The 277,882-nt window shown below is 57.9% G+C and overlaps 6 protein-coding genes and 1 long non-coding RNA gene across 21 annotated transcripts; 4 read left to right on the top strand and 3 right to left on the bottom strand.

Moving 5' to 3' along the window:
• The first annotated feature begins 6,495 nt into the window (after window positions 1-6,495).
• LOC309444344 (G-protein coupled receptor 83-like) lies at window positions 6,496-18,542 on the top strand. 5 transcript variants are annotated; one of them, XM_082062080.1, is made up of 5 exons: window positions 6,496-6,591; window positions 8,715-9,782; window positions 10,412-10,537; window positions 11,608-11,741; window positions 14,832-16,513. In XM_082062080.1, exons 2-5 carry the CDS (start codon window positions 9,399-9,401, stop codon window positions 15,424-15,426), a joined length of 1,239 nt encoding a protein of 412 aa, XP_081918206.1. In that variant the 5' UTR covers window positions 6,496-6,591; window positions 8,715-9,398; the 3' UTR covers window positions 15,427-16,513. The 5 variants fall into 5 exon arrangements, 3 of the variants coding, with proteins under 3 accessions (XP_081918206.1, XP_081918207.1, XP_081918205.1); XM_082062081.1 differs by having other exon boundaries at window positions 6,527-6,595; window positions 8,720-9,782; XR_014185001.1 differs by lacking the exon at window positions 6,496-6,591 and adding an exon at window positions 17,907-18,542 and having other exon boundaries at window positions 8,590-9,782; window positions 14,832-16,386.
• Window positions 18,543-18,885: 343 nt separating this feature from the next.
• LOC309444185 lies at window positions 18,886-26,911 on the bottom strand. Its single transcript, XR_014184965.1, has 2 exons — window positions 23,040-26,911; window positions 18,886-22,571 (listed from the first exon to the last, which is right to left on the bottom strand). It is a non-coding gene; the product is annotated as an uncharacterized lncRNA (long non-coding RNA).
• A 189-nt stretch (window positions 26,912-27,100) lies between these two features.
• Window positions 27,101-39,411, bottom strand: EDA2R (ectodysplasin A2 receptor). Its single transcript, XM_082061732.1, has 9 exons — window positions 39,241-39,411; window positions 34,720-34,818; window positions 33,905-34,083; window positions 33,068-33,153; window positions 32,657-32,821; window positions 32,100-32,246; window positions 31,264-31,670; window positions 30,601-30,649; window positions 27,101-30,183 (listed from the first exon to the last, which is right to left on the bottom strand). Exons 2-9 carry the CDS (start codon window positions 34,804-34,806, stop codon window positions 29,888-29,890), a joined length of 1,416 nt encoding a protein of 471 aa, XP_081917858.1. The 5' UTR covers window positions 34,807-34,818; window positions 39,241-39,411; the 3' UTR covers window positions 27,101-29,887.
• A 61,987-nt stretch (window positions 39,412-101,398) lies between these two features.
• Window positions 101,399-150,363, top strand: AR (androgen receptor). Of its 7 annotated transcripts, none has more exons than XR_014184926.1 (9): window positions 101,399-102,811; window positions 120,601-120,752; window positions 126,959-127,075; window positions 134,081-134,368; window positions 141,962-142,106; window positions 142,753-142,883; window positions 143,411-143,568; window positions 144,658-147,802; window positions 148,118-150,363. XR_014184926.1 is itself a non-coding variant. In XM_082061645.1 (8 exons), exons 1-8 carry the CDS (start codon window positions 101,826-101,828, stop codon window positions 144,811-144,813), a joined length of 2,133 nt encoding a protein of 710 aa, XP_081917771.1. In that variant the 5' UTR covers window positions 101,399-101,825; the 3' UTR covers window positions 144,814-150,363. The 7 variants fall into 7 exon arrangements, 1 of the variants encoding a protein (XP_081917771.1); XR_014184927.1 differs by having other exon boundaries at window positions 147,848-150,363; XR_014184928.1 differs by having other exon boundaries at window positions 144,658-148,112; window positions 148,383-150,363.
• Window positions 150,364-154,815: 4,452 nt separating this feature from the next.
• OPHN1 (oligophrenin 1) lies at window positions 154,816-207,799 on the bottom strand. Of its 2 annotated transcripts, XM_082062077.1 has the most exons (24): window positions 207,535-207,799; window positions 192,338-192,433; window positions 188,471-188,532; window positions 187,421-187,492; window positions 182,255-182,356; window positions 181,247-181,357; window positions 180,467-180,571; window positions 179,375-179,504; window positions 177,929-178,029; window positions 175,691-175,782; window positions 175,503-175,581; window positions 174,276-174,309; window positions 173,209-173,271; window positions 171,891-171,965; window positions 170,582-170,666; window positions 170,172-170,230; window positions 168,747-168,852; window positions 167,201-167,360; window positions 163,046-163,193; window positions 161,573-161,854; window positions 159,207-159,372; window positions 157,872-157,922; window positions 157,131-157,181; window positions 154,816-156,824 (listed from the first exon to the last, which is right to left on the bottom strand). In XM_082062077.1, the coding sequence occupies exons 1-23, from the start codon at window positions 207,686-207,688 to the stop codon at window positions 157,139-157,141; spliced, it is 2,376 nt and encodes a 791-aa protein (XP_081918203.1). In that variant the 5' UTR covers window positions 207,689-207,799; the 3' UTR covers window positions 154,816-156,824; window positions 157,131-157,138. The 2 variants fall into 2 exon arrangements, with proteins under 2 accessions (XP_081918203.1, XP_081918204.1); XM_082062078.1 differs by lacking the exons at window positions 187,421-187,492; window positions 188,471-188,532; window positions 192,338-192,433 and having other exon boundaries at window positions 207,535-207,582.
• A 771-nt stretch (window positions 207,800-208,570) lies between these two features.
• Window positions 208,571-214,471, top strand: YIPF6 (Yip1 domain family member 6). Of its 2 annotated transcripts, XR_014185003.1 has the most exons (8): window positions 208,571-208,708; window positions 209,333-209,461; window positions 209,975-210,053; window positions 210,429-210,471; window positions 211,341-211,466; window positions 211,549-211,706; window positions 212,219-212,763; window positions 212,975-214,471. XR_014185003.1 is itself a non-coding variant. In XM_082062082.1 (7 exons), the coding sequence occupies exons 1-7, from the start codon at window positions 208,661-208,663 to the stop codon at window positions 212,335-212,337; spliced, it is 702 nt and encodes a 233-aa protein (XP_081918208.1). In that variant the 5' UTR covers window positions 208,571-208,660; the 3' UTR covers window positions 212,338-214,471. The 2 variants fall into 2 exon arrangements, 1 of the variants encoding a protein (XP_081918208.1); XM_082062082.1 differs by having other exon boundaries at window positions 212,219-214,471.
• Window positions 214,472-223,320: 8,849 nt separating this feature from the next.
• On the top strand, window positions 223,321-276,822 carry STARD8 (StAR related lipid transfer domain containing 8). Of its 3 annotated transcripts, XM_082061642.1 has the most exons (15): window positions 223,321-223,603; window positions 226,756-226,789; window positions 265,386-265,457; window positions 267,354-267,435; window positions 269,252-269,315; window positions 270,339-271,690; window positions 272,767-272,940; window positions 273,427-273,586; window positions 273,828-274,026; window positions 274,162-274,372; window positions 274,501-274,615; window positions 274,972-275,187; window positions 275,612-275,829; window positions 275,939-276,115; window positions 276,456-276,822. In XM_082061642.1, exons 1-15 carry the CDS (start codon window positions 223,559-223,561, stop codon window positions 276,571-276,573), a joined length of 3,237 nt encoding a protein of 1,078 aa, XP_081917768.1. In that variant the 5' UTR covers window positions 223,321-223,558; the 3' UTR covers window positions 276,574-276,822. The 3 variants fall into 3 exon arrangements, with proteins under 3 accessions (XP_081917768.1, XP_081917770.1, XP_081917769.1); XM_082061644.1 differs by lacking the exons at window positions 223,321-223,603; window positions 226,756-226,789 and adding an exon at window positions 239,114-239,308; XM_082061643.1 differs by lacking the exons at window positions 223,321-223,603; window positions 226,756-226,789 and adding an exon at window positions 263,407-263,876.
• Window positions 276,823-277,882: the final 1,060 nt, after the last annotated feature.

Raw genomic sequence — 277,882 nt, 5'->3', positions numbered from 1 at the left:
AGAAGCAGGAAATCAGCATTCCTGAAACCCAGCAGTGAAACGGGTATTGAGGGGTCGTGACTTTGCACCGTGTGAGTGTTTCCATTTGAGTCAGTTGTACAAAATATTGCGGACAAAAGAGCCAAAGCTTGCACATGTAATATGTTTTGCCCAGTAATTGAAGCCTTCCGAGTGGACGCTGGCTGTGTTCTACAGCCATACGCTAGGTGGGTGGTTTGTGTGTTTATTTCTTGCCTGGATTGTTTAGGATTCTTAAAGTAAGGAAAGAAATGGAAAATTACTACCTTGTCCACAGTTATTACAGAAATCTGAGTCTCTAAGCGGCTCTGGAAATGTTTTGGTACTGTTTGATGCCAGGTCCACAGATCAGTGCTCTCGCTGACCTCCTTGGAGCTGGGATCCTGGGGCTCCAGTCTCCTCCAGCGCAGCGTTTCGATGGGGCACGGCAGCGGGCTGCCTGGCTGCGCGGAGCTGCGGAGCCGCGCGCCTCCGTGCCCAGCACCGTCGTATGTGTCCAGCACCTGAGGGCCAACCCTTGGGAAAGTCCCAGCAAGCCGGGGCTTGGCACAACGCTGGAAAATGCTCCTTGTGATTTCAGGTCAGCTCAGTCCCGGCTCTGGTGCCGCAGCGTTCCCCCTGGGGCACTCTCCCCTCTCCAGTCAATCCCATTTCTCCACATGTGTATTAATCCTATTTTTCAGGCTGCTTGGAAGGGAAGTTGGATCTAAAGTAACCAGAATTGGCCGTGGAGCCCATTTTGAGAAAGGATGCCACATTCACTCTTTTCTGTTCCCTTGGTGGTTAGGCAGGTTTAACTTATAAATTAAAAAGCGCGATAATCAGTAATTTTGTATTTGAGCTCTTCACACATCCTGGGGAAGCGCCAGTTGGAGTATGCTCTTCAGATTTCATTAGTATAATTTCATAAACTCTTTTGACCGAATTAGCTGAAAACTAAAGATAAAACACTTCAGAGCGAGAGACTGTGGAAACGCAGCTCTTTCCTGACGGCCTCCGCTCCAGTGCCTGTTTGCAAACTCAGAGGACGCCCTGGCCGAGCCCCGTCGCGCCTGTCCCAGCCCAGCAGGGGCTCCCGCCCCGGCCCCGCGCCCGCCGCCCGCCGTCCTGCGGGACGCGCTGCAGCCGCGGGGCCGCGGCCGCGGGCAGAGCTGGGCGCTGCGGGGGCGGCGCTGGTGCTCAGCCGGCTCGTGTCCGGCCGGAGGTGGGGACAATGCAGGGAGCCCTGACCCGCCGCCCGGGGGAGCGCTCAGCAGAGCTCCGCAGCGCGGGGCTTCTGACCTGACACCACGGTGAGGACCCCAAAACAAGGGTCTGGGGGGTGACTGGGACCCAGCCGGAGTGTGGAAGGAACTGCAGCTTCTCCGCACGACCGCCCTTTGCTGGCTTATGCGGATTTTGGCTTTGTCACCTCTCTTCCTGTGGTCAGAGCCGCACAAAGGGACAGAGTTTTGAAGTAATTGTATATTTTACCAGTACTTTCTGAGTCTCATCTTCCTCTGTTCCTTCCTTCTCTTGATATGTGAGTCATCCCAACAAACCTATCATGCCTTTAAAATTAATCAGGCCATTAAAGGGGAGAGAGGTGACGAGCCATTATGTAAAAGCCAGGAAAATGTACAGCAAGTGCTAAGGTGCTACCTGAGATTTCCTCACCTTGTCAGATGCATCCGAACCTCCGGCTTTGCCTCCTTTGCCATGACGGGTGAGGCGCGGTGAGAGGTGCCCACGGTGCCTGGCGATGCTCCTGCCCCCGGGTCTCAGACGCCGTCAGAGGTTCAAAGTGACAGCAATTCTGCGAAGTCTCGCCTGCCGAGTCTCGGCTTGCCGGCTGCAGAGCAGCAACGTGCCGGCAGACAGGTTTGGTTTTAGGACTGTGAGAAGTGGAGGAGTTTTGAAGTTTTCATTAAAGGTAACAGGCCCCTGTGAACTCAGTGAAGTGTGGTTTAAGTGCAGTTTTGCATGGTCTTGCCCGAGCTTGGCAGTGTCCCTGTTCACCGTTGCTGTATTTTCAGGGGCTACGAGCACTGTGCAACTGTGCACTGGCTGCTGCCCTGGAGTAAGCTGGACTTGGAGCCGAAGAAACGGGTGAGCCCAGTAACAAGTCGTATGTACCTCACGCCCCGAATGACTTACCCTTTCCACTTGTCGTCAGGTCGCTTTTACTAGCAACGAGTTTCCTGTTCGGGAAAATGTGGTTGGTTGTTTGTGTTTCTATCCTGTCCTCACACGGAGCGTGAGGAAGAATAAAGCAGAACCTCGAAGGAGAAATCGCGCTCGGGCTGTTAAGGCTGGGGCTCCTGCAGCGCCGAGCCGGGCACAGCGCTCTCCAGGGCACGCGGCTCCGTGTCCCCGCGCTGGGGCTGTCCCGGGGACACTGGTGGCCGGGCTGGGGGCGCAGGGAGGGACCAGCCCTGTGCCGCTGTCACCTGCTGGCTCCTCGTACCGCGGTGGGGACGGCGCGGCCGGCAGGAGCTCAACCCTGCCGGGGCCATTCTGTGCCATCTCCAGGAGAAAAACAGGCAGCGAGAAAACGACAACTCAAGGCTGAAGATGCAGATCCCAGTGGAGTACTGAGACAATACCCATCAGCTCAGGGACAGGACAGACTAACAATGTCATATCGCTTCTCTTTGTTCTGTCATCCAGGCCTTTCAGCTGAAAATTCAAGGACTATCAAATCCATTTTAAAGCCCTTCTTTTCCAGCCACTCTCAAGTTCCATTATTAGTAGCTATTACGTACTTGCCATTTGTATTTTGAATAATCAAGTCTAAATTGTAACTGTCCACAGAAAATCAAATGCAATTGCTATCGCATTGTTGCTCTTATTTCTCCTTTTGAAGCCCATTTTGTAACTCACTCCTCCAACCACTTGCTTATGATGAATGTAAGTGCTATTTGAAATATATGCTAATGGCAGACTAATCTGAAATAACGTGTTTGAAAGCACTGTTCCTGTTTAGAGGGGCAGCTGATGGCAGAAAGTTGTGCCTCGGTGCCGCTGGAAGGTCAGTTTGCACTTCCCAGCTCCTGCCACCTGAACCGTATTTTGATTTAACATAGCAGAAGAATGTAAACCGTGGCTGTAGTTTCTGTTTTAGATGTGAGGTGCCGGTGGTTTGGCTGCCTGATGCGTTTGTCCCGGGTGAGGAAAGCCGCGGCCGAGCAGGCGGGCCGGGGGAGGCTGGGGAGCCCGAGCCCCGCGAGCCGAGCGCCGGTGGGCGCTGAGGCGATGGAAGCGGCTGCTGGAAGCTCTTGCCCCGCAGGTCACAGTCACCAGTTCCTCTCAGCCGCGCTGCCCGGTAAACCGGGCGCTGTGCAGAGGTGAGTCTGGGCAGCGAGCAGGGGCGAGGGACCCCGCGCTGCCCGCCCGCACACCGAGCAGGCAACAGGCACTGCAGGGCTCCAGCCCTGCCTCGTGTGCCTTAAAACCTGGTGGTGACAGTAGACACGGATATTTGAGAGCAAAAGGAGCTCTTGCAGCTCTAAATTACGATGCCTCCGCTGCCTGTGTATCTGCAGCGTTATTAATTCATCTGTCTAGAGGGCATCCAGTGCTCCAGGAGACAACAAGACCTTCTGACTTTCAACAGTAAGACACAAGAAGGAAAGATACTGAATGTCTTTAATATCTCCAGCCTGTGAAGTCTCCTCAGAGACAGGCAGGTAACTTCAATTTTGCCCAAGAAAAAGAGGCAGAAAACTCAAAGTGATTTTGTGCCTCAACACAGCTGTACCTGCTCCTAAAGCATTTTCTGAGAGGTAAAACGTCAGGCAAGCGGCATTTCGACACTTGTCTAAGGAAAGGGAAAGCACAGGAGCGACAGGTGCACAGCGTGTGCGGGACAGCAGCGGCTGCTGCGGGCACCACCAGCACCGCGGGAACGGTAAAACAAACGCTTGGCACGTTTCACTGCTATGAATTCAGCTAAAATGGCGTGATTTCAGTCAAGTGCTTTGAACCATGCCTTTGGAAACGTGGCTGGCAATGATTTCAGTCTCTGCTTGGATTTCAGGTTGCAAACAGAGATGTTCGGTTCATCTGCAGCAGCACCCAGACCCGTTTTCATTCTCCAACCAGTGGGTGCTGGAGTGTTTCAAGAGGTTCTAGCACACACCTGTAATTAAATAATTTGCACCTGGAGAAAGATTACGTGCCTGGGATTTTGCTGGAGGTTTGATTAGACTGAACTCATACCTTTACTCTTTGAATGTACTTGCAGTTATACAGCTGGTAATAATTTGTGCCAGGCAAGAAAAATGTGAGAGGAAAAAGAAATTACTTCAGATGCACGGGAATCTCACACTCATGATGAGAGCGACTTCAGGGGAAAAAAAAGCAGATGCATCTTGTTGTGATGGTAATAAATGCACAGCATGTCCTTTCTACAGCCCTCAGGCAAGAAAACAGCATGGCAAATACAAGACTTCATTCTGCTGCTGCTGAAAGCAACTGGAGGTGTTCCACAACCTTGAACTGGAGCAGCTTTGAGACCCTGGGAAGCAATAAATACAACACTTTGAGCAAAGAACTGATTCTCTGGAAACACACACATCGTATGTATATATATGTGTATCTATATCTATATATATCTATCTATCTTTCCTTCCACGGAGGGAATTCCCATCTCTGTCTACGCTCTCTTTTTCTCCTGTTTACTAGGAAGATCTTCACTGGTTTCTCAAAAGGCCTCTGGCCGATGTGGTGCAAACTGGGATGCTCCGTCTGTTCCATGGCAAACACACCCAGACTGGGAAAACAGTGAAAATGTTTAAGTTCTCGTGACCGTTTCCTGCCTTGGCAGAGGCCTCAAACGCGCTGGAGAGCCGGGGCCAGGACAGGCGGTCCCGGCAAGACGTGACGTGGCCCATGAGCCACCTGCACCTCGGGTGACACGTCCTGGGGCACCAGGCAAGAAAGGGACAGTGGGAACGGAGCCACAGGAGGGATCAGGAGATCCCAGGGGAGACTGGAACTGGGCAGAATGCAGAACCTTATTTGTTTTTAGGGTAGGTGTGAGTGACACAGCCTGCAAAATGAGAAAGACAATAACCTCCAGTGTAAAGAAATGTCTTCTAATGTCTGTCTGAAATATAAGTTGTCTTTTGTGGTGTTTTTTTTTTTTCTTCTCACATTTCTGTGTCAGCATCTGTCAAGAGGAATCCAGACGTGGGAAAAACACTTACTCAGAACAGTCTACCAGTGCTGAAAATCCACTAAGAGCCTCATGTCAGAAATTCAGGCTTGGGGATTTTTGCAAGGTTTGTTGTCCATTAGTTACCGGCGGGTGTCTCTGCAGACACGGGTGCTCTGGACTAGTGCTGGTGCTTTCACTCCAGCCGGCAGTGGGGACCACGCAGCCGCTCGCTCATCCTCTCGCCCCCACCGTGGGATGAAGAGGCGGGAGGGGCCCGGGCTGGGCGCCCCGCCTGGTCCGGCACCCGCAGTGCGGCAGCTCCGCCGGGCTCGGCTCCTCAGCACCTGCCGCATCCTCGCCCGGTGCCGCGGGTGCCGCAGCTCCGCCCGGCCCTGCCCGAGGACTCGTGCACAGCCCAGGGGAACCAGCACCAGATCCCATCGAGCTCACGGGGCTTCACAGCGAGCTTGTCAACACTGCCCGTCAGAAAAGCGGCACGGGCACCAACGTTCCACGCCAGCTGGTCTGGGAGCGAGTGTGGGGAGGGGATCAGACTGTCATCCTCGGCATCAGCTCGTGTGTGTTCTGGCAACCCACGTGGAAGGAAAAAGAAAAAACGAGATATTATTCCAGCTGATATTATTCTGTTCCTGTTAATGACTTTTCAGACCAGCCAAGTCTCTTGGGAGAAAAGCATCCTGTTCCTTTTCCAGAACAACTTACAAACAGCTTGTCTTCAAAAGGAACAGTGACAATTTTCACTACAAGCATCAAGCACACTATCTGCTGCTTCTTATACTTCTAAAATGAAAGAATAACATGAAATTTGTAAGTAGCTCTTTGCTAAAATGCCACAGAGGAGTTACGATTCCTACAAAGGTATCTCTGCTGGGAACTGCTGTCTTTAGACCTCTCCTGTAGTACGTACAAAGTATATGCAAAGCTGTGGCACAGCAATAAATCCAGAATAGTCACTAACCCGTGCTGTTGCCTTCCCATCAAACGTGTACAGGCCCGGAGCCAACGCGTGTTCCCCGGCGCGGCGCTGGGTGCGAGCGGCCGTGCCCGCGGCAGAGGGCGTGGAGCGGGGAACCGCCGGCAGGGCCGGGGCAGCGCAGAGCGGGGCACCCGCGGCGCGTCCCGCGCGGGGCCGTGTCCCGGGCACGTTCCGCGGGGCCGCGTCCCCGCCCGGCAGCGCCGCGGCCGCCCTCGCCACCTCCGGGGGGAACACGCGGGGGGGACAGCGGGCGCGCCCGGAGCTTTTTTGTGAATGGAGCGGTGGCCGCCCCCGGGCCCCGCCCCGCCCGCGGATTGGCGGGTCCGCGCCCGCCCGGCCGCACCTGCGGGGTTCGGTACCGGAGCCGGAGCCGCCGCCCCGCGGAGCCGGGGATGCGCTGCTGGCGGGGCCGAGTGCCGGGGGCCAGCGCCGAGGGGTAAGTGCTGGGGCCCGAGTGCTGGCGGGGCCGAGTGCTGAGGGGTAATTGCCGGGGGGGGAGTGCCGGGGGGCGAGTGCCGCGGGGCCGCCTTCTCCTGGGGCTTTGCTGGAAACCGCGGGTAACCGGTGCCTGCAGCGTGCGTGCCCTCGGGTGGGGATTCACCTGGTTCCGTGAGCGGAACGCGGGTCTCTGCTCAGGGTTCAAACCGCCGGGCAGGCCGGGGCTGCAAAGGTGTCTTTAAATTTGTTAGAGGGGGAGGTTAATGTTTCTGCATGGGAAGAAGTCACCGCGGAGGCAGCTGGGGGTGCTCAGCCAGCCCGCGTGAACCAGGTGCTGGAGGAGCTGCGAGAAGTTGTCCCGAGGTGGCACTTCCTCTCTGGTCCCTCAGATTCAATCAGGCTGTAAAAACTGGAAGCTAAACTCTCGTACTGCATGGAACCAGAGTATTTCAACTCATCGGGATAACCTGCGTTTAAACCCACACTTCCTCAGGGAACAGGAGCGTCCTCTCTGCTGCACCTGTGGGCTTGTCCGAGGCAGCAGCCAGTGCTGGGAGCTTCAGCAGTTACTGAAAACGATGTTTGACTGGATACAGAGAGATCTGAGGAGAAATTCCGTGCTAGAAAATCAGGTTATAGCTGCATCATCTCGAGCTCTTCCTTTCTCCTGGGGCGTTTGTTCCTAGTGCCTCCCTGGGCAGAACAAGGTTCAGCTGTGCCGTGGGTCACATCAGGAGACCGACCCAGCTGAAATCACTGGTCATTTAGTTTTCAGATGGATCAGCTTTTTGATTTGATTGTGCAGGGACCTGGACACAGACACAAGAGAAATGGCTGTGTGTGGTGAGGGAGAAGGGATGTCCACGTTTAAGGCCATTGTTCCCTTATCGCTGTGAGCTACTCCAGGGTGTGAGTCCGGCAGGTAGTCCTTGAGAAGTGGGCTTCTCAATCACATGGGCACTTGAGAAAACCTCTTTGGCTTTTTAAAATGGAATAATCTGTGCAAGGTATCTTCTTGCCACATACCGGTCTGAAGCACAGGGGCTGCAAATCTGATTTGACCTGAGCTTTATAGCAGTTTCTTGAAACTCAGCCTTATCTCATGGCAGCAAAGACAAGTTTCCACGTGAGAACCTCATGTAAATTGATGCATGGAAGACAATAGGTGGTTTCATGCTACGGCATCCTCTCTCAAGCCATGGTGGCATTTCAGTGTAGCGTAAATATTCCAGCTGTGCTTGCTCAAAGATCAAAGTGGTTCAGCTGGAGCTGTCTAAAATCACATTTGATTACACACCCGCTGCGCTGCCCCTGCAGCTCGGTGCCGCCGGAGCTGCCGCGCACCGCGGCGAGCGGCATCCTCAGGGTGGACCCGAGACAACGGGAGGTGTGGAGCCCTCTGCGCCTTGCCCACGGGGGAGAAACTCGCAGGGCTGCCTGGGCCGCGGGCCCGTTTCCCTTCCTCCCGGCAGCCCCGAGGGATGTGGTTCTGGAGCCTCTTTGGAGAGGCACCTTCTTGTAGGTCCTCCCACACTCCCCAGAGTAAGCAGCCAAGCCAAAGAGGATTGTCCTATGGGAATGTATGGGTACAAACACGCGCAGTCACTGCACCCCGTGTCCATCAGAAAACAGCCGATCTCTGGCTCTTGCCGGAGGGTGTTTGCAGCCGAGGCCACACTGTGAGTGTGGGGTCTGCTGGGTGGGAGGTGTCAGGAAGCCGTTCAGAGCTTTGAAAGCTGATTATTGATCCCTCACACAGCGTGAGGTCCATCGATCTGTGCACACAGCGTGGGGCTTGCTGGGAATGGCACGTACCAAAGAAACCAGCCACCCTCTCGGAGAACTGACAGAGCTTCTAAATGGCTTTCTCCTGCCTCATGTAGCAGGTCTGTAAATACCAGTGTGTGGAGTTGGTAGGTTCCACCTAACATCAGTAGATCAACGCAATATAGAGTCACCAGAAATACCTACAAATGGACATGGGTAGAGGTGAGGAAGCTGATGCTTTTGTCTCTGGGGAATGGTTCTTGTGTATCCAGCACTGCGTGGGGGTTTGTTTGTACATGGTGTCAGTGGCTCCTCTGAGTTCGTGCCTCTACCGCTAAGTCTCGCTTTTTGCAGGAAAGGCTGTTTCCTCACTGGAGCTGAACCACTGGAAGCAGAATTCAGTTGTTGTTTGGAGAAGAAGTTGTGAGAGAGACTGAAGTCAACCAGCTTCTGATGTGATTTCTGGGTTCTGGATCGCTTTAGGATAACTGCTGGGGTGAGACGCAGACAGAAGCTACCTGTGCTCCTAAACCTGATCCCCAAGCGGCTCTGCCTTTGCCTTTCAACAGAAAATAACTGGATTTTTGAAGTAGAGGATGAAAACCCCAGCAGCGCAGCCTTCTGAAACTTGGAGGGAAAATGGCCTCGGGTGAGAACAAAGAAGAAAATGCTGACGTGGGATTAAAACAACTTCAAACGCCACCTGAGGCTTTCCTGCCTTTGCTACATGTAATAACTAGTTCTTCTCTCCAGCCTGCCTGCGGAGCTGCGGCTCCTCATGGTCTGTGAAGGGGCTGAGTGTGTGTGGTCCCAAACCAGCCCCTTCCCACCGTGCGGCTGGAGCTGCTCCCCGTGCCGCCTCTGCCCCGGAGAGCCCGTCGCATCCTCCAGCTTCGCCACTTAAGGTGTTTGCAATGGCAGCTGCATCTGCAGCAGCGTCCTGGAGAGCCGGGCAGCCGGAGCTGCGGCATCGCTCGCTGTGCCCAGCGGAGCCGTGGTGCCGGCAGCCCCGGGCTCAGTGAGGCTGGCGGACCCGCCATGCCTCGCTTGCTGCTCCAGTCGCACAGCTCGCAGGCCGCGGGGCTTCTGGAGGAGCTGGACCATTCCTCTTCCTTGGCCGAGCTCATGTCAGTCTACCAAGCAACCAACAGGACCACCTTCAACTGGACAGACAGCCGCATCGTTGAGTGGGAGAAGTTTGCTGAGCTGGCTAAATATGAGCCAGAATCCCAGAAACCAACAGTGAAAGCTCTCCTAATCGTGGCGTACTCGGTGATCATCGTCATGTCTCTCTTTGGGAACACGCTGGTGTGCCACGTGGTGCTGAAGAACAAGAGGATGCACTCGGCCACCAGCCTTTTCATCGTCAACTTGGCCGTGTCCGACATTATGATCACGCTGCTCAACACGCCTTTCACCCTGGTGAGCGGCCGCTGTGCTGTCCCCTCCGCAGGACGGGAGTGTCCCCGGGAAGCTCCGCCTGGTGCTCACAGCCTCCTGTGCGCTCTGTCCCAGGACTGAGGCGCGAACCCAGCACCACCAGGTCTAGCAGACAGCCCTAAAGCGCCGTTCAGGAGCCTGTGGGCTCCCTTTGCTCCCTTAGACTCTGTAACTCCTCAAAGGCTCCAAAGTCTCTCCAAGCACATCACCAAACCACAGCAAGAGCTTCTTGGGGAATGCAGAATAAGTGCCTGCATTAGCTTGTACTTTTAACATACACGCTGGAGAGCACTAGAGAGTCACACTTAAAACTTAGTGGGTCAAGACAACTCAAATACCAGTCATACTTAGGTGGTTGGAAGAAAGTAGTCAAGCTTTTCAGAGGTGCAAGTTGGGTAAAGTCTTCCCTGAAAGCTCTCGGTCCACTTTTTCTGAAGCTAGTTGTTAGTATAATCAAAAAGTTATTACTGCTGTTCACAAATGGTGTTCATATGAACAAGCCAGGAGGGCTGCAGCAGCACCGCTCATTTAATGTGTGGGTTTGGACCTTGTAAGCGCTTATGTGAAGGCGTTTTCAAATCAAATGTAGCTCTTCTTTCGTTGGGTTTCAGGTTCGGTTTGTGAACAGCACGTGGGTCTTTGGAAAGGCGATGTGCCACATCAGCCGCTTCGCGCAGTACTGCTCGCTGCACGTCTCCACGCTGACGCTGACGGCCATCGCCCTGGACCGGCACCAGGTACGGCGCCGCCCGCTCTTCCCAAGCCCCGCTCAGGCCTGGCCAAGCCAAGGGGGCTGCACCTTGGGCATTAACCCACACCCGGTGAGAGGGCTCTGGAGCTAAACTGAAAGACAACCCTTGTGTGTCAGAGTCAAAGGCCGGATGGACTTGGAGGGGGGAAATAACCAAGTGCAGCATCCCAGGTTTCACAGGACACTGCCAGACTTCCAGTGGAAAAGAGTGAGGATGCATCTTTCACATAGTTTTTAGAAGGCCAGGTCTAGCGTGGCCCCCAGGTGTGGCCAGGAAAGCTGATCCGAGGGGCTTTGCCGTACGTGGCTGGAAGGACGGCGGAGCCACCGCGGGTGCCGCGGGTTCCTCCAGCTGCACAGGGAGCTCTTCCGAGCCTTCGGTTCACCACCCAAAACACATAGAATACCAGTGCGGGCGCTTGCTGCGCCATCGCGCCGCAGGACGGCTGGGGTGGCAGCAACCCTCAGCTCGCTGTCTCAGGGCGCAAAAAGAAACTCTGACACTAAAGGCTTATGGTATAACTACGGAACTGGTGCTGGAGCTGCGTAAAGGGGAGCGGCAGAGTAGGAAACCTGGGTTGAAAATACTGGGAGGCCAAATAGTATCATCTTCCAGACTCCCAGATTTTATAAGCTCTTTACCTTTTCATCTACCAAAGACAAAATCATAAAAGGTGAGTTAATGCCTCAGAAGAGAAGAGGTCTCAGCTTCGTAGGTTTAGCTAGAACAGGAGACATATCTTTATGTAATTGATACAGAACAGACAAACATACCCGTAAGTGAAGAGACGTGTAGATGTCTTTTTTTTCTTACCTAATGGAACCCACAGTTTAAGGAAAATGGTCCTCACAGAACAACACTTTATTTGAAGGCACTGCTGAGCAGACCGAACAGTCAAGGTTTCCCATTTTCCAGGGCACACTAACAGGCCATTTTCCTGATCGCTGCCGTCATTTTCTGAGCAGCGTCAGCTCGTGTCAGCGTTCCCGCTGTGCGCCGCGGGCAGGGGACGCTGCCATCGGCGTTACGGCGTCACGGTGCCGTCTCTGCTGCAGGTCATCCTGAACCCGCTGAGGCAGAGGATGTCGCTGACGAGGGGCGCGCTGAGCATCGCTGCCATGTGGCTGCTGGCAGCCTGCTTCTCCCTGCCCCACGCCATCTACCAGAAGCTGTTCCAGTACCACTACAGGTGAGGTGTTTCCCTCCTGAACGGGTCCGGTACCCTCTGCAGCGCTGGGGCTGCCAGGGACAGAGTGGAGCGGGGGGATTTGCGTGGGGGTGAAACCTCACTGCCCGCGGCAGACGCTTTGTTCCAAAAGGCTGTTTTCTCCTGAGGGCCTTTCCTTCCTTTCCCCCTCGTGCTCGCTCAGCCCGGGTGAGGCAGGTCCAGCCAGCTTGCGCAGGCAGACAGGGAAGAGAGAGACGGGGCTGCAGTTTGAAAAAGAACATAAAACTCGTGGTGTAACATGAATTTAGCAAGACTGTACAGCACGAGCAGGGAGGAGAGCACCGCCGTTGCGGGGCGGCAGGGGCATGAACCCCGGGGCTGCAGGAGTTCATAGGCTGATTCACACCTCGCATTCCACCCGTCTGGGTTTATGGAACGGGACCAGCCTTCCTTGAAGCTTGAGGCTTGGGCTTATGCCCAACTTGAACAAGAACAGCAGAGGAGGAACCTCCGCGTCCCCCCTCAGCGCAGGGCCGGGAGCAGCGGCGTGGGGGGAGGCGAGGCCGCGGGGGCTCCGCTGCGCCCCGCACGGGGCGAGCGCGGCTGCACGCGGCAGCAGCTGCTAAAAGGACATGAAGTGGGATTTCACAGCCACGTGAGGACTCTGGAGCGTCAGGAGAAAGTGAAGTTTCTGATCTGAGGGGAAAAAAACATAAAAAAAAAAAGAGAGAAACAGAAGTGTGTCTTCCCCCATTGCAGCTGGTCAGTGATGGCATTCATTGCTGTCAGGGCAAAACAGAGAGCCAGGATGGTTTGCCCTTGCAATCCTCTTTTCCTCCATGGTACCCAACCTGTTCTGGTCCTCTTGTCCCCACCAGCCTGTGGCGTTGCTACGACTCCTCCTGGCTAGAAACCAGTCCATCATGCAGCACAGGGGCTGTTTTCTCATGGCGCACCACGCTGCTGGTGCCACATTTCACAGGAATGCCAGACTGGAGCCCAAAGGGATAATCTTACAGTGAACAGTGTTTTCAACCTGAGAGCAGCGGCCCCAGGAGCTGGGTTAGGAGACAGGAATGGGAAGAAGGAGAAAGATTTCTATCATAGATATTGAGGTTCTGCATAAAGGACAAATCTCTTTCTCCCCGGCACAGCCACTTCCCTCCCGTCAGCACGGCAGGGAGCGTCCGAATGGCTGCGTGGGTTCTGTGCTGCTGTTTGGATGTGAGAGGGCACATGAGACGGGAGAGGAACGCGGGGCTTTGCAGCTCTTCCTTACGCGTGCCTGGGGCTGGTGTGACTGAGAGATCGCTCCGTGCGGGATACGATATCTGCAACTGCTCAGACCTTGTAAACAAAGTGCTGGGTTACTCCTGCACTTGCGTTGCCGCGCAGCTGTGCTCGGGTATTACTGCACAAATTGCTCATGAATGAACAAACGCTGCTATCTGTTTCGTGGCACCTGTCTCTGCTCATCCCTTGGCACGGCCAGAGGAAACCGAGCCCGGCATCGGCATGAGGCAGCCCAGCGATATAAGGACTTCCAGGACGCGCTATTTTCATCCCTGCTTTCCATTGAATAAAAATCGCAGCTGTAATCGAGCTGGTAATAGCTCCTGCGCGTCAGGGGCTGCTGAGGGAGCTGTTGTGGCGCTGGGGACGGGAGGACACGGGCTCTGCCAGCACCAACCTCTGGCTGCAGTGGCCACGTCCACCGCTGGACCAGAATTTACCAAAATACAGCATCCTGACTGGTTGTGCTCTCAACCAGCCTTTTCCCTGAAATAATTGTGCTCTGCGCCCTTATTCCAAGGTGAGAGGGAAGGGGCAGTGACTGGTTTTGGTTACCTGTGGGGTCACACTGCTGCCCGCGCTCTTCAGATGCGTCTTTAGGCTCCAGCCGCACTGAAGCATCACCCTCGCCTGGCCGCAGCCCCGACGGCCTCCGGAGCCCCAGGCTGAACGTGCCGCTGCCCCCGTCGCTGCTGCTCTTCCCCCGTGGCTTTGCTCCGTGGCTGTGGCGGGTCTGATGCCGCTGCGGTGTCACCCTGGCGCTGCGCTGCAGTGTCACCTTGCTTGCTTCCCTGCCAGATCTCCAGTTCCTCGGGCAGGTCCCATCTGGCAGGCAGGGGCTGACCTTGCTGTGCCATCGGCCAGACAGATCCTGGGCAGGAAAAGGTCAGGACCGGGGTTCAGAAAGGATGATTTCCGTCCGCCTCAGGTCCCCTCTGGAGCAGCATCTCCAGGTCCCTGTGGCCACGGTCACACGCTCTGCTCCCGCGCCCCGTGTCGTCCCCCGGCAGCCGCACAGCCCTGCACGCAGCCCCCGTGCTCGAGCCGTCTTCTGCTTGTGGCACAAAATCCAGCTCCGGAGGTCAAAAACAGGATATTAAATATATTAATCAATGCTGCAACAAATAATGCAGCTTGATGGAGACTAAAATCTGTGCTGAATACAAATGAGATGAGGACAAAAGTGGAGGAGAAAGGGCAAAATGGAATAACAGAAGGAGAGGAAAAGAAGAAAGGAAAAGGATAAAATATCCACCAGAAATCAACGTGCGAGTGCTCCTTTCTCCTGATGTTCCATCGCATGCAGTCATCCGCTGCGGGATGCGCAGGGGACACGTGGCTCTGCAGAGGTGCCGGCAGCCAGCAAGTGTGAGCCTGGATCCGCTGGGTTGAACGTGACAGGTCATCAAAATGTGGTTAAAATAAACGATCACATAGAGTTAAACTTGGTTCTTTTGTTAGCTAACCATCATAAGTTAAACTGTCAGGCTTAAGTTAAACTTGAGTTAAGTGACTAGGTTTTCTAATCATCACGCCTGTTTTAAGATGTAGCGATAAGAGTTTAAAAAATGGTCTCCTGAAGCCCTGGTGGGAGCGGGATGGTGGGTGGGAGGACGCAGAGCTGCCTCCCCGTGGCCCCAGCAGCCCCGTCCCCTGCCATCCAGGCTCTGACGTCCCAGTGCCGCAGCAGCTCCTGCTCCTGCCGAGGGGTCAGGTGCCCGCTCGGGGCGCGGAAGCCCCGCTGTGGTTTGCCAAGTTAGCGGCGCCCGTTTGCACAGCAACGGCCTCACACTCTATATGTATTTGTTTGTTTTCAAGGGAAGCCACTGTCCGGAGTTTGTGCCTCCCCGATTTTCCTGAGCCCACAGAGCTGGTCTGGAAGTATCTGGACCTGTCAACCTTTCTCCTCCTCTACCTGCTGCCTCTGCTGATCATCACTGTCACCTACACGCGCCTGGCCAAGAAGCTGTGGCTCCGCAACGCCATCGGAGATGTCACCATGCAGCAGTACATCACCCACCACAGGAACAAGAAGAAGAGCATCAAGATGCTGATGCTGGTGGTGGTGGTCTTTGCCGTCTGCTGGTTCCCGCTCAACTGCTACGTGGTGCTCATCTCCAGCCTTGGCATCAAGACCAAGAACGCCCTCTATTTTGCCCTGCACTGGTTCGCCATGAGCAGCACCTGCTACAACCCGTTCATCTACTGCTGGCTGAACGAGAGCTTCAGGGCGGAGCTCCGGGCGCTGCTGTGCGTGTGCCGGAAGGTGCCGCGGGCGGAGGACAAGGCGCTGCCGCCCGCGGCGCCGCGGTGCCGGCAGGCCTGGCTGCGGCAGCCCGGCGGCCCGCAGGGGCCTGTCCCCGAGCGCCTGTGCCCCCCCGGGACCACCCGCACGGCCAACACCGACCTGTGAGCCGGGGGCCTCAGGTGAGTTCGCTGCATTCACTGGACAGCAAAGGGCGTCCCCTGCTCCTCCCGCGGAGTCGCTGCTGCGGCTCTGGGGTCTCGCTGCTGCCTTGTCCCACAGCAGCATCCCCCGCGCTGGGTGGGGGCAGCAGAGCCCCCAGCCCTCCCTGTGAGCCCACGGCTGCTCGGGAGCGGGGACACGCGCAGGGGACGCGGGTGGCCGCGGGCCTGGGGATCTGCTGTCGGGGCTTCCCACCCGATGACGAGCGGAGGGACAGGGACCCAGGTTTCCGCCACTGCTCGTGCTGTCCCCGGTCACGGGCCCCTCCCAGAGCTCCCAGTTACACCGAAGCCTCCCCCGGCAGCGAGGGTCAGCCCAGAGCAATTTCCCCCTCGCTCCGTCTGTCCCAGCTCGTCCCCACGCCGCTCCAGGGGAGGGGGCGCTCACCGGGCATCGGCACAGCAGCCTCAGGTGGCACTTGGGTGCATAAATCCAGTCCATTGAGAATTTCTTTTTGTTTCTGTGATAAATATACTTGTTCAGGAAATAAACCTACCCTGGCACTAAACAAAAGGCTGCAAAAATTGTCATCAGAGCTGTAGCATTCACTAACAGGAGAATGAAATCATCCTCCAAATTACTATTTGCTGTAAAAGAGTTTCATTTAAACAACAGAATTGACTCAGACTGAGAAGGTTTTCTTTACAGTTCTGGGAAAAAGAATGTAATGCAGCTGCGCTGGGGAGGCAGGTCAAAAAGAGCCACAGAGCGAAGGAAAGATGTAGTGGAAAAGGAAGAAAAAGACAGGGAAAAGAGGCAATAGACGCAGAAAGAACCCAGAAGTGCTACAGCGGCCGGGCACTGGGGAGCAGGACCTGGCCTGGCCACGATGTCCCTTCTCCATCACCCCACCCTCCTGAGAACCACACCGACCCACAGGGGCCAGACTTCTCCTCAGCGTCCCTGGTGAGCTTGAGCACGAAGGAACAGAGGAAAGTGGAGAATCGCATCCTGGCTCCCAAAGCCAGGTATGTGACCCAGTGCCGAGCGGCATCGCTGGTGTGCACCGTCAGCCCCGGCACAGCCCGGCTCCCCGGGCACAGCCCCGGCACAGCCCCGACACAGCCCCGGCACAGCCCCGCTCCCCGGGCACAGCCCCGGCACAGCCCCGACACAGCCCCGGCACAGCCCCGACACAGCCCCGGCACAGCCCCGCTCCCCGGGCACAGCCCCGGCACAGCCCAGTGCCCCGGGCACAGCCCCGGGCACAGCCCTGCTCCCCGGGCACAGCCCCAGGCACAGCCCAGTGCCCCGACACAGCCCCGGCACAGCCCCGACACAGCCCCGACACAGCCCAGTGCCCCGGCACAGCCCCAACACAGCCCCGACACAGCCTGGCTCCCCAGGCACAGCCCCGGCTCAGCCCTGACACAGCCCAGTGCCCCGACACAGCCCTGGCACAGCCCCGGCACAGCCCGGCTCCCCGGGCACAGCCCCAGCACAGCCCGAGGCACAGCCCCGGCACAGCCCGAGGCACAGCCCGAGGCACAGCCCCGGCACAGCCCCGGCACAGCCCCGGCACAGCCCAAGGCACAGCCCGAGGCACAGCCCGAGGCACAGCCCGAGGCACAGCCCTGGTACAGCCCCGGCACAGCCCGAGGCACAGCCCGAGGCACAGCCCCGGCACAGCCCCGACACAGCCCAAGGCACAGCCCCGGCACAGCCCGAGGCACAGCCCTGGTACAGCCCCGGCACAGCCCAAGGCACAGCCCCGGCACAGCCCAAGGCACAGCCCTGGTACAGCCCCGGCACAGCCCGAGGCACAGCCCTGGTACAGCCCCGGCACAGCCCGAGGCACAGCCCGAGGCACAGCCCCGGTACAGCCCTGGCACAGCCCCGCTCCCCGGGCCGTCCCTTGGCTGTGGTGCGATGCACCATGCACACAAAACACACCATTTCTGAAGAGATAGTTCTATGGGTCTTTCAATATGCACATTATATCTTGGGCTTCTGTGAAATAACCATAGCAACAACACCAACACTGGTATCTTCCACGACAAATATTAATCTATGGCTCTCGCTGTGATTCTGAAACGAAATCAGCTTCGCTGCTGGCAAATTCTGGGGTACAAGCCAAGCTGGGGATTAAATCCCATCCCCAGGGCTGTTGTACCGCACAAGAAATTGTCAGTGGTTTCTGGAGGCGTTTGTCCAAGGATGCTGGCACCGCCGGCCGCTGGGCTGCTCAGGAGCAGCCGCGGTTCCTGGAGGCAGCCGCGAGCCTTGGAGCCGCACCGGCCCGTCGGCCCTGGGCTAGAGGAGCTGCTCCGGAGCCTCTGTTGTGTCCAGCGCTGTGGGCCCAGTAGAAGAGCTAAAGCGTCCTAACCTTGTGTTGAGTCCATCTTTAATATTTCTTAGTTGGTGTTTTCTCCCCCCCTCTCCCCTTCCTTCCTTTCTTTAAATGGCGTTATAATATTTTTTTCCAGAGGAACCAAAGACCTGTGTCTCTCTTCATGCTCCCTTGATCTTCTGCCCATCCATGTAGTTAGCTGTCTCTTGCTATAAAAACAACCTAGCTGCTTTTCCTTGTTCTGTCAACTGCAGCATCTCTTCATTGCTGGATTTTTCTCCCCTAAATGGGCATGATGCAAGAGCTGACTGTATTGCATCTCCGTAATGGCTCAGCTATCTACACTGGTAATTATCAATGCCCGAATGAGATTCAGAGCCTCGCACACTTTGCCTGTTGCTTCCAGGCTCATGTATCACTTGAGGATGCCCCGACTGCCACAGCAGCACTCTCAGCAGCGTCCAGGCGAAGAATAGGGTGCACCACGTAAAAAAGGAAGATAAACTGAGCCATGCTGTTTGATTTGGGGAAGGCACGGTGACGGGGGCAAGAGACTGTGGTTCTGCTGAGCTGCAGGCACAAGGGTGCAGCGATTGCAGGGCCGACCCAGACGAGGGCTGCCAAAGAGTCTAAGAAATTCTGCTTTGCTGGAACAGTCATGGTCTGAGCCAGCTCCGCAGGTGAACATGTTCAAACATTCATCAGTTTGTCTTCAGACACGCTGCTTGGCTGTGGGAACAGCTTCCTGAGCGGCACCGGCGGCAGCCCAGTGTCCGAGATCACCGGGACCGGGGGACAGTTCCCAACCAGGACCAGCACAACCCCCCGGCCCTGCCGTCACCCCTGGCCCTGCCGTCGCCCCCCGGCCCTGCCGTCGCCCCCCGGCCCTGCCGTGCTGCCCCTGGCCCTGCCGTCGCCCCCCGGCCCTGCCGTCGCCCCCCGGCCCTGCCGTGCTGCCCCGCGGCAGGCGGGCGGCTCCAGTCTGTCCCAGGCAGGCAGAGCCCTGCAGCAAAACCCCGAGGGTGAATTATTAGAACACCGAGTTACCAGGAGTCTCCTCCAGAGAAAGTATTTGAGCCCACACAGATCACTATGCCATGATTCAGAGACATGTCTGAGTGATTAACAACCCAGATTTATTAACGTTAGCTCATGCCAAATGCATCTAACTGCCTTCAGCATAGTTGCTGATGAAGATGATAACAGAGAACACAGTGCAGGGGATACCTGAATTCCAGAAACAAATCCCCTTATATAGCCCCATCACATAATGAACAAAGAAACCACAAAATGCCAACTAGATGAACAAAAAGCGAGCAGAACAAAAATGCACAATGAGTCAGAAAATTAGCTCAGGAAGGAGAAACAGAATAAAGTTATCATCAGTCAAGTCTTCAAGTGGAAAACAATACTGAGAGGCTGCCCAAAGCATACACGGAATTGTCCTCAGCTAAATCCGGATCGAGCCCTGGAAGTGGAGCTGTCCCTGGTCGGAGTCAGGACCGTCCTCTGCCCCGACGCAGCTCCGCAGGCTAGGCCTGCAGCGCCGGGCGCGAGGGAGGAAAACCCCGAACCTCGCCCAGGAGGCTGGGGTGCAGCGGCACACCCGAATTAACGCTGGGAGGCTGACGAGCAGACGCCCTGTGCCACGGGCAGCGCAGCAGAGTCTCGCCCTCAAGTCGGGGCAGGCGGCTCTGCCCTCTCACCCAGCAGCCGCCAGTGCGGCCCCTCCAGCCCCGCAGAGAGCGCTCCAGATCTCCCGCACTGGATGGACACCAGGCGGGAACCGACGGGGCAGGCTCATCCTGCAGCCGGCACTCGGGTAAAGCTCTCCGCAGGGCTGCCCTGGCCCACCCGTGCTCAGCAGTCCTCCCTACCCAAATTCCAGCACGCTCCTAACTGCTCCCCCGCACTCGCTGTCCCGGTGCTTCTGGTGCACCCACCTTTCCCACGACGGACGCCACTGGGCGCACCCGGCGAGCTCTCTGTGCCCACAGCTCTGGCCAGGCCGCGTGCTGGGTCTGCGCTGAGCAGAGCGGAGCCGCTGGGGCCGGGCCGATGGCGCGCGGCGGGAGCGCAGGAGCCGGCTCCAGAGGCTGCGGCTCCAGCGCGAGCCCCACGGCGCTGGGGCGGCCGGGGGAGCGGAGCTGGCGCGGCCAGAGCAGGGGCTGCAAGGGGCTGCAAAGCCTCGCTCAGGAGGTTGCTCACGTCTCCCCAGACATCAAAGCAAATGCACTTCTTGCCCTGCCACCTCCAGTATTTTTTCGTTTATCCGGGCAGTAAGCATTCAGTCAATGCGTTTGGCCCCCTCAATGAAGGTTTGTTCTCCCGTGAGCCTGTCCTGGTGATAACACCGTGTTCGGCAAAGCCAAATGGCATGAGGACACTGCCCCCTGAAACGAGCTGCCAACGACCAGCAGCTGTCACCTACCACAGGTGACAGGGGGAAGTCAGTAGTTAAAAAACCCCAGCGGCTGAACCCTGTGGAAACCATGTGTCTGTTCTCACAAGGCTATGGTCTGTCTCTTGAAGAGACTTTTCCATGACAGGCCTCATAAAAACCTCCTTGGCAGATAGGAAGAGACCGGTTGCTTTACAAAATCAGATTGATGGATCGTCTGATTTGTCTGTTGGAGACAGAAACAATTGCTTTGTGGGACACCACAAGGAACAATTACGGGGAGTGCCCCCGTCAGTGGAATGCTGGAAGTTTTTGTTTCTTTCTGAACTGTGATACATCACTCGGACCTTTCACATTCAGGTTAATAAACCAAGTCCTTCCAAAGGACTGGAAAGGAATCAAGTTTTAGTTGTCACCATTGCGGTATTCCTAGAATTCCCATCATCGTCCATTGTCTTTCCCTGATCTATCCTTAGAGGTCAGTTATTTAACACATTATTGTCATTTTCTACCCTGTTCCTGAATTAAATGTACAGTGGCTCGTGCTCACAAGCGCTGACCAAAGCCAGCAGTTCCGGCACGGGGACGGCAGCCGCTACAGCTCCGCAGAAACACCTCAGCACAGCAGCCCTCCCTATGTTCCCACTTCTATTGCAGGCTATAGGCTTTTCCCTTTATTAAATTTGAAGGTTAATTTTACGAAACCCAAAGCTAAAGCTGACTTGAATGAAAGGTTACCTTGTGTTCTATTTAAAAGAATTGTACTAAATTGCATTTCTATTTAGTGGAATAAAAGCATCCTGTTGTCCCTCACAGCAAGCAGGGCATAATGTGGGAATGTATTCATCCTGTAGGCGAACTGTGGTGGTTAACATAGCTAATAAAGACCATGAATATTTAGCAATATATTCAGATGTCTCAGCTGTAAATGGGAACAGGCTGAAAATGAACTTTGAGCTTGTTTGACCCTCCCCATTCAAACACCCGCCAGCACCACCGGGTCCCTCCCCCTGGAACGAGCAGCTTTAGTGGCCGTGGGTGCCCTGCGAGACGCTCCTGGCGAGGCTGGAGGGCCGGGCTGGAATGGGTGGATGTGAAGCTTAGTGCCCTGCGTTTCTGGTTAGCTCTGGGGCATCTATTCTCTAATCTAAGGGCAGGGGTTTTGTTTCATTTATGGTGTGGTTCTCGGTGCGGATGGAGAAATGGAGGGGCAGGAAAACAAAGAGGAAAGAATCCCCCTGCGGGTTAGCGAGAACGCAGCCCGGGTGCGCTGCAGACCCTTCACTGACGTGTGTATATGTGCACACATACCCGGCCCTGCTCCCATCAGCGCTGCCCGCGGCGGGTCCGGCTCCGGGTCCCACGGCGCCAGGGCCGTGTCCGACCCTCCAGCTCTCGCTCCTGCTCGTTTTAAACTAACCGCACCAGGTAAGGAACTACAAAGATTGGCCCTATTGCCATTGTATTTAATTGGAGTGTTTATTTGTAACCCAATAACCTCTCAAAACCAGCTCAGAGGAGGACGTGAGGGGGAGTTTGAGGAGGTGTTGAATGGGTTGCAAAACCACTTCATTCTTTTCCTAAAACTCTGTTGCTCAATGCAGCTGCAGTTGAATCCAAACCCAGCCCATTACCCTGTCCATTGGCTCCTTTTAATAATTGTCACACAGAAACAGGCTGGCCGGTCTCAAAAAGCCTCATTTACCACCAGGGCCCAGGGATGGAATACAGGAATTTCACTGGGATAATAATGTATTTTTGATGGATAGTAATAACTATTGGCATCGAGCTGTCCCTGTGAAGACAGTGTGGCGCTTTGTTTTGGTTTTAGTCAGCAAGGCTTTATGTTTGGAGCTGCAATGTTTTTCCCTTAAAAATGAACTTCTGCTGCCAACATAAGGTATCAGGCTCCCTTTTTTAGTTTTTCAGTGGTGGTTGTTGCTCCCAGTTTGGTTCCAGTTGAGAGAATTTGCTCTCATTCATGTCTCCCTAATGCTCCAAACCCTGTGCCCGGTTCCCCAGCCCCCCCCAACATGGGGGTCCCCTTCTCCACATCCGGGGGACGCAGGGCGGGGACAGTCCCGGCCCGGCTGCGGTTCTGTCTGCCCCGCAGAGCCGCAGGGGGACGTTTGCAGTCACTGCGGGCGACACGAAGCGGGGGACGCTGGCACCTGGACACTCGCACTGCGACGATTTGAAACTGCCCTGGAGGGGCCCTGTGGGTCAGCCCCACGTTCCACAGGTGAGTCTGGGGGCAGCAGAGAAATAAACCTCTGTCTGCTGGCCAACACACTCCATAATTCAATAATGTGCTGTAAAACCTGTGTTTTCATTCCCTTGTAATTGCGCTGGTGTCCTGCAGAGAAGCAGTAATACGAGAGTGTGCACACAGGGGAACGCCTGTGGAAAACAAAATGGGAAAATCAGAGAACAAACAATAAAAACATCGTTGGTGGGGCAGGAAAGTGGAAAAGGAGAGAAACCAGGGACTGGCGATTCAGTCCTCTCTAATGGATTTAAGGGTCCGTTTCCAGCAGGAGCGGTGTGACTGCAGTGTCCCAGCCCCGCGTGCCGCCGGCAGCAGCGCGGAGCGGCCGCGCACACTGGAAGGTCCGCGGCACGGTGGCTCCGGCGCGGAGCATGGGGCTGCGGCGCCGCGGACGGGGCCCGGAGAAGGGGTTTGCTGCAGCTCCGAGTGGGGGAACCTCTGGAGGACGTGGGTTCCTCTGCGGAGCCTCCAGCTGCCGTTCCGCGCCCTCCACTCCTGCATTCTGCCAGATTATTCATGCCACACGAATAGATACTAACGACAGGGCTTAATTTACCTTAGACCGACACAAAACTTTGGTTGGATGGTTTTCCACCCACCTGAAATGTGGTCTGAACCATTGTGAAAGATTCTTCTAGCTGTCACATAACTGAAGGCAATCAGGGTTCCGTGTGCTAACGAAGCAGCTGTGGCGGGTGCGGCCCCAGAGCCGAGCTGCACAGGGCGCCTGTTCTGTCTCTGCGCTGTCTCATGCTTCTCCGGAGCCTGCTGGTCCATGTTTGACATCACATCTCTCTATAGGGTGGGCAAGAACACGAGAGCAAAAGCAGGAAAGCTGCATTTGCCAAGGTGTTACCGAGCACTCCAGCATTTCTGCTATTTGCTCGCTCCACCCCAGCTTTCTGCTGAGCCAACCCCCCCGAGGAGCACGTGCTTCTCCTCTGACCCTTTTCTGTGAAGAGCCGCCTTTCCCTGGCCACGCAGTCTCTTTCCCTGCCCTCTACTCGCCCAAAGTACAGGCTTTTGGTCTGTATTTCCATGCAATGCTGGTTTAGTCCAGATCATCTCAGACCAAAGATGGAAACACCAGGCTTCAGGAAAAAGGTCTTGCTGTAAAAGCACTTGGCTCTGTGCATCCAGAATCTGCACAAGGGCAACCTTAGAAAGCTCATCTGACTTAATTGTTCACAGATCACACAGTCCTTGTTAATCCAGGGCTCATTAGTTAGCCTGGCTCTCTCTGTAGGCTGCCAAGCAGGATCACGCCCAGAGCATTTAGTTTATGGGAACATCTGCAGCCCGGGCAGACCTGCCCCAGCTCCGCCGTGCAGCTCGATGCTCACGAGGCAGGAGTCCCCTGTGACGAGGACACCAAGACCCCCCTTGACTTGCATTAGCACCTCAGTAGGTCTCAGATAAAGTCTGCCCAGGGTTTACTGGTCTACAGAAGGACTTGGAGCCGCTGGTCTCCTCCTCTGCAGTTACTCCATCAGGGGATGCAAGTGATGCATCTCAACACCCCACACACTTAAGCCAAGTTCTTTAAATTAAAGCCTGTCCGTCAGGAATATTTGGCTTGGCAGGATCTCTGGCCACAAGCTGTGGCCGCAGGACACACGTCTGCATTCCTGCTGCGGGGACCAGCCCAGGAGAACGCCCAGCACACATGCCTCGCGGGACACATGGTGTTCACTGGCACCCTCTGGAACCGGAGGCTCGTCAAGCAGGCGGCCCCTGTGCCCTGGATGCCTCTGCCACGGCTCTGCATCCAGCGGGAGCTGTTCCTCCAGAGGCAGCGAGGGGAGGCCCGTGCACCCCAGCCTGCAGCTGCGCTCCAGCCCCGCTGCAAACCGGCTGAGGGGGCAGCAGGGACTGGGGGCAGGGGCCTCTGAGCTCTGAGCACCGCGGGGCTCCCGCTCGCATGGAGCGGGTCTGCTCCTCCGCCAGCTCTGCGCCACAGACACGCCTCTTATCGCAGGGCTGGGAAAGGAATCCCAAGTGCTTGGGGGGAACACGGTTTATCACAGCTTCTTGTGCATCAGCCAAAGCTGAGGCAAGACCAGGCAGCACAGCCGCCCCGCGGCGGGGAGCGGAGCGGGTGCACCCCCTGTTCACAGGAGCTGCTGGCTGGGGTGAGCGCCTGCCTGGCACGGGACAGCGGACCCGTGCGGTGGGGCCAAACCCACCCACCCCTCACCTGCGGCGCGGCCAGTCCTCGGCAGCTGAGAACGACAAGCCCTGCATGGTTCCAGCGCCGCAGCCTGCAGACAAGGCAAGGCACCTCCAGATTCCCATCCCAACAGCGTGCCAGAGGCTGCGTCCCCACCATGCCCGGCGCTCTCGGACACGCTCCCCCATGGGCTGGGCTCTGGGGACCCGTCCCAGGAGCTGCCCACCCCGGGACAGCCGGGGTCCCCCCGAGCCCACAGCACGTCCCCCTGCACCATCCACCTCCAGCTACAGCGGGGCTGGCAGGGACACCGGCATCACCAACCCATGCAGACCTTCACACACAGCTGGCTGGTCCCAGCACAGCAGCAAAGTCATCGCAGTGAACACAGAGGCCCCAGACACCTGAGCTCCCTGGAAAGGGTTCTCTGGAGCTGTGCACCCTCAACAGCTCCACCGATGCTGTGCGTTTGCGTTCAGCGATGAATGACGGGTTCTTGGGGGCCCGGATGCCGGGGCTGCCGCCTCCCGCGCCGCTGCACCGCGCACAGCAGCACCGATACAGCCTGCCAGGGCTTGGACATGTGTAACAGCTTTAATTAGGAAAGAAAATCATATCCTTCATTCTCATAATTATTCTAGAGAACAGGCAAATGCAAAGGCATGAACAGACTTAACAAGCACCGTAACTGCCAAACTTAAAGAGCAACTGCCTTTCCGTGAAGCTTGAGGAACCGGAGCTCCTCGGGCATCATTTACGGGGTCCCCGACCCCTCCCCATCCCCAGGCCACACGATGAGCCCCACCTGGGATTTGTCCCTTCTGAGGGAGGTTAAACCTGCACACCAGTTCACAGCCGATGCCGGTGCTGGTGTCGGGCAGGGCAGGGGCTGCTCCTGCCCGCGGTGCCCGCTGGAGCCGCTCCTGCCCGCCCCCCGCGTCACGAGCGCCACGGGCTCCGCTGCGGCAGCGCTGCTGAGGGCGCCGCTGGCCCGGCCAGGCCCTGCCTGTGGGCCGGGAGCACCCCAAACCCCCCCGGCGCCACCTCCTCCGGCCCTGGGGTTTATGGACCTGCAAACAGCACTCGGGAGCAGCATGTCTGCGAGGAACGGGGGGCACATGGCCCGTGTTTAATGAACAGGGCAGGAGCTCAGCTACTGCTTTATTTGAACCTCGACATCACCCAAGAAACAACAGGAACAACTCTGCTTCAGAATTACAATGGTAATGACACAGAATTTACAAAAATATAAATAACCTATTCGTAACCTTTAAGAAAAATAACATTCACCATAAAAATACCATGTATTCCCCTAGGTAAACCATGGCTACAGAAATGTATTTATTGGTTTTTTAGAAAAAGCACCAGAGTCTGCGTTATGAAGTAACCAAAACGCTGGGGCATTGCCCCCCAGCACTTGCAGACTGTTCTGAGAAGTGTGCCCGGATCACCAATCAAGTTCACCTCAGTAAACGGCTCCTGACAGAGCATACTGAAGTACAGTTCTCACAAGCACCCTGTCCAGGAAAAGCACCCAAGGGTTTCATAGGATTTAAGTACGTGCCTATTTTTAAATCTGTGCTTAAGAGCTTTCCAGAACAGGGCAGGACTTAAACTTATCATATAAATTCCTCTGCGAATCAGACTTCCAGACAAGAGTGGTGTCAAAAACAACTGCTTGTAAAAAAAATAATCCCACTGCACAAAAGTCTTTCCACTGTTCGGCCCAGCTACAGTTTACACAGATGCTGAATTATGTGATTTCTTTCAGCTCTTTTTGAGCCATGCCAGCTTGGCACAAACAGCTTCCTGACGCTGCAACGCGAGATCCAGCGTATGGGAATTTCCTTCCCTTGTATTCCAAGTCTTGTGCTGAAAATACTGTTTAAAAAAACAAAGTCAAGTATCAAGTCCATTGGTTCGCAGCTAAAGCAACTCCTCTCCCAGGGACTGCTGCCCATGGCCAAACAGCAGCGTCGCGCCCCATCTCCCAGGCTCACACGGTTCCCCCGGGCTCCAGCTGGGCTGTGGAAACCAGCCAAAGGGGCTCCCAGGGCAGCGCTGAGGCCACTGCTGGATTGTGGCCCGTGCAAACACCACAGAGTTTGCCACGGCGCTGGAAGGAGCAGAGTGCCCGCTGTGACACCAGCCGGGGGAGCGGGTGGGTGGGCACCCTACGCGCCACGCACAGCACGGCACAACCCCACCCTACACTTCGTGTATGGCACAACCCCACCCTACACTTCGTGTATGGCACAACCCCACCCTACACATCGTGTATGGCACAGTCCCACCCTACACATCGTGTATGGCACAACCCCACCCTACACATCGTGTATGGCACAATCCCACCCTACACATCGTGTATGGCACAACCCCACCCTACACATCGTGTATGGCACAGTCCCACCCTACACATCGTGTATGGCACAGTCCCACCCTACACATCGTGTATGGCACAACCCCACCCTACACATCGTGTATGGCACAGTCCCACCCTACACATCGTGTATGGCACAACCCCACCCTCCACGTTGTGCACGGCACCCCATGCACTGCACACCCACCCCACGAGCCGCCGCCTCAGCCTCGAGGCAGAGGTTGGGTTTGACTGTGAATAATATTGCTCAGACATCAAACAGCTGAAAAATAATAGTTTGCCTTAAAAACTATGAAGTGAATGGGGTTAATTTCTTCAAAGAAGGGAGAAATAAACAAATGTGGCAAACACTCCACGCAATGGTTGAGCCCAGCCCAGCAGAGCCGCTCAGGGAGGGAGGAACATGAGGACCTGCAGCACACGTGTGACAATGAACATGAGCCACCGGTGTCCCTGGAGCCCAGCGGCCCGTGTCCCGGTGCAGCCAGCACGGCACGGCCAGCGGGCGGGGGATGTCCCCTCTGCACTGGGGCGGCCTCACCCGCAGCATTCACTGTGCGCAGGGCTGCGGGCACCGGAGACAAAACGTTACTGAGCTACCAGAGAGTGTCCAGAAGAAGCTACAAAGGTCACTGGGTTTGTTCAGCCTGGAGAAGAGGAGACTGAGAGGCAACCTCATCATGGCCACAGCCTCCTCACAGGGAGCAGGAGCGGCAGGCGCCGAACCCGGCTCTTTAGTGACCAGTGACAGAGCCCAGGGAACGGCAGGAGATGTGCCGGGGAGGGCCGGCTGGACGTGAGGGAAAGGTTCTTCACCCAGAGGTGCCGGACACTGAACAGGCTGCCCAGGGAGGGGCCACGGCCCCAGCCCGACAGAAGAGACTGGACAACGTCCTCAGACACACGGGGTGACCTGTGGGGCGTCCTGTGCAGGGACAGGACTCCATGATCCTGTGGGTCCTTCCAACTCAGCACATTCTGTGATTCTATAATGTCCTCGTTATTCACTGTTTTTAATTTAACAGCCATTCCTGCTCATCACTCGTGCCCGAGGGACAGGAGGAGGCTGGTTCTGTGTCCTGCCCAGCCCCCGAGGGACCCCCCACTGGTGGCACCGGTGACACACAGACACAGGGACACGCAGGACAAGCCACCCAGACGGGTTCCAGTTCCAGAGTCAGTGCTGGCAAGTTGAGCCAGCTCTTACTCAGACAGCTGTAGGTAAATTTATCTTAATTCCCGCTGGAAGTGACTAAGTGTGTCCACAGAGGTATTAAATATTTATTTGATTAATCCAAACACTCTCTCCCTGCCACAGAGAAACCTCAAACGAAAAGCCCGACCACAGGCTGTGTTTGCTTTAGCAATACTTTTCCTGACTGCTCCGTAACACACCAAGTATGTAACCAGAGCCTGACTAACCCCAGCCTAAAACGGGCAAAAAGTCTAATACTTCTGGTTCTTGCAGAGCAAAGAGCAACAGAATGACCTTGACTTTGGAAGAAACAAACAGCGGGGGAGAGAAAGTGTCACATCCAGCTGAAACTGCTCACGCCTCCCGTTATCTAACCACATCCTGAGCGCGTTCAAGTCTTAACAGCATTTAACAGGGAAAAGAAAAAGACCAGCAGCTATTAATACCCGTGTTCGGGCAGATCCGAGCAAAGCGCTGCCTTCCCAGAAGGTCGCCTGCTTTTTCTGAGTACTGCGCTCAGATAAACGGCAAATCGCGTGAGCTCGGCCAGGGATGCCCGGCAGGGTAACAGTGCCGCTTGCTGGCGGCCACACGGCCCCGGTGACAGGGACGGAGCCGCCGCACCCGCCGGACCCCGCCGCAGCGCGCAGGGACGGTGCTGGTGCACGGCTCCGGCACAACCCGCGCGACACTTACCGATGCCACCTAAAGGCACCGGTGCCGAACCACCAGTCATGGGGCAGTGCTCTGCCCATGAGCTCAGCAGAATGGAGCCAAGCCGGGCAGCGGCGTCACCGCGCTGGCACCGCGCCGGGGAGCTCCCGCCTGCCCCGGCGGATGTGCCGGGCTGCAGGGGCAGCGCTCGGCTCCGGCTCCCACTGCACCCTCCAAAAGCGGCTGCCAGCGCAATCCCGGTAACGCCCCAGCGGCTGGGGGCAGCTCCAGAACAGCCTGGACACCTGCAGCCACCGGCCCCGGGGCACAGCTCCCGAAATCAGGGGCACCCGGCGCGGGCGGGACCGGTGCAAGCTCTGACAAATCCTCCAGGAAGAAATGAAAAGCAGAAGGGTGTTCTCCTCCCTAGCAGCTACACCCAAAAATGAGAAAATTAGGCTGGTTTTAGGCAGATCAAAAAAAAAAAAAAAAAAGAAGAAAATCATTATTTTAAACCAAGTTGGCTCTGCTGTGACCAGCACAGGGACAGAGGTGCTGTGACCCAGCCATGGGCACAGGCTGCAGCCTCCAGCTGCCGCCCAGTGCCGGCACGGCGGTGAAGCAGCCTGGTCTCTGCCACCCTGTGTCACCACAGGGCGGTTTGCAAAGCCACAGTGGCCACAGGTTCCTGTGGGGCAGCAGGACCAGGGCGTGAGCCAGCACTGTCCCCAGGCCGGCAGCCACCGCTCTGCTCTGTGACAAGGACAAATGTCAGCCCAGCCCTGGATCAGTCCGAGAGTCCTGCAAGAAAACTGCACCGCGTCACGAACAGGACACGAAGGGGAAGGTGCTGGGGCGGCACGGATGGGCACGACCTCGGCCTCCCTGAGGACGAATGCTCCCCTCATGTCCTTCTGTCACACAATGCAGAGACCATCTCCACGTACTCCTCACTTGCACAAAGAGGTTATGTGACCGCAGGGCTACCGGATCCTCTCCCGTACCAGTACACAGCACCTGGAGCTTCAGCCGTCCCCTCCCTGTCCCTCTAGCACTGGCGACCCTGGGCCTGGCCGAGCACAAAGTGGTCACAGAGCAGGAGCAAAGCGTCGAAGCGCTGGAGCCGCTGCAGGGCCTGGGCCAGCAGCGGGACGGTGACCGCGTCTCCCGAGCGGGTGAGGTGAGCGACGAGCTGCTCGAATCCAGAAAGCCGTCCCAGCAACTGCGGTGCGACGCCCAGCTCCAGCGCCACGTGGCTGAAGTTCTTCGTGCCGTTCAAGGAGGGGTCCAACAGGAACGCGAGTGACTGCACCAAGGAACGGGGCAGCTCTGCTACCGGCAGACCTGGGCAGCAACACAGCAAAGGGAGGTCAGAACCCAACACACCTGGCTGGGATAAGAGTAAACGGAGCAGCTGGGCTCCTGTCCCTGCCCAGCGGGTGAAACGCCGCCCTGCCACTGCAGTTATCTCCTCCGGCATCGCCTTCAGAGCTCAGCAACATGCAGCTGGCTCAGGATGGGGAGGCTGGTAACTGGTGACAACTGGGCATCCATCCACACCTGCCCACAGACCCTTCAAGGCAGTATCACAGAAAATCTACCCTGTGAACCAGCACCAAAGGCCACCAAAGCCAGATAAGTCCCTGTGACAACCGGCACCTCCACGTAGCTGTGGTGAGCTTCTGGAGGAGCTCCCTCCCCAGCACCCGCCTCTCTACCCCGATACTCAGCGCACAGAGGTGACTCTGGACAGACACTTACCCTTCGTCTTGCTGCTGATCTGAGTCACAAGGCTCTGGGCATCATCCACCTGGCAAGACAGAGACCCGAGGCTGTTGGCAGCCCAGCGAGAACAGCAACGCCTGCCTCCATGCCCAGGGCTGTCAGAGGCTCGGGAACGGCGCTTCCCCTTCTGCACTACATCCCACAGAGCCAACCACCTCCTCGCCATGCTCCAGGGCCTCCCAGTAAACCGCTTCCATAAACAGGCACCCGGAGCCGGCTGTGACAGGGGTTTCTGTGCCAGACGTTTCCTGAGGCTCAGTGACGTCAGTCACCAGGTCCCTGATGAGCTCACTGGAGAGCGGAGGAACCCGCTCCCGCTGCGGGTCGGCTTCACGGAGAGCGAGAGGACAAGGACCACTCGAGAGCACATCAGTTAGAGATACGCTCATACATCCCATAAACAACTGTGGTCTTCTGGGTGTTTGAAACCATGCCAGCAGGTCACGTCTCCATGGCTCATGGCTTGTTTAGTGACACACTACTAAACATCTGGCAAGTTGGCTTTTGTAAGTACCAGTTACTCCCAAATACTAACGAACCTTTGTCTACCCGCCTACCCCCCTGGCCAGCCCAGCACCCTGTGCCTGAGCCTCAGGTGTCCATGGGTGTTGGAGGAGCCCTGAGGCCAGAGGAACTCACCGGCTGCTCCTCGCTGTCAGCAGTGGGATTCGGGCAGGCGGAGGGCGGGCGCCGGGCTCCCTCCCGCCCCGCCCCGCCGGCCTCTGCCGGGATTCTCCGCACCGCCCGGTCCTCCGGCCGCTCGCCGCCCGCAAACTCCGCCTGGGTGGAGAACTTCTGGAGGTCCAGCTCTGTGCACTCCACCGGGGCGTGTGGCCACTTGTGCTGCATCTCGGAGGCGCAGGAGGAGAGCGGGGCCATGGCGTCCGGCGGGGCCCGGATGAGGGGCTGGCTCTCCAGGAGCCCCCGGCCCCGCTGCCCTTTGGAGGCAGCGCCCGCCAGCGGCACGTCCGGCTCCAGCTGCAGAGCGGGGAGCTGCAGGCCCAGGGCTTCCCCGTCCGAAATGAACTGCACCGCTTCCACGGGGCCTGCAACCAGAAACCGGCACGGCTCAGCGGAGCCCAGCGCCCCGTCCCCCGCACCGCCCAGCAAAGCCACCTCTGTGCCTTTCCACAAAGTCTTGCGTGGGGTCGAGCCCTCGCCCCAGTGCAGGGAGAGGGGCTGGGGGTCTCAGGAGCTTGTGGAGGTCGCAGCTTCTGGCATCTTCTCACAGAAGCCTCCCCCACTGCTAAAACTTTGCCATGCAAACCCAATACAGAGCTGCAGGGGCTGCACATGACCATTTCTGGTACAAAGTCTGTCAGCAATTAAGAGAGGTCCCAAACTTCCGTTTGGTGGGACTTGGACACTGTCCAGCTCCATCCTTCCCGCCCCAGGACACCTCAGTATGTCCCAGGACCAGGCGAGCTGGGCCCAGCACCCCTCCCTGCCCCAGGCACAGCCGCAGCTGCGGGTACCTTCTGCCTGCCTGTAGCAGGGGCTCAGGTTCTTCACGCCCAGGCAGCAGGGACCAGACATCTGCTCCTCACACAGGAACCTGCCGGGCACCGCCGCGGTTGGGAACATTGCTCGCTGGCCCGAGAAGTTCTGAGTCCTCAGGAAGACTTGGAGGACAGAGGAGAACCGGTCTGAGCGAAGGCTTGGCTCGCTTCCCCAGCATGTCCTCAGCCGTGCGGTATGTCTGCTGCGAGGAGCCGGCAGCTCCCTGGCACGCTGCGGGGCTCCGGCGGGTCCCAGACTGGCCACCACACCTGCTGCCCTCCTCCCTCACCCGTCCTGCCCCATACAGAGCCACCCAACCTCAGCTGGCCCCAGAAACCCCGCGGAGAGGGGACCGCAGCTGTGACAGTGAAACGGCAGCGTCCCACTCCCCACGGTGGGGCTGCGGAGGGAGGCTCCTCGTGCCTTTGAGCAGGCAAAGCACAAGAGAGGTCCCTTGCACAGCAAGAGGGGCTGCGGGCACGTGTGAAGGGCAAAGGGAGGAGGGGGAGAGGCACTGCAGGCATCCACTCACCCCGCTGGCACTGGCTCTTCCAAAACCGCTTGCAGTAGATGATGGAGAGTGCCAGAAGCACCAGCACGATGATGACCAGGGCACTGCTGGTCAGCGCAAGAAGGGCCGTGTCCTGCGGCGGGACGGTGGGGACGGCTACCTTCACCAGGTTTGTCCTGGACCGACCTGCAAACACACCAGCCACAAAACGCTGGAGCCTAACCCCACGGCTTGGGCCACCCCCCGCGCCCCGTCCCTCCTCCAGCAGGTCTGTGGGACAGCGGCTCGTGCTGCGGCCAGTGAGCAGGATTGGTGACGGGATGCTGCGTGTCTGAGGGCTCAGCTTCAACACGGTCACGGTGACTTAGCACGCACCGTGACCCGCGTCCTCCCCCCGCCCCAGAGCAGCCCGACCCGGGCAGGGACACGTACACTGCGGCTCGGAGGACGGCGTCTGCTTGGTGCAGGGGATGCACTCCCAGTCCAGCTGCCCGCTCAGCCGCGCCTTGCGGTAAAACCTGCAACACAGCACAGGGTCTCAGCAGCGCGGGCCCCACGGCGAGAGCCGGCCCGGCTCCCGCAGCCGGGCGGTTTGTCCATCCCGCAGCCGGGCGGGCACAGCCGACCCCGCGCTCCTGCCCAGGGCTGGGACACGCAGGGCAGCGGGGCTGCCCAGGGCTCCCATGGCTGGCTGAAGCTGCACCCGCAGCTACTTCATGCCTGTTGCCACCTTGGCCAAGGAGTGACAGCACCTGAACCGCCTCGCCCCTGCCCCGCGCCTGCTCGAGTGGGTGACAGTGCCTAACAGCTCCACGAAGCCACAGAAACCCCCCAGCCTGCAACTGCATCTGGGAAGAGGCTCCTTAAACAGAGCCCTGGCACGTGCTCTGCAGCCCCAGCAGCTCCCAGGCTGCGGCACACAGCCACCTTCACCTCTGCAGCTCTTCAAACCCACCACGCGTGGCACGGCGTGGGGACCACCAGCTGTGGCATTCATTCCATGGCCACTCATCTCCCAGCACTTTGCCACCCCTGTGCCCACAGGAACAGCCCAGGCCTCGAAGGACTTTTCTTCCACTGCTCATGCACAGGAGCCTTTATGTTCCCTTCTTTGGAGCTACAAGGGGGATTTTATGTCACTAGCAGTGTCCTCAGAGAGGTAGCCCTTGGTGAGCAGGGCTCCTCCCATGCTCCGGGTGGCCTCAGCTAAAGCCCCCTCTGTCCCCGCACCCTGCCCGCTGCCACCACCGCGGCTCCGGCGCCGCTCACCCCGGCAGACACTCCCCGCAGACAGCGTTGGCCGTCGCCGAGCAGTTGGACTTCTGGAGGCGGTTGATGAGGGCACAGGAGAGGCAGGTCTTGCAGCCGTGGTGGCCCCAGCTGTCCTTGAACTTCCTGGGAGGGCAGGGGACGCACTGTGCGTCCCCCCCGCCGCCGTCACCGCAGTCCTGCAAGACACGAGGGCGGTTATGCAGCTGTGGCCAGGAGCCACTTCAGGTCCCAAAGTGGCACAGAGGGGACTGGCCCCACTTCTCTGGGGACAAGGGGTGGGGGGGTTACTGCTCATGTGCAGGGTCCTCAGAGCCCACGGAGAGCAGAGGCCACCGGAGCACTGGGACGGGGCACACGGGGAAGCCATTTGCTGCCCATGGGCCGTGTTGAGGGAGCAGGAAAGTCCTGCAGCAGCGTGTCCCTGGGCAGTGCTGGCTGGGGACCCGCTGGGTGCCTGGGCGGGCAGCACCGGCCCCAGCGCCGAGGCCAGGCCCCCGCAGCCCCGTGCTGCTCGTGCCCACCCAGCCTGCAGCGCGGCTTCACCCGCTGGTACGGACTGGGAGGAAATTTAGATTTCCATGGGCAGAAAGGAAAGAGGGCATGCTGAGGGGCAACACGAAATCCCTTCCCAGCTCCTGCTTCCACTGTCTCACCCTACAACGGTTCACCGTCCCTTCCCACCGAGCCCCAGCTCTCCCCAGCACGCCAGCGGCTCAGAAGATCCTTCTGGAGGAAGGCTGGCAGAGGATCCAGCTGGCACTGCACAGCCTTGCTGCCAGATGGTTCAGGGCTGTTCAGAGCAGCCGGGTTACCTTGGAAAGCTCCTGCCCGGGCATGCACTTTCTGCAGGGGGTGCATTTCCCATGCTCGTCCCGGTACTCGCTCTCCTGGCAGGCCATGGGGCTGGGAGCCTGAGGAGGAGACGGCAGAGAGGTCAGAGCCGGGCCCGGCACGTTCGAGGTGAGCAGCACTGCCCTTTCCTGGGCAGGCGTTCCTGCTCTGGCGGGACAGCAGCCCGTGCCCCTGGTGCATCACGGCTGCCAAGGCTGCGGCTCCCAGCGCACACGGGCTGCTCCGGTGCTCGGGAAGGGTTTCCCAGCGAGGCTGGGGATGAACCGCCTGCTTTTGCTGCCACGACGCAGCCCTCAGGATGGAGCAAATGACATTTCATATCCAGCGTTAAGGCAGACACACCAACTGCCCAGGTCACCGATCCGCTGGAGGCGGGTGGGCTTGGGCAGCCCCGGCTGCAGGTCTGGCTACCCCAGACCATCGGCAGAGAGCTCAGTCCCAGCAAAGTCCCAGCTTCAGGACCCGGGAGCTCAGCTCTGACGTGACCACACGCCAGCGCCCAGTGTGTCCCTGGCAGAGCAGGACACGCACCCATGGCCCCAGTGCCCCGCACACATCCCAGCTCAGCGAGGTTTCACTGCTGCTGTCCCAGAACCAGCACCCACCACCCTGGACACAGCACCCAGAGCCTTCCCCAGGTGAAGCCAAGGGCAGAGCTGCCCCAGCCTCAGTGGAGCCTCAGTTTGCCCCTTGGGGAGGGTAGTTCACAGCAGAACACGAGACCTGGGTCTCACCAGGAACAGACAACTCAGAATGACGCTACAAAACTGAGCAATTTATTTGGAGTTTTGGGGCCGCCTGCTCATTTCTATCTATTCCAGGTGTGTTCTTACTGTGATGACCAAAATGGAATAAAATCCAGCCCCCTAGACCAATCTTCATTCTGCTTTTCCCCTAACCCTGTGAGGCAAATCAGGAGAGAAACTGTGTTCAACCAGCCTCAGGAGCAAGACCCCTGTAGCTCCGAACGCCCGCCAGGAACAGGGAACACCTCGACACGCTCTTTGAAGAGCAGCACCCGCGCAGCCCCTCCTGCCGCAGCCCGGGGCAGCGTCCTCCCGCCCGACCCCGCCGCGCCCTCGCCGGGCGGACGCAGGCGCTTGGCCGGGCTCCCCGGGCTCCGAATGACCGGGATTCATTGGGGATGAGTCTGTCCGGCCGAGCGCGGCGGGTGAGTCACCTCGCGCGGCTCCTCGCACGCCGGCTCCCAGGGGCTCTTGCAAGGAGAGGCAGCGCCAGCCCGTGAGCACTGACGATGAGAAGCTAAGGGAGCTAAATTTATCTTGCAAATATCTCGGGAGGGGCATGATCACAGCCTATAAATAGTGTGAAGGTTACTGACACCACTGAATAAATAAAGGAGATTTGTCACCATCTCAGAAGGTGGCGCAGAGGGAGCTCGGTGCCAGTGCGGCGGGGGGAGCACGGGGCTTAGCGGTGGGGTTCGGGTACAGGCTGAGCGCAGTAGGGAAAGTAAAAAGAGGGGAGACAGGCCCCGAGCAGGTGACACAACCGGTTCAGAGGGCTGGCCTGGAACCCAGCCTCGTGCGCTCAGTGCCGTGTCGCCCGGCCCCGTGTCCCGCCGGCGGCGCCCTGCCCAGCGCAGGCATCAGGGCTGCTGCGCCGGAGCCCGCCGCTTCCTTTGGAGTTTCACCCCTAACAAGAGCGTAACGGTGTGTGAAATAGAGTTGTGGGAAACAGGAAAGGAGCGAAGACACCGGGCTCCGGAGAACAAGGGGACTGCGTTTCACCCCTCTCCAAAGCGCCCTTGTAACACGAGAGAGCAGTGCTGTTGAGAAAACCACAACCCAAACCACAGACCAGCGGTCTTCGAGTGAACCTGTCCTGCCAACACAACATGACCTCTTCCTCTCAGGTGTTTATGGAGTTCTCTGCACTTCAGAAGGCTCTGCAGCCAGGGACTGTCCCTGTCTGCCCAGCAGCTTAAACCAGTTTCCCACAAGCAGAAAGGCGCCCGGGCCCAGGGAACGCGGTGCCAGCACACGGCACCGCCGCGGGACGGCGGGGACACGCAGCCCCGACGCAGAGCCATCGAACACCAGTGGGCCTGCTAGTTCCCGAGCCGCGGTGTAAAGGTACATGGAACAAACACTTTGTCGAATGGCTTGAAATTTAAAGCTGTGGGATTTTTTTTTAACTTCTCATTTTAACAACAGTAAGTGCAGCAGGTATTCAAACCACATCACACTTTCCTGGGAAAGCAGCAGCTCCTGAGAGTCTGATAAGCAACGAAAACAACTGGTCCTAATGAGACAAAAGTAAAAAATAAAAACAACCAACCAAACCCTCCCACCTCTTTGGATCCTACACGGGATCTCAAGGTGGCTGACAGCATCAGATTTTATTTGCCAAAGAGCATCAGTGCACTTAGGAGTTGGACGCACTGCCATTGTTTCGAATGCAGAAACCTTCTACCTTAGAAACGCCGTGATTTGTTAAGGGAATCTCTCATTGCCTTCACGGGACAAGTCGGCTGCGCAGGGCGAGCAGAGCGCGCTGCCCACCCAGCTGGGACAGCAGAACCACGAGCTGCTGAATGAGCTTCACGGCACGAGATGAAAACCAACACCGAACCCCAAGAAACCCCACAAACCAAAACCCGCATTTCAGTAAAGCTACAGTGCAAGTTCATTCACCTCTGTGACAGCTCCAGAGCTCTGCCATTCGGTTTCTCCTGTGAAAATGTAATCTTCAAAAAAAACTTAGAGTACCTAGGAATCTATTTATAAGCGTCTTTATGTCCAGCTAGTGGATTCTGGCAGGAATCAAGGGAGAGTGGCAGGACATCATCGGAGGGTTCTGCGCTCGGCACACCAGACAGGCACAGCCACAGTAACTGTGCCTCAGGTGAGACCCCTGTGCACATCAGAGCAAACACCGGAGAGCTGACATCCTAAACAGAGCTGCAAGTGCAAAGGAGGGGGGGAAATGAAATGTTATCTGGAAAATATTACTTCATGCCTTGGGTTTGGCAGTGCCGAGTCCCAGTCTCTTGCTCAGTCGTTCCTCCGCTCCTGTTCGTTTAGTCTGCGCTCGTTATGTCTGGACAGCATCACTTGTGCCGCCCCGCACGGCAAAGCTCGCTGGGAGCGGCTCTGCCGGCCCCGAGGATGCCCGGAGATGAAACACTGCTCAGAGCGGCAAACATGGGAAAAAAGGCCGAACCGGCATCTTTCCACACGGCTTGGAAATCAGCAGGTTTTCCAATCTATTTGGAAATTCTGCTCACAACATTGTCCACTAACTGTTTAATTTGCAGTGTCTGGGAACTTGTGTTTCCTTATGTGAGAGCAGCCCCAGCCCGGGCTGTCCCAATTAAATAATTACAGACTGGGACCATAACTGTGATTTTTGTCAAGTTCTGCCTGCCCGCCTTGGGCATCCACACTCTTCCTTATTAGATATCGCAAGTAATATTGCCCAAACTCCTATTAATTTTCATAAGACTTTGGGTTTCTCTCTGTTTTTTTTTTTTTTGCCCCGCGTCTACTTCTTAGTAATTATCACTGTCTCACTTGTGATAATAATTCAGTCTCCTCAGAGTGCCTGGGTTTTTCTTCAATTGTTAACGCTGTCATAAATAAACTCACGCAAACCACACTGAGAAGAAAAAAAGTATCGTGTAATTTGAATAATGACGGTTATGAATAAAAGAATTTGCAACAGTACTTATTCTGAACTCCTTGAGCAGGCCCTTAGGAATGCCTGACACTTCTGGGGAGGTGAGAACACTTGAACGTTTTCCAGGGGTGAGCGCACCCGGCGCGGACCCAGCCAGGACCCGGCTACGCGGTGTCACCTCTGCCCCGCCAGCCCCTCGCCCCCGCAGGTCCCGGCCCGGCGGCAGCTCCTGTGGGACCGAAACCCCGCGGCGAGGCTCCGGCTGCGAGCCCCGGGCGCGGTGTGCCGGCTGTGCGATGCATGTGGCGCTGCCGCCCACGCGTGTTCGCCACCCCCGCCGTGCGGCCGCCGCTCCCCGCCGTGCCGGAGGGCGCCCGCCCACCCACGCAGCCCAGCAAGCCCCGGCTCGCCCGCCGCCTCCCCCGGCCCCCACGCGCGGAGCGCGGCCCGGCCCACGCGGGGGAACTGCCGAGCGCCGCCCGGCCCCGCCGGCGCCCCCCGCCGCCCGCCCGCGGGAGAGCGGGCAGCGAGCCGGGATATGCCCGGGCACGTCTCGGCGAGGGGCTCCCGGCGCGCGGCGGCACCGCCACCGCATCACCGCCCCCGCATCACCCCGCCCGGCACCCCGGGTCCGCACCCCCCGGCCGGGCACCCCTGCATCCCGCGGCCCGGTACCCCGAGGTGCCGCCGGAGCCGGTTCGGTCCGCGTGTATCGCTGCCGTTGTCCTCGCGGGTGCGGGACCCGCCGCAGCCCCCGCAACAGCCCCTGGCCGGCGGTGTCACCGACACCGGGGAGGGTCGAGACCGCCGCGGGCGGGTGCGTGGAACTCACGGGTTACCTGTGTTCCGGTGCCGGCGGGACGGTGCGGGCCGGGGCGGGCAGCGCAGGCAGAGCGGCAGCACCGGCAGGACGATGCGGGGCGGGCAGTGCTGGCGGGACCGGCAGGACGATGCGGGGCGGGCAGTGCAGGCGAGACCGGCAGCACCGGCCGGACGCGGCGTGTCCCGCGTGGAGCGAACGGCACCGGCAGCTCCCGCCGCCACGCCCCGTCACGCCCCGCCCCGCCGCCTCCCATTGGCGGGCGCCGTCGCCTGGGCGGGGTTATGCAAAGCAGCGGCCGTGGCGGGGCGGCCGGCGCACCGAGCAGCGCCACCCGGCGGCTGGGCAGAGCAGCGACGGCGCGGGCCGTCCGGTGTCACCGCAGCAACTCCGGCCCACGCGCGTCCGTGGGCTCAGCAGCGGCGGGCTCAGCAGCGGCGTGGGGCAGCCGGGAGCCCCAGGCCGGGTCCGTGTGCCCCAAGAGCTGCATCTGACTCTCTGCTGCGGGCCCGGGGACGCTGGAACAGTCCCTGCGCAGCCAGCTCCCTCTGTCAGCACGAGTGAATGCATCAGAAATGAATAAGTTTGACAGTTTGGGCTGTGGCTCTGCCCACAGGGACCACCCGGGATCGCCGTGGCCAGGGGCTTCTCTCACGCTCAGAACTGAACTTGTAACAGCGCATTTGGTGTGACTTATCAGTGAATCTCTGGGGCGGCTTAGGGTGTTGTCTGGGATGTATCCCAGAATTATTGTGCAAAAGACTTGCTCCATCAGAGTGTTTACCAAATTGCCATGTGGAATCGAACTTTCTTGTGCAGGAGGGAGTTTATTTTCCCAGCAGCACTGATCTTGGCACCCTCTGCTCCGTGTATTGTGCCTCCAAAGCAGTCGGCGCTGGAGCTGGATCTGCCCGCTGCAAACCCCTCCTGTGTTCCCTGCCCTCGGGCGCCGGAGGGTGGGCAGTCGGTGCTGCTCCTCTGCAGTGGCTCGGGCAGGGGCCCTCGCTAAGCTGTTGGACAAGGATGTGTACCTGAACCGTGCTGGTTTTAAACCTGTTATTTTGTGACATTGTCCCCATTTCTTTCTCTTTTTTCAAAATTTAAGTGATGTTTCTCCAGCAGATGCTTTTGAGAAGTCGCCTAAGTTCCCCACTGTCACTGCACAACAGCCTCCAGAGAAGCTAGACTGTGTGACTGGAATAACTAGAAGGATTTCATGTGGAACTCAGTTAAGCAGTCAACTGCCTGGCTGTTTTCTCACCGAGACTTCTGACTTTTCACAACTCAGTGCTTCGCCGGGTTAATGATGCCATGGCCACAGGAGCTGTTCTGCAGGGGATGGGATGACTTCACCTTCCTCACGGGGCCGTTCGCCTCACTCGGGTCCGTGTCTGATGCAACCGCCCATCTTGCGTCAGCGTGGGCGGCCGCGCTGCCCGAGGGGCGGGTTGCACGGGGGCGTGGGGCGGGGGGACAGCCGAGGAGGGACCCAGGGACACAGACAGCGGCTCTGCTGATGCTGAGCTGTTCACTGGGCACGATGACATCAGCAGAGGGCAGCTGTGGGGTTATTTTCCTCTACAAAGCTGACTGAATCAAGGTGAAAGATGTGCAGACAGAGTATCCAGTATATCACACTGGCTGGATGACGGGTGCTCATTTGCAGAGCTGCTCAGAACCCGCGTGGTTTGGGGTGCTGTGGGGTGCTTTGGGGTGCTATGGAGTGCTATGGAGTGCTGTGGGGTGGTCCCACTGGCAGACGGTGTGCAGCCCCACGGCGCTGGCCAGCCCGAGCCCTGGCGCTGGTCAAGGCTGCAGCGGGCAGCCCCTCTTCACCCCGGTTCCTTCCATCAGCCCCCCCCCCCCCCCCCCATTTCCCGCCATGTGTCCCGCTGTCCCCTTGTGTCCACCTGGCGGCCAGGGCAAACTGCCCGAGGCGCCCACGCTGTGGCTGCGGCGGGTTCGCAGTCACCCCAGCAGCTCCCGTGCGCGGGAGGCGCGGGGCGGTGACGAGCCCCGCAGCGCGGTGACGAGCCCCGCAGCGCGGGACGCGGCCGGGCTCCCGCTGCAGCGCACAGGCTGTGCGGCGTTAGCGGTGCCAGCCGCACGCAGAGGGGCTGGCTGTGCCGCGGCTGCAGGGCTCCCACACTCCGGGTCTGGGTGTGTTTTGCAGACCAAGCCCCTTGAGACGTTGGCTTCAACCCACAGAAACATGTCCTCAGGTATTTGGTGTTGTGACTGTAATTACCCAATATGCTCAGGGTCACGTTATCTCCGTTAAGTTTTAAGTACGTAGCACAATTAATGTGATTACCGTACTACGAGCTAGCAAAACCATGAATTCTGAGGCAGGGATCTGTTTCACAGGGTTTTTCTTGTGTGATGGACCATTCACAACACTAGAGGGCACCAAGTCCACCGCGATTTTACCGTGGGGGCAAAGCGGCTGTGAACACCCCACCCCACTCACAGACAGACAGATACAGACAGACACAGATCCCTCCTCTGACACAGGGGGATCGTCCACGTAACACATGGTGTGGTGGAGAAGTCACACTGGTGCAGTCACCTGGACCCAGCCCAGTGCTCTGCCCTTCGCCAGGTCACATTTACCGGGTGGGGAGGTGATGGGGGCTCATGGAGTGGCACAGGATCCCCCAGGAGCAGCACAGGATCCCCTGGCAATGGTATAGGATCCCCTGGGAGCAGCACAGGATCCCCTGGCAATGGTATAGGATCCCCCGGGAGCAGCACAGGATCCCCTGGCAATGGTATAGGATCTCCTGGAAGCCGCACAGGATCCCCAAGGAGCAGCACAGCTGCTTTGGGCTGAGATCTACTCAGTTCTCCCTATGAGAAATTTCCCGTGATTGCCTAAACTACAGCTGAGCAGAGAGTTTTGAGGTGCTATGTGACTTATTTGTTCTTTGATGCACTTTCCCCTGACAGCACCCAAAATAACAGGGTGAGCGTCCGGAGGACCTTGCTCTCTTGCCTGCTGGATGGCATGACTGCACCTACGCGTCTCACTCGGTGCGCAGGATTCCTTCCAGGGCCGTTACATAAACGGGGTGTTCCACACGATCAGCCCACGCATGCTGTGACTCCTTTGTACGTGTCGGTCAGGACTTGTTGCTGACTTTTTCTGTGAAGGTATTTAGAAGACGTTTGGCGTGTCTGGGGTTCTGTCTTGTGGCGCTCCAGGGCCTGGGGCAGGAATCTCAGCCTTTCCCAGGGCAGGAACGCGCTCTGCAGCGCCCAAGGCACGTTCCTGCGGCTGTGAGCCTGGGACGCTGGGCACTGTGGGGGTGCAGCCCAGAGAGAAGTTTTAAGATCCGGCTTAAATCCAGGTTCAGCTGACCAAGGGACTATAACCCTCCGAAACAGTGCCCTGTGCCTCCAAACGCATCCAGGCTGCCCTGTCTTGACAATGATGGAGCATTTCACAGCACTCCGAGGCAGCGACACTCGCTTTCCAGGCACGGCCTGGGGAGGGATGGGCGGCGGGATCTGCTCTTCCAGCAGCTCCCATCGGCCGGGCCGCTCTCCTGGGGGGCGGAGGAGGGAAATGCAGCTCCCTCTCCACCTGAGAGCCACGAGCTCACCTAAGGACAAGTGTCGCTGGCCAGAACCACCTGACAGCCTTTCTCTGGCAGCCATCAGGACAAGGCTAACGCGACGCTTCTCCAGAAGAGCCTCCAGCAAACTGTGGTTCAGGGGCAAGTGGTGTCTTTGCATTAAGTAATGCTGGTGGCTTATTTTTCCAGGGAATTTGTGCAGCCCACAAAAGCCAGGTAGGCTTTTACATCCTCAGCCTTCCCGAGCAGAGTATCCAAACTCATGGGTGCAGGATGCTCATCTCTCCTTTCAAACCTGCACATTCGCTCTTGGGCACAGGCTTGTGAAAGTTAATGTTGCTGGCTTGCCAGAGCCTGAAGTGCGTACCTGGACCCACGTCCCTGTCACAAATCTTTCCAGGGCATTAACGGTTAAAATGTTCTGAATCTGCTCGTCCTCACAGTTGAAAGGAGCGGCCTCCAGCGGGTTCCCGTTTCTGCCCAGCGGCTCCCCGGCGGGTTCCCCCGCCCCCGCGCTGCCCCTCCCCGCCCGCCGGGGCTGCTCCTCCCGCACCGCGGGCGCGGGGCCGCGGCTGCTCCCGGGTGGTGCGGGACGCACGGGCAGGACACGGGACGAGGCGCCGCAGCCCCGGCAGCGCCAGCCCAGCGCCGGGTTCAGCCCTTCCCGAGGGGAGCTGTTGGTTTTCTTGCTGCGGGAGCAATCGGGAGCTGGGGGGCCCGCCGTGCCCGCGGCAGAGGGTGCTGCGGGAGGTGCTGCTGGGCCGCTGTCAGCAGAGGGCACTGGGTGCTCGCCGGGACGGCTCACGCCGCACAGACCTGTCATATCGGTTCATCACCCTCCTCCCCAGGCTTGGTTTGGGGAGGTCACACAACCACCGGCACAGATGTCATTTTACTTCGCCTTAAATAATTTTTTTCTCTCTATTCTCCCAGCCAGTTTCAGTCATTTTCTCCAGTTTTCCCTCCGCTCCTCTGCTGCGTCCCTGCACCACCCAGTGCGAGGTTTCTGAGCACCTGAGACTCTTCCCCACGATCTCGCTGCCCGTGCTCTTCACCCCAGCAGCCCACAGCGCTGCCCGTGCCGCAGCCAGCAGGACAGGACCCCTCCCTGCCTCGTACTGCTCTGTGCACCCTCCTGCAGTTCTAGCTGTGAGAACACAAGCAGGCAGCACCCCTGATGACAGGGTGATGTGTTCAAACGCAGGCACGGGGCCCTTGCTTTCACGCTCTTCTGCTCAGCAGAAGCCCCAGATGAGCTGTGCTTTGCCTCACTCTTGTTCACTCCTCTCCGTACCATCGCTCAAAGCCCCTTGTTTCCCACCAGACACCCTTCAGACAGCTCACGGTGACTCGAACACCCTCGGTGAGGCCGGGAAATGCCAGGGCGATGCTGCCGGGAGCTGGCACCGCCAGGCTGTGCAGGAGCCGCAGGCGGGGAGCCCGCGGTGTGCCCAGGAGCAGAGGGTGCCACTGCAGACTCTGGGAATAAACCTCTGCTGCTGTACCCAGCCCTACTGCCTACATGTGTCTTGCTGGACTTAATGCTCTTGGTTTTGGCTCTTTCCAGTGCTCCTCAGGCGGTCTTTCTTAAGGGAAAAATCCTGAGAGGAATTCCGCTTTGTTTTGTGCAGTTCAGGCCATTAGCAAAACTGCATTTACAGCTACGTAAGGGAAGCGATCTGAGCCAGGTGGGCAGCGCAGCAGAGCTGGTGTTGGTGGAGTCACCACCTTGCCACGGGCGGTCGCCAGCCCCGGCACAGCAGCGCGGCCGTGCTGGAGGAGCGGGAGGTGCCGTCCATCTGTCCATCCGAGCTGTCGCGTGCTGCCCCTGCCCTGCTGCAGAGCAGCCCCGCGGGCGGCACAGCCTCCGATTCCGCAGAGCGCCCACGGAGCGGCAGAGCGGCCTGGGGGGCTTTGGCAGCAGGGGGGAGGACAACAAGAAACTCTAATTGGAGGGAAAAAGGACAAGGAATGATTTTAACTTTTTCACGTTCCCAGCTGGGAGGATGAAGAGCAGATTTCAAATGCGCCAGATGAGAGCAGGATGGAGTGTTGTCTTCGAGCACAAGGAGCTCCCTGAGGCTCTGTTAGCTTGTGAGGGGCTGAGGAGAGGTCACCGGTGGCTGTGGACGCTGGGACACAGAGCAGAGCACACAGACACCGGGCAGCGCCATCGCCCCAGCTGCGCCCAACAAAAGCTGCTGGTGGCTGTAGCACCCGCTGCGGGTCAGGATCCCCGGCTGCCCCCGGGAGCAGCGACTCACGTTTGGTGCCTTTGGTGGGTTTTTTTAAGGTGGAAGGTGCTTCCCTGGTCACTCAAGTGAGAAAGCAGGAGGAACACCCCAGATAAATGGGGGCTGTGGAAATGACAGTGTCTCCTAATTTCAGAGGGGAAAACGATGACCAAGAGCCGGCTGGAAAGCCGGCTGGCTGCCTTGCGGTGTTTGCAGGAGCCGGCTGTCAGCGAGGAGCGTTCCGCTGCCCCCCAGCCGAGCTGTGCCCGCACGGAGCTGTGCCCACAGGGAGCTGTGCCCGCACGGAGCTGTGCCTGCAGGGAGCTGTGCCCACAGGGAGCTGTGCCCGCACGGGCACCTGGGACACGCGCCCGCTGCTCCCCGTGTCCCAGCCGCACATCCGTCCGACACTTCACGGACAACCTGACGGGCCCCGGAGCCCTGGCATTCAGCGGGAGAGGGGCGAAGTTTCACTCGCAGAGTGAAAACAGCTCTGCATAATCCCCGATGTTTTTCATGGCATTCGTTTTTGGCAACGTGTTCTCGCAGCATGATCAAAAGTAAAAGCAGAACAGATACAAATTGTTGGCACACACCTCTCCCCTGCAGCATTTGGAGGACACCACAGTAGATTTCAGGAGCTTTCCCTTGGCAGAACTGGTAGAAAGTTACTGAGAATCTTTCTGGCAGTCCCAAGATGCTGTCAGAGAATAAGCAATCACGTTGTGTTTATGTACTCCTAATACCTGCATATTTGAGAAGAGGAGGAATTATGTGCTTAAAAGTCATTGATGGTTGTTCCATAGTTAAAAAAAAAGAATAATAACAATATATAAGATGGAATAACTGCAGGAGCAGCACCGAAGCCGCCCTGCCCCGCAGCCCGGGCAGCCGCAGGCACACTGGGGCACGTGCAGCGTCCACACGACCTTCTCCCTCCTGGGAGAAGACACCGAGGCGACGCTGCCGCCTCCTCCTCACCCTGGGTCCGTTCACAGGCAGAATCCAGTAGATAAGAAAAGCTGCAACGCCCCCCCATGCTTTGAACAGACCTGGCACGTTTCTAGCACTGTTCTAACTCCCCCGTGAAGCGCTTTTGGCTTTTCAGACAGGGGTTCCTTTGTTCGCAGCTCCTGCTGTCAGGAGCCGGGTCGGCCGTCGCCCCGCGCCTCCTGCCCAGCCGGCGCTGCCCAGCCCTACCCCTGCCGGCGCTGCCCAGCCCTACCCCTGCCGGCACTGCCCAGCCCTACCACTGCCGGCGCTGCCCAGCTGGCGCTGCCCAGCCCTACCACTGCCGGCACTGCCCAGCCCTACCACTGCCGGCGCTGCCCAGCCGGCGCTGCCCAGCCCTACCACTGCCGGCGCTGCCCAGCCCTACCACTGCCGGCACTGCCCAGCCGGCGCTGCCCAGCCGGCGCTGCCCAGCCCTACCACTGCCGGCGCTGCCCAGCCCTACCACTGCCGGCGCTGCCCAGCCGGCGCTGCCCAGCCCTCGCTGTCGGCGCTGCCGCCGTCCTGCCCACACAAACACTCACCGCTCCGAGCCCTGACTAATGATTCTGCTGTGCTGTCAGCCTTTTGCGCGGCACCCAGGAGGAGAGATGTTCTTCCAGAGCCCAAGGACAGGCCCTGCCTTGAAGATCTCTCAGGCCAGGCTCCAAAGGCAGAATGGAAATGGCAGAGAGCAGGGGGAGCCGAGCCAGGGGCTGGAGCTGGACTGGTGTGAAACCCGATGAGCGGCGGCGAGGCTGCGAGCGCCGGCACCGGCCGCTGCTCACGGACAGGGGCATAGGCCTGGCAAAAGGGTCGTCTGCAGGTGATCAGAGCTGCGCAAAGCTCTGCAGGTGAAGACAGGGACTAGATTTAATAGGGGGAAAGACTCCAGAAAGGGAATTACTGAAGAATAGAAGAAAAAGCTTCCAGGACCACACCAAAGGACCACACCCCAGCACCCTCCTTCTGACAGGTGTTGGGACACAGGGAGGGGAATGAAAACAGAGCACAAACACTTAATTAGTAAGCCCTGATGGGCTCCTCTTCCTTGAACTCTCTAGTTTGCTCCCAAACCCATGGACAAATGCACACACCAGCCCGGAGAGGAGCTCAGGCCCCTGCGAGGAGGGATTTCACTGCTGCTGCCGAGTCCATCTGACTTGCAGCCACGTACCTGCTCTGATTTCAACAGCGCGCAGCCCATTTGCAGCCGAACAGAAGTCAACCCTAAATGTGTCCATACATCGAGCGCCAACACTGGCAGTCCAGAATACAGAATTAAGCATAAACTCAGCAGTAGCAACCCACTGCCTAAAGTACATTTATAGGCATTAGTGCAAATCAACTGTTCTTAACTTCCTGGCAATAACTACGGCTGTTGCATAGCCATGGTGTTATTGTACAACTCAATAACATTTCAGCCTCTTATAAATGAATATTGCAAAGAACCGTTTCAGAAGGGCAGTCACGGCATGAAGTCAGCTTAAATCAGTGTGATTTTTTAAACATACCAGGATCTTTGGGCAACCTTTTGCTCCCACTTGTACCCACAGCCTCATTCTATGCAATTGAATTCTCAGAATTGATTTTTCAAACTGACTTTCAGATCCATGAGAGAGCTTCGTCTCTGAGAAGCCCGGCAGCGCTCGGGGGCTGCAGGCGTTATTATTCCTGTTTTCTGCTGAAGCCTGAGCACGGACCCTGCATCTAAATGTTGACCCACGGAAGCTGAGAAAAGCAGATTCATTGTTTTCCAGTCGCTAAAAAGCGAGTGGTCCTCCCCTTGGGATGTCACCGAGAGGGCTGCGCCAGCGCCACCCGATGGCTGCTGTGCAACCGCAGAGCCACCCGAAGCCACAGAGGTGACAGACCTCGCCCCGTTTTGGACTTTGCGCAGGACTGGAGCAAGGTTTCCCGAAACCAGACAAAGAGCTCCAAAATGCCACGGTCACCAGAGGGCTGGAAGCAAAGACACCCCACATCCCATCGAACAAGCAACAGCCTGACCCACAGGACTTTCCAAGCTGGACGCCACGCGTACGAGAGAAAGCCTGTGGTTATTGCTGTCCATCTCGGTATTTCTAGCCTTCATTTACGGCTGTGTTATTGCCTGCTGGCCTTGTGGCTTCTCTTGGCAGTGACAGTGCCTGTGCTCTGCGGCGGCCGGGCGGCCGGGCGCGGGTCGCTGGCGCGGGTCACTGTCATGGGTCACTGTCATGGGTCACTGTCGCGGGTCACTGTCGCGGGTCACTGTCGCGGGTCGCTGGCGCGGGTCAGGAGCGCTGGGGACCCGCAACTGCAGCGTGGGGTGTGACAATAGAAACCTGCCCAAAGACGGGGCTGGGCCGTCATTCCTCTTGGTGCGCTTGTGCAGGAACTGGTCCGAGCATGGGCTTCCTCTGAAGGTCGGGTGGACACATTTGCACCAGGACCCAATGCACTCAGACCTTCAAATATTGGTATTTCTTGGCCCAGGCTATTGCAGCTCCCAGAAAAGCTCCTGAGGAGTCTGGGCAATGCTGCTGTTTAATCGGTGTCTTCCTAGGCTCATTTTGTTTTGGAAGGTAGAAGCAAACTGGATGACCTCCTTTTCCTCCTGCCTCCAGCCTCTTCTCTGCATAACTACAATTTAAGCTCTTTTGAAAAAGCTCTTATTTCCCCCCCTTATTTCAGCTTTTCCAGATCCTCTATTTTCTGCAGGGAAACGCCCCCAGGACAGCACAGCCCTGCGGAGCGGGAGGGCCCGGCCGAGCGCAGGGCCGTGCGGCGGGAGGGGAGACCCCCCGGGCGCCGGGCCCGCTCGGCTCAGGCTGGGGCGAGACGACGAGGTGAGCCTTGGGAGCCGCCTGCACGGCCAGCGCCCGCAGCACAGGGAAAACGACGGACGGACCTGCCACCTCATTCGTTACTGTTGGCTTTGCCCTTGACTCTGTTGATCTTTTCAAGGTAAATATCAAATCAAGCCACGGTGAAAACAAACTGCCGCAGATTTATGACTTCTGCTCTTAATTATATCTTCCTTTTGTAGCTGCTCGCTCACAGGCAACACTCTTGGCTCCCCGGGGAAGCCAGAGCAGGTAACAGACCCAGCTTAGCTCTGCAATGGGTGAGTGTCCCTGTGCCTGGGGAGGGGTCCCTGGTCACCTCCCCGCTGGAAGGGACAGGGACAGGCTGCCCAGGGCCCCCCGCAGCTGCAGCTGGTGATCGTCCCCTGGCTCTGACTCAGCTTCAGCTCAAGGTTCCCCAGCTTGGTTTGACCTTTGCAGCGCGAGTCACGGCACGAGTCACCTGGTGACACCTGCTCGGTGACAGACGTTCCTCTGCACAGGGACGCGGTAGCTCGGGGCCCCGCGAGGAGCAGCCCGTGCTGCATCACCGTGGGCTGCAGCTTTGCACGTTTCCTCCCGCGCGCCCGGCGCCCCCGGGGCAGCAGGGGCACCAGCACCCTCTGCCAGGGGCCGCAGAGCCAGGTCCGAACCAGTCTGAACAAACACCCCTTCGAAACGGAGGAGAAAGTAAGAGATTGTGAGGAAACAATCCTGACTATGAATCTGTTCTGCTGTAATTTTTGGCCTGTTGCGCAGGGACCTCCACAGAGCCTGCGCTCGGGCTGTGTTCACTGCATGGGCATTTTTGTGGACACATCTCCTCCCCTCTGTGTTTTTGGGCACAGTTTCCCTCCCAGTGGGACCCTCCCGGCGTGCCCGAGAACCGCAGCTATTTTCTACCCAGGGAAACGGCATCGGAGGAGCCAGCGAGCCAGATGAGAACGAAGGCCGTTCCTTGGGAGGATAATGAGCGTGGGGATTGATTTCAGTCCTAGGGGCACGCTGTCAGCCACACCGCGCCAGTCAGCAGCTTTGCACAAAACTGCTTACCCTATTTTTCCACAAGTGTTACTGAAGCCAAACTTTAATGAGGTATTCTGTCCTTTAAAAACCCCAAATAGTGACTCCCACATTTAGAGCAATAATATTTCTCATTGCAAGTTGGTAAAGTAATAAAGGCAATTACAAATTCTGAAAAGAAAATATTTTCAAAGAAAATTTGGCAAAATATACTGCAAAGCTATTATAGCCCAACATCGCAAACTGTTCCAATGGAAACACTAAAAGATTTGCTTTTTTAAAAAAAAGATTTTTCACTCAAAAAAGTCCGGAAAAGCAGCGACTGTGTCCTACAAGAAGCTCGTTACTGGCTCTTTTGTCAGGATATAACGCTGAAAGCCAGCAGAGAAGGCAGCAAGGACATGTTCCCTGGTCGTCCCTCATCCCCCGGTACAGGACACGTCTGGAGCCGCTGTCACCTGGGGAACCGTCCCCTGCGGTCCCTGCAGCGTCCGCTGCGCCCGAGGAGCTCCGAGCCACACGCACCCTGCGCAACGCGTGCGGGACCGCAGGTGACACCGTCTGCAGGTGACACCGTCTGCAGGTGACACCGTCTGCAGGGCACACCGTCTGCAGGTGACACCGTCTGCAGGTGACACCATCCGCAGGGCACACCGTCTGCAGGTGACACCATCCGCAGGGCACACCATCTGCAGGTGACACCGTCTGCAGGTGACACCGTCTGCAGGTGACACCATCCGCAGGGCACACCATCTGCAGGGCACACCGTCTGCAGGTGACACCGTCTGCAGGGCACACCGTCTGCAGGTGACACCACCCGCAGGGCACACCATCTGCAGGGCACACCGTCTGCAGGTGACACCATCCGCAGGGCACACCATCTGCAGGGCACACCGTCTGCAGGTGACACCATCCGCAGGGCACACCATCTGCAGGGCACACCGTCTGCAGGTGACACCATCCGCAGGGCACACCGTCTGCAGGTGACACTGTCTGCAGGGGACACCGTCTGCAGGTGACACCGTCCGCAGGACACACTGTCTGCAGGTGACACCGTCTGCAGGTGACACCGTCTGCGGGTGACACCGTCCGCAGGACACACCGTCTGCAGGTGACACTGTCTGCAGGGGACACCGTCTGCGGGTGACACCGTCTGCGGGTGACACCGTCTGCAGGTGACACCATCTGCGGGTGACACCGTCTGCGGGTGACACTGTCCGCAGGGCACACCGTCTGCAGGTGACACCGTCTGCAGGTGACACCGTCTGCAGGTGACACCGTCTGCGGGTGACACCGTCCGCAGGGCACACCGTCCGCAGGGCACACCGTCTGCAGGTGACACCGTCTGCAGGTGACACCGTCTGCGGGTGACACCGTCTGCGGGTGACACCATCCGCAGGACACACCGTCCGCAGGGCACACCGTCTGCGGGTGACACCGTCTGCGGGTGACACCGTCTGCGGGTGACACCGTCCGCAGGCCCCCGTTGCAGCCCTGCAGGCCCGGTGCGCAGCCGGCGCTGTGCGCTCGCTGCATTCGAACCGGAACGCAGAGCAAGACCAACCAAAACAAACCAAACCAATCAAACCCAACCCAACCAACAACAAAGCAAGCAAACAAAAGATGGAAAGATGCTGAGTACCGAGCAGCACCGTTCAGCCTCTGCCCACTGAGCTCCTCAGTTTTCCTTTCTTTATTTTCTTTGTGGACAAAATAAACCCCTACAAACAAACAAAAAAACCCCAAACAAACAAAACCAAAACAAACCCCAAATCCTCTGGCAATTGTTTGCAAAACAAGAAACTGCATTTAGTGACTGTGGTTCTGTAAGAAACTTACACGTAAGGAACGGGCCCAAGGAGGCTCTGTCGCTCCGGCCCGGCTCCGCGCGGCTCCGCAGACCCTGCCCTCAGCAGACCCTGCCGGGCTTCCTTCAGCTCTTACCTGGCATCCTGCCCTTCTCACACCCCACCCCACACACACTGTGGGCAACACTCGTGTGAGGAAAGATACCAAAGAACGAGGCGGTACTGACATCAGAACATGTGGAATGAACAAAACAGGGCATCTGAGATCCTTGTGGGTTGTATTCAATGAGAAGAGCCATTTTGGTCACTTCTAGCCCACTGAACGGGCAAGTTTGGGGCTGATGGTGCCAGAAGTGTCTCTAATAGAGCAGTTCCACGTGATCCAAGCGGTGGGTTTTACACTGGGTGCTCAGCACCCGTTTCTGACAGGGCGCTCAGATCCCTTCTTTGCACATTCAGCCTGTTCTCCTCTCACGCACCCTCTCGCTCGCACGCTTTAATCCTCAGGCTGTGGCCAAAATAAATTAAATTGACGAATAGAGCTTGACCCAAGTATTCAGTTAGTGGCATGTTTCCTTAATAAGGAAGAGAAAGTGAAAACATAGAACAAATTGCAGAGATAAGCATCAGCAAAGTCAGAGCTAATCGGATCTCAGCACGTTGATGTGAGGCTGGCACAGGGTGGCTCGCGGTGCGCTGGACGTCGGAGGGGAGCGCTGGCCTCTGCTTTGGTGGATGTCTCAGGGTACTAAACTCCCGCTCTCGCAGCGCGGCCGCGGCTGTGGCAGCCGGAGCACCGCCCGGCGCCGGCCGCGCTCCCACCGCGCTCTGCCCGCTCTGCGAACGGCCACGTGCCTCATGGCAGCCACCTCTCACTGTGGGTCGGAGCACCAGCGCGGGCACGGGTGGCCGTGCTGCACAGAAACACAGAACGTGCCATTCACAGCATCCCAGTGTCAACCCGGTGTCACTGCAGGGCATCAGCTCACGAAATGCAAGAAAGTGGCTGCAGAAATGAATTATAGTGAAAACTAGTGTTTTTCTTCTTTCTGCATTTCATGCACAATCGACACTGCAGACGTTTGTGAGGCAGCCGACGTTGGTTCTCAGTTCTTCAAACGGAACATGTTTCGTAGCACCAGCTCTGGGTTCATGGCAGACACCCCTGGGACGTTTCCCGAGCCCGTGGGCGGCTGCGGCTGCGGCTGCGGCTGCGCGACCGGCGGGCGGGAGAGCGCGGCGGGGACGGCGCGCGGCCCAGGGAGCGCGGGACAACCGCCGGCACGGAGCGGGCTGAGAACACACAGATAACACAGCGAGAACAAAGGCAGAAAGCGGCCCAGTCACCTGTGACAGGATATTCTGGGAGTGTTCGCTGTGCCGCAGGCAATGACACTGAACCGCCAAGTCTGAGTGAATTTTAACCTCCCAAGTCTCCGCATCCAAGGAATGTCACCTGCCTCGGCCATGTGCCCCGTTCCCGGAGAACAAAGGCGCCCTTGTCCCGGGCCGGCCGCGGTGGTCTGCCCGGCCGGGCACCGGGGCGCGCTCCGCTGCTGCACTGGAAACCCATCAGCACAGGATGTGGAACTCGAATTTAACGAGACTGCATTACTGTGTATCGTACTCAGTAACTGAAGCAACTGGTAGATCTTGGCTGCCAGAAAATACTGTCAGCTACTTCAAAACAGTGCTGAGATGCCAACCACGGTTCCTGCTGGCGTGGACACCCGCCCAGCCCCAAGGAAAGCCACCAGGCTTGGGGACACGGGCTGCAGAGGCAGGAGCAGGCACTGTTCATAGAGTCATGGAATCATTTCAGTTGGAAGAGACCCTCAGGATCATCAAGTCCAGCCATAGCCTCACTCCAGCACTAAACCATGTCCCTAGGAACCTCATCTAAACACCTTTTAAACCCCTCCAGGGCTGGTGGCTCCAGCACTGCCCTGGGCAGCCTGTTCGGTGCCCACAGCCCTTTCCAGGAAGACCCTTTTCCTACCGTCCAGTCTGAAGGCCCCTGCCCGCCCGGAGCCCCCGCACGCGGCGCCGTGCGACTCCACCGCCCGGGCTCCTACAGCTGCACGGAAACCGACGTGCACGTGGATCCGGGTGTCGAGCGGATGGTGAGAGCGGCAGAATCCAGACGCGTCCTGGGGTTTGTAAGCACTGCGAATGTCCCTCCCGACCACGGGAGGTGTGTACGCTGGGAACAGGCTCAAATGGGCAAGCGGCAGTCCTGGGGGGAAAGACTGACGTGTTCTTGCACAATATTCCCTCGATTGTAGAAAACTGAGAAGAGGGAGAAGAAAATGAAGATGCCTGAAATGACACCTGGAGTGTTTCCCAAGTAATGCACGATGTACTTAACTACTTTCGGTGAGGGTTAATATTGTGTTTTACATTTTGCATAATGTACAGTTCAAGGATCTCTCCTTTAATCAACAAATGCTTAAAGCACTGCTTCTTGTAAAGTATATTTTGCATGATATTAGATCCTTTATGAACATAGACATGTCTTCAGCAAGCGCCATCATCTCGGCACTTCAGACGGTGCTTCTTGCTGAATCTTTTAACTTGAGTCACCAATGAAAAAATAAAATATGTTCCCCCACTTTCTGTTTCACTTTTCACCTGAAGTCGGGCTGAACCGGAGCTTGGCCCAGCTGTACTAGTGAAATGCTGCTTCCCCAGTATGTCTGGCCCAAGCGAGAACTGCGAGTGCCAAAGCGCGGCGGGGAGCGTCCTGCGCGGCTCCGCGGCCCAGCTGGCGCCGGGAGCCGCTCCACCAGCGGGAGTTATCTTCACCAGCCTCCCACATGCACCGCGTGACGCTAACGGTACCGGGAGATGCCTATGACCATCTTACAAAACAACCTTCGGAAGGTCACCCATCAATAGCTCTCGTCATGTGCTTTTATCCCGAGTGAATGAAGGGTTTTGGACACATACAGAGGTTGCTGATGGGCCCATCCTCGGCTCAGGGTCTGGTGTCACCGTTGACCTCTGCCTGATTTTCCACAGCCCCATATGCAACACATGGCAGCTCCAGACAGTCCAAACCGGGACGTTGTGCTATGCCTGACATTAATGACCTTTTCTACCGTTTCAGTTGAACATGATGTGGCATCCCTAGGCAGGACTGGAAGCAGGCAGGTTAATTTGCAGACAGGTGCAGGCAACTGCGAGCAACATGATAGCAGCAGAAAGGTCCTGGGGATTCTCTGATGAAAGAGAAATATAGGTATTGCCCTCCACAAACTTCTCATTTCACACTCTGGCAGATTTAAACCGTGTGTCTCCAAGTGGTCACGAGCTGGACAAGCCAAAGGAGAGGTATCCAGAGATGAACTCCCCTCCGAGGCAGAGGAACCTCTGCAGCTGAGAGCAGGAGATGTGCTGCTGGAAGTGAGCGGCCTCCTTCTCTCCCACCCCATCACGGGATGAATTAACACCTACACTAACTGTCCTTATGGCAGTCGATGATGAAGACAGGAACATGGGAATGGTACAAACTGCCAAGCAAATCCTGTAACAAGGGGAGATACTTGCTTCCGTTAGAACACCAGACCTGGTACCTCTGAACATTGGCCCCTGCGGATGCACCGGCCCAGTAAAACACGTTGCAGAGGCCTCCCGGCCACACGCTGTCGGCACCCGCCGTGGCCACGGGGGTCGGGAGGGACACCAGGACAGGCTGCGCCTGCACCAAGGACACTTGGCATTGCTTCCTGTGCACAGAGTTCCACGACATCCCAGCAGTGTCTTGGTGAAGGAATGATTCACGAGAGGCTGGGGCTGCTGCGGAGCTGTCGGTTGTGAACAAAAGGTCCACGCAGCATGAAGGCTTGCAGAGACAGCGCCGGTTCAATGTGTTAATTATTGCGAGTGCGCTTCCAAAACCACAGGGGTACTCCTGGAGCGGGCTGGCTGTGCCACTGTCGCTGCCGATCACCAAACCCCGTGTCAGACACGCGTCCTGGCAACGGAACCAGCTCAATACACATGCAGTACATCAGGTCTCGGTTACAAAATCAATTCCATATTTTTCAGCGTGCACGTCTGTCCTTGTGTTATGTTCTCGAAAGGCAGCACAGGACATGGCAAACTTTAGCGCCTGATGTAGTGCAGAACGGTGAATGTATTCTGGAACAGGGGAGCTGGAAGGAGCAGGATGACAGGAGGTGCTCCTGGTGCTTCTCAAAACACACATTACAATACATGTGTGTTCTGAGAGCAGCCAGGGACTGGGTGCTTGGGACATTATCCTACAGAAGACACTTTCTGTTTGCCAAAGCTTGCATGTTGCCACTGCTGATCCTTTACTGAAATGCTAGATATCAGCGGTCCCAAGAACTTGAGCAGAGGTGTATCGGGTAATCGTGTTTTTCAATTAACAGAGATGATCAAAGCCAAAGGGTCACCCGCGGCGTTCGGGGAATGCCCCGGTCCCAGCTGAGCGCCGGGTGCTGTTCCGTGCCCTGTGCAGGGCTCGTGCCAGCCCGACTGAAAGGCTGAAGTTGTGCTTTTCCCTTCGACCAGGAATCTCCGGTGGAGTGAAGGCTTTAGCCCTGCTGGTTCTGGGCACTCAGCACTCAGAGCTTCCAGCGCTCACAACGAAACCCCAAACTGGTCAGACCGAGAGGGAGAGGTCTCGTTTCGGAACAGGGGAAGGCAGCGCTGGATCTGGTTTGGCAGTTCTGCAGGGCTGGAGGGCCCGTCCCCGTCCCCTCCTGCACCTCGAGCAGGGCTCTGTCAGCCCTTCCCAAAATATCGTGGGTATTTTAGAGTCTCACCTATCGGCTGGAGAACAGCAGTACTGTTTACCTGCCCTGAAAGAACATCTCAGCTGTGACTGTCAACAACAGCTCTTTTTAAGCTGGTTTCCTAAGTGAGCAAGGCTTTTCTAATTATAGTGCCTTTCTGTCCTTGCAGCCCTTCGTTAACAGCCCCCCGTCACCCTCAGGAGCCTTTGCTACCTTCGCTCAGACGTGGCTCCACAGCAAAGCTCTTACAGACTCCGAGTCACTGCAAGTGCAGTGCAGTGGTGGTGGCAGCGACAAACGGGTGAGGTCCCCGGCAACGCTGTCATGAACGGGAAGTGTGGGTGGTGGCAGTGACAAACGGGTGAGGTCCCCGGTAACGCTGTCATGAACGGGAAGTGTGGGTGGTGGCAGTGACAAACGGGTGAGGTCCCCGGCAACGCTGTCATGAACGGGAAGTGTGGGTGGTGGCAGTGACAAACGGGTGAGGTCCCCGGTAACGCTGTCATGAACGGGAAGTGTGGGTGGTGGCAGTGACAAACGGGTGAGGTCCCCGGTAACGCTGTCATGAACGGGAAGTGTGGGTGGTGGCAGCGACAAACGGGTGAGGTCCCCGGTAACGCTGTCATGAACGGGAAGTGCGAGCCCAGGGAGCATCCTGCGGCCGGCAGCCCGGGAGGAGCGCGGGGGACGGGGCAGCAGCAGCGGGTGGGCTCTGCAGGGGGAGGTGTCAGGATGCTGCTGGAGAGATGGAAAGGGATGTGGAACGAACACCAGCAAAGCGCCCAGGCGGCAGTGCTCAAAACACAGCTTGTTTTCACGGGTTGCTGCCTCCTGGCCCACGTGGTGGGTACTGGAAGCCTTATGGAATTGTTTCTGTTAAGAGGTGAAAATGATGATGTGAGTCAGATCTTTTCTCAGTTCATTCCTTCCTATCTGCAAGTGTCAAAAGTTCTGTTTCTGTAAACACGGCAAAGGTCAGCAATAGCCAGAAGTTTCCGCGTTAGCAGTTTCCAAGCGCACTTTTCTAGCCAGTTCTGTGCCCTTGAGCGCTCTTTTTGTTCTCTTTGTGCATCAACCTTCCAAGGAGTCCTCAGGCTTCCCAGCCGCCCTCTGCCTGGAACGCGGGGCCAGAGCCGCAAGGCCCTACAAGCACTGGCAGCCAGTTCCCTAGGAAAACATCTTGTCTGCACAGTTATTTCTCGTTCAGGACTTGCACAGCAACGTCTCATTTTGGACAGCTGGTTCTGCTGTTGATACCGTTGTTAGGGAAAGGTGTCTAACGATGTCTCCCACTTAGCAGGATGAGAAGCAGCCACCTCTGCCATGAGCTTTGTCAAGAACTTTGGTTCCAAACTCCTCATTAACCACTATGAACAGTCATTAGTATCTTTTGGTATAACAGCTCTTTTTCCATATGGAAACTTAGATTGTGATTTCTACCGTTCTTCACGAGGTGTGTGAAGGAGGATTCCTCGTTCACTGGAACCCACCTATCACATTATTACATGGCTGGAGAAACAGTAAGGTGAGAAACTACTTATTTTCCAAAAATGGATCTTTATCATGCTCCGTAGCTGAGTTGTGTGTTGGAGCATGCACACAAGTCATAGATAACAGATATCCTCACTTTAGATCATAGTCTACAGCAAAACAAAGCTGAAATGTAAAACCAGCAGAGATTAGAGCCAGAAGGGGACAAGCACATGTTAATGGGAAGAGCAGAAAGCAACAGAAGGTTGTGTTACCTTTATGGGAAAAGAAGAAGAACCAGATCTGAAGAGCTGAAAGCGAGAGGACGTGCTGACTGATTTGCTTCTCGAGTTCCTGAGCAAACTCCAACACGTGCCAAGGTAACTGAGGGGATGGAATGTAAAATTGCTCTTTTTACAGCTGAAGCCTTCACGTTGATGCCAGACACCAGAGCCTCTAAACGTGACACAACCAGCCGTGGTGCCAGGCCGGCCCCGCTGCCCGTGGCGCAGGGCGGGCCGCGCTCGGCCGCCTGGCTCCGGAGCCAGCAGCGGGGCCGAGCCGCGGCGAGCTCCGTGGGGCCAGGCCGGGCTGTGCTCGGCCGCCTGGCTCCGGAGCCAGCAGCGGGGCCGAGCTGCGGCGAGCTCCGTGGGGCCCCGTCACTGGGCTCCAGCGACCCACTGGAAACGGTTCTGCTCCATGGGAGGCAGGGGGTTCCAAAATGGAAAAGGTGGAAACCTTTATGCTGCTCCTCAGCTCATGCATTTTATGCTGAATTCTGCAGGTCATCAATGAGATCCTGCTTCAGGTGAGAGGAGGTTTTGGAGGAGATTGATGGCGGGGCTCAGCTGGGCTCAGGGGCCGAGCTGCAGCTCAGCTCTGTTTCTCCGGTGTGCCGGACACACGCCGCAGGCCAGGAGAAAGGGCCAGGACCACGGGAGGGCAGCGCCACGTGTCTGGAGCACTGACCGCACCGAGAGGTCGCTGTCTGACCAGCCTGAGCGACAGACGCGGCTCGGGCAGGAATCCTGGACCTTTGGGAAGGAAACCAAGGAAAGGAAACTAAAGCAAAACCAGAATACAGTGTGAACTCTTGGTCAGCGCTGAGGGAGAGCTCAGGGGTGTGAGGAGCCAGGCAGCGTGTGCGGAGCGCAGCCAGCTGCCCCGCCGAGCCGGCTCCTGCGCCTCGCCTGGCTGTTCTGGAGAGAAGAGACATCTGCGCAGGGCGGAACTGACGGGAGGACGTGAGACCGCCTGAGGGGCTGGGAACAATGAAAGTGTGCTAATTGAACAGAGCGAGGAATCGTTCCAGCACAGCAACCGGATGGGCAGCAAGAAACTGGTGGCAACGGTGCTGCGTGGGGACAGAGGAACGACAGCACCCGCCGTCTCCAAAGCCTGGGACCTGCTGGTACCACCAAGGCAAAGCACGTAGAAAAATACCATCATTTCACCAAGTAGCATCTAACTTTGTCACTTAAACTTGCACAGAACTACAGGGGATTTGAAGCCCGAGAGGGCCGGGTGTCCCAGGGGATCGGGCCCCCGCGCGCCGGCCGCAGGGCGCGAGCGCAGCACGAGGTGGCGCCGCTCCCGCGAGGCCGCGCGCGCACCCGGCCGGTCCGGTGCGGTGACACCGAGCCGGGTGCTCAGGCTCCGTGCGGTGACACCGAGCCGGGTGCTCAGGGTCCGGTGCGGTGACACCGAGCCGGGTGCTCAGGGTCCGGTGCGGACACACCGAGCCGGGTGCTCAGGGTCCGGTGCGGTCACACCGAGCCGGGTGCTCAGGGTCCGGTGCGGTGACACCGAGCCGGGTGCTCAGGCTCCGTGCGGTGACACCGAGCCGGGTGCTCAGGCTCCGTGCGGTGACACCGAGCCGGGTGCTCAGGGTCCGGTGCGGTCACACCGAGCCGGGTGCTCAGGGTCCGGTGCGGTGACACCGAGCCGGGTGCTCAGGGTCCGGTGCGGTGACACCGAGCCGGGTGCTCAGGGTCCGGTGCGGTCACACCGAGCCGGGTGCTCAGGCTCCGTGCGGTGACTGAGCACGTGGGCGCCTGCAGCGCTCTCACGAGGTGCTTTTGGGGCAGCTTTCCTGCGGTATTTACTGAACCCGAGAGCGTTTAAATGGCAAATAACGAGCACTGGGGAGCCGGCCCCCGGACCCCCGCCCGCCCCGGCCCCGCCCGCGCTGGAGACCCGAAGCTCGGGCCTCGGCAGCTCCGTGCGGAGGATTCACGCGGAAAACCCCGCGGGGTGGAGCCGCAAGGTGCGGGCCGGGCCGGGAGAACAAAGGCGCTGGGGAGGAGGGGCAGAGCCGTCCGCGGGCCGCGGGCGGGGGCGGCACGGTGGGGCTCCTGGGGAGGACACGGCACTGACACTGCGTGCGCGTGGGCTCCAGGGCCTCAGTTAAAATCAGAGGCGAGCTCTGCGGGCAAGTGTTTGCTTTCTGCCGGCACATTGCTGCTTTTCATCGACCGGCCCATGCAGAGGTGTCACACACCGTTTTCTTCAGCCGCCCTCGGCAGGGGATGATGGTCGATAGCGCGTCTGGGATTTTTTCCTTTGTGCAGGTAAAATCATTTTGGTGTAGTACTGAACTGCAGCTGCTGGAGCTCAGCAGAGACCATGGACACTTGCAGCGGTACTTAGTCGCACGCTGATTTCTGCTTGCTGTGGCTGAGCTGAAGAAAATCGGTGTTCTGGTTTTGGCTGGTGGTGAAACGCTGCTGTTCTGCAGCTTTCCTGGGCAGGCGCTCGCTGCTCTGTGCTGAGCCATCGACACAGCATGTGCTGAAGCCTGTGGTTAGAGGGACATGTGGCCCGCGGCTTCGAGACAGCAGCCCCTCACCTTAAATAACCCAGATAGTCCTGTGGGCTCGTGTAACTCCCTGGGCCGTGCTTTGCACGGGGTCAGGTGCAAATCCTCCCGCGAACGCGCAGCACCCCGTGTCCCTGCGGGGGGCTCTGCCCCTCGCGCGGTTCCTCGGCTGTGGCCGCAGCGATGAACCCGACGTGTCTGTGGGTGTGAGGAGAGCGCTCCTCGCCCGAGGGGAGCAGGTCGGGCCTCAAGCACACAGGGCGCTGTTAGTCTGCAGAGCTGCTCTGGAAAGCTGGTCCAGCTGCCGCTGAGTGCCGCGCTATGGATCCAGCCGTGCAGCCAGTTCCTCAGCCCGCAAGTAGTCCATGTTCTGTCTGCAGTGTCTGGAAGCCGTGGCTGGCCAACCAGCGGCCGCTGCCCTTCAGAACACACTCCGGGTGTTTTCCTCTGTGGCTGTGGCTGGCACAGCTCACACAAGGCATTCTGAGGGCATTTGGCAGTTTGAAATGACGCCTGTGCCCTCCTCTGAGGCTTCTCGGTTTGCTGATGGTGGAACAAACAGTCCTGAAACGTTACTGCTTTTTTCCAGTTCTGTATATTTTTTCTGGTCTTTCCAAATATCAGCACAGCGCTGTAATCCTGCTCAGCAGTCCCGGAGCCTGCACTTAGAATCTGTGGTGAGAGGCAGGTCTATCAGAATGCAAGAACATTTGTGAGTTAGTGCCATTAAAACCAATGCAAGAGACTTAATGGCCCCTTAGTCCCTGCGTTGTTTTTGAACTCTCCACTACCATAATTTGTTTTCCCCTCCGTGGAGCAGTATTTATGCTCCATATTTCATGCATAAAATGCATTCAGTTATCAATTCAGAACAAAAGAAGGCAACATTACCTATGCAAATTCTTTAGCTAAATGCTTTCCTCATTGTTCCCAAAAGGAGAAAGATGAGACCACATGTAGCCACAATGCCCATCTACAAAATGTCTGCTCTTTAGTTTTGGCCATACTCATTGGGCGCACATCCACTTTTACGTTACTCTGCTGGATGTGAGTTTTCCTCTTACTGCAACAGCGTGTGCACCTCGCCCTCAGCAGCGCGTTCGGGTTCGGCACCGGCTCCAGAAGGTGCTCCAGCGTGCACCCAGAGCGTGAGTTCACAGCTCACCTGCTGTCGGGCTGAGTGACGGCACTTACACTTTGCAAAGTGTAATGTAAAAATGGTCTAAAATTGGGGTTACTGAGGGACTGCTGGCAGCATTCCTAACAGGGGAAATTGTGTTTTTTTCAGATTCATTCTCCCGGGCTGTTTCCATCTCTTTCGTCTCTCCAGAAGATGCTCAGAGGTGTCCGCCGGGGCTCAGCAGGTAAAAGACCAGTGACCTGCAGTGGGAACGGGGAACTGGCTCTGTTCTGTGACTTTTTATTCTTCTTCCCATAACATTATTTCACTTTTAAACTTCGCCCAAAGAAAGTTCCCTGGTCTGTTGGGCCGGGAGGGGCATCTCCCGCACGGCCTGTTCCCCGGCACGATCCGAGGGATTTACACGGTTCCCAAAGGTATCTTAACCTGCCCCGGAAGACTGTTGTGACAGCTGCGTGTTTGTTCTTCCACATATGCAATAGATGTACCTGTCTGTTTGGATGCTCTAAGCAGGGCAGCATCTGCTGGTACCTCCGTGCGTTCAGCTTTGTAACGCAGTTACTCTTTACACTTTCACGTTTCACATGTCATTTTCGGTTGATGATAATGTGGCTCCGTTGCAGTTCGGTTCTATGCACTAAATGGCTCCGCGATGGCTGCGGAGCGTCCGTATCGTCCGCTCTCGGGACGTACACGGTGTGCGCTGCTGTCACGTCTGTTTGGGGTCCCCTTAGCAGACTGGGGCTCCCAGCATCCCGGGGAACCCAGGAAGGCTCCAGGCTGTTCAACATGTGTCTGAATATCATCTACATCAGGTCTTTGAGGAATCCAGTTTGGTTCTGAACCCTGTAGCTTAAGATTCAATAGAACTTGTTGAAAGCTTTTTGGTGGAGAGAGTTGGCAATTGGCAAACTGCCTCTTAGAGAGCGGTTTAGGTTTTAAAGCAAAAATGTATTTGCAATAAGAAAAGGAAAAATTGTCAAGGGATTTAAACTTTCTTAAAAATAATGTGATTGTGATTTAAAACAGATCTTTGAACTTGCAACTACCTGGCAAATTTTGTATGCAAATCCACTTTTGTATATCTTCATACTAATGTGATAATTGACAGAGAACTTTATGGGGAAAACATCCAGAAGGAGCTTTGAATGTTTGTGTAACATCGCGTTCTGTTTAGTTAGGAGAAGAGCTATTCTCAGGCAGATCTTTATTTTGAAGGGAAATTCTGTGGAAGCGACAGGAACACACGATATAGAAGCTGTGGTTACAGAGGGGAGGTTCTGTAGGTCGGACGTTCCCGGCTCCTGGAGCAGCGTGGGGAGCCGGGGGCTGCAGTGAGGCGCAGCGGGAGGCGCCTGCGGCCGGGGGCTGCTCGGGCCGTCCCGGGGGGCTGCTCGGGCCGTCCCGGGGGGGCTGCTCGGGCCGTCCCGGGGGGGCTGCTCGGGCCAGTCCGGGGGGGCTGCTCGGGCCGTCCCGGGGGGCTGCTCAGGGGCTGCTCGGGCCGGCCGGGGGGGTGCTCGGGCCGGCCGGGGGGCTGCTCAGGCCGGCCGGGGGGTGCTCGGGCCGTCCCGGGGCCATCCCGGGGGCTGCTCGGGCCGTCCCGGGGGGTGCTCGGGCCGGCCAGGGGGTGCTCCGAGCCGCTGTCCCGGCACCTCCTCTGGCTGCGGAGGAGCTGCCGGGATAGCTGAGACCTTGACAGCTGGCCCTCTGAGCGCAGCTCGGAGCGGATGACACACGCGGCCCCTCGGCCACCTGGCTCACACCGCAGCCAACACGACACGAGCAGCCAAGAGATCTGGGCTGTTTTGCCTTTTGTTGGATGTTTCACACATGGATTCCATGAAAGCACAAGACCATAGAGCATGAGTCCTGTCACAGCGGGATTAGTCTAAGGTTTCTCAAAGGCCTGTCCTTCATTTAGGCCTTGTTTTTTTTCCAGATGAGTTTTCCTCTGCTATTCTGGCAGCATCCACCAGTAGTTTTCTGGTATTGACACTTCCTGGTTATTCAACATGTCAGAACCCTTTGAAAATAGAGTTACCTGTTGTATTAGTGACAGTTTTATTTATTCTATTTGTATAAAATGCAGAGGTGCTCAGAAGTGGCTCCGGGCTGGCTCGGAGGCTGCAGCACAGGATCCCGAGGTGCTGCCCGTGCAGCTGGGGGTGAGGAGCGGCCCCTCGAATTGTGCAACGCTCCTCGGGCTTGGGGATCCTACACCTGGACTTCATTCCGCTCGGCTTCATCTCCAGTTGCTGATGAAAGGCTCATCAGTGCAGCTGGTAGCAGTGAAACGAGCTTTTGTAATCCTTCTTCTCCATAGACATTTCATGGGAGCAGCAGGTTGAAATGATGCCTGCTCCGGCCTCTCTGCTGTTTCAGTTTAAATGGCTCGCATTGTGTTCTTCCGTGCCCTGTCCTGGGAGGCTCCAAGAAGACGTTAGTTTCTCAGACAGCTGTGCTGCCTGCGGCCGGCCCTGGCGCAGCTGCTGGCTGCAGCGCCGCGGGCGCCGGAGCAGCGCGGGAGCGGGAGCGCGGAGCTGGCGCGGGTGCCGCGGACCAGCCCAGCCGCACAGCCAGCGCGCCAGCGGCTGGAGGTGGTTGCTGTCCTCATTTACAAATAAACATTTTCACTCCTGGGCTGTATACAAACACTACAGAAACAAACCAGCCTTTTAAAGCAGAATCTGGAGCAGCTGCTGCTATGGACTTACCAGCTCAGCACTGTTTGTGTGGAAGGTCCCCGAGAGGCTCATCGCGTGGGAGACCGCGCAGGGTGTGCCGGAGGGTGCGCGTCGCTTTGGTCACACACAACAGACCCGTTCCTGGCGATGGGCACTATCATGGCTTTACCATATAGGTCATACTGGCCCAGAAAATGCAGCACAGCTCACAAAACGTGGCAATAATATGCGGCCTTTAAGGAGATCCATGCCACGTCTTTGAATTTAAAAAGCAAGCTTTTTGTACCTTACATACTGGATAACCTGAATTCGCTTGTGATCCAGAAATTTACCAGATTACCTAGCAGAGACATCTTAGACCCTAAAATAAGGTCCTAAAATCTTAACTTTTCTGTCGGTGTATCACCCTCATATTGCTTCAGCATAATACCAACAAACCCAGTGTGATTTATCTTCACTGTATGCGTTGGGCTAAGGAAAGAAAAGCCTTCTGGAGCGGCAGTTCCTCGTGCAGGATGTGTAAATGGGATGGTCAGCGCACCTCAGTGAGGAGCACCATGGAAACGCAGGCGCAGCAGCGCTGGATTTGCTGGTGCTGACACTCCCTGACCAGTTTGGACACATGAAGGTTTATTACATCTTTGAATTAAATTCCAAATGAAGAAACGTAACCTTTTTGTTCCAGATTTCTCAAGTCATCCACTGAGCAAAGACAAGAGTGAGCAACCGGCAGATGATCTCTGGTCGTAATTACTGGTTTGATGAAGATTTTGGAGATGTCCAGCTGGTAGAAAATGAAAATGGGGGTGTGCCCCGAGCACCAGCTTTGGAGCACAAGTGCCGGCGCTCCCCGGCAGCGGAGCTGCTGCTGCTCTGGCGCTGGAGCGCGGAGCGGCGTGTGCACGGCGCGCTGGGAGCCCGGTGTGCCTGTCACCTGAGGGCTCCCGCGCAGCGTGAGCGGTGTCTGGGCTCTGTGCCTCTGGTCAGCTGCAGCGAGGTGCGGGGAGGTCTAGTGTCCGAAACGTCCTTCCTGCCACGCGCCGGCTGGAAAAGGAGTTGAACCCAGACGATGGGTTTCCCAGGCAAAAGTGTCATTTGCTGAGCCAGGCTGCAAAATGGTATTGTCGCTGTCACCCCCTTGTTGACAAAGCACGTGTGCATGTGAAGGGTGCGGGCACGCTGCTCTCAGCGCTGGGGTGGATGAGTGCTGGGACTCACAGCTGGAGCTGTGGGGCATAGAGCAGGGAGGACAGAGCACTCGGGGTGGCTGAGTGCTGTGACTCACAGCTGGAGCTGTGGGGTGTGGAGCAGGGAGGACACGGCGCTCGGGGTGGCTGTGAGTGCTGTGATTCCAGCTGGAGCTGTGGGGCATGGAGCAGGGAGGACACGGCGCTCGGGGTGGCTGTGAGTGCTGTGACTCACAGCTGGAGCTGTGGGGCATGGAGCAGGGAGGACAGAGCACTCGGGGTGGCTGAGTGCTGTGACTCACAGCTGGAGCTGTGGGGCATGGAGCAGGGAGGACACGGCGCTCGGGGTGGCTGGGGAGGAACCCGCGATGGGAGGGAACGGCTGTCCAGAAAGAGCGCAGAGTTAGAGCGGATCACAACCTGGACCCAAAATAAAGTCTTACTGTTTTAAAAAGACCAATAATATGATGTTTAATTAGGAATCCAGCCAGCAAAACAGCTGAAGTAGTCTTGTGGCTCAACTAAGTTTTGGTAAAGCCTCAAATAAAACAATTAGTTGGGGCTGCTCTCCAAAGAAGATATGAACTGCCTGGAGAGCCAGAATAACAAAAAGTCATCAGAAATCCTATAACCTGTCTGTATGACCTATAAAGACAGATAACTGTCTGCAAATATGTAGAATGCTGTTACACAGGGGAATAATCTGTTCTCTGGGCTCATGCTGGATAAGACAAGGAATGATGTGCTTGAACCACAGCACGAGTGATTAAAGCAAGACATAAATTTTTAGAAGTATTGGCAAGAGGCAGTGAAACCATGAGCACAGATTGCCTGGGGCGGTGAAGTCTCCATTGCTGGAGGCCTTTGAAAGCAGGTTGGACGTGCACCTCCCAGGAGCTGCAGGTCTGATCAGAGCTGGTGTGGTAGAGGTGGGTGCTGTGGTCTCTGCCCCGTCTGGTCTCTGTCCCGCTGTCACGTACACCGGTGGGTCCTCTCTTGCCGTGCTGGGGACGCGGGCAGCAGCGTGAGCACATTCTTCTGACCCTCGTGTGGCGAGTGCTGCCGGTGTGTGCTGCCAGTGTTTACACGTTCTGTAACCGAGAGTGGAGCCTAATGAGTTTCCAACTGAGTTATCAGGGATCTTTTCCGTTCATGCATAAGATGTTCCAGATACAACAGAAACAGGATAGCTTAGATGTTTTTATGAAACCTCAAAACCATGGATGTTTTTGCCTTTCTCTACAGTTGCAGGGCAGTGTCATTATTCATTTTCTCGATTAGGGTCTTGTCAGCCTGCTTGTCCTCTGAAGTTCTGGGACATCCCGGGTCTGGCTGCCCCTTGCGGCAGTGTTGGCACGGGATGGTTTGGGGTTCGGATATCCTCTGTGAGAGCTGTGCGAGAGAGCAGGAAAGGTGCAATTGAGACCAAGGGGTATCAGCGACAGCACGGAACTTACGTCGTCTTCATGTCATCTTAGTGAAAGAAGACCTGGGCGCAGGTCTAGGGGAATGGGGGCTCCGTTTTATCAACTCTGCCCCGGTCACCTGGTTACAGCGCGGTGGGATTTACACCCTTAGTGGCACTAAAGCACTCCGATCCCTCGGGGTCTGCATGTACACACCTTGCTGAAGGAAGCCAAGGAGCTCCAGGGGAACAGAGCATTCCCGAGCTGGGAATCACAGCGACCGGGCAGGGGACGGTGACACTTCATTCCCCTGCGAGGGAGCAGGTGGGACACTGAGCACGCAGCGCGGGCGGTGAGGACGGGCACACGTAGCAGCAGTGCTTCGAATGCGCGGGAGAACGGTATCAAACTTCCATCCCACCCCCTTCCAAAAGCTGCAGTAAGAGGTAACATAGCCGAAAATCTCAATGATGGTAGTGATAATAAAAACCTCAGACGTGGGACAGATACTTCGAGCATCAGTGCAGCCGAACAGAGTGTACTGTGGTAAACGTCGCTGCACTGGGCACTGGCCAAATTGCTTAATTCCAGTGACCTTTGGTTACAACCCATGCCCGCCCTGTAAAAACTAACTAATAAATAAATAAAGGTTTGCAGTGGTTAGCTGATCAAAGCCATTGTTTGTCACCATGTCCTCAGCAGAAAGCAATGTTACCACCTGCAGACTGGAGAGATGTTTTTGTGCGAGCTCTGATGGAAACTGATAATTCTGTAGCCCAAGAAGCTGAAGAGGAAGAAGCAGATGGATATCAGCGGTTTGGGTTGGGGTTTTTTTTCCCACAGTGGTTCTTTGTTATGTTTTTGAGGTTTGACTTTCACGTATCCCATACGAAAATTTCGTAGTGTTAAGCAGTAATTATTTGTATAAGAAGCCAGATTGGAAACAGAATTAATCGGTGTCACAACTCTGTCTTGTGCCGTTGTTCCAGCATGTTCATCTTAGAAGTAGATTTTGTAATTAAAATCCAATCTGAAGCAGGTGTGAAGGAAGAACATTAAGGTGTCAGGGAAACGAGCCTTATATCCAGACACAGTCATAGGCAAAGCAAGGGCTGCGGTGTGGGCTGGGGGTGTCTGAGTCACCGGTAACTCAGTGCCTTGAGAACCAAGGCAAAGAAAATGCTTTGTGCATAAATGTGCCCTGTTCCTCTTCCAGGAGGAGTAGAAAGGAGGAGGAAGAACAACCGGATTACCCTTTACAGTGGTGTTTGATGAATTTCTGAATGGGGTTACGCGATATGGTGCTGAAAAATACGAAGAGCTGTACCTAATGATTTGCAATATCTCGTGTCCTCTCTTCTGGGGAGTTTGTGCTGCCAGCCTGTGCTCTTACACTGGAGAACCCTGAAGCAAAGGCTGTGTGCTTTTAAACGGCACAGGGTGACAGACCCTACCAGTCCCACACACAGTGGTGCCGGGGCTTCTGCTCTGCTCCATACGCTGGGGCTGAAGGAGGGGACCCACAGAAAGAGAAACGGGAATATTTGTCTCTGATGCTGGTGTCCTGAGAGCTTTCACTTGTGCTTTTGCTTTTTATCAAGAAAAAACATGCAGATATGATCCCTGGTAAGATCACCGTGGTCAACATGTCAGAAAAATTCAGAAGTCCCTCGTTATCGTCACCTTCCACCCTTGGACCAGTGCAGAGCTTTGTACCGTGTACCAGCTGCTATAACGGACAGGAACAGTGCGCGGGCAGGACGTGCTGGGGGAGCACGGGGGGGGCTGTAGTAGCTCCTGCTCTCAGACGGCCGCGTGCCCTGGGACGCGTGCGGAACCCGAGCTCTCGGACATTCTGCCTTCACTCTTCACGTGTGTTCACGCTCAGAAGTGACACGTTGTGTTTTTATCTGAACAGGGAGAGAGCGCCGAGAGGGCGGGATGCGCGCGGGTGCCGCGGGGCTGCGTGGGGCAGACACGAGGGACCGGGGCGGGATGCGCGCGGGTGCCGTGGGGCTGCGGGGGGCAGACACGAGGGACCGGGGCGGGATGCGCGCGGGTGCCGCGGGGCTGCGGGGGGCAGACACGAGGGACCGGGGCGGGATGCGCGCGGGTGCCGCGGGGCTGCGGGGGGCAGACACGTCTGTCCTCCGCTCGCGCCAGGCGAGGGACCGGGGAGCAGCAGCTGAGCCCTGGGGGGACGGGGTCAAACCCCAAACCACCTGATCCAAAAGAAGGAAACAGTGGAACTGCAAAGTCAGCATTGCGGTGCCTGTCAGGTTCGCACCCACAAGTACCGTATTATAAAAGCAAAGACACACTAGAAGGCAGAGCCAGGAAATTGCAGTGCAAGTCATTTAATAGAGGATGCAAAGAGAAGGTAGCTCCTTCTTTCCTTCCACGCCACCTCACCCGTCCCCCACATACACACATTTCTATCAAGTTTCCAGTTCATTTTTTCAGTGAACAGAAGCTGGTGGATACATGGCATGGGAGTGATGGAGCAGGGGGGTCAGCTCTGGGACACGGCACCGCGGCGAAGGACAGCCGAGAGTGACGGTGCCAGGAACGGGGCGGCGGGGGGACAGCGCGGGGTGGTGGGAGTCACGGGGTGTCTGGGGGAATCACAGTGTGTCTGTGGGACGGTGACGGAGCTGTGGGAGTCACAGTGTGTCTGTGGGAATCACAGGGTGTCTGGGGGATGGTGATGGACCTGTGGGAGTCATGGTGTGTCTGTGGGAGTCGCGGTGTGTCTGTGGGAATCACAGGGTGTCTGCGGGACAGTGACGGAGCTGTGGCAGTCACGGTGTGTCTGTGGATCACGGGTGGGACAGCACCGGAGCGTGGGAATCACAGCGTGTCTCTATGACCGTACCCAGTGCTGTGCAGGAATCTGAGATGGAAAGGAATAAGCTTTTGCCGTAGTTTTTGCCTGAAGCAAGTGAAGCTCTTATCTGAGAGATGTATCACTAGAGAGAATCCTGGAAAGAACAGCCTGTACCGTTAATTGTGTCTCATAGAAGCGTAACGAAAGGCAGGGGCTGCGAACTCCGGTCGGGAAGATGCACTTCAGGAACATGCCGGGGATGTTTAGCGGCGGGAGGGCAGCCATGGGGACAGGCTGTGGAGAGAGAAGCTGCTCATTTTCAGCACTTCAGATAGGGAAATCAGGACTGGAAGCTCTTATACAAGGTGTTGCCCAGTTCCTTGAGCAGCTCTGGCGGCTGGTGGGGGTTTATTTGCACAGCGAGCAGGCTCCTCAGCCCTTGCTGGCAGGTGTGGGGGAGCAGCTCTGGTTCCGGAGATGGGGAGATGTGGCTCCTGCAGCCGGGGGTGCAGAGTGGGGGGAGACACAAAATGCAGAGGTCGGCTTTTCTGTGCAGTGACTGTTCTCTTGCAGCAGGCAGGTTTTCACCACTGTACAGGACATGATTAGGGAACATGGCCATAGCTCGTATAGCTGTGTGGAGATAGAAAGCTGGTTAGGATGTCCCCATGAAACATTCATGGTAGATTTTGTTTCCCGTAAAAGAGCGTTAATGACTCTGTTAATTATGCAGTGCAGAAGCAGCTTACAGCGATGTATACCCAGAAAATCATGGTGGCTGGATGTTGAAATATGTCTTCCCACAATGTTTTTGTAAAAGTCCCATCGATTTGATGAAATTTGCCTTGTGTTTCACTGTTTGCTGAGGAGAGTGACTGTGGTGACTGAGGAGCCTCGGGACCATGATGACCCAGGTGACTCCGATTTCTTTCTTGCTGTGTTAGAAGAAAAGAAACTGTACAACGAAACGTGTCCTCTCCACGGCCAGGCACGGTTGGTCAGTCAACCACATACACAGGTTATTAATGTGCAGATACAAATGGGGGATTACGGAGCTCACGCTGGAGCTGATAGCCTGGGGGAGAACAGAAGTTCCTCTTACCCTTTGTGTGTTTTGTAGCCAGTGGAAATGGTCATCAGTCATTCTCAAAAACCATTTGATACAAGTAGACTGAGAGTCTTTCCCAGGATTTCAGTGTCTAGATCACTGCAATCATGTTTATCCACTTTTAGAATCCATTTTTCAGTGACTTTGAAGAACTCCTGCCTTGCTGCGTTTCCTGCTTTGTGCTGTTTGGAGCGTGGGCTGGCGAACGCAGCACCCGGGCAGAGAACGAGGCAGGACTACAGCATCTGGGAACAGAGAGAACCCGTGAAATCCCCCGTTCATCCACCTCTGCCCATAGATAACGTTGTGATGCTCACTGCTGCACGGCTGATGGATGGATGGGGTTTTCAACCACTTTCAATAACAGATAATTCCACTGTCTTAAAAACACATCACTACGAAGAGCTTGCAGACATTCAGCCCTGACGGTCTCCTCGAGAAGAGCAGAGTGTGTCCTCCCCACTGTGCAGCCTCAGTGGCTGCACAAACCGTCCGGTCTGCCTGAGTTCTCACCTGAGACCCCCCAAAATCGGGATGTTGTGTCAGAGGATGACGAACGTGCTTCATTTTCTGTGTTATTTGGTGTGCTGAAGATTCTTGGTTTCATTTTGTTCACAGCTTTTGAGTGGTAATTCAGGAAGGGCTGAGAACTGCTGGTTTTCATACTGTAGGTTTTCTTTAGCCATGTCAGTGCGTTTCCTTGAAATCCTGCTTCTAGTCTGTGCAGATGGACAGAGGAGGAATGTCTGTTTATATTTAGACTTGTTCCAGCCATGAAATTAGTAGAATAAACAACAATAGAACTAGAAAGATAAGAGAGATTTTAATTTGGTACAGCCATCATTAATGGTTTATTTGCTTTTTGATCTTGGAACTTGCGCCATCCCTTAGTAAATAAAAATGCTCCATAGCAGCTACAAAGAACAATGGGGAGGTGGAAACAGAGCCAGAAGTAGCAGAAACGAAGCAGGCTGGACAGGTATGGAAGTCAAGAGCAATGGGCCACATCAGCACAGCTGGTTGTGCCTGGCGTGGGTGAAAGCTGCGATCACACGGGAGGCAACGGGCCGTGGGGCTGCCTGTCACCCTGCTGTGTCACTGACAGCGTCAAGCCGAGTTACATGGTGCCATACGGTTGGTAACAGCATCGTCTTCTTGACAAGGGGTTGGAAAGCGCTTCCTCAGCGTGACAGAGCTTAACCCGTCGTGAGCCCTGGCTGTGGACGTACCCGCTTGGCCGTCCCCGCACCCCGGGGCCGGGTGAGCCGGGCCCCCCGCACCCCGGGGCCGGGCTGTGCCCCAGCCCCGCTCGGGACGCGGCGCGGGCGCCGGTGCCGCCCTGTGCCGGTACCCGGGCCGGGGGACCTGCGCTGCCGTCGCTCTCGGCGCCGCGGGGCTGCGGGTGCTCGGACCGCTCTCGCAGGCTCCAGCCGCATCTCCGTCCCTCCCAGGCAGCGCTCGGCCATCAGTACTTCTCCAGGCCAATCAGTGCTATTCTTTTCTTGATTAATGCTCGCGGTCCAGAAGAAGGATGAATTACAATTGCATAACAGAGTTCATTAACTTAAAAGCACGAGCTGGATGAAGCAATGCTATACAGAATAATTCTTTCCCAATAATCTAAGTAACTCTAAAGTTCAAATTCCCTTTCATCATAGAATTTCTCTACCAGCGTTTTCTCATGCGTGCGATTGAACTCCATCCATGGAAGCAGCGCAGTTGACACAGCCGGTCCAGGGAATGCACCACAGCAATGGATTAGTCATGGCTGCATCGTTCCAGGGCTGCGAGGGAGAAGTTACTACATCAGTCCCTTTGTTCTCGGTGCCTCGGACGCTCTGAGGTGATTTTGGCAGCCGCTCCAGCCTTCGGTTTTCCAGATCGCCAAAAATCCTGAAGTCTGGCTGATGAATGGGGGCTGTTAGCCCTTGTTGCTACTAAGACACTGGCTTCTATTTCACATTCAGATATTTTTTGAGAGAATATACAGTAGTGATGATTCCTTTTGTACTATAGCCTTTTTCCCTCTCTTATTTGTATCCTAGCTGCTCCCCAATACAATTGCCAGCTCTCGGGTGTGGGTGGCTCAGTTACTATTTGGGGATTATGTGCAATCCCCTTTGCTTTGCATGCTTTGGTATAAAAATGCGACAGGTTTTCCTGAAGAGAAGACAACAGGATGACATGGGCGGCTGAGCTCTGGGGCTGCTGGGCGGCAGAGGCGCCGCAGCCCTGCACGGGGAGCGCCGGCACCCACCGGCAATCCGGGACTCTGCTCTCCAAACTGCGACTTTGAGTGTGCGATCGAACATCTGGTAGCAATATGGATAATTGCAGAAGTATCCAGCAATGGAAGCTGTATAATGTCATGCTTGCATGTCACTTAATAGCAGATCTCTCTAGTTACACATGAGCCAGGTGGGGGCCATCAGAACAAATGTGGGGTGCAAAATCGCAAATGGGAAGAAAGTCCTAATGTCAATTATTTACCAGTAAAGCTCCCCACACAATCATCGGAGCTCTCGGTGGAACTGATGCTCATTATCTGCCAGCTCACGTGCTGGGAGCGAGACCCGCTGGGCTTCTTTACCTTTCTGCCAAAAAACGTCCCTTCTCCTTCTGTCCAGTTTTCGCCACCTGTAACAGAACACCTGAAGCGAGTGTGTGTGCTGGGCCGGTCACCCGCTTCTGAAGAGCCACCCGACTTTGAAATGCCTGATTTTAAAAAGACGTGGCTATTAAAATACCCCCCAAACCAATCAAAAGATCTGAACACAGATGTATAGGAAAGGAAGCAGCTCCCTTTGTTTTGGGATTGCGTTGTTGCCCGCGCACACCTGGGGTCGGGGCAGAGCGGCTGGTGCAGGAGCTGGGTGGGTCGTGTTTCTCTTTCTGGAAAAGGGTTTTCCTTGGGTTTAAATGTATTTTAGTCTGTGCCCCAGGCGTCCATCAGATCTAAGCACGTGTCTTCTGTTCGTGTTCAGCCGTGGATGGCGGGATGGAGACGAGAGAGCAGCACTTTTCCCTGACTCCCTGTCCCTTGGCCCAAGCAGGTGCCCTCTGGCTTTTCTTATTTGATCGTCATTGCTAACAATATCAGAGGGAAGCTGTGGCAGACATCCGTGGGACATCTGAGGCTGGATGCTAGCTGAGCAGTGCTGACGTTCTCAAGCCTCTGAAATTGAGAGGCTGTATATTGGGCAGTTCAAAACCAACTAACCAACCAACTAACCAACCAGCTAGCTAACCAACCAACCAACCAACCAGCTAACTAACCAACCAACCAGCTAACTAACCAACCAACCAGCTAACCAACCAACCAACCAACCAACCAACCAACCAACCAACCAACCAACCAACCAACCAACCAACCAACCAACCAGCTAACCAACCAACCAACCAACCAACCAACCAACCAACCAACGAACCACAGACAACTCCAACAGGATGTATGTGCTAGCAGGCTTGCCACAGTGCTGTGACCATTCCAGCAGCTTTATTTATTACTAGCATTTTGGAAGGAAGGACAAAAGTGTGAGCCAGAGGATGATTAAAGAGTGAGCTGAGGAAGTTTAGACTCCCTCAGAATAAATCTGAGTAATGAACAGCATTTATTATGTCTGGTTAAAGGCAAAATAATAAGGACAAAGGGTAATCCTGTGCTAACAATGAACTGTGAATTTTGGTTTGTACTTGTGAGCCACAGCCACAGAAGATGTCTATTCTTGCTTGCCAGAAGTACTTTCCAAGCCCACGATTTCTTCTCAGGCGAACACGCCACCGCCGTGCACAGCTGCGGCCATCAGGATGCACCCGCGTGCAAGCACAGCTGGTTCTCCCCAGGAGAAGCTCACTGCAGGCTGAATTCCTCACTCCGGTACGTCCTTACCCTCTGCAGCATCACCCCTCCCAGCCGCAGCCCCAGCTGCCCTCTGCCTCCCCGGAGACCGCGCTGGCTGCCATTGCGCTCTGTGCAGTCAGCAGGCTCCCGGGGAAATATTTCTGTCATGAGACCTCAGAGATACCTGAGGTCAATTAGAAGTACGAGGCACGCTCTGCCGGTCAGAGTGATGTCTTGCTCAGGGGCTTGCAAAGTTTTGTACGCTGATTGTTTTGGGACAAATGCTCTCATTCACCACAGAAATTGGTAGTTGTAAAGAAAGACCAAAAATAAATGACGCTGGGGTGTAAACTCCCCTCCAGAGAAGTCACAGCTCACCAGGTAACACGGAAAAAACAAACCGGTTCCTTTAACACGCTGCCTGCCCAACAGGAATCTTTTACCGTGAAAGCCCTGGCATACGGCACCGGCCGTTTCGTCAGCTGCGGGGAACGTCCCTCGTGGTCTGGAACACGGCTCCTCCCGCGCTGCGGCGGGGGGCAGCTCCCGGACAGAAAGCTGCAGTAATTCCCGAGCCGTGGCAGCTCTCATCGGACAGCAGAGCTGGCTGCGGAGCAGCCCGAAGGCTGGGTTTTGTTAGACAGCGCTCGGGGCAGCGCCGTCAGCGACGGGACTGGTTGGGGCTCACGTGCGGTGCCTGCGTGGCACGTTCCACGGCTGCGGGCGCTGCCGATTACGTTACGGTCACAGGTGTCCAGAACTCACTCTTCTGTTTGAGTCTCTCTCAAACTGTGTGCCTGCAAATAACGTCATATGTGATCTTCTCGACGTGATTATTATATACGCCTAAGCAGAACGAGTATTTCCCTGTTTGAGTTATTGGATTTGTTTTCCCAGTTCAAACTTTCATCCACTTTTCAGACCATGACCATATGTTTCCTCTCCCCGTTTTCTCTGACTTGCACTATTACCTACTAAACATACAGCCTGTTTATGTTGGTCAGCAGCGTCAGAACCTGTACGTGGCTCCCATCCTTGCGCAAGTCACTCCGCTTTGCAGGGTGATATCTCTCGCCAGTGTTCCAAATACCGACCAAACCGTACAGTTTTATTTATCCTGTTGAATTTACTCATCATTTTGCAGTGACTGCAACCCAGATAAATTACAGTATTTCCTTTGTATTCATTCCTGAGCTTGGGCTGGATGCTTTTTGCTGTTCCTTTTAGAAGTTTAAGTAGGAATCCAGTAGAAAATTAGAAACTGGATTCCGCGTACATCGTTTCCCTGAGCGCAGTAGTATTTCTGATCTAGGAACAGCAGCCACAAGCCCCTCTGACCAGAGCAGACGCTGTTCCTGTTTCCCGCCATGGCGCTGCCTCCCGGTGCCCCGCGGGGCCGCATCGTGGGTCCCGCAGCACGGCGGGAGGTCCACGAGCTCGTGACCCGGCTGCGTGGGCAGCACGGGGACAGCAGCGCTGGGTCGGGCACCCCGCACCCGTGGGGCTCGTGTCCCCAGAGCATCTCTGTGATGCAGAACAACGGGGGTGCACTGCGGGAGGGGAAGGGCTGTGTGATCTACGCTGGACTGCCAAGTGTGTTAGTGCTGTTGTTGGTCTGTCCCGTGTCTTCTAGAGGAAGGCATGAGCACGTCACCAGCTCGAAGATCACAAAGCTGCTGTATAGCAGATACTTTTAGAAAAAGAATAAACAGATCGAATATCCCTCCTCATCTTGAAGATTAGGAGTTCATGGTTTATCATCACGAGACCCTTTTTGTAAGGAAGCTGTGGACAGACTTCCCTGCCTTCGACCAGAGGAAAGACGCCCATCTTTTGAACGCTGACTATTAGCACTCTTGTGTTTGCTGTAGGTGCAGGGCCAGATGTGCAGGGGCCTGCGCTGTCCCTGGCGCAGCCCGGCCCGGTTGGTGCTGATGGGCTGCGGGACGGGCGGCAGCTCTCACAGCCTGCTGTCTGCAGAGCGCGGTGGGGCCGTGCGAGACCCCGTCCCCTCCACGCACCGCTCTTCTTCCCCTTTTTGGAGGCAGGAGAAACCATGTTGCTGGAGAAGCAAGAGCACCGGAACATGGGTCTGACAGCCGTTCAGTCTGCCTGGCGCTGTCTGAAGTGAACAAGCCGTTGCTCCGCTGTTGACTCTGGTTTCCAGCTGCTGGGGGAACCTCAGGGAAGCTTTTCCTGACAGTCCCGTTTCCAGCAGGAACTGTCCTCATTCCGCACGCAGAGCTTACAGTCAGCTGGAACTGCAGTTACATCAGATCTAAGGACAATATTGACCTAGGGACTGTGTTAAACAGCAGTGAGACTTTTGCAGAGGGCTCTGCAGGTGTCTGTCTGGAGCAGGGTGCTTGCCCTCTGCGCTCCTGAGCTTCAGGAGGCTGAAACCCAACTGCTTTTGAGTTTGGGAAGGGATACAAAATTTTCAAGAGAAGTTCAGGTCCTATGAGAGAATGAACATAGTCTGCTGTATGTAGCGCTATTACGTATGTAGCGCTATTATGTATGTAGTATGTAGGGAAACGCTGTGCTGCTCTCCTTCTCCTTCCATCAGCTTTCAGAGCGGAGCAGGGCTGCAGGAGGGCGCAACGGCGCGGGTCCGGAGGGACGCGATTTCCCGGCGGCACGGCTGGGCGAGGGACGGTCCTGGGGGCTGCCCGGGGCTTCTCGCTGGTTCTCACCGCCAGGCTCCCTTTTCTCCCTTGTTTACTCAAACAGAAGTGTATTTTCTTCCTGCTCTGCTCCGGGTTCCCGCTGCATGGCCTTGCTGCGGCCGCGGGCTGCCTTGACGGGAGCCGCTGGCCGGACGACGTGCGTGCCAAGGCTGTCTTTATTTAGACGAGGTTTCTGCGGGCTGAGCTCTGCAGGAGCGGGGGCTCTCAAAGCGGCACCTCCAGCTCCATGGTGAGCTCGGGGAAAGCGCCTTTGACAGTCCTGCCTTCTCTAGCTCCTTCTCTCTGTTTTTTATGGGGAAAACAACTTCTGAATAATTTAGCAGTGTAGCAGACACTAAGATGTTCTTTTGCTTTCCTCCTTGCTACCAGGAGAGATGAGGGTGGGGCAGGACCTGAGCTCGGACGCGCCCCCGACGCTCCTTTCCGGGCGGGTGAGCTGGGGCCGCTTCCCCCGCTCTGTGCACCGTGGGGCAGACTGAACGCAGACGGCGGATGTGCTGAGCATACCCGTGGTAGCTGTTGCTATTCCAGCAGAGTCCGGGGTGTAACACATCAGCTCCGAGGCTCCAGACCTGCGGGCAGGATGAGATAAGGCAGGTTACAAACCGGGATTAAAACAGCAACAGAAAACAGATTTTCCCAGGCAAGTGGCAAAACCAGGAATGGAGTTTCAGATCCTACGTGTTAAACAAACAACCTTTCCTAAATTTATACCAAATGGGCATAATAGATTGACTCAGGCTTAATATGGCCAAATTCTATCCATATTGGTGGCACTTTCTGGCTAGATGTCAAGCGTAAACCGGGGAGCTGAGATATGAAACCAACTGTGTATCATAGAACACGTTTCTTTAACTGGAAGCAGAGCTCAGAGTGTGAGCCCAGCCCTCGTCTGGGCTGCGATTGGGATGAGTCTGTGTGGAGGATGGGAGGAGGCTGAGCATAGGTGTTGGTTTCATATCCCCACACAGAGGATTTGGGATAAATATTTCATCGGTTCAGAAAGGTCTTGAGAAATATGCATGATAGAAAGTAGCAGTTAGTTAGAATAGAGTAGGTTTCTTGGGGCTTTCAGCTTGATAAATCCAGGTGTCTTTCCTCATTCCTCTGGTGCTCACTCAGTCTCTTCCTCTCACAGAGGTGGGGAATGGCGGCCCCGGACAAAACAGATGATGTTTGGTCAGATAAGGATTTAAATCGGCCCACTAATGTTGCTGGGAATGCTGCCTATTTGAGGTGTTTATGTGCTGGGGACATTTTGCGGCAGCCAGGTGACTCCTGTCTCTGGAGCAGACCTGCCCGGTGCTGGCCGGCCTGGTGAGCCCGGTGAGCCCGGTGCTGGCCGGCCCAGTGAGCCCGGTGAGCTCGATGAGCCCGGTGAGCCCGGTGAGCCCGGTGAGCCCGGTGCTGGCCGGCCCGGTGAGCCCGGTGAGCCCGGTGAGCCCCGTCTGCATGCGCTGCCCCGGGCGGCAGCGCCGGCACCAACCGCCCCCCCGCGCTGGTACCGTTTGTGTGACGGGCGCTCACACCAGCAGCGCCTCAACACTGCTGCCCATTCACCGGACACCGGCAGCGTCAGTCCTGTCATTGCGGTAAGTCAGAAAGCTGGGATCGCTGTAAATATATCATTTTCTCAGCTGCATGCAGAAGTCAAGGTACAAACGCTGTTTTTACCATTAGCTTTGCTGCGACTGATTTACTGCACTGATTAGGTGCACGATTTTGCTTTTAAATACTCCGAGATGGAGGTTTGTGACATGACGGGTCAATTGTTTACTGAGGGCCAACCAGACTCACAGACTCGCCTCCGTGTCTCCTGACTCCTCTGGAAACTTGAAATATTTGAATTTATAAACAAAACCGCTCTGACGTGGAAATTCTGTGATACAGACGCTGCGGGAACACCCATTGAAACGGTGAAGTTTGCATTTGGTATCCCCATGTGTACCACCTGAGGTCCCATGCACACTGTGCAAGGCGGGCAGCGGTTGCCCAGGGCCAGGAGGGGGTCCGGGCTCCCCGCGTGGTCAATGTGGGTGATGTGCCACCGAGCCCGCCGGAGCTGCTGCTCCCAGCAGGGCTCCCCGCGTGGTCAATGTGGGTGATGTGCCACGAGCCCGCCGGAGCTGCTGCTCCCAGCGGGGGTACTGGGGCAGTGGTGTGATCTGCCCCGACCGGGTGTCAGGGAATGGAGCGTTTTCAGTGTGACCTGCAGCTGAAGCTTTTCTGTCCACGTTTAGTGGATGTGTGACACCTGTCCCTTATGTGACTTCGTTGGGGACTGAAGGGACTGCAGTCACACTGCAGCTTTTCACCTCCAATGACTCATTAGTAGGTGCTCCTGCCCTTACAAATACACTGTTTTCACAACACTGTTAGGATTTAACTTCGTGCCCCCCTGGGAATAGTCCTGCTCTATCAAAAAAACCTGAGGCAGTGAGAATAGCCCCACACCTGCACGTGTATGGACGTACACAAGTAGATACACGACAGCGTTAATTTAATTGCCTTAGGGAAACAGGCTGAAGAAGAGGAGGAGGAGGAAATATCATTTGACCTTCCCAAGCCAGTGATTTGTGAAATAAACAAACATGGAATTAATTTGTTTTGTACTGCAACATGAAAACAGAATGAAATCTATGTGGGAGATTAGACTGAAACACAAACAGGCTTTGTAAACCAAACCCAAGCCAAGCCAAGCCAGCAGACCTGCAGGCAGGTGCAGAGCCGTGCGGCAGAGCCGTGCGGCAGAGCCGGCGGCAGAGCCGGGCGGGCGGCAGAGCCGTGTGGCAGAGCCGTGCGGCAGAGCCGTGCGGCAGAGCCGTGCGGCAGAGCCGGCGGCAGAGCTGGCGGCAGAGCTGTGTGGCAGAGCCGTGTGGCAGAGCCGTGTGGCAGAGCCGGGCGGCAGAGCCGGCGGCAGAGCTGTGTGGCAGAGCCGTGCGCAGGCGGCCGCTCGCGGTGTCCCCGTGGCGCGGGGCTCTGTCCCCCGGGCCCGGCGCGCTGCGGCTCGCGGACGCGGCGGCTCCAGGCGCCAGCCCCAGCTCTGAACCCTCCTCTCCCGGTTCGGGGCGAGTCTCCCCAGTTCTCTGCCGACAGCATGGGCACCTGAAGCAGCGGACAGGCAGGAACCCGGGCTGGCAGGGTGCGGGGAGGACAGAGAGTGTCCCGCGGCTGGCCAAGTTCTCAGACTCGTAATCTGCAGTACAGCTCACGGCTCTATCTCTCTCCTGTGGTTTGCACATGCTGTTTGTTCTCCTCATAGACCTTTCACTGACAGGACATATGTTTGCTGACATGGACATTCTTTGCTTTAGCTTTTTGTCTTTTAGCCTGTAAATAGTTTTGAGCGAAAGGCGCTCACACGCTGCACGTCCGTGCTGCCCCCTGCCCAGCACATCTGGATGCCGGCAGGGACATCCTCAGCCTTCCTTCCCTCCCACAGCATCTCTGGTGTGCCGGGAGCCCTCTGAGCCGCCCGTGTGTCGCTGGTGAGGCGGGGACAGGTGCTGTGCCCCAGCCGACGGCCTCAGCGTCGCGCTTGCAGAGGGCTCTGGCGTAATCTTTGCTCTATTTTCACTTCTTCTAGAGCTTATTTACACCTTTGCTTTCCAACGCGAACTGAGCATCAAAACCTCTCTGCACAGCAAAAGGCACATGATATGCATCATTATAAGAGTTTTTTCCACAAAGAGTTCTTAGTGTTATTTGCAGCTTTGAACTACAGAATTTTACTTCAAATAAATTTAAATTTCAGACAAAACTTAAGCTTGTGCCATGTAAGTTATGAATATTCTCATTAGAAAGTCTTGAAAGATTTTTGGGATGATCAAGTGAATTGAAAAGTGCGGGCGTGCAGAACCAGGAGGCTGCATGGCCTGGCTCTCAGTTCTCTGCTCAACAACACGACCGCAGTGCGTCCTGTTCCCAAACGCGCCGTGGTTACTGAACCTCAGGATTGCTCGTGCTCTTCTCAATCTAGAACTACATTTGGTGTTAGTTGTGCAAAAAGGATTCCTGATCCATTTTTTAGCAGATAGAGTCCAGCAAACTCCGCGCGGCTGGGAGCCCGTGTGCGGGGGGACGGGAGCAGGGCGGCGGGAGGGCGTTCCCTGCGGGGAGCGCTGCATCCTGGCTGCTTTTCTTACACCCGTCGGGCAGCGGCTGCTGGTGCACTGGGCGCGTCCCGGCGTGTGTGAGGTGAGCTCGCGGGACGGCTCTTCGGTGCCGCGGGGGCTGCAGCAACACATCCCGGCAGCTGGCCCGCGCGAGAGCAGGAGTGACCTCAGCACTGGCTTTGCAATCGCGAGCTGCTTTAGCTGACTGGAGGGAAGGAGGAGGCGAGGAGGGGTCACGGCGCTCCCAGGGGTCTCTCTCGTTTGAAGAAGCGCTGCTTTTGCTCGGGGCCAAGGCGAGAGCAGCGGCGCTGGCGCTGGCGCTGGCGCTGGCACGGAGCGCCGGCACATCCATCTTGCGATGGGGCCGGACAGGCAGCAGCCGCCAGCAGAGCCGCGCCAGCCCCGCGCACAGACCTGGCTCCGCGGGGACGGGGTGAGCTCCAGCCCAGCGAGAGTCAGACCCGGCATTTAGTAAGAGATGACGCTAGAAATACCTGGGGAAAACTTCCCAACTGTTGATGACAGGCAGAGAAGATCCTGATCCCAGTATGACAAGGGCCAGGGCCAGAGTGCAGCACCAGTAATGATCATTTGCTGGCGCACAAAAGTCTCTCTAGAAAGTCCAGGCCTTGCAGAGAAACTTCCAGCATGGATGAAACCTCAAAATGCTGAAAATTCAAATCAGGGTTTGTTAAGTACTCTCAGTTATTTGTTACCCTCCCTTCACACAAACACAATACTCACTATTTCCTCTATTTAATTGCATTCTTGGGCAGAATTTCAATTGCATCGATTTGTTTTTTAAGCACAAACGAGTAGTTTGTAAACCTTTTGTAAATATCTGCATGGATCGTTACCTTTTACACACATAGAGGTTCCTGAATTCACACCACGAACTAGAAGCCAGACAGAGAAAGGAGCTGGAGCGATAAGAGCAGATGTGCACAGGTGTGAGGCCGCCCTGTCGTACACCATGGCCAGATGTGCACAGGTGTGAGGCCGCCCTGCCTCATACCAGGGCCAGATGTGCACAGGTGTGAGGTCGTCCCCGCCGTACACCATGGCCAGATGTGCACAGGTGTGAGGCCACTCCGCCACACACCATGGCCAGATGTGCACAGGTGTGAGGCCGCCCTGCCGCACACCCGCTGCGGCTCCCCGGCTGCACCCGCGCTCGGGCAGCTCCGGGGCCAGGAGGCGTTTGGGGCTGCATGGTCACCCCAGCGCCCTTCCCGGTGACCTGGTCTGCACTCCCTGTCAGGGCCGGTGCCATCGACACCTCTGGCCATGCTGAGAGCCGCCACTGGCCGCGCTCCGGGCTCACGTCTCTTTCATCGTCACACACACATAACCTTCTACAAAGCATTGGCTCCGTCTCCGTAGGTTCCTGCGCAGGCAGCCCCGCCGGGGGCTCGCCCACCTTTCTCGTCACAGGAACAGCCAGGCAGCTGCTCCTCTGGAACCGAGTGTCAGTGCCCACTCGGAGGAGGAAAAATCAAGAAGAATGAGCTGCACAATCCTGGCCTGGGCAAGAAACACACAAAGGTTTCCAAGTGGCATTTCTTTTTCCAGGGAAGCTAAATATCAATTACCTACTTTAACTCTGGTTTCTCAGCCGCAATTGCCAGCGGGAATAGTAAGAGCGTGGGTGGGTCCTGCTACATGGGATTGCGTTCATCAGCAATATGCTCAGAGAGCCAGCACCTGCGCTTGCTGACAATCCTTCTTGTAAGCGTGTTTCTCAGACAATAGCTCGTTCACAATCTTCACTTTTTCTGTGCCCGCTTCATAGAGCAGAACATGCTCCTTATATATTCCCCGTGGCACTGATATTGATCTCCATCAAAACAGTCGCAGAAGAATGAAAGTACAATCAGAGCGCGGGGTAGAATTACAGTACAGCGCCTTGGAGCTGAGCAGTGACAGCTTAATAGACCTGCAGTAAATGAACAGCAAGACAAAAACAATATGCTGTGGGAACCATAAATATGTGATTATGAAATAACAAACCAGGTTTCCCTAAGTGCCAACAACCTTCTGGCATTCCATTTAAAAACTATAAATCTGCCATGGCCCAAGTTAAGTAAATTTCCCTCAGTGTATTAAATTCTTTGTTTACAGGGAGGGTAATTATACTGACTTCTAGTGCAAATACGAGATGTCCACTGCAGAGCACGTCAAATTAAACAAGGGCATTCAAGCGGAGGTGACAAGCGCCTGTGCAGGGCGGGCAGGGCTGTGCCGCGGGGCCGCACGCCTGCGCCGGTCCTGGCGCGGGCGCTGCCAGGGCTGACGGCTCCGGGCCCCGTTGATGTGGGGGGATGGATCCTGCTCATGCCAGGTGTCAGCTGGTGTTCTTTGGGAGGAGCAAAGTCAGACCCCAGGGACAGGAGAGAAGGATTTCTGAGTTTTAACCTTGATTCTGACATTGGCTTTTTTATGAGCTTGGAGAAAACAGAGACCTTCACCACAGACACAGGAGGGATCAGAGAGCTCACCAGCCTTACAAGGAAGTTTTGCAGGTTAATTAGGGTTTATTTTCGTAGCACTCTGTGTGTGAAGGTGCTAAGAGATACACCTGATAAGGAAGTTTACAAAAAGCCACAGATCAAACCGCAGCTGAGAACGCTGTTAATCATTAGTTGCAGATCCAATGGCAGCAACAGGAATGGCTCGGCTACAAGAAAGGAATGGGAATATTATAGGAAACCAACTGGATTTCCAGTTTCTGAACATGATCCCTCTGTAGGTCGTGAGTGACAGTGTTGAGCATTCGCTTCCACCGTCAGCAGCATCCACTGTTAAGGCTGACGGGTAATTACCAAATGGGCTCTCAAGGAGACTGTGCAACCAGCGCCTGATAGGCGAATCTAGATTTGAACTGAGCAGTGGTGAATGGGCTTAATTGTGCTTTGGGAAAGAATGAAAGATGAAAATAACATTGACGTCAGTCTCATGGTCCTCAGGAATAATCGCGCAACAGCAGTTCGGGTGAGGAAGGGCGGACGGGGCGCGGTCTCCGTCGCGGCGGCACCGGGCGGCCGAGGGGCCGCGGGCAGCACGGCTGGAGGCCCCGGCCACGCGGCGCGGGACGAGGAGCCCGGCGCGGCCAGCGGGGCGAGCGGGGTCCCGCCGTGGGCTTCGGCCTGAAGTCGTCATATTCTCTGCACTAGAGGTTTATTCCAGGTGCTCCTATCTTTAAACAACATGCATGCAAAATCATCTTTATTGACTTTGAATACTGACAGACAGAAGAACTAAGTTTAAATGAATGGAGTGAACTGAGATAAACCCTGATTCTAGCCTGCGCTTAGCGCTCTTTAAAAATAGAGTCAGTGTGCAATAAATTCTTCCATTAGCTGTACCCCAATAACTTCATTAGACTGCAGGTGAACTGAGACATATTTCAGGATACATTTCCTTTAAACTCTGTGAAAATTAAAGAACTCCTGTTTGTTTCACAAGAAACTATATCCCTAGAACAGTGTAGTTCTGAAAATCTCAAGGAAAACAGGCCATTATTTGCAATGCGTCGCGTGCCTGGAGTCAGATGATGCCTGAGTGCACGTGGATTAGCTCAGTGGCTGGAAATGTGGGAAACGGAGGAACCTGCGCCGCAGCACGTGTGCGGCACATCCACGGCACACACCGGGACCGGCTGCTGCACCAGAGCCGCCTCAGGATCCGCACACAAAGGGTGGGAAGAGCCAGATGCTAAAGTCTTACCTGTTTATCTGTTTATTTACCTGTCGATATCTCCAAGCTGCCTGTCTGTCTGTCTGCCTGGCTGTTGGCTGGCAACCTGGTCAAAGGATTTCATATTCTTGAGCTGATTTATAATTGCTGTGTTTCTTCATTCTTCCAGCGAGGTAAGAGCCTTATTAGCCGCATTAGCCACCGCAACATGTGGAGTGGATCTGGTGACAGGAATCGCAGGCAATGAGCCATTGGCAATGCGGCAGCCAAATGAGCAACAAATGTAGGAAGCTGTCGCAGAGACCGCGTTTTGGCCCTTTTTCTTCCTTCGCCTGCACTGAGCGAATTCCGGCAGCACTGCCAGTACCTTTTGCAACCGTACGAAAGCGATGGGGCTGTTTCTGTGCAGAGAGCGGGGGGGCGGTGCTCGGCGTGGCGGCGCTGCCGTGGATCGGCCAGCCCGTGTGTCACCGAGTGTGCAGAATGCCCGGATCCAACCAGAAAGCCGTTCGGTCAGAGCCCCAGGGCCGCGGGAGAGGGAATTATCTTCCTCCTTGGCAAGGCAGCTGTGTCAGGACAGCAACACCCGACTCGTGCTGGGAGGGCAGAGCTGACATCCGAGGTCTCTTCTCCGGTGGGGGTTTGAGTGTCTTTCATCCACACTTTTTTGTTTTACTTACCATCCTGTTATAGTCTCTGCAGCTGTTGGTCCCCCACGTTTCTCTCAAAACTTTTAATTTCATCCAAAATCAATAAGGTCCCACCCTTAAAAACGACTGGAAGCATTCCCTGAAGCTGATTGCTTGTGAAACGTTCTTGCGTGGCTGAGAAGAAGATAGAGCTAGATAAGGAATCACATTTTGCTTTGCCAAGTGAGTCAACACGACGAAGCCAACAATCAGCCCATAAACACGAGGCAGAACCTGGCACCTCCTTGCAGATAGACAGAGAGATAACACAGTATGGAGGCAACATGTCCCATATTACCCAATAGGCAGCCAATATGGATTTGCAATGTCCTTGCTGAGGGATGGAACAAGAGCAGAGAGTTTGTGGAAAAGAGACTTAGTTTGCAGAGAAAAAGATGAATTAGAAATACTACATTGGCCCGCTCAATACCTTGGAGACACGCTGGGATTCTTCACCTCTCGCACTGGTGAAAACAACAGATTCCTTTCAGCTCATTGTTGTTCTGAGCTCTTACATCTTTTTCCAAAGAAGAACATGGGTGACACTTCAATCTTATCTTCAGCACTATTAGTCTGATTCCTCCTTCTGGAACCCAGGTCTCTGGTTCCTCGGGCCTGGCTGCGTTCCACCACAAAGTACAGCTGGCTTGGACCTCGCACAGCGCTCGGAGCCCAGAAGGTCGCAGAGCTCGGAGACACGCGGGATCTCGCGCCCAGGCTGCCCTTCCCGGCCGCCGGCTCCGTGCTCATCAGTCACCCCGGAGAGCGAACCCAGCCAGCTCCAACTGCCCGTTGTGTGTCAGGCGGCTCACTGATCTAATGATACGAGATGGGCTTGTGTTTCCAGGTCTGACAGAATTATTTATACATAAACCAGCCTCATTCCTGTCTGTTCAGATCAGTTTTCTCCTTGCACGCGAGTCCAGTTTTATGACAACAGAGTTTTAGGGCTGGAGAACCTTATGAGGTCGCTGGGACACCCGGGGGGACGTGTGACACACGAGTGGGGCCCCGGCACCGGCCCCTGTGCACGCTGTCCGTGCAGTGCAGAGCACCGGGCTGTGGGGTGCGGGGGGAGCACCGGCCCCTGTGCACGCTGTCCGTGCGGTGCAGAGCACCGGGCTGTGGGTACAGGGGAAGCACCGGCCCCTGTGCACGCTGTCCGTGCGGTGCAGAGCACCGGGCTGTGGGGAGCGGTGGCACCGGCCCCTGTGCACGCTGTCCGTGCGGTGCAGAGCACCGGGCTGTGGGGTGCGGGGAACGGCGACCCCGGCGCCGCAGGGCCGACCACCCCCGAGAGGAAGACAGCGAGAGCAGCCTGGAGTTTGTCGCCGTTCTTCAGCTGCCAAAAATCCTGCAGCCATTTCCCTTTTCCTGGGGTAAAGTCATTGACATCGGGCGGGAAAGTCACCTGCTTGGCTGTGCTGTGGTCTCTGGGACATCCACCTTTTGCATTTCTTCTGAGCTTGTTTCTCCTGGGCTAAAAAGGCTGGAAGCGTCTTGGTTTTGTGTGGTTTGGTTGGTCGGTTGGTTGGTTGGGGTGGTGTTCTTGTTGTTGTTGCGTGGGGATTGTTTTGTTTGCTGTTTTTTGTTGTTGTTGGGGTTTTGTTTGTTTTGGGTTTTGTGTCTTTTTCTGCCACATTCGAGCCGCCTCTGTTCAGCTCGGCTCGGCAGGCGGTACAGGTGGGAGGTACTGGGAGCTGGTGGCGAGGCAGGACCTGAGCAGGGCAATCCCTTTGAAACAGACCAGGTTCGTGTGTTCCTGGCTCAGTCTGTCTGTTAACACCAAAGGGGGTTGTGTCTGACAGCGCAGAGCCGCTGCCCATGGGCGCTCTGCCGGTGACACGTACAGGGGGAGGAAGCACTGAGCAGTCCGTTGGAACTCTTGGCTTCCCAGAAAATAGCGTGAACAGGGTTGTCAGGCACCTGACCGAGATTCTGGCGCAAGGGAATTCCACTTTCCTTTTAAGCTGTGTTTTCTGCAGGTGGTGTGTTCGCGAGCTCCTGCTGTGGATTGGCCAGCAGAGCGCTCGTCCTCCAGCAGGCAGCCCCGGTGAGTCCCTGCGGCTGGTTCTGTCGTAACCCACGCCGAGCCCCCGCGCTCACAGCCCATGGGCACGGGGAGTGGGCGCTGCAGGGGTCACAGAATGTACCGGCCTGAGGAAATGTCGAGTGTGTGTCGATACGCTGGACCAGCTTTGTTATCTGCCTGGGCTGAACTGCTGCAAGGAAGATCATAGAACAACAGGTTTATATTCTCTGAGTCTCGTTGACAGCTGTCTGTTTGGTGCAAACTAGACCAGAAAGTTTGTATTCAGGTTGACTCCATGTAGGTGAGAACATGACACTGCATCAGTTTATTTTTACATCTAGATGGAATAAAAGTCATGAAACAGAATTCATCAAAATGAGCAAAGCGCAGCTGTGCAGGAGCTGACAGAGCTCGGAATGCACAGCTGGCTCCAGCCAGCGAAGGGCCCGGGCCCGGGAGGGAGCCCAGGTGGCAGGAGCGGAGTCTGGTGCGCCGGGAGGCAGCGGGACAGGCAGCGGGACAGGCAGCGGGACAGGCAGCGGAACAGGCAGCGGGACAGGCAGCGGGACAGGCAGTGGGACAGGCAGTGGGACGGGCAGCGGGACAGGCAGCGGGACGGGCAGCGGGACGGGCAGCGGGACAGGCAGTGGGACAGGCAGTGGGACAGGCAGCGGGACAGGCAGCGGGACAGGCAGCGGGACGGGCAGCGGGACAGGCAGCGGGACGGGCAGCGGGACGGGCAGCGGGACGGGCAGCGGGACAGGCAGTGGGACAGGCAGAGGGACGGGCAGTGGGACAGGCAGCGGGACAGGCAGCGGGACAGGCAGTGGGACAGGCAGCGGGACAGGCAGCGGGACAGGCAGCGGGACAGGCAGTGGGACAGGCAGCGGGACAGGCAGGGCAGTGCTGGCCAGGGACTGTGCCCTCGCGTGGCTTCTCCTGCGGGTCTGCAGGGGAAAGCTGAGGGCCCCGGCGGGTGCTGAGCGCCCAGTCCCGGCAGCGGCTGCGAGGTCCATGTCTGGTGAACAGATGCCACACCACAAGCCCATCATCACAAGTGGCTCTGGTCAACAGCCACGGCCAGTTTAACCCTCCCCGCGGAGGAGCTGGGCTTGGAGCGGCCACGGTGGCTCCGCTGTCACGTCACCGCCCGGCTGTCCCCCGGGCGTCCCCGCGGAGCAGCCGCCGCTGCCGCTGTCGCTGCCGCAGCCGTGCCCGTGCCGTGGCCGGCGCTCGGGGGCTGGCGATGCTCCCATCGCTGTGCTTGGCAGCTGCAGAAAACAAAAGGCGAGGATGGGAGGTGTCCCTCCACACCTGCGCGTCACAGCCCTTTCACTGCCAGTGGCTTTCTTTTCCGGGTCATCTGCATGAGGTTTCCCTTGCCAAATACTTTTCATCTCTACTGTTTCTCCCTTGGGGATGCACTGTTTTGTTTTTCCTCGTCATTTATTACACCAGCATGCTTCTTCCCTCCTGCAGGAGCCGGGGCAGTTCTCAGACAGGGCACGCGAGCAGCACCCCCGGCCAGGCTGGGCTGACCTGCCCAGGACAAGCCCGTGGACATGTCCCATGTGCCCGTCCTGGGCTGCAGTGGGGACACGGCTGCGGGTCCTGGCCCCACAGCGCCGGTCCTGCCGGGGACAGCAGGAGGGACGGACGCTGTCCCTTCCGCAGCTGGCTCACCTGTGTTACAGCAGGCTCTGTGACAGCGGATCTGCACAGCTGTCCCCTGTCACCGCTCTGCACACACACCCTCAGCACAGACCGGCTCTGCACAACTGTCCCCTGTCACCGCTCTGCACAACTGTCCCCTGTCACCGCTCTGCACAGCTGTCCCCTGTCACCGCTCTGCACACACACCCAGCAGCACAGACCGGCCCTGCACAGCTGTCCCCCGTCACCGCTCTGCACAACTGTCCCCTGTCACCGCTCTGCACACACACCCTGCAGCACAGACCGGCTCTGCACAGCTGTCCCCTGTCACCGCTCTGCACAGCTGTCCCCCGTCACCGCTCTGCACAGCTGTCCCCTGTCACCGCTCTGCACAGCTGTCCCCTGTCACCGCTCTGCACACACACCCAGCAGCACAGACCGGCCCTACCCGAGCGGGTTTTCCGTCCCGGGCCCGGTCTGTGTGTGCTGCTGCCTACAGATTCAGGAGAGGCACAAAGTGCTAGTGCAGGAGTAAGTGTACTGCACTGCCTCGGCTTTTAATAAAGGTCTAGGGCGCCTTAGACTGCTTCTTCAGCCACATAATAGATTTATGATGAACGAATGGACTCCTCAGTGTCCATTAAGCAGTGAAAATCTGCTTACGAAGTATATTGTGTAAAATCTTACACCTCCAGGACATTGCATCAGCGTTTTTGTGACCTGCACTGTAGCACCGCCATACAGCTGTGCAGTTTTGCTGCAGTTTCCTGTGGGCAGTTCCCCTCCCAGAGCAGCTCGTCCCACGATCAGCGCAGCCCAACCAGCCCCGCAGTCACGCCTCAGCTGAGCCGTGGCGCGTCTTTCCTCTGCCGTGTTCGTCCGCTCTCTTATGGGGTCTTTAAGTAGCAGGGTTGGAAAACAGAACTTAAAGGAGCTCCGAGGTGTTCTGGGGAAGAGCTGTGCCTGCTCAGACAAAGACCAGCGATGTCAGAAACTGCAGATGAAGGAGAGCGTTCTGGTGCTTGTTTGGGCAGCGGCCGTGGGTTCGGTGGGTGCCGTGGAGCCCCCGCAGCCCTGGTCCCTCACCAGGCCCGTCCCTGGCCAGCAGCGTCCCAGCTCCTCCCAGCTGTGCGCTGGGCAGGCTGGTCTGCCCACAGGGTGCCTTGGGCCAGGCTTTAGGGAGGAGCTTAGGGGTCACAACACCATGTATGATCTCCCCAGCTCTTCAAACTCTGCCCAAAATGCAGTTGTGTAAGACACGATAAATGGTAGAAATGTGTGTTTCATTAGGCATGAAGTTTCTTAAAGTTCTCGGCACCGCGCTGATTGCCTTGGATCAAATGGGCCAAGCGCTTCAGTCATTTCCTCAAGCTGCATGAACAGGCTGTTCTGAAAATCTGTCTCCAATTTGTAGGAGAAGGAAAATACGTTAGTGATTCTTCAGAGGTGACAGGGATGAATTTGGGCAAGGAGAAGAAAAACATTTCAGGTGACTGTAACTGTTCCAGAAATGTTACCTAAGAGCTCTGCTCGGTGCTGTGTTGGGAGCAGCTTGTTTCGGGAGGTGTGCCGAGGCAGCGAGAGCCGTGCGGTGCGCGCCCCGTCGGCGGTGCTGCCCGCTGCCCAGCAGCCTGGCACGGCCTCCGCTGCTCCCGGGCCGGGGCGGCGCGGGCCTGCGCGTGCCCGGGACCCATCGCGCTCATCTCCGAGCGCGTTCTTGTGCAGGGGGGACGATGCTGCACCCGCTGCCCCGGCTGGGACAAGGCGTGCAGGGTGACCGGTGGACAGAGCCGCTCCTCTCACTGATCTCTGCCATGAACACCATCAAAACGCACAAGGGCAGCGGCGAGGAGCCGGGCAGTTCCCCTCCCCGGAGCACGTGAGGTTTGTTCTTTCTTGGGTAAAAGCAGCGTGAGCATTGGACATCAAGGACAGGTACAGGGAGAGCTCAGCAGCCTGTGGTCCTGAGTTGGAAGGATGCAACACCTTGAGCAACAAGAGGTGTAAGACATTCTCGCCTTTCAGAACTGAAATACATGAAAGCCAAAACATTTCCTGCACCCATCTGCAAAGAGAGTTTTTAAAGCCTCTTAACCCACCCACGTGAACTCACACCTCTGTCCAACGAGACAAGGCAAGTTAGCAGTCCAGGATTGACACGAATGGCCGAAACATTTGAAATGTTAAGGAGCTCTGTGTAGCAGCAGGCAGTGTGAGAACAGCACCCCCAGGTAAGGAGGAGGCGTGGGGCGGCAGATGGGGCCGCATCCCGGACTCCCCGTTTCGCCGCAGGTGCTGACGGGGCCGTCCCGGGGCGGCGGCTGCGCCTCTGGAGCACAGGGACGCTCGCTGCCCGCGCCGCGGCGTCCGGACAGAGACAAAGACACCTCACCTGCTTCTGGGGCTTTTTCCCCAAATTACATGGTCTTCATTGCTTCCCTGTCATAATCAGGTGAGAACAGTGACAAGTTCAAATCCACATGGGCACAAACGCCCGTGGCTGATCACGCTCTGCCGCGAGGGGAGCGCAATGCCGCTTGTGCTCGAGATTCTCTTTCAATATTTGCTTCGTTATTCTAAATGCATCACAAGAACAGTTCTTAATTTTCTGATACAGGCTACTGTGGCTGGAAAGGACTTTGTTATTTCAACACTTACGGGACATGAATAAGGAAGGTCTTCTGCAGCTATACCATAAGTAGGTTAATCAGCTCGTAGCTGGGGTAGCACAAAAGAAGTAGGACTGTCAAAGTAATACTGTTGGCAACTGGCTAATGGGTTATGCCTGCAACTTGCCTCAAATGCGTGGGAGCAGAACTGTTGAACTATGTGCTATCGGCCTGATTCTGCTAGAGATTAATGGCTACAAGTGACTGATTCTGCTCCTGGCAAGCTCCACGGGAGCACGATAACATTTGGGCTCCCAAAGGCGGTAGAGTTGTGCTCTTACAGATCACCTGGTGTGGACATTTTTTTCAGGGAACAAAAGAAAGGAGCAGCTGTTAATTTTGAGTCTAGGCAGAAGGTTTTAGATGGAGTGTCCCTATCTATCTGAAAAATGTTATTTGCTGAGGTTCTGAGCAGCCAAAGGATTTCATCAGAAGAAGTCTCCTCTTGGTGTCTGATGTATTTGACAGCACTCTGTAAATAATCGTTTTGGTACTGATCCAGCAAAGCACTTAAGTGAATCCTTAGCGGTAAGCACATGAGTATTTCATACGATCGTGGAGTGGGTTGGGCGGAGGGACCGCGGAGCCGGCGGCTCCAGCCCCGCGTGGGCAGGACCGTCCCCAGCAGGGTCCCCAAAGCCCCGGCCACCTTGGCCATAACATCTGAAATATTCCAACAAGAACGATGGTTTCAGTGCTTAGGCTGAAACAGAAACTTTACAGACGAGGTTTGCACAGGTCTCTCGCAGTTAGTTCAAAAGCAGCAGTTTTAGAAGCATTTTGTGTGCTGCAGACAGGCACGACGAGCTCGCTGGAGATGTGTGACTCCATAGGAAAAGGAAACAGAAAATTGCACGCAATAGAATTTTCTGTCTGTGGTCAAAGTGGCAGAAGAAACGGTGTCATTTCCTCTGATGGTCGCATTCAAGAATAACTAACTGTCCCCAATCTACTGTTTGTTGTACTTGAGCACAGCCTGAAGAGTATTTATAGCTGTTTTCCTGTGGCATGTACAGAGCATGGAACATTTTGAGCCAGATTCTAATACACGGGGCTGCGCTGATTAGCCCTGCAATCACCTCCTTGGAGTAGGTTCCTGTGTGTAAGATACTCACACTAACTCTCACCTACCCAGCTGCCAAGACTCTGCTGCCAAATCCTGCTCCGACATGTTTAAGTCATACAAAGGCGAATACTATAAGGATTCCTAGTTAATACAATTAGAAAAGGCATCCCAAAGGACTTGATTACTAACTTGTATAGTTAGCTCTGTATAGGATTAAATATGTAAATACTGGGAACCCCTTCAGCCAGCAGAGGCCAGTCCGAGCACATTCATCTTTTATAGGCTGCTGTCACTGGCATTTCCCTGTTACCAGCTTTCATTTTAACTTCAAGGCAATTCTATCCAGCAGCTAAAACACTGCGCAAGGATGAGAACCTTTTAAATGTGCAAAGGCTGTGTGGCAATGGGAGCCGCACCTTCCCCGGTGTTTGTAATGGGTGCAGCTCCCGCTGCAGCACCTGACGGGTGGATGCAGCTACTGCAGGAAACCCTCCTGCTGCTCCCGGCCTCCCGTGCCGAGCAGTCAATGCCTGCTTGATCTTTCTAGGGATGAGCAGTTGTACAATGGCTCCAGAGAGCGTTTTCGGCTGTTACAGAACGGATCTAACACAGCTGCTGGCCAGGCGAGCCTCCCTGCAGAGTGACCTCCCCGCTTTCACGAGGACGTGTACGTTCGGATCAATAAGGTCGAGTCTGTGCAGAGCCAGCGTCCCTGTCCCAGCGAACAGGAGCAGCCTGTGTGCGGGTCGGGTCGGTCCCTGTGGGTCCCGGGCAGGGGCTGGGGGTCCGGCCGCGGCTCCGAGCGGGGCTGGGGGGCAGCCAGCAGGTGCTGTAACAAACACCAGCGGCTCGGGAACTGAGTATGTGGTGAGGACTCAAAATGGTGAACGCTAATTAGGGCTGAAAGAGCCAAGCTTTAACTTTGTGAGCCCGTAGGTAGCATTGAAAACAAAGCCAAAAATCCCTCTGGTATCAGCAGTGCAGAACAAGCTACAGAAGGAACGTAGGAAATATTTATGTAACAGCTGGAGCGGTGTCTGCAGCACCGGGATGGGTTTGTCTTACTGTCAGTAGCACGGTTTCCTGGCTAATATCCTACATTTTCTTTTTAAAGCCCCTTCCTCGAGCAAGCGGGGTCAGTCATGAAGACACGAACACAGCCGGGTTGTGAAGGGCAGCGGCACACAGTGTCAGTGCAAATATTGTCACACTTTGGGATTTAACGGAATTAATTAGTCGCAATATTGACTGTCTTCTTGAGGCTGGCAGCACTAGAGGAAAGCTAGAGCTTTGGCAAGAAGAAAGAAAGAAAGAAAGAAGAAAGAAAGAAAGAAGAAAGAAAGAAAGAAGAAAGAAAGAAAGAAGCAAGAAGACAGAAGAAGAAAGCTAGTGCAATGGCAAGGAGAAGCTGTTCCCTTCTTTTTGCTGGGAGGAGAAGGGGGGCCGGGGCCGGTGGGGCGGGGATGCTGTAACGAGGGGACACGGGCAGTGCTCGGTGGGCTCTGAGCACACGGAGACACCCGCAGACCTGAGTTCCCCATCATTCCGGCAGCTGTGCTGACTGTGCCCCAGGCTCCGCGGTGCCCGAGGCCAGCGCCGCGCAGCACCGGACACGGGGCACAGCGGCTGGGGGAGGCGGTTTGAGCTCAGGACGGCAGCGGGTGGCTCATCGCGGCCGTGTCCGCGCAGGAGCGGCCCTGGGGCAGGGGACAGCGTGGGGACAGCCCGGGGCAGGGGACAGCGCGGGGACAGCGCGGGGCAGGGGACAGCGCGGGGACAGCCCGGGGCAGGGGACAGCCCGGGGCAGGGGACAGCGAGGGGACAGCCCGGGGCAGGGGACAGCGAGGGGACAACCCGGGGCAGGGGACAGCGAGGGGACAGCCCAGGGCACGGGACAGCCCAGGGCAGGGGACAGCGATGGGACAGCCCGGGGCAGGGGACAGCGCGGGGACAGCCCAGGGCACGGGACAGCCCAGGGCAGGGGACAGCGATGGGACAGCCCGGGGCAGGGGACAGCGAGGGTACAGCCCAGGGCAGGGGACAGCGCGGGGACAGCCCAGGGCAGGGGACAGCGTGGGGACAGCCCAGGGCAGGGGACAGCGCGGGGACAGCCCGGGGCAGGGGACAGCGTGGGGACAGCCCGGGGCAGGGGACAGCGCGGGGACAGCCCGGGGCAGGGGACAGCGCGGGGACAGCCCAGGGCAGGGGACAGCGCGGGGACAGCCCGGGGCAGGGGACAGCGCGGGGACAGCCCAGGGCAGGGGACAGCGAGGGGACAGCCCGGGGCACGGGACAGCGCGGGGCAGGGGACAGCGAGGGGACAGCCCGGGGCAGGGGACAGCGCGGGGACAGCCCGGGGCAGGGGACAGCGCGGGGCAGGGGACAGCGCGGGGCAGGGGACAGCCCGGGGCAGGGGACAGCGAGGGGGCAGCCCGGGGCAGGGGACAGCGAGGGGACAGCCCGGGGCAGGGGACAGCGAGGGGGCAGCCCGGGGCAGGGCCGGGCCCGGTGCCTCCTGCCTGGGGTGGGAAGGACCCGTCGGGCAGCGATGTTACACACACAAATGGTGTCTTATGGATTCCCATTGTGTTCCCACAGGATCTGCTCCCTCCGCGTCCCCAGCCGAGCCCACACAGGCACCGTGTCCGGCAGACGTGTCACCGTGTCCAGCAGACGGTGTCACTGGGGCTGAGTGGGGGGAGCAGCCAGGAAAGAGAAAAAAAATGCTCAAAAATGGCTAAAACACTGCAGGGACCTGGGAAGGAAACTGCAAGCTTATTAGGTCAAATGTTAACTGAAATCCCTCATTCTGCTTTTCGCTGTATCCAAGTGATAAATAAATATTTTAACATTCTTTATGATAAACTAAAACATAAATGATTTGGTCTTGTATGAAAACAGTTAGAAAGCAAATATCAGACATTTGTGTTGGTAAACAAGCTCGCATGAGTACAAACAGGACTTATACAACAGAGCTAATGTGGAGCTGCTTTAAGAGTCCCAGAGGATTTATGTCAAGTTTTAATGTATTCTGTTTGGGCAAACTTTTTGTTAATCTGACATCAGTAATAAGTAATTGTCGTGTGAAATGATTTCAGTCTCAGCCCTGCGAGGGCTGCACTGCGCAGCCCGGGAGGTTCTGGTTACACGCTCGGTCCCTGCGGAGCACGTTTAACAAATCCAGCTGGACCGGAACCATCGAGGTTCCCAGCAGTAACTACGGGGAGTAGCAGTTTGCTCGCGTTTGCTGGGCTATCTCTAGGATGTGCACGGCGAGAAGAATGTGTTCTTTTTAAGTATTTCTAGTGGAGAAACCATTTGTAAGATACGTATAGCTTGAATAACAAGATACATGCAAACTGCTTTTTTAAATTAGGAGAAGAGAGAAAAATACGTTGAAGGTTTTACAAGTGGGATGCGTTATTGAATGTCCGTTTTGTGTTGCAGATCGTGCTGTGACCCGGCCCCACGTTCTGCCCCTCAGCTCGTTACCCACCCCGCGGGTTCTATGTTCTGTTCCATACACACACATCCCCTGACTTTCCAGACGACTCGTGTTCTGCCAAGCAGGCCGCACTACCAGGAGGTTAATCAGTATCAAGAGTTTTAATTCTCTATTTAGGTAAGAGAAGCAAATCTCAAACATTGAACTGTATCTTGGTCAGCATTGTATTTTTCAGATTTTTCTGAACACTTATTACATTAAAAACAGTGAATGAGTTCTTTCTTAATTACAGTATGATTATTCCTTTTGTTTGTCTGCTGTATCAAGCTGCATTAAAAATCAGTTAAAATATAGATGCAGACTTTTGAGATCATTTTTATAGTTAAAGGAAATGCTATTAAATTCCGAGTATGTAAAAACATGGTTATTTTAATGTTAAAAGTATTTCAATAGATAAACAAAGCGCTGTCCCCATGCCATGCATCTCATCGACGGCACGGGGTCCCCGCGTCCCTCCGGTTCAGCACAGGACTGACGGCTCCGGCCACGCTGGGCACAGGACACGCGGCTCCTGCCCGCGCTGGGCACAGGACACACAGGACACGCGGCTCCGGCCCGCGCTGGGCACAGGACACACAGGACACGCGGCTCCGGCCCACGCTGGGCACAGGACACACAGGACACGCGGCTCCGGCCGCGCTGGGCACAGGACACACAGGACACGCGGCTCCGGCCGCGCTGGGCACAGGACACACAGGACACGCGGCTCCTGCCCGCGCTGGGCACAGGACACGCGGCTCCGGCCCACGCTGGGCACAGGACACACAGGACTGACGGCTCCACCCGCGCTGGGCACAGGACACACAGGACACGCGGCTCCGGCCATGCTGGGCACAGGACACACAGGACACGCGGCTCCGGCCCGGTGCTGCCTGGCGGCCTGGGCCGGGCAGCGGGCTCGGCCGAGACGTCCCCCGGCCCCGGTGGGACGCTTGGGAGCGGCGGTTTCACTTCGCAGTAAACTTCAGTTTTCGGTACTTGAGCAGTGACTTCACCTGCCAAATGTAAAAATGTCTTTATGATCTTGGGAGCAAATACAGAGAATAATAGCATGTTTTCATCTTCAGTTTAACATATTTTTATAGACTATATTAGGTTTAGACATGAATCTAGGGTCTCCATTTTTTTTAATTAATCAACATGCATTTAGTTTACATCAGTAAACTCCTCATAAAATAAAGGAAAAAGTGATGTTTCTCTTAAAATTATTTGACACATTATTCATCATTTACCATCCTGCAGAAACATCTGCTCCCAGAGCTCCGCAAAACCCATCCACCCTGCGGGGTGTTCCCCAGCCATTATCCTATAACAAAAGCCACATGTACCTCAGTCAGAACACAACTGGTTTGTGAACAGCCCCTCTTTTCGCTCACGGTTAATTTTCGGTTGGGCGGCTGGTTCGCGGGGGAGACGCCGCTCGCCCCCGGCACCGCTCGGCCCGGCAGCGGCTCCGCCGCGTCCGACCCGCCGGGCCGCTGCACCCTCGAAACGAGTTTATCTGATGGAAACGGCGGCACTCTTACATTGGATGTCCCCCGCACCGTCTGATTTTAATATTATTTTACAACAGAAAATGGTGTCTCATCATTCTTGCACTCAGATTTAATGAATAAAACCAAACACCGCTGGAACGCTAGAAAAGAACGCGTCGGTATCTGTGAGACAGCAAAGCGAAACAAAATGCTTTCAGCCCGCCTTAGTTCAGCAATAAACCGCAATCAGATGCAGGAATACCTCAGCACCGGCCCCTGAGCCGCACGGCGTCCCGCAAACAATCCACAACACGTTGTGCAGCTTCGTTGTGCAGCGACGCTCCGGCTGGGCTCCGAGGAGCGCGGTCCCGGCGCGCCGAGGCTGCTGCTCGCTCGTGTAACCAAACCCGCGGCCCAGCTCGCACGCAGAGACAACGGACACACGCAGGTTTTCCCTGGTCCTTCCATAAACAACGCGCATTTTACTGTGTAAAACGCAGCGCTCGGAACTGAAGATGGAAGCTGAGATTGAGATTGAGCTTGACTTCTAACCTCTGGAAAGTGGTTTTCTGGAGAGGGTTTAATGAAACTAGTAAAGGAACTTTGGAACACTAAAGAAAGTTACATTTTAATATGTGTAAGATAGTAACTGCAAATAAAACACTGTGCATTAGAAGTACAGATTTTCCTTCGTCAACCAGGTATAAAGATTAAAATACGTGAAGCCTTTAAAAAATAGCGTGTGCAGCCATGCACACACACACAGAGAAAAGGACACGTGAATGCCAGGGAAACAAAATGCTCACAAGATGCCTTTTTCAGGAAATAAATTAAAAGAAAAAAAGATTTACCAGCTTCTTCAAATTTATGTGACGATCTAATCACAAAATTGCTTCTAAAATAATACGTCTTAACCACATAGTCAAGCAGTAAAAGCCGAAGCGTTGGCTGTGTCGGCTGAGGAGGACGGAAGCGGTTTTGCCGTGTTCCCCTGTTGTGCCCGGCGGCTCCAGACGCAGCGGCAGCGCCGCACGGCCGCCGCTCGGGCGCTCCCAGCGCGCTCGGCCCGGGCCGGAGCGCTGGTGTCAGACCCAGTGCTTACACAGCCCCTTGGAATCACGCATCTGAATAACACACTTTTGTTTAAAGCACAAACGCATCTGTTTCTTAAGCGATAATAGACTGCATCTCGATCCTCAGCTTTTTTCCATACAGTTCTTGGTGCTAATCACGAGAACTCTCCCTTGATGTTTTGCAGAGTCCATATATTCCAGTCCAGAGGCCTGACAGCTCCTGGAGGATGGAAGAGCAAAGACACTGCAATCTGCATGCACTTGGCAGGTATCTGCATGGATTTGGGGCAACGGCTGATTTTCTGGGACAGGGGTGGGGCATTTGCATTATTTACAGGGGACACCATAATAAGATTCAGTTGCGAATCCTGGGTTTGTGCCTCTAGGTTTTTGCCATCGTTTCTGAAGCGCGGAGCAGCTTTGCAATTCAGCTGGGCCATCGTTACTGCTGCGTAGCTGGCGGGAGCAGCGGGTTCGTACACTCAGCTGTGCCCAGGAAAAAAAAAATATATATATATATACTAATGGTACTAATCTTTTAGAAAATCCAGTTAAGCCTTTTATACCTGCTTTTTGAAAAGCGATGCACACAACCTTGTTCCCGCAGGAGACACTTCTTTCACAAGTCTCCCCCATGCTAAGGCTCTTCCCACGTGGGGACGTGAAGAGCCGTTTGTACCGTGGTGAGCGCTTGGCCGCACAGTCCTCCTTGTCTCTGCAGGTCTCTTCCCCGGCCCGTCCGTGTCCCTGCGCGGAGCCGCAGCTGCTCGGCTCAGGCACCGCGCTGCGATGTGCCGGACGGAGCTCCAGGGTGCGGGCGGGATCGCTGAGACCTGCGAGTGTTTAAACAGGGACTCCACACCTATTTCACAGTATCTCCCTCCATTTTTACCCTTTGAGGGTTTAGTTGAGCTTCTTTATTATTTTAGGGGCTCTATTACTTGTCAGTACAGACCGGCCGGCTTCTCTGCGTCACAGGCAGCATGGAGGACGCTGCCAAATTTTGCTTGGCTGGATTTAGTTTTTTATTTTTATCTTCCATGGCTTGTAAAAATGCTTTTAAAAGGCTGGACATGAGTCTTCACTTTCCCGACTGGCTCCACTTCTCCATTTGCAACAAATCATTACTTTTTTTCCCTTTATCCTGAAAAGGGTTGAAATTAAGGGGCTTGTTTTAACCTATCTTAAATGAGTATCATTCCAGTAATGGGTTCCGTTATTACGGGACCAGTAAGGGGAGCTCAAGTGTTGTTTACGGTAGGTCCTACACTAATGATGTCTGCTGGCTATTTGGTCTTTTTCAAGCTCACCTGCACCCAGAGCAGTGGTGCAGATGCACGAGATGCACCAACCTGCTGTTTCTCGGCAGTGGGGAGCGGAGATTGTTGAAGACGCGGAGCAGAGGAAGGTGGGAGCAAACTCTCCCACTGGGTAGGGAGAGGGCGGCTGGTTCCCTCGGGTGCCAAGTGAAAGGTGCGCGGGTGCTGGGGTCACACAGGTGCCCTTGGCCAGGCCCAGCCGGGGGAAGCTGCTGAGCACCGACTACCTCAGTGCCCTGCGAAAAGGAGCGTTTTCGCCGCTGAATCCGGCTCGGCCGTGTGCCCTCCCGAGCTGCGGGCCGGGGGAAGGCGCCATCCCGGGAACCGGGGCCGCCGCAGCCCCGCTCCGCCCCGCTGGGCCCGGGCGCTCGCCCAGAGCCCGTGGGGGCGGGCGCTGTTCCCCGTCCCGTCCCGCTCCGCCCGCGGGGCCGGCGCGCCTGCGGCGCCGAGCCCAGAAATTGCAGCTCCGCGGCCGCGCAGCGCCTGGGCCGCCCCGCGGGGCTCCGCTGCCGCCGGAGGGGGAGCCGAGCCGAGCCGAGCCGAGCCGCGGGCAGGGCGGGTGCCGCTTCCCTCCGCGGCGGGGACCGGATTAATCATTGCAGAGCGCTCGGCCGGCGGCGCGGGGCGGGCTCCCCCGCCTCACCTCCTTCCCCCGCGCCTGCCTGCCGCGCTGCCCCCGCCGCCGCTCACACGGGCCGCACGCAGCTGCTCGCTCCGCCGGCTCCAACTTTTTCCGCCTGTTGCGCGCTCCGAGCATCGTGCCCGCCGCTCGCCGCCCGGCACGGCGCTCCGGCGGGGATGGGCGCCGCGGGGCAGCGCGGCTGGTAGCCCGCTGGGCGGGCGGGCGGCCGGGGGAAGCCTGCCGGCGCTCTCCGCTCCCGCCGTTGCCGCTGTGGCTGCCCCGCGCTCGGCAGGCATGGAGGTGCAGCTGGGGGTCGGCCGCGTCTACCCGCGGGCGGCGGGCAGGACCTTCCGCGGGGCTTTTCAGACCTTCTTCCAGAGCGTCTGCGAGGCGTTCCAGGCGCCGCGGGAGGAGCCGGGCACCAGCCAGCAGCCGCCGGCGTGCGCGCCCTGCCCGCCGAGCCCCCGGCCGCCGCCGGGGTCGCCCGCCTGCCTGCCGCCCCAGGAGCCCCGCGGCGCCGGGAAGGGGATGCCGGTCGCCGGCCCCGCCATGAGCTCGCCCTTCCCCGGCTCCGGCGAGCTGAGGGAGCTGCTGTGCGAGGCGGACGCGCTGCCGCTGCTGCCGCCGCCCGAGGCCGAAGCGGAGCCCAAAGAGGACCCGCTGGGCGACAGCGCCAAGCAGCTCTGCAGAGCCGTGTCCGCCTCCATGGGCCTGGCCCTGGAGGCGCCGGGGGAGCCGCTGCCCCGCGAGGACTGCATGTTCGCGCTGCCCGCCGCGCCGCCCCGCGCCCCGCGCCCGCCCGCCGACCCGCCGGAGCCGCTGCCCGCCCCGGCCGCCTTCGCGGGCGCCGAGGCCGTGCTGGCCGTCGACGCGCCCGCCGGGCCGGGGCTCTACCGCGGCTCCCCGGGGCCCGCGGCGCGGCCGCCCCCCGGCTTCAGCCTGGCGCCGCCGCCCGCCCGCATCAAGCTGGAGAGCCCGCCGGGGCCGGCGGCGGGCGGCGGCTGGGGCGTTCCGTGCCGCTACGGCGCCGAGATGGCCCCGCCGGGCCCCGCGTCCTCCTGGCCCGCCTTCTTCGCCGAGGAGGAGCAGCTGTACGGGCCCTGCGCCGAGCCGCCCGCCGGGCCCTTCGGCTGCGGCCGCGGACCGGCCGCCGACACCGCCGACTTCCCCGCCGACGCCTGGTACCCGGCGGGCCGGGCTCCCTTCGCCGCCCCCGCCTGCATCAAGAGCGAGCTGGGACCCTGGGCCGAGGGCTACGCCGGCGTCTACGGCGACGTCCGGTGAGTACCCGCGTCCCGCCGGCACCCAGCATCCCGCATCCCACCGGCATCCTGCACCGCGCATCCCGCCGGCGCCCCGCAGCCTGCGTCCCACCGCAGCCTGCGTCCCACCGCAGCCTGCGTCCCACCGGCGCTCGCACCCTGCATCCCTCTGGCACCTCGCACCCCTCCAGCCGCTCCGCTGCCTCCCGCAGCTGCCCCGGCAAACGCCGCGGGTCCAGCCCACCTCTGTCCTGCCTGCTCCCCGCTTGATTCACCTCTCGGCTGCCAGAGCCTTCCGTTTTACCGAAATGCTGTCACTTGTGACTTATTTCTGGCACAATCTTGCCTAATACTCCCGGTATTCTCCGCCGGCCCCTAAAGGTTTGAGTGCATTTGTCTAATTTCGTTACGCATCTGTTATCCCTCATCTCTCGGCTGCTGTAAGTGTGCGGGAATTGGGGCGCTGCGCTTGAAGCACGGACAGATCTTGAGATCAGGTTAAAATTCTCCCTGCCCCTCGTTCTGCCGTGAGCTGGACAAATGGGCAATGAGCTGTGCAGAACAGGCTGCGACTGCTGGGTATATAGGCAGAGAAATACCGTGTGTGCTCTGAAGCTCTGCTTTAGGTACAGGCAGAACTTGTGTTTTAAAGTAGAGATAGGAGTACAGGAGAGGAGAGGTGTGAAGGGTTCATTCAAAAGTAATTTTTGCATGTGGATTAACCCAAGAAAAGTAGATTAACTGTCTCTGAAATAGGTGTACACCATCTAAACCAGTGGGCATACTGCATCATCACCTTTCATCATGGCAAATCACATTGCTGTGTGAGAATCGCTGCAGCTGATAGAAATATGACTGAGAATGTGACTGCAAGAGGGTTTTCCCGCTGGCTCGGGGGCAGCCCCAGCCACAGGCGGTTGGCGTGGCCTGCGCCTGGGTTTGCGTCCTCGGAGTTCCACATCCACATGCACACGCTGTGCAATTCTGTCTGGTGGGAGCAAAGATTAAAATGAACAGCTACATTTTCCCTTTAAATTAGCAGAGAGCAAATGTATCACACTTCTGTGTCTGTGCTTGTTTGGCACTTTAAAATGCTCTCAGCTTTATTCAGGCAATGTGGTGATTATATTCCACACAACAATTTACTTGGGGATTTTATGAAGGAGGGGAGGGCTTGGCAGAAAAGCTGGGGTAGAAGTGAGGACGGGTCACAGTGAGTCCAGCGGGCAGTTTGCGCGCCCTGGGTGTGCCCCTCTGGAGCCGCGTGAATCTGCCGAAATCAGCGCAGGGTGGGCAGGGATGAGTGGAGCTGGAAAAGTTCAGCTGCCCAGGTGCTGGCAGTGGGGGAGGCAGGTTTTCAGTAGCAGAAGGCTCAGCGTGCGATGGGTGGTTTGCCCGGGCAGCGGAGCCCCGCGCCCATGGGGAATGCCGTGTTGAGAGCAGGTTCTGGCTCATGGGGTGGTCAGCAGGCAGTCGTGTGGGCTGGACCTGGGCAGCAGGTAAATTTTGCCCAAGTCCAGCCTTAGAGATAAATGATGTTCCGTGGGAAGTGCTGTGTCCTCCTCTTCCTCGCAGCTCTGTTCAACGTGTTGTGTCCGCGTCCCTGCGGCACAGCGGCTCCAAAGGGCCGGGGCTCCCACTGGCAAGTGTCTGCAGGGATCGGTGGAGCTGGAGCCAGCACAGAGAGCTTTAAATGCCCTCCCCTTGTTCCTTGAACTCCGTTGCTCGTACAGCGTTACCCAGCTGCTGCAACCAAGCCATAGACTGATAGTATCTATACCCTGCTCTGGGTTCGGATGCAGTTTTTAAATACTGTAAGGAAAGCAGAACACTCCTTTGTGGTCTGGCTAAAGCCATCCAGGTCAATTGCTGCCAAGTTTATATTTCATCCCAGCGAAGTCTCCATTTACTTTACCATGTGCTGCCTGTTAATTGTCGTGGTGTTTAATCTTCCCCGGGTCCGAGCAGTGCCAGCGCAGCGCAGTCCCTCTGCAGCCGCGGCGCTGCCGGTGGCGGTCGTGCTCCGGCTTCCCAGGCAGCAGCGCTTGCGAGGAGAGGGTCGGGGGGCTAAAACGCTTTACTGTAAGGTTCCCTCACCAAAGGATGGTATGCTTTGGATCTGCGCTCCCCTGCTGGCTTCCAGTGCCGGGTTTAAAATCCTGCCCTGCGCGGCGTTGCACAGAAAGCTTTGCCCTCTTGGCCTTGGAAGAGTCCTCTTGTCGTTTAGCTGAGGGCAGTTCTGTGGGCTCGGTGCAGCTGCGCCAGCCCTGCGCCGGGAGCCCCGCGCTGCTGCAGCGCCGCAGCTGCAGGCACAGCGGTGTCGGCCGTTCCAAGGCGTGTGGCTCCTGGCTCTGGTCGCTGCTTTGTGCCAGGGGCTTCGCATCCCTCCCCTCCCAGGAGAACCTCTCTCACAGCCCCGGCTCTGCCCCGGTGCAGTCCAGCTCTGGTGTAAGTAGGTGTTTTTTAAGGTAGAAACAAACACCCACTCTCCAACATGACTTTAAAGCATGAACGGTTTCTGAATGTTTGGGGAGAGTTATTTACATTTTCCCTGTGTATAAACGGCTGTCAGTCTGGGTGTTGGGGTCGCTGCTAGAAGAGTTTCCCTGATCGGCGCGGGCCAGGGGCTGGACGCTCGCGGATGGGAAGGGAGCGCGGCGGCGCAGCCCCGGGCACAGGGGCGGTGGGACGGGCGCTGCGGCGGCGCCGGCGCGGGTCCCTCGCTGCTGCGGCCCTGCCACGTGCACGGGGCGTTGTCTGGGTGTAGAGGCACCGAAACGTGACAGAGGAGACAAAGGCATCAATAGAATTCGGTTTAATGTAAAGCTTTTGATATGATGCACCTGGTTGTGCCAGTAATGCTTATTTGTAGTTAGCAAATTAATACAAGCTTTTGTTACACCGTGCACTTGTAGCTGTTAATCTTTGTGCTCTGGTTATCGCATAATTATTACCAGCAGTCTTTGAGGTGACTCAATAACCTGTTTTAAGAGTGAGATGCAGCACTTACAGAATATGGCTTGCAAGACCAAAGCACAGCACTGGTAAGGGGCATAGGTCAGTTTCGTTTAGGCTAAAATGGTCTCAAAGGAGTTATTACGGAAGCAATGGAAACAAAGGTGATAAATTTAGGCAGTAATTGGCTCAGAAAAATCTAGCTGTCCATGTAGCTTCAGACATTTTTCAGTGGCACTTGCTATTGCTACTGTTACAGGTTTGGTATCGCTGTATTTGCTGGTTCCACCTACCTGCGGGTTCCTCTCGGCTCAGCTGCGATCAGCTTGGGCGAGCGCCGTGTGTTTGTGTATCTGCCGTAATGGCCAGATAATCTCTCTGTGGCCAGCTATGTAATTGTGATACCGCATGCAGATAATACCTGTAATAATTTCTCTGTACTGAAGGAGGAGATAAGATTCTGATAAAGAGATCAAGGGCGGGTTATTGGGCTGGCAGTGGGAGGGCAGCGGCTGCTCTCCACGACGTGCCCCGTCCCAGGGACTCGGGGCTTCTGACCCTCAGCTCTTCGCTGCGGGGCCCAAAGCCCTTGGGAGGGGATGACCCTCCCGCTGCCGTTGTCACTGCGGCCTTTCTGCTCGGGGAATCTGTGTTATGTAAATACTGCTTTTGAAGACAAGCTGTGCGTGGAAGAACGTGGCTCCCGAAGCCGCTCCCTTGGCCAGCTCTGCGGTGCGCGCTCGCGGTCCGCAGCTGCGGACGATCGGCAAGGCTCGGGAGCCGGGGCAGTCACTGCTGTGCTGGAGCTTTCTGATGGATCCTGGTAAAGAGAAAGCATTAAAAACAATCTTCCTCATCACCTTTTGATTCTGGTCCCCATTGGCAGGCACGGGAAGGCTGCTTGAAACCCAGAATAAGGCGCCAGTCCTGCACCAGTGCCGTGTGGTTCAGAGGACTCAGGACCCCTTTGAATGTCAATTGGCGCATTACCGAGCTGTGACCAGGGGCTGGTCGTGGCTTGAGGTCAGGTTGTGAAATAGCGATGTGCTGGGGCCATGCCGGGAGCGGCCGGGCTGGGCGGTTCTGGAGCCCGGCTCTGCCAGGCTAGTTACCTAGACTCAGCCCACAGGGTGCGAGAGCAGCAAGTGCCACTTTTTTAAAGGCTTTTTAAAGACTTGGTGCAGGGAGCACACTGAAATCCACATGGGGAGCCTGGGTCCTGGTGGCATAATGCACCGAGGGACCGGCTGTTTGCTTTTGGAGGCGCCCGGAGCCACGCAGAAGGCGCTCTGGAGCAGAAGGATCTTGGTCCTTGTGTTGACACTGGTGAGCCCTGGGGTGACAGAGGCGCCGGTGCTCGGGGTGCTCCCCCGGGTTCGCGGTTGCGGGGCCGTGCAGGAGGCGGTGAAGCTCTGTCCCCTCCTCTGCCACTGAACTGGGGTTTATGGCTGCAGCAATGAACGAAGAAGGAGGAGCCATCTTCAGTGCTCTTTAGTTTCCAACTGGCACCGTGGAACTCGGAGCTGAACGGGGTCGGGGTCTGTGCGTGGTGGGAAGGGAAGGGAAGGGCTGATCCCACCCCTGGTCCTGAACCAGGAGGAAAACTGAAATGTTGCTGTTTCCTGCAGGAAGAAATTCCAACATTTCCTAAAATGTTGCAAGTTTTTGTGGTCATATGGGAACATTTTGTTTTGGCACGATATAAGCAGTTTCATTCACAGAGTTAACAGGAATTTGTAATATAGAGCAATCGTCTGTTCTCTGTATTTTTCTGTCATTTATATTAATTACGTTTTTATCTTCGCACTGAGCTTCGTTCATGTTTTACGAGCTGCTGATGTACAAATGGCCGTCCTGCTGTGCCGCCCGCGCCGCGGTTGCTCCTGAGCGCCGCGCAGGGCGCGCTCCACGCTGCCGGCGCCCGCTCCCACCGTTCGCTGTGAAATCGATACTTCCCGCTCGTGATCGCAGGCTAAAATTACAAAGTTAAATATAAAATATAAACATTTTATCATCCACTGGAACATTTTAAAGTTATCAAAGGAGCATTTACTGAAAGGAAACTATTCTGTGGGAGACTTTCTACTACTTCTAGTAAAAACCACCGTTTGTTTTTCTGAGCTGATCCCGGAGATCTGTGCAGCAGTTGTGTGGCTCTGGCAGCTAAATGGTGGAAATATGTAGAAAAAATGAAGTTGCCCCTTGCACAGACATCACAGACATCGAGCCCGAGGTCTGGGAGCATCTTTCGCACCGGGGTGTTCCCGGCTGGGCCGCGGCGTTGGCTGGGCCCGGTGTGCCGGTGTCACCGGGGCTTTCCCGCTGTCCCTGCGGGTGGCTGGACACGGTGACCTGATCTCCTGTCGATGTACGCAGCCTGTCACTCCTCAGTTAAGGGACCAGAGTTAATTTAGATGAGCGAAGCTGTTGTAGTGTTTGGGAGGCTGGTGTAGTTGGGAAACAGCCTGACCAGAACTGGCTTTATTTTTTAACAATAGTAGTTGTATGAGCAAGCCCATTAAAATCAAAAGGAGCTGACCCAGTTGTCATGGCGAAGACTTGTGAGGGAGGTTCTTCATCCATATTCCTCTCGCTGTATCCAGCGCTGCCCCTGTGTTCCCCACCAATGTGCCTGTGCTGCTCACCCCCCGGATGAGCGAATCCTCCCCAGCTTGGAGGGGCGCACAGCCCGGGGAGGGGCGCACAGCCCGGGGAGGGGCGCACAGCGAGGAGAGGGGCGCACAGCCCGGGGAGGGGCGCACAGCCCGGGGAGGGGCGCACAGCTCGGGGAGGGGCGCACAGCCCGGGGAGGGGCGCACAGCCCGGGGAGGGGCGCACAGCCCGGGGAGGGGCGCACAGCTCGGGGAGGGGCGCACAGCTGAGGCGCCCGGCTCACCCGCAAGGCGCCTGCAGCGCTGCTGCAACGTGTTTGTGCTTTATTCTCCTTTTAAAATAACCTTCACACCCCCTATTCTTCCCACGAGTATTTTCAGGTGAAGTTCAATGCATCCTCTAACAGTAATCAAAGTATCACCAGCAGCAGTACTCTCTGCTTTGATGGCACTTTCCTTCTGGAGCACGTATGAGCAGCAATTCATTTAGCCTGCGGGCAACCATGCAAAATAGATATTATTCCTTTTCCATGGATGGAGTGAGATGATGACATGTCCTCAGAAGCAATAAGACTGATTTGGTGGGACACAGATTAAGTGATTTTGCAGTAGTAGAAATAATCTTAAAAATACAGCCCATCTCTGCGGGTATTTATAGCCGGTGCCCTTTCCCGGCAGCGGGCACCGGTCCCGCTGGGCGGGAGTTGGATGTCACCTGCTCCGGGCATCTCGGGCATCCGCACAGGGCGAGTGACACCCCGAGCTCTCCGCAGGGCTCCTGGTGACTTTTGTGTGTGATCAAACAGCAGAATGGAGCACACCGTGATAAATAAGTGGCAGCCCTGGTAAAGAGCGGTGGATAAGCCCGTATGTTTGCTGGGGGGCTGGTTGGTGCTTCCACCGCACTGCTCGGCTGTGGGGCTGCTGAGGGGCTGGTGATGCCATGGACCACGTGGAGCTCCTGGGGCTTGCAGGCCAGGTGTCTGCTGCTTCCAGACCAGCTCTGGGAGCAAAGGAGAGGCCTTAAATAAGGCTTAGAAAGTCAGAGCAGATCTGCCAGTATTGGGACGCCAGTAGCGTTCGTGTGGGGCATCCTCTGCTGCGAGAGCGGGGGACGCGGCGGGCAGTGTCCTGCGGGTCCCCGGGGAGCAGCCGGGCACACGTCACTCTGTGGAATGTGGGGGACCTGGGGTGCGCGGCACGGGGAGCTGGAACCCCTCCAGGACAGGGGCCGCTGCTGGTGTGCTGTGTGGTGATGATCTGTCTTTGACTGGTCAGCCGGCTGCCGCGGGAGGGGTGTCCCTGACACTGGCTGCCTGGCCCGGGCTCCAGCACCGCTGCAAAGCTCGGGGTTCAGTTTCGCAGGAGTCTGGGGCTCTGATGTGCCAGAGGCTTGTCTGAGGCTGGGGGTGCGGGTTGGGGGTGCAGGCTGGGTGCCCTCTTCCTCCATGCTGGTGTTCTGCGGGACTGGACGCTGGGCTGGCTGTGGCTTTGGGAAGAGCCCTGCGGGTACATCCCACGTTACAACAGCATCTCCGTCTGTGCTGCGGCCACCACCTCGCTGGGTGTTCCTGAAGCGCCATCAGGAGCAATCCCTGAAGTGCCAGAGGGGAGCCCGCAGGTTTCCTGACGTGCGTTTCCAGAGCCACTGGGACACGATCGGCTGCCCAGACAAGGTGGGAGACCCTGGGCTTTGCTTCCTCCCCGTGTTCTCGCCGCTCAGGGAGGCCTCATAGGGCTGCTGCTCGTTGTCTTTCCCAGGATGATACTTTACTTATTTTTCTGGCGTTTTCTCACCAGCCCTTCAGCTGTTTGGCTGGTGTTACATATTTTAGCTGCATTTGCTTCTTTGCTGGTTAGAAATGGCAGAAAAAAATGCTTTGACCTTGGCCCGTGTGCTGAGAACAGAGTCCAGGCACAAGCTTTTTGTATCAGTGATTTCTGGGGAAGGCTCCTGCCTCCTCCCCCCTCCCACCCGCAGCGGGAGCAGCGCCCACGCGGTTCCTGATGCGCCTCTGGACGGGCTGTCTCGGCAGCTTGTCTTCACTCTTGTAAAGAGAGAAAAGGAGAAAAGTAATTTGCGTGCGGATCAGGTTAATTGCTTTCATCTGGGTGGCAATTAGGTGCATGAACTGGAAAATGAAATACCGCATGCAAATATTGATCAGATGATCTACATTTTTCTTGGATCCTGTGTGTTTGTGGGCACGCACCACCCTCCGCCCCGGACACCGCGCGTGGGTTTTGCGTGCGTTCTCGTGTAGAGAGCGTGTCCGTCCCTCGCTGCGGTGCGTGCAGCAATCGCCCGCGGGGAGACGCGGAGGAGCGGGCGCTCTGCACCATCCTGCCCCTGGGTGCTGGGCACAGGCACCCCCTGGGACACGGGGCTCCCGGAGCCTCTGCACAGGGACATCCCCTCCTCTTGTCACTGCTCAGGGGCAGGTCCCTGAGCTCCCTTCCCTGCTGTCTGGCAGCGCTGTCCCTGTGTCTGGGTGGCACGTGGCCTGCTCAGGTCTGGGTCCTGGAGTCGTGGTCCCATCGGGACCGTGTCCCCTCCTTGGCTGGCTCTGGGTTTGTCCCTGTGCATGCTCGTACACTTCGGAGTGTGCGGGGTCATCCCAGTGAGTTCAGCCTGCTCACACAGATTTAGTTTTCTGGCTTTCAGGTTTTTGCTTTGCTTTTATGTGTCCTCTGAGGTTGGAAAGTCTCTCCCTGATAACACCATCTTCCGCTTGCAAAGAAATCTGTTACTTCCCAATCTGCTCCCAAGTCCCCAGGAACATCTTTAGATGATCAAATTGAGAAAAAATAGCAGCACAGGGATTTTTTTCCCCTTTCTTGTTTACAGCGCAGCCTGTGCCAAGCGGCAGGTCCTTGGTCCGTGGTGAGGGTGGCTGTGTGGGGGAGCAGCGCGGGGCAGCGCCCGCAGGATGGAGCATCCTCATCCTCCCCTGCAGCCGTGGGACCAGGCTGGGCTGGGTGGCAGCTGAGAGGGGCCTGGGGACAGCGGTGCTGCCTTCGCTCAGCTCAGCTTGGTGCTTAAAAGCTTGACTTATGGCCTGAGGCCTTATGGCCAGCTGCCCAGGCCCCCGGGTATAAGGTGTCACGGGGCAGCGGGACCGTCCCTGTGTGTTCCGGTGAACAGAGGGGACTCCGGCTCCGTGTCCCCTGGGGATCCCCTGGGGCCGGCGGTGACACTTTTGCTCCCGGCTCTGTCCCACGCACCCTCGCCTGTCCAAGAGCTGGGTCAAGGTGGCGCTCGGCCGCACTGTTCCGAGATGATTATCTTGCTGCATGTTTAAAAGAGAATTCAGAGAACACTGTCAAGGCTAGGAGGCCTAAAATTAGATGTGGCATCTGTGTTTTGGTTTGCAGGCGGGATTAAAACGGTTCCTGGCCGCTTTCGTTGTTCGCCTGCTCAGGAGAGCGGAGCGGGGCTGGAGCAGCGTGCGGGGCTCCTGGCTGACGCCCCAGCACCTCGGCGCTCAGCGTCGCTCCCAGCGCGGCTCCGCGGGCTGCAGCGATCTGCCTGCGCTTCGGCAGCCCGGGGTCAGCCGCTCGCTGCTGCAGGGCCCTGCCCGCTCTGTTTCCCGAGAAGTGCTTTCAGCCCCCAGCACCGGGCCTGGCTGCCCGTGTCTGGTGTCTCCAGAGGAGCACTCCAGCATCAGGCTCCATTTCCGGGGCAGCTGTGGGCAGCTGTGGCCGCGGGCACGCGCAGGGGGCGCAGGCGGGCAGGGGGCGCAGGCGGGCAGGGGGCACAGGGGGCACAGGCGGGCAGGGGGGCACAGGCGGGCAGGGGGCACAGGCGGGCAGGGGGGCACAGGCGGGCAGGGGGGCACAGGCGGGCAGGGGGCGCAGGCGGGCAGGGGGCGCAGGTGGGCAGGGGGGCACAGGTGGGCAGGGGGCGCAGGCGGGCAGGGGGCACAGGCGGGCAGGGGGCACAGGCGGGCAGGCGGGCAGGGGGCACAGGCGGGCAGGGGGCACGGGCGGGCAGGGGGTGCAGGCGGGCAGGGGGCACAGGCGGGCAGGGGGGCACAGGTGGGCAGGGGGCACGGGCGGGCAGGCGGGCAGGGGGCACAGGCGGGCAGGGGGCACGGGCGGGCAGGGGCCCGGCGCTGCGCCAGCGGCTGCTGCGGGATGCCGAGGAACGCGCCTCTGCCGCTGAGATCAGGGCTAAAAGTGCCAAGAAGACCATAGATATGTGAAACCTTCGTTATAATTTGCGTGTTTACTCTTTATGAGATGACTCAAAGCTTGATCTGCTTTGAGGGCATGGGGATATGATATTCTTGCGTAAGCTGTGAAGTCTCTTCTAGAAAACAAGTGGTTTGCCAGCAGAGTTGAAGAGAAAATTTGCAGATAGAGCTTATACCCATTTAGGACATAATAAGGAAAAGCGTTTTTGTGTGCTTGGAGCTGTGTCTCTGCAAAGGTTTGGTCTTGGTGTAAACATGCCTACAAATAAACCAGTTCTGCCAGAAAGTTCCAGGACCAGCTGAATCATAGAATCATTTCAATTGGAAGAGACTCTCATGATCATTGGGTCCAACCGTAACCTAATTCTGGCACTAAACTGTGTCCTTAAGAACCTTGTCTTTCAAGCTCCTCCAGGGATGGTGGCTCCTGCCGCTTTGCTGCCCATGCGTCAGGTCTCTGCGCCCGCTGTGTGTCCCTCCCGTGTAAGTGCCATTTGCGGTCTTCTCATTTCCCATGCTGGATTCCTCCCTTGTCTTCCTCTTCCCATTTTCAACTCTTGCTTCGTCCAGTAGAGAAATACAAATGCAGAATTTGCAGCACCGGTTTCCTTAGCGATAATTCTGCTGCCAGATGAACTGGGGAAAGCGTGACACGTGTTAAATGTCCGAGTCTGGAAGCGAATCCTGCCGTCCCCCAGCAGCGCGGCCGGGAGCCTGCCCGCCATGGGCTTGTCCTGGCGGCCTGAGGGCTGCGCGGGGGGGCTCCGGTCCGCACCCCCGAGCGCACCCACTTGTTCCTGGGTGGAAGAACTGGGACTGTCACACGCGTCCCCAGGAGCTCCCGCGAGCGGGGCAAGTGTGGAGCCGAATATCCACTTCCTCATCACAGAAGAATGTGGCCGCTTGTGTTTACCAGAGCCTGTGAAACTCACGGGAGGTCAGTAAAATATAATGGTGGGTGGTTCGCGGGTTTGCGGAGGCTCGGGGGAGCCAAGCTCCCAGCAGAAGTAGCACCTCAGCACCAGGAATTCACTGTGTTGCTAAACCAGCTCTGGAAAGTAGAGAAAATCCAGTTTATTCAGCCGGTTCAGTTGAAAGGCTCGTCATTCAAAACACAGATCTACTCGGAGCTGTGAAAAAGCCGGAAAATGCGGGAGGTTTTAATCCAGCCCAAGTAGAGAATGAGGCATGGGACAGTGGCGTCCCACGGCTATTAAATCTTGGAGATCCCTTAGAAAATGGCCCATCACAAATAAAATATTAACCTAGAATCTAATAAAGAAGAAATGCGACATACACCATTTCTGAGTTATAGAATGCAAAATCAAAAGTCATGGCAAACTGTAGAACTGCTTCAAAAAAGCGATGTCTATTTGTGGAGCAGAAGGCTCTTGCTAATGGAAAGAACTGTCACATCCTCTGCAGAGGCATCAACAGCGCCCTGTTAAAACGAACACGTTCTGCACATTGCAAAGAGAAAATGTGAAGGTAGGGAATGTTACCGAATGCGTTCTTAGGGAAAATCACTGCAAAGGGAATGTTACCGAATGCTTTCTTAGGGAAAATCACTGCAAAGGGAATGTTATCGAATGCGTTCTTCTGGGAAAATCACTGCCAAAGGCAGATGTAGAAAAGATGGAAACTGATTATTTAAGTAGAGTGGTCCTTGTTGCTGAATTAAATCCCGGTCCCTGGGCTGGTGAAGGGGTGGCGCTGCCTGTCCCACCTTGGGGTCCCTGGGCTGGGGAAGGGGTGGTGCTGCCTGTCCCACCTTGGGGTCCCTGGGCTGGGGAAGGGGTGGTGCTGCCTGTCCCACCTTGGGGTCCCTGGGCTGGGGAAGGGGTGGCGCTGCCTGTCCCGCTGGGGGGTCCCTGGGCTGGGGAAGGGGTGGCGCTGCCTGTCCCGCTGCAGGGGTGTCCATGAGCACGGCGTTGGCAGCAGCCCCGTCCTGCCAGCCCGTCACCCCCAGCAGCTGTTGTTTCCTGTTTGAGACACCGCGTCACTTGGTGGATTGACCCAGTGATTTGTGGAGATACTGCGGGGGCCAAGCGGCCAGTTCACGAGGTGCCCGGCTGCGCCTGTCAGGGGACACGGGGCTGTGCTGGGCACCTCTGCAGCCCCAGGTGTCCTGCCCGGCAGCGTCTGGGCAGGAATTGTCCTACAGAGCATTGTGAGCAGGGGCTGCTTGTCTGGTTTATAAATGCAGTGCTGGCATGGGATCGTCTGCTACAGAAACAAAGGGAGCATCCAGGATGCTGCCAGGATGGAGAGGCAGGATTCCCCATCCAGAACAGTGGCAAGGTCCTTGGAGACAAAACATATGGATCAAGAGTATCTCATTATTGGTGATTTTCATATAGTCACATTTTCTTTTTGCCAGTGGAGGAAGTGGACTTGAGAATGGAAGATTATGGTGTGGGTTTAATTTAAAAAACATCAGTCAGGACAGACTGTTTCCTTGGGCAATGAGCAGGGCTCTGTGTGCACCGAGGACACCAGGGTCTTGTCCTTGGAGCTCCGGGTGACTCCACAGTCGCCAGGACAACACGGTGCACAGCGCTGATGGCCTCGCCAGGGCTGAACCTCGCTTGTTTTACTCATTTTGCTTTTTGTCCCCTTCGTGTTTCATAATCAGGTGAATTCCCTTCTTAAGTAACCTTGCAATACATTCATGCTGTCTCTTTTTGTAGATCCTGCTCTGCCTGGGGAAATCAAGTGTCTCATCTTCTCTGGGCTGATTTAAGCTGCTCCCTGAGCTCACTGGCTGGAGATCAAGTTTTGAGGCAGAAGGTTTGGTCTCAGTACTGTATCCACATCGCAGCAGCTGCTGCCGCAGAGGGACCCGGGGGCCGCCTGTGGGACCCAGGGGCCGCCTGAGGGACCCGGGGGCCGCCTGCGGGACCCGGGGGCCGCCTGTGGGACCCAGGGGCCGCCTGCGCCTTTGCATTTCAGGGGTACTGCATCTGCCTCCTTTCACCCTTTTAACCTCGTTTTCTGCTGCTTTCTTGGGGATGACTGGAAGGTGGGAGCCAGTGATGGTGGTTGAAATCAGGAGACTCGGCGGGGGTTTGGGTTCTGCCGTGGCCTCTGCTCTCCACCCATCACTAGGTGCGCCGTGGCTGTTGGGGACTGTCCCCAGGGCTGGGACAAACAGTCCCAGTCTCTGGTAGAGATGGGGCTTTGGTTATGGCTGGGACCCAATGTGTGAAAAATAAACTGACCAAATTAGTAAACAGAGCATTTGAAAAGACAAAAGATAATTGGGTTTGGGAGTTTGAGGAGGGATTTGTGCAGCTGTGCTTGCAGAAGCTGCTGTTGCCCCGGGCTGGGAGCAGCCCGGTCACAGGGAGGGATGCTGGCTCTGCCTGCCCTCGCTGCCAGGGATGTTTGCAAAACCCGTTGTCATCTCTCATGTTTGTTTAAATCCAATGGAGATCGAGTCCCCTGTGCGTTTACGGCGGGCTGCCCCGTTGCTCACGCTGTGCTCCGCGCTGCTCGCTCAGAGATGCTATCTCACCTCTCCGCCTCCAGCGGTTCTGCATGAAAACAAGACATGGTCAGTTTAGAAATGTAGTCAAGGCTATTTAGAAAAAAGGAAATAAATTCAGTGTACAAGGCTGCATGTTTATAGATTAGACTCCTCAAAGCATGTTAACAGATGGGATGCTTTAAAGTTTCCGTGCAGACCTCGTTATCTGGGTCAGCGCAGCTCAGTGACTGTGGAGGGGAGATTCAGTTCAGCTCGTGCTGGAGCCGGCGGCAGCGAAATGGGAACGTGCAGGAGGACCTGAGGCTCCTGCCCGAATGAGCAGTCACGGTGCCGGCTGAGCGGGGACCCTGCCCCGGTGTCCTCCGCAGACCCTGCTCCAGGCACCCGCCACGCAGCTCCAGGGATGGGAAGCCGGTTATTTTTGATATTGTGCTTGAAAATGTCATGCACAGATTATGCCCTTTTAAAGGCAACATTTACCACTGATAACATCACAGAATCTCAGAAATAACAGTACTTGAAATGGCTGGACAGGATTCTGTGTCATCCAGGCTTGTGGGCAAGTGCTCCTTCAGTTCATGGCTCAGCATGTCCTTGGCATGGTGGCCAGGCTGCCGATAGCCGCACCGCTGTGAGGGTGCGGAACCCCAGCACCTTCCCCGCGGTGAGCGAGCGAGGTGCCGTGCTCCGGCGTTCCCGGCCGTGGCTTCGGGGCGGGATGCGCTGGGCACGTGGCAGCTCCGGGCAGGATTCTCCGAGGCCGTTCCAGCCACGTCCCCGTGTCTGCGCGTCCCCTGCGTTGTGCTTCAGCTGTTTGGACGAGACCGCTGAGTCCCAAAGCCAAATCAAATTCAGGAGTGAAGGAGGTGGAAGTTGTGTTTGTTCGGTTACGTCAGACTGATGGAAAACAGGGAGTGTGAGGAATGCATCATGGTGAATTCTTAATGAATTAATGTGGTTGAGCAGGCAGCATGGGCTGCAGAGCCGTGCAGATAAGCACAAACATACGTTCTCGTGGTGTGTCCTGGGCGTCAGGAGCTGTGGGCAGCTGTGCCTGGCTCCCTCTGGACCGTGTGCCGTCTGCTGCTGGGGTGGAAACCCTCTTGGTGGGTTAGGAGAAGTGGCTGACTTTTCTCTTATCCATGGTTGCCCTTGGCTTTCTGGGCACGTTGTGAAATCTCAGCTGTTTGGTTAAATTAACTATTGACAAACAAGTGCTTCTTGCAAAATTGTAGTTCCTACTCTACAGAAATATTTGTGTGTGGCAGGAGGTCAGCAGACTCTTCATTTCCTTAAAGAACCCTCTGAAACAACAGTAAAATTCTTCCTGCAGCCATCAGGGAGATACTGAGGTTGTTTTTTCCCCGGCCGCTCCGTGTGCAGCCCTGACCTTGGCCTTGGGGCCGTGCGCCGGCTGGATCGGCCCCGACGTCACGGCTGCGCCAGTTGTGTCTGCCCACGCCGCGCTATCTCCTGCTTTGGCTTTCGGACCCTCTGTGACATTTGCCACATATTGTGCAAACTACAGTCGTGTATTCTGGAGCCCCCACGCCACGCTCGGTGCTTGTTTTGGTCAGAGCTCCGTGTTTCCGTGGCTCTGTGGGGTGGGTACGATCAGGAGGTACCGACACAGTGAGAATGTCTGCTGGGGGCAAAGCGCCGAGCACACACTGTGGTGCTGGTGCTGGTGCTGGGCCACCCCGGGTCCCCGGTGCAGGGCAGAGCAGCTCCTGGCGCCGCTGGTCGCTGGGACCCGTCCCGGTGGGTGTCCGGGCTCTGCCCGGCAGCTCCCGCTCTGCACGGCCTCCGGAGCCGCCTCTGGCTCACGGCAGCGCCGTCACCCCTGTGCTTTGGGAATGCCCTTAAAGGTCACTTGGAAACTGGAAAATAGGTTGTTAAAGCTCACTCTGAGTTGGTCACATTTCAAGTTTTATTTTTCTTACAATTTTCTCTCTAAATACAAGAAAAAGACAAATTGGCATCTTTTTAAAATCAAGAGTGTTCCTGGGCAAATCCTTCCACTCTGTGGACAGTGTGCTGCTGGTAGTAAAGGCACAGGGGCGAGCTGGAAACATTGCTGGTGCGAAACATCCATCTCCCGACCCGAAATGTCCATCTCCCGACCCGAAATGTCCATCTCCCGACCCGAAATGTCCATCTCCCGACCTGAAACGTCCATCTCCTGACCCGAAACATCCATCTCCCGACCCGAAGCGTCCATCTCCTGACCTGAAATGCCCATCTCGTGACCCAAAACGTCCATCTCCTGATGCGAGGGGTTCGCAGCCCCCGTGTCCCGCCTGGCGGGGGGGGGCGGCTGCCCGGGCTGCCCCACGCAGGCGTTCGGGTTTGCAGGGGCAGCCCCAGCGCCGTGGGGCCGCGCTGCCCAGCACCCATGTGGGCAGATGCACCTCTATAGGTACACGTGGGCACAAAGGTATATATGCACTTGCACAGCTCTTCTTGTGGAGAAAGAGCTGTTTAGAAAGCACTCGAGCCTTAATTGGTAACCTACTTTGCAGCTTTAAATAATTACGCCTCAAAAGTACTCCAAGGTCTTCTGGGGGTCCTGCTTCTGTCGTCGCAACCGCTGCTGCTGCGAGAGCCACTTTGGCTGATTTCTGATCTGAAATACATAGTGCAAAGAATTGGGAAAGCACAATATGGAAAGCCTTGTAGAAAAAGATAAAATAGCTCCTTTCAGATTTCTGGTTGCGTGGAGAGGAGCAAAAAGGTATCAAGTCGTTAGAGGAAAGGTCTGGTTCTGCTGGAGTCTGAAACATTGCTGGATATATAAGATCTTTAGCAAAGCTTTTCTATCTGCTGCGGGTTATTTGTCAGTGGTGCCAGCTCTGCGGTGCCTCTGGGGCTGAGGGGGGGTGCGGGGTGTCCCGGGCCGGGGTGCGGGGTGTCCCGGCCCGTGGGACGGTGCCGGGGCGCTGGTGAGGCAGGGAGGGCGTTGTTGCATCAGGACTTAACTGCGGCAGATCTGTTGCACCCACCTGCATCTCCCTGTTTAATCGGTAGTTGAAGAAAAGCCGTGGCAGTGGAGGTTGTCGGGGAAGGAGAGTTGAGCAGCATCTGCAGGGCAGTCACTGATGCTGATTGCTGCTGCTAAAACGATGGGGAATTACTCAAGCTGTTTCTGGCCTTACGAGCAGAGGATAAGATTGCTGCTCCAGTTATTAACGTACAATTTAGGCCGGGTCTGCACAGCTCTCTTAGGAGGAGCAGACAGCAGCGCTCTGGAAGGAGCAGCTGGCAGCCGGTCGGTGGTGAGCGTGGCTGCGGTGTCCCCGTCGCCGTGCCGGTGTCCCCGTCGCCGTGCCGGTGTCCCCGTCGCCGTGCCGGTGTCCCCGTCGCCGTGCCGTCCCGCGCTCGGCTCCGAGGGCGCGAGCGGCACCGTGCCCCGCGCCGGCCGGCGCTGCCGCTGGCTGAGGCTGCGCAGCCCAGCTGCTGTTCACACAACAGCAACAGCCCCTTAAACTCCGGTGGAGGAGCCTAAAAGCTGCAAGACTTTGCCCAGTGTTCACAGTAGGGGTTCAGGCCGCCATCGCACGTGGCTGTTTTCTGTTTCGGTGGATTTGGGGTTTATTCATACTGTGGGTACAAATGGGGCTGTTATGAGCATAAAGGTTTTTCCCAAGAAGTCCCAGAATTGTCACATTTGCTCTTGATGTAACTTGATTTCTGAGAGCTCGCCTGCAAGCGTTCAAACAATACCAGAAACCAAGAGCAGATCTAATTTTGACCAAAAAGTTGCAGTGACCTGCTAACTGTTAGAAGCTAATTGCCTCATCTGGTGCTTTGACAAAAAGCCAGTTTTCGCAAATAACTTAAAATGCTATTGCTGCCCATTCTGCCTGGCGTGCGTTGACTTGTAATTCTGCTAAGCAGCTCTCCTGCTGCCTTCCGAAAGGCAGCTTCTCAACCGAGTGTGTCGGGGGGAGGCGCAGGGCGGGCGGCAGCGCGGGGCTGGGGCTGGGTGTGCGATGGAGGGGGGTGAGGAGCACGGGTCCCAGGGCAGCGCTGGCTCTCGGAGCATCCCGGTGCTGCGGTTAATGCGGCACTGGCGGGTCAAATCCTCTCCCATGGTCCTGGACCATGGGACCCTCCTCAAGTTGCACCAGGGGAGGTTGAGGTTGGATCTGGGGAGCAATTTCTTCCCCAAAGGGCCGTGGGGCATTGAACAGGCTGCCCAGGGCAGTGCTGGAGTCACCAGCCCTGGAGGGCTGGACAGACGGACATGAGGTTCTCAGGGACAGGGATAGGCGGACTTGGTACTGTTAGGTTTACAGTTGGACTTGATGGTCTTAAAAGTCTTTTCCAGCCTAAATGATTCCATGATTCTATGACCAAGTCCCAAGGTCAGAGTGAGGTTTGGCTTAGTCCTTGCTTGCCTCCTTTCTGATCAGCGCTTGGCTTGTCCCATCACTGAAGTTCTGGGGTTGCCATGAGTGTCCTCCCAAGCGCCATCCACTGTGCTCAGCAATAACTCGTCCCAGGCTCGTGCGCTGACCCTTTCCCTTGTTCTCTTCCTGTTTGACGCTGCAGGTTGGACACTGGCCGGGAGCACGTCTTGCCCATTGACTATTACTTTCCACCTCAGAAGACCTGCCTGATCTGTGGAGATGAAGCCTCTGGGTGCCACTACGGAGCCCTCACCTGCGGGAGCTGCAAGGTCTTCTTCAAACGGGCGGCTGAAGGTAACGTGTGCAGAGGGAAAATCAGTCCCGCCCCAGCGCGGGCTTTCTCAGCAAAGCGGCTCAAAGGTCGGGCGCTACCGACACCAGTTCTTGCTCATCTGCAGTCAGGTCACTAACGTGTGAGTGCTGGAGGCGTTTGCAGCATCATGGTATCTGTTCCTCCAGCTGAAAGGTTAAGGGGGAATGAGAGAAGAGTAGTGGGAACAACATCTGGTGGGTTTCTAAGGCCTCTTAAACTAGTAAGGGAGAAAATTCAAGGATAAATTCATTTCTTTGTCATATGTTTGTCATTCCACGTTGCAGATGGCCCTCAAAAAGTAGCCACACCAGTTTGCCAAAACACAAACCTTTTCAATGACTGATGATCTTGGCAAAGCGGTGGGACCCCAGAACAGCCAGTTCTGCTTCTCCTCTTGACTCTCAAGGATGCTTTAAGTTTCCATCAGCCCTCCTGTGATCTCAGAGCCACAACTCCAAGTTTAGGGGATGCTTTTCCTCTTCCAGAGGCTCAGTTCTCTCAATACCTGCAAAACCACAGAGCCATTTGTCCATCGAGAGCCGTGCTCTGACCTCGGTGTCCATGATCCCCTCCCCAGCCCTTGAGCAAGCAGCAGCTTCTCGCCCAGGCTGGCGGTGCCAGGCTCTCCGGGGATGTTGGAGCCCAGATGCCCCTCTCGCAGCAGGGGCTGTTCACCACCTTTCCTTGGTGCTGACCCGGCCCAGCTGCCTCCGCACCGTCTGGTTTGTCCCTGCAGCTGAGTTGCGGTTCCCTGGCAGCGCAGTGGGACTCTCCGCTGTGGAAGCCCAACTGTCTGCTGACGGAATGTGCCCGTAAATGACACACCTGACTGGTTTTCTGCAGTGATGAACCCAAAAAGTCATCATTCTTCCTCGGTGCTAACATAATGTATGTGCTGCGCCGGCGCAGCGTTGGTGGCCGGTGTTAGGGCTGTGACCGTGCCCTCCCGCACCTCCCGTCACCCTCTGTCGAGCGGAGGTCCCGGGCTGGTGGGTGCTCACCTGCCGCTCTCACGGCATTATCCCGCCTGCTTGGAGTCACATTTTCCCTCGTTCATCTCACATGCCAGGAGTGAACTTGCCAGCACTGGTTCAGGGAAGGAGTGGCTGTGCCATGGAGGGCAGCAGCATACTGCTGCCAGAATCAGACAGCCAAGTCATATTAATAGAGAATAAGTTTGGCATATTTTTCTCAAGTAAATAATTTACAGAGAAGTCCCTTTGCTGTACACCAATTCTGGATTGGCTTGTGCAGCCAGAGTAAATAACAGATCCTTATTTAAGTCAGCAAGTTATTGTTGATTTATAGTAAGTGGAATCTTGGCGCTCTCTGTCAGATAAAGGGCTGATGAAATACCCCGTGTCAGCAGGCGAGTCCCGGTGCTGCTCCTTGTATTGTACACCAGCGTGCGCTCCGTCCTGCTGAGCAGGGGTGCGGGGTGCTGGGGGGTGATGCGGGGTGCTGGGGGATGCTGGGGGATGCTGCGGGGTGCTGGGGGATGCTGGGGGGTGCTGGGGGATGCTGCGGGGTGCTGGCGGATGCTGGGGGATGCTGGGGGATGCTGGGGGGTGCTGGGGGATGCTGGGGGGTGCTGGGGGATGCTGCGGGGTGCTGGGGGATGCTGCAGGCTGAGGTAGCTGCTTGCGCTGCTCTTGATCATGTGCTGCGGTGGTGGTCCCTCTCCCAGTTGTGTTATGTCATTAATGTAAAGCTTTTAAGCCTGGGGGTGTCCCAGGGGTTGGAAGTGCCGGGTTGTGTTAGGGTGGGCAGCAGCACTTTGCCTTTCCCCCGGACGAGACCGTGGAGCGGCAGCCTGGGCGTGAGGTTTCATCTGTACCATGGGGTACAAGGATAGAGCCTTTATTCTGGGAAACAGACAATAAATCTGACTCCTTTATAAATACTGGGTGCAGGGCAGTGGTAGGTGATGAGTGCTGTCCTCACTGTACTGAAGACCTTGTGGTTATGTGACACTCGGGGAATCACTCCCTCAGAAAGCCTCAGAGAGCCCCAGCTCTTAGGATTTGGTTTATGCACTGAAATACAAGGAGGACGAGGTCCCTGTCCCTGTCCTCATTCAAAAGGCATTTAATGGATTTTCACATTCACAATCATAAATCTTCCTCCAGACTTAGCACAGATTGCTTTGCTTTCTGGAAGAGAAAGCTACTCTGGGCACAACAACTCAAGTGACAACAAGCTTTTGGCAAAATACCTTCTCTGGGCTGAGCAGCTGATCTTTCTCCTTGAGCCATTATTTTCAGTCGAGGCTGGAGAAGCGCTCCTGCCCGGCTGCCACTGTGCTCGTGGCAGGTGTCGGGCGGGGGGACACGGTGGTGGCAGAAGCGTCTTTCTGGCGGTGTGGGTGGCACAGGAGGGGACACGGGGTGTCCCCAGGAGGGGCAGGGCACAGCAGCGTGTTCGGGGCGGTTAGCGGGGGCTCCCGCAGCTGCGAGGGTCCCGCTCGCACAGACCCGTCTGCTGGCGCTGCTCCCAGAGCAGAGGGACAGCGAGTGCCCTGGTGACCGCCCCGTCACCTCTGCCCGTGGCAAACGGCCTCTGCATTGGCGGGGAAGGAGCGGGGTCCTCTCTGGGCATCCTCCGCAGCGTCGTCAGCTGCGTGATTGTATCTGAGGGCAGCGTCCCCATCGAGAAGGGGCTGGGTGCCTGGCATTGCAAAGAGCAGGAGTGCTGGGTAAAATAGGAGAGCGTGTTTAAAGTTTAGACCTGTACCTGCGGGTTTGCAAAGCAAGAGCCTCTGCTCTGGAGCAGTATGAGAAAGCACCTCTGTTGTTTGCAGGAATGAGAAAGAGAAAAAAATCATTCCAATGTTAAACTCAATAAAAGAATAAAACAGTGCATTTATCTTTAAATAAAGAACAGCTGATTGCAAATGTCCCAGCTTGCTCTTAAATGAAGAGACTAAATTATCCTGAAATTAAAAACGAGTCTCTGTAAATGAGAAGTTACTTAAGACCGATGGAACCTCTCTGTGCTCCAGCCACCCTTCCTTGTTCTCCGGCTCTCACAGCCCTGGCACCGTCTCCGCACAGCGGTGCTGCGCTCGGGGGACGCGGCCGGTCGCGTCCCTGTCACTAGTGCAGCTCCGGCTGGGGGAGGAGGGGCAGAGGATGCCAGTGTGGACAGAGCACACGGAGCTGCCACTGCTGGTACCTCCGCCAGCCGCCGGGTCCAGCCCTGTGCCGGCCGCGGGGCGGCGAGCGTCCCGGCACCGCGGTTCGCTGCGGCCATGGGGCGGGCAGGGCAGCGCAGGACAGCTGGCTTTGCCGGGACACAGCGTGGTCCCTCTCCCAGGTCCTGGGTTTGTCCCACAAACCGTGTCCACAGCTGGGGACAGCAGCGATGAAGGCGGCGAGTTTCTGCAGTAATTAAAAGGGGGATCTCTGCGTCGCTTGGAATTAGGACAAGGTGAGCAAGCAGCTTGTTCTCGTGCTGAGCAGAAGCAGAGTCATGAACAGCCATTTGATGACCATTTGTTTCCCTTTTTGTTAATGGCTAACAGCTTAAAATAAACAGTGCCAGCCTATGCATGTACAGTTAACAGAAAATGGGTTCCTGCCCCAAAGAGTTTATTTTGTGAACCAGGAAGCGGGCGCTCACCATTTCAGCAGGATCACCGTACCGTGACCGTGGGCCCAGCTGCTGGCTGCAGCGTCGCAGCTCGCGTTCGGCCCAGCCCATCGCGGGGTGCAGCGCCGCAGACCCTGGGACGGGCTCGGCTGTGCAGGGTGACCGGGGCTGCGGGGCGGAGGCTCCTGCCTGGTCCCTCTGCTGCCAGATGGGTCCCTGTCCCATCCCTTCCCAGCTGTGCCAGAGGTGGCAGATGCTGCTGCACAGCTGGAGGAACGCAGCACAGCTGTGTCTGCAGCCAAATCTGGTGCCGCCCTGCTGCCCCCCAAGTGGTGCTGGGGGGACAGAGCAGGGTGGGGACGCTGCTGGAGCCTGGGGAGAGCGGGGGCAGAGCTGGGGGTGCTCCTGCTCTTGGCAGGGGAATTGAGATGGGGCTGTGCCTGACCCCGGGGGTGGCCTTAGGGATCTTGGGCAGTGACTGTGTGCTTTCCCTTGGTACAGCCATTCATGGGCAGGCTGGACCTTTTTAAAGATCTTGAGCTGTAGTTCAGACTAGGGGGGCGAGCCAGGGAAGGGGCAGGAGCCGGTGCCTGAGGCCGGGGACCGAGCTGGCCCTGGGCCGGGACTGAGCCTTGCCGGCGCCCCAGCCCCGGCCGGTCACACTCGTGGCTGTTCTGCTGGGCTCTGGAGCAGACGCTGTCGGGCAGGAATCCTGCCGTGCGGCGGGAGGGGAAGGAGAGTCTAATCCCCTTCCCGCTCCCCGTGCCTGGGAAAGGAGAGCGTCTGTTCCCGTTTCATGTATGCACGGAAAGAGGTCGAGTGGAGAGAGTGTGGCCTCGGCACTCGCTTCCCATAGCACAAAAATAACTCCAAGTAACCCAGTTTCAGCTGAAGTTGTTTATTACTCATCCTTCTCAATGAACTGTTGAAAGGGAGACTGGTGCTTGTGTTCTGAGGCTCGTCTGAGTGTCCTTAACACCGATAATGAGCAAAGGGAGGGGATGAGAAGAGCTGCTGATGAGAGCAGTGTTAAAAGGGTTTATGGAGGTCTCACGTGCTGCAGGTAATGCGCTCGTGGCCCATTATGTCGCCAGTCTGAACAGCTCAGGCACTGGGCGGGTGTAGTGATCAGCTTTTCATAGGCATGATTCTAAGAAGTTTGGGCGTGTGGTATTTTGGCAGCTCCAGTGCCATCCTGTGCACGGGCAGGGTTGAGGAGTTGGTTCTAACCAGCGTTACGGTGAGTTTTCCGCACCCCTGCGATGGCTGCGGGGGTTTGCAGCCGCACGGTGTCACCAGCCAGCGCTGGGGGACGGTGGCACCTTCGGGGGTTCCTGCTCGTGGGGGCTGGGGGTGATGGGGAAGCAACAGATGGTGCCAGGGAGGTCCAGGACGCCAGGCTGATGAAACCTTTGTGCTTCTTCTGATTCTGGTATCTTCAGAAGTTGTGGATGCGTGTGGGGGAGGTGGGGAGCTGATAAATCAGTGCACCAGACTGGTGCAACTCTTCTCAAAATTGGTACGTGAAGGAGTTAGATTCAGCCTCATCCTTCTAATGAATCTCTGGTGACTCTAAAGGGCCATTCCTATATGAATATAGAAAGCGGACACTTGCAGGATGATGAATGAAGGTTAGGCCGGATATAGACGGAGTTCCCATGTAGGCTGCTTCTGCAGAGTCTGAGGCGCACAGCTCTATTATTTACCAAGGCTGGTTTAGTTTGGAACGGCATGAAGAACATCAGATAAATCCTGATCCAGTAAACGTGTTTAGACTTGACAAGAAAACAAATGGTGAGTCAGGAAGGAAAGTTCACTCTTGGCATGTCTAGCAAATGAGGCAGTTAAAAAGGAGCTGAAATTCGGAGCTCTAAGGGCTGCTCTGGGCACAAATGGAAAGGCAGGTCTGAAATATTGGTTAGTCTGACAATGAGTAACTTGTAGCTCTGCATTTCCTGCCTGCCCTCGAGCCGGCGGCTGCACAGGGTGTCCCGCACGGGGACCCTCCGGTCCCCGTTCGCTCCAGCTGCCAGGGCAGCGCTGGGACGGGGCGCTGGTGCCGACACCCGCGGCGGCAGAGCTGGAACCTGCAGACAAACCCAGTTAGTGGTAATGGGTGGCACAGAGAACAGTTCAGCCCCCGAAGTGCTGCAAAGAGTTGTGGCTATGGAGGGAAGGCCACTGGGGACCATGTTCAGCACCGATGGGTAAGTGCTGTGGCAGGCGGATCAAACCGTGTTCTGGGAGAAGAACGGCTCTTCGCAGCAAAAAGCCAACCATGAGAACCAAACTATCCATGTTTCATTGCCTTTTAGTGGCTGTTCTTGCCTGCCCTGCGGTGCCACACAGCGGTTTTGCTCCTTGGAGAGCAGCGGGGACAGGAGCGGTGCTGGTTTCCCAAAGGATACCAACTTCCAACTTAAATTTCCTGGTGGGAGGTGAACTGGGAAGCCAGCACTGACGTGGTCCCTCCTGTCCCTCCTCCCGTGGTGCCACTGACCCTGGGGACACTGGGGAAGCGAGAGCCCATTGCTCCTGGTGAACCTGGGCTGGCTGGTGCCCAGCACCCATGGGCCGTTTCCTCTGGTGTTTGCAGGTAAACAGAAGTACCTCTGTGCCAGCCGGAACGACTGCACCATCGACAAGTTCCGGAGGAAAAACTGCCCGTCCTGCCGCCTGCGGAAGTGCTACGAGGCGGGGATGACGCTGGGAGGTACGGTCTGAACACCCCGGGCTCCAGCACCCCGGCTCCTCCACCTGAACACCCTGGGCTCCTGGGTCTGAACACCCCGGGGCTCCTGGGTCTGAACACCCCGGGCTCCAGCACCCCGGCTCCTCCACCTGAACACCCCGTGGCTCCTGGGTCTGAACACCCCGGGCTCCAGCACCCCGGCTCCTCCACCTGAACACCCTGGGCTCCTGGGTCTGAACACCCCGGGCTCCAGCACCCCGGCTCCTCCACCTGAACACCCCGGGGCTCCTGGGTCTGAACACCCCAGGCTCCTGGGTCTGAACACCCCAGGCTCCTGGGTCTGAACACCCCGGGCTCCTCGGCTGGGCTGGGCCAGCCGGGCTAATCTGCAGATAACAAACCTACTTGGCATATTGATAGTCACTAAATGTCTGGAAAAATGAGGCTGATGGAGTGTAATGAGCCTTGGGAAACATTTGCAGGTTTCTAATACCCAGACTGCGAATTTCATTAAGCTTTTGTTTGAGTTTCAGGAAACAGTCTTTTCCTTAATTTAAAACCTTGTTAGTCTGAAAAAAATGTAAGTGGCTGGGTGAGCGGGATTCTCACTCACACTGAAGCCTTCAGCACAGCAATCCCATGTTAAGAATATTTTTCCCAGGCAGAAAGGGGCATTTTCCTGTATAAGATTACAGCCCCAGTATTTTTCTTTGTTGAAGTTGCTTCTCTGTCCTTGGTAAATATCCTTGTTGCTGTTTTTCCCAAGACTTGTAGCTCCACCAAAATGTGACAATGCCTGTATCCAAAGTCGGAGGTTTTCTGCTCGAAATCTAGAAGCTACAATGTAGATGAGCGAGTGGCTCGTGGTTGAGTTCACTTCATGTGAGAATGAGCAAGAAACCACCCTGAAAAACGGGCAGATGCACCTGCCCCTGCTGAAATGGCCCTGACAGCGGAGGGGGCAGGGGAGGGGTTACCGGGTGCTTTCTCCAGTTTGTTTCCCAGTGTCTGCCCCACCGGTGCTGCCCCAGCCCGTCACCCGTCCCTGCCCCAGCCCGTCACCCGTCCCTGCCCCAGCCCCGTCACCCGTCCCTGTCCCAGCCCGTCACCCGTCCCTGTCCCAGCCCCGTCACCCGTCCCTGTCCCAGCCCGTCACCCGTCCCTGTCCCAGCCCCGTCACCCGTCCCTGTCCCAGCCCGTCACCCGTCCCTGCCCCAGCCCCGTCACCCGTCCCTGTCCCAGCCCGTCACCCGTCCCTGTCCCAGCCCCGTCACCCGTCCCTGTCCCAGCCCGTCACCCGTCCCTGCCCCAGCCCGTCACCCGTCCCTGTCCCAGCCCCGTCACCCGTCCCTGTCCCAGCCCGTCACCCGTCCCTGCCCCAGCCCCGTCACCCGTCCCTGCCCCAGACCGTCACCCGTCCCTGTCCCAGCCCCGTCACCCGTCCCTGTCCCAGCCCGTCACCCGTCCCTGTCCCAGCCTGTCACCCGTCCCTGTCCCAGCCCCGTCACCCGTCCCTGTCCCAGCCCCGTCACCCGTCCCTGCCCCAGCCCGTCACCCGTCCCTGCCCCAGCCCCGTCACCCGTCCCTGCCCCAGACCGTCACCCGTCCCTGTCCCAGCCCCGTCACCCGTCCCTGTCCCAGCCCGTCACCCGTCCCTGTCCCAGCCTGTCACCCGTCCCTGTCCCAGCCCCGTCACCCGTCCCTGTCCCAGCCCCGTCACCCGTCCCTGCCCCAGCCCGTCACCCGTCCCTGCCCCAGCCCCGTCACCCGTCCCTGCCCCAGACCGTCACCCGTCCCTGTCCCAGCCCCGTCACCCGTCCCTGTCCCAGCCCGTCACCCGTCCCTGTCCCAGCCTGTCACCCGTCCCTGTCCCAGCCCCGTCACCCGTCCCTGTCCCAGCCCCGTCACCCGTCCCTGCCCCAGCCCGTCACCCGTCCCTGTCCCAGCCCGTCACCCGTCCCCGCCCGCGGGGGCTCCCAGCGACCCTCGTGTCCGTGGCCGCTGATGGCTGTTGGTGGCCATGGCGACCGCCCGTGTCCTGCCGGGTGGGGTGGGATGGGGGCGCTGTCACCGCCCGGCCCGTGGTGGCGCTGGGCCCGGTGGGGCCGGGTGAGGAGCCGGAGCCGGAGCCGGAGCCAGCGCCCCCTCCACCAGCAGCACCAGCGAGCGGCGCCGCCATCCCCAGCGAGCACGCTCGTATTTTTAAATGCCTTTTTCTGGTGACATTTCCTTAAGTAAGAGAAGACATACACCAGCGTAACCTTCTGCAGGACGCGCTGACAAAATTAACGCTAATACTGCTAGCCCCCCCCCTTTTTTTTTTCTTACGCTCTTTGGGTCACCCTGACCTGTTCTGCCTGGTCTGGTTTACATTTGTTTTCAATGTCGGTTTAAGGCAATTGTTAGAAACATGCACGCTATGAGTTTGTCCACAGTTATTTCTCCCACAGTAGAGAGGCAGAGCATTTGAAAACCCTCCGAAAATCCCAACAGTTGTCTTTAACTGCCTGTTAATTACTAATCAGTGGATGGTACAATAGAGCTGCTGTGACCAGCAGAGCCGCTCGGTGCGGGGAGCAGGGGGAGGAGCTGGCACGCTGAATACCTGATTTAGGGCTCTCTGCTTTGGCACAGACCGGCAACATGTCGAAGCACTTCATTATTGATTGGGATCACTCTGACCTGCAAGCTGAAATCCATTCAATAGAATCTTCTCTCCCGACCAACACTGTAAAGCCAAAGAGAGGGGGAAAAAAAAGTGATAATGCTGGTTTTCTATGCATGGTTCTGCTGCTGCATGGTCCTGTCGCCCTCAGCACCAGCGCAGGTGCCTGCACGGATCCTGTCCCTGTGCCGCTGCACACGCGGTCACACGGATCCTGTCCCTGTGCTACTGTACACGTGGTCACACGGATCCTGTCCCTGTGCCGCTGCACACGCGGTCACACGGATCCTGTCCCTGTGCCGCTGCACACGCGGTCACACGGATCCTGTCCCTGTGCCGCTGCACACGCGGTCACACGGATCCTGTCCCTGTGCCGCTGCACACGTGGTCACACGGATCCTGTCCCTGTGCCGCTGCACACGCGGTCACACGGATCCTGTCCCTGTGCTACTGTACACGTGGTCACACGGATCCTGTCCCTGTGCTACTGTACACGCGGTCACACGGATCCTGTCCCTGTGCTACTGCACACGCGGTCACACGGATCCTGTCCCTGTGCTACTGTACACGCGGTCACACGGATCCTGTCCCTGTGCTACTGTACACGCGGTCACACGGATCCTGTCCCTGTGCCGCTGCACACGCGGTCACACGGATCCTGTCCCTGTGCCGCTGCACACGCGGTCACACGGATCCTGTCCCTGTGCCGCTGCACACGCGGTCACACGGACCCTTCCAGCCCCGTGCACACACGGGCACCCAAGCCCCTGCGTCCTTTCCAGTGCACGCGAGGTCCCTCGAGCACCTGCTGCCCGTGCCCAGCTCTGCCCAGGGACTGCTCGTGTGCGTCCGTTCTCAGGGCAAAACCTCCCACATCTGTAACATTCAGTTCGTTCCACTGGTGGCAGGGCTAGAAAGCTACTGTAGGAGCTGCCAACAGCCTGCGAAAGCCCGAGGCGTGAGTCATACCTGTGTTTAGTCCTAACTCAGGTCCGGTTGCTGTGGTTAAAATAGAGCTCATGTCGTAAAAGCCCATTTGATACTGAGGGAAGCGTTTCCAGCAGTGGAGCGGTTAACACATTTTTTGCCGCACCGTTGCAGTAGTTAATTCGGTTCGGTGTTGTGATGGATGTACCTTATTTTTCATCTTGTCTGTCCTTGATTTCCAGCCACTGGATCTTTATTATGGCTTTGCTTGCTCGATTGAGAAAACGACTTGTATTGCATTTCTGTCCCCACGGTGGGTATCTTGGCTGTGCCTGGGTAACTGTTCAGCCTTGTGCCCGGCCACCTGGGCAAAGCTCTTGTCTTCCTCGCTCCAAGGTGCAGTGTCTGGTCTTTCCTGTGCTTGTGGCTCCTGTGCTTGGACGTGACTGTCTAACCAGCAGCACCGGTACCGGGGGCTGCGGTGAGGGGCGTCTCCTCCTGCCTGTGGTTCTGCGTCCCCTGGCCCTGCTGCCAGCTCCCAGCTCTGTCTGTCCAGCCAAGCTCTGTCTGTCCAGCTACTTTCGGGGGGTTCAGGCTGCCCAGGATGGAGTTCCATGTTCAGCGAGCTCAGCTCACTTTTGCAGTTGCTCTGTATAGCTGTTTACAGTGGAATGTAATTTGCTTTAGCAGACTGAGCTTTTCAGCAGACCTTAATCAATCTGTTCAGTTATCAGTCTTTAATGTTCGTTACTGTTTTCCCATCCTTGCATTGTCATACAGACCTCGGTAGACTTTAGTAGACATGGTTCACTTTCTTTTTGGAATTCACGTAGACGTTCACTAGCAAAGGGCCATGAACAATCATCATAAGAAACAAACTTGATGTTGTTTCAACATTGATAGTTCTTTTTGAGATGTACCGCCTGAGCAATTTGAAATCATTCAGCTGTACCATCTGATTTTATATCATTTGAGTTTTTTAATTCATGTGAGCCAGACTAACTCAGATCCCCTGAACATGTCTGCTATGCTAGTTCTGTTGTAATTATCAACTAAAATTATCATGCCAAGAAAGATTGATAGCTTGATAGGATCTGGTTTTGACAAGCCGCATGTTGATGTTAATAAGGAATCTGAAGAGCAGGCTGTAAGCCGAGTCCTGTTCCAGGCTCTGGCGCTCTGGCTGCAGCCGCAGCGGGTGCGTGGTGCGGGCGCGCTGGGTCCTGCCGCGCTGTGCGGAGCGCTTTCCTCCAGCCCCCAAGCCCTGCACTCCTGAGGAGCTGGTGCTGGAGCCCAGGGTGCTCCTTCGGCAGCTCCAGCAGCGGGGGCGCGGGCAGGTGACAATACCGATTGTCTGTCACCTCGTCATCCTCTGTCCTGTGCTCCCTGGGCGTTCTCACTGGTGAATGTTTTATCGTGAGAACAGCTAATTATGTCCTCTAAGCTTTTTCCCTCCAGTCGGAGCAGACGCTGTTCCGGCATCCCGGTGTCACTGTCCCCACTCACAGCGCAGTCACACGTGCTGGGGTTCGTCCCACCGTGGTCTGGAGCAGTGCAGTGCAGACTCCTGCTGCCTGAGCTCACCCCAGAGTTAAAGTACAACAGATGCCTTGAATTTCTATTTATTTCTGGTTTTGTTCCCAGTGGCTGCTGAGTAGTAGGAGCCACCACCAAGCAGGGGTTTTGCGCGGGGACTGAACATAAGGTGGTCTGTGCCTCCGAAGCGTTTCTCCATCCGGTAACGCTGGCGTTTCGGTGCTGTGTGGAGCAGCAGCTCCGGGCAGCGCACACACAGGCTCCAGGACAGGAGCAGCTCCTATACCATCCGCCTTCACCGCCCTCGCGCGCGGAGCGGCCGGCCTGCGGCTGCCAGCTCAGAGCCAGCCTGGCTGCTGCTTGTTCTCCTCGCACTTCACATCTTTTGGTACTAGATTATTCAATTTTAAGAAAAAATATAACATTTAAACCAAACCACATGTGTGTTCTATACAGCGCTGGTTTGGCTCCATTTGGTCACTGATTATCCACCGTGGAAGATACAGTTTGGGGTTTATTTCCTCCTTTAAGCCAGGAGCTCCTCTCCCCTGCAGCACCCCCAGCTCCGAGGGCCCCGCGCCAGGCGCCGCTGTGAGCCATGGGGTCTGTCCCCGTTCCGCGGGTGGGACGGGGGCTGAGCGGGTGTCCTGCCCGCAGCCCGGCGCCCGCGGCGCTTCCCTTGCCGCTCCTTCCTCCTCCTTCCTTTACAGAGCAGCCTGTCTCACTTAATTGCTCGTACAGTAGATCACCCAACGTGCATTACTTAAAGATCAACGTTTTGATTTACAAAGCTGCACTTTAACTTGACATTTTTATGTTTCGCTGCTTATTTTTCTAATTACAGCTGAAAGGAAATTTGAGATAAGTATCATGTAATGAAGGAGCCAAAACCCCAAGGACAATTGGTTTGATGTTATATTCTCAACTTGAATTAAACAATTGGCTTTTGTTCTGTAATTAATTAGGGTTTATTGGAGTCGGTAAGGGGCGAAGGCTGTTCCTGTCTGCACTAGCCTGCCAGCCTGCGCTGTGCTGAGCACCGTCAGGGAGATGTCACATTGGTGAACACTGACTCCCAAAGAATTCTCAAGTCCCACATCTGAAGCTCTTGGTGTATCTTGCTAGCAGATTAGTGTCTGTAATTAACGCTGAGTGCACAGGAGACACTTCATCCCGGTGACGCGGGCACAGTTGCTCGCTCAGCCCCAGTCCCCCCAGCCCATGCTGCTCCCGAAGCGGGTGAGCAGACCCCGCCACCCCACCGTGTCTGCTCCTGCCTGGGGGCCTGGGGAGCCAGCTGGGGGCCGCCCGCCGTTACCGCGTGTTCCACCGTGCGCCAGCGGAGCGGCTGTGAGCCGGGGCGGGCGGCGGGCGCCGCGGCGGCCCCAGCAGGGACGGGCTTTCATCTGTTTCATCCCGTGTCCGCTCTGGCCTGGGATGGAACAGTCTGACTTGAGCGTCCAGAGGCAATGCCTTTTTTCCCTGGAACGTGACCATCTACTGAGGGTATTTGCTTGCGTTGCTTCCCTTTTTAGTTGCACGTGAGTAGCTGTGCAAATGGAGTCACCTCTTCTCTCTTTTCCCCAGCTCTTCCACTCCATTTCTGAGTGGGAGTTAGTGTGAGGCCAGTCACGGCTGAGGATGTAAATGATGCTTCTTTTCCATATAAGATGAATGAGCAGATAGGTTTCCCTGTGCTGTGCATCCTCCCTTTTGCCCTTAGGTGAGGTCCGCGGTGCCCGGCACTCTGGGCAGCGTGCGCTGAGGGAGGAGCTGCTGGTGCCCATCAGGTTCCCTTTCCTGCTGAATATAAGTGATGGAGCTGGAGGCCAAGAAACCTCAAGTTTGTTTGTTTGTTTTACTTTTAAGTCTTACACTAAGATGCGTCATTTCCACAGCCCGCAAGCTGAAGAAGCTGGGTAACCTGAAGACACAAGACGAGGCGGAGGCAGCCAGCTCGTCCAGCCCCACGGAGGAGCAGGCGCCCAAGATGGTGATGACGCGCATCGACGGGTACGAGTGCCAGCCCATCTTCCTCAACGTCCTGGAGGCCATCGAGCCCGGCGTGGTGTGTGCCGGCCACGACAACAGCCAGCCCGACTCCTTCTCCAACCTGCTGAGCAGCCTCAACGAGCTCGGGGAGAGGCAGCTGGTCTACGTGGTCAAATGGGCAAAGGCCTTGCCAGGTGAGAGGAGAACTGACTAACTAACTAACTAACTAACTAACTAACTAACTAACTAACTAACTAACTAACTAACTAACTAACTAACGAGCCCGTCCCTTCCCCGGCACTGTCGTCAAGGCCCCGCTTGCATTGCTGGGGTGGGTTGGGAGGAGGGTCCACAGCCTGTCCCCCCATCGCTCTGCTCCTTGGGGAGCATCTCCACGTGCACCCCATGTGTAACATCTCCGGGAAGCAGCCGCGCAGCCCTGGGTCTGTCTCCTGCGGGTGGCTGGTGGGTGGGAGAGGTGACGGAGTCTGTGGAGAGGGGTGGGGGGGGCCTGTCCCCGCTGTGCAGACCGAGGGGCTGCGGCTGTCAGGGCTCGGGCTCTCGCGCTCCTCCCGCTCCCCGTGCCGGGTTCTGCTCCACGGGCAGGGCCGTGGCCACCAGACCTGCAGAAGGCTTCTCAAAACCATCATTAGCCCATCCCGTAACCCACAGGGAGTGGTGATAGTTCCCCCGGGTAACTCAGGCGTGTGATATTTCATGATGTGAAAGTGAGATGGGAGAAACTGGGCTGGAAGGAGCTGAGGCTTGAGAAATGGAGGAGATCCTTCCTCACCTTTTCTGTATTTCATAGGCCAATTAATTGTAAAATGGCAAAAGAGAGAGATGAAATCCCAAAGACCTTCTTCCTGGCAGTCAGGTTGCTCTTGTGTGACAGGCTGCTGGAATGTATTTATGATGCATTCAGAGTTGTGTTATGGGAGTACATTATGGCTGGAAATTTTCCAAATAGTAATAGCTCTCAGGTGCTGTAAATGAAAACATCCTGGTGATAGATGTGTTTCACTGAATACGCGCCGTGGTTCTGAGCACAGAGGTTACCGGTCTGTAACACGCCGCCTGTTGCATGTTGTAATCCTGCCAGGGAATGAGTGAAATCACAGAGGACTGAGATCACTGTGGGTGCAGCGGGAGCCGCTTCACCCCCCGCACCCCCGAGCTGGGGCGTGGGGCCGGTACCAGCTCCCTGCTCCTGTGTGCGGGTGCTGTGACCACGGAGAGCACCGGGGCAGAGGAAGTTTGCCACCGTGTGCCAAAACCTGGCGATGAGCTGCAGGCAGATGTTTGATGTTCCCAGAAATGTGGCAGCCCCCCTGGAAGCAGCTTGACTGGTGGCCCTAGGGGTGTTAGTCTGCATATGCTTAAATGTAGAGTAGCCCCTTCTGTTTCTTATATTCTTGAGTCAGAAAAGGTTCACCTGGCATGTGAAGCCAGGGACAAATTGTGCTTTTTCTGCTGGCTTACCTATGCCAGACATTAAGACTTTTCCAGAAAAGTACACAGAGATACGACCAAACCTGACCGGCAGTCCGGGGCTGAGGTTGGACAACTGCGGTAGCGCTAATGGAAAGGGAGAGTGCTTTGAAAAACAGTTTTCATCAGAACCACCCCCTTATCAAAGGCTTTTACTCTCCTGTGCTGCAGCTGATGTCTGACCCCGTGTGCGTGGCAGCACTGTGCTGGTGCCCGCCGCGCCAGCAACGGCATCTGGGCAAAACTATCCTGCATCTGGGCGGTCACCACGCTCTGGGCGGTTACAGTATAACCACAAACCCTCTGCAGGGCAGCGGGTCCTGTGTGGAGCCCGGCTCCCCGTGCGGGCATGCTGCGGTGGGACGGTGCGGCCACGGACCATCACATCTGGTGCAGGTCTGACCGTTACCATCACATCTGGTGCTGGTCTGACTGTTGGCATCACATCTGGTGCAGGTCTGACCGTTGACATCACATCTGGTGCTGGTGTGACTGTTGGCATCACATCTGGTGCAGGTCTGACCGTTGACATCACATCTGGTGCTGGTGTGACTGTTGGCATCACATCTGGTGCTGGCCTGATCGTTACCATCACTGCTGGTGCAGTGAAGGCACAGCCTGTGCGTTTTCCCAGCTTTTCCCAGCAGCTCCCTCACATGTGCCAGTGCTGGAATTCAACAGTAATGGCCACAAATTCACCTCTTAGCCACAGTGCTGACGTTCTCCAGGGAGGCAGCGAGCAGCCGCGCAGTGCTGGTGCGGCGGAGCCTGGCGGTGGCTCCGCAGCCCCCGTGCTGGGCAGCAGGTTCTGCTGCAGGTTCTGTGGGCGCTGGGGCTCCTGGGCGCTGGTGAGGGACAGGTGAGGGACAGACGGCTCTGCCCAGCGCTGCCCTGCTCTGCACACGCTGTGGCTGCTTTGCTTTTTGGGCAAACATGCAGAATCCTACCGCCCAGCCAGAGGTGGTCTGCTGGCTGTAATTTATTTAAATTACATTTTGGTTAACGAAGCAGAAGCGTGTTCGGGTCGCAGCCCGTGGGCTGGCTGGGCAGCCTGGCGCTCGGCGGGCTCGGTGGCAGGTGGTGCGGGCGAACGTGCGCAGGGACAGGAGTAATGGAAACAAAACCCGAGCAATTTAAACCAGCGGGATGCAGTTGTTTTTACCAAAACAGAAAGATCTTCCCGCAGTGCACTGGGAGGCTGGAGGCTGCTAATGAAGGCCGCTGCTGACGAGGTGCGATGGGAGCAGAGCGGAGGGCGGGAGCAGCACAGGCTGCCTGGGCTGGGGGGACAGCGCCTGGGGTGGCGCCATGAGCACATGGAGCACAGCAGCACATGGCACACACCACATCAGCACATGGCACACACACACCACATCAGCACATGGCACACACACATCACATCAGCACATGGCACACACCACATCAGCACACGGCACACACACACCACATCAGCACATGGCACACACCACATCAGCACACGGCACACACCACATCAGCACACGGCACACACACACCACATCAGCACACGGCACACACCACATCAGCACACGGCACACACCACATCAGCACAGGGCACACACCACATCAGCACAGGGCACACACACATCACATCAGCACACGGCACACACACATCACATCAGCACACGGCACACACACATCACATCAGCACACGGCACACACCACATCAGCACATGGCACGCACACATCACATCAGCACACGGCACACACACATCACATCAGCACACGGCACACACACACCACATCAGCACACGGCACACACACACCACATCAGCACACGGCACACACCACATCAGCACATGGCACGCACACATCACATCAGCACACGGCACACACACATCAGCACACGGCACACACACATCACATCAGCACACGGCACACACACATCACATCAGCACACGGCACACACACATCACATCAGCACATGGCACGCACACATCACATCAGCACACACACATCACATCAGCACAGGGCACACATCACATCAGCACAGGGCACACACCACATCACATCAGCACATGGCACACACCACATCAGCACAGGGCACACACCACATCACATCAGCACATGGCACACACACATCACATCAGCACACGGCACACACACATCACATCAGCACACGGCACACACACACACATCAGCACACGGCACACACACATCAGCACACACACACCACATCAGCACACGGCACACACACACACATCAGCACACGGCACACACACATCAGCACACACACACCACATCAGCACACGGCACACACACATCACATCAGCACACGGCACACACACACACATCAGCACACGGCACACACACATCACATCAGCACACGGCACACACACATCACATCAGCACATGGCACACACACATCACATCAGCACACGGCACACACACATCAGCACACACACACACATCAGCACACGGCACACACACACCACATCAGCACACACACACCACATCAGCACACGGCACACACACACCACATCAGCACACGGCACACACACATCAGCACACACACACACATCAGCACACACACATCACATCAGCACACACACACACACCAGCACACACACACCACATCAGCACACACACACCACATCAGCACACGGCAGCGCGTCTCCCAGGCTCCGTGCACAGCCCCGCGGGCAGCCCGGCACCTGCTGGAAGCCGCCTGTCCCCAGGCAGGGCGGCAGCGTCCCCCTCCCCTCTCCCCGTTAATGAGGCACAAGCATTGGCTACACTAACCACAAGCAGCCCTGAGCGTCAGTTAAGAGAGAAATCAGTGTAAGGGTTTTAGTTTCCAGTGGCTGGTGCTGCCGGGGGGAGCAGGAACTCGCACCTGTAACTTCCTCAGCCTGGTAGTACTGGCAATAAATTAATATTGGTTAATAGGTGATTGTTGACCTTGCATCCTGCAATGAGCATCACCTGTATACCGAGTGATTAATACACAGCATGGTGTTGCTGCACTTCTTACAGGGAGGCTTCACCGATACCCTAGGAAGAAAACAGCATTAGGTAGGAGTGCTTCTGAGTTCTGTGTGCCCGCAGTAGCAATATCAGCCTCTGTCCTGTAGAGAAAATTTGCTGTATGGCCCTTTGGACCCTATGCAATTGAAATTCTGCATAGGAGAAGGTAGAAACAAACTGTGGTTTCCCTGGAAATGAAAGATTAAATAACCACAGCTTGCCAAGGAAGCTGCTGAAACAGAATGAGAAAGTCTGATTAAATCCATGAAATCTGTCCACTTCAAGGTAGGTGGAAGGAGTATGTCGTTTCCCTTTTCTAGATGAATAAATTCAGTGAAGGTGTTAATTTAGCTCAGCACTCAAACACGTTGGTTTAAAGATAATTGTAACTGGCAGCAAATGCAAAGCCTTCAGTTTGTCCCCAAAGCTGTCAGGAAACAGTCTGTGACAAACGGGGGGTCCGCAGGACGGGGGCGTTGCTGGGGACAGGGACGGGGGCGTTGCTGGGGACGGGGGCGTTGCTGGGGACAGGGGCGTTGCTGGGGACAGGGGCGGGGGCGTTGCTGGGGACGGGGGCGTTGCTGGGGTCAGGGACAGGTGTGGCACAGCAGCCACAGCCCTGTGGGTTTCGGCAGCTGGCACAGGTGTGATCGGGAGCCGCGGCACCTGCTGCCGCAGGACCTGGTTATCAGAGCCATCCCGAGTGTGCGTGTCCTGGGGAGCTCGGGGTGCTCGGGGCTCCAGGCCGTTGCTAGCTTTCCTCTTTCAAATCTGTTGCCTCATACTCTAACTCACCCTTTAACTATAATGATACAACCGATGGTGCATCCTTTTCCATTCTCTGGACAATAGCATTTCCAGACACAAAATGAGTATTTTTTCATAAATAAAAATGCTACTTTACGGTAAGGAGATGTTGCTCCGCTGCCGATTCCCAGGAAGATGCCGCTCTGGCACAGCGTAGCGTCAAGAGGGGAGATAATGCATGTGTTTCCAAAGCAGGCTGCCTTGGGATCGTTCACAAGGAAAAGGTTATGCATTGATCTTTTTCAAATCATCACTAATTTAATTTCACTTTTGCTGTGATTCCTTTCTGTAGAAGGCAGCTTCTCTTGGGCTCTTCAAACCGTGCCCGTACTAACAATTTAACAATGTATTGCGGTGTTAGGTTAGTATTTATTTCCATTTACAGTGATTTGGCCATACCTCAGCCGAGACGCCTGCAGGGGGAGGTTCCCAGGAAGCGATACGTGCCTGATCTCTGAACATCAGTTTTGTTTCAAGGCGTTTCAGCTCAGGAACTGGAAACAGTGATTCCTTTTAGAAAAATCGGCCACTGTGTTTCTAGAACTTGTTTTTGTGGACAAGCAGAGAGTGATCTTAAAGTCTTGTAACAACAAAGCCCTTGTGTTCAAACACCTTTCCTTAAACACTGATAAAGCTTGCACAAATATTTTTTTTTCAGCGAGCGTAATTACAAGGTAATGAACGAGTGCGGGAAAACGCTTCTCCTGGCACCGGTGAGGAGCAGGGAACCCGGAGCGGCGGGTCGGGAGGCGGGTGCGGGGCCGGTCCCCCGGGGCGGCTCTGGCGCTGGTTGCTGGAGCACCGCGGGTCCTGCCACGCGCGGTGGCGCCGGCAGCGGCTCTGCCCTCCAGCGCCTCTCGGGCCACACTCACTGGAAGCCCTTGTGTCTCTTTTGAAGACAGAGCATCTGCTGTCACAGATACGTTCCTGTTAGCGGGATTCCCTTGCCCGCGTGGCTCAGAGCGTCTCTCCTGGGGTGCGTCCCGGCGCCCCGCGCTGGGCCTGGCCAGCGCCCCCCGCAAACCGCGCAGGGTTTGCCCGTCGCTCTGCGCTTCCGCCCGCTGCTCCGTGTCCGCCCTTAACAGAGCTTGGCTGCTAACTCCCGCTGAGGACAAGAAGCGTTTTTCCTTCTAAGAGCAATTTTAAAAGGGAAAACTCCACCTTATGGATTGGGGGGTGAGTGTGTAGCGGACTGATGGGACGTGCATCCGCGTCGCCGTGCACCGGTGCGGCCGTTCCTGCGCGGCGCCGGGCAGGGCCGGCCGCCGGCTCCGCCGCAAGAGGCTCCGGTTCTCCCATCTCTGCAGAGACTGAGCAAGGAGGAGCAACAGCGGCAGGTCTGGAAGGGAGCTGTCGCTGTGGATGGCCTGGGCCTTCCTAGGCGCTGAATGAATCTCTGACCAAATTTAAAGTGTTTTGATAGCAGGCAGTAGTGTAATTAAATTTGAAACCCCGATTTCGACACGTGCGCCAGAGGAGTGTGGTGGGTTCCGTGGGTTCCCCGGCTGCCCGGGTGCCGTGTCTGGACTCGGGCGCTGCCGTCGGGGCGGGCGCTGGGGCGGCGCTGGGCCGGCGCTGGAGGTCACCGCGCGGGGCGGCGCCATCGCACGCAACCTGCAGCTTTTCAATCCACTGGCGTGAAAGGTGAGAGGAAAACTTACAAATGTGAAGCAAGTTTAGTCGGCAATAAAATGCCATGTGCCCGGTTGCAGTTCACAGCTTCCCAGGCAAGAAACAGATGCTTGCCGCAGTGGATCACAATTATACACTGGAGGCGTTAGAATTGCTTTAATATTTGATTGAAATAACATATGATTTTCTTGAAACCAGATTGCCACAGAGGTGCACCAGAGCTAACCCAAACAAGTGATAAGCTCAAACAAACCTTATTTCACAACAAAGGCAAAACCAGGCGACAGAAAGCAATGAGAAACAGGGGTAATCCAAAAGGAAGCAGCACTCCGATGGCGTTCAGCCCGCCGCGGGTGCTGGTGGGATGCTGTTCCTGCAGTTGACACCCAGAGTGGTGATCCAGCCTGTACACTCACCGACACAGGGAAGCGCTCAGGGCGCCCCAACACAGACCCGCTCGCCCCGAGGGCCAGGGCTCCCCGAGGACAAACCCGCCCGGCTAACCACAGATATCTGGAAAAAGCACAGTGTTGGGGTGGTGTTTGTGCGCGTCTTGCAAACACGCCCGGGGTTTAGCTGCGCACCGCCATCTGGGAATGCTAATTTGAATTTAATTGATGTTTTTGGTTAGCCTGCGATTCAACGGAGGTTTTCATATTCATTTTTATAGTAATTAGATAAATGCATTGTGTATTTGACAGAGAAGCTGGAGCAGTCTGTAACCCTGTGATGAGACCTCAGGGTTACTCACTGGTTACTCACATCATGGTGACAAGAGTGCTGCAGCAGAGCTGGGGTCTGCACAGAAACAGCCCTGCTGGCTGCAGCAGCCCAACACCATCTGTAACATCCCCCTTTCCTTTTTTTAATAGGATTTCGCAACCTGCATGTGGATGACCAGATGTCAATAATCCAGTACTCTTGGATGGGCCTGATGGTTTTTGCTATGGGTTGGAGATCTTTCACCAACGTCAATTCCAGGATGCTTTACTTCGCTCCAGATTTGGTCTTCAATGAGTAAGTGCAAAATAGCAATCCAATATTGTGCTCTGTCTGGGTCAGACTAGATGAGAAATGAGAACGAGACAAGGAATTTGCCTATGAAATGTGCAGCCTGAGTCACGGTGCTCTCAGAGAGCCCAGCAGCGCCCAGGAGGGCCCTGTGCGTCCCCTCCGAGCGCTCTGCTGGCATCCCAGAGCCAGCAGGAGAGCTGGAGTGTCCCTGCTGGTCCTTCCTCCTGGTCTGTCAGCCTGGCCGTGGACCAGCAAGGTGGAAATGTGTAATGCCAGGGCGTTCTCTCTGATGACTTAGAGTCGGGGAGGGCTTATTGACATGAAGGTAGAGGAGCTTAAAGCCAATAACTGGGCACAGCAGCACGTGAACCCAAACGTGCTGTGAGAGCTCCGAGCTCAGCTCTGTGTCCCTCGCGGCCAGCCCGGTTTGGTGACCCCCTGCAGCCTGTCTCAGGACGCAGAGGGTCGCACAAACGCTGCAGTCCCAGGTGGACCCCGTGGTGACACACGCGCGTTTTGGACAGCGTTCCCCTCCTGCACACAGGCCCGTGGCTGCCGGCATCCCCGAGCAGCGCTGGCTGGGCCGTGTCCTGCCCACGTCACGCGACGCTGTCACCTCGAGCCGTGCCTGACGCGTCTCGCCCCACAGGTACCGCATGCACAAGTCCCGCATGTACAGCCAGTGCGTGCGGATGCGGCACCTCTCCCAGGAGTTCGGCTGGCTGCAGATCACGCCGCAGGAGTTCCTCTGCATGAAGGCTCTGCTCTTCTTCAGCATCAGTGAGTGCCGGCCGCACCGCAGCCCTCGCGCTGTGCCACGCCGGCCGTGTCGGTGCTGGCCCTGCGCACGCGCTTCCCGGGGGCTGCGGGTGTTCCCCTCTGCGGGTGTTCCCCTCTGCGGGTGTTCCCCTCTCCGCGTCGTTCTGAGCTGCTCACAGACGTGGAGCTGCTGTGGCGAGGAGGCCACCAGCCAGCCCGTGGTGACCCGTCCCACCGCTGCCGAGCACAGCACCTCCCGGGGGTGGCTCCTCGGCCTGGCCGCTGTCACCACGGGGACCTCTGAGTGTCACCTGCTGAGTGGGAAAGCAGCGCTGCAGTCTGTTCTCTTGCCTGTCTTGTATAACGAGCGCTGAACACGCATCCTTGGGCTAGCAGTAGTCCACTGAGCTGGTCAGAGGCCCACAGCTGGTGGGCAGAACTTTCTTCTTTGGTCTGCACTCACCACTTCCTCAGCCTTCCTCTTCCTCTTGCTCTTGTGTTCTCTTCGCTGTCTGGGTAACCCTTGCTGTTTCTTTACCGTGTTCCAGTTCCAGTGGATGGCCTGAAGAACCAGAAGCTCTTTGATGAACTTCGAATGAATTACATCAAGGAACTCGACCGTATCATTGCTTGCAAGAGGAAGAACCCTACGTCCTGCTCTCGGCGGTTTTACCAGCTCACCAAGGTCCTGGACTCCGTGCATCCTGTAAGAGAGGACAGTGACATGTCTGTCTATAGACATAAGAAACAACAAAAAAAGCAGCTCTTTACAGGGAGAATGATCCTTGTCTGGAGATGTTGGTTGTCCCCACCAGTGGAGGTTTCCAAGATGCGGTGGGACAGGGCACCAGGGGGTCTCATCCACGCTCCCTTTCCCAGGAAAGGTTGCACCGGGTGACCTTTCCAGGTCCCTTCCAATGTGAGCTATTGGATGATTCTGTGGTTCTTTGGGTTGAGCTCTTGGCACACCTTTGCCGGGTCAGCATTGCCGTGTGCTCCCAAAGTAAGCGACAGGGAAAAGACAGACGCTGAGTGTGCTGTGGGTGAGTTATGTGCGCCTGTCACCGCCTGCAATAACCACTTGGGTTTATGAGCAGGTCTGGGCGCGGCAGGGCAGCGGTGGCCGAGCAGAGCAGGTCTGGGCACGGCAGGGCAGCGGTGGCCGAGCAGAGCAGGTCTGGGGCGGCAGGGCAGCGGTGGCCGGAGCAGAGCAGGTCTGGGCGCGGCAGGGCAGCGGTGGCCGGAGCAGAGCAGGTCTGGGCACGGCAGGGCAGCGGTGGCCGGAGCAGAGCAGGTCTGGGCGCGGCAGGGCAGCGGTGGCCGGAGCAGAGCAGGTCTGGGCGCGGCAGGGCAGCGGTGGCCGGAGCAGAGCAGGTCTGGGTGCGGCAGGGCAGCGGTGGCCGAGCAGAGCAGGTCTGGGCGCGGCAGGGCAGCGGTGGCCGAGCAGAGCAGGTCTGGGTGCGGCAGGGCAGCGGTGGCCGGAGCAGAGCAGGTCTGGGCGCGGCAGGGCAGCGGTGGCCGAGCAGAGCAGGTCTGGGTGCGGGCAGGGCAGCGGTGGCCGAGCAGAGCAGGTCTGGGCGCGGCAGGGCAGCGGTGGCCGGAGCAGAGCAGCTCTGGGGCGGCAGGGCAGCGGTGGCCGAGCAGAGCAGGTCTGGGTGCGGCAGGGCAGCGGTGGCCGGAGCAGAGCAGGTCCCGGTGCAGCCAGGTCCAGCACCCGCTCCACGCTGCGCCGGGTCCTCCTGGAGAAACTGCTGCCCAGGGGCTTCTCACTGACCAAACGCTCTTCCTTTCGCAGATTGCCAAGGATCTGCACCAGTTTACATTTGACCTTTTGATAAAGGCCCATATGGTGAGCGTGGATTACCCTGAAATGATGGCCGAGATCATCTCTGTGCAGGTTCCCAAGATCCTGTCTGGAAAAGTCAAGCCCATCTACTTCCACGCACAGTGACCTTCCGAGGGACCCCGGTTATGCCGCCGCCTGGGCCACATCCTGCCGGTTATTTCTGCACTACCGCACTGCAGTGCCTTGGGGAATCCCGCCGGCCCCGCGCACGGACGGTGACGAACGGCGACCTGCTGGGATTCCTGAGATGTCTGTTTTCCTGAGGTACCTCGGAGCTGAGCTGCCCACCACGGCTTCTGCCCGGTCTGGCTGGCCGTGCTGGCACAGGGACGGTGGCAGCGGCACTGTGTCTACATTCTCTTGTTTGTGTGCTTTTCGCAGTGACTTTTAGTGGCCCAGGGCCATGGCAGAAATGCCAGCAATTGTTGGGTTTGGGCTTTTGCTAAAAACAAGACAAGAAGCAGTTGGAACCTAGAAGCTGGAGTGCGGGTTACCATACTGGCCTCCTTTGGGACTTCTTATTTGCATTATGGTGCTGGGAAGCAGGTGAATTAAAATACTGCAGTAGAGAAACAGAGCAGAGTTGTGTGGAAGAGGTGAGTGTGCATCCTGATGGCCTGGCAGGACCTGCTCTGGGTCGGAAGCTGCCGGGCAGCACCGCGAGCACAGCGCCTGCAGCCCGCGGACCAGCGCTAACGGTGATGAGCTGATGCAGTGTCACAGGGCTGCCGGCACAAGGGCTGGAGGTGACCTGCGGAGGTGCCCAGCGATGGCGGATGGCTGCTGTTCCCACCTGGATGTGTCTCCTACAGCCAGTCAAGTGCCTGACGCCCTCAGACCTCACGCTGTCCCCTTCTGCGGTGGCACCGCAGCCCCTGCCCAGCCCCTCACTGGCTCTGCTCCCCTCGGTGTCCGCATACGTGGCTTTCCAGCTACGGATTTTCCTTTGTCACAGCTGTTCTTTCTGCTGCCAGCAGATGCACGTTCCCGGCGCAGAGCAGCAGGACCTGTGAGGCCACGGGCCGCTGGTGGTGGGTCCTGTCCCCGGGGAGGTGGCTCTGGCACCTCTCGTGGCACTTCAGGGGTTTGCAAAGGAATCGCCGCCAAGACCTAATGCTTTCCTGAGCGATGCGCGCAGCTCCTGCTAATTGCAGCGCTTGATTGCAGCCCAGGGTGGCACCGCCCCGCGCGCGCCATCCCACACCTGCTGTCCCGCGGTCAGAAGGAAACGCAGACCCATCTGATGCTGATGTTCAGATCTGTTTATTTGCTGAGCTCCGCTGCGACTACAAGGTGCCCTTATGCCGGCAAGTCGGTGCCAGGGCACATTTGGTTCTTTGGCGAGCGAGGGTTGTGCTGCCGCGGCACGGAGCGATGCTCGCGGCACGGAGCGATGCTCGCGGCACGGAGCAGTGCTCGCGGCACGGAGCGATGCTCACAGCATGGAACGGTGCCCGCGGCACGGAGCGGTGCCCGCGGCACGGAGCGGTGCCCGCGGCACGGAGCGATGCCTGCGGCACGGAGCGGTGCCTGCGGCACGGAGCGATGCCTGCGGCACGGAGCGGTGCTCGTGGCATGGAGCGGTGCTCGCGGCACGGCCGTGCCCGCCCGGAGCAGCCCCGTGTCCTCGGCGCAGAGCCGAGCGCCGTCAGACGCGTGTGAGACATCGCACCGCGCTGCCCTGTGTGAGAGCGGCTGCTCCTGTTGGTCGGGTGTGTGTAAAGGCGAAGGGAAGGGGTTTGGGCCGCTGGCGCCTGTCCGTGCGGTGCAGGCAGCGCTGGTGCCTCTGCTGCCGGGGCGGTTCGGGACCTGTGTCGCCCTCAGCTCTCAGGTGGTGCCCCACGGTATGTCTGGGTTCTTTGCGAACTCCCAGTAAGAACAAACACTTAATTTTTCCTAATACTTTTCTGTCATGCTATGTGATTTTCATTGAAGGAAGGGGTAGGGAAAAACAACTCAAAACTATTGAAGGAGAGGATCTTTCTTTGTGGTTATTTGTAATGGGTTTTCCTCCCCTGCTGGATACGGCTCTGACCGTGCTCTTCCTCCTGAAATCCCTTTGTATAGGTGGCAGCAGAATGTGTAGATAACCTTCCTGAATGATGGTGTTCTTAATAACTTTTCCTATTTTAGAGGGCAGCGAGCATTTAAAACGTTGATATGATCTACTGATACTTGCAAATGAACCAGTAAAAAAGATCCTGCTGATGCGTTCTTCTCTTCTTGAACATTTTATGGCTCTTAGCAGGATACAATAAATAACCGGGTTGGCAGTGCCCTGATCTCTGTCATCAACTGGAGGATGTTTACGAGCACTCTGAGTGGCTCCTCTGGAGAGCTTTGTGTTCTGCACAGGCTCGTGTCAGTGAGGTGTTCATTAGCTAATGACACTGGAGGTATCCTGCTGGGTAATTTTCTGCTGGGAGTTTGTGAAGAAAGTAAATTAACAGGGATTTGCATGCGCTGATGTGCTGGCGGGAGCCTGGCGCAAAGGCAGAGGGGTTGGGAGGGGCGGTGCGTGTGCCGCCTGCCGGAGGGCGCGCAGCCCCGGCACCGCGCTCCCTGCCCCCCCAGCGCCAGATTCACTGCTGCCACTGCTTAGCCAAAAGTTGACTTTTTATGATGTTACTGGAGGGATGAGTGGAGGATGTGGGTACCAGGATCACTGGCACCTCTGTGTGTATTTGCTGGGGGGGTTAATGCTGTTGCCTTGTTTATTTTCATGAGCTGCTGCAGGAACTGGGGAAAAAAAGAGACTTAAGAAATACCAAAGTCCAGATCCTGCCATATGTCTTTATACTTTGTGTTTTCTTGTCTACTTTTGCTTTAATAAAGCAAAAGACTGTCACCATCTTCACAATCATGCAGAAGCTGTTGCTGAGGTTTCGCAGCCGCTGTCCCCGTCCCCGGCGGTTCCTCTGCTCTGGTTTAGGTAGGAGCTGTCTGGGCTTTTGCGCTGGCTTAACCCGGGTCCTGGCTCAGACCAGCAGCTCCCGCCAGAGGCAGGAGATGAGGAACACGAGTTGCGGTCAGCCCGGGAGCAGCATTTTTGCACAAACAGGTACAATTTCCTGAGCTACAGGGCGCAGGTGAGGTTGTCCTCGGTTATCGCCATTGCCGCGGTGCTGGTGCAGGTGAGGTTGTCCTTGGTTATCGCCGCTGCCGCGGTGCTGGTGCAGGTGAGGTTGTCCTTGGTTATCACCGCTGCCGCGGTGCTGGTGCAGGTGAGGTTGTCCTTGGTTATCACCGCTGCCGCGGCGCTGGTGCAGGTGAGGTTGTCCTTGGTTATCACCGCTGCCGCGGCGCTGGTGCAGGTGAGGTTGTCCTTGGTTATCACCGTTGCCGCGGCACTGGTGCAGGTGAGGTTGTCCTTGGTTATCGCCGTTGCCGCGGCGCTGGTGCAGGTGAGGTTGTCCTTGGTTATCGCCGCTGCCGCGGTGCTGGTGCAGGTGAGGTTGTCCTTGGTTATCGCCGTTGCCGCGGTGCTGGTGCAGGTGAGGTTGTCCTTGGTTATCGCCGCTGCCGCGGTGCTGGTGCAGGTGAGGTTGTCCTTGGTTACCGCCATTGCCGCGGTGCTGGTGCAGGTGAGGCTGTCCTTGGTCATCACCGCTGCCGCGGTGCTGGTGCAGGTGAGGTTGTCCTTGGTCATCACCGCTGCCGCGGTGCTGGTGCAGGTGGGGTTGTCCTTGGTTATCACCGTTGCCGCGGTGCTGGGGATGCTGGGCTGGGACCCGAGGTGTCACCTGCCAGCACCGGCTGTCCCTGCAGCCCCTGCGCTGTCACTGCGCTCACCGAGCTCGCTCCCTGGTGGTTCACTAACGTATGTTAAACAGATATATAGATATATATATATATGAAGGCATGCCCCATTTTATATTGCTAAAGATGGTATCTATTTAATGCTCTGAGAGAGTTTATTTTCTGATTGCACATTGATTGCAACTAAACATCCTTCAGGAGATGAGTCAGTATGTGCCAATACTAATGGAAACTTTTAATGTAATGATTTTTTCTGGTTGGGTGCAGCCCAGTTTCCAAAGGTCCGTCCTTCGGTGCCGTGACCGGAGTGCAGACTGGCGCTGTCTGCTGTCAGGAGCTGCTTCTCCAGCTCGCTTGTAGCTGACTCTGGTTAGACAGGGACAGTATTTGCACCTGGGGGATGACAGTGTCCTTTATTTCCGCCCTCTTCAACTGCACAAAGTGTCCTTGCACTTTCAGGCACAATCCTGGGATTCTGAGCTGGTCGCTGTTTTCTGAGTGTTTCCAAGTTGACTTTTCGAGGCACAGAAATCCCTTCTCAACCATGAGGGTGCCCTGTGCCCGGGCAGCTCACAGGACTCGTGTTCATCCCCATTGAACTGCAGGGGAACCTGCACTCGGGATGGAAAAGCTGAGTATCTGCCCCACACATACAACCACAGCAAATTCACAGTAAGCTGCTCTCTGTGCCAGGTATTTTGTGTTCCGTGGCAATTTAATGCTGGTTTTATTTGTTAACATGTCTCTGTAATAAAAAGAGTTCTCTATATTGATATATTTTGTTCTCTTTGTAATAAGCCAAAAAGCTCATTGCTGGTGCCTTTTTGCCTGGGAAGGACTCCCAGCCCACAGCTGTGCTCACGGGGTAACGGAGCAGGATGTCTCTGCCGTGGCTTGTTGTGCCGCAGCTCAGTGGAGTCATGCAGCAAACACTGCGGGATGACCAGAAGAAAACGGACAAGTAGCCCGTGGAGTGGGCAGAGAGACTTTCGGGTGCAACGCCGTGGTTCTTTCCCCAAGCGTGTGTGTCCGTGCTGAGCTGGCAGCGGCCTTGGCCCGGCTCGGCGGCCGGGGCTGCCCCTCGCTCCTCTGCGGGATGGGCGATGGATTCGAAGCACACACGTAGCATTTTATTATGGTTGCAGCCCTGCAGTCTTTTCCAGTCACCTTCCAGAAATGGCAGCGTTTTGCCTAAATTAATAGCATCTGAGGCCAAATTCTGCTCCTAAAGAAGGATGATAGTTGGATTGCTGCCACTGCTCTTCTTTGTTTTAATTGGACTATGATCTGGCCCTGAATGCGCTGGATAAAGAGAACAGAGACCTACCGTGTTGCCTGGGGGCCGTTTCCTCTCGTAAGGGAGAGGAGCCGGCCGGGCAGCGGGACGGGGCCAGGACCGCTCCCCATGGGGGACACGCGCATACGCACCCGCTTCTGGACCGGTTTAGCCCCGGCTCGGTCCCACGCGGCGCTGGGCCTGTGCGACACAGCCCAGACCCGCACGCTTGGTGTTCGGCTCCTTTGTACCCTTAAAATCTGTTGTTGTTCTAAGCACAACAACGGCAGAATCTCGTCTGTTGGGACGCTGCTCTACGTGTGTATTTGGCTTCTGTTTCAGTATGTGCATGAAAAACGTTATCTGGTGTGATGAATATTAGCTCTCAAAGATGCCAGGGACAAGTGGGTCGTTTTCCAGTGGACAAGGCTGTATGTGGGGTTATTCATATAGGCTGTTTTCAGTCAGATTTTGCTAGTAATCATGTCTGAACTGTTTATTCATTTACACATCAATTGACTAATCCTTTCATATATGCCTCTTTGGGTCTTTTAAATTTAATTTCATTTGATTAATGTATTTCTCAAAGCAAGGAGCTAATAAAGGCCAGTGTCCTCCTCCTTTTGTTGTTGTTTTCAGTATCTTTATGAGCAGTTGTAAATCCATTCTGCTGGAACTTTGTTATAAATTTGACCTGCGCTCTCCGAGTAATAAAAAAGCCGGCTTATCATAGCCCACGTTTCAAATCCAAAGCACAGATGTGAATGCTGCTCAGGGCCAAGATTTCGTTCACTGGGAGACAAATCAAAGAGCATGGGAAGAACATAATATCAGTGCACAAAGCGCCGGGGATGGCTGGTGTGTGACTGCCCAGCGGCGGGACAGGCGCCGGTACGGGAAGCAGAATGTGCTCAGCAGCGCAAAACCCCTCCCCGCCTGGAGACGTGTCACATTAGTCACCTGCAGAGACTATGATCCTGTCCCTTTATTTGAGCCACACTTAAAAACGAATGCGTTATTTCCCAAGTTCACCCTTAATCAGCACTGAACAACCCAGCGCTGTTCTCAAGTACCTGTCAGCATCCTTTAGACCCAGTGTCCTCCTGTCCCGTCAGCATCCTTTAGACCCAGTGTCCTCCTGTCCCGTCAGCATCCTTTGGACCCAGTGTCCTCCTGTCCCGCCAGCATCCTTTAGACCCAGTGTCCTCCTGTCCCGCCAGCATCCTTTAGACCCAGTGTCCTCCTGTCCCGTCAGCATCCTTTAGACCCAGTGTCCTCCTGTCCCGTCAGCATCCTTTAGACCCAGTGTCCCTCCATCAAACTCTCACGCAGCCACTAACATGCTCCGGGACATTGCGGAGCCGCTGGTCCAGCACGCCCTGGGGGGACAGACTTGTCCTTCAGGTGGCTCTGGGTCTCCCAGCCCGTGTCCTGCTGGCTCCAGCCCCCGTGGTTCTGCAGTTTCCCTGTGTGAGCAGAGCAGGAACTGAGTCGGATCTTCTGCAGGGGGTGGGTCTGTCCAAAAGGGCAAATTCGCTTCACCTGAACTGGTTTTGCTCCGTTACGTTCCAGCCGTTTCTGCTGCGCGTCATGATCCGCCCACCCAGCGTTCACCAGGACCCGCTAGTTCCCCCGAGAGCCCCCAGCCCCCCGGTGCAGCTCGGGGCGCAGCGCTGCCCCAAGGGACGGGAGACGCGCTCGGGCCAAGCGCTCTGTCCTCGAGCTGTCCCGCTCTGGAGCAGAAACCCGCTCAATCTCCACAACAGCCACGCAGTTCAGAGAAACAGCACTTTGCAGGGGGAGCGGGACGTGCTGGGGGCCCGGGGGCTGCAGAGCTGCACCGCTCGCTGGCTCTGTCGTCTGTCTTTGGGCCTCCGCAGCCCCGCCAGCAAACAGCCGCTGTCCCCAGCGGCTCCGGGCCCTTCCCGGGCTTTGGGGTGACAAGCGCAGTGGGACCACGTCAGCCGAGCCTGCGGGGCTGCTGGACACGGCCCTGTCCCCTCAGCAGCGGGAGCTGTGCCCGGCAGGGCCATCCGAGCAGCACAAACCACGCCAGGAATCAATCTTGCTGCCTTTTTTGGTTTTTTTCCCCCTGAAAACATCTCATGTCAAGCAGCCCTAAAATGGCTCCATGCTTCAGAGCCGTCTGCTTGCCTTTGTCCTCAAGTGGGAAATCTTTGAAACAGAAAAACTGTTCCATTTCCTAAAGGAGCTGCTGTAAACACACATTCTGGCAGCGGTTTGCCTCCCTGGGAGCCCTGCACACACCAACCCAGCTGCACCAGCAACCACCTCCCATCAGCCTTCCGGGTTTGTGGAGCCCGGGGTGCACCGAGCCCCGAGGCTGCCCCGGAGCGGGGAGCTGCTCTGCAGGGGCATTTCAGAGATGTGGACGGGACACAGCGGGCACAGCCCAAACCCGCCCCCACAGCCCCACGGACACCCACCAGTGCCGAAGCCCCACGCCGCGGGGTCCCCGCTCCTCCAGCCGCAGTGTCACCGTGCCCTCACACCCACCAGTGCCAAAGCCCCACGGCGCGGGGTCCCCGCTCCTCCAGCCGCAGTGTCACCGTGCCCTCACACCCACCAGTGCCGCAGCCCCACGCCGCGGGGTCCCTGCTCCTCCAGCCGCAGTGTCACCGTGCCCTCGGGCGGCTCCTCCATCCCCTCGCCCAGCCGGGCTTGGCCCCGTGGCTGGATCAGTGCATGGATGGGGAGAACGACGCTGCACATGCAGCCCTGGCCATGCACGTTGTGCCTCAGGATGCGGCCATCTAGCTGTCCTGTGGCTGACGGTGTCCTAAAGCACCTACTGATCCTGGTCAAAGAACAGAAACAGGGCCAGGGCCACCAGCTTTCTGTGGGTCCAGGACTGCAAAGGGGTATTTAAACACAGCAACTGCAGACTGTGGCTGGAGACGGCTGTTGTTTGCACAGCCCCCGGTGGTAAAGGACTCCCAGCTGTGTGAGGGTGTGCCTGAGACCACAGGGGCTGCTAACGAGCAGATTGTTTATTAAGAAAGCCCTTTAAATTTAGTTTCCCCAATTTGCACCACATAAATTTTGCAGCTCCCCCCAGGTCGGGGCAAAGGGAAGCCCAGGCTGCCCCGGTGCCTGCAGGGAGCCCGGCCGCTCGGCTCCCGCTGCTGCAGTTTGTGCCTGGGCACCGCCGGCACCCCCGTGTCCCGCGGGGCTGGAGCAGCGGCCGCAGCGCCCGCAGGCCCAGGGGTCACGCTGACCCCGCGCACACCGGGGCCGCCGGCCAGCGCCGGGCTCCGCTCCTCGCCCAAAACCGCTGCCGCCCCCGGCGGGCAGGCGCCAGGCTGGGCCAGCACAGCACAGGGACACGGGGCCGGGCTGTCCCCGCAGGGCCGGGCTGTCCCCGCAGGGCCAGGGCAGCGGGGAGGGACCGGGGCGTGCAGGACACGAACAAAAGGTGCTGGAGCTGTGAGGGGACGGGGGTCCTGGGGCAGCGCGAAGGGGTGTTCTCCTCCGAGCCTCCATGGCAATGGGAACTTGTTATTAATACATACGATTTCAGGAGTCTGTGGAACTTCTGCCTTTTGGGAGCTCTCTCCCAGACTGCGACAGAGGCCATGGAAGCAGTTCTTCCAGGAACTTCTGAAAATACAAGGAAAATAAGTACATTGCACCTTTTACTGGTTTAAAGCATCTCCTGATTTTTTAAGCCAACTGCAGGATTTTTGTTTTGGTGGCCGACTCTTGATTTATGGATGTACGGGCCAAGTAACGCTCCTGATGGCTGCCAAGAAAACGTCTGGTGCAGAGAGCTGCTCCTAAATCAGAGCATTCAGCTGGTTAATTGTGCAGAGAGTTGGGCCAGTGAGAATTATGGAGCTTAAAACCGACTCTGATCCTGCAATAAGTCCCGCGTGGGCAGATTCCTGGGCGCTCGTGGGTCTCTGTGCAGCACATAAATTTAAGATGCCAGTGCTCGACTGAGTACATTTCAATTCTAAATTTATCATCTAGCTGTGTCTACCGCAGTGTGCCCTTAACCTCTCCAAACTCCTCCCCGGGGAGGCGCTCACGGGGGCCCAGCCTCCAGCTTTGAACCTTCTTGTTTTGATAGCTTTTCTCTCTATAAAAACCTACAAGGTTTTACTTATGCTAGAAAAATATTTTCGTTGCTCAGATGAAACCCAAACGTTTCCGTAAGAAGCAAAACCACGCAGCCGGGGCCGGGACAGCAGCAGCGCGGGGACAGTGCCCCGGGGCTCGCTCCAGTCCATCATCCTTTAATACAAGGGCCAACGGAAAAAGAAACCGGTTTCTTTCTCTGAAACCCTGCGGTTCCGAAGGAAGCCACCCCGGAAAGATTACAGCGAACTTTGCAGAGGAACAAGGAGCCACGAAAAAACAGACCCCAAACCTCGAGCTGCTGCCTCAGCCGGTGCTGCCGGGGCTTCCGGAGCCCGAGTCGGTGCAGGCGGGGACCCCGGGGTGGCGCAACAGCCCCCCAGCGCCAAACGAACAAATAAAGCACAGACTCGTCTTTCTTTTTAACTCATGGAAACTTTATAAACACTTGGAGTAGCCTACGCTTTACATGACAGACGGCTCTGGCGGCGACGTCCAGGGCCCTGCACGGGGCCAACCCCGCGTTCCCGTGTCACTCCATGTCCCCAGCAGTGGGACTGCGCCCCGCGGCCCCCGCACCGCCCAGCACCGCCCAGCACCGCCCAGTACATCGCAGCACAGCCCAGCACCGCCCAGCACCGCCCAGCACCGCCCAGTACATCCCAGCACAGCCCAGCACCGCCCAGCACCGCCCCACTGCCGCTGGTCCCAGCCCTCTGCTGTGCACGCAGGAGGAAACCACCACAGACACACATGACAAATGACTTCAGGAGGTCACAATGAAATCCATTTCTAACAAGCTGTTTCCCTCCATTGTTCACAATGTCAGATTGAAAACCAAACTCCCCCACGTTTCTCCCTTCCCACAGACCCGGCTGTCCCACGGGGCGGTGCTGGGCAGGGGACGCAAGTGTCACCATCCACGAGCAGCGGGGGGACACAGCAGCCACTGTTCCCAGCAGGACGGGCACTGCAGGTGCCACCAGCAGAGCCACCCCGCTCCCTGGGACCCCGGCACTGCCCAAACCCGCAGGCACAGGGGACGGTGTCAGGGAAACGGTGGCCTCTGGGACAGCCAGCCCAGGAGGTGACAAAGCCACCCTGGGAGGCGTCCCCAGCACCCACAGCCGTTCGGGGCCGGTTGGAACCTCTGTCCTGCCTCAGGCCCGCGGGCTCACAGTCTCGCCTGCCCTCAGACACCCGATCAGAACAAGACAACACGGTTTGGTGCCGCTCGCTCCCCGGCCGCTGGCCAGAGGCGGCTGCAGAACGGCTCGCCGGAGCTTCGCAAAGCCCTGAGATGCCAGCGTGTGTTACACAGTCCAGGCATTGATACATTGATATCACGTTGGTTTTTTTAAAGCCACTTTTACATGCCACTGTCCAAGCAGGAGCAGAGGAGCGAGCAGCCCGTGGCAGCGGCAGCACCGTGGACACGACACGTGTGACCGCAAGGCCAGAGTTACATTCAGCGGCAGAGCAGCCGGGCGCGGGACACGGACAGATGGCGAGCGGCAGGACACGGCGCGGCAGGACCGCGGCACATCCCCGGCACAGACACACGGCGAGCGGCAGGACACGGCACGGCAGGACCGCAGCACATCCCCGGCACACACACAGTGAGCGGCAGGACACGGCGCGGCAGGGACCGCAGCACATCCCCAGCAAACCACACCGGGCAGGGTGGGATGCTTGAGGGATGGAGCACCCAGGATGCAGCTGCCGGGGAGGTTTGGTCACTGGTTTGGGAATGGTCCCAGCACCCATGGAAAATCATTCAAAATGGTGAAGCTGCCTTTGGGCTGGTGAGGGGAAGCGGGGAAGGCGCCTGTTGCCTATTTACAGGGAAATGCTACGGCTCAGAACGAGCCCTGGTGTCAGCTGGAACCACAAAGAAGCCTCCACTCTTATCAGGGGTCCTGGCAGGAGAAACCCTGCCAGACCACAGGGCATCACCTACACAGTCGCTGCTCAGGAAAAGGAGACTGGACATCTCCTGGATTGGAAATCAATGTAACAAGCAAACAAGAAACCGGGCGCCTCTTTGAACAACGGCGGGCTTTGGCCTGGATTCGGCAAGTGTCGGTTCCCCATCACCTCCGTGCTGGCCCACCAGAGTAACTCTGGGCACAGAGGCTTCTGGGTGGGCCCAGAGAAGTGGAGCTGGTGGGAGAGCAGCTCATGCGGCGGGAGGAGGAGGAAGAGGAGGATGAGGACGACTAGGCGGATGCGGAGGATGGTGGTGACAAGGAGGAAGGCTGCCTGCTGCCTCCTCCCAGCCGCGCTCTCGGAGGCCGCTGGCCCGCCCAGCAAAGCCGACCCACGGGCAGGGGACACGGCCCCGCGCAGGCAGAGCCCCCGGCACCGCGGCTGCCGGGACGGGGCAGCTGACACCAGGAAGGAGATGGAGAGCCGCCCCAGAGCTGAGCACGACGGTCCCACAATCCCTGTCCTGCCTTAGCACAAGCAGCATTTCCAGTAACGTGCGCTGCTCTCCTACACACTGACAAACACACGATAGCTTATTGAGCGAGGAAAACAACATAAAGAAGGAGCTTCTCATGGGTGGGGCCAACCCAAACTCCGGTCGCCCTACCCCTGCATCCCGGCACGGGGAGTCAGCCCCTCGCGCCTCCAGTCCAACGTCAGCCCGAGGGCACCGGCTGGGGCGCGTGTCCCAACCCGTGAGCAGGACCACGGCCGCTCCAGCCCCGCGGGCGCACGAGCGTCGTCCAGCCCGCGTGGAGTCGAGGGGTGACGGATGGGGAAAGTTCAAACAAACGTGTGCGCAGGGTCTTCTCTCCATCTTCATCTCCCTCTCTTCTAATTTCTTGAGCCACTTCTAACAGCATGCTCGGGAATCATCCGGAAAGTTAGCTGCTCCCAGGGGCACTGCAACTGGCAGCGTCTCAGCTGAGACACTTCTGTTCACAAGCACAGAAAATCTCCGGGTCTCGCTGGGCTGAGGTGGATACACAGGCTGCAAGAAGAAAACAAGGATGCTCTATGCAACAAATTCACCAGCGATGGCAAAGCCACAAGCAGACAAGCCCTGAGCACTCGTGCAGCTTGGGAAGGGCAGGGCAGCCCATGTGCTGCTGGCCGGAACCCCAGCCAAGGGTGTGAACCGCCCCCCACCCTCACCCTTCCTTCCGAAAGGGTCTCCCATGGGAAGGACGTTGCTCCTGATCGTTCTTTGAGGTTCCCTTTCCTCCACTGCACTCCCGCCACCCATAAATGCTGAATTGATGTCATGTGCGCTTGGTTTATTGTCACAAACACGTACCTTCAGCATCAGCTCTCATCACCCGGGATCCTGCCTTGCGGTGATGGAGAACTGTATTTAAGGAGGCAGAAGGAAACAGAAAAAAAAATTAGCGCAATAAGCTCCAAATCAGACCCACAAACATAAACAGAGGGCTGGGGAACAACAGGTCAGGGACGTATTTTTCAATGTAACAAGTGAACTCACTGTCAGCACTAGCAGAGAACGTTTATCACTGACATGATAAGCTCACACTTTTGGCAGAGGTTGGGGATCTTTAAAAGCGGGAAGCTGAGCTTATTTGAGCAGATATGACTGCAAATGAAACGTGCTGTCACAAAGCACAACGGCTGCGACCCAGAGCGCTGTGCCCCAGCCCGGCCCCGGCTCCGCGGCCCCAGGAGCACCCGTCCCGGCGCACGGCCCGCGCTGGAGCTGCACCTGCGCACTGGGTGCGCGATCCACCCTCTGCTCCCACGTCTCTAATCTGCCCAGCCCTCCTCGCATCTCCCAACATCTTATCTCCGCTCCTCACAAAGGCTGAAGGCAAGTACAGCGTGTACTGCGCTTAGATCCACACGCACGATACCACAATCCAGAGACATGTTTGTTGCTTAGCTGATTTACATTTAACTTATCGTCTGTATCTGGACTCGCGTTTCACACTTCGTGCCCCGTGTTCCGCTGCAGCAGCGCCGAGCGCCGCGCCTGCCCGGGCGGGAGGGCGGGCGCCCGAGCCGCAGCGCTCCCCCCCAGCCTCACCTGCCGCCCCTGCGCGACGCCGTCTCAAAGAACTTCGTCCTAGAGGCCACCCTGCAGAGAGAACACAGGAGGTCACTCCAGCTATCCGAAAAGGCCATTTGCTAATTACATCTCATCTGTGCCAGGGAAAAGAGCGGTATCAGCAGCGGACGCCGCAGATGGTCACCTTCGAGCGGTGTCTTTCCGCGGAGGCGGCTCCCGGTGCTCCAGCTCCGTTCCCTTCGCCCCCACACCGCCCTGGCCCAGCAGCCCCGGTGTTTTTCACTGGCTGCTTATTTCCATGCTCCTGCTTGTAGTACTACATGCTGGTTTATAAACCTGCATCCGTCAGTTTTTATGGCCTCTCCTTCAGTTTTTATGTGCTTCATATTCAGCTTCCGACTCTCCTCACAGAAAGAAAAGCTTTATCGAGTGACTGAGGAGGGCAAAGGCAAAGCCCGCTCCTGCCCCGTGGGTGCTGAACTTCACAGCAGCTTTTCCGGACTAGAAGCACAAGTGCAGGGTTTGGCACGGCAGCTTTCCCGGGACTGTCCCAGAGCGGGGCAGCGCGGAGCGGCTGGGCAGCCGTGTCCAGCGCTGGGGACGGTCCCTGCGGGCTGGCAGCTCCGCAGCGCCGGGACGGCACAGGGACACCGCGCCTCGGGTCACCGCGGGTGGGGGGCCCAGGGGCGCAGAGCACGGGTGAGGGGTGTTAGCACAGACCCGCGGTGCTGCCCTGGTGGGTGCCAGGGACCGAAATGTGCCCCTTTGCTGGCTGCGCGGCAGCACCCAGGCCGCAGCCCCCACCAAGCCGTCCTGCCTGCTGGGCTCAGCCCCCCTGTATTTAGTCGGCCTTTTTTCTTAATTCCCATTGAAGCCAGCGGGGTTTCTGTCCCTTTAAAATCTGAAAGAAATCTGATGATGAAGCTGAACATCATCCAACTTCCTTTTGAGAGCTCCAAGCTGGATCCCATCGTTCCCAGGGAGTGCCTCACTCGACCCCCCCTTTGGAGCCAGGCCGGGCTCTGCGCTTCACCGTGGAGAAACCGCAGAGGGGTGACGGGACCAAGCTCGGCCCGGGCTGTGCTGGGGAAGGTTCGGAGTTCTGTTCTCCCCGGTGTGTCTGCTTTTCCTAGGGCAGCTCTCCTCCCAGGCCCTGCCCTCTGCACAGCTTTTCCAACACGTAATCAACCCGCGCTTGCACCCGGGTCAACGGGACACCCAGGGGCTCCAGCCATTGTACAGCACCGGTGCTGGAAACCAAAACTGCCGGTAGGTGACAGCAGCTCCTGCTGTCCGGGCTGACCCCGTTCCACCCACACCCGGCAGCACCTGCCCGCGAGGACGCTGACTCACACGGATGAAGGCACCTCCTCCGCCGTCCCTGCGACCAGATCCGGCCTCTGCTCCAGCCGCGGCGGGACAGGAGCCCTGCACGGGGGGTCCGGAGGTCGCACGGGGGGACGCGTTATCACGGGCTTATCGCCATGGGATCGCGGCTTGGGGACACCGTCGCACTCGCCTGCAAGGGTGGGGATCACAAACACTGAGTACGAAGCTTTGGCGGAGCGCTCGATGTTCGCAAAGAGGCATTAAACCAGTCCATGAGCATCATTCTGTCTGCCCGCCTGGCCCAACACCCTCTCTCTGACAGCAGCCAACAGCCAGGATTTGGGGAAAACGTCCCAGGAAAAGGCAGTTCCCATCCTGCCCGGCACTAACAGGCGCTGACGCTGGACCCTCTGATGACAAACTTCATGGAGTTGTTACCTGCAAAGATGACACTGCCTGGGAATGACAAGTTTTCTTGAACAAAGCCTGTGCAGAGCTGCTCTCGCAAAGCCAGAGGACCAGCCCAGAGCTGCTGCGTCCCAAGCTTTGATCACAGACGGACACACGGCCGTCCCCGCTCGCTGCTCTGTCGCCAGAGCTCCTGCCTCGGCCGCTTTTCTTCCCCAGGACCCAGCCAACCTCCTGTTCCCTTCCCCTTCACGGGACAGCAACCCTGCTCTGCCGGGCCAGCTGCGCAGCTCCCAGCGCCCGAGCGCTGCGCTCCTGCTCCCTGAGACATTTCCGCCGCTGGACAGTCCTGGTTCTCATTAGAAATCAGTCAAAGATGTTTCTCTATTTGGCGAGATAATTAATTGTTGCAACTACTTAACCAAGGCTTTGTTAACCCCTTAGTTACACATTATTATGTCCCAGTGTGCCAGTTCAAACACCAGTCCTTAACCAGCTCTCTTCCATACTTGCATTTGTAAATTCTGATAATAAAAGCTGTATAACTCGAAATTCTCGGGAAAAAGCCTGTTTTCTAATCCTTTCGCCTATACTTCTTGGTTTCTCCAGCTTTTAAAAAGGATCACCACACTGTGCACACTCAAAGCTCAGACAGCGTCCCAGCGCGGCTTTGCGGCACCAACAGACGCACCGCGGCGTCGCTGCACCCGCGTGCCGTGTGTCTGTGCTCAGGGATCACACAGCAGCTCCGTCACGCTCCGGGACACGCTGTCAGCACTTCGTGTGTCACAACGCAAATCCATAACACTCAGAGCGCTAAATGCAGCTGATGTATAAACCAACTTTAAAAGCGATCTTACGCTTCCAAAAGCAGAATTCCACCTACCATTTATGCAACCAATTTAAATTAAGGCAGCAGTGTCAGCCAGACAAATCTGATGTTTGTGCTACCCAGTTGGGCCATTTTTCTTTCTCTGCGTTGCACATGGGAGTCATTTGTCAAGCATGCAGCCTGGTTTTTATTTCCCGAGCACAGGGCTGTGAAGCTGTCAGGGTACAACAGCATCTGAAAAGCACTGGGAAGTGCACAGGAAAAGCTGGCAAATTGCGGAACACAACAGAACTTCTATTATGACCTTCGTAGTTCCTAGAACTCAGCATGAAATATCTGTATTAACATAGTGTGCACGGTCCTGCAACCGCTGCAAACGCCCGCCCGCCTCCTCCGAAACGGGCAGCGCCAGCTCGGAGCGGGCCCCACACTAATTGTTTCTGACTGCAATGAATTTCTGAGTAAAGCTTATTACAATACAACTAATAATCATTATTTATATTTAACAACAACAGATGAACTGTTGAAATACATGTTCCCAGCAAAGCCTTGGTAAGCCAGCGGCTGCATCACGGGGCCCTGACACACAAAACCAGCAGCAATCAAAATGTGACTTGAGCCATTTTTCTCGCCTGTGCTGCGGAGAGCACTGACAATGCAGAGCGCTGACGGCCGCTTACGCTGGGTACAAATTGCCTCGGCTTTAATGGCCTTTATATTGCTACTCAAGCGTGAATTTTATGAGTCCGCTGAGCTCAGTGTGAGCAGAGGCTCAGCTACCGCACGGAAAGCCCGCTCTGCTTCATCTGATGCGCTGACATCTGCACAGGACAGGAGAGGCGGCACCGGCACCGGCACCGGCACCCAGCTCTGCAGGCTGCTCCGAAACCCCGCAGCTGCCACCCCAACAAGCACCAGCCCGGCGGGACCCACCGTCTGAGATAAACGGGAGGACTGGGGAGGCCACGGCTGGACCGAGCCCCGGGGTGCAGGTCCCTGCCCACCCCTCCAGCCGGGCTGTGCCCCCCGCCCTCGCTGAGCTGCCCCAGGGGCTGGAGCTGAGAAGCGCAGCGCCCGCTCCGGCTGGCCCGGCACAGCACAGCTGGCCCGGGCACCTCGGGCTGCCCCAGGACACACAAGCACCGCTCACCCTCTCTGCCGTGGATCCCTGGCCGCGGAGCGGGTCTCCTGGCCTGCAGCGTGTTGGTCCGCAGGGCTGGGTTGGCCACCAGCCCGTTGGCTGCCTTGCCAGGCTTGGCTGCCCCATCCTGCAGCCTGGCCACCAGCCGTCCCACCTCTGCCTCGGGCCGGCCCTCGCTGGGGGGACGTGGCTCGTCGCCCCCGGGCCGGGGCGCGGGCGGGCGGCTGCGGAGCAGCGGCTTGGGGACCTCGGTGCCACCGCTGCCGTTGGGGGTCTGGCCGTGCCGGTCTCCTGCAGGGCCAAGGACAGACAGACGCGGGTTAGGACGGAGCACTGAGGTGTCCTGGTCTCTGTCCCCGAGCTGTACGGCTCGAGCAGCACCGCGGGACCAGCCGAGGAGGCGGCTGCTTCGGCAGCCATGGACCTTCACTCCGAGCACAACGCAAACAGCAAGTGGCTCACGGGAACGCTGAGGAATACAGAAAACCGAAACAACGCTGAATGTAGCAGAAGATACTTATGGGTTTCTTTTCAATTTCCAGCGCTCTTGCTCGCGAGAGGCTGTGTGCTGTGCTTCTGTGTACCCCCCAAAGCCCTCGCCGTGCTGCGGACCCTGTGCAGGACACAGGCGCTGCCGTGACACCACTGCACCCTGCAGCCTGGGCGGCCGAACGCTGGCGCTTCTGCTCCCTGTTCCCACAAACACGTAAATGCAAGGCTGTTGCTAACTACTGAGCAGTGTTGTGATTTTAAAGAGCAATTTGAATCGATTATATTTTGCCAGTGGCAAAAAGTACACTTGTAGTATTAAGCCTAAAACATCATCAAAGCTCTGAAAACTGTAACAGAGAAAAAGACTTTTCATTTCTTTGGTGATTATGTGATCTAGGGCACAGCTTACAATGACAATTAAAGCAAATTGGGTGCAGAGAGAAACACGATTTTAAACTGATGTGCCCTTTGATATGATAATAAGGGCCTTACCATTTCCTTACAATCAAATGAGCTTAACAGCAGAGTTGTACTTGCTCTGGAAAACCCTATCGCTAGGTCCTGAAAAAGCGCTCCGGTGCTCTTGCTCTGGCTGCACCATCCCCTGTGGCTGAGCCAGCCCCGCTGGGGACACTCTGGGGACAGCTCCGTTCTGGTGGGACGAGCAGTGCCCCAGCTCCCATCCCACCAGCTCCGCTCCCGGGTTGTGTTTGCATCACTTTGCATTTCTGCCTCTGATGCTGCAAAACCCTTCCCCTGGGCTTCTCATCTCAAGAACCTGTCCTGGTTTAGCAGAGGGAGAGGCTGCAAGAAACACCCAGAGGGTGTGAGTTGTGAGGTGGTGCAACCTGTGTGCGAGTGTGGTTTTGCTGTCCTGTCGCTGTGCGGTGCCCATGGGAAGGGCTGCCCGCTGCCGCACCTGCTGCTGCTCCTGGAGCCGGTGGGGGGAGAGCGGGCAAGAGAGGGGAGGACGCGAGCCGCTGCACTGACCTCCGCTGTCCTCCACAGAAGCTCCGAAGAAGACGGGTCTCTCCCTCAGAGGACGTTTGGAGATGGTGATGGGCTTGTGCCGCCGGGCAGCCACCCTGGGCGGGGGCACTGGCGGGGCCGCGGTGTCTTCGGGAGGGCCGGAGTAGATCTGGAAAGGCAGACACGGTCAGACGGCCCGGCCGGCACCGAGGGGCTGTCACCTGCCACCCCCGGGGCTGGGACAGCCGGGCTGCCCAACCCGGCCCCACAAGAGCCATCACTCCAGTCCCCGTCCCCATGTCCTCCAGACCCTCCGGAGGGGGACAGACAGCAACACCGCTGCACATACACCCCCACCACACCCACACCGCACCCACACATCCACCACTCCCACACCGCCACCGCACCCACACCGCCACCGCACCCACACCGCACCTACACACCTACTGCACCCACACCCCCACCGCACCCGCACACCCACCACACCCGCACACCCACCGCACCCGCACACCCACCGCACATACACACCCACCACACCTACACACCCACCGCACCCACACACCCACCACACCTACACACCCACTGCACCCAGACACCCACCGCACCCGCACCCCCACCGCACCCTCACACCCACCGCACCCTCACACCCACCGCACCTACACACCTACTGCACCCGCACACCCACTGCACCCACACAGCCACCGCACCTAGACACCCACCACACCCGCACCGCACCCGCACACCCACCGCACCCACACACCCACACACCCACACACCCGCACACCCACACACCCACACACCCGCACACCCACCGCACCCACACCCCCCACTGCAGCAACGCCAGCGCCAAACTCATTAATGCACCAAATCACAAATACAGACAAAATGTGCAGAAGCAAATGCTCGTCGAGCAGATGAAGGAAGCTCTGAAGCTCACAGTTTCTAAGAAATATTAAGTTTTCCACACCAGTGAGGCGATATAATCTCCAGAAAGCACCCATACAAACCACCGCATTGTTTGAGATTTAACGCTAAAAACCTTTCGGCTCTTGGCTTACAATGAAGCGTGTGGTACCACAAAATGATCTTGGATGAAATACTGGCATAAAAACAATGCTGCTAAGGAGTTTTATCTCTTTTTCTCACTGGTCATATGGCACCTATTTCGCTTGGTTTGATTTATTGGCTCTTATTCATGTCAGTGCTTTTTTAAGAGCTGAGAAATAGTCAAGCTCCCAGGCAGCCGCTTGAAGATCTGAACCACCACATTAAGGACCAACCCAACTGCTCGTGTGTTTTTCCCGTGGGTACCGATGGAACAATTTCCTCACCACGAGGGCGGTGAGGCGCTGCCCGGCCCTCTGGAGCGCTCAGGGCGCTGGGAAAGCTGCTCGGGGACGTGTCCCTGCCCACAGCAGGGCTGGAACTGGCTCATCTCTGAGGTCCCTTCCAGTCCAACCCAGTCCACGATTGTGTGAATTTATATCAGGCTTTAAAGAGCAAGTTAATACAGAGGGGGTGGCGGGGGCTGCCGAGGCCACGCGGAGAGAACAACGCTTTGTCCTTCGTGCTCCCGGCCGAGGCAGCGTGTGCCGGGGCGAGGACGGGCAGCAGCAGCCGGGCCGTCACCTCCTGTCCTGGGCAGCGCGGGGACAAGGGGGACCTGACGTGTCCCAGCCCAGCCTGCCCAGGCTTTGGTACAGACACCACGCGCTCGGGCTCTGCTCCCGACTTCATCTGCCCCGGTCTGCACCGAGACAGGAGCAACACACCAGGGCAGAGCCCCCGCCGAGCTCCAGACCCCCAGCTGGTAGCTCCGGCTGCTTTGCTTTGGCTGCTGGGGGCCCAGCGGGGCTGCTGGGGGCACACGGGGGCCGTTGGGGGCACAGTGGGGGCCCCGCGGGGCCGTTGGGGGCACAGTGGGGCCCAGCGGGGCTGGGGGGGCACAGGGGGGCTGTTGGGGGCACACGGGGGCCGTTGGGGGCACAGTGGGGCCCAGCGGGGCCGTTGGGGGCACAGTGGGGGCCCCGCGGGGCCGTTGGGGGCACAGTGGGGCCCAGCGGAGCTGGGGGGGCACAGGGGGGCTGTTGGGGGCACACGGGGGCCGTTGGGGGCACAGTGGGGGCCCCGCGGGGCCGTTGGGGGCACAGTGGGGCCCAGCGGGGCTGCCGGTGCTCAGTGCTGGGTCTCTGCCCCTTGCGGGGCCAGCACACGTTCTCTGCTCCAGAACACCAAGCGCGGTGTGTTCCCCCTGCCCGGATTCAGAGGAATTTGCTGTGACATAACAGCCCATGATGTAAAAGCAGCAGCTCACGCATTATTAAAACAGCAAAGTATTACCTGCAGCAGGGCAGTGTTTTGGAAACATCAACCTCATTCCTGTATCTTGACAAGAGTCCAATATTGTTTTCCCCATGGATGCTTATACAGGTACCACAAAAAGCTGTTCTGATGAGATGCTTTTCAACATCTGAAACCCATAACAAAACCCACCACAAACTACTCTGCCTAAGATGGGGGTGCAGCCTCTGCTTTGCTTCTGCCTTCCAAATGAAAACCCAAGTTAAGCAACCTGAAGGTACAAAGATATTGACAGACCCTCATAGTTAGAAGGTTTGTACAGGGAAGACAGTGTTTCCAGAGTTATGAACTTATCTAATTTAACCATGGCACTGAAACATAAGCTGTGGAAACAGGAATTGTCCACAAAGACTTCATGAACAGTTACTTTGTCCTTGCAGTGTTCATAACGCACCGTATGAACCACATCCCGCTCTTCCTCCGGGCTCATTTAGAGTGTTTGCTCATGTGTGAGCTGAAGACACTCTCAACTCCGACGCTGCGCTTACAAGCTCAATCTAATAAATGTCACCAACTTAATCTCATATCTGAAGAAATTAAAAGCAAGCAAAGAGATGTCTGGCTTAATTAAAGCTGTACGTGCAGCTGCTGGAGGCGGCAGCGCAAACGGCGCGTTGGCGCAGCGGCAGCGCGGGCTGCGCGCCGGGGAGGACGGGCTGGGGGGGCAGTGCTGAGAGAGCACCCGACGCACAAACGAGTCACTGTTCTGCTGCGGGAACCTACAGCAAGCATCCGCACAGACCTACAAAGGGCCTGGCTTGTGACTTCCATGAGCCTCTCGTGTGGATGCTCAAAAGCCTCTCTGAGCCCTTTCATCTCGTTTCTCTGCCGGGAACCCCTGCACCACAACCAAGTCCTGTGCACCCATCTGGTCCCCGGGGGGTTGCTCCCACCCCACAACTGCTTTGGCAAGAACTCCGCTCTCTCAGCTCCGGCCTCATTTCCCCTTCCCAAAAAGGGAGCATCACCTCTGCATGGGGGCCGCCCTGTCTGCTGGGAGCACTGCCCCATCGCCCCACAGCCAACAACGGCCTTTAAAGCATGCTTTCCAACTTACTTCCCATCCCTTTAAAGGATGCTTTCCAACTTACTTCCCATCCCTTTAAAGGATGCTTTCCAACTTACTTCCCATCCCTTTAAAGGATGGCTTCCAACTGTCTTTTCCCCTAAAACGTAAGAGGTTGCTTGTACGCTCTGTAACATCAAGCATTACGAAAAGCTGAAGGCCCAAACTCGCTCCTCCACAGCGAGCGCTGTTAACAGGAGCGCGATCTGGTCCCTGGAATGCTGATCCAAATGCAAATGCTGCTCAAGTTTTAAATATCAAAATACAACTCTATCATCCTCCGCCACCCTGAAAACTCTAAGCCACTGTATCAGACAGCACAAGGAGAAAGCACTAATACAGAAGCCAGTGGAATATTCTGGTTTTTCCCCTGTATTAATAGTTGTAGAGTGTCTCATCATGGACTGTGCCCATTGAAACCAGTTATGCTCCGGTCTGGCTCCTGCCTTCAGCAAAGGAACATGTAAAGGCCTGCCTGTAATCTCCAGGCACAGAATAGGTTATTTTTTTCAATAAAGATTCCTCTCGTTTAAAAAGAAAAGCAAAAATCCCTAGAGTCAGAGCTTCTTTCAGAACCAGCTAAAGGGAAGAGCAAGGAACACATCTGCAATACTTTGTGTTTCCTTCCCAAGCATTTCTGAGCAGTGTATTATACAAACCCCGCGGAGACTCCGGCAAAAAGAGCCCGAGCTCCCTCGTTGCCGCAGCAACAGCTGCCGGAGCGATGGAGCCGCCGGAGCAGCCCCTACCTTCCCAAAGTGCTCGATGAGGATCTCGACCACGATGTTCTGGAACTTGATGTTCATCATGGCTGCCACGGTGTCCTCCTGGGCCCGCATGAGGGTCGGTCCGAATATCACCCCCATGTTAGACGGGGACATCAGGTTCTCCCGGCTGTGCTCACACACGCTGCAGAGAGGAAGGAAAGAGGAACAGGGCTTGGTTTGGGCTTTTTCAAACAGATCTTACTTCAAGCAATAGAAAACGATAGTGTAAGGATCAGTCATTCTGTTTTCTTCACTCTGTTTCAGCAGAATTTGTTTCCCGGCTCTCCCAGAGATAACACACGTCTCTGGCTATGGCACGCGTGTTTGGGAGAGCAACAGCCGACAGCATTTTATGTGTCCCTTCCCACTCCAGCTCCTCTTCTCACTCTGCATGAAAAGTCATCTGCGCAACACACACACAAAAGGAACCATTTAAACAGGAATATCCTGTTTATCCAGAACCGACTTTTGGTTTTAATTTCTCCTCTGTCTGAAGGAGGAGGACTGAACGTAGGGCGCACACTTTGGAGGTTCGGATTAATCTCTACAGCATCTTCTTTCTGCAAGAGCCCCCGTCCTCACGGGGCAGAGCTGGGTCCCCAGCAGCCCTGGGGCTGTGCAGGACCCTGGGAGCCGTGCAGCGCTGGGCACGGCCGCTCCAGCGCTGGAACGGGGACAGAGGGGCCCGGAGCCCGGGTCTGCCCCGCGCCGCTGCTGTGAGAGGTTCCTGTCGGCACAAAGGGACAGGGAGCAGGACTCGAGTAAACACCTTAAGGAATAAACACAACGACCACCAGTGAGTGTCAGCTCCACCGGCCGGCGCGTCGGCCACGCAGCCCTGCTGCGCGAGGAAAGTGCCTGCAAACCGCTCTGTGCCCGGGCAGCTGGGACGGGACGGGGCAGGAGCCCCAGCGACGGGGGATCCCCCAAAGAGGGGCCCTGGCACCAGGGGCCAAGCACTCGCCTTCGAGTGTCGGGCACGACGATCCCAGATCGGCCCTGCTTATTTCTGAGACGGTTTTGAAAGAGTCTTCTCCACAGTCCCAGCGCGATCCCCGTCACCCCAAAGCCGTGGCCCCTGCGGGGGGCACAGACTGGCGCGCTCCAGCCCTCGTGCTGCTCGGGGGGCTCAGGACACGGAGTCCACAGAGCTGGAGATTAAACCAAAGCATGCTGCGTGTTCAGCCCACGGACACGGGTCCCACGGCTGTTCCCGAACACCAGACCTAATGTTCTTGTTAGCTAGAGTGAGAGGTGACAATTTATAGCTCTGTTACCAGAGGGTATTTCCATTTAAAAATTATTGCCTGGTTGCTCTTGTCAGAGCGGGGGTGAAAGTGGCAACAGAAAGCGGAGCAGCACTCAGCGCAGCGGGCAGCAAGCACAGTCGCACCATTCGTGCCCTCCAGACCTACATTCCTGGGGGACTGTGGTGGACACGGTTTTGCAAACCTGCCACAAAAAGAGGCTTGTTCTGCTGATTCCATTATCCCCCTCACTTGGGCTTCAGAGAAAAACATCTGCTTACTTGACGAGGTGTTGTATGAGGAGCTCTAACATCTCTCTGTTCTTGTCAGGCAGTTTATAGACCAGGGCATGAATGGCTCCCAGCCTGTAATCCAGGTTCTCGGACTCTGGAAAGCAATAACACAAAGGAAAGTTTGTGCTCACCACTTTCCAAGTAAACACATCAGAGAAAGATAAAGCCAAAGAAAATCTGTGGGAGCCGTTCCTGTGCAGCGTGGGGCCGCTGGCCAAACCCGCGGGGGAAGCGGAGGAATGAGACTATGGTAACAGGGTAATCGTTGTGAGGGACGAAATGGAGCGGAGAGAGGCCGAAATGAGGCCGGACCGGGAGCCAGGGCGGCATGTGCAGGCGGGCACGGCCGGGGACCCCGCACCGAACCCTCCGCAGGCACCTCACCAGCCCGGCCAGACACGGGCAATGGAGACACAGTAGAACAGTGGGAAAATAATAGTGGGGCATCATGAGAAGCTTAACGTGCAGGTTTCTGAGGCAGGGCAGGGAAGGGATCACAGTTTTGCACGTATCCAGTCATCATTGGTTTAACCAGTTCTGAACTAATAAATCTTGGGCTTGAGTACAATCAGTAGGTGGTGGAAATTTTTTCCTTTCCAGGAAAGAACAAATGTTCTTGATTCTTGAAAGGTCTAAGATGAAGAGAAGCGGGAGTTGTGCGCTCTGGCTGGCTCGGCGGGGGTGTGCAGGATGCTCCCCCCCAGGGCTCGGCGCGTGCGGCGCTTCCAAACACCCGGACCCTCATGCTGAGGGCGATGAGCGTCTCCCTGTACCCTCCAGTCTCCATCTCAGCGTGCTGGCTCTCAACACGCTCTCAGGATGCAGCCAGTTCAGAATCATTACAGCTTATTACAAACAGCCACACCAATGGGACAGCCGAGGACCGGCCGCTTTAGCACAGGCGATCCTGTTGGTATGTCCATCTTACCTGTCACTACTGGTTGCAGCTCAGTCCCAAGAGCTGCAGCAGAAAAACATCTTTCATGTGCTGGTAGACACTTTGAATTCGACATCCCAGGGCAAATTTCATGACCCAAAGGGAGCACTTATCTATTTGTGTGACAACAGCACGCCCCATTCCCCCACAGGTTCTAAAATAAATGTATTAACACTACTGAGGAACAATCCTTCCGGGACACTTGTGTTGACTGCGGGTGAGTTGACATCCCCCAGCTCCCGAGACCCCCCGAGAGCACGGAGCCCTGTTAGAGGGACGAGAACTGCGGCAGCAAAGGAAAGAAGGGAAGAAAACCCGCCACCTCCCCTGCAATGAGCCCCAGGAGAGAGGGTCCCTGCTCTTCCTGGGGGGCTGTGGCCAGACACGCGGTGTGGGGCTGGCAGAGCTGTGCCGGGGATCCGGCCGTACCGGGGGATCCAGCTATACCGGGGAGGCAGCACGGCCGCGGGACTTACTGGCAGCCAGGACCAGCTCTTTGTGAAGCTTGTAGGTCATGACGGGCTCAGACAGGTTCCTGCGAGGAGCAGAGAGGAGGCTGAGCTCTGCGGGGCAGTGCCCGGGCACCACCGATGGCAAAGGAGAGACGCCAAAACCCGCTCCTCCCCCAGCACCGCCGCTCCCCGGCATCTCCCCCACCAGCAGTAACTGATCGGCCCTCCCCAGGGGATGTGGCGTTTCTACAACAGGCGTATTTCTCAAAAAAATAGCTTAAAATTGAAAAATCCATTCCTCTTCCCAAAGCCTCTGCCACTTCTCCGCCCTTTCCAAGAGCCAGATGCCAGCACCGGGCAGGTCGCTGCGCTTTTGCCCAGAGCAGCCCCAAGCTCCTTAGCCCGCATGGGACAGGCGTGACCTGCAGCGCTACCTGAGATAGAACTTGAGCGAGCTGGTGATCGTCTTGATGTCCCAGTCGCCACTTTGGAGATCCACGTCCCCTGGACATTTTGGATCTGGAGGAAGAACAAAATAGCTTTAAACCAGGATCCGTTTGGAGGCTGCTCATAACCAGCAGGCGCTCGGGGGTTCCTCTGCAGACAAGCGAAGCTCCCGCAGCACAGCAGGAAAGCTGCTGGTTCTCTCTGCTGGGAAAAGCAGAACAACAGCGCCAGTGTCAGCGCTGGGAACGGCTGAGGAGCAGCGCCAACGGGGACAGAGCAAGGAGCAGTGATGTTTAAGCAGTGGTGAAAAGTCACTGAGGGCATATTCTCTACAGTTTGTTTTTTCCCAGCAGAGCCAAGACGGGCAGAAAGGACACACTTAACAGATCCAAGACAAGCTTTCTGATACTCAGAGGAACCCGAGGGCCAGCTCCACGCCCTCCCTGCAGGCTGCTCTGGAAACGTCCCATCACTGCCGGGTGAGAGGAGCAGGACGCGCAGCCACAGCGCCGCTGGGCACGGGGACAGAAGGACGCGCAGCCACAGCGCCGCTGGGCACGGGGACAGAAGGACGCGCAGCCACAGCGCCGCTGGGCACGGGGACAGAAGGACGCGCAGCCACAGCGCCGCTGGGCACGGGGACAGAAGGACGCGCAGCCACAGCGCCGCTGGGCACGGGGACAGAAGGACGCGCAGCCACAGCGCCGCTGGGCACGGGGACAGAAGGACGCGCAGCCACAGCGCCGCTGGGCACGGGGACAGAAGGACGCGCCTGGGGATGGGGGTGGCTGGACTCCAGAAACAAGCTGCAGGATTTATTTATAAAAGAAATAGGACTAGAGACAAAAAAATACAAGTTCAGGATGAAATCCTGCAGCAGCAGTTATTTCTGTGTTGTTGGGACTTTCCATCATGAGTTTGTACACAGTGGGGTGGCAAGTGGTCAACCAGACCAATGCCCATAAATAAAACGAAAAACCACTCACTGGTGGGGTTCAGATGAGAAAACCACAGAGCTACTCACAGGGAGGGTGAGAAGCAAGAAGCAACAAAAACTTATGCTAAGTAATTAGTCAGCAGCTAGTGTAACTGGATAGTGTGTGCAGCCGCGGCTCCGCGGGGACTGGGACAGCTACACATCACCACAAACCAGCTGCTTTAACAAACAACAACAATACCAAAAGCAATAGTAAACAATAGTGAAAAACCAGAGTAAAGCCTTTGCATACTGCATTGATACCAGATGTGTGCGCAGGGAGCCGGACAGGCCAGCTGCACAGAACAATTCATTCTTACCAAAAAAGGCGTTCAGCAGCTTCTGCACCTGGATGTTGCTGCCCACGGTCCGGTACACGCCCTCGGTGGCGAGCCCTGGCGGGGAAGCGCGTCAGCCCGGCTGCACGGCGCCACCTGGCGGCAGCGCACCGCCACCGCCGGGACCCGCACCGCCACCGCCACCGCCACCGCCGGGACCCGCACCGCCACCGCCACCGCCGGGACCCGCACCGCCACCGCCACCGCCACCGCCACCGCCGGGACCCGCACCGCCACCGCCACCGCCGGGACCCGCACCGCCACCGCCACCGCCACCGCCGGGACCCGCACCGCCACCGCCACGACCCGCACCGCCACCGCCACCGCCACCGCCGGGACCCGCACCGCCACCGCCACGACCCGCACCGCCACCGCCACCGCCACCGCCGGGACCCGCACCGCCACCGCCACGACCCGCACCGCCACCGCCACCGCCACCGCCGGGACCCGCAGCGGCCGGGACCCGCACCCCGGATCTGACCGGCACCCCCAGCCCCGCACCCCGGATCTGACCGGCACCCCCAGCCCGCACCTCGGATCAGACCAGAACCCCCGGCCCGCACCCCCAGCCCTGACCGGGACCCCCGCCCCGCACCCCCCGCCCCGCACCCCAGATCTGACCGGGACCCCCAGCCCCGCACCCCAGCTCTGTCCCCATGCCCATCCCAGGACCCTCAGCTCCACACACAGTGTACACCAGTACAGGTGATGCACACCAGTACATGCCATGTACACTAGCACAGGTTGATGCACACCAGTACATGCCATCTGCACCGGTAGAGGTTGAGGTACACCAGTACAGGTGATGTATACCAGTACAGGTTGATGTACACCAGTACAGGCAATGTAGATCAGTACAGGCTGCTGTACATGGGTACAGGTGTTGTATACCAACCAGTACAGGCGTTTCACAAAAGCCCCCCGCTTCTGTCCTGCTGCTTCCAACAACATGTGGCTGAATGAGCCGGTGCCCCAGTTAACCCAGTTAACCCAGTTAGCCCTGCCTGTCCCCCAGCACAGGCACACCAGAGCTCTCCTGCCATCAACCCGGAGCTGAGTGCGAGAAACTGGCAGATGAAACCAGCGCAAGGGCAGAAATTCAACCCCAACCAGAATTTGGTATAAGGACGTTCCAGACGGTGCAGGGTTTCTGCTCCTCTGACACGTGCTCCTCAGTTAACAGCTGAAGTCCCGTGTCACTGACCCTCACCAACTAACTACAGAAAACACAACCTAAGCACAGGGCCGCGAAGCGACGCCGCAGCGGCGGCGGCTCTGGTGCCAGGCGGCAGCACCTCACCTTTCGTTTCCACCGCGTTGATGCATTTCCGCACGAACTTGAAGCCGACCTCGTTGAGCTCCACTGCGCCAAACAGAACACGGTTACCGCGCGGAACCGCCCCGGCCCCGCTCACACCCGCACCCGCACCCCCAGGAAAACACCGCACTCCTTGCAGCCTACAGGGATTCATTAGTTCCATGTGTTCTCCATTTTTCCTTGAATTTATTTTGAGTTACAGTATTGCTCCCTACCCCCTTTCTCTCTTTAATAATAAAAGCGTACGTCTGCCTTCCCACACGTGAATTTGTATCTGATAAGGAGTTGATTAATCATTTCCAGAGCACTGCAAAATCCAGTCAAAGCTCTTCCACATCACAGGATGGGGTAATTTCTGCTTATCTGCTCGACTGGACTAGAAAGCAAACCCAATGCAGCTTGCTGTGCTGGGAGAGCAGAGCGAGCTCCGGTCCAGCCCCGACGCCGGCGCGGCTGCGCCCGCCCGCAGCACCGCGGCGCAGCTGGGACACGGGATTGAACTCATGCACAGATTTCAACCTCTGTAACCACGTTCCTACTCCTGCCAGCGTTCGCAGGATATCTGGAAGGATTGTCTACGTTATAATGGGAAATATTTTTCTGTTTAGTGCAGACTTTTATACCGAATTTCTATATATTGCCATAGTTTTTTGTTTGGCTTTTGGTTGGTTGGTTGTTGTCTTTTGCTGTTGTTTTTGTGGCTGGTGTTTTGTTTTTTTGAGCAGTTCTAGAGTTGTTTGTGTTTTCTGGGGGGAGGGGACACCCCCCCGTGAGGGGACACACGGGACAGGGTGGCGGGATGGCGGCTCCAGGGACTAAATGCCACCTCTGTTCTCCAATTATAAACTTTGCTAAGGGAAACGTCCCCAAAATCTCCCGCTGACCTTTTTCCCCTTTGTCACTTCGGGATTTAGAGGCACAAACTGAACCCTGCGTCCTGCTGGTTCTGCTAAATGAAACCTGCACGTCGCACACGACACATTTTACCGCTTGCAACTCATTCCTATCTGGCCCCGGCAGCTCCGGGAACAGCAGCAGCAGTTACTCACTTTCCTCCTGTTTTGTGATGGGACTGTGGTAGATCTGAAATGGGGAGGAAGAAACAAGAACACAATGCGAGTGAGTTGGTGTTTCCTTTCAAAAGAAAATGCAGCGCCCCATAAATCACCCAAGGTCAATCACAGCCAGACAATCTCCCCAAGAAATGTCATTTTATAATTAAGCAAGATACCATTATCTACACAATAAACAGGCTGTTGCTGCATTTCACTGGAGCACCTGTTTCCAGGATACAGGTCTCCCAAAAACTGAACAGGGACCTTTGCTTGTCCTTCGGGTGCCCAGTACACACGCAGCCGGGCAGCCCGGCACGCAGGTGCCGCGGGCTTTCCTTCATTTCATTGCTTTTCAAAACGTAAGTGTCAAGATTAAGTGTCATCCTATACAGAAAAAATGTTGTAATTTTTATTAACAATAAACAGCAGGTGCTGTTCCCAACAGAAAATCAAACATCTGTTCTATATAATAACACACTTCAGCTGGGGGATTCCCAGCCCGGCCACGTGCCCAGCTGGCAGCACCAGCCCTGAGCCCCACGGCCCTGAGCCCCACAGCCCTGAGCCCCACAGCCCTGAGCCCCACAGCCCTGAGCCCCACGGCCCTGAGCCCCACGGCTCGACCCTCCTGCCCGGCAGCAGCTGCCACGGCTCTGCGGCGCCATGGGGAAACCAGCTCCTGGTGCAGCCTGTGCCACCAGCAGAGCCACACAGACCCGTGTGTGACCCACAGAACTGCACAGACCCATCTGTGACCCACAGAACCGCAGAGACCCGTGTGTGACCCACGGAACCGCACAGACCTGTGTGTGACCCACGGAACCGCACAGACCTGTGTGACCCACGGAACCGCACAGACCCGTGTGTGACCCACAGAACTGCACAGACCCATCTGTGACCCACGGAACCGCAGAGACCCGTGTGTGTCCCACGGAACCGCAGAGACCCGTGTGTGACCCACGGAACCGCACGGACCCGTGTGTGACCCACAGAACCGCAGAGACCCGTGTGTGACCCACGGAACCGCAGAGACCCGTGTGTGACCCACAGAACCGCACAGACTCGTGCCCCGCGGAACTGCCCAGCCCCCAGCCGCAGCTCCGTGGGGCTGCGTGACGCTGCAGGCGGAGCAGGAGCGGACAGCGGCGCCGTGTCGGCCGGCCCCGCCGGCAGAGGACACTGCTGGGCAGCGCACGGCGCTCCGGCAGCTCCGGCACTCACCGGCTCCTTCCCGTCCATGGCCTCCATCCACAGCCTGCGGTTGGCTTCCGACAGCGCCTGCAGCGTGATGGTCCCGGACCTGCGCCGGAAACGAAGAGAAAGGGTTTTTAATGAATGGCAGAGAGCGATTTCATTCGGGTTCACAGGGTTTATCTGTTTCGAGGCCATTTGAACAGGAAGCACCTCACCTTTCATTAGTTTCAATGTCAAAACAAAACCTTTTGTCTATGGAGTCTGTCTTTCTCCTTACACAGGATTTCAGGGTCAGGTCTAAGGTGCCCTAGGAGAGAAAACAAAAGCCAAGGTCAGAGGACAGAAGCCCAGGAGACCTGGGGCTCCTCAGCACCCTGTGGCACAGCACAGCACGGCGCGGCACGGCGCGGCGCGGCCCGCAGAGCACCGGCTCCCGGGTTCCCTGCCGCCCAACGGCATCGGCGCTGGGAGCACAGATGGTCCTTCCCTCCATCAACACGCAGAGATCAGAGGCTTCGTGAGCCAGGGTTCCTCTCCTCGGCTACAGAATGCTCCAGACTTCATGGCACTACCTGCGAACAAGCGCTGACTATCTCAGCAACAGAACGCGTCTGCAGAGCAGGAGCCCTGCGGGAACCACCCGCGGGAGGCAGGCGCGGGTCCTGGAGCCAGGACCACGCTTGTCTGTCATCTGACACAGCTCAGCCCCAATTTTCATTGGACTTAATCAGCACTAACAATTATCCACAGCATTCATGGTACAAAGAGCTTGACACAAAATACTTTGTAGAAAAAAGAACACTAAGGGACCAGCTCCAGAGCAGACGCGCTCTGCCGAGCGGCCGGCGCTGCGGGCTGCGCTCCGGCCCTCTGCGGTGTGTCCCCTAACGAAGGGGCATTGACTGACTGTACAGCAGAGTCGATTTGTGATGTGACCGTGAGATCTCCAGGACTTGCAGGAGCTCTGAAGAGATGCTCAGGAGACCTTAAAACCAACCAGACCCCCGGGCTGAGCTGCGAACCTGGAACACGCTCATCGCCCCGAGCGGCACTGCTGTGTCCGCCAGAGCTCCGGCAGGAGCGGAGCGAGCAGAACCGAGAGAGGGACAAGGGACCTCCTCCCAGGTTACGTCCAGCCTCCTCCCAGGTTGGGTCCAGCCTCCTCCCAGGTTACGTCCAGCCTCCTCGCAGGTTACGTCCAGCCTCCTCGCAGGTTGGATCCAGCTTCCACGCTGTGCTGACAATCTCCTGGCCGTGTTTTCAGTGTGTGCCGGTTGTTTGGGGTTTTTAAGAGCACTCTTTCAACAGTGGCATTTGAAGCTGTGTGGCAGCTGTGACTCAAACGTGCAGATTACCAGACTGCAAGAGTTTGGGAACAGCACTAATTCACATTTTTACAAGTCCCTGCCCTGTGTTAATTGCCCTCACTAGACGTGTTTACGGCAGAGATGACAACAGATCTCTCTAGTCCATGTTTCAGACATGTATTTGCCAAGGTCTCTGCCAAGGGCTTCAAAAACTATGTTCTGTGTGATTGCTGCAGCGCGCACAGGCTGCCAAGGAGCAGAGCACGAGCGCAGGGGCTGCGGAGCCCCGGGGGACGCGGCTCCGCGGCGGAGGCGGCGGGTGGACCCGCTGGCCGCACTCGCTGTGCTCCATCATCCCCCCACCCGGCCCCTCCTAGGAACGGCGGGAACTCCCAGACACAGCGCTCACTGCTGAGAACCGAGGCACTTTGTGGAAGGAGGAGCGCCCCAAATCACTGCTCTATTGCACAGTTTAGAGCTGCAGCCGCTGCCCTCTCCTCCTCTCCTAACGCCGGTAACGAGTTCTGGACACAGAAATCAAAACCACAAACCAGCGACTGAGCAAACACGCAAAGGCAGAGAATCCTGCTTTTGGAAGCGCTCAGCTGGCAACTCAAGCAATTCTAGTACTTGGAATCACGGCCAGAGGCTCATGTGCAAACCAGGCTGCAGGGTCACTGCCCGTTTGTGTGGATAATGCAAAAATCAGCTTGTCTAGAGAGGCAGAAATTTCACACTGGGCCAAACTCGCAAGTCACCACTGCTCGAATGACACTCGTGTCACACGAACCCGCGTCTCTGCTGCCAGCACAGCCCTCTGCTCGCGAGGGGACCCCAGCACAGCCCTGCTTGGGGACCCCAGCACAGCCCTGCTTGGGGACCCCAGCACAGCCCTGTTTGGGGACCCCAGTGCAGCCCTGTTTGGGGACCCCAGCGCAGCCCTGCTTGGGGACCCCAGCACAGCCCTGCTTGGGGACCCCAGCACAGCCCTCTGCTCGTGAGGGGACCCCAGACGATGGCTCCTGCCAGCGGGGCCGTGGCGTTTGTACGTCTGCCTGCTTATGGCAAGAGATGACACGGGGGGACGGGGTGAGACCCGCTGGTTGGGCCGGTGTCTGCGGACATCCCTCCAAGAAACAAACTCACTTGTTTAGCTCCAGGCTTCTGGTCCATGGGCGTCATCCGTAAGGTCTTCGCCTCTTTTTCGTACTGGCAGTAGTATTTCACCCAGGAGATGCCCAGCGCCCCTGCACAGACACAAGGAGCTGGAGTCATAGACAGCACAGCCCCACAGCTCCAGGGACCGACACCGTGGGGACACCCCCTCACCAGGGACACCCCCCTCACCAGGGACACCCCCCTCACCAGGGACACCCCCCTCACCAGCATCTCCAACCACAAGAGCCAGGAGGAGAGGAAGGGGGAGGAAGGGGAGAGGAAGGGGGAGGAAGAGGAGAGGGTGAGGAGCCGCCTCCATCGCACTCCGAAACGCCGCTGGTGAAAGGGCGTTTGTGGGACCCTGGTCCCCAGCCAGGCCGGTTTGGCCAAGCCCAGCCCAGACCGATGCTGGCAGGATCCTACGTGGCCTGAATGTTTGTTTCACACAGACACCACTATTTTCTCCTGCCAATGAAAACTTGGCAGTAAAGACAACAGCATCTTTAAACCACTCTGAAGTTCCTATTTATACCACACTAGATTTATTGTCACTTTTCTTTGTTGTCTTACCTGAACCCCTTTATATTAAATACTTCAGATGACATTTTTTCTGTATTTTTTTTAAGTTGCAGTGCCTGGAGGAACAACTCTCTTCATACTCCATTTATAGGGGAAACACAAATGGAGGCGGCAAACAGCCATTAGCACGTAGGGACATGCCACATTTGCTTGTGCCTAAAATTCCTGTCCATGTGTTTTCTTTCAAAAGCAGGGTAAACATACATACAAATATATGTATAAATATATTTGCAGATATAATCCATAAATGGAGCGCTCGCAGAGCAGGCTGTGTGCAGACCCCGAGGCCACAGCGCTGCACACAGGTCTGTCCCGAGTGCTGGTGGCTGCACGGCTGTGTGAAGCTACGACGAGCGTTTGTAAGGGACTGGACCTGTGTGATCTGACCCGCACCGGATCACAGGCAGGCTGGCTCCCGGCAGCGCGGCTCCGCCGCTGGGTAACGCTCGGCCGCGCTCACGACACGCGCAGCGCCGGCAGGACACCGGCTCCCATCGACACGGCCAGCGCGCGACCTGCCCGCGCTCCGGCCTCGCCAGCGCTGCGGCAGAGCCATCCGTCTCAGCTAATTGGAGCGCAGGGCAATTAGCTCCTCGCTTACACGGCTCGTGTAGCCCGGGGCAGGCTGGGCGCCACCGCCGAGCAGGCTGGCAGCTCGGGGATCCCGGCGCACAGCCGGGGCGCCGCCGCCGAGCAGGCTGGCAGCTCGGGGATCCCGGCGCACAGCCGGGGCGACGCCGCCGAGCAGGCTGGCAGCTCGGGGATCCCGGCGCACAGCCGGGGCGACGCCGCGGCTCCCGGCACAGCCGGCTCGCACCTCCCCTCCCGCCTGCAGGGGCATGCAAAAGCCGTTACATTTCTCCTGGGTGTACAGATAGCCCTCGATGGTCGGCTGCCCGGGGAGCTTGCAGGTCAGGGGGGCTTCCTTCATCCTCTTCTTCAGGTCTTCCAGCTCCTCCCGTGTGCTGGAAAAATGATTCCTGGTCTGTTCAGAGACAATACAAAGAAGCACATCTGAACATGAACAAAGAGCAACCTTCAGGTTTCCCTGCTCAAAATCTATGTGCTCTGGCAGGAATTAATCAGTCCCCAATGTACAAAACGTGGAAGCCACTGCACAAATCCACATGAAAACTCCAGCTCTAAGAACACCGGGCTCTTACAGCGTGATTGAACGGACAGGGTTTAACACACCGTGCGTGGAATGGTGTTGAGGAGTCACGACTGGGAGGACACTTGTTCTTTCAGTGACAGAACCTTAGCACGTTTCAAAGCCAGGTGAGGCCGAGGGGAGCCCCTGAGCCCCTTGGCACCACTGTTCAGGTAACACGTGTATTCCACAAACACGGGCGCCGACTCCCCAACAGATCGTGCTACACCACTGGGCGTGGGGTCACTTTTCAAGAGGGTTTTATGGAACACCTCTCAGACCAATTCACAAGCCAGCAGCAAACTCAGCTTGGCACACGTTTACGGCTGTTGTCGCACGGGAATGAGGGTTGGCCACGAAAGACTGAGGATAAAAGAAAGAGGACAGAGGTATTTCCCCAGGAGTGCACTCAGCCAGCGAGGGGCTTACCGAGGCACCTCGTAATCTGATACCGCTAACATCAAGACTGGAAGCCTTTTTAGAAGATGTGTACAATGTCGATCTCATGAAATTGGAAGAAATTCTGAGGCTTGTTTATGCACAAGGTTAAACGGTATAATTGCAGTAGCCCCCCTTCCGGACAGAGAAAAGCGTGATAACAGCACCTGCTGCAGGCTGTCTGGTGCAGGAAAGGAGAAAACATGTGAACTGAGAGGGAAATAACTTCATCTGCACCTCCCACAAGGCAAACACGGACAGCCAGCTTTGCAGGGAAAAGCCTTGCCACCAGAGGCCTTTAAACACAGAGGAGAATAGACGTCACATGCAAAGAATACTTCAGCTGGGCAGGAACTCACGTTCTGCAGGCTGAGCTGGAGCTGCTGTTTGTACGGGAGGAAATCCTGCGTGAGCTCCACCGTCAGGTTGTTGTACGTAAAGAGGCTGTGGAGAAAAGCCAGCACCTGCGAAGGAGAGAAAGGACACAGATCAAACTTCTGTATTTCTGCTCAGGAGAGACAGACAGGACACAGAGTTTCAGAATTTACATATACAAATATAATGGTTTTCCTTACAATTTCAGAGTGATGCAAGTTTTAGTGCGACTTATCCACCATAGAGTCCCTAAGGCCCCAGTCCACCACCCACACGCTCGTCTTAATAACACACACCCGGAACGAAAGACCTGCAGGGAGAACCACGCAGCCCCGCAGGCTGCTGTCCCGAGTCCCGCCGGCCCCACGCGCGGCACGGCCGCGGGAGGACAGAGCCCGGGACAGGGGCCTCGGGCGCCGGCTCGTCCCGCGCACCGCGGGCAGCCGGGCGGAGCAGGGGACGGCGCTGTCCACGGCAGCTCACGCTCACCCACACAAGGTGTGGAGATAACGCATAACCCAGCGTGCAGCCTGCTCCTCAGGACAGACCCACGGACACGAGGAACGGGGCTGTGGCCTCACCGGGTGCTCCAGCAAACCCCGGTGAGGCTGTTCAGCCGCAGTGACCCGCGTGTGCAAGGGCAGCTCCTGCTCCACCGCAACATTCCCCGGGACCACATCGGCCTGGTAGCTCATCCCTTGTGTCTGTCAGCCAGCCAGCACATCTGAGCATCAACCAGCAACTGCAGGGAAAGGGGCTCCTACCGGCTCCACAATGCTGAACTTCTTGCTTTCCTGCACTTCCTGGATCTGGTACACGTACTCGAGCGAGGACTCAAAGAAGTTGTGTCTCTCTTTGTCAACCTGAAGGTCAGCCTGGAAAAGGAGGGAGAGGTGAAAAAAGAAAATACATCCCATCTAGCTTGACAACTTTTGAGTAGCGTATGTCTGTCAGCCCACAAGCAGCTCTGTCCCTGCTGAAGAAAAGCCTGCCCAAGGTGTCCAGCCCAGGATTTGAACGCTTTGAAGGAGAAGTCTGGAGCACTGGCCGTTCTTCTCTCTCTCCTGGCTCCCTTCGGAACCTCGCTCCCCTCCGCAAGCACAAGGCTCTCCCGAAGCACACCTGTAATTTCAGCACAAGCTCCTTCTCCACCGCAGCTGGCGAGGACAAGGCCATGGCCGCGGCCACGCTCCTCCCGGCCGGCTCTGCCGCGACCCACGGCAGCAGTGCCGGCGCCGCAGGCGGCACCGTGCGGCACGCCGCCTCACCACGGCCTACACAAAGTGCGCCTTGCAAGGACGCTTGTAGGTTATCTGACAACTGGTCTGGCAGATCTGGTTTGATGCAGCTGCTCCGATGTGGCTGGAGCGGCTGGTGCCTCCCGCTCTGCCTGTTGTGTGCGGCGGCAGCGCCGAGGCGCAGCCCCCCGCGCACCGGCACCCGCAGCGGGCTGCCAAAAACAACCCAAACCAGCTGCTTTTCAGCCAGATCAGCTCCCCGGGCCAGTTCACAGGCTGCCAGGAGAACTGGTCACTACCCTGCACTGTCAGAACAAGTGATGACAATGCTTAAAGCCACTACTGCCATTCCACACACGGAGAACTGTCACCTCAGCCTCCCTGGTCTCCTCCACGCGAACAGGCTTTGGGTAGATTTACTTGTTTATCTGTTTCAACTGGTTACTGGAAGGGATGGTTTTTCAGCCCCTTTTTACGATCTAGAGCAGCTGGCGACGCTGTTCAGGACCCGATGGGAGAAAACTCCATACGCACCTCCTGTAACTGCGATTCCTTCTTTTTGGAAGATAAATGCAAATGGCGATCCAGCATAGAATAAAACTTCTCACCATCCTTCTCAAACTTCTTCTTCCTTTCCTGTAGATGCAAGAGTTGAAGCAGAACCAGTTATTGGTGTTTTCCAGACACAATCACGCAACACCACCCAGACCTTTTGTGTAATTCAGTATTCTTATGGCAAGTTTCTGGTGGGCCCAACCAGAACAGCCACCTGCTCCGATTCACAGCTCGTTGGATTGAGTTACACCTCGACACCGAGCTCTGGCAGAATGAGAGCAAGCAGGAGCAAGTTAAAAACAAGCCAGTGTCCAGAATGAGAGCAAAAAGAGACATTTGAGAAGAGAACGCAGCGAGAAGCTGCGCTGGGGACGCGGCTGCGAGCTCCTGCCCTGCTGTGACCATGAGACCGCGGGGACTGCGGCGACCGAGACAACCACGAGCAGATGCCAGTCGACACACACTCAGATCAGATGGTAAATGAGCCATCGGTGGTCGCCGAGAGGCACTTAAATTGCTTAAATAAGGAAATTCCAGCCGGGCAGAGGCCTCATGGTCAGGTCCAAGTAGCTGAGGACTGGTGTGTACATACTACAGGGCATCTATAGGATGCCCAAATCCTCTGTCTAGCTTTTGAAGCTCAAGAAAGTGGAAAGCAGGGTTATGAAAGGCCAGCCTGCCGTGGAATTACTGGTATCTTTCAAGTTATGTCCTAAAAGCTCTGAAATGCTGTTCTCTCCCCCCCCATTCAGAAATCCACGAACAAGCAAACTCACACCAACGCCACCGCGACACAGGGCAGACGGACCCTGCCACACGGCCTGGTATCGGCGATTTTCCTCAGGAATTCAGCAGCAACCGCAAAGTTTGAAGCTGCATTTCCTAAATAAAGTATTTTCTCTTTCTTCAGGGGGTTCTCCTGCCGCGGAGTTTTGCTTCCCCGTTCCACCAGCACGGGCTGCCCGGTCTGTCCGGGATGTCCCAGTGGTGGGGCACCCAGGGGTTCCACTCCGGGACCTGGGCGGGGCACCCAGGGGTTCCACACCGGGACCTGGGCGGGGCACCCAGGGGTTCCACACCGGGACCTGGGCGGGGCACCCAGGGGTCCCCAGCCCTGCCCTGCTCAGCCCGCCACCGCTGCCCCGGTGCCTCTGCAAGGAGAAAGGTGATTTTCTGGTGGGCACGCACAGGCAGACACTTGTAGGTTTTTTACTGGAGCACATGCAGCTTGAAAACCTTTTTACCCCAGGAATTACTCGTCCAGCCCCACCGAGACCCTGCAATTACAAGAGCCCTGGAGAGCAGTCCGTGTATCTTCTGGTGTCGTCCTCTGCACTATCAGGGATATGGGAACTCTGTTAGCAAATCCACGCCTCAAAACCAGAAATCCACATGAAATCCAGAGGAGCAGAGAGTCCCCCGAGAGCGAAACCTGGTTTGAGCAGCCGCACCGCTGCGCAGCGATGCCAGCAAGGGCTGCGAAAACAACCCGCCACCCTCGTGACCAACACCCGACCAGTCCGCCCCAGCCCGGAGCAGCAAAAGAGTTTGCAAAGCAGCGACTACCACGTCTGCAGGGCCACATTGTGCCTTGGCTGTGCCACCACAGGCGTCCAAGGCAGGGAGAACCTGCTTTGGCTTCTGTGGCCAGGAGCCACCAAAGCCCCAGGCCGCAGCGCCGCGGTGACACGGCTGCACCGCGAGCTCCTGCAGGTCACCGGGACGGCCGAACCGCGACAGGCCCCCACGTCCCCGTGGTGGAAAGGCAGCTCCAAACGCAGCCAGCCTGAGCTGTCCCAGGAGGGGGCACACAGGGGGCCTCTCCGCACAGCAGGGACGGGGCCAGCCCGGATGGAGGGATCAGGAACAGGCGGGCACCAGCTGGAACGGCATTTTTGGCACTAAAGCGGGCCCGCCAATCATTTCCCACTCCGGCTATTTAACATATAACTGAAAAGCAGAGGGATGAACGACAAATCCCTCCTGATTGTCAAGTCAAAGCTTCTAACAGCTTGTTGGCTGCTGAACAGAGCAAGCCAAGACAAGAAAACAACACAGAAAAACCACCCAGGCTGAAGCACAGTCTGGAAACATGAGCACAAATTAGTTCCTCATGAATATTCAGCACAGGACAGCACCACCTTCCCACTAACACTTGCCAAGTCCAAGAAGCCACCCAACTTCCACGTATGCTCAGCAGGGAAAGCGGGACAGTGTCACCGCAGCAACGCAGCCGCGGGCAGATCCGCCCGCTGCACTTCCCACCCAGGTCCGCTGCATCTGCTGCATCTGCGCTCGCGACATGGAGAAGCGGCAACGAGCGCAGATGGGGACGTGTTCCCCACCACTCCGTGAAGGCAGCGCTGAGTGATCCAGACCCCGCACCAGCGGGGAATCGCAATCCGCCGCTGCAGAGGAGCCGGACGGCGCCGGGTCCTGCGCTGCTCCAGCGGCACGGGGGGAGGCGCGAGAGGAGAACCGCGCTCCTACGGAACAAACACCCCGTGCCTGAGTCCAACCGACGGGTGTGATGCACCACCAGTTATTAAAAACAGATAATTCCTAAAAAGTAAAATGCCGTTGGGGGCGCGTAGAAAGAGCATTTCTATAAAACCACACTCGATTTAGCCTGGTCTTTTCCCCTCATCCACTGTGTTCTCTCAAATGCTCCCTAAATCTTGCTCCCACAGAGATAAAAACAAGTAGAAGTTACTGTCCTCCCTTTTTTCTGAAATAATTATGAATGAAACATTAATAACAGAATTAACTATGTGCTTTTAGAATACACGTTACCTCCTATGTAAGAACTTCTCAAGAAAGTTTCATTCATTCAGCATCCTAGAGCGTAGTGAACATTCCTCCAGCAGCTTACAGTGAGCCCAAACAAGCCTTTCCCCTTCCATGTTATTGTTTTGCTTTGTGTTTTCATGTTTGGTTTGGGTTTTTTCTTAAGAAACAAACCCCAAACCATCTCCTTCCGAGTGGAATCAGAATGAAGCTGAGCTGACGGGACACGTCAAACCGGAGCCCCCGCCCGCTCTGCCCCCACGCGGCGCCCCCGTGCCCTCCCCGGGCTGAGGAACGCTCCAGCCCAGGGGGTCCCAGATCCGCTGCTGTTATTCTTGATGTCTCCACATAGAAACATTCACCAACAAGGCACGGGAAAAGCACCGAGCCACCGGGTCCGTGGTTAACGTGGCTGGGGGGGCTGCGGCGGGTGCGGTGACAGCGGGGCTGTCCCACACGGGAGCGCAGGCTCTGAGCGGGGACACCCCCGCACACGGGTTAATGCAGACTCAGATGTGTGAGTCAGACGGGCTGGCTGCAACCCAGCCACAGCCACCACAAAGACCCGATTCAAAGGCTCTTCCTATCTGGCTTCAGCATCTTGCAGAGAGAACAGAAAACATCTCACAGAAGGCGACTCTGCCAAAATATGGGAAGCGAAGCAGAGGGCACAAATTCTCTGTGTCATGTCTCCGGTCTGCTCCACAGCCCGGCCCCGGCTTTGTGCTCACTCTGAAACTCGCACCCGCTCAAGGCTGCAGGGTGGCACCGGAGAAACCGTCACCTCCCCGCGTGTCCCGTGGGCGTGGGCTCGCTGCGGACACGGCGGGTGCACAGCGCTCCCCCGCGCCTCCGGCGCCCAGCAGCTCCGCGGGGCCGCGGCACAGCCCTGCTCGCCCAGGAACAGCCGTGTGCCGCGGCGAAGCTGTGCCGGCGCCATGAGCCTTGCACTGCCCCTGCCGGGCGGCAGCGCCACAGCCACAGGCAGGTACGGACCCACGGGCACCGACCCACGGGCACTGACGCAGGGTACGGACCCACGGGCACTGACGCAGGGTACGGACCCACGGGCACCGACCCACGGGCACTGACGCAGGGTACGGACCCACAGGCACTGACGCAGGGTACGGACCCACGGGCACTGCCCCACAGGACCTGCGGGCACAGGGCTCTGGAGCAGAGCACACCCTGGCTGCAGACCAAGTCATCCTCACACATCTGAAGGGCCGCTCAAGAGAAAAACAGCCCGAAAGACACTCCAATACCGTCATCTTAACATTTGCAGACTGTTGCCCTCTTGACTTAAGTGCTCCATAAACAAAGAGGAAAATAAGCTTGACCCTGTCCCCACAACTCCTTCCCATGAGCATGTGCTGGCCCCGTTGCTAACGCAGACAGATAACGAAGGGGGTTCCTCTCAGTCCTCGGCCCATCCACATGCTCAGAACACACGTGCTGGCTGCAGAACCCACGGCAGAACCCGCCGGTGAGCAGCCGTGACCCCGCGCCCGGCGGGCAGAGCCGCGGCTGTGCCGCGAGGCGCCCGCGCGCAGCGAGCCGGGGACGCTGGAGCAGGGTGCTGAGCAAGGGTCGTTTCTCAAACGCTGTATTTATTAAACGTCAAAGACTCCAGATGGGCTGGGCTGCGTCCAAACCCCAAGTGCTCTCCAAAACGTCTCCATTTCTGAGCTGGTTCAGGGCCAGCCCTATTTCAAGCTGCTGCGGAGTAACGTGGAACCTGGACTTCTTGATAGCAAACAAAGGAAAAATAATCTTCTCTGCTCAACATGTGCAGGATTTGCTTTTTATAGTTTGTTTCTTTAAAAGTTTGATCCATCTGAAAGACTCATTAGCTGCTTTATTTAAATATTTCATACCAAAAGCCCTACGACTGTGATCCAGTTCGGACTGCCGGCCCCTGCTGCTCCTCCCCCCGCTCCAGCGCACGCTTATCGATGGGCAGGATCTTATTCTCAGCAGCGCTGAATTAACAAAGGGGAGAAAGGGGGAGAAGCGAGAAGTATCTCCTGATCACGGGTCGGAACGAGCGCTCCTCGCTCGGGATGGAGACAGTGCTGGAATCAGGCCAGGAGAGAACCCAGAGAATTCAGGAAAAGGTTTTGGAGCCTCTTATGATTGAAAAATCAGACTAAAAGTCACGGTGCGGGCTGCCTCGTGCCAGCAGCTCAAAGTCGGCACCAGATGGGGGAGCTTCTGAAAGCACGAAATCAAAATGTGGTACAACAACCGGCTACTTTTTTAAACAAAACAACACAAATGGATAAAAAAATTGAATTCAAGCATAGTGATAGAAAACACATCTGTCAAATTTAAACCAAGCAATCAATCAAGCCTTACCTTGGTGAATCCTATTTGCTCCTTCCGAAAGTTTTCCAAAGGTTTGATCAGCAAATCACTAGCGTTTTGTACCTGCGGTGCAAAGCAAGAGACAGTTTGATTACAGGACACAGATTCATTTTCTCCTGAACGGGGCTGAACAGGGCCAGGTGCCAAGAACTCTCAGATTTTAATGTCTCCAACTTGCACATTGATTCTCTGCGTGTAGGTGAAGTCACTTAACCCATCCGTATCCACTTTTCCCCATCCGGAATACACAGACAACTGCACTCACGGCACAGGAGGCCCTGGGACATGCTGTGACAGCTGGATGTCCCCAGGCTGCCACCAGCCCTGTGCCCCGGGACAGTCCTGTCAGTGACAGTCCCCATGGCCCAGGCTGTCCCCATGGGACACGGGAAGGTGCAGAACCCGTCCCCTGCCCGCAGAGGGGACCCGCGCAGGGGACCCGGTGGCACTGGCCCGGCCAGCAGCCTGGCACAGGCTCCCGCCGTGCGGGGCAGAGGGACGCGCAGCCAGCAGCGCAGTCCTGGCGCCGGGAGAGCTCCGCACCCAGCCCAGCCTTCGTGCTCCTCCTGGAACTCGGGTGGCCGGGGAAGCCGGGCTGGCACCGCGGCCGCAGCGGGAGCACGTGGCTCTGCGGGAGCTGTGCAACGGGACCCGCCTGCTTGCACTGGCGAAAATAACCTGAAAATACATCTCGCCTCTTCTTCGCTAATCCTGTTTCATCACAGACCGAGGCTGTTAGTGCTCAGACACACCTGGCTGTGCAGAGCAGACCTGCTGGGGCGGGCAGGGCACTGGGGCCCTGGGACAGCCTGGCACAGGGGGCTGGGACACTGGGGACAATCTCTCCCCCCAGCACCTCCCTGTGCTGCTCGGGCCCATGGCAACGGCGCCGTCACCAGACGTGGTACAATGCACAACATTGCCAGTGCTGCCAGCTGCCCTCCCACGGGAACCTTCACACCAGCGTACGCGGTGCCGTGAATTAGCATTAAACACAGCGACGAGGCTGTAATTATCAGAGCACAGTTCAGGTCATCTTACCATCATGGACCTCTCCAGCTCTACCTCCTGGAGCAGCTCTGCAAACTCCTTAAAGGACTCGGCTGTAAAGAAGAGGAGAGGCTGGTCAGCGGAGCTGGGATGCGGCACGGGGGGGGACGAGCCGCAGTACCCGCAGTACCTGCACCCCCGCATCGCCTTCCGAACGCTCGCCAAAAACTGGAGAAGAGGTGCTGCCTTTTGGCAGGAACCGAGCGAGGCAAGGCCACCGGGGTATTTATTTACACGCTGGAGGGGAGCGCCTGCTGCCGGGAGGCAGATAACACCTTGGGATGATGTTAATTAGCTTCATTAGAGCTGTACTGCAAAGCCGGTAAGGCAGGTGGCAGGGAAGCAGCAAATGAGGGGAAGGGGCAGCTGACGGCCCCAGGGAGCGCGGCGGGACGGGCTCTGCGGGCAGGACGGGGCTCCTGTCCTGCCTGGACGCTGCCGGCAGCGCCAGGACGGCCCCGGCGCCTCTGCCCGGGCTGAGAGGAGCTGGAGGCTCTTCCCAGGGCCAGGGCGAGTCTGTAAATGGAAACAGCCCAGAAGGACAAAGATGATGTTCAGCAACAAGAACAAGGTCTGCATACCTAAAGAAGAAAGGCAGCAGGTACAGAAACGGTCACCGACATTGACACCACATTAACAGCCCCGCCCTCTGCCCACCAAAGGGAATATGGGACGGCGCGGGATTTGTGGCAGGGCAGCAAACGGCCCCACCAGAGATCCCCTGCAGCACCGAAACCAGGAGACGGCCCCGCGCGGGCCCTGCGGGAGGCGTGGGGCGGGGCTGGGCAAACACCTGCCCACGCACACGGGGCTGCGCCCGGCGGTTCGCTGGGCAGCGTTCCCACGGTGCGCTCAGCACCCTCCCCCGCTCGGCGCAGTGCTGGGACGGTCCCACAGCGCTGGCCACCCTCACGCTGCCGGCCGTAACCCCAGGGCGGCCCTGCAACACCTGCACGGCTCCGCACGGCTCTGCGCGGCACCGCAGCGCGGCCGGGCCGTGTAAGGACTGCCTGGGAGGACGCACAGCACCGCGGAGCGCCGGGCCGTGTAGGGACTGCCTGGGAAGGACGCACAGCACCGCGGAGCGCCGGGCCGTGTAGGGACTGCCTGGGAGGACACACAGCACCGCGGAGCGCCGGGCCGCTGGCACAGCCCGAGCCGAGCGGCGCGCCGGCTCAGCACACCCGGCTTGGCGGAACAGACCGGGGCACAGCGAGGCACACACAGCAACAGCTCGGCCCACGGATCGGATGCTCTGCCTGCAAACCGAGGGCCCTGTGCCCTCACCCACAGGCGGCGCCTCGGCAGAAACGCCCGTCCTGCTGCTCAACGGCAGCCGAACGCGGCTGCAGCGCCAGCACGGGCTGCCGGGCACAGCCTTCACTCTGCGGTTGCTGAGACAGACACAAACGGGAGAAACCACAGCCTCGTGACACGGCCCCTCCGCTGGCAGCATCAAAACACAACCGTCCTGATGAGTCAGGAGCTTCTGAGCTCTTCCCCAGCAAGGGCCGGGGAGCCGGCACCCGCAACGGCCTCGTGGTTCCTCACGCCGAGCCGCGGGGCTGACACACCGACGGTCACCGCGCTTACTCAGGACACTGTAAACCTGACGTGTGCACAGACACCGCAGCCTGAGCCAAGAAAGGAACTGTCGCAAGGAGAAAAACCCCAGGCCTGAACTTACGAGGAAAATGTCAATGCCCAATATTTTCACCAGATTTCTTTCCCCTTGCTCTGCAGGAAGGCTCCAGGCACACGCTTCCCAGCTGCAGCCACAGAGCAAACTCCACCTTTGCCCTCGCACCACGAACACGGGGCTCAGCCTGCACCACGCTGCCCAGCAGCCGCGTGGGGAGCACCGGGCAGACCCGCATTGCTGGCCTGGGGACGCTTCTGAACCTGGCAGGGCAGAGCAGGGAGGCTGCCTGCACCCCTGCCTGCACCCCTGCCTGCACCCATCTGCACCCCCGCCTGCACCCCCGCCTGCAGCCCCGCCTGCATCCCCTGCCTGCACCCATCTGCACCCCTGCCTGCACCCATCTGCACCCCTGCCTGCACCCCTGCTCTGGGAACTGCCCGGGCGCGGCTCTCTGGCTGCTGCCCGGAGCCAGGAACATCAGCTGCTTCAAAGCAGAGGAGCTGCGGTTCCTGTGCCTGGGAGGGAGGAACAGCCGCCGGACCGTATCGCTGCGTTCCCCTGGGAAGGAGCTGCTGGTGGGGGTGACAGTCGGAGGGACCGCAGCAGTGTGACTGATGACACCTCCAGGGAAAGGTGCTGCTCACGACCGACAACATGAACCCAGCGTCTGCGTCCTGACTCAGCCCTGCAGCGCCCACAGCCCTCACCTGGCCTGGGGGTGTCAGCTCTCTGCCCACGCAGAAAGAAAGAAGTGTGCCATTAGTTCTGTTTCCAGATCAAACACGGCCCCTGAAGTACAACAAGAAGTGCCTGTGGATGTTTTGCTTCGTTCCCATATCCTGCACATCGAATGAGCTCCCACGCAGATCTCTGGCATCCTTGGGGAGACGCCAACACCCTGCCGTGGGGTGGGGAGCCGGGAGCCCGGCAGAGCGGCTGGGGGGGAACACAGCACAGGCTGGAAACCGGGGACCGCTCCTCCAAACAGCAAAACAGACATTCCCCGACAAAAACAGAAGTAGGGAAGCACACTCATTTCACCACGGAGTGTTCCACATTTGCTGTGATCTCTGTGCTCCTCCACCCATGATCCCACATTCGGCCTCGGCCATTTCCAGCAGTTCTGTGCACAGCCCCACGGCAGCTGCCCCTGCCCACAGGCTGCGCTCCCACCCGGGACACGGGGGCTTTGTCCCCCCAGCCGAGCAGGGACTCTCCTCTCCTTGAGCGGCTCTTTGCTTCGGATCCCTCTGCTCCCAGGAGGAGCATTTGTAAGGCAACGGTTTCCCCTCCCTTATTCAGATGTGTTTGGCAATTCAGCACCTCTACTGTTACATTTGGAGGGTGACTCATTTCCAGCGGGTTTCACCTAGAGACTTTCCATAAAGGAAATCGGATTTTGAATGGCAAGTTGCAATCTGTTTCAAATTGCTTTAAATAAAACAACCCCAAGAACAGGCTTCACTTCCTTCCCCTTTCGGCCACGGCGAGAGACCTGACATCAGCAATATCAGCCTTGCCGCTGCTCTCCAACAGCAGCCTCACAAACACCTTCCTTTTTGTTCTTATTTTCGGGTGTCTGGCGCCCGGAGCAGCCCGGGTGACGCGCTGTGCCCCGCCACGGGCACCCCAGGGTGCTGTCCCACGCCAGGGTCACAGCGGGGCTGGGGGATGCTGTCAGGATGGCTTATCCCACAGCAGACGTAGGGAGCAGTATGATGCTGGTGCCACAGGTTCCCAGGTACAGACTGGCCGTTATTTTCCACACGACACACGCAGCGATTCCCTTTTCCCAGCAGTTTGCAGCCTGGTCCCTTTTCCAGGGCAGTGCTGGTGTTGCGGGTGTTTCCAGCAGAGCGAAGGCAGCTCGGGAGCAGCGCCCGCCCGGCGGGGGACGGGGCTGTCCCGGTGCACCGCGCCCCCGGTGCAGCCGCGGCGCGGGGCCGGCGGGGCAGCCCGAGCGCAGCACGGAGCGGGGCTGGGGCTGCGGCAAACTCCCACCCATTGTCCGCTGAACTGGGAACATGAAACTCTACCCGTGCAAGTTCAGCTTGGGAAAATACACGAGGGAATCACTTCTTTTTTTCCACTGCAAGTAACACGATGCGTGTGCTGTGCAGTGACCGGCATGGGATGCTGTGGGAAAGCCGTCAGCGCAGGCACATTCCTAGAGAAGGAGAGGCCTTCTCATTATTGAGTTTGCATCAAAAACTTACCAATATTAATCTCATCATCCGTTAGCGTGTCACCAATAAAGTCGAACTGAAAGGACTGCAAAGTCTGGGAGAACTTCTGTACTGCCGAGGAGTAACCTGGAAGAGGACAGAGCAACAAGGCTGTGTATTTCTGCAACTGGTATACAGAAGGAGCAACTCTTAGAAATTTAGCCTGAATGGAACAAAACTATAGGGAGGTGGTTATAAAACCCCACAGGCATCATGAATTCCAGCACTTCAGCAAACATCGCAGTGTTAATGACCACTAAAGGCTACAAAGAGCACTTGTTTTTGTTTTTCTTTCTCGGTGTTGTTGAAAACGCTTCTACAATAGTGACGGGTGCACCGAAGCGCACAAGCAGCCCCTCGATAGCCCGTGTGCTGCGCACGGGGAGGGACCGCGACACGCTGGTCCCGCGGGAACACGCGGCCCCGCGGCAGCAGCACAGGCCATCGGCCGCATCTCTGCACTCGTTACACACTCCTACCGAGGGCCGGTCTGCCGCCAACAGAAACACCCAGGAGACAGACAGAAGGACGCTGAACCTGCGGATGGGACGTGGACAGTAAAACAAAAGCAAAGGAACACTTTTAGACTTTGATTTACGTTGCTGTTTTCCCTCGTTTCAGAGCCCGGCCCAGGCTGGGCTCCTGGGGGCAGCGGAGCCAGCACCTCTGCAATTCGGGAGGCTGCAGCGTGGGAGCTGTGACGGCACCGGCAGGGCAACCGGCTCCCAGCCCCCTTTGCCAAAGCGCGCCGGAGCGCGGGGCACAGCCACGCCGGGCACGGCCGGGCTTTGCCATTTGTCTGTGCAAGTTAAAAAGCAGACGTGCACGATCGCTTTTGCCATCAGTTGTTAAATCTGGAGGGAAACATCAGCCAAAAGCGAGGGGTGAATGAGTGAGGAATTGCGTCTACACGGCACGGGCTACCCCTGCATTTCTAACCTGACAAAAACGGTGATCTGGGTGTATTTTTGTTCTTGTCCATTGCAGACCCAGTAACAAAGGAACTATCACCAGGGCAGCAAACACGGGTTTTCTGAGACACTGCTACAAAGGGGAGAGAAAAATTGGACAACGCTGAACTGAATGCTGGGAAAGAAACGCAGTGTTGGTGCGGGATGCCGGCGGGTCCCCAGCCGCTCCGCTCCCCGTCCCCAGGCAGGGGCGCCCCGACCCGGGGCACACGGGGACAGCCAGGTCCCCGCTCTCCCCTCAAAAGCCTCGTTGAGCAGTTTCCTCCGAGGGGTCAAACCTTTGCTCCTGAATGGGCAGATTCAGGCCTGAATGTCGCTTTTTAAGCACAGCTGCCGGGGGGCTGAGAGCGCGTAAATGGGGAACTCCGGCACAGAACGGTGCCATTGATTTGGTGGAAAACCTCAGCAAATAATTCACTCTCAGTCCCCGCAGCCTTCGCTCCAGGCTGGGGCCGCAGGCTCACCCAGCTGGCGCTCAGGGAATCTTTGTTTGTCCCCGCAAACCCTCCTCGCCCCCGCTGGGCGCTGCTGACAGCCCCTCCCGGCCCCTCCTCGCTCCCTGGCCATGGCTATTAGCGGGTGAACCCCCATCACCCCATTTAAATGCCCTCCGACCCAGCGCTGGCTCCAGAGCAGCCCCTCCAAAAGCCAGCGGTACCCACGACAGCTCCAGCACCCCCCGGCCGGCACGGCGCTGGATCCACCACGGCTCCTCCCGCCCCGCGGGGCGTCTGTCCCTCTGCCCGGTGTCCGTCAGACCGCGCTGGCGGTGCCGGCAGGACGGGGGTTGCAGGCGCCGCGTTTCCACCGCGGTGTCAGCGCGTTGTTCAGCCCGGCGTCGGAGACGCGGCCCTGGCCAGCTGTGCGCCTCTGCTTTATAGACACAGGAGCAGAGAAGGGTTTGAAAAAGCCAAACACAATATATTTTAAACAGAAAAAAATCAACCGTATAGCTGATTTAAGTTACATTTTCATTTCAAAAGGTTGTCTGGCCTGAAAGTTTATTTGCCAGTTGTCTAGCTGAAGGAAATCCAAGTGGACGTGCTATAAACCACATCTCACATTAGCTTAATAGTGGAAAAAAGAATGAGCGCCCCTTAATTAGTTCAGTGCTGTTTGCTTTTGCCTGGGATTAATAATGTTTTTCATTTTGGGGAGACATCCTCATCCTCGTGTTCAGCAAAGCTGGTGCAGGAAGCCCGTCCGGCAGCAGTGGCCCTGGGTGCTCGCCCCGCCGTGCCACCGCGCTGCCGGGGCTGCCAGATCCTCCTGCACCACGCCAAGGTGACAACCACCAAGGACATCCCTGGGGAGCCGCCTGGTGCTGAGCACCGACCCCAGCACAGCAAAACAACCGTGGAGGATGCAGGGTTAGGGGAGGAGAGGCCGGTGCGGAGGGGGAGCCAGCGCCTGGCCCAGCTCCCGGGCCGGTAATGGAAAGCAGACTGTACGGACCAGCGCGCCTGGTCCCGCACACGTACGGAGCCCTGGCTGAACGCCGGCTGCTCGCAGAGCTACAGACGCGCAGGACGGACAGCATCGGGCGCTGCGCCGGCGTTCACCATGGGCTGTTCATGGGGGAATCAACACGGGGTGACTCGCAGCTGCCTCACTGCAGCAGAGCCCGACGGCGCCGCCACCGACGGAACGGAGGATGCTCACACCGGGGACTGTCCCCCTCCCTGCGGGTCCTGTGTCCCCAGGGTCCCGCAGCCGGGACAGCACCGGGGCCTGATGTGGAGCACAGAGCATCCCCACGGGCTGCTCAGAGACACCCGGCGAGGAGTCACCCCTTCCCTCGGTGGCACCCGAACAGTTGCATGGTGACACCAGGGGACAGGGATGGGGGGACTGGGGAGAACGGGCTGAGCTCCCACAGCATGAGCACTGCAAACCAAGGAGGGACACCCCGCAAACTGAGCGGTGACACCCCGCAAACCGAGCGGGGACACCCCGCAAACCGAGCGGGGACACCCTGCAAACCGAGTGGTGACACCCTGCAAACCGAGCGGGGACACCCTGCAAACCAAGCGGGGACACCCTGCAAACCGAGTGGTGACACCCTGCAAACCAAGCGGGGACACCCTGCAAACCGAGCGGGGACACCCTGCAAACCGAGGAGGGACACCCTGCAAACCGAGCAGGAACACCCTGCAAACCGAGCGGGGACACCCTGTAAACCAAGCAGGAACATCCTGCAAACCGAGCGGGGACACCCTGCAAACCAAGCGGGGACACCCTGCAAACCGAGCGGGGACACCCTGCAAACCGAGGAGGGACACCCCTGCAAACCGAGTGGTGACACCCCGCAAACCGAGCAGGGACACCCCGCAAACCGAGTGGTGACACCCCGCAAACCGAGGGGGGATGCCCCACAAACACAGGCAAATCCCCCGCTGCCCCAGCCTGCTCTCCGTGCAGCTCGGCCTGTTTCCATGGAAACGCACCACACGGAATTCGATCAGGGATCCTCTAGGACTGTTCGTCCTCGCAGCACCCAGTAAGCGATGCAACGCCTGCAATCTGCAGTCACGACAACCCGCTCCTCCAGGAAAACCGACCCCTCTGCACAGAGCCCACCGAGCGGTGCCCGCAGGACGGAGCAGCAGCTCCGCCGCACCAGGCTCGGAGGCACACAAAGAACTTTCCGGTTGTGTTTCTGTACGTACAAACACACCTCCAGAGGCTGCAGCATGGAAGGACGTGCCCCACAGCCCAAAGACCTGGCTGAGACCCCCCCTGCAGCCTTTCGCAGCAGCCGTAGTAACCAAAGACTACGAACAAAAACTGTTGCTATCTTTGCAAAACCCGTGGGCTTCTGAGAAAGCACAGATTGCGACCGGGAGGCGGCTGTGCTTCTGCTTTTTCTCCCCAGTGCTTAGAACTTAAAACAGAAGGAAACCACTGCGGCAGGACAGAGCCGCGGGGACACAACCCAGGGACCACCGCACGCTGCCACCGGGACAAGAGGGTGCGCCCAGAGAACGGGGCACGGAGACGCTGCTTGAGACAGCGCAGATGTGCATCTTGAGTTGGCTCTGCACTCCTCAGAGGAGGGCCACACTTATTCAGGATCCTATCTGTACAACTGCAATGGTTCCCTGTTGCTGAGAGGAGAAAACACGTCCCTGGCAATGGAAGTGGCAGTGACAACCCGCTGGTGACAGCGACGGGGGCCACCGGGAGCAGTGTGCCCAGGAGGGCTGCGCGCGGAGCGCCTCGGGGCACGGGGACGTGGCTGGAACAGAGATGCAGAGGGAAAGCAGCATGAGTTTTAGAAATGAACCATTTTAGAACGTTGAAAACAACAAAACCCTCCCGAGCTGCTGGTTCCGCAGCACAGGACAGAGGTCCCTGCCCCAGCGACGGCTCCACCGTCCGCAGGGAACACCGCGGACGGTTCCGAGCTCCGGCAACGCAAGCAAACAGATCCAATGTACGGAGGACACTCATTTTTGGATTTCGCTTTTTTCTTCTCTAGCCTGAGAACAGAAATATCAAAACCAGCCACACGCTCTTTTTTTCTTTCAATTAAACAAACAAAAGACAATAAAAGTTCGTTCTGTACTTCAATACGAGCATTTTAAGCCAAGAGCAAGTTTTAGGGTTAGGAACTGAACTCTGAAATGCAGTTTTTCAGGGGAATGTTGCCAGACCCTGGTACATGGCAGCTGCGGACGCAGCTCCATTTCTTTCTTCCCGGCGCTTGGTGACTATGGAACATGTTCTGTGTCCTCGCGGGGTGAGGGACACCCAGCCCACGAGAGGCAGCGCTTCTCCTGCAGCGCGCGGGGACGGCTGCGACCCGGGGGACCCGAACAGCCCACCGAGCCCACACGCGCCACAGGAGCCTGCTGCGGCCAACACAGAGCGCGCACCAGCGTCCACACTGCCAAACACCAGCGCTCCGCACCGCCAAACACCAGCGCTCCGCACCGCCAAACACCAGCGCTCCGCACCGCCAAACGCCAACGCTCCGCACCGCCAAACAAACACCAACGCTCCGCACCGCCAAACACCAGCGCTCCGCACCGCCAAACGCCAACGCTCCGCACCGCCAAACACCAGCGCTCCGCACCGCCAAACAAACACCAACGCTCCGCGCCGCCAAACAAACACCAACGCTCCGCACCGCCAAACAAACACCAACGCTCCGCGCCGCCAAACAAACACCAGCGCTCCGCGCCGCCAAACACCAGCGCTCCGCACCGCCAAACAAACACCAACGCTCCGCACCGCCAAACAAACACCAACGCTCCGCACCGCCAAACAAACACCAATGCTCTGCACCGCCAAACAAACACCAACGCTCCGCACCGCCAAACAAACACCAGCGCTCCGCACCGCCAAACAAACACCAACGCCCCGCACCGCCAAACACCAGCGCTCCGCACCGCCAAACAAACACCAACGCTCCGCACCGCCAAACACCAACGCTCCGCACCACCAAACAAACACCAACGCTCCGCACCGCCAAATACAAACCTTGGGTGCCTTTTACAGAGGGGGGAAAATAACCTTCCTGACAGCCTCCAGATGGTTCCAAATCCACACAAGCACCTTGCGAGGCAAACAGCACTTGTGGTACTCCATACAAGAGAGATGTTACCGCCAGGTAATTAAACAACAACCAGCACCGCACAGACAGCACCCTGTGCTAACCCACGGCAAGGGGCTGCAGGACCCGAAGGCTCTCGGGATGCTGCGGGGGTTCAGAAGCACCGACACATCCCACAGAGGCCATCTGCACCCCCTGACACGGGTTTGTCTCACAGAGGCCATTTGCACCCCCTGACACGGGTTTGTCTCACAGGGGCCATTTGCACCCCCTGACACGGGTTTGTCTCACATCTGCACCCCCTGACACGGGTTTGTCTCACAGAGGCCATTTGCACCCCCTGACACGGGTTTGTCTCACAGAGGCCATTTGCACACCCTGACATGGGTTTGTCTCACATCTGCACACCCTGATATGGGTTTTCCACTTGCCAGCATGAACTTCTAAAAATAACTGGCTATATTTAGCTGTACTTTACAAATCTCTTGCAAAGGAATTTGCTGAATGTCTAATACCTCTGTTACACACTTATCGCTTCTAATCAGCCCTTTGTTGACTGAGCCTTCCACAAGCTGCGATTTCACCATTGGTCAATGCAGCCCGGGCTCCATGGAGAAGAGCGCGGCGGTGGTTCAAGTACAAACACATTTTTCGGGAACCTTCTCTACCGAGGGACCTTTTGCTTGGCAGGCTGGTTATTGACTGCTGTGCCACCACCTAAACTTACAGCGCACCCTGTCACCCCCAGCCGCTCCCTGCTTCCTGTCCTAAGCCTCATCTTTCATCCTCATAAACTCTCCTCCTTGATAAGTCCACAAACTTGTCTGACAAGCATACTTTATTTATTTAGTAATTAAAAAAAAAGACCAACACAGCAATTCTTCCAATTTATCGTATATTTTTCATGCTTGTTTTATCTCCCTTAGCGACCAAAGGGAAACTGCCGTGGCAAAGCTGTCCCACCGCAGCAGAGCCGGCAAGCCCGGCCACGCCGGCCCGCAGCTCAGGGAGCTCAATGCACCGCGCGGCTTCCCCGGCCGCCCCGGGCAGGAGCCTCGGGCTGCGCTCCCACCGCTCACAAAGGCACCAAAGCAAACCCAAGCAAGGCTGGAAGGACAACGACACTTTGGGGTGTATTGGTCTGTTTTGGAGAAATCTGGATGCAGGTGACGTGGGTTACAGTTTTGGGGGAGAATGATACGCTCTTCCCCCACCTCTGATTAAGTGAACACTAATTATCCAGCACCACTTTCCTCCCCTAGACCTTCCCAGTGATCGATGCGGTTGATCAGGAAGACGAGCAGGCAGCAAAGCCACCGTTCTCCCAGTGACTGGTTTGTACTGGTCTCCTGGAGAGCGGCACTTGAGCCCACATTTGTAATGTTTTTATAAACATTTTATATGGATTCGTTTCTTATGCTGTTTGCCCCAGGCAGCGCGGGGCCCCCGGCGCAGCCGGTGCCGCAGAACCCCCGCTGGCACCTTCCCGCTCCCCATGACAAGAGGTAAAACCACCCTTGGAACACCTGAACTCCTCAAAAGGTCATTTTCACCTCTGGTATTTTCTGGCCTTTCAAACCGAGCTCGCGGCCCCGCAACCTGGAGGGCTCCTCCGGCGAAACTGGAAAAAGAGACGAGGCAGAGCGCCCAGAACGCGCGGGTAGCTGACATGGAAGCCCACAAAGATTAGCAGCCTTGGAAATCGGCAAAAGCGCTGTAACGCGTGTTAAGAAATAATGCAACTATAATTTGTCCCAATTGTGTATGTCACGACATCCATCCGGTATGCCAGAGGGGAAACGATCCGGTTTTACCCCCCGGTCACAGACCAGGTGCAGCAGGAAAAGCTCCGCGGCCCCGGCAGAGCGAAGGGGCCGGAACGGCGCGGCTGCCGCCAGCCCCATCCGACGGGATTTCACCCCAAACTCGCACACCAGCAATTCCTCCCGGGGCAATCCAGCTCCAGGAAAGCCTGACCATTTAGGAAATTATCACCTTCTGTATTTCGGTTAAGGTGATGCAGAGGAAAACACATTTCACAAGGACCACCCAACTGCAGCACCCAAGGGTGCCGGGAGGTGACACCGCGAGCACGGGGCTGGCACAGCCGGGACAGGGTGCCGCAGCCCAGCTCGGCACCACCGCGCACACCGCCAGGGCCAGACTCGGCATAACCGCTCACGTGAGTTCTCACAGCAATAACCAATTTTTAGCAAATGCTCAAAGGGCCACAGACACAAAGATTCACCGAGGAGAAAACGCTGGCGCAGCCGCCTGGTCCCCCACGGACCAAAACCCGAGCACGGGGGCCTGGCTGCGGCTCCACCGGCACCAAGCGCAGACCACCTGGTGTGCAAATACACCCCCCAAAAAGCTGAGTCATAGAAAGCAAATGAATTTTCTCGTCCCCGGGGAGGAGCAGCTGTTGAGCTGGGAACGAACAGCCCATCTCCCGGGGCAGCACCAGAACCGCGCGCGGAGCTCAGCCAGGACAGGCCAGAGCTGCACCAACCCTCGCGGCGCTCCGGGCGCCCGGCGCTCCCAGCCCCACCAGCAGCCCGCCAGCTTTTGGCACGGTGCTTTGGCGTAAGCGCAGGAGAGGGTGTGCTCCAAGAGCCGCGGCTCCCTGCTGCACAGGCAGTACGAACGCAGGAAAACAAACACGAAAACAACAGCCTGTTATCCGGGGCAGAGCGCTCGCAGTCCCCACAGACACATCGCATGATCTGCGCAGCCCCAGGACGCGGCTCTCGCCGCTCTCCGGCAGCCGCCTTCCACGGGGCAGGGCTGGGAGAGCCGCTTGGCAGGCGGCTCGGCGGCACGGCCAGCGGCACGGCCAGGGCTCGCTCCCCGCACGCCAGCGCCTCAGAGTTTCCTTCCATGGGGTGCGGGGAGAAGGGGCAGGAGCCAGATGAGTCACCCGCCGTGCGAGGGACGAGCCGCCAGCAGCCAGAGCGACGCGCACGGGACCGCGCGGGAGCCGCATCCCGCTGCTGCGGGGCCGCCAGCAGCCGCCGGGGCGGACACCGTGCAAACCCAGCACCCCGGGTGGGGTCACGAGAGCCCCCCCACCTTTGGGCACCTGTGCAGCCCCACATCCCACCACGGCGCGGTGACCCCCGCGCCCTGCAGGTCCCCAGTCCGTCACTTGATGCCGCAGGAATACATCATGTGCCCTGTTCTCCATTTTCACAGCTACGTGGTTTAGTAAGATAACAGAATTACTTGTTTTAAAAATATCTAGCCTCAGCACTTCGTAATCAGCCTTGGCTGGAGGAACAGGATAAAGAAAAAAAAAGGAGAGGGAACAGACTGTAAAGAGCAACTTGAATTCTGGGCTTTACTTATTTTTACAAACATTATCTCAGGCTACTCAGCTGCTCTTATTGTGATTCAAACAACTCGTGACTGCACATTCACCTGCGTGGGGAACGCGGCGATAGAAGGGACAGCAGACGCAGGGGCAGCGCTGGAAGGTTCCCCGGCCCCGGGGTCGCCGCTCCGAGGGGCTCGGGACGGCGCGAGGGGTCTGCGGGGAAAGCTGGGGCCGCTGTGGAACAGCCCGTTACCACCACAATAACGACAACTTCCCAAAAGCTTTTTTTTCTTCATACGTATCAGAAACTCAGAAGGCTGACATGTTTTAAATGTTTGCTTCATGCTTTGTAAGAAAAATAACTGCTGCCTGTGTAATTCCAGCAGTAGTTTCAAAGGCGCTGTCATTTCGGCACGTCCAAGGTCTGTACGACAGCTCTGCTGGCTGCAGGGAAGGAGCCTGTCCTGTTCCTATGAACTGCCCGTTCCTCAAGCGGTGCAGGAATTCGTGCTTCCCCAAGGCAGCGCTGACCCCCCGACACCCCTGCCCCGGGCTCCCCACCGCAAACCCAGCCCTGGGCACCCCGGCGCGGGTGACGGGGGCATGAGGGGACACGGAGCGGGTGGCTGTGACCAGCAGAAGCCAGCGGCTCTCGGGGGCGGGGGATCCCACCAACACAGCAAAGCAACGTGCAGGGCGAGCAGATCGATCGGCCTGGAGCAAAACCCAACGGACGCCCCAACCGCCCGCAGCGGGAGCGGCACATCTGTCTGCCCCGCGTCCTTCCTGCTGGCGGCGGGAGATACGGCTCCGGCTGGGGAGGGCTGGCTTTGGGAAGGGTTTTCTGTTCTTTTCTTTTCTATTGTTTCCCAGTTTCTGGTTAAAAGCGTGTCTGGTTTAGATTTGCACCAACTTGGGGCCCTAGATTCTGTGCACGGTGCCTCCAGCCCAGGAAAACGAGCTGCCCCACGCCTGCCCCCGGTGCTCACCAGGGACGCGGTGCCGCCGCTGGTGCACACCAGCTCCCGTCCACCGCCACACACAGACACAGGAACCTGCTTGGCAAGCTGAGCATCGCTCCGGAGCTGCTGCAGCGGATGGGGACCCGAATGCATGTTTTAGTCAAGGCAGAAACAAAGGCCCACAGAGGGAAAAAAATAAAGGTGATGTGATTTTCTCAGTGGAAGGAATCGCATTTGGTGGGTATCGTTATGTACACACCATTAGGCCAAAGACACCAGAGTACTTCCAGTATCACTTCTGTGAATGGTATTGTGTTACCAGCACTGCAGAACTCCGTGGTCTCTCCCGCTACACGCAGAGTTGATCTCCCAGCTCAGGGTCTCCATGTGAAGGGGTTCCAGGTGTTCCTGCGGTGCAAAGCACAGTCTGCAGCGCCGCAGCACCGCGACGCTCAGCCGCACACGGGCCTCCAGATCTCCGGAAGACGTTTGCACTGTAGTACTGCACGTTTCTCTTCTGCGGGGCATCCTGGTTCCCGGCTAAACCACCACGTTCTCGACGGCTTTAACTTACTGAGTGTAACTGGTTTAGGTCTAGGAGCTGTCTAGTTCCACGCAACATCACCCTAAAGCAATTGATGGGTTTTAAGCTGGATACAGGTCTAACGTCTCCTCGGACAACTAAAGCGGAGAAGTTAGGAGAAAATTTCAAGTTTTCAGCCGTAACCAGAGCCCTTACTGGATGAAACCCCCAGTGAGGACCGAGCCCAGCGTGGAGCAGACCAGTACAAGGAGAATACATTATTGCTAGAGGGGAGTGATGTATTTTCCAGCAAGTCATTTTTCCCCCACTATGTCCAGAAACAGCTCAGCGCTGGCTGCTGTGCGCGACGTGCTCCAGGAGGAAGGGGCCGGTGTCCCAGGCCCCGCAGCCCCAGGGAGCCCCTCCCAGCGCCCCCAGCACCGCGGGGAAGCCACGGCCACAGGGAAACACAAGAGCCCAGGGATGCTCTGGAGGGAAAGTGCAGGGGATGGCCAGCACAGCTGTGTCCGCGTGTCTTCTCTGAGACACCTTCCCAGCCTCCTTCATTAGGAAGGTGCCTGATGAGACAGCGGGGACAACACCCATCGAGTCGCTTGCTCCATCTGCAGCTCCAGGCTCAGGTTCCCCCTAAGCCGGTTTAAGAACAAACAGCATCTCCAACTGCAGTGACAGCAGAGAGACCAAGATAATGAAGCCACCGAGACCTTGTTCAGCTGGTTACACCCAGCCAGGGCCAATTCTTTGTTTGGAGAGCCATGCCCGCTGGCGCAGGGTCTGATCCTGCACCCACCCACGTCGAGGCTCAGGCACCGACTGATGCAAGGATACAGCCGGCGGAGAAAGGAGAGAACACAGCGGTTTTTAGGAGGTCAGATCTGCTCAGCAGCAGCTGCATTACTGACCCGGGCTCACGAGCAGCCAGCGGCACCAGAGAGACTGCTCTGTGAGCCTGGTCCGGGCTCCCCATTCCCCGGGGTATCCTGCGCAGCTTCCACGAGACAGAAGGGCTCTGTGCACCCACACGGGTGCACATCTTCATTAACGTGCCATATGCTGGCCCACAACTGAGCTGCCTTTGTGGGACGGGGTATTTTAACGCAGGCGCGGGCGCCGAGCCGGAGCGCAGAGCTGATGTTTGCTGCAGAGCGGCAGCTCCTCCCGCGCCAGGAGAGGGGCACGCGTGGGACGCGCTCGCTCCTCTTGCCTCCTTCCCAGAGCCTCAGGTGTGTTCAGGTGTCAGCGAAAACCAGCATCTAGCTCCACTACACCGTAGTAACAAAGCTTTGTCTCTACAGACTTTACATGACCCAGCACCCAGGGTTCCTGCAGGAACCGGGCAGACAGGTCACGCCAGGGCTGCCCCACCTCATCAAACACCGCGTTCTGTCGTCGCTCTGCTTTCTACATCCAAAGCATTAAACCCTCCAGCAGCACCTCCAGCAAGGGCACAGACCTCGCTGAGAACAGGTCTGCCATGCCGGGGACGGCTGCGTCCCCAGGGACAACGAGCCCGTTCCCACCCGCAGCACCAGCGGTGGCACCTCCCGGGGTCCCCGTTCTCCCACTCCAGGAAGAGCCCACGCAGCCCCTGCTGATGCTGCCGTGGGCTCCGCAGGCGCGGGTGCCTCTCGCATTCCGGGTCATCCCTCCAGGATACAACACCCGTGCTGCCTGGGGGCCGGTGACCAACAGGCAAAGGCTGGAGCAATCTGCAAAGCTTTACGCAGCACAGAAATCGAGCTCAAAACCACATGTGCAACATTTGCATGAGAAGTCAAAGCTCTTCCAGCTTCAAAGGCCAGTTTGCACCACGGCAGCACTAATACATTAATGAGAAGAGCCTCACAATGACATTTCTCAAACTCCATTTGATATACAATTGCAAAATAAGATCAAAGACTGGGGGAAATAGATGGTTTTGCATTATTACCACACACAGACCAGAGCACAGCAAGCAGGAGAGATTACCAAAAAAACAACAAATTGAGCCGCAGAAATCAAATAATGTAAAGCAGCCATTCTTCGAACAACCGGGAAACAGGAGTACGTGCATTTGTAAAACAAGCAACTCACCCAATGAAAACAGTGCACCTTCCAGCCAGACACACAGCCCCGGACGCATTTAATATTGTGCATTTGCAATCCCACAGTACTTGAATGACTTGTTTAAAATAATTTGCACTCAAGTTCGCATATTAATTTTCTACATATATAATTATGGTGAACTAATCTACCTGTGAAAGGGCTACAAAAAAGTCAAAAGACATCCAAAAACCTCCATACAGAAGTCACCAAAGTAGCACTGGCTAGATGCTGGACGCCCAGCCTGTGCTGCTGACATTGGAATGCGATACCAGGGGGTTTCTCTTTTGGCTTCTAGGGGCTCGGAGACAACCTCAGCTGGCCGGACACGTTCAACACCAGCAGCAGCAACCAAGAGAAGAGCAACACACGCGCTCCTGCTGCTGCAGACAACGCGAACCAGCGCAGAACCCAGGGCCCCGCGGAGCCCCACGTACAGTCACGCTCCCTTTTTTCCCCTATTACTCGGCAAGTGGAAAATAAAAGACAACTTTGGGCGGTCTCAGGTTTTCGAGTCCAAGTATGGGCTGTGTTTACAGCAGGTCACGCAAAGCCCAGCAGACCCTCTTCTCCCGCAGTGAGGAGCTGCGTTTCTTTTCTCGGGAGCCTGCACGGGCTCTGCTGCGCTCGCAGGGCCCACGGGCTGCGTGTGCCGCGTGCAGCCCCCGCTGCACCCCAGGCTCCTGTTCCAGCCCCGCGCCAGCTGAAGCGTCTGCCAGCTGGAGACAGCAGGTGCTGGACGTTTCCACAAATCCCAGCAAAATGGGGGACTGATCCGCTTCGAATGTTACATTGGAGTTGGTTCATTAATTAATCAGCGAACGGGCAGATGACATCTACATCTGTAAAGCCACCGGCGGTCCGTGCTCAGCGCGGTGACTCAATACCTTGGAACGGCGTGGCCAAAGGTTTCACCGCGAGCGCGCCTCACCCGTTCACCGGGGACGGGACGGACGGGACCTCTGCACAGGTAACAGCCAGTCCAGTCACAACAATCGCCACGATTAACCCTCTACCCCCCATGAAGCAACCTCACCCTCTCTCTGGGTGAGACCATGATCACCTTTGCTGCCAAGGGACAGATGCAGGCTGAGGAGTCCAGGCAACACACAGTCCCAAATTCCCACCCAGGGTCCCACAGGGACAGAATTCAGGGAGAAAACCCTAGAAATATTTGTTTTAAGTTCCCTGTTAACTGAACGGTTGGGTGAATCCAGGAGCCGGTGGAAGCCCAGGGTACCAGCCCTGCCCGCTGCTTCAGCTGCACCCTTCAAGATGAAAACGGCACAACCACACCCCGCAGCACTTCAGCCCAGAACCAGGGGCTCCGCCAGCGCTGGGTTCTCTGCGCCGCCGGGGCGCTCCCAGCTTCCTTCTCCCCCTCCTCCACCAGCCTCACTGCGACGGGTCTGCGGCCCCACCAACCCCTGCCCCTGCTCCCGGGGCAACGTCAGGCTTTACAGACACTAACAAGGGAAACATTTAGACCAAAGTGATGGAGAAAAAGTGGAGTATTTATGTTAACAAGTAAAGCTTGTTAAAATCACTTTCCTTTCCATTTTTCTGTTTGGTTTTGGTCTTTTTCCCCCTTGACTGCGCAGAGATTTGGGGTTTTTTTTGTAGAACATTTTAGCGTCTCACAGCCCTGCAACGTCTGCTGTCCCAGTCACACCAGTTTTTGTCTCCACCATTTTCCAGATGGGCAAACACAGGCTATTCCAGCCATGGCCTTGATAACAAGGAAGCTCTGAATTATTCTTAACAAAAGAGCAGCAGCTAAACCTATTACTACCAACTGAAAACCAACCAGCTGCAAGAAGAACAGCGTACGATCAGAGCCTGCCCCGCTGATGTTTTTGTTTGCCGTCACTTGGCCTGGTGGAAGCGCAGCAATCACAGCTGCTGTGCTGTCACACACTTCTAGCTATATTTTAAGTCACATTTCTAAAAGCAGGGAAGATGTAAGAGATAACACAGGGTGGGTGTATCTGCAGCTCTTGGGGAAAAAAATTCCAAGCAGAAGGACAGGTCAGTAAAGCGTTAAATATGAGGACTGTGTGGCTTCAGGGGACACAACCTGGTCCAGGTACCTCTGATGGTCTCCATCAGTACTTCTGGACAAGTGACTCCATTAAAGTCAAGGCTGAAATCAACATTTCATTGTAAAAAATTCTCATCATGGTTAAAAAAAAAGAAAGAATAAAACACACCCAGAACAAAAGGAGGACTGGAGGCTGCTCGGGATGGAGCCCTCTGGTTCCGTGGTTCCGGCCGCGGGTCGCCCCGGGGGGCCGGGCTGGTGGCAGGGCGACCCGTGCTCCTCCGGCCATGCTGCACCCATCCCCGGTGAAGCAGGATAACTGAACGTCTGCCCCAAACGTGAGATTATTCTCCTTAAACAAAGGCCCGGGAGCGCTCGAGGGGCTGAGCAGCCGGTGCGCTGCGGCGCCAGCCCGGCTCGCCCGGGCGATGGGGACCGACGTGTCCCTGTGGGAACCACCCAGTGACAAACCAGGGGCCAAGCAACCGGGGGCGAGGGCGTGAGCTCCGCGGGAGCGGCCCGGGCGCGCTGCAGAAACACGGCGGTGTTCGAGAGGGAAAACCGCGTCCAGCCCCGGGCAGCGGCACCGGCCGCTCCGGAGAGCGCCGCGGGAGCCCCCTCCCCGGAGCACCCGCCCCGCCCCGCACGGCAGGACGTTCCCCGGCGCTGCCCGTCCCCCCCGCTCCCCGGGCTGGAGGCCCCCGGCCCGCTCACCCCGGATGGCGGCGATGAGCGCGTTGCCGTCCTTGATCACCTCCTTGATGAATTTGTTGGTCCGCTCCAGCTCCTGCTCGTAGCACTTGAGCCGCTCTCGGAAGTCGGGGCTGTCCAGGTAGCAGTCGCTGAACTCCAGCGGCGGGTGCCCCATGGCTCCGCGGCGCCCGCTCCTCCCGCCGGCTCCGCCGCGCTGCGGGGCGGGCGGCTGCGGCTACGGCGCCCGCCCTCCGCCCCGGGCAGCCCGCGCCGCGGCCATCCCGCGGGCACCGCCCCCGCCCAGCCCTGCCCCGGAGCCTCGGGCGGGCGGAGCTCCCCGCCGGCCGCCCGCCTGCGCGGCACCGAGACCCCCGGGACCGCCGGGCCCAACGCTGCGGCGACCCCCGCCCCGCCCGCCCCCCGCTTCCGGCATTCCCGCTGCTGCCGGGACTTGTAGTTCGGCGGGGCCAGCCCGGGCAGCCGCGGGGCGGGGGACACGCGGCACAGCCAGCGCCCGGTGCGCGGCCGCGCTCGCCGGGCGGGCGGCCGCGGGGTTTGTCACTGTTCCCTGCCGCTGCTCAGGCTCCGGCGCCGGGGCGCGCCCTGCGCTGATCGCGGCTCCGGTGGCCGCGTCGTTAACGCTGATGAGCGTCTCTGGGTCTCCCCGGCAGGGGGACGGGGCGATGCGCAGGGAGCCCGCGGACAGGCCGGCGGGCGACACTGCAGAAGGAATTGCCCGAAATGCCCTCGGAGATCGTTAAGAAAACGGTTTCCGTTTAATTATCAGCACCAGGTTTCGGGGCTGTGGCCTCTCCGCCTGTTTAATGTTCCGAGATTTAGTCACGTTACAGCAGGAGCCGGCTGGCGCCACCAGCCCCGTTCCGGCGGCCCCGCGGCTCCCTCCCGCCCGGCTCCCGGCCAGGCCCGGGCTCGCGGACCTTCCCCGGGGTCCCGGATCAGCCCCGGGGGTGCGGGCGGCTCCACGGCCCCGGGCGGCGCGCGGCGAGACCGCCCCCTGCCGGCGGGGCGGGGGCACAGCGGCCCCGCCCGCGTTGCCATGGACGCCCCTGGCGGCGCGTGACGCGCCGGGGCTCGCCGCGCGCGGTGATGACGTAACCACGGCCTCCACGTCGCCTGGCCGGCCAAGATGGCGGCGGCGGACGGGAGCGGGGCGGGCGGCGCCGCGGAGCCGCTGGTGAGCGGGCGGCGGGTTCGGCCCGCCCGGGGCACGGCCCGCCCGGGCCTTCCTCCGCCGGGCGGGAGAGGGCCCGGCGGCGCGGCCGGAGCTCCGGGTGCCCTGGGCAGGAGAGGGCCGTCTGGCGGGCCGCTCGGCCCTCCCGCTCCGGGCCGGGGGCCGGGCGGGAGCGGGGCTGGGAGAGCACGGACACGGAGCCGTCACTCCTGCGGCTGCCGCCCGCCCCAGAGTTCGCTGTGGAACCGGTCGCGCTCTTTGTTTCCGTGTCCGGGTAGCCGGGCGCTTTCACGGAGCTGCGGTTGGTTTAACGGCCCCGGACGGACGGAGCGCTCGGGGCTGCTGGGCCGGCGGCGCGCTGCTCGGAACCACAAACCGGCCGTTGTGCCGGTCGTCGCCGCTGTCTGAGCGGAGCGCGGGAGGCGGGAATGCTGTGCTTATGCACACCTGCTCAGACCCTGAGCTGCTGGGCTCATTAGCAGCCGTGCTCCGGTGGTGACTGTGTTATAACGTGGGGTATCTTTGAATTCTGAGCAGGTGTTTTCATCCTAAACCCGCTGAAAACAGCTGAAGTGAATAGGAGCCGGTTTGTATTTCTTTCTTTCTAAAGCTTAAAAACCCGTGTAGTTTGCAGGTCTGGCGGATGTGTCGATATCTGAGGACATTCCCGTGGAGGGGGAGATCACGGTTCCTGTGGGATCACACTCTCCCGAAGATGATTTCTCCACGCTGGATGAGCCCGTTAAGGACACTATTGTGAGTCTGTGCCTCTGTTTGGGGTAAAACGCATGTTTTGGCGACGTCTTTGGCTGACTTATGCAAAACCTGTATTTTTGCGTAGCTCTGCTTGACTTTGTTGTAATTTGGGGGATTTTTTTTTTTTCTCTTAGAATTAGCCATGTAAAATGAATTCTTGAGGCTCAAAAAATGTGTGAGTAGGAGCCCGAAAGCTTCTCTGTGATCTCAAAATCTTTGCAAGGCTAAAGGCCTCAGATGGAGTTTGGAAGAAAACTGTCCTGGCTAACGGGATTTTTCGTTAATTTTCTTTTCCTTGAGGAGCAAATAAATCGTTAGTCTTAACCAGATGTTAATAAAGGATACAACGTTGCGGTCGATAAGGAATGTAGAAAAAGTAGGCGTTTCTTGTTGCAGAGGATGCTGCAGAAATCTCTGGGTTGGATCCTGTCCTGATTGCTTTACTTCTGTCTTTTAGTTGGGAATGGTAATCTTTAGGCTAGGATAAATTAAAGTGTTACATCTTTATTTCAGATGAGAGATCTGAAGGCTGTTGGGAAGAAATTTGTCCATGTCATGTACCCGAAGAAGAGCAGCGCGCTCCTCAGAGACTGTACGTACAGGAAGCTCTCCCCAGTCTTGGAAGGATGTTTTGCCAACAGGCTTTGCCTGCTCTGCAGGAGGAGTTTGGGGGAACGGGGGCTCAGACGCGTTTGTTCCGTGTTCTTTCCATTGTTGTGGAATGCTGAATAGCAAACATGAAAAATCAGCGTGTTCCCAAAGCTCTTTTAAAGTGGAATACATGGCAGACTTGAAATAGGTTGTATTATAAAAAATGGCATAAGATGCTAAATTAGAAAATCATAAGAAAGTGTAATATGAAAAGTGATACACTGGTAGCTGGAAAAGGTGCTGTATTACTCCCAGGAAGATGAAACTGAGCACTGTTCCATGATATTTATGATTTTATTTTTTCCTTTACTTACAGGGGATCTCTGGGGCCCTTTGGTGCTTTGTGTCTCCCTTGCACTGTAAGTACCCCCAGTGGGTAGAGTTGGGGTTTTATAGCCTTTTACATTGGAGAAAGGACAAGTTAAACATTTCTGACTACATGTGTTGAGATAAAGTTCACCTCATCCTTTGTTGGTCTTCTGCCTGTTTAGATTTTCCTATAAAATGTGTTTCTGATACTTCAAGCCCACCAGGACCTCCCTTCTCCCAACTTAGGATTTCAGGGTGAAGGGTTTGGGGGTTCCTGGCTGTGGTGAAGAGGAGCGGCTGTTGTAGGAGCTGGTAGGCGGGAGTTGATGGTGGCCCCCAGGAGCTCCTGCTGCTCCGCTGGTGTGTGCACAGATCTGCCCGGGGCAGCGTGGAAATGCTGGTGATACCAGCCGGCTCAGGTGCATCTACGCACTCAATGTACAGAAGCCATCTAGGAAAGTGTTGGTGAAACTTTGGCAGAAACAGACAGTGTCATTGAAACGCTGAAATCAATGCATGGTCATTTTCCAGGCTTTGTGTTATTAGAGTTATAAGCTTTCCTTGATACTTAAAGTGTTTTATTGTGTACTTCACAGCCTGTTTTGAGAGGTTAACAAACTTTTGGTACTATCATTTTCATCTTTTAGCCTATTATCTATGGTTTTGTTCTCTCTGTGCTCACACAGGCCTCAAAGCAGGTAAACAAACAGACTGACATGCCCTCCGTGGCATCACAACCATTTTCCTTTCCTATGCAAAACTGAGGATGGTACTAAGAGTAAGAAAACAGACGAAAAATGATCTGTCTGCACCCCAACTGAGATCAATGTTTTGGGCTCCTATTCTGTCATCTACTCCAAGTCTACCCAAACTCAGCCGTCAGTTGCAAATGACCGTTTTTATCTGTTCCGTACGGCAGGATGCTGCAGGGGGGCGCAGCAGACAGCAAAGACGACGGAGGGCCCCAGTTTGCTGAGGTCTTTGTCATCATCTGGTTTGGTGCCGTTGTCATCACACTGAACTCGAAGCTTCTCGGAGGAACTATGTGAGTGCTGGTTTATTTAGTCGCAGAGGAGTTTCCGCAAGGCTTTGGTTTGACCGCTTTTTGCCCGTTTCTGTCTCTGCAGCTCGTTCTTCCAGAGCCTGTGCGTGCTGGGTTACTGCGTGCTGCCCCTGACCGTGGCCATGCTGGTGTGCAGGCTGGTGCTGCTGGCCGGCGCCGGCACCGTCAGCTTCATCATCCGGCTCATCGTCGTCGTCGCTATGTTCGCCTGGTCGACATTAGGTGAGCACTTTGCAGCACTGTGTGCGCTGAGCAGCGCGATGCCTGAGCCTGATCTGCATGCGCTGGGTTGGGAACAGCCCGTGTGTGTTGTGGGTTAAGGCTGCTGAAGTATCACAGAAATAGTTCTTCCAGCCCTTGCATTGGCAAAGATTCGGCCTCTGCTCCTGGTGATTGTCACCATCATATTCAAATTGCCTTCAGCAGGAGGCTGATAATTTAATATTAAACGCCATATGATGCTGATGGGTGTTTCCTGTGATATATGTTATGAATATTATCAGAAAATGTTAATTTCATACAGATGCATCTGCATTATTTCTCTTCTTAATCTGTAAGTCTGACTCTTGTCACAGAATGTTAATCAGCATCTATCTTTCTATATGACTTTAAAAAGTTTTAATATCTCATTACAGACCATTGGTATTGCTCTGTTTTCTCTTTCGACATAATTCTAACGCAGATCTAATGGATCTAAGACTTGCAGTTTTCTCAAGTGTTTGTCTTCTCCGCAGCATCCACAGCGTTCCTGGCAGACAGTCAGCCCCCGAACCGCAAAGCCCTGGTCGTGTACCCCATCTTCCTCTTCTACTTCGTCATCAGCTGGATGATCCTCACCTTCACACCCCAGTGATCTCCCAGCCCAAGAGAAGAGACTCTGATACGGACTGGAATTTTTTCATGAACGCAGCAGTTAATCATTGGCTTTATCTCTTTCTAATTTATATATATATAGATATTGTAAAAAGGCAGGTTATGGGATAAAGCCAGAGAACTGCAAAAATTGGTCGTTTGTGTCCCTCTTTTTGAAAGATACAGAAGTGCAGCTGCTGAGGGTTTTTTATTTAGCCCTGCTCTTTAGTTGCGTTAAATTAAAAAATGTCCACCGTGGCAGGGATTATTCTGCCTGAGGAACTGAGTGGGAGATCCTGAAATTCCAAGACGTTGGGTAGATGAAGATGAAGTTACAGGCACGGCGAGTTCTCGCTTGTGCTCGGATTCTCACTGAAGATGAAGATGCCTTATGAAATAATAGAACTTCGTTGCTGTTACCTGTTGGGTAGGGAAGAAACGTGTGTGTGTCGTTTTTCATTGACCTACAGAGCAGTGGAATGCAGATAAAGTGCATCACAGGACTGTGAGCTTTCACTTTGAAACTGCGTTTCAGCAAAAAATGAGTTTGGTCCAGTTTGCAGTGAACTGGGGCCGTGCAGAAGGGAACCGCCATTGCTCATATTCATGTACTGTGTGTTTCTGATTCTTCCCTTCAGGCTTGAAGAAAGAGTGTTTCGGCCAAATGCCTTCATCGCCGTAGTTACGCTGAGTAGCCCTTGCATCGCGTGAGAGGGAGTGTGTTAAACCTTCCCATGGGACCACAGGCTAGAGAGGTGACAGTCCTGGAGAAGCGCTCAGAGCTGGTTTGGAGGGGACTTGGCTGTCAGTGCGTACGGAGAACGGAAAATTCTCAACGTTCTGAAGCGGGTTGGAGGAAGGAAACCAAATGAGGCTGAGGGAGCCGCGCTGGCGTGCAGAGCCGTCCGCAGCGGCCCGTGCGCGGCTCGTGTGTCAGTGTGGGGACTGACACCTGGGAGCTGCTGCTTGAAAACTGCAGAAGCTGCCCGTGTTGTCCATGATGCTCAGTGAGCAATCCAAGGGGAGAGCTTCACAATGCCTGGGGGAGAAAACGCTGCTGGTAAAATGTCACATTTTCTGAAAATGAGCATCGTATTTTCTTTTTCCTGTAGCAATGCAAATAGATTTGGAATTGATGTACGTGGGTCCTGCTGAGGTGTAAATACGCCTAATTTATATTTATATACAAAAAGTGCAGTTTCTGCTGTAAACACTGTAAGTATTTGACAGTTGGGATGGCGGTTTCTTAAATGTGCAGATGGAAAGTACCTTTCTTGGTTTCGGGGGGTGCGCAGGGAGGGCAGGACTGGGGGGGGTCGGGCGGCGCTGCAGCCGCGGCTCCTGCGTGGGGAGGCCGGGGCTGCTGTGCCAGGGCCGCCAGGGGACTCCTCCAGCTTCCTGCAATTATTACTGATAGGGAATGCGATTTTTCTTTAAAGCGTGTGGTCTTCCGTTCCTTTAAACATTAGCTGAGCTTTTTGAAGCTGAAAAGAAATATTCAACAGAAGTAGAGAGTAAAGCTATTGATGGCTACAGGGGGAGTCTGAGTCAGGTCTGTCTTTCCCTCTGCAGCAAAAGAATCTAACTACACTTTAGAGAAATCCTCGGAGTTCTATCTCTAGTGTCTTGGGACTTAAGCTGATATTGTATCTGAAAGATAATTGGAGTAACGTTTAATTGATCCAGTATCTTTTTGGAAAGAAGGAAAATGATTTTTAAAGGAATTAAACCCCCAGTTTTCTCCCTGCTTGTTTTGATTTTGCTGTAAGTCTCATGATGGTTTGTTCTGTATCGTCACTCTTGGCTTCTACAAGAGAGAAGAAAATTATTTTTATATTAACTAGGTTTACTTTTCAACTGGTCACTCAAGTTTTTAGTTGAGAGATGTTTTTAATCTGAAAGAATAGGCAGAAATATGCTGTTTGTATGATGGTGTGAATGTTTTTGTCTGGTTTTTGACTCGTTGATCCTCCTTCAGTACGGAAAGCATCATCTGGGGCTGTAAAATCCGCAGCTGGGTTTCTGTCACTGAGGATGTAACTCGTGCTGAGGTTTTAGCTGGGAGGATGTGGGTAGGAAACCAGGTTTTCTGAGTTTTTGTGCCTCCAGTTGAATAAAGTTCCGTGTGTTACGTACGGTGGTGTTTGATCGTTGTTTAGCAGAGGGCAGAGGACACGAGTGTCCCCGGCCGGCAGCTGCGGCTGCTGTGGCTCGTGGCCTCGTTCACCTGTTCCGCGGGCCTGCCCGGTGCCGGCCGCTCGGGAGCCACGGCAGAGCTCGTCCAGAGGCGCTTCCAGCAGCGCCGCGGCCGGGCTGGGGCGCTTCCCGGACAGCGGCTCGGCCCTGCGCTCCAAGATGGCCATCTGCGGAAAACGTGGCGCTTTCCAGAAGGCAAGTGCGATTGCTTGGAACGGCAGAGAGAGCGAGTGGCGACAGTCAGTGGGAATGAACATCACATTGATTAATTGAAGATTAACCGTGTTCTGTGACTCCAGAACGTCAAGGAGCCAAAACGGGAATTTGTCCCTCAGCCCAGCTCTGCTGAGCGGAGCCGCCTCTGCCCCCGGCGCCGGGCGGTGCCACGGGTTCCACAGCGTGTGGATGTGGACACAGGGAAGCACGACTGAAACATTTCAGGTGTAGGAAAGCAAAACACCTCGAGCTTGTTTGATATTCACAGGCTGCCCGGAATTGGTGATAGTCCTTTAAAATGCTGGAATTACGTGAGAGAGCCTGTTTGTAGAATGGGGCTTCACGTGGTGCAGCCAGTTCCACAGCACGTTGCTCCAGAGCCGTGTGCAGGTCAGGCGCCTTCTGACCACAACTGAGATTCTCCGTTTGTTATGAAAATGTGTGTGATGACTCAATTGTTGTTGTTTCCAAGGGGAAAAAGTCTCTTCCTTCTTGTTTAAAGCTGGCTGAGGGAAGGACAGCAAGGAGAAACGTGGGTGTCTTCCCTTTAATGAAGTGTTTTAACTATTCTGTAGAGAAAGCAAATGATTTTCTGATGTGTAAACCAGGCTTTCTTCCCTACTAATATATTTTTAATACTGTTTATCAACTGAAGTTGGTGTATGCATTTGAATCTGAATTTTAATTTCGACCTATTTCATACCAATGAAAATAATGTATTGGTTTTAATGTTACGTGTGTAAATCAGACCCCGTGGGAAGGCGAGCGGGCAGTGATGCGGGGGTGTCGGGAGCAGCCTGTCCCGCGGGGACGCTCCAGGGGATCCCACCAACACCTGCACACAGAAAAGGTGTTTTATACAGCCTGGGAGTTTGGGGCGAGTTAAATGAAGGTGGGACAGAGAAATGACCGAATCCGCTACTCCTGTGCCTATGGGGTGCGTTGGATTTGGGTTTGTGTCTGCGCACCGGTCAGGTGTTGGGCGGAGCCGCGGGGTGAGGATAAATCCTTTCCCTCTGCCAGCACAGCGCCGCTGCTGCTGCAGGCGCACGGCAGGATTCGCCGCTGGCGCCTGGCCGTGCTCTCTGTGCCACGGGTGACCGCGGGGACTGTCCCGCAGGCCGTGGGCCGTGGTGGCAGCAGGGACACGGCCAGCAAGCGCCAGGTTCGGCTGAACGAGGCCACAGTGTCCTGCTGGTCACAAGAGGGCGACACGGCCTTGCAGAGCTCTCCCCTTGCCTTGTCCTGTTCCACCAGGGCAGATGTGGGACTGGCAGCCCCTTTTCCGTGTCTGGTCCGTGAGGACAACAGCTTGTGGGCAGCCCCAGGAGGTGAGTCCTGAGCGTCCAGCCTCGGCCGTCGCCGCGGGGAGACGCTCGCGCTGCTGAGCGCGGGCACGGCGGCCCCGTCGTTCCCCATGGGCAGCGCTGTGCTGGGCTGTGCACGGCAGGGGACGGGTCCTGGAGAGTAGGGAAGATTTGTTCCAGATTCTATTCTCAATCCTAGCGAGAATAAAAAGCTAGAAACAAATGCATATGCTGGCGTGGAGAGGATAGCTTCCTTATTTCCAGTTGGGTTGTTTTCCTTGACCCTTGTCACCCTCTGCTGACATTGCAGAGCTCAAAGCCGTTTGCTCGCACAGGAAAGCAAACAGGGACGGTTTTGTTCGGTGTGTTCACGTCTGCCCGTGCCTGGCACCTCGGCACATCTGCCTCGCGAAGCTGCGGCTGCCGAGCTGCTGCCTGTGCTGCAGAGCGCGGCGAGGAGCTGCGTGTCGGTGGAGCCCTGGGGACAGCGAGACAGCCCCTGCCACCCAGACACAGGGGAACGAGCTGTCCCGGCGCTGCCGCCGTGCCCACGCCGGAGCCATCGCCGTCCATCCTGGCTGAACTCCTGCCCATGGGCCCCGGCTCCCCCGGGAGCCTGCGACGGCGTCCCCTGCGCTGCACCGGCTGCAACCAAACCTCCCGACTGTGCCCGGGGCAAACGGCCCAGCCGGAGCCCGGCAAACCTCGTCTCTTCCCCAGTGCTGCGGGCAGCAGGAAGAGCATAACGCGAAACACCAGCTCCCTCTACACAGGTAAAAGGAGCTCTCTGTTGTAAGAGAGAAATGAAGAATACAAAACCAGGCTGGGGAAAGGCTGAGCAATGTCCCAGAGCGATTGTGTGGCGTTTGCAGGAGGTGTTAGTGCACAACACAGAGGGAACAGTTACGGGACAGGCAGCTATTGCTGGTTACTGCCTGTGCGGTCTGTCCAAGGTGTTTTACAGCACCTGTGACCTGACGCCGTTAGCCTAGCCAAGCTTCACAGCATGCTGCAGCCCCAGAGAGGAGGGTGCAGGGTCACTCTTGTAGCTCGTGGTTGCTTTGGAGCAGGGACCCCGAGCCCGTGGCTCCGGCTCAGCCCTTCGGCGCGGGGCCGAGCGTGGGACGCGCTGGCCAGGCCCAGCCTGGCAGCCCCTGTGGCCGCGGGGGAAGAAAAGAATTCGCTGCTAAATAATGATGCTTTTGTGTGCACGAGGGTTTGCATGGAGAGTTGTCTGAGGCTGCCTCTGGGCTTTGCTGGTGTCCCCAAGGAAGGGCAGCAGCAGCGCGCGGCTCCTGCCCAGCTCGGGGGCTGCAGTGACACGGGCACGGGACGGGCACTTGCTGTCCCCAAGCAAGAAGTGTCTCTCCTCCTTTGTGCAATCGATGGCCTGAAGGGCATCGCTGTGCTGGTGATTCAGGGGTTGCCTCTGGGCACGTGGATGGTCCAGCCCCGCGCACGAGAGGCGGCTGCGAGGGGGTTTGTCATTCACAGTTCAACTCGCCAAGAGCTGCCCTGCTCGCAGGGAGCAGAGCGCTGCACCTGGCACGGATTCCTCTGTCCCCTAATTCATCCCCAGCCTCGGCCACAAATAGGGCTGGGATCTGCCCCAGACAGCAGCTGTTGCTAGAACTATGTGCGAAAATATAGGAGTACGTCAAATCTAGTTTATTAAATGCCGTTGCATTGTACAAGCCTGAAAGACAGATGTGTCTCTGCTGCTTGTGATTTCTGCTTTTTAGCTGGTGAGCGTGCTGGCCGTGGGCGTCAGGTAGCCGGGCACCCACAGGAGCGCGTTCCCTGCACCAGCAGCTGCTGCCGCGCGTCTGCCCGCGCGTGTCTGTCCGCGCGTGTCTGCCCGCGCGTGTCTGTCCGCGCGTGTCTGCCCGCGGAGCCCCTGGGTGCTCCCCGCAGCCCCTGCTGAACCGGCTGCTGCTGGGGCTGCCCAGGACCGTCCCTCCCCGTCCCCCTGGACAGAGCGCGGCCGCCTGTGCCCGTGCTGCCCTGCTCAGCGCGGCGCTGGGCTGGCCAGTGCACCTGCCCCCGGAGCCTCCCTGCCCTTGCTAATTATAAGAGATGCTCACAATTCCTCGTGCTGCCCTGGCGCCGGCCCTCAGGGACAGCGGATTAGTGTCCCAGCCGGCTCCGGAACGCTCCCATGGGGAAGGGAAAGCTGCTTGTCACCATTCTGCTTCTACATGGAAAAATATCTTTTGTGTGTAGAATTATCTTTTAGATGTAAGAATATATTTTATATGTAACATATCTTTTAGATGTAAAGAATGCAGCCTGTAATGTATTTCTTTTTATCTTCAGGATGCCTATATGAAACCTAGGGCAGAGCAGCAGGTTTTTGCTGGAGTTCTGCCTTGTGTGAGAGTCTGTAGATTCTTCCCGGACACTCTTAGGTGCTTGAGTATAATAGAGTTAAAATCAGTCAGGTACACAGGTCTCAGGAAAAGCCATTTTCCTTCTAAATCACGTGGGTCTATTTGCAATTTGTGTGACTTGTCTGTAGCATCTCGAGAGCGTTACCACGTCAGCCCCGCTCTCACAGATGCACGTCAATGGAGCACTTTCCCCGTGGGTCACGAGCCCTGGGCGCTGCAGGATCGTGAACCCCAACCAGTCGCTTCAAACACAAAGTGCGGGGCGTGGGGTGAGGAGCGACCCGTGCTGGGACGCGGGGTCCCGGTGACCCGGCTGGACCCCCTCAGCTGGGGGAGCCGGGACACCCCGCAACAAGGCTGTGATGTCTGCGTGTTAATGGAGTTCACTGGTGCAATCCTCCTGCTGTTGAAGTCTTCAAGCTCTCTGGCCGACAGCTGAGGGCTTAGAGACCCGCGGGGGTCCCGGCGGTGGGGCAGGAGCGCTCCCAGCTCGTGCATCGGGAATTCCGCTGGAATGTCCTGGACTGTGTGTTTCAGCGATGCTGTCTCTCGGTTAGTGAAACTGAGGAGTTCTGCGGCTCTGGGAGGACTCGTCATCTGGAAAGTTTATTTGCTTTCTGTGTGTATACTAAACAAATCGATGTTTGTAAATGCATTCCCGGTATTTACAAACACGAGCATCCTTCAGGAGAAATGCACAGACTGAGCCCTTACCGGGCCCTACGGGGGCTGGGGAGGCCGGGTGGATTCCTGCAGCCGTGGGTGAGGCGAAGAGCCCTTGGATCCCGAGTCATTCCAGCGCGCGTCCGGGCTGGAAAAATGTACGTGGGCTGGGACGGGGACACATCGGCGGGGCATGAGTGCCACAGGCTGGGGGGGACGTCCCCTCCTCTGCCGCAGCCTTTGGAAAGGGACTTGCCAAGGCGGCCGTGGGACCGGCTGGTGGGTTCGTGGCTGCGGGCAGGGGTTGATGCCGCGGCCCCCGGGGGATGCGGCGCTGCCCTGCTCACCAGAGCGGTTCCTTGGGCTGCGGGAGCTGGCGCGTGGGGATTAAGTAATTGCCTAATTGTCCGTCAGAGAGGGCTGGTGCCCCGCTGGAAATCACCCTCCTCTGTTGTTAAACGGGCTCCTTCTTCACGTGTGTGTGTCAAGGCTGATCGCTTTGGATGGGGATCTTTTGTCATGGAGCTTGTACTGGTCAGAACCGTTTGTCCTGCTCACCGTCCCGTGGCAGCGCCCGGTGCTGCGTCCCCCGGGGCGGAGCCGCGGTGCCCTGCGGTACCTGTCCAAGAGACAACACGGCTTCTGGTTGAGTGGTTTGGTTTAGAACCGGAACCGGAGAGATTAGACTCTCATCTGTTAAAAAAACAATCCATATCTTAGTTTTCTCAGTTCCCGAACACGCCGTTGGAGACTGGAGCATGCACACTGGGATTATTTTGAACGGGGAATTTTTGAGGGAAGAGCAGCGGTGGCGGGCGGGCAGGGCGCTCACCGGTGGCCACAGGCCAGCGGGAAGCTGGGAACATCTCCTGCTCTGCCATGGTCCCCTATCTCCGTGGGCTTCAGGGCCAGCGGGAAGTTGGGAACATCTCCTGCTGCTCTGCCATGGTCCCCTATCTCCGTGGGCTTCAGGGCCAGCTGCGGTGGCGCAGCAGCACCAGCCCAGCAGGACCTTGGCTGGAGCCCAGTGCTGAGCTCCACGCTGGGAACGGCACCGCAGCCGTGGGGTGATGTGGGGCAGAGCCCTCACAGCCCCTTCCCTGGGTGTGGGGGGGTCCAGCCCTGTCCCTGGGCCCCGCAGGCCCCTGGTTTCACACCTTCACCACCCTTCTCCGCCCGCCCCGCGGTGCCACAGCCCTGCCCGGCGCTGCCAGCCCTGCGCCGGCAGCTCCACCGTGCTCAATAAAAGGGTCACTGTTCCCAATATGCTAATGGGAAAATGCCTGCGCTGCAGCGGCGGCTCCTTCCCCACCTCGGGAAATGCCTGCGCACAGCAGCCCGTGGAAAATCCCCGTGTGGGGCTGGCGGGGCTGCGGCGGCCCCAGCGCCGCTCGTCCCGGGGAGCGGTGCCAGCAGCGCGCTGGCTGCTCCGGCTGCTGAGCGCGCCGGTACGGGTGCTGTGCTGGGTGCCTCGCGCCGCAGCCGGGCTGCAGTGGGGCAGGAACAGCGATGGGGGATCCTCTGGGTAGGATCTGCTGTGAGAAGAGGCTGTACCTGTTCTCCGAAACACCGGCCCTGTTCCGTGACTTACAGAGGTGCTTGTGGCGGTGCTGGGTCTGGCTCGGTGTCCCGGTGTCCGTCCCAGCGCTGGGCACCGCGGGCAGGACGTGGGGCGGGCGGTCACCACCTGCAAAACGCTCAATGAGTGCGTACAGGGTGGGGTTTTTCTTAGATTCAGCCTTTTAAAATGAACTGGAGTTTAAAATGTGCTCTCACAGAAGTCTGAAGGTCATAGTGATACATATAGAGAGAGAATTAATAGAACTTGCTTTTGTTTTTCCTGCAGGAGTCTGTGGAGCAGGTACCTTAGAAACGCTGGGCTAGACCAATGCAGCAGCGGAGCCGTGTCCCGGCATCGCTGGCAGAAATAACTGCCTTGGCACTGCAGACTGCAGGCGCTTTGCAGGGTGTCCGGTCCCGGGGACCTATTCTTATCAAGGGTGGTATCCTGGTATGTTAAAGGAGGATCCTAGATTTAAAATTACTTGGATGCTTTTGGGATGACTGGGTAGGAAGAAGCTGCACAAGTATGCAGAAGCCTCTGTGGTTTGTCTTGCAGGCCCTGGGAAGCAGACAGCTTGCTTCTATTTGCATTCACTCTTTTTTTTCCTTCTCTGTTTTTGCTTTGGAGGAAGCGGGAGGAGGCCCCGCCGCCGAAGCAGCCGCCGCCGGTGCCGGGGGCCGTGTCCCTGCAGCCCCGTTCTGGTGGGCTGCGCTCGCGGCGCCCTGCTGCTGCACGGCTGCTCGCCCTCCCGCGAGCGCTGCCCTGGGCTGGCAGGACAGGGCGCTCCGTCCGTCTGCCACAGCCGCCTTCCCCACGGCTGTTTGCCACTTCACTGCTGCCCGTGCTCACTGGAAGGGGCCATGGCACGTCCCCCCTCCTGTGGCTAAGATGCTTGCTAGGAAAGGTGACCCTGGGCAAGCGTCCTGTAGAGGTGACACCGTCTTCCCAGCCCTGGGTGTTTAAAGGAGGAGAAAAGAGGCTGAAGCACAGAGCTGACACTGTACCTCGGTGCCCCAGCCCCACTGCGCTGGCTCAGTAACACAGGGGGCACGGTGGAGGAGCTGCGGGCGGTGCCAAGCCTGGGAGCGATGCCAAACGCTGCTGAGGAATGAGCGAGGGGGAGATGGAAAGAGGCAGCTGGAGCCGGCGCCGGGACCGATGCCACCCGCGTGTTGCCGCCAGGACCACGCTGGTGCTGCCGGGGCCGTGGTGGTGCTGCTGGTGCCGCCGGGGCCGTGCCGGGGCAGCGCTGCGGTTCGGGGGCCCTGAGTGCAGGTCGGGTTTGCGGGATGCTGCAGGTGGTGGTGCCAAATGTAATCTCCTCCAGGCAAGCGCAGCATCTCTGCCTCTGTTGCATCCTGGTCATCTGTGCTCCAGTCCCTGCCTTGTCCCCGGGAGCTGTGACCGCTGTCGCGCTCTGCCGCAGCGAGGCTGGCGCTGCTCCTGCTGTGCGGGAGCTCTGGGCCCGAGCAGCCCCTCGGGTCAGCAGCGGTGGTGGCCATGGCTGGGAGGAGCTGCCACACGCCGTGGCATGTCCTGTGCTGGTACTGCCGGGGACCCGGTCCTTCCCACCATGGCCATGGTGCTTTGTTGCCCCTCTGCTCCTCTCCCTGATGCTTGTACCCCCACCAGCGCCTGGGGGCTGTGTCAGTGCCCCCCACGTGCACAGAGCCAGGCAGGCTGAAGGGCACTGGTGACAGGCAGGAACAGGCAGTGACGGTGGCCCCGGGATGGGCAGGGGTGCTCTGCCGAGGTGCTGGTCCCACCTCGGGGGCTGCAGCACCGCATCCTGCTCCCCCGCGCTGACAGCGGGCAGAGCGCCCAGCTGCTGCGCACACCGGCTGCTGGGGATCGCGGTACCGGCACAGCCTTGGCCTGGGCTGGCGGGGCCCCGGGCTGTGCAGGGGCAGGATCGTCCCCTGGGCTGTGCAGGGGCAGGATCGTCCCCTGGGCTGTGCGGGGGCAGGATCGTCCCCTGGGGCACGTGGAGCCAGACACCAGCGGGGGCACTGGGCAGGAGTGGTGCCACAGGCTTGCTGGGCTCCTATCGGTGTCGTGGGGAGCGTGGCTCAGCACTTGCCATTGCTTGCTCTGGATAACCCTGGAAATCACCGGTTGCTGGGAACTTTGTGCGCCTGCAGGAAGCCTTGCAGCCCTGGGCCCGTGTGCCGGATGGCTGGCACAAACCCCTGTGCCATTGCCTTTTGTTATGGTCCTTCTTGTGAACAAACGCTCAGCTTGCACAAATGTTTGCGAGGGAAGATAAGGAGCTGTGAACGGAGCTGGAGTGACCGGCCAGGCCACACCTGGTGACGGGGGCCCCTGCGTTTGCCCGTGCTGGGGTGACGCTGCAGGTTTGCCAGCGCTGCCGCTGCCTGGCACGCAGGAGTTTGTGGTGGGGGCATCTGGGGACAGCAACGTGACCGCGTGGGTACGGCTTGTCCCTCGGAGGGGACGGCACCGCAAGCGTGTCTGTGACTGCTGCTGGCGAGCTGGAGCAGGGGCCAGAGTGAAAACCTAAACCGTCTGGGGTTTGGGTTTCCAACGTCCTACATGTGCCTTTGACAGCAAAACTGCCATTCCTGCTGCTCGGGTGTTTCTGTCCCCTGTCCCGTCCCGCTGCCGGGGAGCGGAGCGCGGCTGCGCTCGAGGCAGGAAGCAAAGCTGGAGCTGTTTAAAACTCGCAATCTTCAGGGAATTTCAATCGCCAGCCAAGCCTGTTCGCAACCAACTGCGTAGCGGTGCAGGGTTTGAATCGCTGACCCGCCTCCGCCGCAGCGCTGCCTCCTCCCCGCGCCGGCTCTGCCGCAGCGGCCATGGGGGTGCCGGGGGGGGCTCCCCGTGCCGCGCTCTAGTGGGGCCCCGCGCCGCCCCCGCCGGCACGCCATGCCGCTGCTGGACTTCTTCTGGGCCTGCTTCAGGAGAGCCAGGGTAAGGACCGGCTGCCGAACGGCGTCCCCGACACCTCCGAGCGTCAGGAGAAGCTGCTGGAAGGGGCGGCGGGGGGGGCAAGCGGGGCTGGGGCTCGTGTGTGGTGTCATCTGCTCCAGAGGGACCAGAGGGACGCTGTGCCCGGGCCCCATGCACACGTGAAAGGTTAATTTGGGATGGGCCGTGTGCGGATGGGTTGGTCGGTGTGTCCTGCGCTTGTCGCTGCCCGTCAGCGATGGCACCAGCGTCCCGGAGCCGGCAGCCCTGGCCGAACACGGGTGGGATGTCTGTATGGATATGGAATGTCTGTATGGATGGGGGTGTCTGTATGGGTGTGGGATGTGTGCATGGATGGGGGTGTCTGTATGGATGGGGGTGTCTGTATGGGTGTGGGATGTGTGCAGGGATGGGGGTGTCTGTATGGGTGTGGGATGTCTGTATGGATGGGGGTGTCTGTATGGGTGTGGGGTGTCTGTATGGGTGTGGGATGTCTGTATGGATGGGGGTGTCTGTATGGGTGTGGGATGTCTGTATGGATGGGGTGTCTGTATGGGTGTGGGACGTCTGTATGGATGGGGTGTCTGTATGGGTGTGGGATGTCTGTATGGATGGGGGTGTCTGTATGGGTGTGGGATGTGTGCAGGGATGTGGGGTGACAAAAGAGCAGTGAGACCAGAGGCCCTGAGTTTCTCATTTCCTGCAGCAGTGGTTCTCATGGCATCTGGTATTTTTCATTTGGGTTTAATTTCTCATCTGCCAACTTAATAATGTGCAACTCTCTCCGACTGCCCCCATTTGTTGTGTTATAGTATCACAGCCTGTGCCATGGTGGGTGTGCTGGGCAGATTTTGGAGGTGTTATTAGTGTGGATTTCAGGAGTTTTGGCTTGGTGAAAGCAGTAAAACCCTTTCCAGCCCGTGCCGTACGCCGGGTGCGGCAGGCGAGTGGCTCTGCCGTGGTGACACGGATGTGGAATGCAGGCTGTTCCCCTGGGGTTTCAATGCAAAGCCCAAAATAGTTGAGTCTAAAAATGACATTTGTGAAATTCATTAATAATATTAGTAGCTGTCTTGTCCCTGCTGTCTCCAGAGAGCTTAGCACGTCCCTGTTAACCCTCCTCGTTCCTGTGTGTTGCCGTGGCCGTCGCACTCAGGGCACAGGGGACAGAGACCGGGACCTGTGTCCCCCCAGCAGAGCTGCAGCTCCCAGGGGCTCCATCCTGGGCCTCAGCATGGTCCAGAGCACCCAGCAGAGCCCGGGAACCTGCTGCCCAGGACGGGGCCGCTGGTCCAGCCGCTGGGGGTGCTGGGGACCGGAGAGCGCTGGGAGCTCCGGCCCCTGCTGTCCCTGGGACTCCCAAGCGCAGCTGCTCCTCTGGCCACGGCCCCGGCAGCACATGGGGCACATTCCAAACCCTCCAACCCGAGGATAATTCCCCATCCGAACCCTCCAGTTTTACTACTTAAGCCAATATTTGTATCTGCTTCTTGCTTAGAAAACACTTTAGCCAGATGCCCAGAGCAGTGTGGGGATGGAGCGCAGGCAAAAGTCACTGATGGGTCTGGGATTAATTTGTCCTCCGGTTCTGGGGCTCTTCCTCGCCACCATCACCCCGGGCACCGAGGTGTCACGGCCAGGGGCCTGTGACAAGGGAAGCTCCAGGCAGTTGGGGGCTCCAGAAGAAATCTGCCATGAGAGATGGGCTTTGTGCTCGGAAGGGACGGCTCTGCCCGAGGAGAATGAGCCCTGGAGAAGAGGGGTGAGTCTCTTGGCTCAGCACCTCCAGCTACCGGCCATGGGGAGAAGAAAACCTGCTCAGAGGGCGTAAGCCAAGCGGTGCTTCCCCGAGCAGAGCCAGCGCGGAGGAGCGGGGGACTCTGCCCTGGTGCTCAGAGGGGAGGCACAAAACGGTGTTCCTGCATTTCGTGCTGCCTCGTTAGCTCAGCCCATGCAGCTCATGTTGCGCTTGGCATTGCAAAAGCCCAGGCTGGCGACGAGGGGCTCCCTGCCGGGTACCGCAGGTGCCTGTTCCCAGGTTTGGGGGTGCTCGTGCTCTCTGCATCGTTGCCTTCGCTGGCTTTAAGCTTCCCGCTGCTCTGCTTGCAGCAACATGAGATAATCTGGTGGACACTTCATTGCTCCATTCTTCCATCGCCAAGCTGCCATTCCCATAGACCCACCGCAGCCCCACGGCAGCCACCCCCACCGGCAAACAGACCCTGGCTGGTCCCCCCCTTGCACAAGGCCTCGTGGAACACGGGGCGTTGGCAGAGGGGAGCCGGGAGCAGCTCTGAGAGCCGAGTCGAGCGGCTGCGTGGGCTCTGGGGCCAGGGGAGCTGAAGGGCCAGGGGACATCACCCTCCCGATTTCCCTTGGCGAGCGCGGGTGGCCTCACGGGGGGCTGAGCTCCTGCTCCAGCCCGCTTGCCCCATTTCCTCCCGATGCTGCTTTGCTCAGCTACTCGCTGGGACCAGCAGAGGAATTTCTCGAAGGAGGAGAAATGTGCAGGGCTCTGTCTGTGGGATTAACGCTCTTTCCAGGTTAAATGAGGTGGAGCTGCTGCTGGTGGCAGATTTCACGGGGAAAAAAGAAGGCATTAGGGCCAGGACACGATGGCAGGAGAGAAGAGGCCCCCCCTTTAGCACAGGGACCCCTTTCCGTGCCGTGGCCTGGGGAGCAGCCCCAGCTCAGCGCCGCAGCCCTCGCCCCGCTCGCTGGGGTCAGCCCCTCTCCCCCGGGGCACCCCCGGCACAAGGAGAGGGGGGTCCCGGGCCGTGGGAAAGGCCGCGCGGCAGCACCGTGTTCCTGCAGCCGTATGTCCCAACAGCTCTGGCTGTGGCTGTGCTGGGGCACCGCGTTCCTGCAGCCGTATGTCCCAACAGCTCTGGCTGCGGCTGTGCTGGGGGTTCGCCTGCGCCCGAGAGGGGCCTGCAGAGTGTCACCCGGGACCCTCCTGCTCCTCCGTGTCCCTGCAAAGGGCCATCGGCTCCCGCGTGCTGGCGAGGCTCTGCCGCTGGAAACCCTGCGTGTCGCGAGCGCCCGGCAGGCACTGCTGCTCCCACAGAGCCCAACCGCGAGTGGTGGGGGACTGTCAATGTGAAAATCAAAAAGATAACACAATGACTTATCTTCTTTTTTCTTTCTTTTCACAGTGTTTCACACTGCTGGAAGACAAAAAAGATGCAGGTAAGTGTGACAATGTTTTCTGGGCAGGAATGCCCTTGCCGCGCGGTGGGCAGGGGTCACGGAAGGAGAGGATCATCCTCGTGCCGGGCTTCTGGCTTCTCCTGCCAGCAGTGTGCATGTTCCCCGAACTGCTGCTTTTCAAAGGGGCAGCAAATGCAGCCAGTGCAAGGCAGTGCCAGCCGGGCACCCCTTGAGCCCCAGCGGTGCCGAAGGGACCCCAGGACGTGCCCAGCTCCCCCTTGGCCCCATCCTTTCCCTCCTGGCTGCAGATGTGGCTTGGCTGTACGCCGCAATCATCACCGGTGACCAGGGTGACACCCCAGCCGCGGTGTGTGCGCTGGACCCCGCGGATCAGAGCAGCCGCTCGCCGGTGCTGCCGGAGCTGCTGGCGCCGGGAGCCGCTCAGCCAGGGCAGCCCAGGCGGCAGCAGCTCTGCTCCTTTCTGGTGCCTTTTCAGATCCTCTCCTCTTTGTGGTGAACAACTTCATCCCCTGCAAACAAGCTCATCAGGAGCTCCAGGGCATTTCTGGGGGGGGTTCCCGGCTGGGAGCCCCCCAGCTGGGTGTGACTGAGATGTGAACCGGGGGGCAGCTGCTGCTGAGCTGTGGTTCTTGCACCAGGGCCCAGGGGCTGCATCTGCCCTGAGCAGCCCTCTGCAAAGCCTGGGGGGAGGCTGGGGGTCGGGGCCACCCTGCCGTGGGGGGCCTGTGGGTGCCGGGCAGGCTGGAGGCTGCCGGTGGGCTGCGGGGCGAGGAGGAGGAGAAGGGGTGCGTCTGAGGGGTTGGGGACCAGGTCTGGGAACAAGGCTGTGGGCTCCCAGACAGGACACAGCCCACTGCTCATTTGAAGAGCTGCAGGGTCCTGCTGCCAGACCGGTGTGAAGTGGCACGGCTGGTCCTGGGTGCTGCTCTGCTGGGGGTGAGGAGATGCTCTGGGGCTTGCTCTGTCCTGGTGTTCAACCATGGACAAACAGCGCTGCTGCCAGACGCGGCCCCGCTTGTGGACAAGCTGTGGAGAGGTCCTGCAGTTTGTAACTCGGTTATTTGGTCTAGTGGAGACTCTTTGCTAAGCAACACCCCCAGAAGTAAACCTGGCCCGGTCCTGCTGTCAGACGTGGCTGGAAGTGGAGGGACCCCGGGTGCTGTGCCAGCTCCTCAGCTCTCGGCAGAGCTCAGATCAGGTCCTGCGGGTGGTGGCTCCGGAGCAGCAGATCCCGCGGGTGGCAGTTCCAGAGCAGCTGATCCCGCAGGTGGTGGCTCCGGAGCAGCTGATCCCGCAGGTGGTGGCTCCGGAGCAGCAGATCCCGCGGGTGGCAGCTCCGGAGCAGCAGATCCCACGGGTGTTGGCTCTGGAGCAGCAGCAAAGGCGGCAGGAGCGGTGCTGGGAAATGCAAGTTGCTGCCCTCCAGGGAGCCCGTGGGATGTGCCCGGGATCTCCGAACAGTTCCCCAACTGGAGGGCAGAGAGCCGGCCTCTTGTTTTTCATCCACGTAAGGGCTGGGTGAGCTTCGAGCTGCTGGTGCAAGAGCCCAGGAGCACAGGAAAGCTCTGGGCAACAAAAGGTGCTTTGTGAACAGAGCTCCGGAGGTAATCCTGGGTGGTCTCTCTTGCCCTTTTGTGGGAGAGATTAACAACATGACTATCAAGAGCTTGTTAGAAAGCTTTAAAGAGCCCTGCAGGAGGGAAGGGCAGGGAAGACTCTTACGGATCCCATTCACAGCGAGGATTTTGGTGCAAAGTATGAAGCCCAGCGGAGCGTGGCTGGAGCTTTCCCTTTCACGTGGGTTGTGCTGCCTTGGAGCAAGCCCGCTGTCAGTTTGTACCCGCCCTGGGGTGTTTGAAGCTCTGGGAAGAGGCCAGGGCAGTCGCCTGCTGTCCTCTTAGCTGAGCATCCCCAGAACGTGCTCTGACAAATGGGGGTCACTTAAGGAAACATTGACAGTGGTCTCGGGAGATGCCACCCCCTTCCCTGATGATGTTTTAGGGCGGGCAACAGCTCTTGAGACAACGGCACGAGGCAGGGTTGAGATGGTGCTACGTTTATCCTGGTAACTGTTGGGGATGTGCCTCTCCCGGCTCCCCCATCGCTCCCAGCGCCTGGCCCCGGTCCCTCCCGCAGCGCTCCTCTCCCAGGCCAGGTTTCCATGGGTTTCCGAGCCCTCCGCTTCCTCTCCAGCCTCCGCTTCCCACGTATTGTTCTGGACAGAGCAGAAAGGAAAGGCTTGTGCGGCCGCGCACGCAGAAACCACGTCCCGGAGTGAATTCCTGCCGCCAGCAGCGCCGGGTCTCCAGAAGCGGGTCGGGAGCAGCTCTGCAGCTCTCATTGAGCAGTGGCCTCCCTGAAGTGCCGAGGGACAGGGACGGAGCTGGCGGCTCCCTCCAGCGCAGCGGGCAATGACGGTCTCACAGCCTTTCAAAAGGGGCCTTTGCGGCTGGGCATGGTGAAATAACAGAGAAAAGAAGCATGAGGGACTCCGCTGAACTTTTGCCCCTATGTGAAAGAATAAGGTTGTATTTACCCAGCATCTGGATTTCCAGAAATAACCCGCTAAATTTAGCTGTTGTTGATATGTTGTCACAGCTGAGTTATTCTTCTCTCTTCACACGACAATCTGCTGCACCGGTCCTGTTGGTCTGCAGGACGAGCTCTTTGCTCCCCGTCTGGTGTGTGCTGTGCGCTCGGTGCCCTGATAGTCGGGGAGAACGGGGGGACTGGTGTCTGCTTCTCCATCACTGCATGGCCGGGCTGAGCAGCCGGGGCTGCCGGAGGGCGCGTGGCCACGCCGGGACACGCGGGGACCGTCGGTGCCAGGGGACACCGGTGTGGGGTGGGATGCTGGGCTCTGGAGCTCTGAAACTCCAGAGCAGCCGCTGCCTGTTACGTGGTGGAAAACGCGGTCACGGGTCTGGATCCCTGTCGAGGGGGTAGGAAATAGAAAAGCTGAACCGAATGTGATTATTAGTGGTTTTGGGGTGACGTGTCTGCGTTGCTGCTTCCTCTTCCCTGCCTGTGGGGTCAGTCTGCTGAATCACCCTGAGACACCAACCTCAGTCCCAAAGCACCCTCGGATGGGCTCTGCCACTCTTCTGCTTGTTTTTCGTAAAGGAAGAGGGTTCTTCCTCAAATATTCTCATTTTCCTTCTGTTACAGCCCCTGTGGCCACACTCCTGGGCCACTCGCCCATCACTGAGAATTGAACTCCTGCCTGGTGAGCGTGAAGTGCTTTGTGGTTCGCTCCAAGTAGTTAAAAAGTTTTTAATAGAGTAAAAAGATAATTCCTGAGCAGGAATAGATACACTAAAATCCCTGCCAGGGCAGCTTCAGAGCAAAGAGCTCATGCTTCTCTCCATCAGAGGTTTTCTCGGGAGCTGGGGACAGCATCTCCTGAGGCTCCAGACACCATCTCCAGCGTTTCCTTTCCAGCCTCCTCAGCGAACCCCGGAGGTTATTTTTGAACTGCTGAGTTCTTTGATATGTATTTATCCATATTGGTTTAATTTCCCTGAGAAATCAGGCTGGTGCTAAAGCCTCTGGGCAGAGCCAAGGCTGCCAGCTCTGACATTTCCCGCTGTCCCCTGCCTGGGGACATTTACGGGTTGGTGGCTCCAACACAACACGCCTGGTGCTGTGCCAGGCGCTGCCGTCCCCGGCGCTGCCCCCGTGACACCCGCCCGTGTCCCCAGAGCCGCCGGCCTCGTGCTGCTGCTTCCCCGCAGCCCTGCAGAGAACGCTCATAGAAACCCACGGAGCCGTGCACGCAATTATAACCTTGGTTAATTAACAGGAACCACAACGGCAGTGATACGGGCACGCACAGGACTCCGCTTTATATCTTGGCCCACAGCAATTTTGGACGCTTTTGGGTTGTTCTCGTGTCACCTTTGTGCTCTTTTGGCAAATAGGCAAAGGCTGCCGGATCAGCCCCCGCTTTTCCACCCCTTCTGCCCCCCCGCTGCTGAGCGTTGTCCCGCCGCGACCAGCTCCCGAGAAACCAGCTGAGAACATGAAATCAGAAAAAATACTTTAAAAGAAAATCAAAACCAACTTGGCCACACTTCAGTTTTTTCAGTAAATGATCATGGGGAAATGATTTCTCAGAGGTAAGAGGCCCCTCCAGCCCACGAAATAAGGCCATTTCTTGTCCTTGTTCCTCTTCTGCCTCTAAAACCTTCTGTAACTCTGAAACTCAGGGACTGCTGCAGTAACTGGTTCCCATCCCCCAGCTCATCCCCTTCATCCTTCTGGGGCTTTAATTCCAGGGTCTGGAAGCTTTTCCGTTTCCTGTAGCTAACCAAACGCAGATTCCCCCGCGGCGCAGGATCCCATCACGGGCGGGCTGATTTTCTTCGGAGGCCGGACTGGCAGAGCCTTGGCTGAGCCAGGGCTGTCCTCGCGCTGGCCGGGCTGCGGGGGCTCGGGGCGCACAGGATGGGCTGGGAAAGCCCCTCTGCCCGCCCGGGGCCCAGCGTGTCGCCAGCATCTTCCCATGGCAGCAAGAAGTGACGGAAACAGACTGGAAATAAATTGCAGGCAAGAAAGTACATTTGTATCTGCAGCCCCTGGGTAGTTTGCATGAGGCCAAAAGGGTCAAGAGGGAAGTTTTGAGTGTGGTTACTTCCCTGAAAATATAATGAGAAAATACATTGAAAGCTGAGAGAAAGGGCTGGCTGTACAATGGTTTTGCTTTGGTAAAGCTTTGACATGTGAGCAGCATTAAACATGCAAGGAAAGGTAATGTTTCCTGTGTCTGAAATAATTCGTCTGTGCTTCTGGAGAGAACTTTGCTGGACGTGGAGGAGGCTCTGGGCTGTGCAGCCACGGCCTTGCTGCGCTTTGTAATACTCCTGTGGTTTTCTGTTCAAAGCCTGAGAGGTCAGATGAGAGAAAGAAAGGTGTGAGGTGTTTGCAGGCCAGTCTGATCATGTTGGTTACATCTTCTCTTCTTAACGAAGAGATTCTGAATCTTGCCTGAAACACCCTCAGTGCTGGAACCCCAACCCACCCTCGGGAGCGAGCGCGTTCCAGGTACGCCGGTGCTGCGTGGGGCCGGGCCGCTGGGGACTCAGTTTTAGGTGGATGCAGATGAAATGTGGAACACGTGAATCATCTTCACGTTGACCTTGACAGCTGGCGCCGGTGCCGGCCGGAGCCGGGCTGCCCCACGGGCAGCGTGTGGTGGCCGCGGCAGCCCCGCCCGGCCCAGCGCTGCGCGCCGGGGATGCTGCGGGTCCCGCGGGAGCGGGGCAGGAGCGGGGCAGGAGGAGAGCGGAGCCTTGTCCCGGGCCAGCGGCTTCCTCTGCCGGAGGAACGGCTTGTGAGTGTCCGCCGGGGAGGAAATCCGCGGAAAGGGAGGGGGCGGCCGGAGCGGCGGGGCCGCGGGGCGCGGGGGAGGAGCCGCCGCCGCTCGCCCGTTCGGCCGCGGAGCGATGGGCCGGTGCCGGCCCGGGGGCTCCGGGCGGTCCCTGGGGCTGCGGCTCCGCCGCGCAGCGGCCGCTGCTCCCTGCGGGGGGGGACGGGGACGGGAACGGCGCGGGCGCGCAGGTGAGTGCGGGACGGGACCGTTCTGTCGGGCGCTGGCAGAGCCCCGGCTCCTCTTCCTCCTCTTCCTCCTTTTCCTCGCTCTCCATCTCAGCTGCGGGGAGGGGCGGGGGGACCGGCCCCGCTGTTTGCTCTGGGGGGTCAGCGCGGTCCGGTCCGGGGGGCTGGGCGGTGGGTGCCGCTGGTGCTGGGAAGCGCAGGGGGCAGCAGCCGGGGCTGCGGGGAAGGTGGGCGGCAGGCGAGGCAGGTGGGATGCAGAAGGGATGCAAAAGGCAGAGTGTGGCCTGAAAACGTGGGCTGAGAGGGACCTGGGGGTTTGCTTCCCTTCTGGTCTAAAACAGCATGGATTTGGTGATGTTCTGACCAGGTGTCTCTCTGCCTGCTGTGTCTCAGCGGCTGATGCGGGTGTTCCTGGTGTGGCAGGAGGGACAGCTGGTGTCCACTGATGTCCCTGAGGAAAGCAGCAGTACCGGGGAGGTTTAATGTGTTTCTGATGGCTCATAAGGATGCGTGTGGTAGAGTGTGAGCCTTGTCACTTCAGTCCTGCAGGTCCAAACCCTGCTCTGTTTGCCAGCTCCATGCTAGGGACCGGGACAGGACGGGCATGTCCCAATGCTGCTGCGGCCCTCGGTCTCTGTCATTGCTGGTGGAGACGCTGGGAGCGGAGTGGGGGGGCTTCACCCAAAAGCTGAGGGGTGTCTGTCCTGAGCTGACTATTAAAGCAGATCACCCACCCGAGGGGCATGAGGAGAAAAGAACCCCACACTTTTCACAAAAACAGGGGCATTGTTATGTATTTGATAATGTGTTGATGCTTGTATTGGTCTTTTTATTTAGACTGTTAAAATGCTTACAGAATTTTTCTTCGTTTGCAACTCTGGTGCTAAAACTGTTTTGATGTGGCTTTTGAAGATGACTGTGATGCAGTGTGTGGATAACAATCTCGAAAGCAATTTATTTTGGGTTGTGTGAAAGAGGAACCGCTGTGGCTCAGTTCCTCAGTCAGCTGCGATGCTCAGTGGAGAATTACATCTTGTCCCTGCCCTGAGGCTTGTGTTGGAGGCTTGTTCCTCCTGCTGTTGAACGATCCCTTCGGGAACGGCCCAAAACGTGCCAGGGGCTGCTGGCCCAGCTGGGCAGGAGGTTCTCTTGGGATGACCCACACAAGAGCTGGGAATGCAGCCCCAAGTCCTCTTCAAGGATCACCCACAGCATCTGTAGTTGCTCCCAGGAGCTAGATGTGCCAGTAACGTTTCCAAGAGATTAACCTGCATCTTGTCTCTTTTCACTTGTCTTGGTAAGCCCTGTATGTGCTTCCTGAGGCTGGAGCAGAATGGAGAAACCACTTTCTTAGACTTGCAAACCAGCACCGCTGTCTCTGGAACAACAAACCGTCCTGGTTTGCTGCATGTCCCTGTAGCAGTCCTGCAGTAGCTGGCATCGCTCATGCCTCTGATTGCAAACACGGTGCCATCTCCTCTACCAGGCTGCTCCTCTGCCTGCTATGGCAGAGCCCACGTGTGGACTAGGGGACCTGGGTCTTCCCCATCCCTTTGGTGGCCACGTTTGCACGGAGGGAGGACTAGCAGCAGTCACCCCCCCTCGATGTAACAGGAGGAGGCTCCAGCATGGGTGGGTGAACCAGAAACAGTTGGGGTAATTGAGCTGCTTGCTGCTTCTCATTGCTCGCCAACATGTTTACCTTCCAGGAGCTGGAGGCTTTTTGCTCTGGTTCGGCAGTGGCCACATAATCTGGATTCCTCAGATAAATTCCTGCTGTTTCTCGGAGATCTGTGGCTGCTGCTTTAATTGCCTAGAGCTCTGGGCCAGACACAGGACCCTTGTTGCACAAAATCAGCTGCCATGAATGATGCTGTTGTGTGTATGTCTCTGAGTTTCCCTTTTCCTCCCTCTCGCCCTCCTCCCTTGGTAGCTGGGGAATTCAGTATGGGTGAAATCCTGCCTGATGTACTTGTGCAGCTGGTGGCACCGGCTCCATCTGCTATTTTGTGTATGCCAGTTAACTTATTTCCCTTGATTTTCCTGTTGTAAACAAGGATATTGAAGCCATCCTCCTCCCCTCAGCTGGAGCCAGCTTGCCCACGGTGCTGCTGGAGCACCCCAGACACCATCCTGCAGGGGCCGGGGCTGGCGGCCGGGGCAAAGGCAGCTGCTGGGTTATCTGCGCTGCAGAAAGACTCTGAAGTGGCAGGAGCAGGCAGCTCCTGTCCTGCTCCATGGTATTGGAGCCTTGTGTGGGACGCCTGATGCCAAATCCCTCTTTCTGGATAACGCCCGGTGCGCTGCACAGATCCGCGCGGCCCCACGCGCTCTGACGGGCGCAGGCCCGCCCACGGTGCCCTGCGGGGGGTTGCGCTGGCGGGTGTGCGGGGGATGCTCTGCTGGGCGGGGGCTCTCGTGGGGGTCTCACTGGGGACCCTGAGGGCTGCAGTGGCAGCGGGGTAGGTGGCTGCTGCGATAGTGGGGATTGAGAAAAGCAAACAGGGTGGCCAGATAGAGAAATAAATCCAGCACCCCAAGGTGGGAGAGGGCGGCAAGTGCAGGCTGGGCCCAGCTCTGACATGGGGTAACCCGGATGAAGCCGCTTCATGTGAAAATGTTGTGGGCTTCTGCTGTTCTCCAACTGGGGCAGTGGGAAAATATGAAACACGAAGAATGCTGTGTTAGCAGAGCAAGAGTCCCCTGAGCATGTGTTTGTGCATAAAATTACCCCGGGACACCCACTTCTGGTTTGTTCAGTTCTGTTGGGTTTTATTTATACACCTGAAAGAAAACTTTAACTTTTTTTTTTTCCTGTTTATTCTGGTTGCTGGAAGAAGAGCAGCAGGCGCTGGCCACCTCAGGCCGGTTCACAGGTTGTGCGGGTTTTCCTTTCGCGGCGGGTGCTCAGCTGGAGCGAAGCTGCTTTTCCCATGCATTCATATGATTTGTTTTTTTCCCCTTCTTTGAGCTGTTTGCCCGTTTTTTGCCTTTTCCAGGGCGTTTTCCGGTGCCGGGGTGTTGCGGGGTGTGGCCAGCAGAGGGCGCCCTCCCCCGCGGCGGCTCCCGGGCGGGCGGGGCCGGGCGGGCGGGGCCGGGCGGGCGGGGCCGGCGCTGCCGCGGGCGGGCGGGGCTGAGCCTCTGCGGGTCCGGCCGGCCGGGCCCGGGGAAGCGCCCCCTTGCTCCCCTGCCCCCCCCGGCTGGTGGCCTTGTCACATCTGGAGCTGCTGTGTCCCCGGGTGCCGGGGAGTGTTTGGTGCAGGGAGCTGCGGGTCCAGCTCAATTAATCAACCATCAGCACCAGAGCTGCTGGGTGTGCGGCTGGGGGTGACTTCTGTCCCTTTAACCAGCCTTGGGGTGCAGCTGCCACACGGCCTGGCCAGTGTCCCCGCTGGACCTGGCCCAGAGCAGGGAATGGTTGTCATAAAATCATAGAGTCAGAGAATGTCCTGAGTTGGAAGGACCCACAGGATTATGGAGTCCAACTCCCGTCCGTGCACAGGACGCCCCACAGGTCACCCCGTGTGTCTGAGGACGTTGTCCAGTCTCTTCTTGAACACTGTCAGGCTGGGGCTGTGGCCCCTCCCTGGGCAGCCTGTTCAGTGTCCGGCACCTCTGGGTGAAGAACCTTTTCCCCATGTCCAGCCGGCCCTCCCCGGGACATCTTCTGCCGTTCCCTCAGATTGTCAGTGTTCGTGGGAGAGAAAAGCTCAGCCCTGCGCCTGGAGCGCTGGCAGGGGGGGAGGCAGCAGAAGCCGGGCTGCAGCGCCCACGGGAGGAACAGCTCGCCCAAAAATGCCTTCAGCTTGGGGCTGTGGCTTGTGCTGTCGGTGCCTGGGCCGGGCTCTGTGCTCAGTGCTCTGCCCATGTCGGGTCAGGATTCAGCCCGGCATTCCCTGGGTGCACGATGAGGTGGCTCCTCTTGCTCAGCCCTGTCTGCCTGCTGAGCTTGTGGTGCTGTTTGCAGCCCCCTGTAAGGACCCGGCCAAGGTCATTCCTTTGAGCCTGTGACTGGGTTTAGGTCTGGGTGTCCCAAGCAGCGGGTGTCCCCCACCCTCTCTGCTGAGATGACGAGGCAGCTCCGCAGCCTGTTCACCCTTCCTGATGTTTTCCCTAGTGTCCAGCCAGCCCAAAAGGGCCTTTGTTGGATTTTTTTCCTGTCCCTTCTCAGTGTCACCCTTTAGGAGCACCCTACTCCCTCTCCCCTTGCTGGTGGTGGTTACTCGGGGCTGGGCAGGCATGTCCACCCCCTGGCAGCCCCGGTTCCTCCTGCCCTGCCCAGGGCAGCGTGTCCCAGCCCGTTCCGTCCCTGCTCCCTCTGCCTGGCAGCTGCTGGCGGCTGTGCTGGGCGCAGGCAGCGTTCATCCCTGCGCTGGGCGCCTGTGTGAGCACACGCGTGTGCACACACACACACACACACACACACACACACACACACACACACACACACACACACACACACACGGAGTGCCCTGTGCAGGCGGCGGGGCGGCCGGAGGCGAGCCCGCGGGCGTGCTGCCATTTCTCGGCAGTACGCTGGGAACTATTAATATCGCGGGGTGTGAATGCCGCCCATTCACGGGGGTGGCGCGGGGGGAGCGTGCGGTATGCGCCATTTCTGCTCCTCCCAGCATCTGTGTCGGCTTTCCTGGTGCGAGCGTGTGCCTGCGGGGTCTGCGTGGGACCCGCCGTGTCGGTCCTGCCCTCTGTGCTGCCTGTTTATAGCTCGGCGTCTCCGGGAGATTTCCTGCCTCTCTGCCCCCACGCCCTCCCTGTTCCCGCTTTGCATGAGGAAATGGGTGGAAAATGCTTGAAATCCTCCTGTGAGCTGAGTGATTTTTCCACTGGCCACCACCGCGTGGCTGGGGCCGCCCGGCGCTGGTGCCCGCGGCAGCACACACTGTGAGCGTTCACCAGCCGCGCTCCCCACGCTGGGAACGGTGCCACTTCTTTCTGCCTCTGTTGCTTTCCCACTCATGTGGCCAGAGTGAAATATCTGTCCAAGCCATCCCCTGGGGTGCTGGTGTGGTGCTCAGCACCCCGGGGCTTTGCACCCATCCTGTTTCCAGAGGTTTTGCTCCCCTCCACCCCGTTCTGTCACCCTCCTGGGTCCTGGGGAGCAGCACTTTGTGGATGTTGGTACTTGGGGTTTGAGGCTCGTCTGGGTTCCTGACACTCCGATCCCTTCTGACCCCTCGTCTGCCTGTGGCTCTATAGCAGGTGCTCGCAGCCTCCAGCCCTCCTTGGTTTAGTTCCCACCGATCTCCGCCAGTGCAGATCACCGGTTGCTCCCTTCGCTGTGGCTGATTGCAGAACTGGCATCGGCTGCTTGTTCCCCAGCAGCAGGAGCCCTTGACCCCCCGGCCACCCCTGTCCCTGGCTGGTGAGAGGCTCCTTTGCACAAAGCTCTAGGAAGACTTTCAAGTCCACAAGGGCCTCATTCAGAGGCTTGTGCTGAGTGCCCCTTCCTCCAGAGGCGAGGGCCGTGGCGGGGGCACAGGGCAGTCTGGGGGTTGGTGGGAGGAGGGTCAGGAGTTTGGGGCTGGGGAAGGAAGGAGAAGTGCATCAAAAGCCTCTTGGACTATGAAAACAATGGAAAAACCTCTTTTTTCCCCCCCTGATCGTCACATGTTAAGGTGCTTGAGCAATACTCCAACCCCTGCCAGTGGTATCAAGAGAAAAGCAAGTTTGTGGCATCCTTACAATGTACTTGGTTTCTCCTGCTTCTCTGGCCATCCCCACACCAAATCACATTGCCTGCCTCTCCTTGCTTTGCATCCATGCTCTGTGTTCGCTGTCCTGCTGTCTGTCTCATGCTCTGACTCCTCTCTGCTTATTCTGCTCTCAGGCTAGTGCTTTTATGCCCTCCAGCCCCTTTGCCTCCCATTTCCCACGAAGTTCCTCCCTCAAGTCCACCTTAAACACTATTTTTTCATCTTAACCTCTCTATTCCAGACCCTATTCCCCATTTTCTTCTTCACCCTCTTGCACACAGTCTGTGGCTGGTCCCATCTGACATCACACGGGCCTGGGATGCAGAAAGCAGGCCACGAAACACCTGTGTTCTGGGGGAAGGATCTTCCTCGCCCTGTCCTGTCAGGGGAGTAACTACCAGCAAACAACCCTGCAGCATGAGGAGGATTTTTGGGAAATAAGCCCTGCAGGAGCAGCCTCTGCTCCGCTCCCTGCCTTGCTGCAGCTTGCAGCCCTGCTTTTGCCACTTGCTTTGTTTGGTGGGCAGGGAGAGCTGGGGACAGCCGGGCGTCAGTCCAGAAACCGTCCTGGGGCTGGTCCTTGGGGGGAACAGCCCGAGGGAGCCTCCCGGGGGTCGGGGCAGTTGCAGCTGTTCGGTGTCCCTGTGCCGGAGCCGCCAGCCCCAGCCCACGCTGCCAGTGCAGCTGGGGCCAGGCCAGGCCCTGCAGTTGCTGCTGCCGGTCTGGAAGCGGAGCGGGGGGGACAGTGCGGACCATGCACGGGGGCTGAGGTCGTGCCGGGTTTCATGCGTGTCGTGGCAGCCCCTTCCCCAGGCTGCAGCTGACGTGGCTCCACGGTTTGTCCTGTCCGTGCGTGGCGAAGCCTCGGGAGCTTCAGCCTCGCAGCCGGGAGCTGGGGACCCGCGTTTCGGTTCCCCTTGGCTCCGGAGCGCTGCTGGCGGCTCCTGCTGCTCCGTGTGCCGGCCCTGCGGACCCGGGGGAGCGGGGCGGGCGGACCCGGGGGCGGGCGGCGGGCGGACCCGGGGGCGGTGACGGGAGCCGGGCGGGCGGAGCCGGCAGGACCCGCGTCCCGGCCCCGCACCTGCCGAGCTCACACCGACAAGGGCCGGAGCCGCGGCTGGCACCGGCCCGCACCGAGCCCGCCCGCGGCGGCGCCGAGGGTCCCCCCGCCCCCCGCTTCATCCTCCTCCTCTTCCTCTCCGCCCGCGGGACTCGGCAGCTCCCCTCGGACCGCGCGGGCTTGGCGGAGGCGCCGCGCAGCCCGAAGGTAAAGCAGGAACCTGCGGGTCCTCTGGCCGTGTGGCGTTGTATGGGGGGTAGGGTGGGGGTGTGGGGGGGCAAGAGGGCAGCGGAGGGGCGGATTTGGGAAGGTCGCGGCCGCGCTCCGCCGCCGGCCCCCCGGAGGATGCTGCTCAGGCCGCGCTGCCAGGAGCTGCTCCCAGGGGCAGCGAACTGCTGTCGGGGTTCTGTGCTGCTCGGCGCGGGGTGTCCGTGTGTCCGTGCGAGCTGGCTTTCCTTAGCTGGGGAGGAGAGGCTCGGAGCTGGCACACGGTTCCTGACACACTCGAGCTGTTGGTGGGTCCCCATCATTCCCAGGCTGAGTCACCGCCATGCGTGGGGTGAATCCGGTGGGGCTGGCGGGGAGGCTGGTGGCTCCTTCAGCACATTCACTGCCGGCAGAACTGTCGCTAAACTGGCGGGGGGATGCAAATGGGCTGGCTGGGGGCTTTGGGCTGCCCACGGTGTCTCAGGGCTCCTCTTCAGCGCTCCGCCAGCTGGGATTACTGACGGTGAAATTGGTGGCTGGCAAAGCGCAGATTTGCCGTCTGATCCAGAGAGCCAGTGAGTTCATGGAAAAGCTGCATTGACGTCAGGAGGCTCCGGATCGGGCCCTTGCGCTGTGGCGGGAGGAGGCTGGACTCCGCGTTCTGGATTTCGGTGCCATGGGCACGTGTTTCCAGTCGATCATTTCTCATGGAGACCTTTGTCTTGGGTAGAAACGGGTTTGCCATGCGTGCGTAGTTTGTCACGTTGAGAACGAGCAGTAATCTGTCAGAGCGTGCTGCCAAGGTGAGAGGCTGTTTTCTCAGGGTTGTTTGATCGTGGCTAAATCAAACACCAGCTCTTTGTGCGTTCGGTTCTGTGGTTTGTGTTTGAGAACGGCTCCTTGCTGCAGAGGAGCCTCTTCTTTTAAAGACCCTCGTACAGTCACAGGATGTCGGAGCCCATATGACGTTATTGGCAGAAGTCTGCATTCTTTTCCGTGTGCATACTTTGGTTCTTATCAATGAATGTGCTTTTTCCTTTTCCCTTTTAACCGAAGCATGGTTCAGAGAGGTGGCAGCGCTGCGGGCGCAGCAGCTCCTGGCAGGGAGCTGGGCTGGGAACTCGGCTCCGTTCAAACCCCGTCAGCCTCTCTCCCTTCTTGCAGGGAGAAAATCAGCCCCCACCTTTGTGCCAAAAGCCTGACGGTAATTTCCTTATGTGACAAAAATCCAAGTCCCAATGCAGAGCAGGTTTCAAACCTGGCTTCTGAGGAGGCGCTTGCATTCGCTTCATGTGCTTGTGCTTCCTCCGAGAAATGCTTTTCTAATAAAAGACCAACTGAATAAATCCAATCGTGCTTCTGTTAAGCGTTCCTTGTCTGCATTGCCTCAAACGTCCAAACCCAAACATATGCATGGGACAGGCTGCCAGCAATTTAGTTTTGTAAGAGAACAAAATATGGTTCTGCCTAAGGGCGCTTCAGTACTTCCCCTTGGTTTCTGTACTAATTTCAAAAAGATGTGAAGGTTCTCAAAGCCAAGGAGGGGACGGAAAGGTTGCCCTGTCCCCGAGGGCGCAGCAGCGGCCGCTGTGTGACCGTGAGCAGCAGGGGCAGCTGTGGGAGCCGGGGAACCATCGCCGGCAGAGGAGAACCGAGTCCCCTGCCTCAGACCGGTCGTTCCTTGAAGAGCCCCAGACAGTTTGCCTGTTGCAAGGGTTTGCAGACTTGAATTTGCATATTGCGTGGTTTTTGCAGGGCTTTTGCGTTCAGAGGTCTGTGGGAGTTTAATCCTCCAAATACAGGCAGCATGCCAGCCCAGCCCAGCGGTGCGTCAGGTAACACGGGCATCTCCTTCCATCTCCACCAGCCTGATAACGGAGACATTGCTCCATCCCTCTGCCCACCAGGTTTGGTGAAGTATCTTGGCAGAGCCCAGGGCTGAAAGCTGAGCGGGGTGTTGGGCTGTGCGGGGCTATGGGGGCAGCATGAGGCTGCAGAGCCGCGATGCCGCTGCTCTTGCCTGGCCTGTGCTGTGCCCGTGCTGTGCCCGTGAGAGCTGCCTGGAGCAGCAACACCCCAAACCGGGGTGCTGCCAGCACCGCCCGGGCCAGCCGAGCGGGGAGCTGAGGCACGTGTGGCAGCGGGGGTGTCTGCGTGGAATTTGAGTCGGGGCATTTCTCAGCTTTCCTTCATCCTCACACCCTTCCTGGAAGAGAGGCCATGCTGGAGGGGGGCTGGAGGCTGCCCGGGTCAGTGGCCACGGCTGGTGGGGATGAGCCATCCGTCGAGCCCTGAGCCGAGCTCATCCCTGAACCCCTGAGCCGAGCTCATCCCTGAACCCCTGAGTCGAGCTCGTCCCTCGAGCCCTGAGCCGAGCTCATCCCTGAACCCCTGAGTCGAGCTCGTCCCTCGAGCCCTGAGCCAAGCTCATCCCTAAACCTCTGAGCCGAGCTCGTCCCTCGAGCCCTGAGCCGAGCTCCAGGGAGCAGTGGCAGCGCTGGCAGCACCAGCCACATTCCTGCAAGGCCGGGGGTCTCCCACCCGGTTAATGATTGAGCCACAATAACCCTTCCTGTGTGAGCCTTTCTGAAAGTCACCTCCGGATAATTATATTAACTTTTCCAAGCTGCCAGGGCCGGGCACAGAAATTTAAAGAGGCAGGGTCTTCTCCTGTGTTTCCAGCAAGAAGTTCTTTTTCCAGTGCAGGAAGCGGTGGCTTGCCGGTTTTCGCTGTCTGTTTGCTTTCTGATTGATTTGGCGCGTTGTTTGCAGTGTTCTGTGCTAAGGCCCGTTGGGGTGCAGAGCCACGCTGGCCCGCTCCATACTCGTCCCTCTGCCTGGTGCTCCCCGATGGGACCCGGGTGCCAACCCCGAGCCCGCGGGATGCAGCTTCCGCCGGGTCCCGGGGTGTCCAGCCCCTGACCCTGGTTGCTGAGCTGTGACACCCCGGGCGGGTATCTCGCCAACCCGCCGCTCTGCCCCTGCGGTTCAGTTAATCATTGACAGGGTCCCCGCGCCACGTGGGCACGGCCCCGTGCAGCGGCGGAGCTGTTTGTCGAGCCAGTTGAAGGTTCCCTTATCAGAAAAGGGCACTTGTCACCCGTTGCTAGTCACAGGCAGAGTAAACGTTAACGGCTGGCACTGGGAACGGGCTGTGACAGGCACAGCAGCTTGGCAGACCTTCCCCAGGGGCTCAGCCGTCCTGTGGCCCGCTGCACAGAGTCACGTTGCCAGCTTGAGTTCCTTGTGCTGCCCCGTGGCTGAGCTCAACCATCCTCTTCTTTGTCTTCCTGGTGTCCATCTCCTGGGTCCTACTGAGGTGTCCTGGTCTGCGTGACAAATTGCTGCCACTGGTCAGGGGGAACTTGGGGTCACCAAAACCTGGTGGCCAGGCTGTGGTTTGGTGTCACACCTTGTGCACATGAGGTGCAGCTGCTGAGGTGCAGGCTGGTCCCTTGCAGAGTCTCTTTGAGCCGGGTCGAGCAGATGTGTGGGGTTTGGCAGCTAAGCCAGTGGGAAATGCTCACTGCTGTGCCTGCCAGTGCCGTGCTCGGTGCAGGGATGGCACCGGGAGCTTGGGGTGGTCACTGGGGTGGAAGTAACGTCACTGGGGTGGAGGTAACATCACTGGGATGGAGGTAACGTCACTAGGATGGAGGTAACGTCACTAGGATGGAGGTAGCGTCAGCCTTGGGGCTGCTTTGCTGCGTGTGGGGTGAGAGCAGGCAGGGTCCCCTTCTGGGATGTCACACTGCTGGCCCTTGGGGCTCAGCGCCGGAGCCAGGGTGTCCCGGGGGTTCCTGCACTTCATCGGGGAGTGAAAGCGTGGAGTGCAGGGTGTGCGTGTGGCTGCAGAGCCCGTGCCTCCGGGCGCTCCCAGCCGCGCCGTGCGTGCCGGAGCAGCCTCGGGACCGCTGTTCGGAGCTCCAGGGCACAAGTGATCAATGCCACTATTGCAGGAGGTGGCTGCACCTGCAGGAGCCTGTGCTGGACTCCGCACAGGTGGCAGCGGGACAGCGTGCATCCGACCTGCAAGTGTGCTGCTGACCAAGTACCATTTATTTGCAAAGGTACACGATGGGGCTTCTATTCGCCATTTCTCCCTCCCCCCCAATTAATTTGACAAGAACACTTTCGCTGCTCTCAAGGGCACAAGTTGGGTTTCTGAATGCGCTTTTGTCTGGTGCAGCACAGAGCAGTCACGCTCTCTCCCCATTCCTTGTAGGACTGGTAACAAAACGCTCCCACCGCGCCGTTGTGGGGGCTCCAGCCGCTGGGGGGATGAGGTCAAACCCACGGCCCCACGGCAGCTGCCAGCTGGAAACCGGGTGTTTGTGGAGCCGGGGCAGTAAATCCGCAGCGTGAAGGGATCTGTCTCTGCGCTGCCAGCCTCCTGTGCAACTGTGCAGGGGGACAGGGGACCAGGGGCCCTGTCCCACACCCAGCCCTTTGTCCCCCGCAGGGAGCAGTGTCCGCAGTGGGGTGGCTGGCAGTGGGGCTGCGGGGGGAGCGCAGGGAGAGCGGAGACAGGACACAGGGGTGGCTGGGGGTCCGTTCCCTCTGCTGCTCCCTGCGAAACTGGAACTGGCCGCAGCAGTGGCAGGCGGGGGTGTCACGAGGCTGCGGGACAGGGACACTCCGCGGTGACTCAGAGCACACTTGACCTTGTTTCATCACGGCCATTGGGCAAGAGCAGGACGTCTGGGCAGCCAGGGCCGGTGCTCGCGCCGTTTCCCAGGCAGGGCGTTGCTCCCCGGTGCTGAACCTCCTGGGGAGGGTGGCCCCGGTGAGAGCCCCTCCGGGGATGGGCACCTAATGGCCGTAGGGACCCCGGAGCGAAGTCCTGGGTGAAGCTGCGGTGGTGCCGCAGCAGCAGCAAGAACTTAGGAAGCAGCGGTTCTCACCCAGTGAAAAATAATGGGCTTCTATTAAAAAAACAAAAAGGCTTTGAAGGACTTGAGCATGCCTGAGGTTGCACATGAGAAGAGAGGTGACCGTTACCTGCCGTGTGCCAGAGTGCCCATTGCCCTGCCTGGGTCTCCTCGTCCCATCCCGTCCCCCTGCAGCCCAGGGACCCTTCGCCTGTGATGGGGACAGAGCGTTGTCTTGCGGGGCCGTGGCAGAGCCAGCCTGGCTGTGCCAGCGCTTATCTCCCTTGTGTTTCATTCTGCATCCTTGTGCCCATCTCCAAATCTTTTTATCTTCTGTGAGAAATGCTTCTGATTCTGATCTTCTGTTACTAATTTGGGCAGGGAACATTTCTTGAGGGACAGTTATATGGCCTGAGTAGTTTCTATGGTGCACCAGACATCAGCAGCGGCAGCTCCGCAGAGGAAGGTACTTGAACATCTGCTGTTTGTCTGCCCAGAGCCTCATCGTGCTGGGAGGATGGGTGGGTGCTGTGGCCACCCTGTAACGCTGCTGGGAGCAGGACAGGCACTGCGGAAATGGAGCTGAAGTCCAGATCAGTGATTTACAAGGGCTGCTGTAGGACGTTGCAGTGTTTCCTGCCCTCCAGCGCAGCACAGGGTCCGTGGCGGGGTCACCCGAGGTGCCAGCTGTGCCCAGCCAGCGTGGGTGTTGGGGATGCGGGGACAAGCAGGTAGGGACGGGGCAGTGGCACCAGCCCCCAGCCCCTGGGCAGCCGCGGGGCTCTCTGCTCACACCGCGCTCCCCATCCCGAGGTGAGGGCGGCGGGACCCCGGCTGCCCCGCTCCGGCCGCAGCAGTGACAAGCGCACACAGCAGTTCTGACGGGAAGTTTTTGCTCTTTTGGTTTAGAGGGGCTTTTATTGCTTTTATTTTATGTATCCCAGACACAGTGCAGCAGGGGGATCGCTGGGCCTCCCCCGGTTCGTCCAGCCAGGGCTGCGTTCCCACATGTGCCTGTTCATGGTGCTGCAGATCCAGCTGCTGGGGATGTCCGTCCTCAAAACTGCCGCCGTCAGCCGGACGGGACATCTCCCGGCTCTGCTGTGTGGTTGCTCTTCCTTAACACCTTCCGTGTGGGCATCTCCAGAGGCTTCAGGTACCACAATGCTGACTTGAGCACTGGACGTCCTCGCACAATCCTGCTCTCCTGGACCCTGCGTCCTGCAGAGCTCTCCAGAGCACGGGGTGCCGCGCTCCAGGAGCACTGCCAGCTCCCGAGGCTCTTGTTCTGCACGGGTCAGTGCTGATCACCTCAATGGACAGGGCAAGAAGGCAGGGGCTGAGCAGGAGTTGTGTGTTCTCGGGAGGCGGGTGTGATCTCCCGCTGCGCCCCGACTGCTCCGCCGGCCACTGCCGCTCCAGCGCAGTGCGAGCTGACCCCGCTGCTTCCCCTTCCCCTCCCACGGCCAGCCCAGCACCTCTGCGGCTCTGCGGCACCGCCGCGCCAGCCCCCTGCCTCAGAACAACACAAAACAACTATTCCAGGCATTTTGCAACAGCAGCTGAATTGTATCAAACTACTTTGTGCATCTCAGACTTAAAGCCCTGAGTATACATTTTTGAAGGGGCACGTTTAGGGAGGCGTTGTGGTCCGGTGACAAGGGAAGTGATTCTGCGAGCGCAGGGAGCTGGGCTGCGCTCTTGGCTTTGCTCCTGGTGCTGCTCCGGGAGAGGCTGCCTCAGCTTTCTTCTTTGGAGAAGTGGGACAGCAGAGAATTCAGTTTCTCTGTAAACAGTTTGTGACCTGTGAACACACGGGGATGCTACCAGGTCCTGCCACCAAGTTATTTTCTATTGGTCCTGCCGCACTGCTGTTCGTCTCCAGCAGCTCCGGCAGTGCCTGGTGCCCTCGGCGGTGCCGGTGCCACCGTGCTGGTGTGCTGGTCCCAGGGCTCTCCTGGGATGCCAGATGCCCTGGGTCCCTGGAGGGACTGGGGAGGGCGAGCTCTGCTCTCGTCTCCTTGCATCTCCTGTCCCTGCTCTGGAGCCTCCTTGGCCAGCTGTTCTCAGACAGCTGCCTCTCTGTGTCCTGCACCTCCCGAATTTCTTCACTTTCTTCTTCCTCGTGTGTTGTGTAGGGCCGTTGGCATGAAAGCAGCGTTTGTACCTCCTAAGCCTCCATCTGTCGCCGTGTGCCCACCCGGCCCGGAGCAGACGCGGCGCTGGGGGCTGGTGTTGCTGGGGGCTGCGGGCTGGCCCGGCACACGCCGCTTTGCCTTTTCCTTGTCAGAAACAGAGTTTGCATTGGGGTTATGGATTTTGGACCATTTTTGCTCAAGCTCTGGTGATGGTGCCAGGACGCAGGGACCTCTGGCAAGAGGTGGTTCTGGCATCGCCCCCTGGAGCGCACACAGCTCCGAAGGCCGGGGTGGCCGGGTTTGCAGCGGGGGCTGAAACGGTTAAAGCTGCTTTGCAGTGTGATTTAAAAAAAAAAAAAAAGCCATTTCCTTCATGTCCAGAGACAGTTTATTTTCTGGGCATTCTTTGGGATGCAGGGAGGTGCCTTTTCTTTAAGGCATTTCCTGTAAGCAAGTTTATATTTGGACTGGGGATGGTGGGGAGAGGAGGTGGGTGCTGGGGAGGGGGCTGGTGGCCCCAGCCGAGTGACCTCAGCTTTTGGCTCCTTGTCCTGGATTGCTGGAGGTGGCAGCTGTGGGACGGCCGGGGTGACGAGCGGGGTCCCGGCAGCGTGCGCGGTGTCGGGGACACAAACACCCGTTGGCGGGGATGGGTCCGAGCAAACAGAACGGTGTGAAGCTGCCGGTGGAGCAGCAGGCCCTGGTTTACACTAAAGCCTCAGTGTTTAAAAATAGGAGCAAAATCCCATTAGCCAGCCCTGCCTCTGCAATCCCTGCACGGCCCTGGTTCGTGTGGATCCGCGCCGGGCTCGCTGCTCGGGCAGAGCTCTGGTGGGAGCCCGCGGTGCTGGGTCAGAGCAGCTGCCCTGGGCTTGGAGCTGAGGAGCCCTCGTGTTTGTCTTCTCCCTGCTGAGCACTGACCTGCTAAGACACCGTTAAGTCCTTCTCTAACGTCTGTGGGGTTCTGAGGTTAGCGTTAGGAATTTATGAAGCAGGCAGGTTTATCTTCACTGTAATGCAGCACTGCTAACCCCAGGAAAGAGCTGCTTTTGCCCAAGAAGTGGTCAACGCCAAGAAAAGTTGACCTGTCAGCCCTTTGCACCCTTTCAGACCATCCGTTCCATCACCTTTGAGAGGATGGAGGTAAGTGCTGCTGGAGCTCAAGGCTGAGGCTCATTGCTGACCACCTCTATCTGTTCCCTTCCCCAAGATGGCTTTGATTTCTGATAAAAACAAAACAAAAAAATCAAGCAAGTGCCGTAATACATAAGATAATCAAAATTCACGGTGCTCTTGATGTCTGTCGAGCAGAGTTAACTCTTCTTCCCACTGATATCTGAGCAGAGCTCTGTGCTTGGGCCGGGTCCCGGTCCCTCGTGGGCTGGGCTCAGCTCCGAGGCAGTGCTGGGGCTCAAGCAATTCTCCCATTGTTCCCCTTGCCAAGTTTCTTCTCCCCCATTTTGTTTTCTTTTTATTACTGTGATTTCCTAACATCGGAAGAGGCGAGTTATGAAACTGGAGTTATCCAAACACGTCTTGTTTGAAGATAGCGTTTCATCCAGCAGATGCAGCTTCCTGCTCTGTAAATGGTTTTCATTGTTTCATGTTGGCTCCTGGCCCTGTCTCTGCCGGGGCCACCGGTAATGTTGCTCGGCTCTGGCAACCCCAGGAGCAGTGGTCCTGGCCACGCGATGCTGCTGGCCACGAGGGGGGAGCGCCGGGGTTTGTAGGTGTCCTCTGGCAATGTCCGGGGCTCACTGGAGCTGTCTCTGCGGGCTCCCACGGCAGCACCCGCTGCCCCAGGGATGCTCACACTCCCCAGCTCATGGCCGCTCTTCACACTGGACTCTGCCTGGAGGGACCGGTTGGTGCCACTTCTGCTTGAACACACCCCAGTGCTGGCAGACTGTTAGCTCTGATGTTAAGTGTTTGATTCGGAAAGCAAAAAGGTATGAATTAAGTTTAACACAGAATGGTTGAATAGGGCATGTGAGTGAAGAAGGCAGCGGGCTGCTTCTTGAATGGCTGCTGCGGATCTGACAGACGTGTTTGCTGGTGGAACAGGAGGCTGCTCTCACCTCCCGTTGCTGCCTGCTAAGACCGTGGTGGGTGGAACCTGTGTTTTGATGGTGAAAAGCTGGAAATTGCGCTTTGCAGCACAGGTGTGGGTGCTGGGAGCGGGGAGCAGCCTTGTGTGTGTCCCCAGCTGGTACAGCTGTGATATTTGCTGTTCTCCAAGACCCCCCTTGGGAAAACAAACCTGCACTCTTGGGTTTATTCCTTCTCCTTTAGTTCTGCTTTGTAGGGAAGGTGTGAGACGTGGTCCTCGGAGCGAGGACACCTGCCACAAGAGGGACACGTGCCTCTTCATCCTGGCTGTGGGTGGCACGGTGCTGTCTGTGCCAGCTGTCCCAGGTGTCCCCCAACCCATCTGGGTTCCCTGGGGGTCCCCAGGAGCTCCGCACTGCAGGTCCTGGTGCTCGTCTCTGCCTGGCTGCCCTGGGACATGGGGGTGGATGCTGGTCTGCGCGCTCCCCTGCTCCTCTGCTGCTCTGCTCAGGGTGCCTCAGCTCCATGGTGACACCGAGCTGCAGCGGGTGGCACTGGGGGTCCCCTGGCAGTGGCAGGACTGAGCGAGGACGTGCCGGTGTCCGGTGGGCAGCAGCTGCTGCTCAGGCAGGGTCGGAGGTGTGTGAGGTGCCCCTGTCACTCCCTGTCCCGTCCTGTCTGATGAGTCTCCGGGGTGATCCCCGTGGTGGCGGCAGGACACGTAGCGCGGGATGGAAGGGATCGAGAAGAGGAAAGCCAGAATTTGCCGACCAGCCCAGGCTTCGTGGCACCCGCCGTGCTCCCCGGGCACAGGTGCTGCTGGCCGTGCCCTTGCCCTTGCTCAGGGCGCTGGGTGCCCGCAGCTGCAGCAGGCTGGCCGGGCTCGGTGCTGCTGGCCGTGCCCTTGCCCTTGCTCAGGGCGCTGGGTGCCCGCAGCTGCAGCAGGCTGGCCGGGCTCGGTGCTGCTGGCCGTGCCCTTGCCCTTGCTCAGGGCGCTGGGTGCCCGCAGCTGCAGCAGGCTGGCCGGGCTCGGTGCTGCTGGCCGTGCCCTTGCCCTTGCTCAGGGCGCTGGGTGCCCGCAGCTGCAGCAGGCTGGCCGGGCTCGGGCAGCGGGAGCTGGGCTGGATTCGGGGCGGATTCTCTGCTGGCAGAGGCTGTTTGGAGGAGCTGGGTGTGCCCAGAGCTCTCCCCGCTGCGCCGGCAGCCGTGCCGGGGTCACGCTGTCCCCGGGGCTGGGGCACAGCCCGGCAGCGGTGCTGCTCTGCCCCTGCTCTCCACAGCTTCCCCACCTGCTTCAGCAGTATGGATTTTGTTTTAATTATATTTTTGCATGAATGGAGCATGTTTTTGTGAATGTTCCTCACGGGATGTGGAGCCGCAGCTGTTTGCTCGTTCGGTGCTGCGGGGCCGTGGCGGAAGCAGCGCCAAGCGCTTGGCAGCGCTCTGCGGTTTGACGCTCTTCCTTCCTGCCCCTTCTCTGCTGTGCAAACCGCCGGCTCGGCCAGCACTGCAAGGGCAGCCCCTGTTCTGCCCTCAGAGCTGTGTTTGGGCTGGAACCTCTCGTTTTGAGGTGAGACCGAGGTCCCCCAGGTCCTGCGAAAGGTGCCCATGTCTCACGTCTCTGATTTGGCCACATCTGTCAGAGATGGCAAGGGGATAATGAGATCAGAAGTCTCAGTGATTAGCATTTGATAAGGTTCACTGACACTTTGTCTCCATAGAGAGGAGGAAAACATGGTGGATTAGGAACATCTGTGTTGGCAGGACCAGCCCACCCTGGTTGCCTCTGAGATCCCATCCCCACCTGCATGTGGACACAGAGCCCCGGGCTGTCCCTGGGCTGCGCTGGCAGCGTCACCTCCGGGAAGGGGACCCGCTCTCTGGAGGTGCGTGCACCCGCGGAGCAGGAGCTGTGCTGGTGAATGCTCCTGGCAGCATGGAGACAGCGCAGATAAATATAGCTCGGCATTGCGTAAGTCTGTGTGTTGCGGATTATTGAGGTGCTCTTGTTTCTTGGCCAGGCTCCTAAGCCCATCGCAGTATCGGATGATGCACCAGCAGCTCTGACAGTGCTTTCCCCGGTATCTAAGGTGAGCTGCTCATCTCCTGGGGCCGTCCATGGGAAGGGAGCAGGAACAGCTCCTTGTCCAGAGGGGAGAACAGTAATGGCAGGCAGGGCTTGGAAAGGAGGACAAGAAATAAGGGAAAATGAGCACAGGTAATTTCAGCTCAACCTGTCTGATGGTGCTGGGGGAGTGAACCAGCTGAGCAGCAGGCAAGCCGTTGTGCATCCATACATCCGTGCATCTGTGCGTCTGTGCACTTGGACAGAAGCAAGGCAGGGGCTGCTGTGCCAGGGCCGGGTAGCGAGTGGCCGTGCTGGCTGGTGTTTGCCCCCAAGGCTGCCGAGGCTGAGCGGGACTGCCGCGTGCTGGGCCAGCAAAGGGACAGGGACAGAGGCTTTCCCAGCCTGCTGTCTCCAAGCAGCTCAGCGCTTGATTTTCTCACCACTCGTGAAAGCCGAGTGTTAATTAAGGGCTTCGAGTCCCTTTGGAAAACACGCGCGTGTGAGTCAAAACTTAGCGACTCAGAAGCAGACATGGCTGAGTTCGAGAAGGATGTGAGCTGATTGATTCACCCCAAATGACGTTAGCCTGCAGCTCTAAGGTAGAAGTTTTCTGAGGCGAAGGTTTCCTTGGAAACATCAACAGGAGAATTGCCACATGCTGGTGGCGCATGTGTGAGAAGATACAAACATTCTAAAGTGTCGTTCTGAAAGATGCAGAGATGACTGCCAGGGAAGTTTACGTGTGTAAGACGCTGCCATGTAAAGCAGTTATGTACAGGACGGGGGGACGGGGGGCTCTGGGGCGCAGGCAGCGGGGACGATGCCGCCGAGGTCCCTCACCCTGTGACACGCCGGTGTACGGGCTTTGAGCGCTGGGCAGGAATCGCTGCGGCGGGGTTCCCACCAGCTGAGACCCGTGCGAGCACCGCGCCAGCCTTTGCTTTGCTCCTCCTGCCCCAAAACGATGGGGAGAGCGGGGCTGCCCCCCGTGCTGTGGGAGTGGGAGAGGTTCCTCCGTGGGCTGCCCCCCGTGCTGTGGGAGAGGTTCCTCCGTGGGCTGCCCCCCGTGCTGTGGGAGGGGTTCCTCCGTGGGCTGCCCCCCGTGCTGTGGGAGTGGGAGAGGTTCCTCCGTGGGCTGCCCCCCGTGCTGTGGGAGAGGTTCCTCCGTGGGCTGCCCCCCGTGCTGTGGGAGAGGTTCCTCCGTGTGACTGCAGGTGGATGTTCCCGTGTAACTGCCTTTAGGGCAAGGTTTTCCTGCCATAACCCCTTGAAAGCATCAGGCATGGGCTGGAGCCTCCATTGCCCTGCATGAGCCGCTCGTCGGAGGGGCGTTTGTCTCCCGTTAACAGCAGACTGCTCCTCGCTGGGTCCCAGCACAGGCGAGACCATTGTGCTCTGGGGCAATGCTGTGCTGGGCAAGGAAACCCCGCGGAGGTCTTGCTGTGACAAATCTTTTACTTACACAGGGGCTTTCACATGGAAGGGAAGCTGAGAAAAACATGCCTGTTCCTGCCAAAAGGCATTGCTTTGCCAGGAACTGGCCTCTGTTTGCTGCTGCTGCAAAGGGCCGGTGTGTTGAATTAGGGCTTCCTGCAGTCTCGAGCCCCTGGGTTCTCCTGGCCCTGACCTGGAGCTCTTGCTCTGCTCCCCACTGCGCTGGCCGTGGTGCCGGCACCGGCTCCGCGGTTCGGTGTCGCAGCTTCCGTGTGCCGGGGCGGCTGTGCCGGGGCTGCGAGCTCCTGCGCCTGCACGCCGCCGGGAGGCCAGGCAGGACTCGGTTCGTTAGCAGAACTGAAGAAGAGGGTCGTTTTACCACTATCTGAGAAGGGTTTGCTATTGCTTGCAGCCCAGGGCTGGGGTGCAGGACTGTCCTTCATCCCGCTCCCGCTGCCCGTCCTCGGGTCCTCGCTCTGCCGTGACCAGGCTCCTCGTCCATGTCCCGTGGGCTTCGCTCGCTTCAGCGCCCCCCAAAAAGCCCCGTTACGCGGACGGGGCCGCGGTCCAGGCTGGGTGTGGGCTGTGGGGAGGTGTGTCGGGGAAAGGGGTGCAGGGCGGAGGGACAGAGGTGACGGCACTGGGGACACACAGTGGGGACCAAGCCAGGTGAGCCCCGTCTGCCTTTCCTGTGGGTTTCTTCCATTGGGATACAGTATCTTGACTCAGGTCAGCGTATGAGTCTGTAACATCGCTTGAGGCCAGCTTTTGCGTCCTGTTTTCTAATATTCTCTGACATTTCCCACATTCCTGACAAGGAGACTTCTGTATTTTTTGTTTTAAATGTTTCTTTGTCTCTTTGCAAAACCGTGATATTCTTTAGAACTGCTTCTCCCGAAGCCCGCTGGCGTGCTCTCTGCAGCGGCTCTGGTTAGCTGCCTGCAGAAAAGGCAACCTGGAGCTTGGGCTCCAGCGCCAGCACCATCTCCTTCCAGTGGGGAGAGGGGCATGTTGTGGTCTCCTCTTCGTCCTGGTGACCCCGCAGAGCTCAGGTTTGCGCCACGCGGGGCAGCAGTTCCCGGAGCACGCGGGGAGCCCCTTGGCCCCGAGGCGAAGGGGACGGTGGCACTGGGACGTTCTCCATGGCGCAGCGGGAGCAGTGGGTTCAGGGACCCTCTCGGGCTCTTCTCTGGACGGCACTTTGGTTTGCTGCAGCCCAGGGGACGCCTGGCTGCCTCTGCCATCGCTCCGGAGCCGGCAGAGCCTCTCTGCTCCCTCCAGTCCCACCTCCAGATGTTGGCTGCTGGAGACCCCGGGGGCGGCTGCTGCTCCTCTGCTGCAGCTGGAGCTCGCGGTCTGGTTTCCTTCTCTGGCGCCATGGCAGTGTTAATGACAGGAAGGTCTGGCCGGGGACAGTGCTGGAAGCGGCTTTTCCTGAGGAGAGCCAGACCAAAATCCCCTTGTGGAGGGGGAGGCTGTTTCAGGGCAGGACGTGTTTGTGGCACTCGCCTGTGCCCCCGACACCTCGCCCGGCACCGCTGGTGTGTGTCCCTGCAGGGATCCAGCCTTGGCCACCACCGTCCCGCACCTGCAGCGGCAGCGGGGTTTGGTGTCAACTGTAAGATGTGCACAGAAAGGCCTTTTTCACTCTAAAATATGGTTGTTATTTGTTACCGGTTGACTAAGTCCACCGCCAGCTTGTTTTTAGCAATACTCTTTTTGCAAAGAGCGTGCTTGCTTTCAGCCCCCAGAGGATCAAGACCTCCGGGCTCAAGGATCCCGTGAAGCGCGGGGTCTGTGTGGTGCCCGGGCAGCGAGCGGTGTGTGCAGTGAGCCGAGGGCAGCAGCCCTGCAGCTCGCCAGCAGCAGCACCGCTGCCCCAGCCGGGACTTCCCGGCATCGCTGCGCCGTGAGATCACATTTGGAAGCAGCTCTTGACTCCTCCTGTGTTGGTGGAAGTTCCACACATGGTCGCTGGTAACTGGAATGACCGTGGAGACGCCTCCCCATCTGTGAGGCGACTGCTGTTGCTTGTGCGGGTGTTTCCATCGCGCTCCTCTCCAAGGTTTGCTCGCAGATGCATTCACCACCCGCTCCTCTCCAAGGTTTGCTCGCAGATGCATTCACCACCCGCTCCTCTCCAAGGTTTGCTCACAGATGCATTCCTGCTCCTCTCCAAGGTTTGCTCACAGATGCATTCCTGCTCCTCTCCAAGGTTTGCTCGCAGATGCATTCCTGCTCCTCTCCAAGGTTTGCTCGCAGATGCATTCACCACCCGCTCCTCTCCAAGGTTTGCTCGCAGATGCATTCCTGCTCCTCTCCAAGGTTTGCTCGCAGATGCATTCACCACCCGCTCCTCTCCAAGGTTTGCTCACAGATGCATTCCTGCTCCTCTCCAAGGTTTGCTCACAGATGCATTCACCACCCGCTCCTCTCCAAGGTTTGCAGTTACAGAGAATGTACTTTTCGTTATGGACACTAATCCTGTGTCAGCCCAAGCAAGAAGCCGTTTCCCTCAGCTCCCATCAGCCCGCCCAGCTCAGAGGAGTCCTGCCCGAGCGCAGTGCCGGAGCAGTCCCAGGGCAGGGCAAAGCGCTGGTGGGTTGAGTGCAGACCATGAATTGGTAGAAAATTGGGCTATTAAATCCATGTGTCTCAGACAGCAGGTGCTCCTTGTCTCGTCCTTGAACGGTCTTCTTCCAAAGCTTTTAGTCCTCTTTGGTATCTCGAAGGACTGGGTGATTTATGCTGGATCAGCCTTAGCTGCCGGAATTCCCAGCCTGGCTCCTGCCCATGGGGACGGTTGTGGTCACTGCCCTGCACGGCTGCGAGTGGCGGCACCCCCCACGGGCTGCAAACACTGACCAAGAGCAGCTGCTCAGCTGAGCTTTAAGGTCTGGAGGTTGTTTAGTCACTGTTTGGTGGGATGGCAGAGGTGGTTTGGGGGTCTCCATCAATTTCCCCCTTCCCAGCTCACTGCAAGGCAGCGCCGCTCCCAGAGCCTGGAGCCAATGAAGTGCAGCCCGGCAGGAAGGTTCCCCCTGAGCAGCATCTCCCCCTGAGCAGCATCACCTCCTGAGCATCATCTCCCCCTGAGCAGCATCTCCCCCTGGGCAGCATCTCCCCCTGGGCAGCATCTCCCCCTGGGCAGCATCTCCCCCTGGGCAGCATCTCCCCCTGGGCAGCATCACCTCCTGAGCAGCATCACCTCCTGAGCAGCATCTCCCCCTGAGCAGCATCTCCCCCTGAGCAGCATCACCTCCTGAGCAGCATCACCTCCTGAGCAGCATCACCTCCTGAGCAGCATCTCCCCCTGAGCAGCATCACCTCCTGAGCATCATCTCCCCCTGAGCAGCATCACCTCCTGAGCAGCACGTCAGTGTCTCATTTCTCCAGTTGCAATTGAAAGCTGCTGCCCACCTGGCTGGAATGAGCATCGTGTGCTACCCACGGCCACCTTGGTGTCCCTGCTCTGGGACACCTGGTGCCCGCTGTCCGCAGGGCCCAGCAGTGTGGCTGCAGGAGGCTGCTGGGGGCCGTGCCCTGTCCGCAGTGGGGCAGGGCTGACGGGAGCAGTGAGCCTGCGTGCTGCGCTCCCCCCGGCCCCCCCGCCGTTCCCCCAGCTCAGCCCTGCGCGCCCGGGGCCGTCCCGTCTGCTTCGAGCGAGAGGCGCGATGGCTGGGTCAATGCGGGCACGTTGGATTAGCTCGGAACGATCGTCCCGCGTGGAAAAATTGGCGATGTGCAGCTGACCGCCGGCAGGAGGGTCCGTGGCCAGGAGTGCCCCGCGCTGGATGGCCCGGGGGCTGCGGGGGTCATGGAGGCTGGTGGCCATGCTGATATTTTTTTCTACAATGAATCCATGGTTTCCAATGAGCAAAGCCAGGATTAGCACCTCTGCCATGGTGAGTCTGCTCGGGTCCCAGCTTTGCGTTTCCATCCTGTCGAGGTTTGAGCCAGCACGCGCTCTTTGGGGGAGATGGGAAAGTCTGTGAAGTGACCTTTCTTCTTGTCGGACATTTCTTGAAAACAGCGTTTCCTTTGCAGTGAGTCAGTTTGCTTTGGCTCTGACGCTGCAGGGTGAGGGAAGGGTTAGGAGGTGTAGTTTGTTTTGTTGTTAAGCTTTTTTTTCCCCTTTTCTTACAAAACGGACTAGATTTTCCTTTACCTTTTTTTTCCCCTTGGAATGACCTGTATCTTCTGCTGTGCCAGGAGCGCGGGCTGGGCAGGGCTGGAGCCGCTTGTGTTGTGAGCCCCGAGCCCCTGAGAAAAAATCAGGCCAAGTGCTGAGGGTGCGGCTGTGCTGAGAGGAAGGAGAGGGGAAATGGATGTGACACAGCACAGCTGGGGTTTGGATCGTTGTGTGGAGCTTTTCTTCCTAGCCCTCTGCTCCTGGCTTCAGATGCAGTGGGTATGGCGGACCTGACGCCTTTTTCATGCTCCCAGTCAGCCAAGCTGGTGACAGCGTGGTGGCTGCGCCACGTGCCAGCTCCTCCCGACCTGCCCTGGTGTCCTGAACCCCAGCCGAAACCCCTGACCCCCCCTGCTGACCCTGACCCTGACCCCTCCTGCTGACCCTGACCCCCCCTGCTGACCCTGATCCTGACCCCTCCTGCTGACCCTGAGCCCCCCTGCTGACCCTGACCCTGACCCCCCCTGCTGACCCTGACCCCCCCTGCTGACCCTGACCCCCCCTGCTGACCCTGACCCTGACCCCTCCTGCTGACCCTGACCCCCCCTGCTGACCCTGACCCTGACCCCCCCTGCTGACCCTGACCCCCCCTGCTGACCCTGACCCCCCCTGCTGACCCTGACCCTGACCCCTCCTGCTGACCCTGACCCCCCCTGCTGACCCTGACCCTGACCCCTCCTGCTGACCCTGACCCCTCCTGCTGACCCTGACCCCCCCTGCTGACCCTGACCCCTCCTGCTGACCCTGACCCCTGCTGCTGACCCTGACCCCTGCTGCTGACCCTGACCCCCCCTGCTGACCCTGACCCTGACCCCCCCTGCTGACCCTGACCCCCCCTGCTGACCCTGACCCCCCCTGCTGACCCTGACCCTGACCCCTCCTGCTGACCCTGACCCCCCCTGCTGACCCTGATCCTGACCCCCCCTGCTGACCCTGACCCTGACCCCTCCTGCTGACCCTGACCCCCCCTGCTGACCCTGATCCTGACCCCCCCTGCTGACCCTGACCCTGACCCCTCCTGCTGACCCTGACCCCCCCTGCTGACCCTGATCCTGACCCCCCCTGCTGACCCTGACCCCTCCTGGTGACCCTGACCCTGACCCCCCCTGCTGACCCTGATCCTGACCCCCCCTGCTGACCCTGACCCCTCCTGGTGACCCTGATCCTGACCCCTCCTGCTGACCCTGACCCTGACCCCTCCTGCTGACCCCCTCCACTGGCAGCGCGGGCAGGGTGACAGTCCTGTCCCACACACACACACCTGCGTTTGCAGAAGAAATGTCACTTGGCTGCTTTTCGAAACTGAAGTTTTGGGGTTTTTTTCTTTGGCTTTATGCCTTGATTTGTAGTTTTCTCCGGAAGGGGTGCAGGGAGATGTCCCCAGCCAGGGGGGCCGCTCTGTAAATGACTCGCAAGCTGCCATTCGCAGGCTGAGGAGCGGGGTGAGGCCGTCTGCACACGCGGGGCTTCGTGGTGGCACAGACCCGTGCTTTGCAGAGTGTTTGTGGCACGGGGTGGGATTTGAGAAGCTCAGCGGCCGGCACGTGCGCGTGTGTGCAGGAGCACTGGGCGCCTTTCTCGCAGGGACTGGCTGGTGGTCCGGGCACAGCAAACAGCAGCGACTGCTGGGCGAGGACACGGTGCTGGGGGATGGCCTGGGGTCCTGCTGCGGCAGGGGATTGCCGATGCAGAAAAAGGAGCTACATTATTGCGCACAGCTGGAGGAATACTTGATTCTGGCTTATTTTTGTATTGCAGCCTTTAAAAAGGGAAGAAAAGAGCCCTTTGTGCCTGTGTTGAGGATTTAGTGCCCCTTTCTTCCTGCGAGGACGCGTGTCTGGCAGTGCTGGCCATCGGCTCGGGCAGCGCTGGCTCTGGGCTCCGCGTCCCCAGGGGCTCGCAGGACGGCCACCAAGGCCACAGGAGCCTGTGCGTTCCTCAGCTGGGGACTGGAGGGGTTTAGAATCTGTACAACGTGTAAAAAGCTGCAGGAAGGCCAGGGGCGAATGCTGCTCCATGGGGTTCCTCTGGTGACACACACTGGTGTTTATTCTAAATAAATGCACAGAAGTAGGAGGAAATTCCCTCATGTCTTAAGCAAGTAACTGTTTGTAAGGCCTGGCTTTAAAAGCAAAAGGAGCTGAGGATAACTCTGGAGCAGGCGGCGTGGGAGGGAACCTGCAGCAGGTTGCATGGGCTGCAGCTATGAATGTGCATCGGCTGCGGATGTTGCATGATGGAGCTGAGAGCACTCTGCGAAGGTGGGAGCTGCCGCTGGTTCTGGCTTTTTGGTGAAACTGTTGTTGTTTTCCTTTGCCTTGACCCTCCTTGGCCTTCGGCAATGGCTTGTGCTGGGTCTCGCTGTCCGTGCTGCGCCAAGAGCAGCAGCAGGATGCAGCTCTCTGGACTTTAACCCCCAGGTGCGACGTGGGGGGAGTGTCATTCTGTCCGTGCTGGCTCCAGCGCTCTGCAAGCAGCAGAAAATGGATTTTTGTTGTTGTCAGTGTATAATAATGTGTGATGTGGTCCCTCCTCGCTGCGGAGGTGCGGTCGCGGGCAGTACCCGCAGTGTCCGATGCCGTGCCGAGGGTGTGAGCTCCGGCACCGCCGGCTGAGCTCGAGGGACGGCGTCTGTTAGTCCAAACAAAGTGCGTGTGAGACCCGCGGGGTGATCAACAGGAAAACAGCAGTGCAGTTTTAGAAAGGGTGGGATACAGGATGGGCAAGAATTAATTTGCAGACAGGTCACTTGTACCAGCATCACTTATTCCTGCCGGGTGCCTCAGCCTTCTGACTCTTATTTTCCCTGGGAAGCTTCTGGCTGTCCCCTGCACACAGATACGTGTTTGTGGAGGTACAGGCAGCTCAGCAGGGTGAATACCAGCCTTAAGAGCCCAGGAAGGGAATAATGGAACTGGTACCAAAGAGAAGACAGTGACTTTTGACCCAGGCAGAGCTGTTGGCCATCCCGGTGCTGAGGGACCTTCTCTGGGTGACGTGCGGGGTGGGCTGGAGCGGAGGCTCCTCTCCCCAGAGCAGGACCGAGTGGTTCCTGTCCCGGCTGTTATTCCTCAGCGGTCAGAGCAGCTGCAAAAGTGCAGGTGGGGGAGGCAAGGAGGATGGATCAGGGTCTTCACCTTCCTGGCCCTTTGTTTCTTTTCCTATCCGTGCCCCTTCCATTCCCTTGTTCCCACCAGACATCTGCTCTGCAGCTGCGGCGCTAAACGTGCCGCGTTTAACCCCTGAGCTGCCGCTGTGCTCCTGCTCCCAGGGACGGGCTGGAGCCGAGGCCGGGAGGAGGTGACCTGGGGTGGCCAAAGGTGCCAGGAGACCCTGGGCAGCGGAGGGGGCTGTGGGGAGCGGGTGGCTCGCCTGTCCCGTGGGACACCCTGCAGGGAACGCCTCACCTGGTGACACAGACCTGCTCGTGTCTGCTCTGCCGTGCCGCGTGTGAGCAACCCCGCGGCAGGAGCGGCCGCCGGCCCCGGGGTGGCTCCGGCCCCGCTCTGTCACCCGTGTGTCCTGCAGCCACGTCCCACGGATGGCGTGTCCAGCTGCCTGACTGGCTTCTCCCCCAGCAGCTGGGGCACCTCATGGCTCTTGAGCGTGGATGTTGTTTGGTCAACCGCTGCATCTAAAATAACAGCCCAGGGGAGAATGAGACCCTCTGCTGCTGCAGAAAATGCACCTCGGCTCCTCTGCAGGTGGCTGTTCAGCTTTGTTGTCCCAGAGGAGTGAACATTGAAAGGAGGAGTTTTCTCCCCTTTTTGAAGTAAAGAAGGTAACAAACATGTTTGCATTTCACAAAAGCAGGATGAAGCCTCATCCGTTTGGGGCTGATGTGGCTTCTTTGGTGCTATCTTGCAATCTTTATGAAAGGCAGCAGAGGCTGCAAACATGAATTGAAGCTGCTCGAGGTGCTGTGTGTGGCAGCGGTGGTGCCCCCCGCGGGTCGGCTGCAGCTCCCATCCAGGTGCCAGCCTGCACGGGGAGAAGCCGCTTTTTGGCTGGATGTGTTGGAGAACCGAGCTCTGGCATTGCCCTGCGCTTTCCCCATGGGCTTACAGCTGCGTTTCTGCACTGCAAACCACAAGGTCCTGCTCACTTTGGGTGCAAAGGGCTGTATTTTGACTTTCTTTAGAACAGAATAAAACAGATAGGAGACTGGTTAGGCTCGTTTGCAGAAGAGGAAACCAAAGCTGTCGCATCCAGTTGATAGCGGTGGTTACACGCAGCCCTGGTGCTGGGGCAGAGATAAGGGGGGTAAAGGGGGAGCTCCGTGGGTGCTGCATGGAGCCACTGCTGCCCTGGGCTGGGGGACCCACTGCGTGGAGCCGCTTTTGTTGCCTGGAAACTTTCCTTTGACCACAGAGCAGCCGTTTGTCCGGCACCCCGGGCCCTTCCTTCCTCCACACTGTCCCACCTGGAGCTGCCGCCCGGGGGTCCCAGACTGGCGGGCATGGGGCGCTGGGGCGGCCGGGGCGATGGGGAAGGAGGGGACAGCACCGGGCTGGGGCAGCTGGGAGCGGAGGAGCCTGGGGTGATGCCCGAGGGTGGTACACGCGGTGATCCAGAAACCAAACAGCTTCGGTCTCTCTGCCGCGGGTGGCTTGTGCGCGGGTACCACCCCTGGCCAGCAGCTCCTGTGCTGCCTCTGGGATTGTGTTACCCCGGATTTCCCTCGTGTTCACCTGGAGCAGGCAGTGGCTGTCTGGGACGTGGACGGGGCGGGGGTTCTGGTACCGGCCGGGGCTGGCGGTGCCACCATGTGCCATCCCCGCTGCGAGGTGCCCCCCCCAGGGCAGCGGTGCCCTTGGGAGCAGACAGGACATTTCGGGGCCGGAGGTGGTGGAGGCATTTGAACAATTCCTTGTTGGCGACGTAGTGAGGAGCAGTTTCCAAAACTTGTGAGACCTATTTACTGCATGAAGGTTAATTATGGAAACCCGCTGCATCTGGGAGAGCGTCCAACTGCGTCTCTCATTCCTATCCCTGTGCCCTGTCCGTGCTGGCGAGTGGAAATCTCTGCGCCTTGCTGGATGGTGCTGGGAGCAGGCGGGCTGGAGGCAGATAACTGGTATTTACTGGTGCTGAGTGCCAGACGATGTGGATGGGGATGCCTGTGGCATGTGTGGATGGCGATGCCTTTGCTCCTGCTCCCAAAGCCCAGTCTGCTGTGACGGGAGAGGTGCCTTCAGTCAGCACAGGGGGGCGGATTTGGCCCTTGGGTATGTCTGAGTGGTGCCCAGTTCAGAGAGGTGACTCTGATCCCAGAGAGCTCAGCACTGGGCGTTGCAGCTGGAATTAATTCCCCTGTAACTTCCCGTACGCCAGCCCTGCCCCTGTTCCAGTACCTGCAACAGCCGCAAGGTACACGTTTCCATGGGAACTGTTGTTTCAGCTCCTGTTGTTTCACCTTTACAGGCGGGGAAGGCGCGTACCCCTGGTTGAGAGCCACGCTGGGATCTTCTGTCATTTCTGTAGGCAAGTGCAGCACCTTACGGACTGGGAAGGGGAGCTGAGCTCCGCTTCTGCACGGGCACTGTTGTAGGCAACAGTTTATTTTAAGGTGGGATGGAAAGAAAATGCAGCAAAAAGCAAAGCAGAGAGCGTGTTTCCGTCGGAGCGTGCAGCGGCGCTGGAGCTGCCACCCGCGTCTGCCGGGCAGCTGCTCTCAGGGCTTTCCATTAGGTCATGTGTGGGCAATGCTGGATGTGGTTTGCTTTTCACACACTAATTGGCTGTGTGGGACTTTTTATGGGGGATTTGGAAACTTGTTGTGAGAAGCTGGGATGCTGGGCTGGTTTTTATTTTGGATTTTTAAAGCGAAAGTGCAGAGCTGGGGTTCTGGGAAGTGGCTTTCCTGCCTGTAATTACGTTGACCTCTGGTGTTCCAGCTCGCTCGTTTTAGAGCTTTTATTGCACCTCCCGGGCTTTTCCTCACCCGCGCCTGTTCCAGGGCAGGGGTGGGGTAGTTGTCGCCCCAAAAGCACTCGAGGGAGAGATGTCGGGTTCCAAGCATCTCATGGCCAGGAGCCCTTCCCATCGGAACCGCGTGGAGCCGCGTGGGTGTGGGTGCTCCCCGCCGGCGGCTCCGTCCAGGGAGACGCCGTGTGCGCTCACTGTGCTGGAGGGTCAGTGGGGGAAGTTTGTCCTTTATTTTTTCCCCACTTTCATGTTGGTTTTCATCCTTTTCTTCCACTTTCACCGCAAGGTGAGAGGCCGTGGCGCGGGCTGGCAGGTGCGGGCGCGGGGGTGGGTTCCTCCGCGCTGGGGCCGGGTGGGTGCTGGAAGGCAGGACTGATCCTCGTGTTTCCCCGGGAAGCGGGCGCTGTGTCTGTGTGTGTGTGCCGGAGCCGGCCCGCCCGCTCCTCCCGCAATACAATTCCGATGGGATCATTTCCGTTGCATTTAAACTGCAGATTGCAAAGATATTAAGTTACTACAAGCTCACGAAAATAATTTACTGACCAGAGGAAGCAACGAGACCCTCTTCCCAGCGCCGCTGAGGGGTGGGCGTAGTGTGTCATGAGCCTTTATTAGACATCAGGGTATCTGCACATCTAGATACACAGCTGTGTTGGAAACCCATCTCCATCGCTGCTGCTTGTGGCTCTTCTGCCCAGCTTGAGGCAGCGGAGGGTGCCCAGGGCTTGGACTGTCCCCGGGCACTGTCCCCGGGGCTTGGAGGGTCCCCAGGCAGTGTCCCCAGGGCTTGGAGCATCCCCAGGCACTGTCCCCAGGGCTTGGAGGGTCCCCAGGCACTGTCCCTGGGGCTCGGAGTGTCCCCAGGGCTCGAAGCATCCCCAGGCACTGTCCCCGGGGCTCGGAGTGTCCCCAGGCACTGTCCCTGGGGCTCGGAGTGTCCCTAGGCACTGTCCCCAGGGCTTGGAGGGTCCCCAAGCAGTGTCCCCAGGGCTTGGAGTGTCCCCAGGTAGTGTCCCTGGGGCTCGGGCGGGATCTCCAGCAGAGGCAGCAGGCAGGTTCTTGTGCTGCCCATGGGGGTTTGGGTCCCCTGTCACCTCGTCCTGGCAGTGAAGCTGCCGGGAGGTATCAGGGTGGGCTGGGGACATGGCTCATGACGGGTGACCCCGTGCATGGTGTCCGGCCGTGGCCCAGTGGGGTTCAGCCCCATTCTGGGTGTTGGGCAGGACTTTCCCTGCCCGTCTGTGTCCTTTCCTGCGCTTCCCTGGGAAAGTGCGTCTGCGGGAAGCGGGGTGGGAGGAGGACGCTGACGGCAGCTCCAGGCACGGATGCGGACACGTGGGAACCTTCTCTGTGCCAGCATGTTGGTGTCCCCACTGGGCTGGGCAGAGTCCCTGCTCTGGGTGGACTTGTTCCCGCTGCGGGGGCTTGAGGGGGACGCAGGACTTGCTGCCGGGGACAGAGCTGGGGACCCGGCTCCAAAGAGGGGCCAGGAGAGGTTTGGTCCCCCTGGCCCCCCCGGCAGCCCCTGCGCTGGGAGGAGGCGCGGGGGGAAGGAAATGTCGTGCTCTGGCTCCTGGTTTCCAGCGGGCGATGGGCAGCAGAGCTCAGTCCTGCGCCGGAGCGTCCTGCCGCGGCCCCGGCTGCTCCCCACGGCGCGTGGCTGTCCCCGCGGCGCGTGGCTGTCCCCACGGCGCGTGGCTGTCCCCACGGTGCGTGGCTGTCCCCACGGCGGGTGACTGCTCCCCACGGTGCGTGGCTGTCCCCACGGCGGGTGGCTGTCCCTGCGTGGGCTGCCACAGGGCTCCTCTGCTTCCCCGGGCCGGCTGAGCGGTGCCCATCGTCACCCCAGCCATGCGCTTCTGCCAGTTCAGCCCCTGCTCCGTCCCGGGTAAGCCCAGCACGTGGGGGACCGCGGACCAGTCTCTCCCCGGGGATGGCGGGCAGGGGGATCAGGACATTATGGGGCAATAGAGGGCTGGGACGTTGGTGTTTGTGTTCTTGGCTGGGGACACCCTGAGCTGCAGCCTCTGGCTGTGGTGGCCGCGTGGCCAGTGACCGCTGTGGGCAGCTGGGGGGCTGGCATGTGTGCTGGTGGGGCTGAGGGAAGTGCCCATCCTTGAACCCAGCCTGCCCCTGGATCTGGAGGGATCTGTTCCCGGGCTGTTCAGATGGAGTCCTGGTACCCCGGCGGGCCGGTCGCCTTCCCCGCGGGGTGCGGGTGCCTGGGAGGGGTGCGCTGCTCCGCGGGACAGGGCGACCCGCGCAGGCTCCAGGGCTGAGCTCTCCACTGGAGTTACTGGTTTGGAGCCCCGAGGGAGGAGGGGGCAGGCCCAGGATTTCTGCTCATGGCACGGTTAAGGACAGCTGCACTGTTTGCACCCAGATGCAAATGCTTATTCCAGAACTTCTTCCCAAAACTTCTGTAGTATTTGGGTCCAAGGTTTTGCCTTGGTCCCGTCCTTAACTGAACTGCTTGTTTTGAGCACATTTTTTTTCCCTCAGCTGTAGCTTTGTAATTGGAAATGCAGCCAGAGCTCTGGGCTGAGGCTGTTGGTGGATGGTGATGAAATTGGCGTGTTTCACTGCGATCTGCTCTGGGTGGATCCCCCTTCAGTCCCGTCTGTGCTGGGTGGTGCCTCCGAGAGGGACGGGTGACACCCTGGGACTGCTGTTGCATTTTCTGCTCTTGAGGTCAAATGTTTGCCACCCTCGGCAGCGTGAAGCTCAGCAGACCGGCTGCTGACACCCGGCAGCAGCGCCCTGGGCTGCCTGAGCTTTGGGCTGTTTGCCATCAAGTTCTGTGAGTTTAAGACATTTCCCAGGAAACAGGGCTGGCTGTTGGATGGGCTCATCTGGGCGACAGCTGAGCCGCGTGTGAGGGACGGGACACAGAAAACCGTCAGGGTTTTGGTGCCTGCCAGGGTGAACATGGCTTGAGAGAAGAGGTGGGAGGAGGGGAGAGCAAGGCTGCTTTGGCAGGCTTTTCTGGAGGATGTTTGCAAAAGTGACCAGCCCTAAGCTTTGATGAGCTCTTTATTAAAAATAAAGATCTTCCTCTCTTGCCTGGCGAAGCGCTGTGTTTGGTTTAGCGGGCTCAGAAATGCAGTGTTTCATGGGCAGGTTGAGGCGGTGTACTGTGTCCTGTCACTCCTGTGTTAGCGGCTCCTCTGTGCCGGGGGCGCTGAAGCGGGCAGCTCAGCTCCCTGGGCAGAGACGCTCCGTGCACGGGCATCGCTGCCCCGCAGCCCCCGGGCCCTGCGGCTCCGAACCTGCGGCCGCTTGCTCCTCAGTTTGTGCCCGTGGAACGCGGGCCCTGCGGGAGCCGGGGGAGCAGCTGCTGCTGCGGGAGCGTCGCTGTGCCGGCGGGATGCTGAGCTGGGTCTCTGCTCTCTTTCAGAAATCGAAGCCAGGAAAGCCTGCGAGTGGCTGCGGGCGGCGGGGTTCCCGCAGTATGCCCAGCTGTACGAAGGTGAGAGCCGCCTCTTCTGCTGCTCCCATCCCTGCCCTGTATCTCAGCCAGATTCCAAGGGGGCTGCGGGGAGAGCTCACAAAGCGCTGGGAGAGGAGAAGGTTGTTTATGAATTATATGAGCATATGTTAAAACTTCAAGCCCTGGGACTTGGCCGTGGCCTGGCCAGCCAGCCCTGCTGTTCACCCTCCCGCATTCCTGAACTCTTCCCCTTCAGGCTGGGCTGCGGGAGTCCCCGGGGCGGCTGCTGGGCCAGGGACAGGCAGATTTTGCAGAGCCAGCGGCTCCTCAGCGCTCCAGGGAGGGTTTGCAAGGAGTGGGAGCGCAGAGGAGTCAATGTGGGTAAGGTGGGGAGCGTTCCTCCTCCCTCCCTGCGCACACGTCCTGCCCTGCCCCACGTGCTGTTTGGCAGCAGGTCTGTGCTTTCCGAGCCCCCAGCAAGCGGTGCCGGAGCAGACGGGTCCCCACGGCGCAGGGGATGCGCAGGGCCCTGAGGGTCCCGCTGTGGCTCTGGGGATGGGTCTCTGCTCCTGCTCAGCTGTGCTGGTCCCTGCGGGGGGGCCGGGGTGCGGGGCCGGGACAATAGCGGGAAGCCGGGTGTCCGCGGGCTGCGGCCATGGCCATTGTTCGACCGGGCACTTCCACCGCCCCCCACAACACGTGCGCGGGAGCCCGGCTCTTGCCCCCCGGGTGATGGCTTTACAGGCTGCCTGTTTGCCTCAGGTTGCTATTTTAGGGGACAGGCTCCCAACACGGCCACGTGCAGGGACCGGCTGGATTCACCCAGGGGAGACCCCAGGTGTTGTCCCCAGGCAGTGCCCACAGCCCGGGACGGCAGGAGCGGGTGCTGGGTGCTGCAGTCTGTGAATAAACCAACACTTTTCCCAGCCTCTCTGAGCAAAACTTTCCACATCCTCCAAGTGTTTCATTCTGTTTTTCTCCACAGCTGTCCGGGTTCAGTGTCCCCTTGGTAATTGCACTCAATAGCTTCATTAACAGCTGGGCTTAGGCGCTCGTGGTTAGTGGTCCAGGTCCTCCATCGCTGTCCCAGCAGAGCTGAGCGCACAGAGATGAGCGGGGACGTGGCTGGAGGCCTGTGGGCACCTTGCCACCCCCCAGCTCACCTGGGACGGGCACTGCCCCGAGTCCCTGGGCACACACCCTGACTGCTCCTGCAGCTCCTGCCCCAGCCAGCGGCTCTGCCCCTGCACACCCAGCCCGTGGCCTTTGAAACGTGCGGGGGGATTTAATTTGATGCTAGGTTTACTGTAGCACTATAGTGGTACGACTTTATTGCCCCAGGGGACTTCTTAGCAGCTCCCAGCTCAGCCCAGGGGAGCTGAGGGGCTTTCTGGACCCTGGGGATCCATGTGAGCAGGGAGACATTAACGAGCAATCAGTGCATGTGTGATGTGTGGCCTTGAGGAGCACCCAGCTGTGTCTTGGGCAGGGAGGGAGGTGGCTGCTCTCCCCAAACCACCGTGAGGTGCTGAGGGGAGGAGCGAGGGGGTCCCTGTCCCCCTGCAGGGGGCAGCTCCAGCTGTGCTCAGCTGGGAGCAGAGCGCCGTGGTGGCACCTGCGTGGGCGTGTGAACGTGCTGCCAAGGGCTGGGCTGGGCTTCTGAGCCAGCTCATCTCACTGAGCGCTAAAGCCAGCACAGCACCCATCCCAGCACCCACCCCAGCACCCGTCTGGGTGGCAGCTCCCAGGGGCAATGCAATGTCCCAGACCTCCTGGCTTCTTCCAACTCATGTTCACGGCCCAGAATCCTCCCACACCTCTCCCCCCACTCTCCATCCTCAGTGTCTCCTCGCAGCATCCCCTCCCGCGCTCGCGCTGGCCCTGTGGAGCTGCTGCCTCGGGATCGACGCTGATGTTCCTCTTTTCCTTCCCCAGACTCGTTGTTCCCTCTCGACATCAGCTCTGTGAAGAAGGACCACAGCTTCCTGGACCAGGACTCCCTCAAATCCCTGTGCAGGTACCGCTCGGCACCAGGAGGCTGGATGCGCTCGCCTTCGGAATCGGGCGGCGCTGCTGGGTGGTGCCAGGGGAACAATGGCGTTTCTATTGTGAACGTGTAGAGCTCCTGGAGAACAGAAATATTTCCCAGGAATAATTCTTCTCGTGGTGTGACTTTCGGGCTGTGTTTTAATTTCGCGCTTGGGTAACTGTGCTGTAGAGCTCGGTTGGGGTGGATTGGCCAGAGCTGAACTGTAAAGCAGCAGAGGTGCAGAGAGACCCGGAGCTGCTGTCCCCACTGCCCGCGCTGTCCCCACTGCCCGCGCTGTCCCCACAGCCCACGCTGTCCCCTGCCACCGCCGGCTGCCCTGGGGACACCTCTGGGCCGTGGTCCCTGGGGGAGGGAGCCGTGTCTCCCCGGGTGTGTTTGATGTTGCTGTATTTTGCAAGGATGCTTCATGATGTCTCTGAGAATGAAATGGAGTTTGGAAACCATGTCGCTGCATCAGAACGAAGGGATCTTGCTGGGTCCTCGGTGTAAGGCGGGTTCAGGTCAAAGTGCCTGTGGATGAAATCGTGTTAGTGGACGGAGTTTCCCTCGTTTGTCAGGTGTGAGCCTCCTGTGGAAGAGAGAAAACACCCAGCGAGGGGTGTGCTGAGACCGGTGCTGTGCGAGGGGCTCCGTGGAAGCTGCACGCTGCTAATTAGCGCTTTGTGCAGGTCATTAGGAGCCGGGGGTGCTCCTGCTGGCAGTTCAGAGCTGTCAGCCGGCGCTGGGATCCGCCTGGCGCGGGTGAGCTGTGCCGCCAGGCCCCTCCGGTTCTCCCACAGCCGGCGGCTCCTGCGTCCCCACGCGCTCGCTGGCTCTGGGTGACGGTTGTCACCGGTACCTGGGAACACAGCCGCGTGTTCCCAGCAGGACACGCTGCTGCTGGCAGCCTGGGACAGAGAGGAACGGGAAGGGCTCTGTCACTTGGTGGTTCTCCCAGCAGAGAGGCTGGGCAGGTGCTGCCCTGTGCTGCTGAACAGGAGCTCCTGTTCTCCCTCGCCATGGTCCCAGCAGGGTGGGAGGCGGTGAGAGGTCTCTGGCCATCCCTCCCCGTCTGAGCTTTTGGTTCCCTTTGTCATTGCCTGGCTGGCCACAGGAGCCTGGAAGATGGTTCTGCTCTAATGACCTGAGCAGGTTGTCCCTGCCCGTGCGGGGTGGCTGGGACACAGCGCAGGAGTGTCCCTGGCTCCCCCCGCTGTCTCCGGGGTCTCTGAGGTGGCCCCATGCAATTTTTGCCTAACAAAAGGTTCTAAAAGGACGCTGGAAAGTGCAGCTCTTCAGGACGCTGGGTCCCCTGGACATGTTCTCCCGGCACACGTGTGCTCCCGTCCGCTCCCTCTGCCGGCCGCGGTGCCTGCGAGCCTGCCCAGGCTGCGCTGCAGGACCGCGCTCGCTCGGCTTCGGTGGGGTCGCAAGGGGGGCAGTAGACAAATTTTTGGTGAGATGTCCCTGAGGTTTGTGTTTTGGCTGTGCAGACATGGTACTGGCATGCTTGAACAAAAGTCCTCGTTTTAGTGTTCATGAAGGTGCTGATTAAAGTGAACTAACTGAAGGTTCGTTCACTTGTATAGAGAAAATGGAACAGGACGTGACGCTGTGGGCTGGGGAGAGGGGAAGGGCCTGGCTGGGGCCGGTCCTGCTCTGCGTGTCCCCGATCCCTGGAGCCGCAGCTGCTGGCTGACAGGTGACAGCAAACAAGGGCTCTCAGACAGAAAAGGCAAAAAGAAGAGCCCCGTGGCCCCCCGGGGACCAGGACTGGGGTAAAGCCTCACTTGTTGTCTTGCAGGAGGCTGATGACCCTGAACACTTGTGCCTCCATGAAGCTGGAAGTCCACTTTCAGCGTAAACAGGTATGTCCTGCGCGCTCGTGGGCAGGCGAGGGGCTGGGGAACTGCGCAGTGGTGGCAGCGATTGGTGTTCAGGGACAACACCCGTGTGCTTGGGCTGCCCCGGGCTCACAACAGCTCCCAGCACTGCCCGGTTGTTTGTTCCACTGTCACGCAGGACCGGCACGGCGCTGGCGCTGCCCGGCTGTTTGTTCCACTGTCACCCAGGACCAGCACGGCGCTGGCGCTGCCTGGCTGTTTGTTCCACTGTCGCGCAGGACCAGCACGGCCCTGGCGCTGCCCGGCTGTTTGTTCCACTGTCGCGCAGGACCAGCACGGCGCTGGCGCTGCCCGGCTGACTGGGCGGGCGCCTGCGTTTGCCCTGTGCCCCCGCGCAGCCCTGAGGCTCTGGCAGCAGCAGTGGGACCGCAGGAGCTGTCACTACGCAGCGACAGCCGTGGTGGCTGCGCAGGGCTGGGTCCCTGCAGCCACAGCTTCACCTCGGGGGGTTCTGCTGAGCTGCGCTCAAAGACCCCCCAGCAGCATGTCTTGCAACAATTAATATTGGCATGTTAATAACAAAAACTCTTCATTTCCGTTAATGAATAATCCATTCAAAATGCACACCAGCTTGGTGTTTAGCATATAGAAATCATTCCATGAATGTAACCCTGCTCGTTGTGACTGCCCTGTTTCAGCCTGGGAGGGGATGCTGCCCTGTGTCCCTCGCTGCCCTGCGTCCCTGGCGTGGCTGGGGTTTGTGGGGATGTTCTGCAGGGACGTCCCCGCTGCCCGCGAGCTGTCCGTGGGTGGCCTGGAGCAGCACTGTCCCTTCCTCTGTGCAGTGTGGCCCTCAGACATGGCAAATTGCTGCTTGGTGCCTCCTGGAGCCCTTCATCACCAAAGAGGACCGGGATGGGTTTAAGGGGACGTGCTGTGACTGTGCCCTTTGCTGGGGTGTCTGTCCCAGGAGAGCGGGGCGGGAGGACACACAGACCCTCTGGGACTCTGACTGATTCACTGTCCCCTCTTGTCGACCACTTGCAGAATGAAGACTCTGAGGAGGAAGACCTGTGCGCCATCAGCGACCGGTGGGCTTTCCAGAGGGACAGCAAGAGGTGGTCGCGGGTGGGCTCCGTCGACGTCCTCTCGCAGGGCTCCGAGGTGCTGAGCTCCACCATGCCGCTGGCGTCCAGCCGTGAGAGTGTCCTCACCGACCTCAGCACCAACCCAGAGGCCACGTCCCTGCACAGCAGCGGCAGCGCGGGTGGCACGCTGGGCACCGCAGCTGCGCCCCCCGGCCCCCCGGCCCCCATCCGCGCCAGCGCCGCTGCCGTCGCCGCCTCCAGCCGCAGCCTGAGCGAACGCCCTGCGCCCGAGCAGCCCTCCGGCCGCCACGGGGGCTCCAAGGAGAAGCTGAAGAAGCGGCGGTCTCGCAGCTTCCTGAAGAGGATCGAGTCACTCCGAAGGAAGGACAAGGAGAAAGCTGGCCCAGATGAGAAGGTGGCCCCACACAGCAGCATCACGGCCACACCAGGATGGGGCACCCTGAAGGCTAATGGGGACCTTGCAGCCACCAAGGCCAGTTCCCCCAAAAGAGGGATATCTGCCTCTTTCCATGGCAAAAAACACTTCTTCTCGGTATCGTACAGGACTAACCGCTTACTGGGTGCAGGCAGGAGCAAGGTGGGCTCTGACTCGAAACGCAGTGGGGTCTACCTGGAGGACTACGACACGTCGGTGACGGCCAGCGGCGACTGGGCTGCCGGGGACCGCCCGTGCCGGCAGCTGTACCGGGGGGACTGCTTGGTGTACATCCCGCGGGACCACAAGCCGGGCACCTTCCCCAAATCCCTGTCCATTGAAAGCTTGTGTCCCTTGGGCGGCAGCTCCCTGACCCACTGGAAGTCGGGGGCCGTGCCCGTGGGGCTGGCGGGAGGCGGCGGCAGCATGGAGGGCTCATCCTCCCCGCGGGGCTTCACCTGCCGCCGCCGCGGCTCCTGCAGCTCCCTGGGCAGCCGCCTCAGCGTGTACGACAACGTGCCCGAGTTCGGCAGCAGCGAGGATTTCTGCAAGGAGGACGGGGAGGTGACCTACGAGAACCTCGACGACATCCTGCAGCACATGTGGGGGCTGCAGCAGAAGGTGGAGCTCTGGTATAAAGCCATCTCCCCCGACCTGGCTGGGGAGGAAGGGGCTGAGGAGGAGGAGGAGGAGGAGGAGTCGGACTCGGGAGGGGAACCCTCCAACCTGCACTTCGAAGAGCGGTCCATGTCGGATGTTGGCACCTCTGCCAGTGACTTTGACAGCACGGGCACCTCCCTCAACGAGGCCGAGGAGATGGAGATGCGGGAGCGGCGGGACTCGGGGGTGGGAGCATCACTCACCAGGCCCTGCAGGTGAGCGGGGCTGGGCTGGGGAGGGGTCCTGCACTGGGGAGTGTAACCCCAGGCACCAGTGTGGGTTGGGGGTTGACCTGCTGGAAAGCAGCATCATAGAGTTGTGGTTGACAACAGGGTAACATGAGCCAGCGATGTGCCCGGTGGCCGATGGTACCTGGGGGTGTGAGGAAGAGTGTGACTAGCAGGTCGAGGTGAATCCTCCCCCTCTGCTCTGCCCTGGGAGGCCCCAACGGGGTCCAGTTCTGGGCTCCCCAGTTTAGGAAGGACAAGGAATTACTGGAGAGAGTCCAGCAGAGGGACACAGAGATGCTGAGGGGTCTGGAGCATCTTTGTGCCGAGAAGGCTGAGAGACACGGGTCGCTGGTGCACTCTGGTGGCTGCTGCCTGCTCCTGCCTGCTGCTGCCTGCTGTGCGCAGGCTGCCACCTCTGAGCGGGTTGTCATTTACTAATAACAGGTCTAGATGAAGGAGGTGCTTGTTTGCAGTGTGCTAGAGCTCTCTTTGGCTTTCCCTAAGAAAACTGCAGCCGTTGCTGAGTTCTGTGACTTTTCTAGCCCTGCTGGGCTGATGCTGGAGGGTGATGTGCCTGCACGCAGGTGTGGAGGGATAAAGACGGGTGGACTTTTCTTTAGCTGGGAATGTCCCTTCTGGGCTTGGGGATGCACTGGAGCAACTGGGCAGGAACAGCACAGACTTGGGAAGAGCTTAACAGGCTCCCAAGAGAGCAGCACCTCCTTGGGGTGTCTTTTGTTCTCAGGAACACAGGTGTTGGGGATGTCTCCTTTGCCATGGCATTGCTCTGCATGGTGGTCCTGTAGGCATGTGTCACCCTGAGTGTCTGGGCTCCTGCCAGGGTAACAGCCCTTGAATGAGCTCGAGGTGCTGGCTGATTCAGGGCTGGGAGGACTCATTAGAGGCAAGGCAAAGTGTCACTTGTGCTCTCCCTGGCACCCTGTCACACCGGGTTTGTGAGCACCCGGGGAGGACACAGCACCCCCAGCACTGGGGTGACGGGCAGGGAAGGGCCCTTCCCCGGGGTCTCCAGCTCCACCATCACCAGCCTTTCCCTGCAGAAAGCTGCGCTGGCACAGTTTCCAGAACTCCCACCGGCCCAGCCTGAACTCGGCCTCCCTGGAGATCAACCGCCAGTCCTCTGCCCAGCTCAACCTGCTCCAGAAGTGCTCCCTGCTCCGGCTCACGGCCATCATGGAGAAGTACTCCGTGCCCCACAAGCAAGCCTGGACATGGTGAGCCGCTGGGGAGGAGGACGGGGATGGTGACCCCATGGGCTGTGCGGGTGCTGCCCCTAGACCGGGTCCCATAGCCTGGGGCAGCTTCAGTGTGCAAAGTGCTGGAGAGGGAGGGGAAAAGCCGAAACCAAAGCTGCCTTTGCTCTGCGTGCCTGTGGGCATCTTTGCAAGTGTGAGCGGGGGGCTGACGCTTGAGGTCGTGGCACCATCTGTGTCCAGGAGGGATGCAGGCATTTGTGGGGCATTAAAAATGCTGCAGCAATGTAAGAGCAGGACAGCGGTTTCCTTTTGTAGCCGAGCATTAAAGCGTATTTTGGCTTAATAAATGAGTTGCAGTTCCTGCTCAAAAGCTGCATTGCTTCCATTTCAAATGTGGCAGAGCATGTGTGTGCGTGTGTGTGTCACCCGGGCCCTGCTCCCCCCTGTGCACTGGTGCTAAGGGAGCTGTTTGCTGCACTGACGTCTGTCTGTCCCACCCCACAGGACTGTGCCCAAGTTCATGAAGCGGAGTAAAGTCCCCGACTACAGGGACAAGATGGTCTTTGGCGTGCCACCCATTGTGAACGTGCAGCGGACGGGGCAGCCGCTGCCGCAGAGCATCCAGCAGGCCATGCGCTACCTGCGCAGCCGGTGCCTGGACCAGGTGATGCCGCCGCTGCACCGCATCGCTGTCATTTGGGGAAAAAAAACGAGCTTTCGGGGGTCCTTTTTGTTCGCCTCTCGTGGCGCTTGGCTGTGGTGAAGCGGGAGGGTGAGATTGTCTGTGGGAACGCCACTCCCACAGGTGTCTCCTCTGGGCTGGGGACCGAGACCTTTGGGGAAGGGGCTTCCTCGCCGGTCCTGCCCACTCTGTGCCCAAGCATCAACCTGCTGTTCCCCGACAGGTCGGCATCTTCCGCAAGTCCGGGGTGAAGTCCCGGATTCAGGCGCTCCGGCACATGAACGAAACCAGCCCCGACAACGTCAACTACGAGGGGCAGTCGGCGTACGACGTGGCGGACCTGCTGAAGCAGTATTTCCGCGACCTGCCTGAGCCCATCTTCACCAGCAAGCTGACGGACACCTTCCTGCAGATCTACCAGTGTGAGTGCTGGGCTGGGGGTGCGAGCGGGGGTCTGCTGGCGGGAGGGATCTCTGTTCCTTTGGACGGGGCGGTGGGGCAGGCGGTGGCCTGCGGGGACGGACCTGCTGACTGGTGTCTTGGCCCCGCGCTGGCAGTCGTGTCGAAGGAGCAGCGGCTGCAGGCGGTGCAAGCGGCCGTGATCCTGATGCCGGACGAGAACCGGGAGGTGCTGCAGACCCTGCTGTACTTCCTGAGCGACATCGCCTCCGCCGAGGAGAACCAGATGACCGCCGGGAACCTGGCCGTCTGCCTGGCCCCCTCCATCTTCCACCTCAACGTGTCCAAGAAGGAGAGCACCTCGCCCAGGTGAGGGCTGCCCTGGCTCCCCAGCCTCCCCATCGCCCCTTCCCTGCTGGGATGTGCTGTCACACAGCCCCGTGCTCTGCTGTGCAAGGGGGTCCCCAGTGGTGCCAGCCCTGCCCGCTCCCCTGCAGGGCGATCCACAAGAGGGGCACCATGGGGAAGCCTGACCAGAAGGACCTCAACGAGAACATGGCTGCAACGCAGGGGCTGTCCCACATGATCACCGACTGCAAGAAGCTCTTCCAGGTGGGTGGCTGTGGCATCTCCACCCCGGTACTGCCCTACCCGGGTGCTGCCAGAGGGAGATGTGACCTCGCCAGCAGGGTGCGGGTCCCGAGGCGTCAGTGTGGGTGAGATAAGGGCCCCCAATCCTCAGCGGGACGGCTGCCGCTGGTCGGGCAGCCCTGGGAGCGCAGCTCAGCTGCATCTCGTGGTGCTGCAGGTCACAGGCTGCAGGCCGTGTCCCATGGGAGGCTGTGTCCACCCGTCACCCCTCCTTGGTGGCATGAGGAGTTGTGGTTTTCTAGCTGCCTAGGACCACTCACCAAGTCCCCGTAGGCTCCATCTGGCTTTCTGAAGATCTGTGTGCTCTTGGCTTGTAGGTCTCCCACGACATCTTGCTCCAGCTGAGCAGCTCCTACATGGCAGCAGATGCTTATCCCCATCCCCTGGCTGACTTCGTGCGTCAGGGGGAGAGCAAGGATTTACACTCCTACTTTGAGCAGAGTGTCCAGAACCTGCTGAAAGAGTCATCAGAGAAATTCAAGGGGTGGCTGAGCACTCCAGGGCCCCTGAACACAGAGCTCTCCTGCAAAAAGGTAAATGCCACTGTATGGAGGGGGCTTGGAGTCACACAGGGAAACATGTATGGGGTCACCCCTGGGTGCCACAGGTGCTGCAGGCACCCGCCAACCTGCCAGCAACCTCGGCACTTGTTCTTTTGGGTGAGGAGGGAGCAGCAGCCCCTTCCCTGGCCAGGGTGGGGGCTGAGAGATGGGCAGCTCTGGGCTGCAGGGTGCTCGGTGCCCAGCAGTCCCGCAGAGACACCCCGCTGTTGTTGGCAGAGGAGCTGTGCCTGCATCCAGCCCTCTCCAGCAGCCAGAGCAGCTGCCATCCCGCCTCCTCATACAAGCAGCTGTCCTGGTGCTGCTCCGTGGCAGTGGGAGCCATCGGTAAAGCCGCTCGGGGGGTCAGCACTGTGGGAGTCCCATGGACCACCTGATCCCTCTCTTGGCCCATCAGGTCGGGGACGGGCACCCACTGCGCTTGTGGAAGGTGTCCACGGAGGTGGAGGCCCCTCCGGCCACGGTGCTGCACCGGGTGCTGCGGGAGCGTCACCTCTGGGACGAGGACCTGCTGCAGAGCAAGGTGGTGGAGGCGCTGGACAAGAACGTGGAGGTCTACCACTACGTGACGGACAGCATGGCCCCCCACCCGCGCAGGGACTGCGTGGTGCTCCGGTGAGGACAGGGAGGGCCCTGGGGTGGTGGGACCTCCCCGGAGGGGTGAGCAGGGGCTGCACGGGGCTGGGCGGCAGGGATGGGACTGAGGGGACCGCTGTGTCCCCAGGCGCTGGCACACGGACCTGCCGCGGGGAGCCTGCCTGCTCATCTCCATCTCAGTGGAGCACGAGAAGCTGCCGGCAGAGGGAGGTGTCAAAGCCGTCGTGCTGACGTCCCAGTACCTGATGGAGCCCAGCGCCATGGGCCGCTCCAGGGTCACCCACATCTGCAGAGCTGACCTCAGGTGAGGAGGGGCCCGCGGGAGGGTGGGGGAGGAGCTCACCCGCTCACCCTGCCCCGGGGAAGTGGGACTGGGCTGTGGACAGCGCCAATGGCACTCCAGTTGTCATTCTGGGCTGGCACAAGCCAGCTTGGGTCACAGACATTCCCCTATGTCACCACATCACTGTGGCTGGCGGGGGGGCATGTTCCCTTTTCTGTCACATTGCACTGGTTCAGTGTCTCGTCATCCATCGCAGGTGGAGCTACACTGGGTGCCTGTCCTGGAGCACAAAGGGACACCCTGCTCCTTGTCCCCTGCCAGGGTCCCTCCTGCCCACTCACCCCTCCTGTTCCCTCCCCAGGGGCCGGTCTCCCGAGTGGTACAACAGGGTCTTTGGGCACCTCTGTGCCATGGAGCTGGTGAGGATCCGCGACTCCTTCCCTGCCCTGAGTCCCAGCGGCCCGGAGACGAAGATCTGAGGTGCCAGGAGGATGCTCAGTCCTGTCGGACGTGGACTTGCTGGTGGATCCGGAATGGGCTCTCGGGGGGAGCGTGGCAGGGGAGGCAGGGACACGTCTTTATGTGTGTCCTTGTACCCTGGGCTGGGCATCCCCATCCCACTGTCCCCGTGCTGCCTTGGCCGCCCCGGCACAGCAGAGACAAAGCTGTGCAGCCCCTAGTCCCCACCAGAGGGGTTGGGAAGCACAGAGAGGGGCTGGGGGTGACCTCGGGGGACAGGGTGGGGCGCAGTGGGCCCCACTGTGCCAGCTGGAGTGAAGGTGCGTGGGGAGAAGCGGGAGAAGCGAGCAGGGAGGTCGCAGTGCTGTGGTGGGAAGTGAAGGGTGGGCAGCAAGGGGTGTGTGGTGTGCACGGTGTCACCCGGCAGGGACCGCCAGGGAGGCAGCAGCAGAACCTGTCAGGTAGTGAGAGGCGGCGGTTCTGGGAGTCGAGCAGCTGCACACAGATACAGGGCTCTGCCCCGAGTGCCAGCCATGCCGAGTGGCAGAAGGAGCCTGTTGGAATTACCTTTGGTGCTGAATTTCATAGGAGAAGAAAAGCCCTCTGGTCCTGTGCCTTGCTCTTACCGGGCTAAAAGCCCTCTCTCGTGCACGGGGCTTTGGTGGGGGTTGGATGAACCATGTTCCAAGCCAAGCCTGTCCCTTCAAACCAGCATCCCCAGCAGCTGGAGGGGCAGGACACGTCTAGAGCCCTGGGGCTGGTTATGCAGAGGCACCGTGGGCAGGAGGAGGGACACGGCGGGTGCTGCAGCTCCCCGGTCCTGCTGCTGTTGGGGCTCCCCGGCACTGCCCCGGCTCAGTGGGGCGGTGGGACGTGGGGGTGTCCCTGCCCCCAGCTGTGGAGCTGCCTCCCCAGCGCTGCCCCTGCAGAGACGCCCGTTCCCTCCCCATCCCTCCCCGTTCCTCCGCGGAGAAACCCCCGCGGAGCTGAGCCGACCTGGTTCCTGCGCCCCAGCAGGGACCCAAGTCACCAGACCTCGTTCCAACTGGAAGGCAGCACGACCCCCACGCGGGAGCGACTCCCCGTGTCAGCTTCGCTGTAACACAACCTGGCTGTCTCCTGGTGAAAAAAAAAAGCAACCCAGCCTCTCTTCTGTGTTTTTATATATATATTTATATATATATAAAAATATAACTAACATTTGGGAGAGTGATCTTTCTCCTAATATTTTTTTAAAATGTTTCTTTTGTTCCTATCTATAAATACTTGTACAGTTGGAATATTAATATATAACGCTGGCAGTAGAGCTCAGTGCCAGGTGATGCTCAC

This window comes from Streptopelia decaocto, assembly GCF_964273445.1.
Source record: "Streptopelia decaocto genome assembly, chromosome: 10".
NCBI classification, from domain to species: domain Eukaryota; kingdom Metazoa; phylum Chordata; class Aves; order Columbiformes; family Columbidae; genus Streptopelia; species Streptopelia decaocto.
This window is presented reverse-complemented; position numbering and strand designations above follow the sequence as displayed.

Bases quoted from the DNA above. Each gene is read 5' to 3' on its own strand.
- LOC309444344 (XM_082062080.1), top strand. From the start codon at position 9,399: ATGCCTCGCTTGCTGCTCCAGTCGCACAGCTCGCAGGCCGCGGGGCTT. The intron at 9,783-10,411 runs GTGAGCGGCCGC...GTTGGGTTTCAG, and splicing joins TCAACACGCCTTTCACCCTG to GTTCGGTTTGTGAACAGCAC. The intron at 11,742-14,831 runs GTGAGGTGTTTC...TTTGTTTTCAAG, and splicing joins CTGTTCCAGTACCACTACAG to GGAAGCCACTGTCCGGAGTT.
- EDA2R (XM_082061732.1), bottom strand. From the start codon at position 34,806: ATGGCCTGCCAGGAGAGCGAGTACCGGGACGAGCATGGGAAATGCACC. The intron at 34,084-34,719 runs GTAACCCGGCTG...CGTGTCTTGCAG, and splicing joins CCGGGCAGGAGCTTTCCAAG to GACTGCGGTGACGGCGGCGG. The intron at 33,154-33,904 runs GTGAGCGGCGCC...GCTGTGTTGCAG, and splicing joins TGCGGGGAGTGTCTGCCGGG to GTTTTACCGCAAGGCGCGGC.
- AR (XM_082061645.1), top strand. From the start codon at position 101,826: ATGGAGGTGCAGCTGGGGGTCGGCCGCGTCTACCCGCGGGCGGCGGGC. The intron at 134,369-141,961 runs GTGAGAGGAGAA...TTTTTTTAATAG, and splicing joins ATGGGCAAAGGCCTTGCCAG to GATTTCGCAACCTGCATGTG. The intron at 143,569-144,657 runs GTAAGAGAGGAC...TTCCTTTCGCAG, and splicing joins TCCTGGACTCCGTGCATCCT to ATTGCCAAGGATCTGCACCA.
- OPHN1 (XM_082062077.1), bottom strand. From the start codon at position 207,688: ATGGGGCACCCGCCGCTGGAGTTCAGCGACTGCTACCTGGACAGCCCC. The intron at 182,357-187,420 runs GTAAGGCTTGAT...TTGCATCTACAG, and splicing joins AGCAAATAGGATTCACCAAG to GAAAGGAAGAAGAAGTTTGA. The intron at 157,182-157,871 runs GTGAGGCTGGGG...CCTTAAATACAG, and splicing joins GCGTCGCGCAGGGGCGGCAG to TTCTCCATCACCGCAAGGCA.
- YIPF6 (XM_082062082.1), top strand. From the start codon at position 208,661: ATGGCGGCGGCGGACGGGAGCGGGGCGGGCGGCGCCGCGGAGCCGCTG. The intron at 210,054-210,428 runs GTACGTACAGGA...CTTTACTTACAG, and splicing joins CAGCGCGCTCCTCAGAGACT to GGGATCTCTGGGGCCCTTTG. The intron at 211,707-212,218 runs GTGAGCACTTTG...TCTTCTCCGCAG, and splicing joins GTTCGCCTGGTCGACATTAG to CATCCACAGCGTTCCTGGCA.
- STARD8 (XM_082061642.1), top strand. From the start codon at position 223,559: ATGCCGCTGCTGGACTTCTTCTGGGCCTGCTTCAGGAGAGCCAGG. The intron at 272,941-273,426 runs GTGAGCCGCTGG...CCCACCCCACAG, and splicing joins CACAAGCAAGCCTGGACATG to GACTGTGCCCAAGTTCATGA. The intron at 274,616-274,971 runs GTGGGTGGCTGT...CTTGGCTTGTAG, and splicing joins ACTGCAAGAAGCTCTTCCAG to GTCTCCCACGACATCTTGCT.